Here is a 288,358-nt window from a genome sequence, read left to right as displayed (position 1 = left end):
TTACAAACCTTAAAAACTTCCTTGAAGTCGGGTGGATGGGGATATGAAAGTAAGCGTCCTGCAGGTCCAGGGATACCATCCAGTCCCCTGGGCGGACTGCTGCCAGCACAGACTGAGACGTCTCCATGGTAAACTTGGTCTTCTCCACAAATCCGTTCAATGTGCTGACATCCAGGACCGGTCTCCATCCACCCGAACTCTTGGGCACTAAAAACAGACGATTGTAGAATCCTGGGGATCCTAGTTCCAAAACTGTTTCTATCGCTCCTTTCTCCAACATCTGGTCTACTAGATTCAGGAGTGCCCCTTGTTTCAATGCGTTCGAGTACTGAGCCACTAGGGCTCGTGGCGTTGTTGAAAGCGGCGGTTTCCCCGTAAAGGGAATCTTGTACCCTTCCTTGATGACTGAGAGGGACCAGGTGTCCGCCCCTCTTGCTTCCCATGCCTGCCAAAAGTGAGACAGCCTTGCTCCTACTGCTGTCTGGAGGACTTGTTTCTCAATTCCTAGAGCGTGTTCTAAACGTCCTTCTGTTCGCTCTACCCCCTGTTTCTTGTCTTCTTCCTCTGAATTCAGTTCTAGAAGGAACTCTGCCCCGAAAGGGCTGCTGAACTCTCTTTTCCTCCTTTTTGGCAGCTGGAGGAATTGCCGGAGAAACCTCCTAGCCGAGCGAGTAAGTAGATCTTGCGTAGCTTTATGTGCCAGAGTCTGAGAAATATCCTGACCAAGGACTCCGAAACAAATGCTCCGAGAGGGGGTATAGGAGCTCTGCCTTCTGTGAGACTGTAGTAGATTTGGACGTGAAGGAGCATAACAAAGCCCTCTTCTTCAAAATCCCTGCAGTAAAAGAGAAGCCATCTCATTTGCTCCATCCCTCAGAGCCTTATCCATACAGGCCATAATACTGGAAAGGTCTTCAATTCCTGTTGCCTGAATGGTTTCCGTCCTCTTGATAGAATTCCAACAGACCAGTCTAAAAAACTAAACACTCAAAAAGACCTAAAAATTCCTTTAATGAGATGGTCTAGTTCCGTCATCGACCACATCACCTTAGCTGAGTTAAGGGCATGTCTTCTAGAAGAGTCTACTATACCAGAGAAGTCCCCTGGGAGAGGCAGGTACTCCCAGGCCAAGAGCTTCTCCAGTCTCATACCACATGCCCGCCTTGAAGCAAGCCTAGCTGGAGGAAACGAGAAGGAGGACTTCACTGCTTGCCTACGCTCCTTAAGCCAGTTATCAATCCTGGTCAGAGCCTTCTTCGCAGAAATGGAAAGTTTCATTTTAATAAAGGCTGACTGCTTCCTCGATTTCTTCCTGTTAAACTGGGACTGAGGAGAACGAGGAGCAGCAGGCTTAAACTCCTCCCCATACAGCTCCAAAAGAGAGCGAGAAAGAACCTTATAATCATCAGCCGCACTAGAAGGTTTATCTTCGTCCTCTGAAACGTCTTCCAAATCATGCATTCCTTCCAACTCCGTCTCTTTCTCTTTTTGCTGTATTGCGCCCGGGGAGGACGTACGATCACCGAAAGCGTCCTGGCGGCGAGAGCTGGTTGCGTCCTGGCGGCGAGAGCTGGTTGCGTCCTGACAAACCGCCCTAGAAGCATCCTGATGTCGAGAGCTGGATGCGTCCTGGTATCAAGAGCTGGAAGCGTCCTGGCGTCGAGCGTTGGATACGTCCTGGCGACGAGAATTGGATGCGTCCTGGCGTCGAGAGAATTCACTGCGTTCTTTCCTTCCTGGAGAACCGAAGTCGTAATCTTGCTGAACAAAGGAAGAATGTTCCCGGCAAGAGGAAGAAAATTCCTGTCGTTTATAGCGTGGAGAGGAGAAGAGTCGAGCCTCAGGAGAAGAACCCTGAGGTTTTTGCTTGGGAGAAAGAGAAGACTCTTATGTCCCAAGCTAGAACTGCGCCACTTGTTGACTCGAACGGGAGAGGATCCAGTTCTCTCTTATCTCTAGAAGAAACCTCAGCAGGAGACTCCCTTCTAGATCTCTTCACTGGTAACTTGGAGTCCTTACGTCTGACCGACTGGGGGGGGAGGACGACTAAAGGCCTGAACAAGAGAAGCCAATTGGCCTTGCATGACGGTCATAAAGGATTTGCCGCAGCAGCTGCATCTTGAGGTTCCGAGGGAGAAGGTGGTCGAGTCAAGCTGGGAGAAGGAGAAGGATTTCTCGAGAATTCTCCGGAAGCAGAAAGAAGAGATCTCTCTCTCCTCCATACAACAAGAGGAGAACACTCCGAAAAAGATCTTGACCTTTTTGCTGGAGAGACGTTCGGTCGTCGTCGGAAGCAAAAGATTCAGGGCTACTCCACGTGCCCGAAGGGGGGGAGAGCGAGTGCGAGGTTGATCCTCTTGCTGCAACCATCTTCTTTTGGTCGGTCTCGAATCCTCATACTGCCATCTACGTCTAGGAGAGGGGCTAGGAGAAGACGCAAGCCCTTCCGACACGCCTTTCCTGTGGCGGTCATAAGCAGCCTGGGAAAAAGCAACAGGACTGCTTGAGGCGACGGCTGACCGAGGATACGTCCCTCTCACCCCCTTACAATTGTCGACGTACCTTCTCCCTTGGTCCTGGGAGCTTGGTAGAGGTCTAGATCTAGGGGCATGACAGGGTCGATCAGTCGCCACCTCCACTGCACTAGCACAAACACTATCACAAACTTCACTTGTACTCTTACCTTTCTCCAAGGCTTCAAGTTGATCCTTTAATTCTTTCATCTCAGCCGCCATCCTGGCGAACTGAGGGTCCATAACAGCAGATACAGTTCCTGTAGAAGGAGCAGGGCTTACCACCCCGGGAGAAGGATCTACTTCTAAGGGTGATTTAGGAATAGAAGGGTTAAAAGAAATGTCTAGGCTAACATCACTCACAGACCTAGATTTAGATTTAGAAGCCCTCCTTAACTTATCCATCTCTAATTTACGCACATAGCGTTTCATTTCCATCCATTTCTTTTCATCCAAACCCTCGCATTCTTTACATCTTTTATCCAAGGCACACTCAAAACCCTGCACCCTAAACAAACAGTGTGAGGGTCCACGGCTTTCGGCAACCTAACCTTGCATTCCTCATTCACACACTCGAAAAAACTTAGGATCAGACATCTTATCCAAGAACAGTCAAAAGAATAAATCAAAACAAGCCACAAAAGCGATTGCCAATCAAAGGTCAATATCGTCACCAATAAAAGGCCAAACACAGCGACCTAGGGAAGCGAGCTAAAAACCCGACGGAGAACCAACAACGATGTTGTCAGTCCAACCGGCAGAGATGATCTGAGGAACTGAAAACGGGAATGATTCCAACTACCACCCTGTAAGGGTTGTTAACCACCTATCGGACACCTACCATTCGGCGGTTGCCGCGAGTTTTGAAAAATCTGCCGGTTCGACAGGGATTAAGCTATATATATATATATAACTGCCAGGTAAGTTCTATTCGTAAAATGGGAAGCTTTGGTTACCTTTAGTAGCCATGATGAGGCTCTAAAGGTTAGTAGTATGATAAGTGCCATACAAACAGGTCAAGCTACAGTAAGAAGAGCCTTAACAGACAAAGTCCCCAAAGACACGGATGTTTATGTGCCATCTAAATGGGCTCAGGATAAACCAGAGAGAAAGTAGAATGCAGAAGTAAGGACTCCTAAACCTATGTGGCCGGTAGCTTCAGCCAAGGAGGAAAATTATTACTATAAATTTTGCAGGTTTCTTCAGAAAAAGGTGGGAGGAATAAAGAGTGGTGATATTTCTCGTTTTGGGAAGACACTGTTCTTATTCATGTCATATCCACAACCCAAGCATATATGCTGACCTTGCTGGTCTTTAAAAATGATGAAATGATTACAAAGATCAAGCCCCACTTAGGCTTTAGCTATGGGAAAGGAGTACTGTTTAATAAAGACCTATATGACATGACAGAAGAAATTCTAGAAATGAGCCCCAGTTCAGTTTGGAGAGTGAAAAAGGCAGTTACTGCCAACATGATCATTTTAACCTTTGTAGACTCTGAAGTACCATCTCATGTCATATCTGAAAATGAAAGGGTAAGAGTATGTCCTTTCCAGCAAAGACCAATGCAGTGCTATCATTGTTTTAAGTTTGGTCACTCACCTAAAAACTGCGAAAATGCTAAAATTTGTATAAATTGCTCTGGTGTCCATCATGATGATGTATGTAACAGAAAAGTAAAATGTGTTAATCATCAACTGGAACATAAATCCAATAATAAAAATTGTGAAATTTACAAATTTGAACTGTCTGCACTAAATAAAGCCAATGTAGAGCATATATGTATTGGTTTTGCAAAAAGACAATTAGGACAACAACATAAGGCTACAGCACAAGCCTCCAAGGAGGATAAGATGGCACTTAACCCAACCACCTTGGAACTGTCTCAGGCAGAGTCTCTACCTGATTTAATGGAGTCTGAGGAGCAAAAGCACCAAAAGAGGAGACATTCCCCCCTCATCCTCTCCTCCCTCAAATCCAACTAAACATGCATCACTTAGTAATAGATACGAAGTACTAAGCTCGATGCAAGAACCCCAGCCTGAATTTAAACAAACTGACATGAAAGGGAAACAAAGTGACACCAGTAAATCAACAGATAATAAACCAAGCCTGTCAAGACCAGTCCTTTCCAAATCATCTCTTGACAATGCTCATAAACAAAAGAGAGTAAATGAGAAGGCTCCATCCAAAGGGTCTTCTATCAAGCCCAAAAAATAGTTTTCACATCAAGGTCTTAGGGCTCGAAGTGAAGAGCTGAAGGTATTGCTCCATGATCATAGCCCAGGTATTGTATGTCTCCAGAAAACTAAGCTTGGAAGCACACAATATAATCCTGGGTTAAATTACAGAATATAAGATTCTCCACCACCAATCGGAGATAGAACTAAGGGAGGTGCAGCAATTATTACGCATAAATTGTTGCAACACTCCTTGCTATCAATTAACACTCACCTACAAGCTATAGCAGTAACTTTCATTTTAGACAAGCAGATTACAGTCTGCTCCATCTATCTTCCTCCTGATTTGGATTTCACTCATAATGATATTCATTTACTGATCAATCAGCTTCCTACTCCTTTCCTCCTCCTTGGAGATTTTAAAGCTCACAACCCCATTTGGGGTGGGAACACAGCAGATGCATAGGGTAGGATGTTGGAGGGTATTATGGATGGTCATAATATCACTATACTTAATAATGGAGCCACGACTTACCATAATGTCTACTCCAATACCTACTCAGCTATCGATCTGAGCATTTGCTCATCTAATATTTACACTGATTATGAATGGTCAGTAAATGAATATCCAAATGGGAGTGACCACTTCCCAATTAATATAAAATCAGTTAAGAATCAGCCATCTGAGTCACCTCCCAAATGGAAGGTAGATGAAGCAGACTGGAAGAAATTTAGCAAGTCTGCTTTCATGGAGAAGAATGTAAAATCATTTCCGTTCATCTCAGAGGCATATAATTATTTTAGTGACACTACCATCAACAGTGCAATTGCCTCTATTCCAACAACAAAAGGAAAGCCCTCTAGACCAGCAGTTCCTTGGTGGAACAAAACCTGCAGTAGTATGAGAAAGATAACTAGAAAATGCTATAAAAAGTATAAGAGGAGTGGAACAGCACAAGCCAAAGTTATTTACCAACATGCTGTGACCAAACAAAATAAATATTATAAAAAAGCAAAAAGAGAGTCATGGGTGTTCTACATACACGGCATTAGCTCAAAAACGCCATCCAAAATGATTTGGAAGAAAATTAAAAAACTAAATGGCAAGTTTGTCTCTGAACCTCTGCCTACCCTCAAGATAAATGGTGACCTAATCACCCAATCAGAAAGGGTCGCAGAAAAATTAGAACATTTCTCGAGAATATCAAGTAATGAGAACTATTCTCGAGAATTCCAAGACATTAGAAATGCCCAGATTTCTCTTGATTTATGTGAAAATAATTTTGAACCATATAATGCAAAATTTACACTACAGGAACTCAAAGATGCCTTGCAGAATACCAATCCATCAGCACCTGGTGAAGATAGAATATGAAATGCTGAAACATCTAACAGAAAAGTCAAAGAAATTTCTTTTAGATATAAATAAAATCTGGGAAACTGGTATTACTCCTAAGAGCTGGAAATTATCATTAATCCTCCCTATGAAGAAACCAAATAAAGATACTTCTTTACATAGCAGCTACAGACCAATAACTCTCACCTGTTGTGTTTGTAAGCTGATGGAAAAGATGCTTAACACCAGACTTCTATGGCACTTAGAAACAAATAAATTGCTTTCTCCATTCCAGTTTGGCTTTAGGAAAACAAGATCTACTTTATATCCCTTGCTCAGGCTCTCAAACCAAATAGCCTACAAGGTTTTGCTAAACAGAGCCAAACAATAGGAGTTTTCTTTGATTTGGAAAAGACATGACACCACATGGTGTTCTGGTATTATAAAAAAGTTGTATGCATTAAAGGAAAAATTATCAGATTTATAAATTCGTTTTTATCAGAAAGATATATAAAGGTAAGAGTTGGGAATCATGTATCGCAACTTTTCTTACAAGAAGAGGGAGTTCCTCAGGGTAGTGTCCTTAGTGTCACCCTCTTTGCTGTTGCCATTAATGAAGTATTAGGAAAGATATCATCACCAGTAAAAGGCTCTTTATTTGTAGATGATTTGGCTCTGTACTGCACAGGATATGATACAGTATCTACTAGCAGTTTCATGCAAAGAGCCATCGATAAAGTAAGCAAGTGGGCTGATGAGCAAGGATTTTGATTCTCCGAACCAAAAACTGTTGCTCTTCGGTTCTCCAGGCACCGAACTAAGGAAACCATTCCAACTCTTACCTTAAATGGAATTCTTTTACCTTACTCTACTGAAGTAAAATTTTAAGGAATGGTCTTTGATGAAAAGCTCACTAGGAATACTCATACTGACCAGTTAAAAGTGAAAGTGAAGAGATCACTAAATATTTTAAAAGTAGTATCTAATTTTAATTGGGGTACTGATAAGAAATCGTTGTTAAGGCTTTATAATGCAGTATCTTTATCGAAGTTAGAATATGGCTGCCAAGTATACTCATCTGCTTCAAAGACTAAACTTAAGGAATTGGAAGTTGTGCATAATAAGGGGCTAAGGATCTGCACTGGCACTTTTAGAAGTTCACCCACTGAAAGTATTTATGTAGACTCCCATCCGCTGCCACTGGAATTAAGGAGGCATGAGCTAGGTCTGAGATAAACCATACGGCTGAAAAGCTCAAAGGAGAATCCTTCTTTTGAGATCTTAAAACATGTGACTCAAGGCTTTTTGGATCTAATCTTCAATACCATTTCAAATCAGACAGCTGGGTGAAATGGAGGATGAAAGTATAAAAATGCAGAAGATCCTACAAGTTAAACATCCTGCTATCCCTCCATGGTTTATTCCAGCAATAGATGTCTGCATTAAAGAGATAGAGAAGAAAGGTCGTCCGGAAGAAATCAGAAACAAGTTTTTGGAGCATGATGAGAGGCATATAAATGACAGGAAAATCTATACTGACGGATCAAAATCAGAAGATGGAGTGGGATGTGCAGTGGTGTGTGAGGGGGGAATCTTGTATAAAAAAAGTTACCAGACTCCTCATCCATATTCACTGCTGAAGCAACAGCCATAGTTGATGCTTTAAATCTTGCATCTGATAAGAAATTCAAATCCACAGTAATACATAGTGACTCAAGGAGTGTTTTAGAAGCCCTAAAGAAGTTTAATCCTACCCATCCCTTAATTCAAAAGGATCAGGAATGGCTTTTTTATCTTTCTGTTTGCCACAAATCAGAGAAGTTTTTGTTGGATTCCTGGGCACACTGGTCTAGAAGGGAACGAACTGGCTGATAGTAAAGCAAAGGATGCTGCAAGATGTGATTTCTTAACTAGTAAGGTGCCACATTTGGATATGTGTCCAGCTATTAGAGGATACATTTGTGAGAAATGGCAGCAGAGGTGGACTTCCTCCATTTTATCCACAAAGAGGAAGTACAGAAATATTAGAAAAAGTATTGATTTTTGGAGTTCGGGTTTTAATCATAACAGAAAATTCGAGATCATCCTAACACGGCTCAGGATTGGCCATACCAGCTTCACCCATAGTTAGGCCTATATTTTAGAGGGAGCCAGTGCCCCATTTTGTGCTCACTGTGGTGATCAGCTATCCGTTGAACACACGCTGGTGCACTGTCCTAGATTTAATCGCCTTAGGGCAAAGTACTTATTAGCGGGGAAGACTGTTTTAGAAATTTTAAATGATGATGTTGAGGTAGATAACCTTATTCATTAAAGAGTTGTCATATTTATTTTATATATTAAGTACATATTTCAAATATATAATTTTTATATATATAGTAAATCTCTTATTTGCAGGGGATGCATACCACCTTCCCCCCCCCTGCCGAATAGCTAAAATCCGCGAATACTTAGAACCCTTCTAAAAATACTTAGAACTGCCTATTTTGATAGTTCACCCTTCTAAAAATACTTAGAACTGCCTATTTTGATAGTTCAAACACACAAAAAAACTAAAAATACTTATACAGATATTATCCTACTTATGATGGGGTTAGGTTCCAAAAAACCCATCATATGTTGGAAAAAACATATCTCGAATATAGCTTAGCCTACACTAGGGTATTCAGTACCACGTATACATATATGGTAGCCTAGCCTACACTATAAAGTATAATCCATATATACACAGTATAGTAATTATTAATATCAGCTAATTCTGGAGGTTCATGCAGAGTGACTTATGATAATTCAACACAAAGAGAAATTGAATAACAAACAAGAATTAACTTAGCCTAGACTGTGGTATATCGTATACATATAGGCTACAGCAGCCTAGCCTACATTATACTGTACTCTATATTCACATATTAATATCATATTATACAAACACCATAATGAATATGCATCTTTTCCACGGCTCTTAAAATGTTATGCTTTACTTCACTGTATCCAATAATATTGTATATACTGTATTCTTATATTGCTTTTGTATTATGAACTGCGATCACAGCAATGTTTTGGTATGGAAAACGATTACGGTAAGTTTATTTCGCCGTATTTAACTCAGTTCAGAGCACTTTTCTTGCTTGTAGTTAGCGTAAATGAATCTCTAGATACTCTATTTATATGGGGCAAAGTTATTTTTCGTTATACGAAGTGTTTTTAAGTCGAAATATAACTTTATTACATCTCGTTGTGAAATTAATTTACCTATTTTTTTCATAAACAGATGACGGCTGTTTGAGGCTTGTTTTATGTAAAAAAATCAAGATTCTGTTTGCTATTTTCCATCGATTTCATCATAATAAGAGCTTTATGTACTTATCGTTTATTGGTGTAAAAATAGCAGTAATATGTGTTCTTTCATGCCCAGTAGTTTTGATTAAAATACTTTCTCTCCAATTTTAATTACGGTCGAGTTTCACCCATGTTGCCGATGCACGATAATTTATAGTCATTAGCAGCTTGAACATTGTTTTCTCAGCTTCAGCTACAACTTGCAGCTTAAATTTAGCAGTACAGTAAACGCCCCATATTTGCATTCTCACGATTCGCGGATTTCTCTGAGGAACGTATCTACTCATTATTTGCAGAAAATTCAGCCATTCACGGTATTTTTCACTGAGAAATATTCACTAATTACTGTATTTTCATATAATTTTCATGACTATAAGCACTTTTTGTGATAAAACTATTAAAACACTCAGGTATAAGCATTTTTAGAGGGTTTTTCTTGTGTTTAAACTATCAAAATAGGCAGTTCTAAGTGTTTTTCGAGGGGTTTTAAATATTTGCAGATTTTAGCTATTTTTGGGGTTGCAGTACACATCCCCGCAAATACGGGGGTTTACTGTATATTTCCTTGCTGATCTTTTACCATACCGATTATGGGTATAATGTAAAAATATATCAGTACTATTCTACTTAACATCATTTGTACTATAACTACGGTAATTGTTTACTACCGTACGACGGTTGAAATACAAGCAAAATGGCTGTTATTATCCAATTCGGTTATAAGCAAAACAACAGTTTCTCATTCAGTTGTTTATGGGTGTACGCATTTATGCAAGAGTATAATGTTACTAACAATACTTTTATCTTTCTCTTTTACTTTTTTAACTAGAAGGTGGGATAAAAAGATGGAGGAAAAGAAGTTGGTCTATTGCAATTTGGTCTCTCTCGCTGCCTGATTGTATGCTGCTGCCTGTGCCCGCACGAAATTTAAAAATTTTGCAAAATATTGTCGTATTGGTATTAACTGCTTACCCCATTGCAAAATCGGATTATCGTAACTCGAGAACTTCCTGGGTACCTGAGTATTTTGATAGTTTTATCACAAAAAGTGCATTTAGTCATGAAAATTATATGAAAATACAGTAATTAGTGAATATTTCTCAGTGAAAAATACTGTGAATGGGCGAATTTTCAGCAAATAATGTATATATATGTTCCGTAGAGAAATCCGCGATTAGTTGAGTCCGCTAATCGTGGGACCGCGAATATGGGTTTACTGTATTTATTTCTTTATGGTTTTTATCTAATATCATTCTTTATTTTTTTTTTAATATCATTCTTCATTTTTTATGTTCATATTTTAACACTGAAATTTACTTGGGCAAGAGCTCACGAAGCCAGGGGTATTGCCCCCTCCTAGGCATTCTGGAAAAACCAGTAAGTGGAGCAGATGTTATGTTGGGACAGGGTATGGTCTTGTCAGATTATGTTTAACTCCTTGTACTTGCATGACCTTGCCAACAAGTCCTTAGACACATTTTCCTTGGTTCCTGTGGTAGCTGTTAAACAAGTGGTGTAGCTAGCCCAGCTTCCGCAATGGGACAGGTAGCACCACATCTAAGGTATTCAGAGAGTGAAAGAGAGTATGCGAGTGACTGGTTCCCCCTCTTTCTCTTTCCTTTCTTGTAGGGTAGAGTCTCGTAGGCTTGGGTGAGTAAGAGCTGGACAGATGAGCTGTGCAAGTAAGCTACATGACTTGGCACCAGTCTTTCATTTTTTGTATTGTAGTACATAAGGATGCAACTCCCACCTTTTCTCATGACAAGGTTATTGTCTTTGACTTGATTACCCGAGTTATTCCAGCCTGGTTTAACTGGAGTGCCAAGGTTGGGGTGATGCCTCTGACCTTGTCAGCTCTCACCTGCACTCTTCATTTGCTCTCCTTGCTGCACGAGTCATATGCCAGCTTCAGTGTCACAGAGCCAGAAAGAGATCACGTTCTTGGATACCTCTTTCTTGGCCCTGCTGGTGCTAACAGAGTCTTTAACAATCAGGCCTGAGATGCTGAGTCGTCTTTAGGCAGTACCACAACATCCTAACAGGACACAATAGCCTCTTTTCTGGATCACACCTACAAAGTCTTCTAAGGAAGGAGGAGATAAAAAAGGACTCAAACCTGGCACCATGTACTGGAAAAAATTTGAGCAATACTGATCCCGATCCCCTGGAGTGCTTAGCATCAAAGATAGGCCATGAAGCTGAAGCTCGATTACTCTCTTCACCAGTGCAAGAACAAGCCGGAAAAGTAGTCTTTAAAGTCATATCCCTTTCTGTGGACCCTCTCTGAGGTTTGTAAGGGAGATGAGTGAGGCTCCTCAGAATGGAAATCTCACCCCACTGAGGGGCCTGAGTTCCACTTGAGAAAAAGACTACTCAAAGCTTCTCACAAGCATGGAGAATGACTCACATTGGTTATTCCAACTGTAATCCTTCCATAAGCATTACACTCATCTCTGATATAGAACCTATTATGGCAGCTCTTACCGATTCAACATTCAAAATGAAATAAAAGAGAATACAAAAACAAACCAGTTATGTCAACAGATAATCGAGGACAGTAACAGTCTGTCTACTTCCTATCAAGCAATGGAGGAGTAGGAGAAAGAACAACAGAAGAAGGAAGACTGAGCAAATTTATGGCCAGCCCTAACAAATTATCTACTTAGTCTATCGATCTCTTGCATCTTCCGATACTTCATAAAATTACTTATCCTCTTGACAGACCACTCCTTACTTTCTTCACAATGTGAAGAAAAAGCAAACTCGTGTTCCTAACGGTAGGCTAGCAAACACAGTGTGACCGTCAAGCACATCAAAAACATTTGGTTTACACAGAACTCCTTCCTATACAGACTAATGCTTCCATCTTTGCCTGCTGTAGATGAAATAATGCAAAAACAGAAAACAAGCACAATATCATGCATGAGAAAATCTGTCAGAAATAATCAAAATTATTACTGCCAATTCACACTGTATGCACAAGGACACAGCATGAAGAATTCTGACAAGAACATAGACATTTCAGTGCCACCTGGTGGGAAACAGGTGATTACAAAGGCAATCCTTGAGAGTCAGCCAAGTGTTATTTTGCTTATTTTGAACATCAACTGAACCTAATGGCACAAAGATAATCTTTAATATGAACTGAGATAAAATTAACAAAACCAAGTACACCTGAAATACAGTTTTCACACATGAAAAATTGTAAAATTACCTTTATCAAAAATGGCTATTTCTGTGAAAGTTAATATTCTGTACTTCCCCGTAGGAAGGGTAGCGCTGTCACTTCATCTCATGTGGTGCACTGTAGGCATTACTAAAGGGCATTCGCAGCATCCCTACACCCCTTAGCTGCATCTACTTCTAGCCTTTTCCTTTCACCCCATTCCTGCTTCCTTTCTTCAATCTTGCTTTCCAAAACCTCTATTACTTCTGAGTATAACTGTGGGGTTTTCTGCCCAGTTCCACCTGTAGACCCTTGTACTTCATTTGCTTTATTTTCTGGGTCTCTATCTTGCTGTTCAACCACCCAAATGCCCTCTTTAAACCATCTTAAGCAGTGAATGGCCAAAGTACCCCAGTGCTTGGATTGACAACTTAAATTTCATGAATGATACAATATCTACTGTAAAACCTAAGGCTTTCATCAGAAGTGCATCCTTCTTTTAGAATTAGAGCTACTTATTTCAAGGACAATTTAGTGATATATTTTGGAACTATCTACAAAAATGAATCCCATTTTAATTCTTTACAATACGCTTAAAAAAACTGACCAACTTTCCTCCTCTATCTGTTCTTATCAGGTCCAATTAAATTATTACAAAAAGGATAGTTCTGGCATTTTCTATAAAAAGATTATAGAATTTTAAAAAAGGACCATCACATTTCTTGTCAACTGAAATTCAAATCCACTACCTAAACCCCAAAGGTTAGCAATAATTTGGGCGAATCTCATAAAACTCGAGTAAGATTTTTATGAATTCTGAATCAAGGGAGCTGGTAAGTCTCCGCAGCCTATACCAGCACCTACAGACCATACTCTGTTGGAAGGTCCAGAGGTAACCATATCCTTGCAGTAATGTAAAAAGCTGGGGATAGGTTGGGTTTTGAAATCATCCATACATTCGCTTTGGGATAGGATGGGTTTTGAAATCCATACATTTGCCTTCCATAGATTTTAGGTAAGTACCCAATAGCCTGCTGCCCATGATTAATTCCAAAAGTGACCTTTCCTGTGTTTGCCCCCCTAATCATTTTGTTTACTGTTAGCTTTAGTTTTACTAACGGTACAAATCTGGTTACACTCAGTACCCTGAAAAATTATGTTTCTGGCTGATTCCTTTCAGTTAATAGCATAACAACTAGGCTAGGCCTTTACTACCTGTAAGCTATGAGAAAAGCCTAGCGCAACATTACCTAGCCTGTGAAACTATACACTATTTTTGAAAATGTAACAAGTACACAACAACAAATATTAATAGCCATTTTTTATAATAAACGTATATCATACAATACAGTAAAAAAATGACACTTGGCTAGGTGGCAAAACATGCCAGTAAAGAATTTCTGTAAGCTAGCCTACAAAAAATATGATTTCATGATCAGGAATCATCAAACGCAAGACATCCCAAGGCATTGTATTATATTTGGCAGTAAACTGAAGCTGTTTGTATGTGTGTAACAAGCAAAGGCTCTGCACAGACTATTACCTTGGAAATTGATTTTTCCTATACTTTTATTGTTGCTCATGAAGGAGGTGTTGTTGTTTACTGTTGGTCAATCCTCATATATATCCCACATGGTTGGGAACCCCTTGGTAACAGGGGGAAAACCAGAGAAAGACCGGACCGGTACGTTGTTATGGAATGGTTCCGCGCATGCACAAATCATTTGGGAGCCATAAGTTTAAGAAGGAATTAGGTACGGAAACGTATTATAAAAGAAACTATACTAACCTAACGTACCCTAACCTAACCTAACCTAGCAGGCTGTTACTTGGACGTGAAGGAAACTCCAATTTATACCAAAAGCTCCTCTGTAATGCGTGACAGGATGGCCAGCATACAACTTCTGCGGTTAATTACAGTTGACCAGATAATTCTTGATAAGCAACCAAAAAAATATATATAGGAAAAATCAATTTCCCAAGTAATACCCAACGCGGAGCTATTGCTTAGTTCTACCCGACATGTAACCAGTCAATGAAAATTACGTCAAAAAGAATGTTAATGACAGTACAAAGTTGTTACTAAATCTCATAATTACCTACTGGGAGTATTCACAGTCACACACAAAAGCCGATAGGCTGTGACGTTTCGAGTTGAACTGCCAAGCACTGTCGATGGGGTAAAGACAAAGTAACATAATCTACAATTGGTGTTATAGGATTTTTTTATTGTGAAATTATGATTAAAGGTATGCAAATAATTATTGAAAGTTCGGAAATTACATAAATTTGAGAAATTTTACACAGATTAGGAAAATCGTAAAAAATATAAAAATTTCTAAGTGGCTAGAAATACGAGCTGAGCAGAGTTGCCAGATCTACAAGTTAATCTGAAATGACAGAATTTAGCGAGTTTCGTATTTTTTCTTAAAAATCTACACTTTCTAGCAGTCTCATATCTAATTCCTAAAATTGACAGGAAAACTGTAAAATATTTTTGACAATAATTGAAAATTATGTTCGCTCAAAATAATTTCCTCTTATGTGTACACAGTTCCAGAACCAAACATAAATATTTCAGGATGGCTGGCATTTCAGGAGGCGTAGCAGGCAATTTGACTAAAAATAATCATGGCTACGTCACAAAGAAGCTTACAGATGAACGGCGTTAGTGGGAACTATGTCAGAATGGATGATGTGGTTGTCTCGCTCGGTGCAGGTGGCATTTGACCGTCATCAAGCTACTGCCCCAAAAAGAAAAGAAAGAAATGTAATAACAACCCAAAGACAACAGAAAATAAGGATAGCTACTTGGAATGTTAGAACATTATATCAGGATGGAAAGAAAATGAATGCTACAAGTATTAGGGCCTAGGTTAGATGGCCAGGAGTGGGATGTTCTCCAACTTCAACAGGAGGAACCTTCATATACTCGGGAGGCCAGAGTGCTGAGAGAGGTGTTGGTGTGATTCTAGACAAATCTTTGAAACCATGTTTGATAGGCTATTGGGCTGTATCTGACAGGATTTTGTTGGTGCGTATAAAAGCCACACCATTCAATATATGCATAATACAAGTAGCCTATATGCACCTACATCTGAACATGATGAAGAGGATGTTGATCAATTTTATCTAGAGTTAAATCAGGCAAGAGAGCAGTGCAAAGAGCATGAAGTAATTATGGTTATTGGTGACCTCAATGCGAAGGTGGGACAAGGAAGAACAGCGGATATTGTTGGGCCTTTTGGATTAGGTAGAAGAAATGAGAGAGGAAACAGATTTGTAGACTGGTGCTTAGAGAGAGAACAGATTATATCAAACACCTGGTTTAAGCACCACCCAAGACATCTCTGGACATGGAAAAGCCCTGGTGACAGAGTTAGAAACCAAATAGACTTTCTAACCATCAATAAAAGATTTAGGAACTCTGTCAAGCAAGTGAAAACATACCCAGGAGCCGATTGTAAAAGTGACCATGTACCAGTTGTAGCAACAGTGATGGTGAAGTTGAAAAATCAGAGGAAGAGTACACCTAAATCAAAGAGGCAACTGAAATTATTGAAAACAGAGGAAATGAAGAACCAATATAATATAATTGTAAGAAATAGATATGACCAGTTTAAGGAGGAAGGCCCAGTGCTCCAACATCCTCAGCAAAAGTGGCAAAATATGGAAAATGCAATAAGAGAAGGTAATGAAATAATACCATCAACAGAAAAGAGAGCTCGGAGAGAATGGATGACAGAAGATATCTTGATAATGATGGATGAAAGAAGGCTACAGAAGGGTAAAAATGAAGATAGATATAGAGCTCTGGATAGAACTATTAAAAGGGAATGCACAAGGGCAAAGGAGAAATGGATGGATGAGATTTGTGAGGAGGTAGAAGATTTGGATAAAAGGGATGAACGGAGAAAGTATGATAAGGTGAAAGAAATTACTTTTAAAAAGAAGAGAAGTATCAGCACTGGTATCAAAAAAGCGGATGGAACCATAGTAATGGAGTCAAAAGAAATATTGGAAAGATGGACGGAATATATTGGAGAATTGTTTGATGATGATAGAATAGAACATCTAGACTTCAATGACAACGGAGAAGGACCAAGTATAATCAGATCAGAGATAGAGGCATCTTTAAAACAAATGAAAAGCGATAAAGCAACAGGTGATGATGGAATAGCAGCAGAGATGTTGGTAGCTCTGGGAGAATACATCATTGATATATTAATGGAAATAGTGGAAGGAATATATGAAGATGGAGAGCCTGCAACACAGATGTACAAATCAACATTTATCACAATGCCAAAAATACCAGGAACACTTGAGTGCAATAAACACCGGACTATCAGTATCATGAGTCAGATCACAAAAATAATATTAAGGATTGTTTTGAATAGAATAAGAAATAAGATACTCCCAGAGATTGGCAATGAACAGTGTGGTTTTATGAGAGATAAAGGGACAAGAAATGCAATTTTTATTTTGAGAATGTTGATGGAGAGAGCAATAGAAGTGAAAAAGATCTATATATTTGTTTTGTTGACTATGAAAAGGCTTTTGATCGGGTTAGACATGTAGACCTTATAAGGATATTGGAACAGATAAATATCGATGGGAAAGATCTAAGATTGATAAAGAATTTATATTGGAATCAAGAGGCATCAGTGAAAGTAGAAAATGACGAATCAGAGACTCGGCACATCAAGAGAGGTGTAAGACAGGGTTGTGTGTTATCACCTGATCTCTTCAATTTATATAGTGAAATGATAATGAGAGATCTCAGAGATATGGAAGGAATTAAGGTTGGAGGAGTCAATATTAATAATATCAGATATGCTGATGATACAGCACTTGTTGCAGACTCTCATGATAAACTTCAAGCTTTAGTCAGTACTTTACACGAGTCAAGCAGAGAAAGAGGTCTGTCAATAAATATTAAGAAAACAGAAGTTATGGTTATCTCCAAAGATGAAATCCCCCCAAGAACAGATATAAGAATTAATGCTGAAACAGTTAAACAAACCGATAGTTTTAATTATTTAGGATGCACTGTCACAAGTGATGGAAAATGCGAAAAAGAGATCAGGAAGAGAATATCCATGGCAAAAGATGCATTTGGTAAGATAAAGAAATTAGTCACCAACTCAAAAATATCGATGAATCTTAGAAGATTTGTGAAATGTTTTGTTTGGTCTGTATTGTTGTATGGCTGTGAAACTTGGACCTTGAGGAAGGCAGATGAGGAGAGGTTACAGGCTGCAGAAATGTGGTTTTGGAGAAGGATGCTGAAAATATCATGGACAGAAAGGAAAACTAATGAGCAGGTATTAGAGAGAGTAGGCATTGAGAGAGAACTTTTGGCTTCAGTGAGAGGTAGACAAATGCGGTTTGTGGGTCACATAGTGAGAAGACAAGAACTAGAACATCTCTCTCTCACTGGTAAAATCAATGGAAGTCGGCCAAGAGGAAGACCTAGACAAAAATATATGGATGGATTGGTGAGAATGACTGGAGGAAGAATGTCTGCAGCTCAGTTGCTGCAGAGAGCCGGAAATAGAGAGGAGTGGCGAGCCATGATTGCCGACGTCCTTGGGGATATGGCACCTGGATGATGATGATGAGTCATGCTTCGGTGATGTCAGGAATAAGATAGAATATACAGGGCTGGTACAATTTTCACAATTTCTTAGCCGAAACAGATAACAAGTTCCTATTCCTATATTAATGTTTGATGTATCATGTAGTATGATGCAGAAATGAAAGTGCACGTCCATCCAGGAAGGGGAAAGTCAAGACCGGAGCCTACAAAATTTCTTGACGCGATTGACTTACAAGGAAAAAGAGGGTAACATTGAAAGGTAAGTGCAGTGTTATGGTGAACTGCACCATTATTTATCTATTTTTTTGGAATGATACTATATTTATGAAAATTACTAGGAGACGTATTGGTAAATGCAATTTCATGCTTTCTAGACCAAAGATCAGGGAGATATTTATTATTATTTTAGTTTTCTTTTTCCTGGTATACACAGAAATGAAAGTATTGCGACTATGTTAATGAGAAAGACCACCGATTACTCTTTTCACTAACCCTCCACTTATCTCTGCCGTAGTCTTCGCCTAACCGCAACATAAAATAATTTGGCAGAAATATTTGTACTATTGAATATTCTAAAATAGTTACGAATCAGGAGTTGTGCGGTGAGAATGTTAACTTGGGGTATAAGTAATTCTTTGCAAACTTACGGTAGACAGCCTATAATATCTCACAAAAATAATCATTTGAAATCTAATTCAAATGCTACATGTCGTGAAAAAATTGGATCCGTTTTTTCTCGACAGTCCTTCACAACGTTCAGGATAAGCGAGGGGGAGTGGTAAGCAGGCGACTGAGTTCGTGGTTCACTTTTTTCTGTAAATATTTTTATTGTGTCCGGCGAATTGCCTGTGTTGTCTGTGTCAGGAATGTCAGAGAGGCTCCTTTTTATATAATTCAAGTACGTTCTTTAGTAAAGTAACCTATGTAGAAAATTTGAGAGGGAACCAGGTGACGACGAGACGTGCAGAGGGGCAAAATGCGTCTTTCTCGAGGGTACAGTGTAAAGTCCCCCCTGAGCGGGTTTTCTGTGGTGATGACCCGTTTTCTTTGCTTTGCCTAGGACCGCCGCTCCTGGGTAACGGGTCACTCAGAATTCAGACATACCCAATCAAACAAATTGTTTTATGTAAATATTTACTTGCTACCAAATTGTATGTTATGTGTTCCTTCTTTCAGGTATCAGAATGTATTCAACTCTGCTATTGCTCATTTGTGTAACTCAAAGTGCTTTTGTTTGTTGTATTTATTGTCAGTTGTTATTGACCTCAGATCACCCTTGTTCCCATTGTATTCCTCGGCGTGACGTCAGTCCGCTGCTATATAAACCGCCTGTGTCCATAATAAAGTAGCAGTAACTTTATCCTGCTCGTTTCTTTGACACCTCTCAAAGTGGTGACCCCGAAGTGGTTCCCGGAGCCATTAGCGGACTCACATGGCGACTTAGTCATGGCTCCAGGAACTGCCCACGCCCCTAGCGGACTAATTATGGCGCTGTAACCAGCGTTCGGGCATGCTGACTCTCGTCGGCAAATCACCAGTGTCATTAACGGACTCACACGGCACGCTCCCAAGTGCGTATTGACGCGAGTATTCCACTCCGATTAAGAGGGCAAGAGCGAGCATGGACGCAGACATCCCCTCCATCGTTCAGTTAATCGCAAACCTCGTGGATTCAGATGTTTACCTCCCGCCCATATCACCCGCGCCCCTCCCCACGCCGAGGCTCTCGCGTTCCTCCACACCGCTGCCCATGCCCCACTTGCTGCCCTGCCCGGAGCCCTGTCCCGCAGGTCAAACAAAAGCTGCCCTCGCCATAAAGCTGCTGCCTTTCACTCAGGGGAACCCATCAGCGTGGCTGTTCAGGGTCGAGGGTCAGTTCAGGCTGGAGGAACTCACGGACGAAGGGCTACAAGCCGACGTAGTGATAAACGCCCTACCGGAGGAGGTCTACAGGAAACTTGTCCCGTGGGTGTCCGCCGCACACACCCTCACCTACTGCCACCTGAAAGCATCCCTACTCGAGACTTGCTCCCTGCCGGTCGCCGAGAGGGCCGCCTGCGCCCTGGACCTCATCATCAACCCGCGGCAGGAACAGAGCGTCATGGAGTCGTGGGGCATGATGCAGGATCTTCTCATCCTCCCCGCCACCGACAGCAGCAGTAATAAGCCTGTCACGGGAGATTCTCCTCCGCCAGCTCCTCCCAGAGGTCCGTACTCAGATCCTCAAGCCATACACCATGCCCCTCAAGGTCTTAATCCGCACAGCGCAGCAGCTGACCGACTCCGCAAAGGCAGCAAAGCGGGCATCAGCACCCGCACACCCCATCAGTTCCATTCAGCAGGAGGAGGGCGCAGAGGAGGAGATAGGCACCATCACCAGGAGGCAGCCACGGTACCATCACAGAGGGAACCCACCGGGCCCTTGCTACTACCACCAGCGATACGGCAAGGATGCCCGGAACTGCCAACCCCTGTGCTCATTCACCCGCCCAAAAAATGGGGGAGGCGGCAGCTAACAGAACAGGCCGCCATAGCAACAGAGGAACCCAGGAGCCCAGAGACATTAGGCTTCTACGTCCGCGACACCATCTCCAGCAGGATGATGTTGGTTGACACAGAAGCCGTCAGATCAATATTCCTGCTGTCCAAGGAGGACTGCAAGAGTTCACTGGACCCAGCTGTCTTCCTGATGGCCGCCAACAGGTCCCCCATCCTCTCCTATGGCATCAAGCTCCTGTCGATCTCCATCCTTGGCTGGAGGTATTCCTAGGACTTCGTCGTCGCAGACGTAAGGACCCCGCTCCTGGGCGCGGATTTCCTCGCCCACTTCGGGCTGGCAGTCGACGTCAGTCGCAAGCGTCTTCTCGACACGGACTCCTGCCAGTCCCTCCCGTTGGCAATGAGACCCAGCGCACCTGCCATCTGCTCCGTCGCCCACCACCAGTACACCCAGCCGCTGAAGGAGTTCCCCGATGTATTCAGGCCTGAGCTCCGTCAGGTCCGTGGGGCCCCAGCAAAACATGGCATCTATCACCACATCAAAATGAAGGGCCCCCCTACACACGCAAGGTTCCAGAGGCTTCCCCTGCGGCTTCTTCAGGAGGCCAAGAACACCTTTGCCGAAATGGAGTGAATGGGAATATGCAAAAAGGCCACCAGCCCGTGGGCCTCTCCTCTCCACATGGTGCAGAAACCGGACGGCTCCTGGAGACCCTGCAACGACTACAGGCGGCTCAATCTCGCAACTGAACCTGACGATTACCCTCTGCCGAACATGCAGGACTTCACGGCCTCCTACCATGGGGCCAAAATATTTTCTAAATTGGATCTTCTAAAATCTTACTTCCAGGTACCAGTTGCTCCAGAGGATATCCTGAAAACCGCTATCATCACACCTTTCAGGTCCTATGTCTTCGCCTTCTCCACCTTCGGCCTAAGGAACGTGGGGGCGACCTTCCAGGGGCTCATGGACAGCATCCTGGGGTCCTGAAGTTCTGCGTCTGCTACGTGGATGATGTCCTTATATTTTCCAGGTCCCATAAAGAGCACCAGAGGCACAACCGGGCGGTCCTGCAGCGCCTGCAGGAGAACAGCCTTGTCGTCAGGTTCGACAAGTGCACCTTCGCCGTCGAGAAAGCTGACTTCCTGGGCCACGAGATATCCCCAGATGGTGTAAAGTCCCCACTGAGCGGGTTTTCTGTGGTGACGACCCGTTTTCTTTGCTTTGCCTAGGATCACCGCTCCTGGGTAACGGGTCACGCAAAATTCAGACATACCCAATCAAACAAATTGTTTTATGTAAATATTTACTTGCTACCAAATTGTATGTTATGTGTTCCTTCTTTCAGGTATCAGAATGTATTCAACTCTGCACATTTTTTTAACTCAAAGTGCTTTTGTTTGTTGTGCTTATTGAATTGTTATTGACCTCAGGTCACTCTTGTTCCCACTGTATTCCTCAGTCCGCCGCTATATAAACTGCCTGTGTCCACAATAAAGTAAAAGTAACTTTATCCTGCTAGTTTCTTTGATACCTCTTAAAATAGCATTGAGGTAAGCTACGCACTCTCCATGTTGTCACCTCCCCAGCCAAATTGTTCATTTTAAAGTCAAGAGCTGGTTCCTTTAGTATGCTAAATTAATCCCTTCACATTTTTGCCATCCGGGGCTCGATATAGTTAATATTCATTTAAAGTGTAGCCTGATTGTTCGGAAATAAGTTTTATGCAAAATTGTAGCTTTTAGAGGCATGTTTTTTTCGAGTTCTATGGGTTTTTGTATAGCTTTCAGCATTGTGTCTTGTACCCGACCACGTGGTCCTTGTGTGTTAATGTATGTTAAATTTAATTTGTCTATTTCTTAAAATAAAATTGTAAAACCCTGCCTGATCTTGATGGACCTTCGCGTCGATGTTTGCTGGTAGTGTCCTTCAGGCCTGACCATCCCAGTCCCATACCATCTGAGACTTAGAACCTTCCCAGTCTTGGGGGAAAATTAGCGACACTACAGTTGAAAGGATTTTATCTACAATAAATGGGGTGAAAACTAATATAGACATAGAGCACCCAATGAAACATGAACAGGTTTGCTCCATACAAAACAAAATCATAAGAAATCAATCATGTTTTGACTTTACTATAACAACGCTTTACTATAAAGAACAAAGAAGTCAGTAAGTGGTAAACATGGCAGCCAAAAGATGTATAATTTATAATTTTGTTGCCTTGTTGGAAACATCTAAGATGGACATGTTTATGTGAGCAGGGTAACTTCTTTAGTTTTTCTAATTTGCAGGGTAATTGGGAACGCAGCACTTATAGGGCGTTGTCACACATGTTTGGAACCTGCAGTTAATACTCAAATTACTTGATTATTTACACAAAAAATGTAGATTATCAGCGTGACCTCATTTCACAAGTTCCTGGGAGAAACCGATTTGTTTTGCTTACAACTAGCGTTGCCGCCTTGACCACACTCGGCGTGGGTAAACGACTAAACATCAGTGTTGCCATTGCAACTGCATCCGCATAATTTGCCTCCGTGATTGTCAAAGTTGACTATCAGTAGGAGATCGATATTCAAATCGACTTGACAAATTTCGATACGATACATCTTTAAACTTTAATTATTCAAGGATTAAATAAAAAAAAATATAGGCTATATATTCTGAACATATTTTATTTAAGGAATTTTTTTTATTGTCAAAGCTTAATTACCAAAATTTAAAGCAATGTTAAAAAGTGTTTTTTTTCCACAAAGAAATGTTTAGTTGTAGTTAGTGGCCACAGAGAGATGCCAGATATCGCTATTTGACGACGTTATCTGACGAAAAACAGCAAATGGCAACGCTGCTTACAACCTTCTTAACCTTGGTGGCCACGATTGCACCACAGAGCATCAATCACTGGAGTGACTATCTCCCTGCTGAGCGTGTGACCTCGGGGGGCCATATTGAAAGGTCTCGGTCCAGCTCATAGTACTATACTTTATTACTATTATTATTTTTTTTCTTTTTACTATTATTATTATCTTATTATTATTATTACTTGACCCAATTTCACAGAGAAAAATTATCTTACAAAAACAGGTTGGCCTAAGCACTCCAACCATTGTGGTCAAGGCCTAAGCATCTGCTCTTGGATCTAAGGAGTGTTTAGCATAAATAGTTCCTGTAAATTAGAGGACTTTCTTTGCATACAGTCACTAAACACTAATTAAACAGTAATGTACAATCACTAAACACTAACATTCACAGTACACTTACACTTACTAAACACTCACACTTACTATAAACTCACATTCACTAAACACACACACTTACTATACACCACACTCACTAAACAATTACATTTACTATACACTCACACTCAATAACACTAAACACTTGTAAGGACGGGATTGAGTGACATACTGGCTGGGTGTTGATTGGTTTATTGGTGGTTCCTTACTGAATGAATGTACAGAATCTTCGAAGATGTTATTGGCCTGTGCGAGCCGCAAAGTAGCATCTACACACAGACAGGGCATAACAGAGGTAATGTTTCGGACATCTGTGTTTGTTGGCAGACAAACAGATGGCGATTGTGAGAGACATAATAAACGTACAGTGATAAACCATGTATCAATGGAAAGGCCAGGAAATTCCACTTATGGCCAATTGCATGAGATTCGAGACAGATTAATGAATACAATGCAGTAGCATAATATATGTGAAATGGCGAGATGTTTGGCGTCTTCACAAACAGAAACACATAGAGTTTGATACAGAAGATTCGTTGGAACATTATGAGTACATGATTAGAATGCTTGCATGGCAATGCAAGTAGTGGTGATTGTACATAAATCGAGACAACAATGGTTAGGGAGAAACAGACGGAAATATTGTATGGTAGAAGTTGCGTTCCTTGAGAGAGAGAAAACGGGATGCTCTTGTTTATGTCTTGTCCCCTCCGATGGATGACGAACACACACGTGCGCTTGAAAGAGACCGCGATCGTTGTGATGGGCCTCTTACACACTTACTGAATACTCAGCACTCACTATACAGTAAATGCTCACTGAACACTCATAAAACACTAAACTCTCAATAAATATTCACTGTACCTCAAACACTCAGTAAACATTCACTAAACACTCACTATACATTAAACATTCACTAAGTACTCACAATACACTAAACATTCACTAAGCACTCACTATACACTAAACACTCGCTGAACCCTAAGCACTCATTAAACACTAAATACTCACTAAACCTTAAATGCTCATTAAATCACTAAACACTTATTAAACATTAAACAGTCAACGAACGTTCACTAAATGCTCATGAGACACTCACTGAACACTTACACACTAAACATTAACTTTCACAAGACAGTCACTAAACACTCACTAACCATTCACTGAATATTTACTAGACATTTTCTAAACACTAAGATTCACTAAACCCTAAACATTCACTGAATACTTACGCACTAAACATTCACTAAACACTAACACATTCACTTCACTAAAGCCTAAGCACTCACTAAACACAAACTAAACATTGACTAAACTCTAAACACTCACTAAACTTTCACCGAATGCCTACACACTGAACATTCACTGAATACTTACACAGTAAACATTCACTGAATACTTACACACTAAACATTCACTAAACATTAACATGCACTAAACCTTCATTAAACCCTAAACACTTACACACTAAACATTCACTAAACCCTAAACACACACTAAACATTCACTGAATACTTACACACTAAACATTCACAAAACACTGACATTCACTAAACTCTCACTAAACATTCACTGAATACTTACACACTAAACATTCACTAAACCCTAAACACTCATTAAAGATTTACTGATTACTTACACAAACATTCACTAAACCCTAAACACTCACTAAGCATTCACTGAATACACAATAAATATTCACTAACAGTTACAAAACATTCACTAAACACTCACTGAATACTTACACATTAAACATTCACTAACTTTCACAAAACATTCAATAAACCCTAAACTAAACACCACTAAACACCCGTAAACATTCACTAAACACTTACTCACTAAACCCTAAACATTCGCTAAACACACTCATTAAACATTAACAATAAAAAAATTCACAATCGCACCTAGCCCCTGTTCAATTTGCTGGTCACCAAACCTTTAAAGATGGCCGCAAGACTTTGCAGCGCCACCCTGGTGGAAGACCACCGAACTACATAGTACTGGTATAGAGATTGCAGCTCAACCCTCTATGTTCCAAGTGGATCTTGTCCAGATCATTCTTGTTATCCCTGGGGTGACAGTAAGGAATCTGGGAATTCTGAAGGTTTCTGGGAATTCCAGAGGCTTCTAGTTCCTCGCTGGATGAGCAGGTTCCGTTCTCAGCTACCACTCGGTTGGTCGCGAGTTCGAATCTCTGACCAGCCAGCGAAGAACAAGAGGAATTTGTTTCTGGTGATAGAAATTCATTTCTTGCTATAATGTGGTTCGGATCCCACACTAAGCTGTAGGTCCCGTTGCTAGGTAACCAACTGGTTCTTAGCCACGTAAAAATAAATCTAATCCTTCGGGCCAGCCCTAGGAGAGCTGTTAATCAGCTCAGTGGTCTGGTTAAACTAAGATATATTTTTTTCCAGAGGCTTCTGGGGCTTCCGATGGCTTCAAGGCAATCTCCAGGCTCTGTAGCCTTAGGATTTCTTGCACAATACTAAAGAACAGAGTTTTATGGAGAAGAAATTGAAGATGAAAGGCTTCAAAGATTTCTTTGGGGGAAGCCCACGTTTTTGGAGATGAACAAGCCCACGTTCTTGGAGATGAATTCTGGAGGCTTCTGGGGCTTCTGAAGGCTTCAAAATTATCTCCAGGATCCTGGAGTCATGAAGACATCTTCAAGAGGACCCAGAAGTCTTCTCTCGTCGTTGGGAGACATCTATATATATATATATATATATATATATATATATATATATATATATATATATATATATATATATATATATATATATATATATATATATGTGTGTGTGTGTGTGTGTGTGTGTGTGTGTGTAAGAGGGAATCCCATAAGTTTACAGAAGACGGCTCGGTAAACTAAAGAAACTGCTTATGTGTCAGAAAAAGAACTCTAAGTAATGGTAATGCGGTGTTAAAATGATCTAAAACCTTTGGGATATTCCTTGAAGACATTTTAGAATCCTTCAGTCTCAAGCTCCTGGAAGAATGAGAGAGATGCTATTCGTCCTTGCACTGAACTCCAAAGTCTCCAGGAACAATCTCCAAGATGCTTCAAATCATCTGGAAGCCTTCAGAGAGAGCAAGTGTCATATTTGAAAAGTGGGTAAGAGAAAGCAAAGAGTATGGTGAAGGGAAGGGTCCGACCCAGAGGCTGCTTCCTTGGAGGAAGGCAGGTATCCTGCCAGGCTGAGGAAGCGGGCCTGGAGAGGGCCCAAGCCCCTCAAGGATGGGCTGCAAAAGCCCCCAAGGCTCAGCAGTCTTTTGAGGGCAGCCTTGAAGGGAAGGGTCCGACCCAGAGGCTGCTTTCTTAGAGGAAGGCTGGTATCCTGCCAGGCTGGGGAAGCGGGCCTGGAGAGGGCCCAAAAACTTCAAGGATGAGGCCCAAACACCACCAAGGCTCGCTAGTCTCTTGAGGGCAGCCTTGAAGGGAAGGGTCTGGCCCAGAGGCTGCTTCCTCAGAGGAAGGCAGGTATTCTGCTAGGCTGGGGGAAAGGGCCCAAAAACTTCAAGGATTAGGCCCAAAAGCCCTCAAGGCTCTCCAGTCTCTTGAGGGCAGCCTTGAAGGGAAGGGTCCGACCCAGAGGCTGCTTCCTTGGAGGAAGGCAGGTATCCTGCCAGGCCAGGGGAAGCAGGCCTGGAGAGGGCCCAAGAACCCCAAGGCTTGCCATTCTCTTAAAGGCAGACTTGAAGAGAAGGGTCTGACTAAGAGGCTGCTTCCTAGGAAGAATGCAGGTATCCTGCCAGGCTGGGGAAGTGGGCCTGGAGAGGACCCAAAAACTTCAAGGATGAGGTGCAAACACCCCAAGGCTTGCCATTCTCTTAAAGGCAGACTTGAAGAGAAAGGTCCGACTCAGAGGCTGCTTCCTCGAAGGAAGGCAGGTATCCTGCCAGGCTGGGTAAGAGGGCCTGGAGAGGACCCAGAAACTTCAAGGATGAGGCCCAAAAACCCCCAAGGCTTGCCATTCTCTTGAAGGCAACCTTGAAGGGAAGGGTCCGACACAGAGGCTGCTTCCTCAGAGGAAGGCAGGTATCCTGCCAGGCTGGGGAAGTGGGCCTGGAGAGGGCCCAAGCCCTGCAAGGATGGTCCCTAAAAGCCCCCAAGGCTTGCCAGTCTGTTGAGGGCAGCTTTGAAGGGAAGGGTCCGACACAGAGGCTGCTTCCTCAGAGGAAGGCAGATACCCTTCCAGGCTGGGGAAGTGGGCCTGGAGAGGGCCCAAGCCCCTCAAGGATGGTCCCTAAAAGCCCCCAAGGCTCGCCAGTCTGTTGAGGGCAGCTTTGAAGGGAAGGGTCCAACACAGAGGCTGCTTCCTCAGAGGAAGGCAGATACCCTTCCAGGCTGGGGAAGTGGGCCTGGAGAGGGTCCAAGAACTTCAAGGATGAGGCCTAAAAGCCCCCAAGGTTTGCCAGTTTCTTGAGGGCAGCCTTGAAGGGAAGGGTCCGACCCAGAGGCTGCTTCCTCGGAGGGAGGCAGGTATCCCGCCAGGCTGGGGAAGCAGGCCTGGAGAGGGCCCACGAACTTCAAGGATGAGGCCCAAAAGTCTCCAGGGATCACCAGTTTCTTGAGGGCAGCCTTCAAGGGAGGGGTCCGACCCAGAGGCTGCTGCCTCAGAGGAAGGAAGGTATCTTGCCAGGCTGGGGAAGTGGGCCTGGAGAGGGCCCAAAAACTTCAAGAATGAGGACCAAACACCCCCATGGCTCGCCAGTCTCTTGAGGGCAGCCTTGAAGGGAAGGGTCCGGCCCAGAGGCTGCTTCCTTGGAGGAAGACAGATATCCTGTCAAGCTGGGGAAGCGGGTCTGGAGAGGGCGCAAGAACTTCAATGATGGGCCCTAAAAGCCCCAAAGGCTTGCCATTCTCTTGAGGGCAGCCTTTCTTCGTTGAGTTTTTCCTTCGACGAGACAATTTGTGGTTCTTTCTCAGCCAAGCCCCGTTGGAGCAATTGAGTTCGATCGTCCAGCTTCTGAACCTTCGACTGGACACCTAAATTATTCCTCTTGACCTCTTTTCCAAGACTGGTGTCAAGAGCGCCATTTCTTGCTCGAGGAACGTGAACTTCCTGGTGAGATGGCTAGCGGGCGTCCTTCCAGGTCTTTCCTCATCTTCTTTTTCTCCTCTTCATGGGCCTTCTCCTTTGCCTCGAGATGGGCGATGTAGACCTCATTCACATTTTTTTCATCTTCCAGTTCGAGTATTTTTCCTTTGTTCTTTTCAAGTTCTGTTTCTTTGCGAGCGAGAAAGTCCTTCAGTTGTTAGATATCCTTTTCTTTCTTAATCATGGCATCCTCCCATTCTTCATTTTTCTTCTTGAGACATTCGTTATTCGAGGAAAGGTCCATATTTTTGCTTACAAATTTCCTAATCATTTCCTGAGCATCAACAAGAGCTTTTCGAAGCTCTTCAGTGCAGGGCCACTCTTTCCTTAACTCTTTCTCTAAATCCTCATTCTTCTGGATATGAAATTCTCAATTCCGAATGGTGCCATCAGTTTCAATCTGGTTGTCCCAGTTCCTGAGAGCAGACTTAACTGTATTGGCCTTTCCATGTAGATGTATAGTTAGTCCTCCAAAAACATTTTTAACAATATCCTGTCCAAAGTTTTGACCTCCCTTTATATAACAATAACGCTGATCCAAAAAGATTCATAACCAACAACTGCACACAAACGTTTTTCAATACTAGAAACGTGGTTACCTTTCCTTCTACTTCTTCAAAGCATATAATTTTATTTATGGATGATTCTAACGGAAACTGGAGTAAAAAAGGGAGAAAAAGACAAATTTCCAAAATATGTTTTGAGAAAAGTGTTGAAGTCTTCAGTTCAGGCAAAATAAGATTCCAGAGGAATAGAATTTGTCTCTTGGACATGCTTCTAGAAATGCATTCGAAATCTAGACTCTAAAAATACTGACCAGACCTAAAATTACTTAATTATTGGTGTCTCTGATTAAATCTGCATTATAAACCATTGAATACAATCGTTAAGAGCCTCATATCTATGCATACAAAATGGAATTAATAAAGCAATGGCATTTTACCTTATATAAACGCTCAAATTAATGCTCATTCATTCATACACACACACATATATATATGTGTATGTGTAAAACGATCATATAGCTGTAGGCTTCTTAGTTACAATCAAGGGGGCCACCTAGGAAAAGGCATATGTATATCATATCACAGTTTATTATTTTAGCAATGTCACATTACATCATCAAGGCTAAACTAAGCTAAAAAGACACTCTTCTTTTTAGCTCAGTTTAGCCTTGATGATGGAATGTGACATTGCTAAATGCCATTGGCAATAATGAAGTGTGATATGATATACGTATACCTTTGCCTGCATGCCCCTTTGATAGCAATATAAATATTATATATATATATATATATATATATATATATATATATATATATATATATATATATATATATATATATATATATATATATATATGTGTGTGTGTGTGTGTGTGTGTGTGTGTGTGTGTATGTATGTATGCATATTGCATGTGGGTGTGTGTGTATGTGTCTGTTCCACATACACTCTGAAATACATTGAGGAATTTCAACCAAACTTGGTATACATATGACTTACCAAAGGGGGCGCAGGTGTGGGAAGGTGTGAATTGAGAAAATTACAGAAAACAACAGGTATTAGTGTCTAACCCATAGTTTTCGAGGTCGCTGAGATGAATAGTGACACTCCCGATGCCCTTTAAATCCAAGTTCAGCCCCAATAGGGAGGGGATGGGAAGGGTGACACGTAACATAACCGAAACGACAGATATTAGTGTCTAATCCATAGTTTTGAGGTCTCTGAGAAGAATAGTGACCCTCCCGATGCCCTTTAAATCCAGGTTCAGCCCCAGTAGGGAGGGGGTGGGAAGGGGTGACATGTAACATAACCGAAACGACAGATATTAGTGTCTAATCCATAGTTTTTGAGGTCTCTGTGAAGAATAGTGACCCTCCCGATGCCCTTTAAGTCCAAGTTCAGTCCCAATAGGGAGGGAGGTGGGAAGGGGTGATGTAAAAATAATAGAAAATGGCAGATATCAGTGTCTAATCCATAGTTTTTGAGGTCGTTGAGATGAATAGTGACACTCCCGATGCCCTTTAAGTCCAAGTTCAACCTGATAGGAAGGTGGGGAGTGAGAAGGGCTTGACATATAAAAAAATAACCAAAAACAACAGATATTAGTGTCTAATCCATAGTTTTGGAGGTCACTGAAATGAATAGTGACACTCCCAATGCCCTTTAAGTCCAAGTTCAGCCCTGATAGAAAAAGAGGGGGGTGAAAAATAAAATGTAAAAAAAGACAGATATTATTGTCTACTCCATAGTTTCTGAGGCCGCTGAGATGAATAGTGACACTCCCGCTGCCTTTTAAGTCCAAGTTCAGTCCCAATAGGGAGGGGGTTGGGAAGGGGGTGACGTAAAAATAATTGAAAATGGCAGATATTAGTGTCTAATCCATAGTTTTTGAGGTCGCTGAGATGAATAGTGACACTCCCAATGCGCTTCAAGTCAAAGTTCAGCCCTGATAGGAAGGGGGGTGGGAAGGGGACAACATGTAAAAACAGCTGAAAATGACAGATATTGGTGTTTAATCCCCAGTTTTTGAGGACGCTGAGATGAATAGTGACACCTCTGATGCCCTTCAATTCCAAGTTCATCCCCGATAAGAAAGGGGGTGAGAAGGGGCAGGAAGGGGGTGACATGTAAAAATAACAAAAAAATACAGATGTTAGTGTCTAATCTATAGTTTTCGAGGTCACTGAGATGAATAGTGACACTCCCGATGCCCTTTAAGTCCAAGTTTAGCCCCAATAGGAAGGGGGTGGGGTGAGAAGGGGTGGGAAAGTGATGACATGTAAAAATAACTGAAAATGATAGATATTAGTGTCTAATCCATAGTTTTCAAGGTTGCTGAGATAAATAGTGACACTCCCAATGCCCTTTAAGTCCAAGTTCAACCCCAGTAGAAGGTAGGTGATGAGAAGGGGTGGGAAGGGGTTGACATATAAAAGTAACCAAAAACAACAGATATTAGTGTCTAATCCATACTTTTTGAGGTCACTGAGATGAATAATGACACTCCCAATGCCCTTTAAGTCCAAGTTCAGCCGATGATAGAAAAAGAGGGGGTGAAAAATAAAATGTCAAAAAAGACAGATATTATTGTCTAACCCATAGTTTTTGAGGTTGTTGAGATGAATAATGACACTCCCGGTGCCTTTTAAGTCCAAGTTCAGCCCCAATAGGAAGCAGGGGTGAAATATAAAATGTAAAAAATGCTGGTCACTGTAACTGAAGCAACTATCTTAACAGGAAAGGGAGAGAGAGAGAGAGAGTAGAGGGGGTGTTGGGAGGAGAAAGAGAGAGAGAGTTTATCAGTTGCCAGTCAGAGTTTTCCCAGGCAGCCCTGGGTTGGTCAGCTATATACAGTATATATATATATATATATATATATATATATATATATATATATATATATATATATATATATATATATATATATATATATATATATATATATATATATATATATATATATATATATATATATATATATATATATAGTATATACAGTATATATATACATTTTTACAAACACACACACACACATATATATATATATATATATATATATATATATATATATATATATATATATATATATATATATTGTGACGAAGTGTCCAGTGTATGTTCTTCAAATCAAACCTGATATCTAAGTGCTTGTCCCGAGTCTAAGGCACCATTTCTCTATATATGGGGAAATGCGTCCAAAAGTGTCTGTTCTTCAAATCAAACCTGTATCTAAGTGCTTGTCCTTGGAGTCTAGTGCACCATTTATATATGGTGACCCCGGAGTGTCCAGTGTCTGTTCTTAAATCAAACCTGGTATCTAAGTGTTGATATTTGATTACCAAACTTACCATTTATTCAACAATTATAGTTACCCTCTACAAAAGCCAGACACCTGAACCTCATCACACATACAAGGCGACTGATTTCTCTAAAGGCAACAGTGATCCCTTATAAAACTTATCAATCATGAAAGAAAGCAGTAGATCAAGTTCGTTAAAACAGGTGTGAGGTAAAAATCTAAGGGCGTCACCCATTAACATTATAAAGTTCAAGTATTTCTATTTATTTCATTTCCTGGTTCGAGCTCACTTCAATTACTTGAAGGAAAACATCCTACTTACCACCTATCTCTAATTCAAATCAAAATTACTGGTGGGTCAATGAATGAAACTTGATATAATATTTAAATACAAAAATTTATTTCTAAATTCAAAGATTATACATGACATTAATAGTTCTAGGAAATTTATTATTACTTGAAAATTGGATTAAATCTTGAATTAATTAATAAATAAAATTAAATCAGAAATTAATTTATCGATTAATCAAAAATTATTAAAGAAGAATTTAAAATTGTTAACAAGATTTCAATTCCCAAGTGTTAAACAAAATAAGCAAATTAAATCAATCATGTAAAATGTGGATACAAAGACACAGAACATACTCTGCAGAAGATTAAATATCAAAAATGTAAAGCAAAAATTAAGGCAATAGCAAACACATCAAAGGCTATATGTATAAAGAAAAATTCTTCAAAAGATAAAGTGATATAAATATATAACAATGGTGTATTAGTAAAGTGAAAAGGTATTTTACATATAACCACTTTAAATATTTTTCTTAGTGCACTAGAAACCCACAATTATGTTTACACACATTTGTACTAAATTGCTTCGTGTTTTTTAACCAGGCTACTGCCACACACACACTTACAAAATACACTGTTCAGATAACTCGTGACATTTACTAAGGAACTAAACAGTTAAAGGATATGAGTGACCATCGTCATCTAAATATCACTACAAGAAACAGTGACATCTGTAAAATCCTGAGAGAGAGAGAGAGAGAGAGAGAGAGAGAGAGAGAGAGAGAGAGAGAGAGAGAGAGAGAGAGAGAGAGAGAGAGAGGAGGAGCAGAAAAATGCAGCTCCTTTTCACAACGCTTTTTGGTCTCTGAGTCTCGACTCCTCTGTATGGGCGTCTATCTACGTGGTAGGTCTAACCACAGTGTTTTGATCGAGTCCCATAACGCCTTGTACGTTAATGGAGAAGGTGATAGTCTCAGCAAGTTTTGAATATTGACTAACAAAGTCCGCCCCTACACAGTGAACAAGGGCTCTCAGTCTCTCTCTGCCTAATGCGATAAGTCGGGTCCTTCAAACTACACAGCGCTTAATCACTGCAACCTCTTTACTGTATATCACAGATCTAAATACAAAATCATAGTTACACAACACCACACATACACACGTGAGCCACTGCATTGGCGAAAACAACAGCATAAGAATATATATATATATATATATATATATAGCATATATATATATATATATATATATACATATATAAGATATGAAAGTGTCTATATATACATACATATATATATAGTATATATATATATATATATATATATATATATATATATATATATATACATGAGTTAGACTATAGAGTGTTGTTTTGAGAAACACATGATTTAAATATTTTTCAAAGATAACCCTTCCTGTGCCTACATGATTTAGAAGAGACTCTTACCTGTTGGAAGTAACGCTTGGGGGATTACTCGGGAAATCATACCAGTGAGTGAAGGACTCACTGGTTTGATTTCGGAGTGTTCTTCTCCCAGGAGCGTTGCTTCCAAGGTTAAAGAGTCTCTTCTACCCTAAGTTATGTAGGCAGGGACATTGCACCCTGAAGAATGTTGCTATGGAAAAATCATATTAACCTCAAAACAACCTTGACTGTGCTCCTCAGCTGTTACCATGGCCTCCATGGTCTTGCCTGAGTTCCCTTTCTTGTTTGAGGGTACAACAGTAAGATTTTTCTTCACTTTTGTTCACTTTCCCGTTTTTCAAAAGTGTGTAGGACAGGTTGATATGAAAGCAAATGTTCCTTGGTGGATTAACAGTAAAGAGCCCATTTCTTTACCAAATTTTTCCTTCTGGGTATTTTATAATTTAATTTCCTAATCCTTCCTGACTTCTCCCCAAGTTATTGTGGCAACTTGGCTGCTTCAGATTTGTCTTCTCTTACAATGTATATCGGCTCCACTGCTGACCAATTTCTTCTAAGCCGCTTCAATTATATATGCTATATATATATATATATATATATATATAGTATAGCAGAAGATAGAGAGAGTATATATATATATATATATATATATATATACATATATATATATATATATATATATATATATATATATATATATATATATATATATATATATATATATATATATATATATTTATTGTCATGAAGTGATCAAGCACCTGGTTATTACACAAATAATAATACCAAAAAGTTACCTCACATTGACCAGATACTTGAAACCTCATAACAAAAAGTACGACTGAATCACTAAAGGTACAATGATCCCATGAAACTTACTTATCACTTGAGAAAATCAATGTAACTTCATCGAGTTATGGGTGAGGCAACAATTATTAAGTTATATCTAGACTAGTGGAAAATGGGTATCACTTCAATAAACACTATCTGTCTCTCTGTGGGTTCTATTTTTACCTGCTTAGATAAGTCTCAGGTGAACAAACAAATATGTCACTTACCTTGTACACATTCATTAATGTCTCTAATTACTGGTGGTCAAAATGAAATGCTGTGTTTTAAAAACTTTAAACAAACAGGTTTATTTCTGTTCAAAAAAGTTATATGCAAAAGTTTGCAATCTCAAAAGATTTACTATTAATTGACAACAGCAAGATTTAAGTATTTTTAATCAAGTTTAATTCACAAAACTCTAATTTATTAAGAAAGCAATTTGGTTAGTAAGAATCAAACTATTAACCATCACCAAGTGCCAAGTATATACCTGATGAACTAACACAAACAGTCACCAAAATATTACTGACTAGAGTCCTCTACATAAACATTCTCCAAAATCTTCAACAATAGGTAGGCACTAATAAAAAAAGTTAAGAAATCTCTCCAGCAAAACACAGTAATTATAAAATTATAGTAATATGATAGCTAGACATATATGACATGCAATATGCAAAAATGGAAATATACTAACCACCAAAATGTGCCTAAAGATTATATCAATTTTTCACAAAACCACTTCTTTAAAAAAGAAAAGTTAAACTCTCACGTCTTTCTAAGACTTTCTCATGGACAACATTGTCAAGTCACTAAGACTTATTCAAAATACCCCTTTACCTAGAATATCACTTTAACTCTTAACATTACAAACTCAGTAATCACCATTACTTCTCTCTCTCTCCTCTTCTTTTGTAAATTATTATGCCAGTATACACGTCCACAAACACTTGCACAACAAAACAATATGTTCTTGGATCACCTTCTACAAAATTAACACACTCCTGTGGGTGAGTTTTAACAGAGCTTTTACAAACAATAACCTTCAGTATCCCTATATATATAATGGATTATTGAGAGAGAGAGAGAGAGATGCTTATCTCAGGGACCCCTTTATGGCTGACTGACTGTCTTTGGAACAGCACGCACTTTTAACTCCAACAAGCCCTTCCAGACTACATGATACATAGAGTACGTGGGCTACATCATACATACATATTAAGTATACACGTGTATGAATACACACATGGCTGAGCTTCGAGCGCCTTACCTTATGGCTGACATTTCCTGGGACACTCAAACCACCTGAACAAGCAAAAGGAAATTATTTTAGACCCAAAATTGGTTGGCTGACAGCATGTCAACTTCAACTCTCTTACTGTTCCTCCTCTTTCTCTCTTCAGATTACAAAAGAATAAGCACAGACACAGCTAATAAATATAGGTTAAGCATACATGATGACTGTATGATAGGCAACTGGTCGATAACTGCTCAACCTCATCACAATAAGTTAAGAGGGGTCTTTTGCCTACTAATGAAAGCATTGGATGTGGTGACCTGATAAGAATCTTTCAAAAAACATCTCTCTCTGTTCACAAGCTGTAAGAATTCGGGTCGTTCATAATACAATTCCACATATTAAACAAAGGGAAACATACCAAAGCATTGTAAGATTACATGATATACAATTTATCTGCAAGAAAAAGACATTTTAAAATCACCAATAACCAATTCCCTAGGGAATTGGTTATTCTCCTCCTTCTTAGGAAACTTCTTTAGGGCTTCTAAAACACTCCTTGAGTCACTATATATTACTGTGGATTTAAATTTTTATCAGATGCAAAGATTTAAAGCATCAACCGTGGCTGCTGTGTTTCAGCAGTGAAATATGGATGAGAGTCTGATAAATATTTTATAAATGATTCCTCACACACCACTGCACATCATACTCCATCTTCCGATTTTGATCCGTCAGTATAGATTTTCCTGTCATTTGTGGATGCTCCTCTCCCTCATCATGCTCCAAAAACTTGTTTCTGGACTTTCTTCGGGATGATCTTTCTTCCTTGTCTTTTTACTGCAGACATCTATTGCTGGAATAAACCATGGAGGATAGCAGGATGTTTAAGTTGTAGGATCTTCTCCGTGTTTCTTTATGCTTTCATCCTCCAGTTCACCCACGCAGCTGTCTGATCTGAAATGGTGGGTATTTACTGGAAGATCTAGATCCAAAAAAGACTCTGAGTCAGACACTGTTTTAAGAGATCTCAAAAGAAGGATCTCCTTCGAGCCAGCCGCATGGTGTGTCTCAGACCTAGCCTATGCCTCCTCCTCAAGTCCAGGAAGTTGATGGGAGTCTGGAAAGCATAAATACTTTCAATGGTGAAGTTCTAAAAGCTCCAGTGCAGAACCTTAGCCCCATATTATGCACAGGGTCCAATTCCTTAAGTTTAGCCTTTGAAGCAGATGAATATATGTGGCAGCCATAGTCTAACTTAAATAAACATACTGCATTATAAAGTCTTAACAATGATTTCTTTAACAGTAACCCAATTAAAATTAGATACTACTTTTAAATATTTGCAGATCTTTTCACTTTCACTTTTAACTGGTCATCATGATTATTCCAAGTAAGCTTTTCATCAAAGACCATTCTGGCACTTTACTTTGGTGCAGAGTAAGTAGGCAGCAAATACCTATTTAAGGTAAGAGTTGGAATGCATTTCCTTAGTTCAAGGCCTGCAGAACCAAACAGCGACAGTTTTAGATTCGAGTACCGAACCTTGCTCATTAGGGCCCACCTGCCATTTTATCGATGGCTTTTTGCCAGTAGATGCTGCATCATATCCTGTGCAGTACAGAGCCAAATCATCTACAAATAAAGACCCTTTTACTGGTGATGATATCTTTTCTAATACTCCATTAATGGCAATAGCAAAGAGGGTGACACTAAGGACACTACCCTGAGGAACTCCCTCTTCTTGTAAGAAAGGTCGTGGCATATGATCCCCAAATTCTTTACCTTTATATATCATCATTCTGATAAAAACGAATTTATAACCTTGATCTTTTCCTTTAATGCTCCATCTTATACAACTTTTTTATAATACCATAACGCTAGTAATATGTGGTGTCATATATTTTTCCAAATCAAGAAAACTTATTGTTTGGTCTCCCTGTTTAGCAAAACCTTGTTGTATTTGGTTTGAGAGCCAGAGCAACGGATCTAAATTCAGATCTAGTTTTCCTAAAGCCGTAAACTGGAATGGAGAAAGTACCTATTTGTTTCTCTCTAAGTGCCATACAAGTCTGGTGTTAATCATCTTTCCATCAGCTTACAACACAACTGATGAGAGTTATTGGTCTGTGCTGCAAAGCAGGATCCTCGTTTGGTTTCTTCATAGAGGATTAATGATAATTTCCTAGCTCTTAGGAATAATACCAGCTTCCCAGATTTCATTTTCTGGGAGATGTTTCAGCATTTCATAGAGTATTTTATCTTCACCAGGGGCTGATGGTTTGGTATTTCTCCTGCATGGCATCTTTGGAGTTCCTGTAGAGTAAATTTTGCATTATATAGTCTGTAAAATTATTTTCACTTAAATCAAGAGAAATCTGGGCATTTCTAATGTCTTGGAATTCTACAGAATAGTTCTCACTGCTTGATATTCTCGAAAAATGTTCTAATTTTTCTTATGACCCTCTGGTTCTGGGTGATTAGGTCACTATTTATCTTAAGGGTAGGCAGAGGTTCAAGAACAAACTTGCATTTATAGTTTTAATTTTCTTTCCAAATCATTTTGATATGCTTTTTTGAGTTAATGCCATTAATTTAGTAACCATGAATCTCTTTTTGCTTTTAAAATATTTATTTTGCTTGCCACGCTGGTAAATAACTTGCCTTGGGCAATTCTCTCACCTCTCTACACATTTTGTAGCATTTTCTAGTGATCTTTCTTATACTACTGCAGGTTTTGTTCTACCAAGGAACTGCTGGTCTAGAGGGCTTCCTTTTGTTGTTGGAATTGAGGCATTTGAAATTGTTGATGGTGGTATTAAATGAAGTAATTATATACGCTCTCCGAGATGGATGGAAATGATTTTACAAATTGTCCATGAGAACAGACTTTGGCCAATTTTCTTCCTAGTTCCAGCCATCTACCTCCCATTTGGGAGGTGACTCAGAGGGCTGATTCTTAACTGTTTTTATATGAATTGGGAAGTGGTCACTCCCATTTGGATATTCATGTACTGACCATTGATAATCAATGTGAACACTCGATGAGCAAAAGCTCAGATCGACAGCCGAATAAGTATCGGAGTAGATGTTATGGTAAGTCATGGCTCCATTATTGAGTATAGTGATATTATGACCATCCATAATACTCTCCAACATCCTAACCTTGGCATCTGCCACGTTCCCACCCCATATGGGGTTGTGAGCATTAAAATCACCAAGGAGGAGGAACGAAGTAGGAAGCGATTGATCAGTAAATGAATATCATTATAAGTGAAATCCAGATCAGAGGTGAAGGTAGATGGATAAATTGTCATTCGCTTGTCTAAATGAGTTACTACAAGCAGCTTGAGATGAGTATTAATCGATACAGCAAGGGGTGTTGTAACGACTTATGTTACTTCAATTGCGCACTCTCCCTTAGCCTTCATCTCCGATTGAGGTGGCGAATTATATATGTTGCAATTTAGCTCCAGGATTTTATTGCGCGGCTTCCAAGCTTTACTTCTGAGACACAAAATACCTGGGCTATGTTCATGGAGCAGCACTCTGTAGCCTTCACTTAGAGGCCTCAAGACTTAAGAATCCCATTGTAGTATTGACGGAAATCTATTTTTTGGGACTCCTGTGGAAGACCCTTTGAATGGAGCCTTTCTCATTTACTCCCTTTTGTTTATGAGTATTATCAAGAGATGATTTGGAAAAGGACTGGTCTTCTCACAGGTTTGGTTTATTATCTGTTGATTTACTGGTGTCATTTTGTTTCTAATAATTTGTTTGGTAATTAGGCTGAGGGTTCTGCATCGAGCTTAGTATTTCGTATCTATTACTATGATGCATGTTTAATTGGAGGAGAGGATGGTGGGCGGAACGTTTCTCTTTTGATGCTTTTGCTCCTCAGTCTCCAGTAACCGTGGCAGAGACTCTGCTCAAGACACCCCAGCAAGGTGGTTGTAAGGTTATGCCATCTTATCCTCCTTGGAGGCTTGTGCTTTAGCCTCAACAGGCCGAGCACCTGACCCAGATAGCTGGGACATTACCACAGGGGTTGATGCACCTGCTACATTAGAGGGTGCTGCCACTGCACCCCTAGTGGTAGATAGGGGTTGTGGCTTAAGAACTTGAGCATAGCTCCTAGGTTGTTGTCCTAATTGTCTTATAAAACTGATACTTTATATGCTCTTGCATTGGCTTTATTCAGTGCTGACAGTTCAAATTTGTACTCTCTACAATTTTTCTTATTGATTTATGTTCCAGTTGACACCAATACATTTTACTTTTCTATTATATTCATCTTCATGATGGACACCAAAGCAGTTTATAATAAATTTAGCATTTTGTGTTTTTTGATGCAGACAAACTTAAACAATGATAGCATAGCACTGGTCTTTGCTGGAAAGGACGCATTTCATCTTCTTTTCATTTTCAAATGTGACATATGTACTTCCTTGAGCCTACAGATGTTAAATGACTGCTGTTGGCAATAGCTGCCTTTTTCACTCTCCAAAGTGAAGTGGGACTCATTTCTAGAATTGCTTTCCGTCATGTCATAAAGGTCTTCTTATCAAACAGTACTCCTCTCCCATAACTAAAGCTTAAACAGTAATTTCTCTCTCCCATAACTAAAGCTATAGAGCTTCTGATCTTCGTAATCATTTCATCCATATACAGTATGCCTGGTTGTGATTTGGCATGAATAAGAACGGTGTTCTTCCCAAAACAGGTGAAATACGCCACTGTATTTATTCCTCCCACCTTTTTCTGAAGAAACCTGCAAAATTTATAGTAGTTCTAATTTCCCTCCTTGGTTGAAGCTACCACCCACATAGGAGGTTTAGGAGTCCTTACTTCTGCATTCTGCTTTCTCTCTGGTTTATCCTGAGCCCATTTAGATGGCACATAAACGTCCATGTCTTTGGGAACTTTGTCTCTTAAGGCTCCTTAACAGACCTCCTTGTACTGTAGCTTGACCTATTTGTATGGCACTTATCATACTACTAGCCTTTACAGCCTCATCATGGCTAATAAAGGCATCAAAGCTTCCCATTTAGATTCAATATCAGTAATGTTCATCCTGATTTCTACAACAGTTCCAAATGATTTCAGAGCTGTCGAGATCATTTCATAATCACAACAGACTGGTAAGTCTTCGATATGGAGCATTCTCAAATTTTTCACACAACCTGGCTGTGTTGAGGATTTAATTTTGGATGAAGATTTCTCAGAGCAGTCCGTGTCCTTGCTTGAAGTTGTCATCAGTGAAGCATGGCTAGAGGGTCCAGGGAAGGGGAAGTCAGGAGAGGGATCAGGATAATGGTTACATTGCTTTTGTCAAATTTATTTTTGGAGAAGTCATCAACATTTGAGAAATTTCAATCTCCATGGTGGGGTGCAGAGGTCGTCATCTTCTGTGCCAGAACAGCACCATCAGAGGGTCCAGGGTACTGACCTATAAATGCTAGACATAAAGATTTGAGAGGGGTACAAAAAAATAACAATAAACCTGAAAACCTCAAAAAGATATCATCAGCCTTTCATGGGGATTATTCTTCTACTAATGGCACAATTGAGAACTGACTCCCAAAATGTCCGCCTTCACTCCTACCCCACAACAGGATGGTAATAACATGATTATAGTGGCACAAGTGTAAGCCAAAACCCCTTTGCTAGACCGAAGGTATTACAGAATACCATCATCCCCACTTTAATCGTGTTATGGGCAAAATCCTGGATGGAACAAGAGTCCTATCCCAGAACCAGGTCTCCCATGGAACTGTGGTCCAGCCTTAAAGAATAGTTCCGCCTGATATCTCTGAGTCCTAACATTATATATCGGGCAGGTGATGGTCCTACCATAGTTCCCACTATTTAGCTTCGGATATCAACCCAATCCCAGTTGTGATACCTTTTCCTGCTTATCAAGTCCAATAAATTTTAGCAAAAGCGGAAAATTCCACAAAAATTAATTCAAAGAAAGATATAATGGTATGTGGGACTCTTGGACTCAAACCCGGGAACAGATTCCTGGGGTCCAAGAGCCCCCTCACCAAGTCAAGGTGGTCCCAAATCGAGGGGGCAGTTTAATTTTGTTCTCATTTAAAACGGAATTGCATACATGATACATAATCACAAATAGAAGCAAATAGGCATATTCTTGTTTAACATAACTTCGCTAAACTTGTTTAAAAAACTGACTTGCATATATGGTTTATAGGCACGAATAAACATACATAGGCTTCATCTGTTATAATAGCCTTTAGGTTTACTTTCCTTAGACAAGGCACATTCTTATACATTTCAAAGAAATTTTCATGGCATTCAGGAATGATGCTGCCACTTTCAGCCTTTATTATATGTAATTAATTTTACAGTGGAAAAAATTGCAAATTTATAAATATATATAATTTTGACATCCGTATCAGTTATTAAAAATATTTGATACAGCATTAATTTGGGTATAAACACTTAAATTCAATAAAGCTCAGAATTTTTTTTCTAACTAAAACGCACTCACAACCCTAGGAAGGGAAGCGAACCGAGCCCAAAAACGTGGCTCCCCCACATTAACGTCGAAGTGCCATTGCTCAGGTCATTTTGACACAGTCATATCGATTGAGGTCAACTATATATGTTCAGGTATCACTACACAGGTTTGCCTGCACGGGCACACCTGCGCAGGTATACCTGAATGTTAGTGGCGACCTTAACGGCCTTAAGGTTCAAGTATGCCTGCGCAGGTATACCTGAACATTAGTGGCGGCCTTTACGTTCAAGTATGCCTGCGCAGGTATACCTGAACGTTAAGGCCGCCACTAACGTTCAGGAATACCAGCACGGGTGTGCCTGCACTGGCATACCTTCACTGATGTTAATTTTTTTTTTTTTTTACTCAGTTCTCTGTACCAGCCATGGCGTCAACAGACGATGCTCTGGCAATAATTGGCTTGCTGCAAGCAACTAAAAATGATAAACGCCTAAAGAACACGTCCTGTGAAGGAGTGACTGTTATTCGTTGTTAACAATGAGTAAACATATATAGTCTACTGTTTTATTTTGTTCTGTTACAATGTTCAATTTTAATTTGTTCTCACTTTAAAACCGAATTACATACATGATGCATAACCATGAAGAGATGCAAATAGGCCTATTCTTGTTTTAAGTTACTTCACTACACTGAATATTTTAAAAACTGGCTTGCATATAATGAATAAGCATACATAGGCTTAATCTGTTACGATAGCCTTTGGATTTTACTTGCCCAAGACAAGGCTTATTCATATAGATTTAAATGAGATCTTTAAGACATTCAGAAATGATGCTGCCTCTTTCAGCCTTCATTATACACAATTAGTTCTCCCGTGAAAAATTTGCAAAATTATAAATATATGTAATTCTGATATCCGTATCAATTATTAAAAAAACTAATAAATCCATTACATCATTAATTTAGGTATAAAGTTTTAAATTACTCACCACCTTAGGATGGGAAGCGAACTAAGCCATACAAGCAGCCTCCCCACATTAACGTTGAAGTGCGCATGGACAGGTCATTTCGACGAAGACATATAAATTCAGTTGAAGTATTTGCTCAGGTTGCCTGAGTAGGCAGGAAAAAACTATGCCAGTTGTCCACATTAACATTCAGGTGTGCCTGCATGGGTCAACTGTGCAAGAACATCTGACCATGTGTACCTGAACTTTAGTGATGGCCCTAAGTCTGCAGAGTAAAGGATGGATTTCTTCCCTGTGTCTTTTTCCAAAACTAAATCATATCAATTTGATTAAGAGAGGCTATCCTGCGGGGATTCCGGAGGGAATATTTAGTCCTTGGTTTCGCTGTGGACAGTGGTCTTTCCAGAGAAGCCCAAAGGCCCTGTTTTATAAAGTGGGCCTCTTTGCAGGCTTAATTAGGTAGCCCTAAGGACTGTAGTTATTCAAGGGGACATGCTCACATCCATCCTGTAGGAGTCTGGATGAAACGGGGTGCTCTTGTTTGGCCAACATGTCTTCCATCCAATGCAAATGGGGTATTTGAGGGGGCTTTCTTGACGTATGTGAATAACATTGTTGTAAAATTTGTTTATTACTGTTAATAGGCATTATGTTGGTGATGACGTAATTTTGATTCTAAGAATAAAACATAAATTCAGCAGGTACAGCAGAGCCAAAACTAACATCCAGACTTTGATTGCTGAGAGGTTTATTCACTGTCACCCTAGTTTTAGCTCAAAAGGAGAAGGCGTTATAAGAAAATTTTTTTTATATGGAAGAACAAAATAAGTAAATTGTTCTACTGGATTCTCACCTCTCAGGAGCCGTAGGCTTACAACTGCACAGTCAATTGATTTCATATCCTCTAATATACCTAATGGGAAAATTCCAGTCAAATCCCACAACCTTTCACTTCCCCCCCCTCCAAATCCTAGTTTCAACCAGACAGAGGCCAAAAGGAGGAAGATTCTATTCAAATCCTTTGCCCTAGCCCCGCCCCCTCCAAAAAAAAAAATTAAAAACTCATTGAAAGACACAATAACAACTTCCTGATTTAATAAGACACCACACAAAACTGGCAATATATATATATATATATATATATATATATATATATATATATATATATATATATATATATATATATATATATATATATATATATATATATATATATATTATATATAATTATGATTTTAACCTGGGGAATGCTTACCATGAGCCAGTTATAGATTCAGTGGGTGTTTATCTTACTTACCACACAAAATTCCTTAGTTCTGACTGAAGTTGAATCAGGTAATTGCAATATACAAAGAAAAAAGGGGTATTACTGAGCTGAGGGCTCTACTCACATAGCAATTTTGTAAGTAAACAAAGTTGGGTAAGTTTAAGATTACGTATATTTACATTAGCAAACAATCAGAAGATGAAATGAACTTAGGAAGGCATGTAAGGCCTGGGTATTAGCAAAATACAAGTATATGTACGCATGAACGCTTCGAAGACATGTCCATCTCTATAACAATGCTGATAAGGGCGTCGTGGGGTTCACGACTCGCAAGGCACGATCAAGGAAGGATTCCACTGCTAACATTTCCTCTTGTAGAAGAGGTGTTTTCAGCGTAGAAATGGCGTTGGAGGAGGACTTAATCACTTAAGGGGGGCTCACTGGTAATAAAAATGAGGCCCAGCAAGGTGGACCTCGTGGAGGGCACGCACTCTGAGGGAGGTGGGAAAGCAAGGGAGAGGTGTTGTGGCTCAACTGCGTCCCGGCCGTCCAGGTATGACTCTGACCTCCCATTCGTAGGGTCAGTTCTTTTAAAACCTCAGTTCCAGGATAAGGATGCTATAGTCTGTTCAACATTCTAAGATTGCTAAGGTGGGGCCAGGAAAAGAATACAGCGTTGCCAGATCTATTTATCCTTTTAAATCTCACCCTCGAGGTTAATCCCTTGTTTATGGCTCTACCTGAGATCTGTCATTTACTGTACTTCATTTTCTATAGAAACAGCGAGTAATTTTTTGGTTGTTCTTGATGATTTCCGTTCTTTGTGTGCTTTCTGGAAATAATAATCGTAGTTCTTATAATAATACCATAATGTGTTTAATGCATTAACACTCTTAAAATTTGTGTGGGTGGTTCGGCAGGAATGACTTTTCAAGCCATTTGATTATTGTCCATATTCCATTTAGGAGAGAACAATAAATAACCATTAATTACGGGGCACCATTGTTGTTTCTTTAATATGAAATATTTTAAAATGTTATAAACAGTTTATTTGACCTGGGGGTACACATGTTGGCTGTGGGGAGATTTGATCCTCTTTGGCTATCCCTTCAAGGGCTATCAATACTGTCCAGTGACTGGCTGCTTGAGGTGACCACCGTTGTTATTGTTTTAGATCGAGCTGGCCATAAATGCCCTCGCTGACCACGTGTCAGGGAAACTGAGGTTTGGCAGCGGCGGCCAAAAATTATGCCATGTCTCTGTTTTTATGAAGATAAATTAGGCTTTTACTGCAAATATGTTTCGATGTCATCTTTAAATAAATAACATTTCTTTTTTAAAATTTCACTTGAACAAGCTCTAACAAGGCAAAACTTGTAATCATAACGAGATGTTAACAAGCTCTAACAAGGCAAAACTTGTAATCATAACGAGATGTTTGACACCGCTGTATTCTTTTCCTGGCCCCACCCCAGCGATCTTAGAATGTTAAACAGACTATAGTGTCGTTCCTCTATGTGTGCACATCATTTTGATTCAAGGTCACCGTGTGATCAGTCAAGACCACATGTTTCTATGGGGCCTGCTCCTCTCGGTTAATCCGTACCACCGTTTCTATTCCGCCTCTGGCCAAGATTAATCTTCTCACAGCTCCATGACAAAGGAACTTCCAGCAGTCACGTTTACAAAGAGAAAGGGAGAGGTAAACCGAGTGCAAGTAAAGGATTTAGGGAGGAGCCAATATTTCTTGCCCTTCCTTGTCAGGCGGTGCTAAGCAAAGCACAGTATTTCTTATTAATGAATCTATATTAAAGCTTTGGAAGGTTTGATGCTTGGGAAGATGTAAAAAAATTATTTCCTGGGTTACAACGCATGTTCCTGGTTTACGACGCTGACACCGCCGGTCCAACGGAAGAAACATGGCTCCAGAATAGCACAATGGTCAATTTTGGAAGTTTTTCTGTTGAAAAGCTCAATGAAAATGCAGGATAAATTGTTTTAAAGGCACCCAAAGGATTGAAAGTAAGGTTTTCTTACGATTTTTGACGGTATTTCGGACGACGCCAGTCCGGCGACGATCGAAAGAAATATGCATCCAAAACGGCAAATGGTTAATATTTGGAGGGTTTTTTATTATGAAAAGCTCAATAATAAAAACACAGGATTCACTGTTTTCAAGACACCCAAAGGATTAAAAGTAAAGTTTTCTATGATTCTCGACGGTAATATTTGGGACGACTCGGTGCCCAACGCATACGACGGAAGAAAATTCACATTCGAGGATTTTTTCATAGAGCAATATTCACTAATTACTGATTTTTATTTTATTTTCATGACTAAATACATTTTTTATGATGAAAAAATTATTTACTAATTTTAAAATATTAATATTAAGGTAACCACAGCAAAGTATCGATACAAGTTAAATTAAAATCCTGTGAAATCATAAGGGGGACAAAGTCCTGTAGTATAGTAAGATTTACAAACAAATGGTTAATTCTCTGCAGAAACTCAACGGGGGCGCACTTCAAAGGGCACTGCAGGGTAGTGGTTACGCCACTACACACACACAAGATGACAACAGGTGCACAGCAGGCTAACTCCTATCTGCAATCGGGAGCACACGTGGTTACTTAGCTACAAGAAGGTGCTCTGGTCCAGGAATCAAGGAATTGCACAGAAGGTGCCTAGAAAAGGACTCGATTTCGATAACTGTAATTTTACACAATTACATTACACTTTCTTCACTGATTTGTAAATTAACATAGCACAAAATAAAAGCAATACAAGACTCACTGTAGGTATATCACACTATGAAAGGAAATGGAAAAATAGGAAAAGATTTACAGGGATGTGACTGACATAAGAACCTTGACTGGTACATTACCTTCATCGGAAGATGGATTCCTCATCTTCAGAGGGTACCAGCAATGGAGGGTAGTGTGAAAGGTGCCCACTAAAAATGTAACTTAGGCTCTGGACAGCCATGGGGAACAGCAAGGGGCAGCTCAGGGGAGCAAGAGGGAGGACGAAGTGTCCAAGTTAAGGTTCCAGTGTCTTCTACGCTCCAAGCTCTTGTTAGGTTTTCTAAGAACGATCTGCCCGTGTGATGCCCTTATATAGCATTGGGAGATTAGGATTCCGCTCCCAGTGGGTGGCGCTGTATGTCGGCGGAAGCACATGGGGCTTGGGGCATCTTGACCCAGGTGTTCAAGATGGCGCTGGTCACATGGAGTCGCTTTCTCTTTTTGGCTGAGGCGGGATTACCATCTCCGACAGAACAGGGCCTGAAATCATGGTCTGGGCAGCCACTTGGCCAAAGAAAAGGGATTAGGGGCTTATCCAGAAGGGTAGTGGCGAGCAGAGTCAGTAGGGGCAAATCTTGCCCACAGCTAACCTTTTACTGTTTGAATTAAAACAATAGACATTATTTAAACAGAACATGAAATGTTCTTCTATTGCATCTTACTGTATGTCTTGGAGGATGAGATGGCGTGTGCGAGGTTTACCTCATTACAATTATATATATATATATATATATATATATATATATATATATATATATATATATATATATATATATATATATATATATATATATATATATATATATATATATATATATATATATATATATATATATATATATATATATATATATATATATATATATATATAATATATATATTGTCATGATGCATATCAAGTACCTGGTTATTACACAACTAATCTCAAAATTCAAAATATACCTCACTTCAGCCAGATACCTGAACTCTCATAACATTAATTATTACGACTGAGTACTCTAAAGGTAACAGTGATCCCTTAAGAAAAAAACTTATTTATCAATCACTTGAAAAATCAAACTAAGTTTTTCAGAATATGTGTGAGATATCAAAAATTAAACTAGAAATATTCTAGAGTAGAAGGGAATCACTCCATCAAACAACTCTGTTTCCCTGGTCTTAATTCACTTTAGCAAAACTAAAAGAACAAAGCATGTTTATCACTTTGCCTTATGCACACACAATCAATCCTATTCACTGGTGATCAATAAATGAAACACTGTTTTTCTAAAAACATTAATTACAAAAATTTATTTTTAAATTCAAAGTTTATAATTAGAATTCACAATCTGAAAAATTTATTATTGCTTGAAAATAATGCAAAACTCAATTAATTCTCGAATTAAATTATGAAACAAAACTAATTCACAAAAACTTTATCAGGAATTTAAATTAATTAAGTAAAATTTAAACTATCAAAACTATCAAGAATTACTCAAGATTTGAAAAGAAAATCTTAATAAATGAAACATTAAATCAAATATACAAAATCTTAATAAATGAAATATTAAATCAAGTATACAATGTTAAATTACCAAGAAATATTTAAAGTGCTACGTAAATACATGTTACATCACAAACATAAAAAAATGTGAAAATATGAAGAGATTGTAAATAGAAAAACACACAAAAATACACAAAAGATTTATCAATAACAATTTCACTCGGTCAAAATTTCCTAACTTATCATACCATGGTATTAATAAGTAAAATTCACGTTACCATACACAAACTTGTGAAAACCTCTGTAAAATCTTTTGCTGCAGCTAGTAGATCACAAAACACTTTTTACCAGGCTACTGGAGTTACAAACTAAATAACTTTATTAAATTCAGATCTCAAAAGTTAATGTTAATACGTGACCACAAAACACTACGTTAAAAGTCATCTCTTTTTAAGAACGAGAGAGAGAGAGAGAGAGAGAGAGAGAGAGAGAGAGAGAGAACCAAACTATCTGGTCTCGGAAATCAGAATGAAACAGATTTTAGAATTCCAGTAACACGTGAAACAATTACATGATGTCATTAAAGCATTTTGGGTGCGAGAGACAAAAGAGATTCTAGAAGCAGGGAGGTGATGTCATTAAAGCATTTTGAGTGCGAGATACCACAGAGAAATTTCTAGAAGGAAAGTTACGTCATCCCAGCAAAACGTTTTGAAAAGTGGCATACGTGACTCGAACAATGCATGTAACAACATGAAATCACTCGTCTTGAGCTTGTATGGGACGAATCGGCATTTGTTTTTCCAACCTGTCATCACGACCCAAAACAAAGCATTCTCTCTTATCTCAACTGATGACAATTGAAATGAAACAATCCTTGCTAGACACACACACGTGTTCATATACTACGCTTTTATCAAGAAAGATATTCATTCTAAACTATGTTACTATTAAAATTGTATTATCAATTCTAAATCACACTATTAAGTTACTTAATCATTAGTTCTTTTGAGATCTGATGCCAAACTAAATATGACACTTCAACAATCATTATCATTACACATAACACATGATAAAAAAAGTAAATATGTGTCAAAATTATAGGAGGATATATGTATTACAAGGCAACATCATGAAAATATATATATATATATATATATATATATATATATATATATATATATATATATATATATATATATATATATATATATATATATATATATATATATATATATATATATATATATATATATATATATATATACATATACTGTATATATATATATATATATATATATATATATATATATATAATATATATATATATATATATATATATATACACATAAAATTTTACAGTAATCCCTCGATTGTCTGGATCTTCACTATGCAGAGCTTGACATTATCCAACAACCTGGGACCAGGGACCAAGGCCCAAAGATATATGATCTATATAATTTTTTAAATTGAGAAAATTGCTCTCCAATGGTTGGCAATGCTGTGTGGCCTCAAGAAAACATTGGTAACACTGCTAAACTCATAAACTGGCTGAAAGAGGGTTTTGGGGGTAGGGTAAGCCTGGAGAAGTTTCCAAGATGGGGTTGTTGGTCAGATGGCAGTGGGGTTGTTGGTCAGATGGCAAGGCACCAAGGGAGAGGATGGACAGGAAGTGTCTAGAGCAGTGGTTCTCAAGCAGATTATTCCAGGGGCTGCCACGAGATGTTGCTGGTGGCCGCACTAAGTTCAATCAATATAAAATGTGGCAATAAGGTTTCATCCTCCATAAATGGCTTAATTATAGGTACCTACAAGAAATGTCCAATTACAAGTAAAAAAATAAAAACTGAATGCAGACAAATTTTATATTCATCTTTTAGGTATGATTTAAAAAGAAATTATTGTGCAGGCATCAGCTTATTCAGATAACAGTTTTGAAAAAGGGAATTCTTGTACTGTTCTCTCTTCCAGAGTAAGCCTCAAACCTGCTTCAAGGTTCATATCAGTCAGCTTGTTGCGATATTTATTCTTAATGAAGTGCAGTAAGCTGAATGACCTCTCACAATAAACTGTTGTTGGAAATATTGACAACAAAAGAATGGTAATAATGGCAATCTCTTTAAATGGATCCAAATTATGTAACTTACACCAGAATTTCTTATTTGTTGTGGTCTTTCCATAAAAAATCTTTTAAGCTTTTCATCATTGCACAACTCTAACATTGAAAATTTTACAATAATAATAACAACAACAACAAAATTAGCTCTCTCTCTCTCTCTCTAATCTGAATTCTTTTTCCATTGGATGACTAAATTTCCCTTGGTGGTTGCATTAAATTTGCCCGGTGCGGCCACCATGGCCGCACTTGAGAACCACTGGTCTAAAGGAATTCACAAAGAGAAGGGTGAAGAGGGCTAGGTAGATGTCTGACTTGATAGAGCTCTTCTGTTTTGTGTTTTTAAGTTAATGATTTTTTCACATTGTGCAATACTGTACTCTGACAAAAAAAAAAAAGATGGAAGAAGAGATATCCTATAGAGATGGAGAGAGAACAACTAAGGTATCGTTTACATTTTAGCCTACAAAGTAACACACACACTCCTTCACTTGTTTTATTTGTATTTTACACTATTCTCATTTATATTTTTACTATATTCTCTCATTTTTTATCTTTACGACCCAAATGACAAACAAAATCATGTGCGTAGGATACATACTTACGCACACACTCATTCACTGGCGTTGGTGGCACAAGACTTTAGTTAATGGCACAAGGTTGTTGCCAACATCTACAAATTCACGTTTTAAATCTTTTTATGGTATTTAGATGTGAAATATCAACAGTGATAAAATATACCTTATGATATTTGTGCTGATCATAAAATCAACTAAAAAACTTTTAATGAAATCCTGTACAGTAAATCAAGCAAAACAAAAAGGAAAAATGGCATATGTGATACTGTGCTAAGAAACACACACAAAAACGCACACATTATCTAGAGTTGGTGACACCAACATCGATGAAATGCCAAAGTACACAAGTAAAGCTTCTGTGACATGAGGAAATGATCAACTAGTTTTCAAAATTGTTCTTAAAATGAATTTGCTTTGGAAAGTCATCGCTGAGAAATGCCCTATGTACTAAAGATGTAAACACTGGGTGTTTTACAGTTTCCATGAAAGGGCAGAATGAGTAAAATAACTGAAATAAGCCATAAATACTTGTGTATCATTCAATCTTAAGTGTCATGTGACCCTTAATATTCCATCCTCTAAACATGATTTCATCATATACCAATATCGTGTATCATACGAGTCACACTTTCGATAGCCCAAATAACATTAGACTAACCTCCCTCTCTTCCTCAGCAATTTCATCTTCTTGTTAAATAAGTGAAAAAAAAAAGTCTTTACTTACTGAATAAATTTCATTTTTGGTAGATCAACTTGAATTTAATTTTTGGTAGATCATACTGTAATAGGCTATGCTTATGAAGTGAATTTCTCTTCAGTAGATCAGACTGTACTAGGCTTTGCTTGTAGAGCAAATTTCATTTTTGGTAGATTGTACTAGCATGGGCTTTCAAACAAAATCACAAAACTTATGACTTCTGTAACAATTCATAACCATCTCTTATAACAAAAACCACTTACCAAAGAAAAGACATAAATAACATTGAGTATGACATAAACAAATGAACTGGGAAACAGCTGTTTTGTAATTTTGATGGATTTTAGTTTAACATAAAGTATGTTACTTTACCTTTGTATACCCATTTTACATTTATGTACAAAAATATAAAAACAATAATTGCAGTAATAATTCATTTTATCACCTGAGAAGTGATTCACCTAATTCTTTTGGCAGTAGGCTCAATCGGCTGATTCTGAGAGTGTAAACATCAGCCAAACCTGCATAAATGCATATGGCAGATGGTTGGTTGTTTATATATTTTATGATGATGATATACGTACCACCTATATAAACTTACAAGGTGTTAAAAAAATATCCGACCTTTATTCATAAAAATACTTGTATTCAGATACAACAATCTTACACTACTCTCCAAGGTACTGTAGTCCCCTTAGACTGCCACACACTTCTCCCAAGGGTTCTGCCACTGTTGGAAGCAGCACTGGAATGCCTCATTTGAGATGGTGCACAGCTGGTCCTTCGCATTCTGCATGATGTCTTCTCTGGACTGAAATCTGGGCCTTTTAAAAAAAATAAATAAAAAGGGATAAAAACTCTAAGGGGTTTTGCCTGCCATATTTAACTTGATAAATTACTTTAGAAAGTACGTACAGTAAATGTTTCGTTTCTCTCTCTCGAGTGGGTGCGTTATAATGATAGATTTGCCAATCGCCTGCTGCCCAGAGAGAGAGAGAGAGAGAGAGAGAGAGAGAGAGAGAGAGAGAGAGAGAGAGAGAGAGAGAGAGAGAGAGAGAGAGAGAGAGAGAGAGAGAGAGAGAGAGCATTTACACACTTTCCAAAGTAATTTATTGAGTCAAATATGAAGTGCCAACTCCTTAGAGTTTTATAATTTATTTATTTATTTTCTTTTTTACAAATGAGACCAGATTTCAGTCCAGAGAAGACATCATGCAGAATGCAACAGACCAACTGCGCGCCATCTCAAAAGAGGCATTCCAGCACTGCTTCTGACAGTGACAGAACCCTTGGAAGAAGTGTGTGGCAGCCCAAGGGGACTACTTTGAAAGTGATCAGTGTAAGATTATTGTCTGAATACGAGTATTTTTTATGAATAAAGGTTGGATATTTTTTTAACATACCTCATATATTGGGTGGCACAAGTTTTAAAATAATTACAAAAATTTTCTTTACAAGGGCATGTCCATGTTTGTAAATTCAATTTGAGTTTCAGAAGTATTTCTGCAATTTGTAGACATGAGTATTATTATGAATGCTAGCCTAACAAGACTAATTAAATTACCACAAATGCAAACTATATTGACTGGTGCTGTTTTAAGTTATTGTGGACTATTATTTAGTCAATATTAACCTAAAACACAATGAGATGTGCTTCAATGCAATTGAAACTTGCCAGTAAAACAACAATAAAGTACCACCCATATTATATTGGATGGTAGGTAATATTCAATGAGAGGTGCTTCTAAGCAACTGAAACTTGCCTAAAAAACCAGCGTTAATGTACCATCCAAATTATATTGGAGAGTACTATACCTCAACTTATTAACTATTGCATACTAGTATACTAGTTACCTCAGTAACTAGTATAAGTGCAATATCAGTACAGTATCCAGTGCTGGAAAGTACTTGCTACATCCCACTTAGGAGGAGCAGTGCTTCTTATTCAAAAGGAACTTGTGATGCCAGTATCCATCACAGTAATGTATATTAATTGTAGATCTCCCTAAACACATTTTCCATTCCCCTACTACACAAAAAACCCTGATAATAAAGATAACTGGGGAGATTTCTGTAGTACAAAACTCATTTTAAATGTTTCTAAATCATCAATAAAAGGAAACAAAGGACACTTAGTTTAAAACTAAGCCATAAGTTATACATAGAGGGAAACTGCATTTCATGGTTATCATTTTGTAACTGAAAAGTTAGGCTAAAAAAAAATTTTTCCTTTATACTCCACAAACAAAAATTATCTGAATATAATGAAAACGCATTGAATAACAATTTTCAGTTATAAAATTCCTAATTGATGAGATTTAAAAACTGTAAAAGTTGACAGCAAAAGCAGAGGACATGAAGCAGCCTAACCCTAAATCCCCATGTTGACAGATGCACTGGCTAGCAGAATGAAACAATTATACCTAATCAAAAAAAAATTAATGAACAAACTTTTTCAGGGGCTTTAAGCTATGCATTTAGCTTTCCTCAGCTGATATTGGTAGTTTTTCATTAACATGACATTACAAATTTGAAAACATAGAAAGCTCTTTGATATTGGTTGGTCTGTCTTATGGATCCCTGGGGAGACCGTAAGATTACCTCCTTTGGGGTCAAAAAGCATCTGCACTATAAAAAATAATGTACCCGTACAGTGATATAATATGTACACACTATAAAGCCATTTAAAAACTTAAAAATATAGAAAAAAACATTATCATAGTATATGACATTCAACTTGCAATGTTCTGCAATGAATTCAAATGTGCTTGAAAGTGTTCTGCAACGAGCCATAAAAAGAAAAATCAATAAACACGTGTCAAACCACATCAAACCAAATGATAAAATAATATAAAATGGGGTAATTTGCAGTACAAATACATCAAAACAATTTGAAAGCTTAAAAATGTTAAAAAATGTTTGCTTGCTGCTTATATGACATTCACTACACTTTGCAGTGTATATACTGCATGTATGTACAGGTTGACCGTCACTAATCCGGCAATCAGTAGTCCGGAACAGTCAGTAATCCGGCACAAATTTCGGCTAGAGTAATTTCTAATGTTTCCACACTAATTTTCAAACTTCCCTGGTAGCTGCGCTAACTTGCTCACCGGCCGCTTCGATTTGGTGGCGCTGTGTGGTGCATCGACAAACTGGAGGTGTTTGTAAACGCAGGCATGATTTTGCTGCTCCATTTTTTACAATTATTATTGTCTCTTGGCCTACGCTATGGTATATCGTATAGGCTACATATACGGTAGCCTAGCCTACATTATACTGAACTCTATTCACATATTAACAGTATTATACAAACATCAACATAACGAATGTGCATCTTTTTCATGGATCTTAAAAGTTATGCTTTACTACATTGTATCCAATTGCGTATATTCTCATATTGCTTTTGTCTTATAAATTGTGCTCAATGTTTTGTTTTGGGAATCGATAATGTGGTGTTTATTTCGCTGCATTTGACTCAGTTCAGAGCGCTTTTCTTGCTTCTAGTAAGCGTAAATAAATATAGATAGTTTATTTATTTGGGACAAGGATATTTTTTGTTATATGAAGTGTTTTTAAGTCGAAATATAACTTAAATACGTCTCGTTGTGAAATTAATTTAGGTATTTTTTCATTAATATATGACGTTCGCGGGAATCGCAGCTGGCCGTTTTAGGGGCATGATTGTTTTGTGTATAAAAATCAAGATTCAGTTCGCTATTTTCTCTTGATTTCATCATAATACGAGCTTTACGTATTTATCTCTTATCGGCGTGAAAACAGCAGTAATTTGTATTCTTTCATGCCCAGTAGTTTTGATTAAAATACATTCTCTCCAATTTTATTTACGGTCGAGTTTCATCCATGTTGCTGATGCACGATAATTTATAGTCATTAGCAGCTTGAACATTGTTTTCTCAGCTTCAGCTGCAACTTGCAGCTTAAAGTTACAGTAGCAGTATATTTCCTTGCCGATCTTTTCTCCAAAGCGAATAAGGGTATAGTGTAAAAAATATATCAGTCCTATTGTACAGTAATTAACGTCATTTGTAATTGTTTAACCGTATGATGGTTGAAATACAAGCAAAACAGTTGTTATCCGGTACGATTATTAGCAAAACAAGTTTCCCGTTCGGTTGTTTATGGCTGTACGCATTTACGCAAGAATATAATGTTTCTAACAATATTTTATCATTCTCTTTTACATGTTTAACTAGCAGATGGAATAAAGAGATGGAGGAAAAGAAGTTGGTCTCTCTCGCTGTCTGCACCTGCACGAAATCTAAAAATATTTCCTAAATATTTTCGCATCGGTAAATTATTAATTGCTAACCCCATCGTAAACTCGAAATATCGTAAGTCAAATTATCATAACTCGAGCGCTACCTGTATTTGATAATTGTCTTTTCTTTATTAACCAACTTGTACTGATTTGTGGGATATTTTAATTCTAGGATGAGGTGCTTAGCTACTGGGTTTCATGTATTCTAGCCTAATAAATGGCTAATCCGGCTAAATGGCTAATCCGGCACCCTCTAGGTCCCAATGATGCCGGAATAGTGATGGTCAACCTGTAGTTCCAGCATTCAGTCATCAGCCATAAAAATAAAAAAAATAAAAATGCCAAATCACATTAAATAAATGTTAAAAATACACAATGTACCTATGCAGTAATATAATATGTACAAACAATATAACCATTTAAAAGCTTAAAAAAAAAAAAAATTGTCATAGTACAAGGCAGCCAACTTTCGGCATTCTGTGCTTGTGTGCATGTTATAATGCTATGACAAGACATTCAACTTCCAGCATTCTGCGCTTGCATGCATATTATTTCCACAGAATGTAAGTCTTGAATACAGTAATTAGGATGGCCTTGGATGAAAAAAAAAAGGAGAAACAGACTTCAGGAAACTCTGAACAAGTTATTATTGTGTACTAATCCAAATTCAGCCTTCAGTAGTATTCTCCTCCTTTTCCTCCTCCACCCATAGAGCACACTGACATCACCCATCAGATAGGTGAACTTGCATATAACTTTTTCTTTAAAATCAACTTGTATAAATTTACTGTAATACGAGGAAAATAAAACGTTTTTTATCTAACAAATTACTGTACATCTATAGTACTGAACTGTAGTATTAGAAATATTAGCCTATGGGGTTGCTTGCTTATAGGGTATTGTATTCAGTGCTAAATACATACAATTTTTTTTTAACAATCTGTAAAACTAACATGTAAAAATTTACAATTTTAAAATAACAACAAAATGCTTAGCTATGCTATGGGGTTTGCTAATAACGTGTCTAAGTAGTTTTCTAAATGGTTTTTAAATAATTTTTAAAAGTGTATGTAACTGAAAATTTTGCTAAATCAAAACAATAAAATGACAATATTACAAATTAAAGAAAGGATATCAATGATAAAGAGCACTCTTGGCATTTTATTATATTGCTACAAATAACTTTTCTTAGATATGCATATAAATATAAAATATCATTCAAAACTTAACAATACAAGGCACCCCAACACCATTCATGCATTTACAAAAAAGCATTAAATGATAAACAATACACAAATCTCTTTAGGGCAACCCAAAGAGATCCAAGAGCAAATTAAGTTTGCTATTCAAGAGACTGACATTTTCTTGAGGAAGCTGTTTTAACCAGTCTTGTGGGAGGTTTGAGTAACCTAGCAAGGCACCTAAAATTCCACCTGTGACACTAGCATGAACACACACGCCTTCTCCACCTCTCATTACAATGTCTAGAATCTGAGATTTAAAGTCATAACCATTCTTTTTCCCTAGTGAGTTCATTAACAGTCCTATAGAAGTCAAAACATCACTGCTACAGCTTTCTTCACTGATTTTGATATCAAGAACATTTAAGAAAATTTGCTCATCTTTTTCACTTAAGTGTTTCTTGGCAACTGTCTTGATGAGATTTTCAATAATCTTCATAAATGCTGGAACATCATTCACTGTACTTCCCTGAAAACATATAAGTTGCCTGTAGTAATTTCAAACATTTTGTTTCCACTCAAATTTGATATTAAAATATAGTACAGTACATAAACATGAAAGCTATGTACACTTAATAATAAGAATTAAAATTTTACATAAATCTTGACTCTTCTTAACTATGCAATCCTGCATGTTTTGCATGTCCAAAATTGGAAGCACTTCTGTGAAATGGAGCAGAGCTTACTAAGTGCAGAGCTCTTTATGAGGGTCATTTCAAAAGTTTCCAGCTTTATCCAGAAAATGTCATGGGAGAAACACATTTGAAACAAATCTACCCAATTTAAAGTCAACTAACCTTCAACCATTGCTATCATGTTGCGGAAGAAGTTGCTTCACAGGCCTCCAAAAACTAGTCCACAGAATGAATAACAAATTTTTCTTTCATAGTGGTGATCATGCAGACAGAATTTTAGTCTAGTTAATGGGTAGACATCAGGTGGTGCTAGATTCTTTGAGCAACAATACAGCCACAGTTACCCATTGCCACTTGGGCTGTTTGGATAAGGGATTGTCATGAAGCAACAGCATGACCAATCACAGTTTTCCTCAGCATTTCATCATTGCTTCTTTTAACTAAAAATTCTAACAAGTAGCACTCTCCAATAATATCTTGCCCCTTTAAAAGTAGTCTACCATGATAACATCAGAATGCTAAGACAAAGCGGCATCAGTTGTTTGAATTTTTTAGAAGGTGAAGGACCATTACATGCTTTGAAAATTTGTTCCATGTTCAAAGTGGTGAATCAATATCTCATCTTGGGTTATTAATCTCCTGCAGAAATTGTCTGGATAAGACTAGATTTCACTGAGATCAGCATCAATTCTAGTAACAATATTTACAGAACAATACCCCTCTTGCAGATAGCCTGCACATTCCCATGATGGCAAGCAAAATGGTTTGCATTCAAGTTAGCACTAATGACAGTGCTGACAACTTTCTACTGAGTGGTCTACTATCTGTCATTCAAAATCATACAATGAAGAATGAATGGCATCCATTTGTTACCTCTGAAAGGAATTCTTTGATGCGTAAAATAGACTTTTTTTATATTAGTGGAGTTGAAAGATGTATAGCAACAAAAAACTCATATGAGCTACCTAGAGTACAATACTCTCATCCATTTTGGGAATTAGCTGTGTGCTCATTATTTTTTTAATTTTAAATTTTACTTATACAGTATTTTCATATCGATTTTTTTGCTTGTCTGTTTAATTTTGAAATAGAGTATTGAAATAAAATATGATAAAATAGAAATAAAGATTGTTTTCAAACTCCTTTTCATAGTAAATCAAGTAAATATGACGTGTATCACTGTTTTGTGACATTCCTATGAAAAGTATAGGTCTGATATTCTCAAATGGAAATTAAAAGAAAAATATGATAGAAAAGGTATTCTGCACTGTTTTCAGATTTATTCTAAAAATCAACTGCGAAAATTAAAATAGACAAGTTGCAAAATATGATGCAACAAAATATTTGAAGAATGGGATTATTGTATACACAAATTATTTTTAAAATTTCTTCTCTCACTTGAGGGGGCAAAAGAAGGCTCCACTAGCAAGCCTGTGGGCAGGTAAAAAGCCAAGGTTGCCTCCCAAAGACCATTATGCTCATGAATGAGTGCAGTAATCTCTTGGAATAGCTGCTCTAACTTGGCCTGCACAGGTTCTGGAGGAGAGGCTTGTTCTCAACCTTGCAATCAACTGAAACAACCACTTGTTGAAAAAGGCAGTGTCACCATCTACATGAAGTTCAGACCCCCTCCTTCTCCCTGTTCTTGGTCTCAAAAACCACCAGGGAGGAGGAAAAGCCCTGTTTAACACCTGTCTCACCTTTCCCAAGTACCTGTGGCAAACTGCAAACACAAAGTGGAAGTTGTTGGAGATCTCTTCCTTGAGTGAAATTGCTCAGATTGCACATGCACCTAAGAGCATGGATACCCCAAAAGAGAAGATGGTGTAGATTCCACAATACGGACTTCAAAAGAAGAATGACAGTGAGCACCACTGCTTGAGCACACATGGCCCAGAGACCTCGCATCCTCAGAGCAAACAAGTTGCACTAGCTCACCCCCACACAACTCCTTACAGATGTGGAGTGCAGAGCTACTGCAACCCATCACTCACACTTGACTTGCAGGATGAAGAGTCCAGGGACTAGGAGGAGGAGGAGGAGAAAGAAGACTATGAAAAAGACAACGATGCAATAGATGAATAGGAGGAATGACAACCATATTTCCTCCCACTCTTGTAGCTGTGCTCACCTTCCACACTGTGGCAAGATCAAGGCTAGAACCAAAGATGTTGAAGAATCTACTGAAGGCAAAGCTCCTGCAAGGCCTATTGCAATGGCAGAGTCCCCTTCCTTTGCAGCAGACACAAAAGATATAGTATCATCACCAGCTGTCATCTGAGATGCCAGCTTGGGAGATAAATATTTGTTCTCTTTTGCCATGTCATCAAGAAAAGTTAACAATGGACTATATGGAATATCCACTGTATGCCATCTTTCTCAAGTATTCAGTTATTAACATCTTCCTTGGTCCAAGATCATCAACATCATCAACACTGTAGAACATAAGAACTGCTTGAGTAACAATATACCGAGCAGTACCTTCATCTCCAGAAGAAAGGGCATGAACAAGTACCTCGAGCAGGAGAGCTATCCTTCTTAGGTGAGCAAACTCTCTGAGGTGGTGGTAAAGGAATAGAAGCTGGTGGAAGGAAAGATCTGGAAAAACCTTGTGGCGTCCCCAGTGGAATATACCCTCCTGACAACACCCACAAACATCTTTTGTCCTTCTTCCTACACTTTCCAAACTTTTTGCTCTGAGGAGAATGCCAATTAGCACATTCCTCACAAAGGGAAGAATGAGCACTTGTTTTCCCCCCAACAAAACACACTCATACATACCTACACATTGCTCTACAGTGCTACCCTGCCTTTTTACGCTTCATTTTGTCACAGATTTTTGTGGAACATATCTTTCACGTTCCACGGGAACTTTCACCAGTGCGCAAACTTTTTCTATAGACCATATCTCTACAATTATCACTAATTCGCTTTTTTCATAGAGCAACACTATTTATTCACTTGCAGCAACCATGCAGCAGACCTACGATCTTAATCTGCTTTCTCCCATGATGAGTAATGCAGGAGGAAGACCACGCAGTCAAAAGAAACACAAATTCTCTCACACGTCTTCTATGCAAATATCTCAATCATTGGATTGTCACCTTTCATGTATTTGTATCATTTTGTATGCTGTTATGCCAGCTTTCCAGTAATGTATGACTGTCAACCAGATGTCCTGTATCTTTCCATATGTAAATCTATGCCTGTGAAGAAACACAGATGCCTAAATTTAATCCCTTCCTCGATCTCTCAAGAGGTCAGGACTACTTTGCTGCTTGCACGAGCTATTGGCCTGCCTGTGTGAAAGTTTTGTAAATAAATCAGTAAGATGTAACCTCATTTCGTACCTCACTCACATTGGTGATCGCCGGAGAGATGCCTGACCAAGCCAAAAGCAGCGATGCCAATGCCATCAGCGAAAACCTCACAGCAGCCTACATACGCCTACCGCCCTTCACGCCCCACCACCCAGAGGCATGGTCCTTCAGGGCGGAAACAATTTTCTGCACAAAGAAAATCACCTAAGTGACAAGGAAAGCAGACACTGTCCTCGAGTTCCTGCCGGACAACGTCTTCAAGCAGATAGCAGGATGGCTCGAAGAACTAGAATCCCCTGTCACCTAATATATACTGAAGGACCAGCTGAAGTCATCCTTCAGCACACCGCCTGCCCAAAGAGCAAAGAAATTCCTCAACCATGTAGGGGCCCTGATAGGAGACGAGAGGCCGTTGCACGTATAATTAAATAACTTTTTTAGTAAGTTTTTTTCATCGTTTTTGTTCTCGCATCGGGAAGAAGATGAGAGAGAGATAGCTACGAGGCTCAAGGAAGCTTTTACAAGAAACTATGGCAGCTCGTCACAATGCTCGCCAAGGGCAACCAACCCGAGTCAACCTTGGACTTCATGGGAGAGGTACTCAAAAAACTACCCTGCCAGACAGTAGCAGCCATGCCATCAGAAGAGTTACTGGTAATGGTCGATGAGGTTCATATGGCCCACAAAGCAGCAGACCCCTCACAGCCAGCAACAGCAGTAGCAGCTCATTGGACCGAGGAGATTTCAGATAGAATCAAGCAGCGATCCAGACAAGCCAGCCGCCCCCATATACAAAAGATGCTTCCCCAGACACGACTACAAAGGGAAACCTAAACAGAAGAAACAAGAACCTCCAGAAGGCATATGCTTTTTCCACTGGAGGTTCGGAAATAAAGCTAGAAAGTGTGACAGGGGCTGCCTACTCTCAAAAAACACACAGTAGGGTCACAGAAGCTGCCCATTCATACTAATGTCAGCAGTGAGCAGACAGGTTGTATCATAAGAGAAATCGTGCTTGCTCACCGCTGTCTTTCTTCCATGTACAAAGGACAAATGTGCTTCTTCCTAAAAGATCAAAGATCCAACATGGAGTTCTTAGTGGACACCAGTGCATGCAGATCATTCATCCCAGCCAGTCCGAATAAAAGACTCAACCCTGCTCCACCCACCAACCTCCAAGTGTCAATGGCCAGCAGAGCACCGATGTCAATGTACGGAAGGCGGGAGATGAATATTGCTTTCAGTGGGAAAGAATACTAATGGTCATTCATCACAGCAGATGTCATGACGGTATTCTTAGGAGCGGACTTCCTAATAGCGCACAACCTACTAGTTGACATAGCAGCTTAACAGATGATCCCAAGAACAGCACAGAAATCATCTCCCCAAAAGCCAAGCAAATGTACAACAACAAAAGCATCGAGTTAGAGTGGGGAAAAAATTTTGCCCCACTGCCTCGGACATCCCACCAAAAGAAATGAGAGAATTAATACAAGAATACAAAGACGTATTCAAAGACGATCTAAATCACGACCTAACATAACCAGCAAAACACACTGTTCAGAACCACAAAGACCAAAGGACCCCCGATCCACTTGTGATTCAGACGGCTGGCCCCAGAGAAACTCACCAATGCAAAGAATGTATTCAAAGAGATGGAAGAAGTAGGAATAAAGCCACCAGCCCTTGGGCGTCACCACTACACATGGTACAGAAGTCAGATGGAACGTGGCGCCCCTGCGGAGATTACCGATGGCTAAATGTGAAAACAAAACCAGAGATACCCTCTACCAAGTATGGCAGACATAACAAATCAAATGAACAAAGCAAAGGTATTCACAAAAATAAATCTGCTGAAAGGGTATTTCCAAGTCCTGGTAGCAAAAGAAGATATTGAGAATGACCACAATCATCATCCCGTTCGGCACCTACACATTCAACTACAGCTGTTTCAGCCTCTTAACTCGGGACAATATTCCAAAAACTGATGGACAAATTGTTCAGGGACCTTCCATTCTGCGTAGTATATGTTGACGACATACTAATCTTCAGCCCAAATTTAAAATGACACCTCAAATATGTGAAAATAGTGCTCCAAAGACTGAATAAAAATGGACTAATAGTGCATGGAGACAAGTGGGAATAGGCAAAGAAAATGGTGGAGTTGCTGGGGCACCAAATGAGTCCAGAAGGCATCAAACCCCTGCTGGAGAAAGTGAAAGCAATAGCGGACTTCCCCACACCAACAACAGTAAAATCAGTGAAAGAATTTTCAGGTTTAATAAATTATTACCACCAGTTCATACCTAACACGGCGAGAATTATGAGCCCCATATATGAATGCCTGAAAGGAAATAAAAAAGAAATTAACTTTGGGAGAAAGTCATGACAAAGCATTTATTTTAGCAAAGAAGCAATAACCTCTGCAACAAGACTAATGTTCCCTTTACCCCATAGGTCCCTCACCCTGACAACTGATGCAAACAATATGGTGATGGGAGCCGTACTTGAGCAGGAGACTGATGATGGCCGTCGATTTACTGAACGTAAAATATGTGTTCATCCGGGTTGGTGCACACAGACCCCCCCTCTCCCCAGCCTACTCCAGACCGCACTGCATACTCCAGACAACCAAAGGCCTACCAGATGACAGTAGACGGGAGGACAACGTGGGTTTCAATCGACTGGTTGAAAACTGCATTTATACTGGACGATGGCCCACAGACGTTGGCCTTTCCTTGGGGGGAGTCCTGTAGTGCCCATACGGCAGACCTACAATCAAAATCTGCTTTCTCCTGTGATGAGTAATGCGGGAGGAAGACCACACAGTCAAAAGAAACACAAATTCTCTCGCTCGTCTTCTTTGCAAATATCTCAATCATTGGATTGTCACCTTTCATGTATTTGTATGCTGTTAAGCCAGCTTTCCAGTAATGTATGTATGACTATCAATCAGATGTCCTATATCTTTCCATATGTAAATATATGTCTATGAAGAAACACAGACACCTGAATTTAATCCATTCCTTGATCTGTCAAGAGGTTGGGACTACTTTGCGGCCTGCATGAGCTACTGACTTGTGTGAGAGTTTTGTAAACAAATCAGTAAGCTGTAAACCTCTGTACCTCATTCCGTACCTCACTCACACACTAATTACTGTATTTTTTCATATTGTGTTCATGACTAAATACAGATTTTATGATAAAAATGATTTACAGTGTACTTATACTGTACTACCATAGCTGTTAAGCTCATTCCAGGGTGGGTCCCAGAATGAGCATTCTCTCTCTCTCTCTCTCTCTCTCTCTCTCTCTCTCTCTCTCTCTCTCTCTCTCTCTCTCTCTCTCTCTCTCTCTCTCTCTTTTTAAGGGTAATGTAAGATGTATTTAAAATGACATTACTGTAAAGTGTCTTTGGATGATAGAGCATACTGTAAAATATCTCAAATATTCGCTAATTATTTTAATTTTATTTTCCAATCTGCTTTTATTGAAATGCAAAAATTGTAATTATAGCATGGAAAATATGGAAAAATGAATGACAAAGTAACATAACGTTTATTTATAAAACTATACTGTAAAAAGCAAATAAATTATTTATTTTGCACATTATAGTTTTATAGATGAACGTGATGTTACTTTATCATTCATTTTTTTATATTTTCCATGCTATAATTATCACCTTTTTTGCATTTTTAATGAAAGCAGACAGGAAAATAAAATGAAAATAATTAGCGAATATTTTAGATATACTGTACAGTGTGCTCTATCATCCAAAAACACTTTACAGTCATGTCATTTCAAATACATCTTAAATTACCCTGAGAGAGAGAGAGAGAGAGAGAGAGAGAGAGAGAGAGAGAGAGAGAGAGAGAGAGAGAGAGAGAGAGAGAGAGAGAGAGAGAGAGAGAGAGAGAGAGAGAGAGAGAGAGAGAGAGAGAGAGAGAGAGAGAGAGAGAGAGAGAGAGAGAGAGAGAGAGAGAGAGAGAGAGAGAGAGAGAGATTATTTAATAAATTTATTACGCCCAAAGACGTCAAACAAAGTTACATATTAGCAGTTACTTACAGTACATCAGAAATCAACAGAAAAAAATTACAGCACTGAATTATCAGTATATCAGTTACAAAAATAACATATATGAGATCGTATTGCATTATCACAACAACTGCAACAGACAGTTTAGCAGCCACCAAAGTGTGGATGACGAGTCAAAATAGTCTAGGTGGTCATCTCTGAGTAAATATTGGCAGGTTTGAAGTAAATTTTGTCCTTGAGGTAACAGATTCCTGACAGTGGGGCAATGAAGGCAGTAATGTTCAAGGTTATTGGCATTAGCAAGGTTACACAGTTTACATGAGGTGTAGTGTGTATATCTAGTGTCTGTCCAACCTGCCACACAGGACGATATCCCAACCTTATCCTGGCACTTACGACATTATGCCTACGCACCATGAGTACACACGCCCGGTACTTGTGACGGCTCTGCAAAAAGTTATCATGATGTTGTATGGAAACACTAGTGCCCCTCTCTGCATCCCCACGCTGTACTGTACAGCAAAAGCTGCTGATATATTCTATGTTTAAGGCAGCGAAGTGAGGGCTCAACATTTCTGTCATCAAGTTCAGCGTGCAGGCAGCTTTAGCAAGACTGTCCACCATGTCATTCCCAGCAAGCCCAATATGGGAAGGCATCCACATGAAGGACAAGACAAGCGAGGCATTGTAAGCAGCAGCGAGTTGACACAATATGTCTCGCACAACACAGCCACAGCTGGGCCTAGAAGATGTCAGTGCCTGGAGTGCAGATTTGGAGTGACAGATCACCAATCCATTCACATTTCTTCTAACAAGTAGGGTTACTGCATCCCATATACCTTGAAGTTCGCAATAAGTGGAACTGGATGAGTTTGGCAACCTGCAACCATGCCACCCACCCTCAGGAGATTCTAAAGTGGGGAGAACATAGCACATGCTGCACTTCCATCTGCCTGTACTGAGCCGTCCACGAGATGTGGTGTCCTGCAGGAACTGAAATTGACACTTTGGCTATTGTTTCCAAAACCAACTGCTTCTGTAGACCGGTATGGGCATCTTTAGAGGTTGGTGTGAAAGTCACAGCAGGAATAGGAACCCGCCGTGGTGGCAAATCTTGGATGACTGCTTGCTCAGGTACACCGATATCAAGGTGTCGAAGATTTTCACATACTGCCCTAACCAGGTTATGGCCCCTGGCCGGAGTTGAGGTCTTGGTGCATCTTTCAAGTGATGCTCTGAGTACAGCAGAGAAGTTTGGAGTAAATTGTGGAGAGTGTAGACATTTAACAGAAAAACAAAGTTACATAGGCATAAATTCTCTCTATTAATGGAGGTAACATGAGTTCGGTCTGCATGTTGACTATCCGAGTGGAAGGAGGGCATCCTAGGATAAACCTCATTACTCTAGAGGTTGTAACGCCTGTCTGGGTAATTGAATTAAAGCAGGAGATAAATAGTCAACAACTGACCTTAGGAAGAGGATATAGAGGGTTCTAGCCACGGGGATAGATATACCTGTGGCCCTGGTGGCAAGCCACTTGATGGGAGTGAAGCGAGGTTCCAGTCGATCAAGAAGGTTTTTCACCATGGGGTGGATTCGTTGGCGTGCAGGTATAGCAGGGGTGATCCTGACTGGTGCACCTAGATATGTATACTGTGTGCATGAGGTATAATATTCCCACCCACAATGAACACTGCAGGTCTCGAGATTCCGGGCAGAGAGAAGATTCTGCTTTTTCTGGGAGAGTATGAGGCCACAGGAGGTACAGGACCTGTAGAATTCTTGAAGGACACGCTGAAGGTCTTGAGAGAGAGAGAGAGAGAGAGAGAGAGAGAGAGAGAGAGAGAGAGAGGAGAGAGAGAGAGAGAGAGAGAGAGAGAGTGTGTGTGTGTGTGTGTGTGTGTGTGTCGTAAACCAGTTATGCTCATTCTGGGACCCCGGAATGAGCTTAACAGCTACAGTAGTACAGTATAAGTACACTGTAAATCATTTTTATCATAAAAATCTGTATTTAGTCACGAACATAATATGAAAAATACAGTAATTAGTGAATAAACAGTGTTGCTATACGAAAAAAAGCGAATTAGTGATAGTTTTATTGTTTTTACCAATGTCAAAGGAAAACGTAATGACTTCAATACTAGGAGAGAAAATGGCTATGCTTATGTATACATGGGTAACTTGACTAGTTGTCAAATGAACTTGATTAGTTGTCAAACGTTCTGTGAGACAGTTTAATTTAATTTTTATTAAATTTTTATTTAATTTGTATTAAACATTTTATAGATATTTTGCTGCTTACATTAATGTTAATATTTTAAAATTAGTAAATCACTGTAATAAGTGTTTTAGGGGGTGTGTACAGCATGCTTAAGAGTAACAGTTGTAAAAGGGTAATCTAAGTTGACTTAGGCTGTTTTGGGAGGATGGTTTGGGTGTGTTTTTGTCTGAAATGATATTAAATTGTTTGAGCATGGTAATTTAAGGTATATTTCTGTTTGAACTGTTATATAAGGCAGTGAAATTTTAAAATAGATAGTTATAAGCATTTTTAGAGGGGATTTTGCATTTCCGAGGTGGGCTCTGGAACTTATCCCTGCGAAAATATGGGGGAGCACTGTACCTTCATCTCTCCAGTTATTTTGTGGGAACTTTAAATAAGAAATATTTTCACAGGCACAATAAATAGTTACTGTACCAGGAAGGTATGCCTCCAATTACGATGGGGTTATATTACAATGACTCCACTGTTACTTGAAAAAAAAATGTAACTTGAACTTAGCCTAGCCTACACTAGGGTATATGGTATACAGTACAATCTACTATATATATATATATATATGGTAGCCTCGCCTACAATAGTTGGCCCCCGGATTCGCAGGCCAATGATTTGCGGACTCAGAGATTTGTAGGATTTTCTGTGGAACCCATCAATAAATTATTCGCAGAAAAACTCCCCCATTCGCGTATTTTTTCTTAGTGCAATTTTCTGTATTTTCATATTATTTTCGTGTCTAAATACTGTACTGTATCTACATATACATTTTATTATAAAATAATGATTTGCAGTACTAATTTTCACATGTTCATATTAAGTTTAATAAGATTAAATAACATTAAAAAATAAAAATAATAATTATCTCTCTCCCTCTGTCTCCCTTCCTTTCTCAATTTCTCTCTCTCTCTTCCTCTTTACTGAGATGAGATAGTATTTGTTTTGTATGATAAATAAATGGTTTACCAATTTTCAATCAATATTAATATTACTAATTTTCAAATACGTATTAATATTAATTACCATTAATTCTAAAATATTAATATTAATTTTCAAATATCAATATTAATATTAATGTAAGGGAAAGATTTTATTTCAATATAAATTCTTTCCCTGTCTGTAATTAAGGTTTAGAGCAAGGGGAGGGTGAACCTGTCAAATATGTTAAATTATTTGACATTTCTGACTACAAGGGTAAATCAGTTTCTCACTGCTTTTTCTTTCTCAGTTCTCTCTGTAAAAAGGGTAGAATGTGAGAAATGGCTAGATATATAGATAAACAGATACTTAGTCTAACTGTTCTCTCTCTCTCTCTCTTACGTATCTGTTTTGTATGATAAATACATGATTTACTAATTTTCAATATCAATATTAATGTAAATAGCAAAATATCAATTTATTAAAGAAAAGTTCAATACATATAAATTCTTTTAACTCATCTTTTTCCCAATCTTTTCCTGAAAGCTCTGGAGAGAGGGGAGAGGGTGCGCCTGTCAAATATGTCAAATAATTTGACAGCAAGGGTCTCTCTCTCTCTCTCTCTCTTGCCAAAGGGTAGAATGTGAGAAATGGATAGATAGATAAATAGATACTTAGTTCAGCCATTCTCTCTCTCTCTCTCCAAAGGGTAGAATGTGAGAAATGGATAGATAGATACTTAGTTCAGCCATTTCTCTCTCTCTCTCTCTCTCTCTCTCTCTCTCTCTCTCTCTCTCTCTCTCTCATTTAATTGTTTTGTATGATAAGTGATTTACTAATTTTCAAATATTAATATCAATGTAAACAGGAAAATATGAATTCATTAAAAAAAAAAAAAAGATACTGTACTGCTAATGGAAGGTAGAGGTTATTGCATGATGTCACCGTGTAACTGTGACAACATTTGGAGCTGTCTGCACGACACTTAAAGAGGCAATTGCCGAGAAGTGAGAGCTGTTCTATCATCAGGCTAACTCACTCCAGATAAGTAAGCAGCAGAAGAGGAAGAACTGCTATTACGAAAAGGAATAATTGTCACAAGGTGATGAATACGAGGCGATAGAGGGGAAAAACTGAGTAAGAGGGGGGAGGGATATCGTCCGCTTGGAAGATGACGCTGGGTAAGCAAATGATAACAGAAGAACTGATGCAGCACAGAACTATGGAGGTAAACGTAATATGTCTGTATCCCTATATAACTACCAGTTCACATACATCACTATCACTCTCCCCAAAACGGACATGAGTGGGCGAAGGCGAGCGCCAAACTATCAAACGTCTCATCCGGAGAATGTGCTGAACCCAAACTGGAGAGACGGCTGAGAGAGGTGGCGAAGGGCACAGACCTTGGTCCTGAGACATGCCATGGTTCCCTGTCCATGGAGAAAACCAATGGACTTAGGGCAGTCCATAAGGCAGGCTACGGACAGATGCCAAGGCTCCAACACATTCTCGCGGGGGAAACTGAAAAAGGTCGATTACTATGGGGATGTCTTCGCCTAATATATACAGTCAAATTTCTAACCATAATGAAAGAATATTTCTCAATTACCTATTATTTTTCTCCTGAACCACAATGGAAGCAAAAAGAAGGGAGCAGGGGCAAGAGGGGGAATTAACCTAGGCTACCAGGCAGACTAATGGAGAAAGGAGAAGCAACACTTAAAGACAAAAGGAAAAGACTGGGTAGGCTTATAGTGCCCTAATGAATTGTCTACGTAATCTATCGGCCTCTAGCATCTTCCAATACTTCAAAAATTTTCATCTTCTCACCAGATCACTCACTATCTTCACAACAAGAAAACCACACTCGTGCCTCAATGGCTAAGCTAACCATCATGCTCAACCGAAACATTTGGTTTCCACAAACTCTTTCCTATACTACAGCCTAATGGTTTCATCTCTGTTCATTGTAGATGACATAATGCAAAAACAGATAGCAAACACAATATTGTGCTTGAGAAAATTAGCCAGAAATCATCAAAATTATTACTAATGCTGATTCACACTGTCTGTACAAGGACATTGCATGAAGAATTCTCACAGGAACGACAACATTCCAGTGCCACCTGGTGGGAAACAGGTGCTTATGAGACAGTCTTAGCGGGTTAACCATGCGTTATTTATTAAATTTTTTTTAATGCTGATCGCAACTAATGACATGAAGATATAAGCTAACTTTAACAGTAGGTAAGATTCATTCCAAATAATGGGTTTTAGGCAGTAGAAAATATAGCCAACAGGAGTACGTATATTGGATCAGGTCTTCATAGTCATAGCTTCATTTTCCTTAATGCCAGTCTAAATAGGGACCTAACATACTATACCATTTACAGTGATTACACATAATTTATGGAATAAACAATTAATCAACTGGAAGAAGGATTTTAAAGGCTATAATTTTGCAGGGCTTATATAGCAATTCTAATCACTGAAACTCGTGAATTTCTTTGATGGTATGTTTACAGCAATCTTAAATGCTGACCATATTGAAAAAAGCTCTGCTGTGAAAAGAGGAATTACTCGGTGAAGAGAATTGGTTTGTCTCATTAGATGATATTACAGAAAATCCTGCATATAACAGAGATGTGGAACAATTACTAAAAATCTGTACAATTCTGGTGAGTACTGCTTGTGACATAAGTTGTGTTTCCCACCTTTTTGGTACATAATACAGGAGCATACATTTTCTTACTTGTGCAAACATCCAAGGAAGGAAGATTCTAGTACTGGAGGACTGTGGTTACATTTGGCTATTCAAAAACTTTTTTAATTCTACTTGGGAGTTATGGTAGTATTTCAAACCACATCCTAAAAGCTTAATAATAAACCATATCAAAGGTTTTTAACCCTTAAACGCCGAGCCTCTATTTACAAAAAACGTCTCCGATATGCCGGGCATTATTCGGTGAGTTAGCGCGAAGAAAGCGGAAAAAGTTTTTAAAAAAATCACAGCACACTTTAGTTTTCAAGATTAAGAGTTCATTTTGGGCTCCTTTTTTTGTCATTGCCTGAAGTTTAGTATGCAACCATCAGAAATAAAAAAATATTATCATATATAAATATTGGAATATATTGTAAAAAAACTCTTATATAATTGTATACAAATTGCGCTTTTGTAAGCTACACAACGGTTAAAGCTAATGAGTTAATTTTTTTAGCTGTACTGTACACTAAATTGCGATGATTTTAATTACATAACAAATTGTAAAACGATCAAAGCAACACAGAGAAAAATATTATCACAAAATGATGCATGAATTTGTAACAGCGGATTTAAAAAAATGTTTTTTCAAAAATTCACCATAAATCGAAATATTGTGCTAGAGACTTCCCGTTTGTTGAAAAATGAAGCTAATTGATTGAATATTACTAGACTGTAAGTGTTTTAGCTTAGAATTGCAATTTTCGACCATTTCCGTCGAGTTAAAGTTGACCGAAAGTCAAATTTTTTCTATTTATCGTGATTTATATGAAAATATTTCAAAACTGATAAAAGCTACAACCATGAGTTATTTTCTGTTGTATTATACATGAAATTGCGCACATTTTCATATATAAAACTTTATGTAACGACTAATATAAAACGGTGCAAATATTACGACAACAAGACAAAAGAATTTCGAGATGTTCGGCCGAGTTACAGCGCAGACGTAGAAAAAGTTTTTTCAAAATTCACCATAAATCGAAATATTGTGCTAGAGACTTCCAATTTGTTGCAAAATGAAGGTAAATGATTGAATATTACTAGAATGTAAGAGTTTAGCTTACAATTGCATTTTTTTACCATTTCGGTCGAGTTAAAGTTGACCGAACGTTGAAATTTTGGCAGTTATCGTGATTTATGTGAAAATATTTCAAAACTGATAAAAGCTACAACCATGAGCTATCTTCTGTTGTATTCTACATGAAATTGCGCACATTTTCATATATAAAAAGTTTATGTAACGACTAATGTAAAACGATGCAAATATTACGACAACATGACGAAAGAATTTCTGAGATGTTGGGCTGAGTTACCAGCGCGGACGTAAGGAAAAAGTTTTTTTTTTCAGAAATTCACCATAAATCGAAATATTGTGCTAGAGACTTCCAGTTTGTTGCAAAATGAAGGTACATGATTGAATATTACTAGAATGTAAGAGTTTTAGCTTATAATTGCGTTTTTTGACCATTTTGGTCAAGTTAAAGTTGACCGAAGCTTGAAATTTTGGCAGTTATCGTGATTTATATGAAAATATTTCAAAACTGATAAAAGCTACAACCATGAGTTATTTTCTGTTGTATTCTACATGAAATTGCGCACATTTCCATATATAAAACTTTATGTAACGACTAATATAAAACAGTGCAAACATTACGGCGTGACGAGAAAAGAATTTCTGGCGCTGATGTAAGGAAAAAGTTTTTTCAAAATTCACCATAAATCGAAATATTGTGCTAGAGACTTCCAATTGGTTGCAAAATGAAGGTAAATGATTGAATATTACTAGAATGTAAGAGTTTTAGCTTACAATTGCGTTTTTGACCATTTCGGTCGAGTCAAAGTTGACCGAAGGTTGAAATTTTTGGCAGTTATCGTGATTTATATGAAAATATTTCAAAACTGATAAAAGCTACAACCATGAGTTATTTTCTGTTGTATTGTACATGAAATTGCACACATTTTCATATATAAAACTTTATGCAACAGCTAATATAGAACAATGCAAAAAATTACGAAAAAATGACGAAAGAATTTCTGAAATTTTCGACCCGAGTTACTGGCGGGCGTAAGAAAAAAGTTTTTTCCAAATTCACCATAAATCGAAATATTGTGCTAGAGACTTCCAATTTGTTGCAAAATGAAGGTACATGATTGATTATTACTAGAATGTAAGGTTTTAGCTTACAATTTGCGTTTTCGACCATTTCGGTCGAGTCAAGTTGACCGAAGAGTTGAAATTTTGCCAGTCGGCGTCAGTGCGTCCACTTGGCACCCAACAGACAATTTCTGGAATTCGGGTCCGTGATAATGGTGAAAAGTCCATTCAGCACTTATTTCTGAGCAATTCGTTGCTAGATACTGGCTAATGAAATGCTGGAGTTACTACACAGAAGGCTCCATTGGTGGTGATGTATGGAAAAAGGGTGAACTATAAAAACACGAGGAACCTTATCCTATAGAGATCCCCAGGTCAAAGTCCACAGAGAGGTGCCGTTACAAGCCATGCACCACTACGCGGACAGTACACAAACCACCGCTAGCCTCATTCCATTTCCAGCAGCTTTTCTGATCTACGTATTTTCGTTGTGCTTTTTATCTTGTGCTTTTGCATCATTATGGCATCCTCACAAGGTCTTTCTTCATCTAAGTTGAGTACCAGTGCTATTTTTATTTGGGCGTTGAGGCTCCTTATTTCCCTTCGTTTAGTAGTGGGGATTTATAGCACCTGTCTCGATCTCCTCTCATGGCCTCACGTGACCTCAATAAGTGGTTAGAGTGAACTTGGAGTCACTTCCTGTTTTTCGATCTTCCTCTTCATGTTTAGGATATTTTCCTTTTCATGAGTCTAATTAGTGATTTTGATTGATTGACTTTGAATCCCTTTGGCAGTGAAGGCTGGTGTTTAGGCTTCAGGCTACCCCCTGGGGCCTATTCGCCTCTTATCATTTCCTTAACATGCCTTATTTTTGCCCTTCACTTCTCTTAGCTTCTGGGAATTTTATTTACGTTGGTACTGTTAAGATTTTTTGTTTAATCTTTACCCTTGTGTTCGGATGCATTTGATATTTGATGATTGTGGATATTTCTTTTTGTTAGAAACGTGTTTCCTTCACGTCCACATCGGGTTGGAGTATGGTCCTCTGCTATATTTGTTTGTTGATTATTTTATCCATTTATCATAGGTTGGTTGTTAGCTTTAGTATTACCTTTTTAGGGCATTAGGCTGTGCCCCCTTTTTCCATGAAAAAGGGGGGTGGTCGATCCTTCATTTCGTTCACATGCCCTTCATAAGGTTTTGTGTACGTTTTTTTTCCAATGCGGCGCTCTCCTTAAGTTTTGACTAGGTTCTTTTCATCTTATGTTTTCCCTCTCCCTGTTTCGGCTTTTCGCTTAGGCTAATAAGCCTCTTGGTTAAGCTGGGATAGCGAGGGACATCACGTAGCCTACCCTAGTTTGGTCATTTCTTAAGGTTAGTTTCCAGTTCTGGTTATGTCGACCCACCACTCCCCTTCCTCCCGGGAGTGCTCTCTCTCCCCTTGATTCGTTTTCAGTCTTGTTGCTTATCAAACGAACTATTCCTTTCCTTTTTAGCCTGTGTCCCCTTCCTCCGCATTGTTTGGCCTTTCCTTGGTACGGTCTCTGACTTTACCAGCATATACCCCCTCCTGGGACTACTGGTGGCCGGGAGAGCTTCCCCCTCTCCCGTCCACCATCTTTGGCCTTCTTTGCCTCCTTTCCCCCCGCCCCCTTATGACTATGGAGGTTGTTCCTCTCCCTCTCCTGCTTCTCTCACACTTGCTGGGTAGCGTCTCAGTCATGGTGGTGGCCAGAGATGGCGCCCGGATTGGCCAGCTCCCACTCCTCCGGTCGCTCCTTTACATTCTTCCTCCTGGTTTCATCCCTCCCCTCTGTGCGTCATCTCCGGCGTATCGTTTAATTTGGCGACCACTCCGGTTTAGTCCTATTCTTGTGGCCAGTTAGTGCTTTCCACCTGACTGTCTTCGTGTCCGGACCTTTGACGTTCCCTGCCTTTAGCTAACTGCTGTCTGCTATCGAGGCGCATTCCTTGCTTCCCGCTCCGGCGGTTCTAGCGTTTACCGGTCTTCCGTTATCGCTAGTTTCATTTCATTCTTAGTTGCCGGGAATGCGCTTACTCCGGACAGTTTTAACCTTCCCATTTTATTTTGTATCCGTCACTTACTTTTAAGGCATGTTACTCCGGTTAGTTCCGGTATATTTATTTTATTTATTATATTATGTTTATTTTGTATGAGATTTTATTTTAATCCGGTTACCTCCCGGATCCTTCCGGCTAGTTTCACGACTTTATATACTACTGTGCTGCTCGGCACACTACTCCGACTTTTACGGTGTACTCATAATCTCCGCCTTTTGGGTGGTACACTGCCAGAACGAAGTGCTCCGCAGCCCTCCATCGAAACCAGCGGCCCACGGTTATGATTCCCGCCAGATGTGGTCACGTGAGGATCTAATTGTTTATTGGATGTGATGTTGCTCTGTCTTTACAAGCAGGCTATCGATGATTGGTGGTTGTCATGCATCTTTCCTTTTTAGCCAACTGTATTTTTTTACGTATTGCCGATTTCCCCCTTGATGCGCTTAGCAATAATGTTTTTCTTCCGGCGAGGCTGGCCGCCAAGAATCTGCGTGCTTCTTCCAGGCCCTTAGTCTGAGTTACGGCTTTGGGCGCATTAAATTGGCAATCCATATACTCTCGAAGGACATTTGCAATGTCCTTTTCCCACCAACGGATCACAGCTTCCAGTCACCCGGCGATGTTGCTGCTCCGTTGATTGCGGAGATTCGGGAGTTGACCCAGCCCTCTGGGCGGTTGAGCCCTGAAGCGGTGGCATTTCGGAAAACGCGGCAGACCTTGACACCGACCCCTTGAATCTCGAGCGGTATCGAACATCAAGCAGGTAAGGGAGTAAGTGAGGCAGGTTCTTCACTGTTTGGCTCTCCTTCTTCCTCCATTTCTTCTTTTAAAGGTTTCTCTAAATCTTCATACCTTACGGGCATGTCTGGATCTTTTGTCCCGAAGGTGAAGTCCGTCAGGAAGAAAACCTTGCCTACTCTGGCTGAGTCGATCTGAGGTCCCTCGTGGCGGCACGAAGCGTGAGCCCGTTCCGTCAACAAGTACAACCTCCCCCTCGGTCCTGGCGGAGTCTGATGCGCGTCGGTGAACCCCCTCCTCCTTCTTTGGATACGATTGCTTTCTTTGAGCAATTCCTTGAGAGAATCGGCCGCGAGATTTGAGGAGGATCGAAGCGCGAGGGTGAACAGCAAGCTGTCTGGTCTTGCTAATTCTTTGATCTCTTTCCGGAGAAAGGTGGAATCACAACAGGAATTCATCCAGAATCTCGCTACAGAGTCTCATTCTGTTCGCAAAGCCCTTCCCTCCTCCCTTGATCTGGGGAATCACTTGGCGTCTGGCCTTTATGCTCCCAGTGCTGAGAAGGTACTCTTACCATAGAGGGTTTGGGCGCGAGGAGAAGTGGAAGAGTTGGGTTCTATCCTCCGGACCTGACATCCCCTACACAGGTTTTTTGCCAGATGAAGGGAGAGGGTTTGGAACAGGTCTGATATAAAGTCCCTAAGGAGACAGATTATCTCTATCCTGGGGACCAAGCCCAGTGGTCTTTGATGAGGACTCTTGCGTTGTGGCAAGCAGAGAACACTAAGCTTACACCAGCCAGGGTGTTCACTATGTTCACTCTCAGTGATGTTCTCCCTTCCTCCTTGCACTTCAGTGGCCTCTCTGACTAGTCAGGCTTGCTTTGAGAAGGTAAACCCCTCCTCATCTCCGGAGCGGACCCGACATCTCATTTTCCGGGGCACCGGGTCTGGAAAGGGGAGCCCTGTCGTTTACAGTGACCATTGGCCCAGACTGCGCTTCTGATCTGTTCGGTAGGCAGCTCCTAAGATCAGTCGCTCTGAATGCAGAGCTGATACTAAGAGATGAGCTCATGGTCTTTTGAACTCTTTGTCTTTAGCAGAAGCAACTTCTTTGGTCTATAGGGAAGATTCTTTGTTCCAGGTCTTGACAGAAATCTCTCTTGCAAGTTTCCAGCAAGACCTGTTTGACTTTATGACTGCCCGACTGGCCTGCGGAAGCATATCTTTTGGCAGCCACAGTTACAGCGCTGAATCATCTTCTGGGAGTTCGATCTGAGGAGCTAATCTTTTCCCACAAGAAGAAGTTGACGCAGTCTTATCTGAGGCAGCTAGGGTCAATCAGAGTCTCCGTTCTCGTTGGGGTCTGCCCTATAAACGGAAGCAGTCTGATCTTGCCGGGACTTCCCCAAAGTCCAGCAAGAAATTTAAACATTTCAAGCATGCCCAGCTCAGTCCTTGGTCAGGTTCCTTTACAGGTCAGCCTTCAACCTCCTCCCAACCTCCGCCTCAGTATGTCCTGGTAGACCCGGTAGCATCAGTCTTTGGCTGCCCCACTCCTATGTCTCCTCCCCAGCTTTTTCAATCCTGCATAGCAGAAAGTCGGAAATTTTGCTCAGGACAGTCAACCAGAGCAACAAGCCCTGTGGCTATGTTGGGGAAGAGGAGCCCCCGCTCCGCTTCCAGGAGCAGAAGGAGGTAGAGCTCCAGAGGGAAAATGACACAGGACCGATGACATACGTACTGTGGGCGGGAGGCTGTACCATTTTCGGGCTCGGTGGACCTTCTGTCCCTGGGCTCAGAGTATAGTTTCCAAGGGCCTAGGTTGGAGTTGGATCGACAATCCCCCTCCACCAGTCAAGTTTTATCAGGCTACGACCAAGGATCTCGAGGACTTTGTGGAAGATCTTCTACAGAAACAGCTATAAGGAAAGTGAGGACTCTCTGATTCCAAGGCAGGCTCTTCAGTGTTCCAGAAGGGTTTCATGGAGTAATTCTGGACTTGTCCCGTCTGAATTCCTATATTGAACTGCGACAAGTTTCGGGATGCTTACTGTCTCCCAAGTTGGGACCCTACTGCCCGTGGAGCGTAACCGCACCTCTCTAGATCTTTCCATGCCTATTATCACGTCCCGGTTGCGAGAAGGTTCTCCCCCTTTCTGGGTTCAGGTAGAAGGCGAGCATATTCCTTCAAAGGGCGTGCCTTTGGCCTCAGCAACCCAAGGATTTTTACCAAGTTGACGAACGATTAGGTACAGCAACTCGGTCTCAGGGATTACGCTAGCGGCGTATCTCTGAGCGACTGGATCATCTGGGCATCCAGCGTCGAGGAATGCTGGAGGGTTACATCCGTGGTGGTCGACTTTCTAGAATCGCCAGGCTTTCGTGTAACGAGGAGAAGTCCGCCTGGTTTCGAGCAGTTGTTTTCAATGGCTAGGGTCAGTGGGATCTGAATTCTCACAAGCTCTCTTCTCTCCCAGAGGAGAGATGGCCAAACAGACAGTTTCTCAAGTCAAACGAGCCTCTCGACAGGCCCAAGAAAGAGTCTTGGGCTCCACTTCAGTTCGCTTCAGTGACCCGAATCTGTTGCGGTAAAACTGAAAAGATATCAACAGAGTGTGGCGGAGTCGAGCAAATATCAGCCTCAGAGACAAGGTGTCTCCTGATTCCTCCCCATCTTGAAGAAGACTCGGCCTTGGTGGAGCTGTCAAGAGCCTGTCCAGAGTCAGTCCCCTGCAATTTCCTCCTCCGGTGTTGGTTGTATCACAGGCATGCTCCCCTAGCGGGTGGGGAGGATATTCTCAACACCAAGAAGTGCAGGACTTGGTCCCCCATGTTCCGCCAGTTCCATAAACGTTCTGGAGGCCATGGCAGATCTTTTCCTTAGCGAGGAAGCTTCTTCCCCCAAGAAAGATTCATATAAGGCTGGTTCTGGACAACACCACGGTTAGTCACTGCATAAACGGGGAGGTTCAAAATCAGCCGGATCAACCAGGTATGATTGCACTTTTTCTCCTTGGTGTGCAAGAACAAGTGGCACCTGTCTGCCCACTCCATCTTGCAGGAGTCCGGGCATTCGTAGCCAGTTCTCATTCGAGACAACTCCTCAAGTCGGAGTGGTCCTGAGCAGAGTTCTCGTTCAATTGGATCTGCAAACAAGTTCGGGCTGCAGGTAGATTTGTTCGCAACCAAGCTCAACAACAAGTTTCACTCATTCACGTAGCTCCCAACCTGGACCTCAAGCTCTTTTCCACGGGCCTTAATGTCATTAGTTGGAACAGGTGGAAGATTTATCTGTTCCCTCCAGTAAACTTGTTGTTAAGGTCCTTCACGGCTCAAGGACATTCCAGGGTCAAGTAGCTCTAGTGGCTCCCTACTGGCCAAAGAGCAGCTGGTTTCCACTTCTGCTGGAACTGAAACCGCGCGCTCCCAGTCAAAACTAACACAGAAGTAGTACAAACTCAGACTGTGTCAACTTCCTCAAAAATTCAAAATGCCCACGGCTTTGTGGTTTATGAAATTTGCAGCTCAAAGGGATGCTTCAACATTGATCCTGTCAATACCATGTTCTTGGAATCAGATAAGCGGGTCTCACTCTTAGCTGGTCTGACTCAGCAATTAAGAAGCTAGCACTCTTTTTGAAAGAATCTGAGGCTACAGTAATGACCATAAATTTGGCAATCTCCTTTTTTAGATCACTATTTGAGAAGGGTTTAGCCTCTAGTACTGTTACTACAGTCAAGTCGGCTTTACGAAAAGTATTTTTGTATGGTTTCAAAATTGACCTCACAGATCCTTACTTTTCTTCCATCCCTAAGGCCTGTGCACGACTGAGACCAGTAATCCGTCCACATACGGTTTCCTGGTTTTTGAATGACGTGTTGAGAGATTAGCCTCGAATATCGATAATCAATCTTTTCTGGTTCCTTATTGAAAAACGTTGATGTGGATTAGTACAACGCTTCCCGGGTGCTAGAATTTCAGAGCTATCTGCACTCTCTGAGAACAACCATGTCGACTTCCTTCCATCAGGGGAGGTTTTGCTGATTCCTCACCCTAAATTTTTGGCCAAAAATGAAGATCCGCAGAATAGGTGGTCGCCTTGGAAAATTCTCCCCCTTCCTCAAGACCTGTCCCTGTGTCCAGTTCATACTTTGAGGGCTTATTTAGACAGGTCCTCTCACATCTCATCTGGGCCTCTCTTTATCAGGGAAGGAGTAATATCTCTATCTGCTATTAGACAACAAATCCTTTACTTTATCAAGCAGGCTAATCCTAACTCAGTCCCAAGAGTTCATGATATTAGAGCTGTGGCCACCTCCATTAACTACTTCCATTACATGAATTTCACAGATCTTGCAAATACACTGGTTGGAAGTCACCCTTGGTTTTCAAGCTTGTCACTATTTGAAATCGCCCGGCTCTTAAATTCTCCTTGGTCGCGGCGGGAGCGTTGTCCCTCCTCTGGTTCCCTTTCGTTCTAGTCAATTCTTTCTCCACTGCCTCAGTTATCCCCTTACAGTCATTTCAGTCAGGCGTGCCTTGTCTTTCTAACCTGACCGTGTTATCTGTATTTTTGTCTAATTGACACATTTATGTTATAATGTTTTCAATTTTGTATAGTTATTTTGTTTAAGTATATTTTTTTATATTGTCATGTTAATTTTAAGCTCCCATCAGTTTCATTTGTACATTATTATTTATTCTGCTAGCAATTAAAAATTTTCTTTTGAAATTGGACCTTTGGTCTTCTGTTCCCCCATTTATCTCTTACTCTGTTCCCCTTACATTTTGTTGCTCTCTTACAGTTTAAGAATGATATTTATTTCTCTGTTAATTTTCACCGGCTGACACGGGACCCGATCCAGAAAAGTTTGGCTGCAAAAATCTCATTCTGGAAGAGAGATATCTGTGTTCCTCTGTGTGTGTTGTGTCCCCCCATAGTAAACATCGTGCTACAAGGTGGGATTGATGCTTCATGGAATCGACTAGCGGTGGTTTGTGTACTGTCCTTGGTGGTGCATGGAGTTGTAACAGCACCTCTCTGTGGGACTTTGACCTTGGGATCTCTATAGGATGAGTTCTGTGTTTTTGCAGTTCCACCCTTTCCACTTTACGACTCCATCTAATGGGCTAAGCTCTGGGAGTAATGCTCAGCATTTCATTTAGCTTTCTCTGGTATCTAGTAACGGAATTACCTGAGAAATAAGTGCTGAATGGACTTTTCACGGGTAAACCACGGCCCCCTCTCCAGAAATAGATTTTCCTTTGTTAAAATCCTTTTTAGTCGACGTATGATAAGTCCAGTAGGCGTTTAAGGGTAATATTCTTTCAGATGCTGAAACATATACAGTACTGTACTGTATTTGATTTTCATGATCTCAAACAGACAGTACAACTGCTTTCTACAATATCATCAGAGTTGATACCTTATCCCTTCCAAGCTGTATTTGGCAACGTATGATGTTTTAACACAAAATTACTTCTGGCTTCTATGCATACAATGTGTGCTTCCCAGTTCAAAGTGTGTACTGAAGATTAACCACGGGACCGGCTAATTATATATCATGCAACCCCCCCAAGACCGGGCAAGCTTTAAAGTTGGACTATTTAAGAAAAAACCACATCAATGGAAAGTGGAAGATATGCAAATGAACATGGTGTAAGAAAAAAATTCTTAAAAATTTTCCCTACCTTCCACAGGAAATTGAAAGTGACTATTTGCAACCCTGTGTGGGGCCTCTTTTGCAAAATACTTGTAAATTTTACCAAGTTATACATGTTTTTTCTAAAAATTTATTTCATTTTATTTTGTTAAATTATAATTACATCTCACACAATATCACAACAGATAAGAAATAAAATCAGTAACAAATTCTGGGTATATTTGCTGTAAAATATTTACGTAAATTTACTGAGATCAGGAGCTGCAGTAACTTTTTTGGAGGTATACATATTTTTTCTAATATTTCTTTGCACTTTTCTTTGTAAAATTACAATTATAACTGACATATATCATAAAAGATAAGAAATAAAACCAACAGCAATCCCAGGGTATATTTATGAGCAAATAAATAAGACGTCATGGGAGAGAGAGGGGCAAGACATCCCCCGCCATAAACTCAAAAACAATACTGATCTCCCTGAGACGGCCACTGACTGAGCTGAGCTGAATTATAAAGTTGCCACCATTCATTTATGGGCCATTGAAGTGATGGAAACTCTTTCCCGCTCGATACAGCCAAATCGTATGGCGTGTAATACTAATACTCCTCAGAGGGGATCCGTCCACCAGCCAAAACCTGTTTCAGATCCTCTCATGAGAGGATCGTCCACTAAAGGTTAAGTACGAGAATTTGATTTTATTTAAAAATTAAATTGTTTCTCATTTTTGTTGCTACTGTAATTCTTTTTCCTTCTAGTTTCTTTATAAAGCATGAAATCTTTTCTTTCAGTATACAACAATTAGGAGAGGTTAATGAAATCTAAAATAAAATCCACTACTCTACTAAGAATATGAAACTAGATTAAAATTCCTATATAGTATTACCTTCAGCAGAGAAGCAACTAGAAGGGCCAAAAACACACAGGATGCTCTTGCTATTGGGCTGGAATGAGATGCCTGACAAATTCTCTCTGCATTCATCTCAACTTCATGTTCTTTGTAGAAATTTGGTATACCTTCAAGTAAAAATGGGCACATTACTTTCAATACTGTATACTGTTTACATATTTAGCCATTAAATGCAACAAATTTTTACACATACAAAAAAATCAGATTAATTCATAGCCTTCTTTGGTTTGCTACTTGCTGAAAACCATCATAGAGTTAATTATACAGTACTCTGATTACAATCTCTCATTCTGTTTAAGAAAGAACACATTCCAAACATTCAGATATTGTTGGAATAAACCCTTACTACACTTAATTACGCATACCTTCATACTCTGTGGAAACATAGCTTCCAAGTCCTATAAGGATTCATAAATTCTCTTTTTCAAACCTTTTGAGGCAATTATGCTGCCTTCCTTGCTTCATCTGTTTAAGAAATACTTTGCTAGTTGTAAAACATTTAACAAATGCTTGATATATTTATAAGCAAATGTACGGCATAAGACCGAACAATGAATTTGCTAAAAGGCTGATATATTACTTTTACATTCTATTTCTATTTATGTAAAGACTTACTGACTATACAACTGGTGTATGCCCAACCCTACATCTTGCCATTTTTGTCATTTATCACCTCTATATCATGGAGTAGGAGGACCATGTCCATGATAAACTTTGTGATAAAATTTCAACAGGATATCCAGCAATTCCTGTTGGTTCCAAATGCATACAAACATGTTACCAAGTGCCAGACATAGATATGAGGGTTTAGTGTTCTTGAAATACTTCTTCACAGCTCTGGAGTATAGTGCATAAGCCAATACAATGTTAAAGCAAGACCTATTTTCCCCCATCTCCTTCAACATAGTCTCCCTGGATACATACATATAATGGCCCTACTGACAATTCCAAGAGTCCTTGCATATGATGAAGTAAAAGTCTGAGTGTACTGAGCATCTCCTGGGATTCATATCAAAACCACTCCTGCCCAACCTGAATTTCATCTGGAAACAAAAGGTTCCACGGTAAAGTTTTGACAACTTAACTATAAACATATTTATCACTGTTCAGTAGTGCCTCATTTTCTATACATACTAGTCATCTACACCTCTGTTTCCATAATCTGAAATCCCTATATTTTCCTACCCAACAACTCATTTTGGCTGAAAGGGTGTCCCCATACAAATTCTTTCTAACAGCTGTAATTCATCTCAGTAGTCTAAGTTCAATTCACATGTTAAAGACCTTAATCTATTAGCTGTACCTGAATCAGCAGTTTGCCATACATTTCTGGAAGGAGAAATCTGTCCTTTGTCTTTTTCCTCATCCTTATCAATGTGGATGGTCACATTATGCACTCAATTGGTATCCTATGAGGACATAATCTAATTAGGTTGTTCAATCATGAGAGTTCTTTATCTGAACTAGTCTCTCCTCACGATTATTCAAAACTAGCCATTACAAAGTTGTTTTGACTAATACTTCACAATGTAGCTGAGTTGACTGGGAAAACTCCTAAATCTGAAGAATCCTAATCCTTTTAAAGGCTGAAACTACTGAAGACCTCTTAATTCAGGTTCTGATGAACATGAGCTCACTGTATGTGGTCCCAAACAAATGTCAAAAAATGGAGTGGTACCAAAGATAATCACCCTAACTCTAGCCTGACTTGGCTCTTATTTTTGATCCCTGTGGTTCCACTCCATGAAGAGAATGGGAAAGCAGAGAGAATCATTCTTGATTTTTCTGAGCTGCAAGGTTTACAAAATTACATTTTTATGAGAAAATAAAGTTTTATATACTGTATATACTTACCCAGTAATTACTTAGCTAACAATTTCTTGCCTCAGCAGCTTGAAAATTAAAAAAATTCGCGGGTAACGCTTCACAGATATAGTGCAGGTGATTGGTCCTGCCCACTAACGGGAATACCAAGAACTACTAGCAGACAACCTCATTCTGTTTATGCTGTATGTCCATCAGCGGGGAGGAGGGAGGGCTCTGTCCGTAATTACTGGGTAAGATAAAACTTTATCATAAAAATGTCATTTTTATATAAGTAACCTACCCAGTAATTGCTTAGCTGATTCCACATTGACAGGAGGTGGATACATGGACATATTCTACTCAAAACATTAAGTCATGTAATGAATTCAAAATAGAAAGAGTCGCTAGCACTGAATACAATGCTTGTAGTTCTTTATCAGTTAAGAGAGCCTGCAGTAGAGAACTGCCTCTGGTTGTTGCTCAACTTAACCTGTAGCAGCATGGCAGTAAAGCTAGGAGCACCTCTACTAAAGTGGGAGCTTTGTAGCAAAGGAATATTCTGATTGCTAACAAAGCATCAGTGGAAGTTATGTAGCTCAAGGAGTTATCCGATGGGTAGCAAAACTTTAGAAGGTGACCTTGCCCTGGCCACAGTACCACACAGAAAACAACCAGATAACCTGTGCTGAAATAAAACCACAACCCATCCACTGTGAGTGGTGGGTGCTCTAGGTGCACTGTACCCCCTTGGCTGCCTAAAACTTGACACCTTATAACAAGATGAAGAGATAGTAGGAGAAAATCCTATGCTTCCTTCCACATTCTCATGCCAGTTACTGATAATCGCAAGACACTGCCAAAAATTGAACACTGTTTCCTGTAGGACGATTATAGAATGGACGTAAGGGACAAGTAGAGCCTGAAAGTTAAATTAGAAAAAACTTTTCTGACGTCTTTAGCTTTCAGTTAAAAAGAATGGAAATGCTCCCCTTAATCTGAGAGTATCTCATAAAATAAAGCCCATAGTATAAAGAACCAGACATTCTAAACGGAGGACAAGACGAGATCTAGCTATAACACTTTAGATTACGGATGGCCTTTGAACTACCAATTCTTTTCAGGTAATACCTGAACATCTCAGCTGGACAAACAGATCTCTATTCATCCTCAGATTGGTGAGCACTGTTGGGTGCTCAGAGAACGAGCTGGTGCCAGGCTGTGGTTGGAGCCATAAGTTTTAGTCAGAGGAAGACATGAGCTCTTGCCATCACACTATAGAAAAGGATGTCCTCGAACTTCCACTTCCTTTTAGGTAATACCTGAATGCTCCAACTATACAAGAAGCTCTCTGTTCTTCCTCAAAGTTTGTGAGAGCTTCTGGGCACTCAGAGAATGGGTGGCACCAGGCTGCAGGCAAGGTTAATGAGTAAACCTCGTCACTGAATCAGACTTAGATCGATCCCCTTTCCCATCTCTCAAATGTCTTTTGTAGCACCTCTGAAAAAAAAGCCCCTCCTTTTGTGATAAACACCCAGACTGCCCAAGCCTGTCCGCATAAGAGCGAACCACCCTTGATGGTTTCTCTTAGAGCGAGATTGTTCAAGAAAGACAAAAGGTGGAAGGATTCTGGGATAGTCCATCAACCCATCGCAGCAAATCGGGAACCATAATTGCAATTCAGAACGGGGCTATGAGGGATGTAGTAACGTTCAGATGAGGCTGACAAAAATCCAGCCCTTCCTTGACCATATCAAACGGTGGAAGAGCGTAGAAGTTGAAGTTGGAACAATCTCATAAAATGGTGTCCGTTGGCCATGTTAGAAGGTTTCCTTAAGGTGGCAGACAGTCAAGGTGGGCCTACCCTATAGATAGCACATAACTCAACAGATCAGGGGAATCGAGGCCCACTTCGGGAGTAAGAGTGGGTTTCTGATGGTTCAGTTTCTCCACGAGAAATTTAAGTTAGACTAGAGAAAACTCGATCAATCGTTCACAGTAAAAGATTGTCTTCGCTTGGGGGTGAGTGTTAAGAGTAAAAATGTAAGAACTGTGGTGATGTCTAAAGGAATACTAAAGTCTAGGCTCTTCTGGCATATGTGAGAAGGTTTCTTTCTCCCAGGAATGCATCCCGAAAAAACTCCCGGTTCCCCGAGCGGGCTCCCTCAACTAGAATGAGGAGTGAGTAGTAGTTTAAGACTAGACTCGTGATGAGGGACCTCTTACGAAAAACTAAAATTTGGACAACTACCACTGCAGGTCCGACTGAAAATTCAGGTCTTGGGGAAGAGACAGTGGAGCCAGGCTAAGATACCTTGTCCCTTCTGGTCTTGTGGGACAAGCTGAAGTTCATGGCCAGAAAAGAAAACAGAAGAAAGCGGAGTAGACTCGAGAGAAGGCTTGTGCCATAGCTGTCAAAGCCTAAACTCTCGAACTGGAAGACTCTGTCTTGTGGAACGAGTCTGAGATATCTTCCAGAGTCTTTAAGTGGACATGAAAACGAAGTATCCTATATAACTAAGACTCACAGATAAGTAAGTGGCCTAGTTGCCATCCCTGTTGATACTTGATAGCGACAGACACATAGCCATCAGGGTAGGATTGACTTCCTATGCGATAATGCCCAGCGTTGACTCTAAAACACCTCGTAACGACTGAAAATATATGCGGCACTGTACTTGGCTAAAACTAATATCTGGCATGCTTAAAGGAACTTGGAAAATCCATAAGACACACAAAAGCCTGGGCATAGGATAAAAAAGGGTCTTGAACCCAACCAGGAGTAACAACTTCTGCTGCAGTTAAACACAATACTCTAAAAAATCTTATGAAAAATAACTAGGCATTCAGGGGTGGTAGCCTAGTATAGCTAGAGAGAGCCAAGCACTCTGGAGCAGGAGTTGGCCGCTCAGGATTTGGTGCCAGGCACCCGAAAGCTGGTGCTAGGAGCTCTGAAGATGATCGGGCGCTGCTAGTGAAAGGGTTCATGGCACTCCTTTCAGCCTGGAGCCCAAGAAAGACTATCTCCAAAGGACAAAAGGACCAAGCATATATGCCTTCTTAAAGTAGTTGTGATTCTTTTTGTAGGCAGGTGAGGCTGGCAACACTTACGAGCCTCCTGTCTTCTTAGCCCCTGCTCCTGATGTTAAGGCAAAAGAGATAATTACTCTAAAATCTTGACCAGAACTTCAACCAGGAGGACTAATTCTGTCCAAGCATCAGAGGGAGTACCGGACAAAAAACACTTTTCTTGCTCTTTTGAAAAACCAGTCAGGCTCCCAACTACCAGTGGAGTGGCAGCTTTTCAACAAGCTCATAATTTCATCCACCAAAGGCCAGTGCTTTGAGACACTAACTGGTGTCATGAAAGGGAGCAATTTGGGTCACCTGGAACTCTAGGTGAAGGAGGAACATGCTAAAAAGGGACACAACCGAAAGTTTTGTATGGTACTCAAAGGAAGGAGTCTGATATTGAAGAGAGGACACCCGATGATCAGAGACTAGTGTTGGCCACTCGAAGACAGGAACTAGGCTTTCAATTGGAAATTGCACTCAAAAAAGAATAACAGTATGTTCTTAGAAGAGACAGGTGCCGAGCTAAAGAGAGACCGACATCAGACACTAGTAGGCTGGCGCCAGGCGCATGAGAGCTGGTGTTGGGAGCTCTATTTGAAGACGAGTTCTGGCACTATGCGGTGCTCAAGTGCTAAAGGGCGCTGTTAGACCTCAAGCACTACTGGAAGCTCGGGCGCTGTGGTATCGGACAAAAAGAACACTCGAACTGATGGTCCGCTTGGCGCCAATACCGGCATTCCACAACCAAGAGTTCATGAGACAAAAGTTCAAGACTGTCCCAGAAGATATAAAAAGGTGTGGACTACACTCTTGCTCCCTGAGATGTTTACAGGAGAGCAGAGAAGAGTGAATCTCGTCCGAAAAAAGCCTCCTTAACTGCTGAGATTCACTACAACAAATGCCATTGGTGCTTTGTCTACACTAGAGTATCACTAGAAAAAAAGCACATCTCTATGGATGCCTTTCCCATGGATGTTTGTCAAAACCAGCAGACAGCAGGCTCAACTAAGGGGGCAGCTATCCGGGGGCAAAACCCCTTCGGACTCCCATGGACCGACAGTATGCCTCCTCCCAGATTTTGGGGAGTCTGCCAGGGACTGGGTTTAGGAGAGCTGACAGGGCCGGATAACCACATCCTCCACTACACATCCAGTAAGACGCATTTCCAGTGGCTGTCTGCCGATACCTGGGACTGGCAACAGGCTCAAATGAGGGGGCAACTACCTGTGTGTAAACCCCCCCACCTCCTTTGGACTTCCAGTATGTCTCCTCCTAGGTTTAGGGGGGTATGACAGGGACCTTTATCTAGAAGAATCAAGGGACGAGTAGACACCATCTCCAATGAACAACACTTCAATATTATAAAGTTAACATCTACTAACCCAAATACAAGACTGGCAATGGCACAGGAAGGATGCAAGAAAGCCAGGTGCAGGAGCAAGTGGAGAAAATTCCCGAGGGCCAGTAGGATAGAAAATTGGTGTTGGGAGAGAGTTGGCGCCGGGAGAGCTAGTAGCTTGGGAACTACGAGCTCAGAGGTTGATGAACAGTTTGGGTGCTCATAGCATGGTTCCCGGGTGTCGAGAACAGCTACTCTCCTAAAAAAAAAAAAAAAAAAAGCAAGTAAAAATAAACACAATTCTCTCCCCACTATGTACTGCCCTTCCACTTCTGGTTCTCTGTAAGGGAAAGTGTAAGATGTCCAATTAATCATTTACCAACAATAGTTGAAATACACAGGGTACCATTATACAGACATCTCAAATCCTATCAAATGCTATTGAGAATTGCAGATATGCATATCATTACTGATAATATATGTCCAGTGGCAAACACAATATTAACGTTTAGTACGCTATTCAGAAAAGGCAATTAACTTTTACCAACCACAGGTGAAGTACAGTATTTAGTCTTTCTGCTAGACAAGAAATTTTGGTATTACCAAAGTAACAGGAAAGTTTTTGTATGAACACCATTTAGTTTTCACTTTTTTTCATGATAGTTACTTGTTAAATTTGGTTTACAGTTCATTATTATTCTATATGATTACTTATAAAAAGTTTAAACAAAGGGGACCTATAAACAAAGGACATCCAGATAAAACAAGCCAAGAAATATTTAAGACATACCCAAGACAAGTGCAGAAGGAAGACATGAATTATCACAAGGATTCAAGTTGAATATTCCTCTACTCATGTCATCTTTCACTTCCTTATATACACTATTAGCAGCAGTATGGGGATTTGCTGAATAGCCATCTTTGGATAGAACCTAGAAAAGGATTATCATGAGATTATTAATAGCTGATAAAAATATTCAAATGTTTAGTCATCACTTATACCTGAAACCATCTTGTGAAATCTGATATGATTCTGAATACTAGTTTAACCAAACACTGAATTAACTAAAAGTTTATATATATATATATATATATATATATATATATATATATATATATATATATATATATATATATATATATATATATATATATATAAATATATATATATATATATATATATATATATATATATATATATATATATATATATATATATATATATATATATATATATATATACAGTAGAACTTCAGTCCTCGACACTAATTCGTTCCAGAAGTAGTGTCGAGATTCGATTTTTTTTCGAATTCTGAGTTAATTTCTCCCATAAGAAATAACTGAAAATGGATTAATCCATTCCTGACCACCAGTCATTACCCCCAACCTTGCCTTTTTATACAAAACTTTACACAAATTACAATTACATAAGTTCAGAGTTGAATAACTTACCGTATCAGAAGCACTTTTTACAGTTTTAAATGCTTACTGTATCAAAAAACTGAGCACCATAGGCTAGGCTAGGTAGCCTATAGGCACTACCAGAATGTACTGCAATGGGTACACATGAAAACTGTTGTTAATAATGATAACATTGAAAAACAAGCCAGATTATCACATTAAATTAATAATACAGTATTTATAAGCCGAATTACTGTATGTCTGTTATCATTTCCTAAATTACGTCGGAACTCGGCAGCTTGTGGCAGATATAAACAAACCACAGCGCCGCCCTGGTGGTATATCGCGGTACTAATTACATAAACATTCAATACTTATAGTACATTTCATACAGAGTCTACTGGAATAGTGTACAAAATCACTATAAAACATCTTTCAGTAAATATTTACTGAAAGATGTTTTACAGTGATTACTGAAAGATGTTTTACAGTGATTTTGTACACTATTCCAGTAGACTCTGTATGAAATGTACCATAAGTATTGAATGTTTATGTAATTAGTACCTAATACACCACCAGGGCGGCGCTGTGGTTTGTTTATATCTGCCACAAGCTGCCGAAGTTCCACGTAATTTAGGAAATTTTTCTTAATTTTATGATAACAGACATACAGTAATTCGAAACTTATAAATACTGTATTATTAATTTAATGTGATAATCTGGCTTGTTTTTCAACAGCAGCAGCAGCATGTGGGCTTTAAATGCTTTTAAATAAGCATGGGAAGAACGCACCAACAACGCCAACTAGCGGCAGCCGCTGAAACTCTTTTTCTACAAACATCATATGATTCATCGGGTCGGATTCGGTTTGTTGTTTGAGTTCCAACGCAAAATTTACTCAACATTTCGTGTTGAAATCCGATTATGTAGAGTTCTAGTACAGTCGAGGACCGAGGTTCTACTATATATATATATATATATATATATATATATATATATATATATATATATATATATATATATATATATATATATATATATATATATATATATATATATATATATATATATATATATATATATACAGGTCCCGGTTTACGACGGGGTTCCGTTCTTAGCTTGTCGTAACCCAAAATTGTCGTAAACCGGAAAATCGTCGAAAATCGTCAAAAATCATAAGAAAACCTTACTTTTAATGCTCTGGGTGCATTGAAAACGACGTAAACTGCATTATTAATGAGTTTTACATCAAAAAACCTTCAAATTATGATTATTCTGCCGTTTTGGGGCCAAATTTCTTCCGTCGGATCGGCGACGACGCGTCGTAACCCCCCGAACATGCGTCGTAAGCCAGGAAATAATTTCTGATGAATATATTTGAAAAGCGCCGTAACCTCGAACGTCGTAAGCCGGAACCGTCGTAAACTGGGGACTGCCTGTATATGTTCATGCACTTCTCACAATGATGGATAACTCAAAATCATTCATTCATTCATACACTTTTATGTACTGTAGTCATATATATATATATATATATATATATATATATATATATATATATATATATATATATATATATATATATATATATATATATATATATATATATATATATATATATTATATATATATATATATATAAATCCATAAAAAGTAGTGACCTGATATTTATTTTATAAATTACTGTATTATACATTTATATTTTAAGGCTTTATTAACCATTGTTAAGTCCCCACTAAATGCGTTCTCTGTAATGAACATCCCGTTTTCTGCGGTGCCTTCACGTTCGAACTAGGGTCGTATGAACACAATATTATCATTATTATGAAATGTATATTTATCTGTTCATTTGACCATGCACTATGTATATGCAACAGAGTATTTTATGTCTAACCAGACATTGTTAATCATTATGTTTTCTGTATGTACCTGTCCCGTTTTTTGTAGAGAAATAGTTTGACCTCAGGTCACCTGTAAATCTTTGTACCCGTGGTCTCTGCGTTATATGCAGACGTGGATCGCTTCATCAATAAACTAGCAGTACTTGTCCTCCTGCTCATTACAGTACCTTGCACCTCTCTCACAGTGGTGACCCCGGAGTGGTTCACGGAGGCCATTAACGGACCCAAACGGGGACTTAGTCTTGGCCTGGTGAACCAACCCACGCCCCTAACGGACTAACTAAGGTGCTCTAACAAAGCTTTCGGGCGTTACCGACCCTCATCAGCAAGTCACCGGTGTCATTAGCGGACCCACACGGCACGCTCCCAAACGTGTACTGACGGGAGTGTTCCCTCACACTCCAAGTGAGAGCGCAGAATGAGCATGGACACAGACATCCCCAACCACATACAAATTACCGCGAACTTCTCGGAGGCAGACGTCTCCCTCGCACAACCACCTCCCGTGTGCTCCTCCATGCTGGTGCCTGCACCCTGAGTGATGATCCCCTTGACGGACCAACCAAGGGCGGCCCTCAGCATAAGGTTGCCACCATTCACCCATCAGAACGCAGCGTCCTGTCTCTACAGGGATGAAGGACAATTCAGGGTGGAAGGCCTAACTGATGAGGTGTTGAAGGCGGACATCGCCATCAACGCCCTCCCGGAGGAGATATACAAGAAGATCGCCCCATGTTTAATGACAATGTCGAGCCCCGCCACCCTCCAGGAGTTAAAAGCCACTCTCGTCGAGACCTACTCCCTGCCAGTCTCCGAGAGAGCCGCCTGCACCCTCGAACTCACCCTCAACCCCTGGAAGGACAGAAACCTCTTGGAAACGTGGCATGCCCTCCAGGACCTCCTCCTCCTCCCCAAGACTGACAGCAGTGGCAGGCGCAAAGAGATCAGCCTGTTGAGGGAGATCTTCCTGCGGCAGCTACTACCAGAGGTCCGTGGGCAGATCACAGATGCATACACCCTGCTGGTCGAGGACCTGATCAGGGTGGCACAGCAGCTGATGGACTCCATGAAGGTGGTGAAGCGGGCGTCCACGCCCGCACACCCCATCAACTGCCTCCAGCCAGAGGACCCCACCACGGAGGGCATCAACGTCGTCGCCCAGAGGAAGCCACCCCATCAGCAGAAGAGGGAGAGGCCGGGGCTTTGCTATTACCACCAGAGGTTTGGGAAAGCTGCCCGGAATTGCGAAGCCCCTTGCCTTTTCTTCCCTCCAAAAAACTGGGGAGGCGGCGGCCACACCCTCACAGGCCGCCATGGCAGCAGAATCTGAAACACCCAGGGGCCCCGCACCAGTAGGCTTCTATGTCCGCGACACCATCTCTGGCAGAATGATGTTGATTGACACCGGAGCCATGCAGTCAGTGTTCCCGCCTTCAAGAGAGGACCACAGACGTCGGCCGGACCCGGCTGCCTCTCTGATGGCTGCCAACAGGTCCCCATCCTCTCCTACGGCACCAAGCTCCTGTCGTTCTCCATCCTGGGCCGGAGGTACAGGAGGAATTTCATTGTTGCAGGCGTTAGGACCCCGCTCCTGGGTGCAGACTTCCTCGCCCACTTCGGACTGGCAGTCGACGTCGGCTGCAAGCGCCTGCTGGACACCGAGTCCTTGTCGCCGGGCCCCAGGGAGCCCGCAATCTGTTCCATCGCGCCCCACCAGTACGGCTCCCTCTTGAAGGAATTCCCGGAAATCTTCAAACCCGAGCTTCGTCAGGTGCCCGGGGCCCCCACCAAACACAGGATATATCATCACATCAAAACAAAGAGGGCCCCAACGCATGCGAAGTTCCGGAGGCTTCCCCCACAGCACCTTCAGGAGGCCAAGAAGGCCTTTGCCGAGATGGAACGGATGGGCACATGCAAGAAGGCTCCCAGCCCGTGGGCCTCCCCCCTTCACATGGTGCAGAAAGCGGACGGCACCTGGAGGCCCTGCGGCGAAGGTGAGTTTCCTATATACTGTAAATGCATACCTGTTCTGTTTTCTTATGATCAGTACATCTAGGAACGGCAGTTTTCCGTCCTTTTCCCATTCTGTTTTAAATTTTATGGTTAACCATAAAATTTAAAACAGAATGGGAAAAGGACGGAAAACTGCCGTTCCTATTTAAAACAGAATGGGAAAAGGACGGAAAACTGCCGTTCCTAGATGTACTGATCATAAGAATTATGATCAGTACATCTAGAACGGCATTCAGTTTTTTCCATTCTGTTTTAAATTTTATGGTCCACCATAAAATTTAAAACAGAATGGGAAAAGGACAGAAAACTGCCGTTCCTAGATGTACTGATCATAAGAAAACAGAACAGGTATGCATTTACAGTATATACAAAACCCACCTTCGCTGTCTCCTACATTCATTTCTTAAGCTACCACGACGTCTCCGTAAAAATCATGGTAGGGTGCAACTTATTCCTCAGAGGACTTAGGATATGTTCAAATGAGTACCTGGATAAAGAATTTAACACGATCCGCCAACACCTAACGAACTGCTATATCCACCACATATTATCGAGGGGCTATTAACAAAGCGAATAAAATATACTATAGGGTCCCACTCACAACAGACAAATAGATTTCAACAACAAAATAAAGCTTCCGTGCGATGAAACATCCAAAAGGCCTCCGAACAAGTCAGGCCTAACAATCCTTTCATTTTCCATTATCCTAAATCCATCGGGAGTTAAACAGTTAACGTATACTTAAATAACAAAAGGGAAGAAGCCGGAGTTTACAAGATACCGTGTAGTAATTGTCAGGACATCTACGTAGGTGAGACAGGTAGATCGCTCTCGCAAAGAATAACAGAGCACAAAAGATCAGTGCGTTACGCTTCGGAGAGTTCGGGAATTTTCCTACATATCAGAAATACAGGGCATGTCATTAACTGGAGTGGGCGGAGTTGGTTTTCAAAAGTAGCTGTCCGTACAAAAGAAGGATGCTGGAATCTGCTATCATCAATCAAACCAACAATATGAACCTGTCAGGAGGGCATTGAAATCGGATGACATCGACACCTTAATCCTCAAACCCCTCCTGAGGAAGATGACCCAAGAAACGCGACCGCCAGATCCATCGCCAAACGGGAGCTAATGAGGCCAAAAACCACTAGGGAATTTGGTCATTCTCCTCCTTCTTAAGAAACGCCACCTCCATAACATCGGAGGCCTAGGGCCACACCTTTATGTTTTTGTATATATACCATTGTAACTTTCCACCTGTCCATATTCTACCAGTGAACAGGGGCACAGAAGCTAGTGCCCAAAATATATGGTTTCAACGTTTAAATAGTGTTTTATGGGCCTTCTTATATTCATATATATATATGTATATATTGTGTACATATGAATATATATATATATATATATATATATATATATATATATATATATATATATATATATATATATATATATATATATATATATATATATATATATATATATATATATATATATATAATTTATATATATAGTGAACCCCTGTATTCGTGGGGGATGCGTACTGCACCTCCCCGCGAATAGCTAAAATCCGCATATACTTAAAACCCTTCTAAAAACACTTAGAACTGCCCAATTTGATAGTTTAAACACAAGAAAAACCCTGTAAAAATGCTTATACCTGAGTATTTTTGTAGTTTTATCACAAAAAGTGCATTTATTCATGAAAATTATATGAAAATACAGTAATTAGTGAATATTTCTCAGTGAAAAATACTGCGAATGGGCGAATTTTCTGCAAATAATGGGTAGATATGTTCCACAGAGAAACCATGAATGCGTGAGTCTGTGACTCATGAGAACGCTAATACTGGGTTTACTATATATATATATATATATATATATATATATATATATATATATATATATATATATATATATATATATATATATATATATATATATATATATATATATATAAAGTAAATAAACAGTAATCTTTCCTGTAACCACATTAATATAGCCAAGGCCCTTGCATATTATGGAAATTTCCAGATGGTAAAAAAACTATGGATGTAAAATGACAACCTTGTACCCTTATTTCTCCTACTTTATCAATACTGCATAATCATAAATACTAAATATGCTTATAAACAATAACCATCTCAATTTTAACTGAAAACTTGATTCCAAAGTCAATTTTCCATCTTATTTTCCCATATCTGTAATGAAACATACTGTATGAATACACTAAAGAATGCAAACCCCATTTTTTCTCTCTTGTATGCAATACACAAAACAGTAGGTGTACTGTACATACACTACACTACCGTAAAATGTGGGTATCACTTACCTTTTCCTATTCTGACTAAACACAAGACTGTAAACACTAATATTTAAATATATACATCGTACAAAGAGAAGCAAACTTATTTTTTCACTCGTACACAACACAATACAGTAGGTGTACTCTACGTACATTACACTACCTTATTAGGTAGTTACCACATTGATTTTCCTATTTTGCCTAAACACATAAATATAACTCTTAAAAACAAAAACACAATATTTTTTTTCACACTTACCTATGTGCACTGCTAAAACTGCTTAAGACAGCCAGATTTTTATAAACTTGCAAGGAAGTTTACAGAGCTGCCTCCTACTCCTCATCCCCCTCCTTCAGCTCGACTTGTTTGTCAAGACCAGCATCATATGCCTCCTATGACTCCAAGGAGACATTAAGCAATGAACTGGCCTGAAGAAGCATCAAGGTGCTTGGAGGGTCATGGTTATCGAAATATGGCAGGGACACATCAAATTCTTGGCTGAAAGAGCCTCACACATCAACAATGTGAGCCGATGTGCTAACCTGCATTTCTGTGCTGAACAGCTGAGTTATTGAAGAAGTGGATGGCAATGGGCTTGGGATCTGCAGAAGCTGTCGAGGGTACTCAGATGATATGAACGACATCATCTGAATATGCTTATATGAGGGCAGTGGTTATGAAACAGCCCTGTCATCAGCGCCTCCTTCAGGGTCTTCCTTCTCACAAGCAGCAACTGCAGCAGCTATCTCACTGTTGGATAACAACTGGAAGCCAGGGTTGCCACCATCGTCGTCCAGCCGCTCCCATACAACATCCTCAGGAACCTCTCAGCTTCCTTTCACATATGTGGCACAGAAGTGGTAGACTGCAAATCACTGGAAGTCATATCATGTCCTCTTCTCCCTTTAGGATATAGTTTCAAGCGTGCTTGAGAGTTTGTATGGTATCTGCCTTCCCAGCATCTGTGAAGTTGTAGATGGCAGATTTCATCAAGTACCTTTAAAGATTCTCCAGCCCATGGTTCCCATGTATCCAAGCCTTATTCCTCCTCCTTGTCCTCATCACCTTGTCCAGGAATTTCCTCTGATATAGCCATTTCTTTGCAACAATAATGCCTTGGTCCATTGGTTGAATAAGTGGTCAAAGATGAAGGCAAATGATATTAAATCTCTGGGAGCTTATCCATCAAACCACGTGGGAACATGGTTGCTTTGCATATCCAACTACCACTGGTTTCCAACAATGGTTATCAGAAGCATTTGCTCACAATAAAATAGACAAAGTGCCTGGAAGACTTCTGATGGGGTAAGTTCTTTTCCTTCTTGTCAGCCATAGTGTTAGTTGGTCAGGAGATATAGATCTGCCCAAAACGACTCCTTTTTTCATCAAGTCCTGTAACATCTGCTGAAATTCTTTAAATCCCTCTTTGGAAGCATCCAAAGCTTTGCCATGAGTTTTCTTAACCCTAAACAGCCAACCTTCAGATGCCCTAAAGTCTGCTGCCTTATGCAGGCCTGCACACTTTGTAGCTGCAGTCTTCAACTCAGCACCATGCACTACATGTCTGGTACCTTTACTGATGAAGCCAGATCAGGGTCGACTGTTCACTCTTCATGACGGGATTTTGCCCTCACCCTGAGGGCCTGGCTTCTTGACAACTTCTTCCCCTAGTCCGTCGAATACTTCTTCACACTGTTCTTGGCATTCTTGATATCCTACAAGGTTGACCAGGCAACACTATACTCCTCCATGTGTGTCCCATAGACCAGCCTGCCTCAATTCTTCCAATAATTTCAAACTTCTTCTGAAGGGTCAACACCTTCCTTGCCCTTTTAGAATAAGGTGGGGTCATACAAAAAATTCACAGCACCAAACACACACACAACAAAAAAGCACCTGCAATGTTGCAATGTTGAAGGCACTGCAAAAAAAATTAACATGATTAGGAGAAAGCATTTTGACACTATTACAGTGAACAGTAACCACCGATAGCATGAATACTGAAAAATGTAGCATGCTTTGTTACCAAGTGCATTAACACTCTTTGAATGTAGCCAATTAGAGAAGGAAATTTCTATGATGTTATCATGATGCATACTCAATCAGCCACTCAAGTGCAAAAAGCCACTATGATGTGTAATAATGTATCTGTTTTCTGCTAATAGTTGGAAAACTTACAAAAAACACGAGTGCTTGCCCACCCAGGCAAATCTACCATATTATGCTACTGAACTGATGACATGTGCTTATCAACTAATTTAAAGTGAAAGAAAATGACATACGATGAAGTGTCAAGTGACGTCATGCTTTAAGCCAGCAACAATCGTGAAAGCTCTCAAGAAGTCAAACACCTCCTTCTCCTCCCTGCCCATCCTGCACAGCCTTCCCCTATCCCAGAGACTCCCTGGTCTCCCATCCCCCTGAGTAACTCTTTTCCCCTGTGCTTATGCCTGTAAGCATCATTACAAATACTTCTTTCTGCCAGTGCAGGGTTGCCAACCCCTCCCAGCTCATCCCAACCACAGACAGTAAGATCGTATTTGTGGATAAAGAATTTTATGCTAATAAAATCAATCAACTCCTCAGTGATACAATCACTTAGGAAAAATATAAAGAAATAGCCACCAAAATGTTCCTGAGAAAAAATATAAAGAAATAGCCACCAAAATGTTCCTGTGATAGTTTTCAGAAAAGTACAATTATTCAGCAAACACAAAAAGAGCACTGAATTACTTGAGAAAGACAAAGTAATTAATCCAGAACTACCTTACTTTTATGACCCTCCTAAGGCTCACAAAGATAACCTACCATTCAGACCAATCATTCCATGTGCCACAGCTTTCAATTATAAAATTTCTAAGTGGTTAGCAAGTCTCCTCTCCTCATTTCTAGCACATTTCTCCTAGTCACATAAAACATTCTGAAGATTTCTGCCTCAAATTCAAAGCATCACATATATCCCTTCACTACATAAAACTTTTATGTGGACTCCCTATTCACAAACATACCCAAAAAGATGTCCTCAAGTTTTTGACAGAAAAATTATTGCCTATGCAGATTATTTACCATTAGCCCTGGATAAAATAAAATTCGAACGATGTCTTTTCATTTGGGGAGACCTACAAGCAAAAATTCTGGTGCAGAATGGGTAGCCCTACAAGTCGGGTAACTAACATCTGCAAACAGCTGCATCTTGATGCAGTTAAATGCCTTTATTTTTTAAATTATTTGCTGAGGTTTATGCAAGTGTTTTGCATGAAATAGGAAGTGGCTGTTAAATATAGAAAATTGTAATGAATTATTAGACAATCCATAAATCTGGCAGGCCTAGGTGGCTGTATGATAATTTACATTCAACCTACTGGTTTGCTTCTGGGCATAATATCATCTAAACACTAATTCCAATGTAATATTCATTAAACAGCCTAGTGTAATCTATGAAAATACAACTTGCTCTGTACATGGGGCATATATATGATGAAATTAAGATTTGGGGACAAAATCTTAGGGGTTACATGAGACACCAGATTACATATTACACAAATATATGTAGTAATTACAGTTCTTTTGATGTGCTAGTGTAATTATGGTGCAAGTTTCAGTTCTGAAATCCAAAAAAATATGAAAACTGAAACAGCTGGCCCCAAGGGATTGTGAACCTGTACTAGCAAAATAAAAATAAAAATACACAAAAAAGAAACGAATGCAAGATGAAATAAGGAATGAAAAGGAAGGAATTGTGGAAACTAAAAGAGGTACTCCAAGAATATCAATACTCCAGGAATATAAACAATGTTGATTTAACAACAAACAGACATTGCAACAGGAAGTGTAGTACTACATTGTAATATACTGGAAATGAATATGTGCAAGAGACTTCCCAATCTTGATTATTATGAAAATGTGACTGGGATTTCCATTTCAATGGAATGAGGCATTATATGACAATATTGTAATCATGTGATAAACATGGTGAAGGGAAAAGAAATAACCTCCCTCAGTTCCTCATGCATCTTTGGCTACTGTGGTGATACCAAGTAACTATGGGATCATATTTTTGAGGAAGACACACATATTTAAACTTTAACAGTTTTTTCCTCACTTTTAAAGAAGTCTGAATACTGTAATGTGAAATGCATATCAAGATGCATTTCATAACCCTGAGCCTAATCTGCATTTTTGCAATTAGGCTAGTTTGGAACTTACTTAGCAAGGCATGCCTTGCTTCATGCATGAGATGGACTGAATACCCATAAGTTTCCTTTGTTCAGTCTGTTAAGACGCTCACTGTTTAGTTTCTGCCCTAGTGGGAGTGGTTCCCTGACCTTGAGACTCTTGTGTATTTCCCAAGGTCTCTCCTTGCTTAGAGGTTTCTTCTGTAGCAACTTCATTTCCAAAGGTTTTGCCCTTGTCTTCAGTTGCTATATGTTAGCAACTGAGAAACTTTTCAGAGGATGCTGCTGCTGCTATCATCATTTCCCTGAAGATCTCCCTCCAAAACTCTGTCAAAGAAACTAGGCAAGACTCATCTGAGAAATAACAGAAAGGTTTTTCTTTCTCTCACTTCGAGTTCTAACCCTGCCTTGTTTCAGACCCTCAATGTGAGAAATAAAAGTATTTCCATCCTTTTCTGTCGTTTCAGTAATCTGTTCCTTGAGGATCATTGAAATCTCCCAGTTGCCTCTGTTTCTACTTCTGACAGTCTTACTAGATCACCTAACAAGCCTCTGTTAGAAGTCTCTCTTCTAGATTTGACACTTAACATTATGTTTTTGCCTGCCTTGGCTTCCTCTCAGCACATCAATGAGATCCAAGCTTCTTCAGAAGTTCCCACTCTAGTCATTGCTTCTCAATGGGAGTCTCATTTGCCCTAAAGTTTGAAGACAAGACTCATTCCTCTAGCAAATATAGTGTACTCTTTGGTCTCTCTGGTAATCCTACTCTGCCTTCCACAACTCATCAAGACAGTCTGCCAAGCTCTATAAGTGCTCTTCAATCCTATTTTCAATGTAGGAGTCTGTTCATCCTTTTCCAATGTAAGGAGTGTGTTCATCTTTCTCCTTCCTGTCTGTTTTTACATACACATTTTCAGGACAGACCTGTTTCCAAGAATTCTGTTTTATTGGCTATCATAAATGTTAACTGGGCTTGTTCAGTGGCATGACAAGAGGACTTTGCCTAACTTTTCAATACAATTTGAAGCTCTTACCTGGCATTCTTAAAGTCCCTTTGCCACTCATAAGGTACTTGATTTGTATTCAATGGGTCCCCTCATGATGGCAGGCCATGTACTTTCAAATGGAAAGGGGTTATATCCCTCATCTTCCTCATCCTCATAATCCATTTCTCAGCTGTCTGGTATTTAAGACAAGTGTTTTTCTCGGCATACCTACCTTTACACCTTGAGTTAGACGAGTGTTCACCTTTGGGTTCTTCCTCCACTACAAAACATTGTTTGAAGAGCCTATATTCAGGGACTTTCATTCCAAACTCATTACTCTTGGAAATGTTCCTTTTCATCATTTCCTGAGATTGCACTTGTGACACCTATGTCTTATATGTCTTCCTTCCTTGCTTCCATCAGCTTCATCCTTCCTTCTAAATGGTAATTGATGGGTTTGTATCACAAACCTATGTTATTATAAACCTACTTTTCATACAACTTCAATATAGTACTCATAAACTTGATTAATATTCTACCATTCCCTCTCTCTGAAGGTGGAGCTTGGAACAAAAGCAGGCATATTAGAAGTGTGTCTGTAAGGATCTGGGAGTTGGCTAAACCTGCATGCTGGAATATTTGTCTGAAAAGCTTTGCTTCATGCACAAGGATGCATTCTGCTCAGTTATAAGGCTATTTTGAAATTGATGACTTTGCATAAAAATTACTTTTGTTTAAAAAGCATAGTATATTGTATAAAAATATACTATAGGGGGAACCACTTGCAGTGTTTCCTGAGTGACACCCTGTTGATGGTACTCAAAGCTTGCAGTGGCCCTTTGACCAAAAGTTCATTGCTTTCTGCATCTCACCTTTCATCTATTCTCACTGGTCTCTTTTTAGCTGTAACTACTTTAATTGTAACTTGTTCCAACTTTCTGGACCCTACAAGTAACACACTGAGAACAGAAAATGAAAGAAAACATCACAGCTTAGCTGTGTATTTTTCTTTTATCTTTGTATATTATTGCATCTGTATTAATAATGAGTTAATACAATGAGGGGATACTGTTTCATTTGTTGTTAAAACTGCTTTCCCAGAAATGCACATAATCTATGAACAATGTAAAAATGTAACCCCCTAACTGGAAAATATATCCTTGAGCAAGTTATGCAAAAGTCAAGCAACACAACTAAAGTGTTCTCAAAATGATTTATGCCGAATATCAAAAACGAATATACTACTTACAAAACCTAATATTGATCATAATCTAGCTTACCTAAACACGTGCACAGCTAACATTAAAAATATTGAGTTGAGGATGGTTTTCTATGCAGATATTTATAACGATGAAAAAATGCACATTAATTTGTAAATCTATCCAAGTTTCTAATGCCTTGTTTGGAAAATAACACTCCAAGTAAAATAAAAGAAATACAAGTGCTGTACACAAATTTGAGTAACACCAACCACAGGCTCATTTTAAGTGCAAAACTATAATGTGAATTTCAAATACATTCCAAAATTGTTACAAAAGCAGTTACATACCAAAAATAAAAAATTACCTTTTTCATATAAGCTGACAGCATATGTCCTGGTACAGGGTCAAGTTCCACGTAACCATGCACCAACCACTGGTCTAACTGGGAAGCAAGTTCTAATTCGTCCACAACTCCTCCCCACCGCATCAGTGACTCCAATGTCAACATCTGTCAACAAGGATAGTACCAAGGTTAACGGCACAATGTATATAGCATTTTTATAATTACATCATAATTACAAACCTTTTATTTTACATGAGGACATCACTTGTGGGTCAGTTAGTTGATACAGTAATCCTTCAATTATCTGGATGAATAACAGTCAAGAGCCCGCCAAAACAATGGAGAAATCCAGATAAGGGCAAGTAAAAAAATCTAGGTGTGTTCAAATGCAACTCTGTACCCTTCCTCGCCTAACCTTATCAATATCACATAACTGTTAACTCTCAATATGCTTATAAACAACCATCACACTTTAAACTAAAACCTTTATGAAAATGGCAATTATCTACCTTTTTCTCCACATTTGTAATAAAATATACTGCATAAATACACTGAAAACAAATGCAACCCCCTTCTTTTTCACTCTCTCTCTTGTAAATGACACAACTCGGTAGATATGTAGCCAAACTATGTTTATCCGCAGCCTGCCAAGGTTTTATGACCGTTAATGTATTCTTAATAGGCAACTTTCTTGTCAGTTGTTACCGTACTGTATCACCATCATGAGATACAAAATGTGTGTGTGTGAACTATTGACCTAGATTAGATGTTACACTCACAGTATCTATTTGCACAAGTTAAATAAGCTATTAAAGCTGTATGTGAGATAAAGGTAATGGTAATGAAACTAATACTGTACTTACTGAATTCACTTATACTGTATTATTATCATGTTATAGCATTACAGTATTGTAATATGTATAAAAACTGATCTCCCACCATATGCATTTACGCAGTATAACATATTTATGATAAAATAAAGTTTAATATATACTTACCAAGTAATTACATAGCTATTGGTTCCCTAACCTACGGCAGCTTAGAAATTCAAAATTCGCGCGGTGGCACTATTATCGTTAGTGTGTAGGTGACAACGTCTCGCCATCATCCAGGACTCGAGGAAACAAACCAGCGACAACTCAATTTGTTTTATGCTCTTATGTTCATGCAACATGGTAAGGAGGTGGGAAAGAGCATGGACATTATTCTACTCCAAAACATTACGTAAGTAATGAGTTTGAACTAGAAAGGTTGCTAACATTGAATAAATGTTTATTGTTTCCTTACCTGTTGAGAGAGCTGCTGCAGGAAGGTACTGCCTCTGGTCAGCGCTTCTCTCAACTTGTAGTGGACGTGGCAGTATAGCCAAGGGTCGCTACTACATTAGTGGGAAACTTTGCAGCGGAGGAAGTACAACGTATGCTGACAAAGTTTTAAAAGATGCCCTTGTCCTGGGTGAAGACCAGAATACAAAATGAAAACAGTCACCTACACCACAGAATAAAACCAAAAAACCCAACCATTATCAAAGATAAAGTACGAACTGGTGGGTACTCCAGGTACAATGTACCCCCAGGCTTCCTAACGACTCAAAACCTCAAGTCAAGGCGAGTGGATAGCAAAGGAACAGACAGATTCCTTATGCTTCCTCTCCCAGCACCATGCCAGCCACGGATAAAGGTCCTAAAGTGCTACAATTTTCAAATACAGTTTCTAAGTCCTTGAGGTAGTGTGAGGCGAATATGGACTGGCATTTCCAGAACGTCGACTGAAGGATTGAAGAAAGAGACAAGTTGTGTTTTAAAAGCGAAGGAAGTTGCTACTGCCCTAAATTCGTGAGCCTTAACCTTAAGTAGAGGAAAAGCTTCTTCGTGGATCTGAGAGTGGGCTTCTAATATTAATTCTCTCAGAAAAAAGGATATGGCATTTTTGGAGAGCGGGTAAACTGGGTTTTTAACAGAGCACCTGAGGTTACTCAAAGACCCTCTAATCTTTTCCGTCCTCTGAAGATAGTACCTGAGGGACCTCACTGGGCAGAGGAGTCTTTCTTCTTCCTCAGGTCCTAAGATATCCATAAGGTTCTTGATGACGAAGGACCTAAGCCAGGGTTTAGAAGGGTCCTCGTTCTTTGCGAGGAAACCAAGAGAAAGAGAGCAGACTGTGTCCTCTTGTGCAAAACCTATACTCTTGTCTATTGCTTGTAACTCTCTAATACGTTTGGCAGTAGCGAGAGCTATTAACAAGAGAGTTTTTTCGTGAGATTCCTGAGGGAAACAGAATGAAGAGGTTCGAATTGAGGACCTGAGAGCCACTTCAGTACTACGTCTAAGTTCCAAGAGACGCTGGAAGAACTATCTTTCTTGGACGTATTGAAGGGTTTGATCAGGTAGGTGATATCTTGATTAGAAGACAGGTCCATTCCTCTGTGCTTAAAAACTGAACTGAGCATCGACCTATACCCTTTGATGGTAGAGGTCGATAGCTTCCTGATGGACTTCAGGAATATCAAAAAGTTGGCTATTTGGCTTATAGATGTCTCAGAAGAAGAGACGTTATGGAGGCTACACCACCTTCTGAAGACTGTCCATTTTGATTGGTAGAGTTTTGTAGAGGAAGCTTGACTGCATTTCGCAATTGCCTTCGCAGCTTGTCTCAAAAACCCTTTTGCTCTGTCAAGGCTGGAGTGGATAATCCTTGTTGGAATCTGAGAAAGTGGGTTGTCTGAGCAGAGACCGTTTTTGTGGAAGAAGTCTTGGGTAGTCTAACAGGAGTCAAATCAAGTCTGAAAACCATTCCTTGTTCAGCCAAAATGGGGCTACAAGGGTCATGGAGGTGTTCTGATGCATTGACAGCTTGTTGATTACTTCCCTGATCATTCCGAAAGGAGGGAAGGCGTACACATCTAAGTTTGTCCAATCCAAAAGCATGACATCCGTGCTCCATGCTTGAGGATCCGGGACCGGAGAGCAAAAGAGGGGCAGATGGTGGTTTTTCGACGTCGCAAAAAAATCCACTGTAGGTTTCCCCACAGTTTCCAAAGGTTGTCGCAGACTACTGGATTTAAGGTCCATTCGGTTGGAAGGACCTGTTTGAGGCAGCTTAATTCGTCCGCAATCATGTTCATCCTCCCTTAAATAAACCGGGTGACAATAGAGACTTGGTTCTCTCCCGCCCCAGAAGGAGATCCTTTGCTGTCTTGTACAGGGAGAAGGAATGAGTGCCCCTGTATGCGAATATATGCAAGAGCTGTGGTATTGTCCATGTGTACTACAATCTTCTTGCCGCGGACCAGATCCGAGAAGTATTGAAGGCCCAGGTGAATTGCTAAGTTCCTTTATGTTGATGGGAGCATTCTGTTGTTCTGTAGTCCATGTTCCAGAGACTTCCTGACCTTCCAGAAGCGCGCCCCAGCATCTGAATAAAATTGAAGGTCTGGGTGCACTGGGGAAGAGACTTCCCTTCCTGAAGTCTTTCTCCGCACAACCACCACTGGAGATCCTATTTGATTCCGAGGTAGTCGGGAAGATGAATGAGTCTGGTTGGGTTTTTCTGCACCAATTCGCTTTGATGAAAAACTGAAGGGGTCTCATGTGCAGTCTGCCTAGATTTACAAACTGCTATACTGAAGCAAGGGTCCCCAGAAGACTCATCCACTGCACTGCCGAGCAGGAAGGAAAAGCAAGGAACTGACTGACAGTCTGAAGGCAGTTCTTGACTCTTTTGGGCGACAGAAAAGCCCGCAAAGTCTGAGAGTTCAGTATCATCCCTAAATAGGGAATCTCCTGAGAGGAATCAGAAGGGATTTCTTTTTGTTTATGAGGATGCCTAACTCCTGTGTCTGGCGAAGAGTTCTTCTCAAGTTCTCCGCGTACTTTTCCTTTGACGACGCGCGGAGAAGCCAATCATCTAGATATAAGTTGATGTTGATTCCCAGAAGGTGAAGCCAATTCCCCAGAGGAGCAAGGATTCGAGTGAAAACTTGAGGAGCCGTCGATAAGCCGAAGCATAGGGCCCGAACTGTAGTATCCGGTCCTGAAAAAGGAAGCGTAGAAATTTCCATGAGTCTGGATGAACAGGGACGTGAAAATACGCATCCTGCCTATCCAGGGTGACCATCCAGTCTCCTTGTTGTACTGAGGACATGACAGAGCGAACGGTCTCTATGTGAAACTTCATCTTCAGTACAAACACATTCAAAGCGCTTACATCCAGAATGGGCTTCCAGCGCTCCCCGAGACCTTCGGAACCATGAAAAGGCAATTGTAGAAACCTTCTGAGTGGGGCTCTAGCACTTCTTCCACTACTCCTTTGGAAAGAAGGAGTTCGACTTTTGAAAGAGGCCAAAACTTCATGGAATCTTTTGAATATGCTGTCAAGGCGATTGGAGATGTAATTAAAGGAGGAGTCTTTACGAAAGGAATGGAGTAGCCCTCCTTGAGAACCTTGATCACCCAGGGGTCTGCTCCTCTGTTCTCCCATTCCTTCCAGAAAAGTAGAAATCTGGCTCCTAACTTCTCACTTCTTGGGGTTGGATTTGAAAAAGGTTGGATTTGAAAGAAGACCTCTTAATGGACTTTGTAGGACGTCGGAAGTTTGATCTGGGTCGAGGCTGGTTCGCAGCTCTCCCTCCACAAAAGGGTTGAGACTGAAGAGGGGAGAATGATCTAGATGAGGAAGGCACATGCTCCTTTGGACGTCTAGTGGACTGAGTCAACAAGTCAGAGGTGGACTTGCTCTGCAACTCTAAAAGAATATCCTCCACTATGTGTTGAGGAAAGAGGTGAGACTTGTCTAAGGCAGTGAAGAGTAGAGCTGACTTCTGAGTCGACGAGACTCCTTTTGAGGCGAACGAACACCATCCTCCTCTTTCTTAACCCTTAAACGCCGAGCCTCTATTTACAAAAGTGTCTGTCGTATGCCAGCGGCGTTCAGGAGTTAGCGCTGAAGCAGAAAAAAAGTTTTTTACAAAAAATCACAGCACGCTAGTTTTCAAGATTAAGAGTTCATTTTTGGCTCCTTTTTTTTGTCATTGCCTGAAGTTTAGTATGCAACCATCAGAAATGAAAAAAAATATCATTATCATATATAAATATTGAAATATATCACAGCACAAAAAAATTTCATATATAATTGTATACAATCGCGCTGTGAGCAAAACAGTTAAAGCTAACAAGTTATTTTTTCTTTGTATTGTACACTAAATTTGTGATGATTTTGGTATATAACAAATTGTAAAACGATCAAAGCAACACAGAGAAAATATTATCACAAAATGATGCATGAATTAAGTAATGCATGGACATAAAAAAAGTTTTTCAAAATTCACCATAAATAGAAATATTGTGCTAGAGACTTTCCGCTTGTTGCAAAATTAAGATAATTGATTGAATATTACTAGACTGTAAGTGTTTTAGCTTACAATTGCAGTTTTCGACCATTTCGGTCGAGTTAAAGTTGACCGAAGGTAGAATTTTTTCTATTTATCATGATTTATATGAAAATATTTCAAATCTGATAAAAGCTACAACCATGAGTTATTTTTTGTAGCATTCTACATGAAATTGCACACATTTTCATAAATAAAACTTTATGTAACGACTAATATAAAACGGTGTAAACATTACGACAAAGTGACGAAAGAATTTCTGAGATGTTTGACCAAGTTACCGCGCGGACGTAAGGAAAAAGTTTTTTTCAAAAATTCACCATAAATCGAAATATTGTGCTAGAGACTTCCCGCTTGTTGCAAAATTAAGGTAAATATTTGACTATTACTAGAATGTAAGAGTTTTAGCTTACAATTGCGTTTTTCGACCATTTCAGTTGAGTTAAAGTTGACCGAAGGTTGAAATTTTGGCACTTATCGTGATTTATATGAAAATATTTCAAAACTGATAAAAACTACAACCATGAGTTATTTTTTGTTATATTCTACATATGCGCACATTTTCATATATAAAACTTTATGTAACGACTAATATAAAACAGTGCAAACATTATGAAAAAGTGACGAAAGAATTTCTGAGATGTTCGGCCGAGTTTTTTTTTTTTTTTAAATTCACCATAAATCGAAATATTGTGCTAGAGACTTCCAATTTGTTGCAAAATGAAGGTACATGATTGAATATTACTAGAATGTAAGAGTTTTAGCTTACAATTGCGTTTTTCGACCATTTCGGTCGAGTCAAAGTTGACCGAAGGTTGAAATTTTTTGTAGTCGATGTATGGTACGTCCGCTCGTCACCCGACAGACAATTTTAGTCGACTTACGATACGTCCAGTCGGCGTTTAAGGGTTAATCAGCAATACACATAAATAAGATGAGTTTGTTCATGTATGGAGAAACATTTTTCAGTGACAAAACAACTACTATGCAATATCATGCATTCAATCTAGAATTCTAGAATAAAGCATGCTACATACAACTCACTATATTAAATTGCAAGTATTATACTGTATAAAGCATTCTTAATAATTGTATATCTTGTAACAATTAAAACAATAGCAAGTTAATGATAAAGAGCAAAGTGAATGAAGTTACTTCTGCCAGTAGTGAACAGAATCCACCATAAACTTGCCTCACTCACATTTCTGAGATCTGTACTCAATAGCTTTCCACAAATAATCCTCATACTAAAGGCAAAGTCCACAGAAGTATGTAGTTGTGTTCATGTATAATTAACTTCAAAAGTACATGCAAATTTATTCCTACAAAAGTTTGCAAAAACCTTTTAAATAAAATACCATCATCACAGTATAACAAAAGGCTCTAGACTGAATCCATTTTAGGTCCTAAACATTTTGGCTGATGGTTTCATCAACCAGAGAGAAATATAAAACAAGATGCCAATTGGAAAAATAAATAATCATTACAACGTATCATCATAAGATATTAATCTTTACTTGTGACAAGATCAAAAACAATATGGTGAAAGATAGTTCCAAAAATGTGAAATAATTCCTACCATGATATCTGTATTACAAGACCAATCACAAGGAGGGTAATGTGAACGAAGATGATCTCGTATTCGTGCGTCCACAGAAAAATTTGCCTTGTCATAAAAGAACATGCATTCTGACCTGGTTAACCCTTCTGTGCATAGACCAACAGCATCCCCTATAGCAGCTCCATACACTAGACCTAAAACAGAATAATGGTTATGGTATAAGAACTAACAAAAATTACTTGAGTATATACAATTGGATGTTCTACATATCCTTTCATTTTGTTCATTAAGCAAGATTTCAAGCCAACACTACAGAACAAAAAACTACACTAATACTGTATGCTAACTCGAAAAGATTACTAGTCAGTCACATGTATCAAAGGACTACACAAAAGACCTAGTTTAAGAAGATTACTAGTATAAACCTGCAACTTCCAAAAAGCATCCAATATTCTAAATTTTAAAAGCAAATGCACTACCCTATATGGAAATCTCTTTTTACAACACCACTTGTTTTTATACAAACCCTGTCATCATAAAATTCCCATACACCGAGTGGAACGCATCCAGGCACACAAAAGCAAAACATTCACAGAATTTAAAAAGTCTCAATACATATTTGGCCAATTCCCCCATCTTGACAGCAAGCTATGACATCTCATTTAGCTGTGCCAGATTTCAACTGAGAGAGACATGGGGAAGGAAGGAGGGAATTTATGATTCACGGGTTTATATAAAAATTGTTTATGTGTAAAAACATAACTTGTTAATATAACTAATTTATCACAAAAAAGGCCTGAATCACAACTTCGGAGAGATGATGCTCCAGACACCTCTCATGAAAAGGCGTCGTAATAGAGAAACCTCCTGCCAGTGTCTGCTTTCATGGATGTAATGTAATGGAACAAATACCCCAGTGATGGACAATCATCACACTCCAGAGGTAAAGGTATGATTACTGAAAGTAAAATATGCCTATATGTACCAGAGCATAAAATCAAGTGGATGATGATGAATGCTCCAACCCTTCAACTGAGAGAACATGGCCTGCCACAATGATGGGTAAAACTGAATAAATGCCCAATGCCTCCTGGGAGACTCACTGTGATAATACTGCAAAGGTGCTCTGACAGATGCCAACTGCCCGCTCTAGGTATAATTGGGAGCTTCAAGTTACACTTGAAAGCCAAAGGGGCTTTGAGTCTTATTTGAAGACAGGCAGAAAAGAATGACCCAGTGTGTTGCAAGTAGAAATAAAGACCCCTCACTGAACACACATGATTATCCTCCTTGGAAAATAACACAAGGACCGGTAAGCAATGGGACTGAAAAGGGAGCAATCCCTACTGGAAGACTAAGTCTTGGCTACAAAGTCAGGGGTGATGGAAAGACCAGCTGATGCATTCCTCCTAAACTCACTGCCATGATTATAGGGTGCTAAGGCTATAATAAATACCATTTTGAGCACCATTATGTAGAGACGCTTCTGATAAAGGCAAGATCAAGAGTAGATCCCAACTTAAGAGGCTTTACAGGGACTTGAGGAATAGAATTACTGAAATGGTGAAAGAGGTTGGAAAGACTCCTATTCCTGTATTTCCTAAATCCAAGCCATGCTGAATAGACTCACCATAAGTCAGCATAGTATCCCTCCACAGTTAAGAGAGAGCGTTCCTTATCAAGCTGTAAGCGAAGGAATAAGTCCACTGGAACTGGAACAGAGGCTTCAGAAAGATGTGATCCCAGCATGTTACACTAACCCTTGAACCTCACCTACTTGGCTTGATGAAGGGGCGTGGCGAAGGACTGACTGGGGTACAGTTTTGGAAGTAAGGGTGCTTCAAAAGCAACCTCTGAGTTACATGAGACCTTGGGAAGTCATCCAAATGGACTCAAACAGGGAGCTACTAAAGTCACCCAGTTCCTCTGAGGCTTGAAACTTCACTAGCAACACCAGAAAAATTTACACATCCAGGCCATCCCAGGTCTGCAGTATGCAACTGACTATCTAACCAGCCAAATCTGATTGAGGGGAAGCAAAACACAAAGAGTCTGGCATTCAGTAATGTGGCAAACAAATCCTACATAGGAGCCCCTCATCACCATTATAGACCTCTGCAAACATCAAGGTGAATGGATCACTCAAATGGAAGGGCCTGATGCACTATGCTGAGTGCATTTGCCACCACATTTTACACTTATGGAATGAAGAAAGGCACTTTGGTGACATCTTGCCATTCTACTCATATGAAGATCTCTATCACCAGCAGATGGTGGTGGTGATGTTTACCATGACTACTATGCAACAACTTGACAAGGCAGTCATGAACGCTTGGAGGCCTAAAAAGACAGACCAAAACTCAAGGATACTGACGTGTAGGCAACTTTCCTTCCTGGACCAGATCACTGAGATTGATACTCCTCAAAGAGAGCTCTCAGGCTGGATGTTAAGGCATCTAAGAACATGAGGAGCTCTGGACTATGAGGGACCACTGGCACTCGTTTGAGAAGGTTCTAGAGATCACTTGACCAAAGAATAGTCTCTATCTCAGAGGGCAGCATTCACCATTGAAAACTTGTCAGTTGACAACACTGATGCAGCTTTCCAATGGTAAACCAGCAGAAGCTGGGACAAGCAAAATCGAAGGCAGCTATGGGGCCACGGGTAGTCATGAATTGTTGAAGGAACTTTTCCGTGGCTCTGAGGTGATCCACTTCTGACTTGGTGTTATTACAATATTATGGAGTTTAGCTAAGTACAAGTACTTCTAGTGTCCAGTGTCTGGATAAACATTAGCATACCAGATACCTCAAATTTGCACAAAGGTGATACCTTTTTAGTCACTTTTTTGAAAAAAGGAAATCTTATATAACATCTAATAAGGTAAGTGGACATCATGACAGAACTGGATTGTCTCCTTGGACCATCACAGAGCTGGACTGTATCTTCAAAACCATGGACCAATATCATCACCACCATCATTATTCTTACTTTTATTATTTTTACATAAGTTATTATGGTACTTAAAAAAAATTACCCCAAAAATTACGGCTTGATGTTCTTTGTTTAGCACATAATGTACTCTAAAATATTAAACAGTAACCACTTCTTTACTTGTATGGGTGTTACTGTCTATATCTTCATATATCTCTTTATGGTATTACTGCATGTCTTTTAGTATTGGATATAAACTTGAACACAGTGTGATAATGTTGAATGATACATCTTTAGTTGCTCATTGAAAATTCCAAATCACCCTCACAATCCGTTGCAATTTTATATATTTGCTGGAGATGGCCTTTGATACGAGTTGGTGAGCTGCTCACCAGTTCATATACCTTAACCAACATCGAGGCAAATGTGAATCTAATCTTAGAGTTAGTGTGTGTTTGGATGGTTCTACCACTCTGCCAACTGAGCTAACGGACATATCTTAGAGTTAGCATGCCCACGTTCAATTTCAAATCCTTCTATGAATTTGCAGGTTGGCATACCTGTACTGCTGGGCATGAACAATTTAAGAGAAAAAACCTATTCATTAGAGAGATATTAGCAATTAATTCTAGAGACTTTATGTTATAGAACATATAATATATCAGAAAAGACATAAAGGGAAATGAAGTTGAATTAACCAAGTTGGGAACAACTCAAGAAGCATGTTCATATGTATGCTATGTATGCTATGAAAGCTGTCTTGAAATTCAAGTTTAGAACATAAGCCAGAAGAGCTCTAATCTCAATAAGCTATTAAAAATAACTAGGTTTGTAACAAAATAACATTCCTGAATTCTCGTTACTTGATACTTACTTGAACAAGCAAGTCTGAAAATAAATCCTAGTTCTGTAAGATTGATCCAAATTGTTCTGTAAGGATAAAGATAAGGACCTTCTATGTATTGGCATGGTACAAGAGTGACTAAGAGGTAATAGGTGTACGGGTTTGGTACCAGCTACCTGGAAAAAAAAACATGGACAAACCAATTGATCTCCAATCCTTGACATGCACTGAATTGCCAATGTGTCATTCACTGTCTACTTTCAGTTACAAAATTCAAGAAAACTTGGAAGCCTGAACTAAGAGTTCACATGAAAGTTTGATAAAACTTTTTATAACCAATAAAAGGTTCTACCTCAGGAGTTTATATCTCCTGAGGGATCTCCTTCACCAACTGACATACAGTAATTGATGAACTGAGCAAAGTCCATACAGTGCACAATCTGAGCAAGTACCTGAGAACAACACCTGATCTCATTCCTAAAAAAAATTTAACTAAATACATGAGAAACAGTAGAACTGATGAAATAAATTCTTCACTCCATCAATCACAGAAGTAATGTAGCCCCAATCTGTCATGTAGAGTTGAAGGCATATCTGCATGGCTTGGAGGTAGTTGTGGTTATCTCTGTTGAAGAGAACCAAATGAAAGCTACCTTCAAAAAAAAAACCAGGTAACCTATTGCTATCTATTACAGTGGAACCCCGGTCTTTGACCGTACCGAAACTCGACAAAATCGGATTCCGACACGAAATGCCGAGAAAAGTTTGCGCCGGTTCCCGAACAAAACCGAATCCAACCCGTCGCGATCCGACCCGACCACGATCCGTCGGCCGAAAACATGTGATGTTTGTAAACAAAAGTGTTTCGGTAACGCCGCCGCTAGTTGGCGTTGTTGGTGGCGTTCTTCCCACGCACATTTAAAAGCACTTAAAGCCCACTCACGCTGCCGCTGCTGTTTGAAAAAGAAGTGCACACTTGTACAGGTTAATTTTTTTGTCTCCTGCAAAACTACATTCTCTCGGAATCATGGGTCCCAAGCCAGCCACAGCTGATAAGCAGAAGAGGAAGATGGTGAGGACTACTATTGAACTCAAGAAGGAGGTAATTGAAAAGTATGAAAGGGGCATTCGTGTGACTGATTTAGCTTTGCAGTATAAGTTACCCAGGTCCACCATCGGCACATTTTTAAAGAGTTTGACGAAGCAGAGGCCCCCCGTAATAGAGGAAATTGAAAAACTATTATTAGTTTGGATTAATGAAAAACAGCTTGCGGGGGATAGCGTATCTAAGGCCATGATTTGCGCGAAGGCCAAAAGTTTGCATGTTGACTTGATGAAAAGTACAGCAGGTTCGACTACCCATCATGAGTTTATGGCCAGTCGTGGATGGTTTGATAGGTTTAAGAAAAGAAGTGGCATCCACAGTGTTGTTAGGCATGGGGAGGCAGCGAGTGCTGATAAGAAAGCTGCAGAAAAGTACGTGACTGAATTCCAGCAGTACGTGGATGAGAATGGTTACATGTCAAGCCAAGTGTTTAATTGTGACGAGACAGGCCTCTTTTGGAAGAAAATGCCAAAGAGGACCTACATAACAAAAGAGGAGAAGAAATTGCCTGGCCATAAACCCATGAAGGATAGGTTAACTTTACTATTGTGTGCGAACGCTAGTGGGGACCTTAAAATCAAGCCTCTGCTAGTATATCACTCAGAAACCCCCAGAGTTTTTAAGAAACATAAAGTTCTTAAAAATAAATTGAACGTAATGTGGAAGTCAAATGCTAAGGCCTGGGTAACAAGGCAAATCTTTCGTGAGTGGGTTTCTGAAGTGTGTGCCCCCACTATCAAGGAATACCTCGAAGAGAAAGGTTTGCCACTGAAAGCGCTCCTCGTCATGGACAATGCCCCTGCCCACCCACCTGACATGGAATATGAGCTGGCTGACGAGTTCAGCTGGCTTAAGGTCAAGTTTTGCCACCCAGAACTACCTCACTACTCCAGCCCATGAACCAGCAGATCATTGCGAACTTCAAAAGTTGTACACCAAGGCACTCTTCCAAAGGTGTTTTGAAGTGACCAATGAAACGAGCCTAACACTTACTGAATTTTGGAAGGAACATTTCCACATCCTTAGTTGTGTTAGGCTGATAAATAAAGCATGGGCCGATGTTTCTAAGAGGACCCTTACAGCAGGCTGGACAAACCTTTGGCCTGATGGGGCCTCTTCATCGAGGGAGATGCCCCTGTCAGCTTGAACCCCTTTGAACCCTTTCTGCCTGACGCTGATGTTGAGGAAATTGTTTCTGTGGCCAAGTCCATGGGCTTGGAGGTGAGTTCTGATGATGTAGAGGAGCTGGTGGCAGAACACAACACGGAGCTGACAACAGAGGAACTCCAAGAACTTCACAAGGAGCAGCAGAAGATTTTGGCTGAGGAGGTGTCTGGAGAGGAGAGCAAGGAGGTGCCTACTACAGGCACTAAAGAAATAAAGGAGATGCTGATGCACTGGGAGAAATTCCAGGAATTCTTCGAGAAGCATCACCATGACAAGGCTGTAGTGAACCGGGCTATTGACTATGTTGACGACAACTTAGTCAATGTGTACAGGAAACACCTGAAGAAACGTCAACAGCAGACGACCTTGTACAGGTTTTTTTCTAAAGAAGAAAGCCAGCCCGGTCCCAGTGCCAAAAAACAAAGGAAAGAAGTATCTCCTGAAGAGCAGCAACCAGACTGTATGGAAGGAGATTCCCCTTCCAACCAGTGATGCTCTCTCCATACCTCCTCTCCACATCCATCTCCACAGATCCAGATCCTCATCAATACCAAGGTATGGGCCCTACTGTCGTGGTTAAAAACTTTTTTTAGTGTTTATAAATGACCTAGAGATACAGTACAGTGAATAATATTTATTCATGCAAGTTAAAGCAATGAAAGGTGCCATAAATACAGTACACATTGAGTTACTAACAGTACATTTCATTTCGTGTTTAATCCACAGGTTACTGTACAGTACTGCACTCCATTGAATGAATCTCCCAGAGCCGTTGAGTCTGAGCTGTTCATGAGTGTCAAGGTATGGGCCATGCCATATTAGTTGTTAAAACCTTTTTAATGTTTATAAATGACCTAAAGATGCTTGTAAGTTTAAGGATTTTGTGTATTAGTACAGCTCATAACAGTAAATGATGTTTCTACATTTTATTTTGTGTTTAATCCACAGATTACTGTACAGTATACACCTCATTGAGTGAAGTTCCTGGAGGAGTTCAGTGCTTGTGTGGGGGCAACTGTTCATATTCATCAACGTCAAGGTATGGATAAAGCTGTATAATAGCCTACTGGTTGTGAAAAAGTTTTTAATGTGATTATAAGTGACCTGGAAATGCTTGTACAGTAAGATTAAGGATTCTTTTTTGTAGATTAGCCTACAGCTCAAACCATTTCTACATTTGATTTTGTGTTTATTCCACAGGTTTACACTTCATTGAATGAAAGTCCTGGAGGAGTTCAGTGCTTGTGTGAGGGGCACCTGTACATATTCATCAACGCCAAGGTATGGATAAAGCTGTACAATAGCCTACTGGTTGTGAAAAAGTTTTTAATGTGATTATAAGTGACCTGGAAATGCTTGTACAGTAAGATTAAGGATTTTTTTGGAGATTAGCCTACAGCTCAAACCATTTCTACATTTGATTTTGTGTTTATTCCACAGGTTTACACTTCTTGCATGCAAGTCCTGAGAGGAGCAGCTGTGTAACATAGAGTGTACAGTAAATTTAAGTGTAGCAGTAGAACGTGTACAGTACATAGTTTAATTTCAATTTAGGTGTAGCATTAGAACGTGTACATTTCAATTTAGGTGTAAGGTGTACAGTCCATAGTTATGTAGCAACGTACGTACAGTATTAAGTAGTGTTAAGTATACAGTAGTATTAAGTCTTCTATGTTTGTGCTAGTATTAAGGATTCCTTTTGTAGACTAGTTTTAGTAATCATTAAGTACATACAGTGCAATAATAAAATGAAAAATGAGTTAATTTCTGGTTTTCTTGTTTATTCCTTTAACATTGCATAGTAACGGGTAAACGACGGCGGTAGGCCTCTTAAGGTTTACTTCCTCTCTCCCTCAAAACTCCCGTTTAATATTGCATAGTAACGGGTACATGGAGGTGGTAGGCCTCTTAAGATTTTGTGTTGTCTATGTAGCGTTACTGTACAGTAACTTCCTCTCTCCTCAAAACTCCATTTTTACCCGCTTAATATTGCATAATACGTGTCGGGTACACGGAGGTGGTAGGCCTCTTTAAGATTTCAGTTTGAATGGTGTATGTAACATAGAGAAAAACAAAGCATCGGAGGTTGTCCACTGCTGCCAGGTGTATGATGAAGCAAAACATTGCTGGCTGTCTACTGTACGTACAGTACAATCAGACATTTGGATATTACAATACATACTGTACATATGTAACAATAATCGATGATGAAAATTTAGTACAGTTGTGTACAGTATTACGTACATACACTAATTTGGAAACAAGTGTAACTGCAGTACTGTACGTACATAGGCTACAGTCTCATGTACGGTTTTTTTTTAGACAGGCACACGCTTGCATTTCTATAGCGAATGCAATGTTCACGTGTGCTGTTCTGTTAGTGAATGCCTTGTAGTTCTCATAAAGAAGAGCTTAGCCTGAGGTTAACTTCTAGAGATTCTGCTTACAAGGAATAGTCTATTGCTCGATTTTTTTTTTTTTTTTTTTTTTTTTATGGCACTTGTGCATTTCTGTAGCTTAATGCAATGTTTACGTGTGCTGTTCTGTTAGTGAATGCCATAAGGTTCTCAAAAGAAGAGCTTAGCCTGAGGTTAACTCGAGATTCTGCTTACAAGGAATAGTCTATTGCTCGATTTTTTTTAGACAAAGGCGACTTGTGCATTTCCGTAGCGAATGCAATGTTTACGTGTGCTGTAGGTTAGTGAATGCCGTAAGGTTCTCAGTAAAGAAGAGCTTAGCCTAAGGTTAACTCGAGATTCTGCTTACAAGGATATTTTATTGAAAAATACTGTTAGGGTATCATAACATTTATTGAAAGATGTTTTACAGTGACTTTATACATTACAGTAGACTCTGAATGGAATTTACCATAAATTAATACAATGCTGAACGCAACAATGTTTATGTAATTAGTACCGTGATACGCCACCAGGACGGCGGTCTGAATCCGCGCTTGGCAAAGCTTCCGGATGCCGACGTAAAGAAGGGGTTTTTCTTAATTTTAAACAGACTCTACAGTACATTCGGTTTATTTTTAATATGGTATTATTAATTTAATGTAATGATCAAATTTATCATTAACAACAGTTTTTGTGGTATGTTACAGTAACATTCTGCAGTGCTTATAAAGCCTAGCCTGTGGCGCTTCTACCACTGGTACCAATTTTTTGATACAGTATGCATTTAAAACTGTAAGAAGACTTCTAATAAGGTAAGTTATTTAACTCTGAACTTATTTAATTGTAATGTGTGTAGTGTTTTGTAAAAAGACATGGTTGGAGTAGTGACTGGTGGTCACGTATTAATCCATTTTCAGTTATTTCTTATTAGTACTGAATTGACAAAAATCAATCTCTACACTCCTTCTAGAACGGATTAGCTGGTTCCACTGTTTATAAATTATAACTGCTGCGCTTACAAAAACATCATAAATGCAACAAAAGAAAACCTGACACTAGACATGAAGCAATAAAACAGCACTACCTTATTAAATTCTTGACAACCCCTATCAACCCTTCACTTCAAAATCCAAGGGAAACCTAATAATCACTTTATCTCATATGCAGAAAACTAAGGATTGGGAAAGAATGAAATAAATGACTACACACAGGGAATTCTTAAAACAAGAAAATTAGTAGTGCAGGGAATGACAATAATGAACTATACCTGCAATAGCTACTGATACCACCTGATCCACTTGGCCATGGACAATACTACAGGCAGATTGCCCTTTTCTTTTTAAGAAAGACTGCAGTGACTTGGATTATTTTGGATTCATGAAATGGACTACCTAAAAACAACTGGTTTGTGGTGATATAAATTACTTTTTCTTAACATTCACTTTAATTAAAAGAAAAAAATTACAATCTTTCACCAGTCTCCAAGTTCTCATCACTAACATACACTCCTCACTTAATGGCATACAGGTAGTCGCGACTTTGGTCCATACCACTTTACGACGGTAGGCAATATAATAATTGAATATTTAATTTTATATTTTTGCTAAAATACTGTAAGAATAATGACTTTTTTTCCGCTACCGCAGCGCAATTAATATCCGGAGATGCTCAGCTATTTGTGTGTTTGTGTCTGAAAATGATAAAAGATTAATTTTGTAATGTATTTTGTATTTCTATTTTTGCAAATAAATGTAATAACAAATTAACGTATTTGATGGCTTAAAATAGATGTCTGCATGGTTTCAGCAGGACATTGAGGGAAAAATAAGGTTTCCTAGCCTATGCTCATATGATTTTTGGTAAGTAAAAACTGTAGTATTAGGTTATCCATTATTGTTTCAGAATCAATAAAAACATTAATAAAGGTTATTTAAATTTTATATTTATCAAAATATGTATTATACAATCAGCCATTTAATACAAATGTTTCGTCTGCTGCTGAAACTTACCTTTTACAATAGAAACACATTCATTTGTAAACATTGTTTCTTACCGCCAGAATCAACAAAAACATTAATAAAGATGTTACCACAGTAATATATGTTATAAATTATAATTATAAAAATGTATGCAATCAAAAAATTCAATAAATAAAAATGTTTCCTATGTAACGGATCATAAATTGAACAAAGCCATGTTAAAAAAAAATGCTGACAAATCTAGACAACTCAACGAATTATGCCTAAAGAAATGGTAGCAGGAATTGTCAACCACCAATTGATTAAATGTTGTTATGACAATGTTAGCAGGAATCAACTACCAACTGAACACTTCAAAAAAGAAAAGGGAATAATCACTAATAATCACTTTATATCTATAAATGCAGAAAACTACCATTGGAAAAATGATATTAACATTTCAATGAAAATATCATAATAACCGCGGGAATTGATTAAATACTAGCAAGAAAATTAGTAGTGATGGTAGTGTGATAATGATAAATAATTATAATAAAATTTGTTTTTAATAGGTTACTGATAACACCTGAATTTTACACTTCTACAAATTCAAATTTTGAGCCTACATTATGTACATATAGGAAGATTGGCCATTTTTTTTTTTAAAAAGTGCATCATACTGCAAACTTGGTATGTATTTAATTCAAACCTATAAATAAACAAAAGTAAAAACAACTGGTTTGGCAATGCAAATGATAAGAAAATTAAACAGATGGTTTGAATGCTTAACATTCAAAATGTTAAATACAAAGAAAAAAAATTAATCAAGGAGTTCACCATGATAAGATTTCATATGCTAAATAACATACACTACATGCACTTTTGGATAATATAAAATGTTTAAGTCAACTTAGAGATATGATGGATTATACAGATCAAATACATGTACATATGTGGTTGGTCAACCTAAACGATCGATTCCAGCACTGTCAGAACCTAATGCCTAATTCCAAATTGCAGGTTTAACAGACTGCAATTGTCAACTAAACCAGTCTGCATATCGTGCACACAAACTGTAAATTTGTCTGTTGTATAAACGTCTGTTTGTCTGTTTACCCCCTCTTTATCTCTTGCATTATGTATGGTTATCTGACTTCAAGTTTTGATAAAGTTAATGTTCTTTAACAAAATGTGATTAATATAATTGTGTTTATCAATAAAGACTGCATTTCACATTTATGCAAGGTTTCAACATATGCTGTACATTGTCTAAGATCAAGTAGGTGGTGTGTTTGGACAGTGTAAGATTTCCTAAATATTCATATGCCATGGGTTCATGGAATCATGCTAACAATATTATCTCAGCCACTGAAATTTCAACCTTCCATCTCCTCTACTCAGAAGTTCCCCTCCTCCTCCAATTTTGCCTCCAATGGATAACTCTAAGTGATCATGAATTTATGAGGGTTTGAAAAATAAAAAAATTTTGGTTAAACATCAATTATATAAAACTTTGTATATTAGAATAAGATTTTCTACGTCATTAAATAAAGTTATGTAAACGATTTCCGCTTATTGGCGCCGATAATTTGGGTATTGGCACCGATACATACCTAACAGAGGTGCCGATAACTGAAAATTGGTGCTTTCAGCGCCGATAAACCTGAAAATGCCGGAAAAAGCTCCAGAAATCACCGATTTTCGGTTATCATCACATCCCCAGAACGGAACCTCCGCCGATAACTGAGGACTGCCTGTATTTTAAGGTTTGTGTATGTGCATGTGTGTATATGTACATGTATGTATTACAGAAACCCCACTCACACACATACACTCTCTCTCTCTCTCTCTCTCTCTCTTTTTAATTAAAAAATTTGGTTTCAGAGGTCTCTCTTGTTCTGTTAAAATTTTTTTCATACAGAATTTGGCACTGAGAGAGAGAGAGAGAGAGAGAGAGAGAGAGAGAGAGAGAGAGAGAGAGAGAGAGAGAGAGAGAGGGGGCAAGAGAGGGGGGGCAAACTCAGAGAAAGCATGTAGTTTCCATGTAACACTGCATCAAATACGTGTTTTCTGGTTTGACCTGTGTCACCCGGTGAAATATCCATTCAGCACATATTTCTAGGTATAAGTATTGTTAAAAATACCAGAGAAAAAGCTAAATAAAATGCCAGGGTTACGACCCCAGTTCGAGCGCCATTTATAATGGTGTCGGTATACACAAAGGGTGAGTGTTGCCACTGCCACAGGCCTCTGCCCTATAGAGATCTCCAATCTCAAAATCCCGAAAAGTGAGGGGCCATTACATACCACGCTCATCTCCCAGCCAACCAACACCTCAGCCGCCATCTTGGTATCATTCCAACTTAGCACGTTTTGTAAACATCTCTGTGTTTTTCTTGTGCTGCTTTTTTTGCGGATTTTTCATCTGTACCATGTCATCTGTTCAAGATTTTGCTTCACCTAAGTTGAGTACCATCTCCTTTTGGTTTTTTCTTATAGAGGCTTCTTATTTGACCTTTAATTTAGTAATTATTAGGTTAAATAACATGATGCAGCCGATCGCGATGATCGCCAACCGCCATACTGGACCCTCAGTCTTCGTATGGTTTTAGCAGGGAATTCTGCTTGTCTCTTACACAATTATATAATTAAAATATACTCCTTTCATGGAGTTTTATTAGTGAATTACCCTTTCGCTGGTAGGGGGTGAGGAGCCCGTATCATGACTGATCTAGGCTAGAGATGGAGGCCTTTTCCCCTCCCGCCTTTCTGATCATAAATTCTACTTTTCCCTGGTCCCCTTCCTCTGCTGGCGAGCGGGTACATTCTCCAAGATGGTACTGTTATGCTCATGATCTTTTCTGATATGTACGGTGATGGATGACATGTATATATTTGGATTAATTTTATTTATATTCAGCGTTAGGGTCGGCCATTTGGGTATCACCCGCGTTCCACATATTGCGGGTGGTTTGGCCTTCTCTACAACATTAGTCCTTTACGTATTATAAATATCTGTGCATATATGTTTTTATATTTCACACATCATTTGGTTAACTTTTTATCTTAGTACTTTAAGTCAGATAGTTTCTTGGTTTGGGTATTCTGGCCTAGCCTTCTCGACAGCTCTGTTATCGGTTTCGGAGAGCTAGGCTAGATAGGATAGGCTCTTTTCATGATTCTCGTGCTTCCTTGCTTCCCCGACCAGGTTGTTTTGAGGCTTGGAGGGAGGTGTTGGGTTGTTGTGGGAGTTCCTCGGTCTCTCTTGGCCCACCTGACCATGCCGTCATGTTTTCGGAAGGTGAAATTAGGCTTGTGAAACCCCCCCCTCCCCTGTTTTAGCCTACCTGACCAGACCGTTAGGTTTTCGGAAGGTGAGGTTAGAATAGTGAGGGTCTCCTCATTGCATAGCCTTCCACCTGTTCAGACTGTCGGCGTTGGAGGGTGTGGCCAGACCTTACATGGTTTCCCCCTCTCTCCCCCAACACCCCCTCCTGTCACACCTCTGCTAGCCTTCCTGTCCAAGTCAAAAAGTTTTGGCGTTGGAGGATGGTCTGGGATCGAAGGTTGCACAGACCTTTTCGTATTCTTAGCCTAGCCCTTCCTTACCTATTCTTTAGCATTTGGCGTGTGACCCAGACTTCTCCCTGTGGGAGGGACGTCGATCACTTATGACCGGCACCCCGTGGAGAGTTTCTATCGGCGTCCAGAGGGTGTTACCCACCCATCTGGCCACCGTTTTTCGGTGTCCGCCACTCTGCTATTCCTTACCTATTCTTTAGCATTTGGCATGTGACCTGAGACTTCTCCCTCTTGCGCGAGGGACGCCGATCACTTATGACCGGCACCCCGTGGGGAAGCCACATCGCCCAGAGAGTGCTACCCACCCATCTGGCCACCGCTGGTTTCCGCCACTCTGCTAGTGTTTCGCTTGTTCGCTTCTCAGTGTTAGTTGGAGCATCAACACAGGCCCAGGGTCGCTATCCTGACTTCCGCTAGGTTCATTCTCCGCCGGGTTTGTCAGGTCTCCCGTGGTTCTCGTACATGTTACCACCTGGTGGGTATGGTTTTTCGGTTGGTTGGCGCTTTCCACTGCCTGGTTCCGCCACAGGCGTTGAGAGTTGAACCAGATTTGAAGACTCCTCTCCGCCTCCTCTGCCGCTACCATAGGTATGAGATAAACAAGATTTCCGTGGCAATCAGGCGGAGTATCATACACCAGCGCAAAAAGTACTCCTGTTTCCATAATTAGTTGACCAATCCAGAGCATATTTTGTCTATACCGCTGCCGGATTCTTTCGGCGGTGTTTATTAACCCTTTAACGCCAAGCCCTATTTTCAAAAACGTCTCCGTTATGATCTACACTTTCATTAGGTAGCATCCGGACATTATAAAAAAAGAACTTTTTATAAAATCACAGCGCACTTAGTTTTCAAGATTAAGAGTTCATTTTGCCTTTTTTTCTCATTGCCTGAAGTTTAGTATGCAATCATCAGAAATGAAAAATATCATTATCATATAAATATTGGAATATATGACAGCGAAAGAAAAAAACTCACTGATATAATTGTATACAAATTGTGCTGTAAGGAAAACGGTTAAAGCTTAATGAGTTAATTTTTTTTGTTGTATTGTACACTAAATTGCGATGATTTTGGTATATAACAGATTGTAAAACGATTAAAGGACACAGAGAAAATACTATCACAAAATGATGCATGAATTCGTAACGCATGGATGTAAAAAAAGTTTTTTCAAAAATTCATCAAAAATCAAAATATTGTGCTAGAGACTTTCCAATTGTGCCAAAATGAAAGAAATTGATTGAATATTACTAGACTGTAAGTTTTTTTAGCTTACAATTGCATTTTTGAACCATTTCTTGATCGAGTTAAAGGATGACCGGTTGATTTTTTCTATTTATCGCGTTATTTACGATGTAAATATTTAAAAACTGTGAAGAGCTACAGGAATGATTTATTTTTTTGTTGTATTCTACATGAAATTGCACACATTTTGATGTATAAACACTTTATGTAACGAATAATATGAAACGGTTAAAATTACGGCAAACTGACGCAAGAAATTACATGATTTTCATCTGGAAAGGCAATTATGAGCGGAGGAAATTATTTTTTCAAAATTCACCAAAAATCTAAATATTGTGCTAGAGACTTTCCGCTTGTTGCAAAATGAAGGTAAGTGATTGATTGTTACCGAATGTAATAATTAGCGCTTACTTAAGCGTTTTTGATATCATTTCGTCTAGTAAAGGATTGACCAAACATTAAAATTTTGTCAGTTATCGTTATTTAAAAATATTAAAAACTGTGAAGAGCTAAAGGAATTATTTATTTTTAGTTGTATTCTACATGAAATTGCGCACATTTTGATGTATAACACTTTATGTAACAAATAATATGAACGTGAAAATTACGAAAAAGCTGACGCAAGAAATGCCAGGATTTTCAGCTGATTCTCGCCTGAAGTGGAGGAAATTATTTTTTCAAAAATTCACCAAAATTCTAAATATTGTGCTAGAGACTTTCCGTTTGTTGCAAAATGAAGGTAAATGATTGATTGTTACACGAATGTAATAATTATGGCTTAACGGATGTGTTTTTTCGATCATTTCCATTTAGTCAAAGTTGACCGAATGTTAAAATTTTTTCAGTTATCGTTCTTTTAACGAAAATATTAAAAACTGTGAAGAGCTAAAGGAATGATTTATTTTTGTTGTATTCTAAATGAAATTGCACACATTTTGATGTATAACACTTTATGTAACGAATAATATGAAAGGGCGAAAATTTTCTGTAAGCTGATTTAGAAATGACAGGATTTTCAGCTGAGTCCATGTCAGCAAGCAGAGGAAATTTTTTTTTTTAAAATTCACCAAAATTCTAAATATTGTGCTAGAGACTTTCCGTTTGTTGTTTGCAAAATGAAGGTAAAAGGATTGAATATCACCAGAATATAAGATTTTTGCTTACCAAAAGAGACCCAAGTAAAAAAATATATATATATATATATATTGGTATATATATATTCCCTATATATATATATATATATATATATATATATATATATATATATTTATATATATATATATATATATATATATAATATATATATATAAATATATACAGACATTCATACATAAACATATAAATTATATTGTTTTTTACTTTGTTACTAAAAACAACTAAAAGGAATGGTTGTGAAAACTTGTTTTTGCATAAAACCCGAATTATACTAAACAGCAATGAATACAGATATATAAAAACTTGTAATAAATATAAAACTAAAAATAAATTCAATGCAGAATACTCACATAAATCATCATCATCATCATCCAGGTGCCATATCCCCAAGGACGTCAGCAATCATGGCTCGCCACTCCTCTCTATTTCCGGCTCTCTGCAGCAACTGAGCTGCAGACATTCTTCCTCCAGTCATTCTCACCAATCCATCCATATATTTTGTCTAGGTCTTCCCTTGGCCGACTTCCATTGATTTTACCAGTGAGAGAGAGATGTTCTAGTTCTTGTCTTCTCACCATGTGACCCACAAACCGCATTTGTCTACCTCACACTGAAGCCAAAAGTTCTCTCTCAATGCCTACTACTTCTAATACCTGCTCATTAGTTTTCCTTTCTGTTCATGATATTTTCAGCATCCTTCTCCAAAACCACATTTCTGCAGCCTGTAACCTCTCCTCATCTGCCTTCCTCAAGGTCCAAGTTTCACAGCCATACAACAGTACAGACCAAACAAAACATTTCACAAATCTTCTCCTAAGATTCATCGATATTTTTGAGTTGGTGACTAATTTCTTTATCTTACCAAATGCATCTTTGCCATGGATATTCTCTTCCTGATCTCTTTTTTCGCATTTTCCATCACTTGTGATAGTGCATCCTAAATAATTAAAACTATCGGTTTGTTTAACTGTTTCAGCATTAATTTATATCTGTTCTTGGGGATTTCCGTTTGAGATAACCATAACTTCTGTTTTCTTAATATTTATTGACAGACCTCTTTTCTCTGCTTGACTCGTGTAAAGTACTGACTAAAGCTTGAAGTTTATCATGAGAGTCTGCAACAAGTGCTGTATCATCAGCATATCTGATATTATTAATACTGACTCCTCCAACCTTAATTCCTTCCATATCTCTGAGATCTCTCATTATCATTTCACTATATAAATTGAAGAGATCAGTGATAACACACACCCCTGTCTTACACCTCTTGATGTGCTGAGTCTCTGATTCATCATTTTCTACTTTCACTGATGCCTCTTGATTCCAATATAAAATTCTTTATCAATCTTAGATCTTTCCATTGATATTTAACTGTTCCAATATCCTTATAAGGTCTACATGTCTAACCCAATCAAAAGCCTTTTCAGTCAACAAACAAATATATAGATCTTTTTTTCACTTATTGCTCTCTCCATCAACATTCTCAAAATAAAAATTGCATTTTGTCTCTTTATCTCTCATAAAACCACCACACTGTTCACTGCCAATCTTGGGAGTATCTTATTTCTATTCTATTCAAAACAATCCTTAATATTATTTTTGTGATCTGACTCATGATACTGATAGTCCGTGTTTATTGCACTCAAGTGTTCCTGGTATTTTTGGCATTGTGATAAATGTTGATTTGTACATCTGTGTTGCAGGCTCTCCATCTTCATATATTCCTTCCACTATTTCCATTAATATATCAATGATATATTCTCCCAGAGCTACCAACATCTCTGCTGCTATTCTATCATCACCTGTTGCTTTATCGCTTTTCATTTGTTTTAAAGATGCTTCCATCTCTGATCTGATTATACTTGGTCCTTCCTCCGTTGTCATTGAAGTCTAGATGTTCTATTCTATCATCAAACAATTCTCCAATATATTCCGTCCATCTTTCCAATATTTCTTTTGACTCCATTACTATGGTTCCATCCGCTTTTTGATACCAGTGCTGATACTTCTCTTTTTTAAAAGTAATTTTTTCACCTTATCATACTTTCTCCAAAATCCCTTTTATCCAAATCTTCTACCTCCTCACAAATCTCATCCATCCATTTCTCCTTTGCCCTTGTGCATTCCTCTAATAGTTCTATCCAGGGCTCTATATCTATCTTCATTTTTACTCCTTCTGTAGCCTTCTTTCATCCATCATTATCAAGATATCTTCTGTCATCCATTCTCTCCCGAGCCTCCTTTCTGTTGATGGTATTATTTCATTACCTTCTCTTATTGCATTTTCCCATATTTTGCCACTTTTGCTGAGGATGTTGGAGCACTGGGCCTTCCTCCTTAAGCTGGTCATATCTATTTCTTGGCACATATTATATTGGTTCTTCATTTCTCTGTTTTCATAATTTCACAGTTGCCTCTTTGATTTAGGTGTACTTTCCTCTGATTTTTCAACTTCACCATCACTGTTGCTAAACTGGTACATGGTCACTATTACAATCGGCTCCTGGGTAGGTTTTCACTTGTTTGACAGAATTCCTAAATCTTTTATTGATGGTTAGAAAGTCTATTTGGTTTCTAACTCTGTCACCAGGGCTTTTCCATGTCCAGAGATGTCTTGGGTGGTGCTTAAACCAGGTGTTTGATATAATCTGTTCTCTCTAAGCACCAGTCTACAAATCTGTTTCTCTCTCATTTCTTCTACCTAATCCAAAAGGCCCAACAATATCCGCTGTTCTTCCTTGTCCCACCTTCGCATTGAGGTCACCAATAACTATAATTACTTCATGCCTTTTGCACTGCTCTCTTGCCTGATTTAAATATAATATAAAACTAAAAAAAAAAATAAATGCAGAATACTCACTCGTAATCCTGACTCTTCGTGCTGTTTCTTGTTTTCTCCCTCCTCCATTGAAGAGTCTTGCATTTTTTCCTCCCGACATGACAGGGCACAAGCGGAGGAGGGAGACGCGCCTTCACTGCTGGTGGGCCGCCCTCGGGCTCGCTGCGCCTCCGTGTCGCCGGCAGGCGCACTCCAATAAATAACTGCATTGTGGTACCTGTGGTTACACTCATCCAACCTGCAAAGTGCTACCTTTTGCAGGTGCGACACACGCATCCGCTGTCTCTCCTCTTGCCATTCATATGGCACACCCGTACTGTTTTCTGTCTGCCCCCTTCGATGAGCTCCAGTGTGCGATCTCCTGGCTGCAGCCGACACACAGGGTCGGCTACCCGACGGGACACTGGAATTCGAGGGCGGCATCTTCAGGGGCGGCGTCATTGATCAAGGTCGGCGGCAGCAAGGCGCCCGGCAGGATGAGGAATTATGATGTCGGGGTATCTCAATACCATCTGACCTTTCTCTCGAGGCAGAGCTGAGCTCGGGGCAGGGGGCGTTGAAGCGCCACTCCTCCGGATCGGGTTGATGAGGCATTCCCAGCCACCTCAAGAAACTGGACGGGTCAACCTCCGAGCGTCCGAATTATACCCAACAGTAAATGATGTAGGCATTCTGGAGGGCCAACTGAAGGAGGTATTTGAGGAGCTTCTGTGTCCACCTCCTGGTTCTCCTGGCGAAGGATATTACTGGATGAGTTGATCAAAGAGATCAACTCTCCCATGTGCCTGTTGTAGTGCCCGATGACAGTAGGGCGCTGGACATGAAACTCCTCATATGTAACTTCCGGCCCTGCCGGGTGTCTTCTTCCGCTGGGTGATCTCCACTTGATGGGCTCATGACTCGACTGTAATCATGGGCACGAGTCGGACCCCCTTCCAACAGATGACGAAGACATCTCCCCTTCCGCCGCCACTCTGTCTCTCCTCTGCAAGATGTTGCGGGGTGGCTAGCAAACCTCTTGAGGACATTGAGCCCCACGCACCAACGAAGGTACCACTGACGTGCACACTGTTTCATGCATTTCCTGGGCCAGGAATACTGAGTTATAATAATTATCCATAAACAGGTGGTATCCCTGGTTACGGAAACGATTCACAAGACCAAGACAGTGTCACGAGCGGAGAAGGCCCCAGAATACACCAAGAAGTCCATGACGTATCCAGTGTTGGGTTCCGTAATAAAAAATAACTTTACATCATACTTCTTTGGCTTCTTCGGGTTGTACACTTTGATACTTAGATGCCCTTTGTATGGCATCATACCCTCATCCAAAGAAAGGTTCTTGGCAAGGAACCACGAGAGTCTGGCACCGCTCACGAATGAACTCCAACACTGGGCGGACTAAGATGAGGCGGTCGGGGGTTATTCCGTATAGCCCTTCGGTTGAAGGGCGTTGAAATACCTGTCCAATGCCAGGAAACTATCACGGGACATAATGTCGCTACATTAGGGCGCATTTAAAAAATTCCGCCTCCAACATTGCCTGACGTCAGCAGCAGGCATCATCCCAAAGAATATGTGGAGCCCCAAAAAGTGCGCTATGTCCGTGAGGTTGACGCCCTGCCAGCGTGTGCGATAACGCCGTCCGCACTCCTCACGCAGTACCGAGCGAATCTACCAGCCTCCTTCCAACCAGGAATTCAAGCACCCCGCAGAAAAGCTGAATGAACCCCAGTACCGCGGAGAGGGCGGCAGGGACGGCCAGTCCAGGGTACTGCCGAATGGGTGCATGTTAGGTGGGGTGGGGTCCTCCGACCACCTCTCACTTTCGGATTTAACGTTTCACCCGAGCCGCTACCGCGACGCTATGCATCTTCTACGGTTTGCGCCGCAAGACGCACGGCACGCCTTCGACTTCTCACACTCCAGCTGGGCTGTTCCTTCACTTTCCCCATCACTTTCTGTTTCGTCCCCACCAGCCAAATCGAGTCATCCTCCTCCTCCTCCAACTCACTTTCTCCCTCGTGAGGCACTAAACCTACTAAACTCTAATTCACTTTCCTGCTGAGGATCCCGCACGGACATTGGTGGCAAATACATCATCGCTGATGTCAGGCGCATGTCGCCATCGCGAAATGACCAACTACCACTAAATCAGGATTTTCGACCTGCTCTCGATCGGAGGCCCAACAAGTACTGCCAATGTCCTTCTGTAGGAGGCCTCCCAAATGCTGGATGCCCTCAGACACCCACGATGCTTCCTAGGGGTCGAAAGGAACGGATGTGGTCCTTGGTCGCCATAGGTCACACATGGTCGAACAACACGCTTGCTGAGAAGGTCACTTGCTGCTGGGTCCTTCAGCATCCAAGTCCAAAACCTCACTCACATGCTCACTTCCGACAGGCAATGTGCGCCACGCACGCTTCTGACGCCTTGGGCGATCTCTGCAAACGGCCCGTTGCAGCACGTAATACGCTAACACTGCAAAAGTTCAACAAAACACGCCTGCGCTAAAATATCGCCCCGCAAGGTGCTGCTCTGATGCCTCTGATGCGAGATGGGGGAATTTATGCTGCCTGGGTGACGCCAGAAACAAAACAGCTGATCCTGCGAATTTCAGCATCCGCCGAGGCTCGGATTTGAAATCTTCCACAAACTAGGCCTAAAAATTGCCTTCCAAGCAAATATTTAAAAAAGTATTTTCAGTCGACGCTTGCAACGTCCACTCGGCATTCGACAGACAATTTTGGACGACGTTTAAAACGTCCAACAGGCGTTTACGGGTTAATTATATTATATTATATGATGCATGTTCCTAGTTAAGGTGTATTGCTATCACTGACTTACTCCGCGGCCCTTAATTTATGTACCACGTAAGGTATTGTATATAAATTTTATACTGCCGAATTTATCTCCGGCGGGATTTGGATTGACTGTAAGCATGCTCCATCACCCATTATTAGGTTAAGGTATCCTATCCCCGTCGGACCTACTCCGGCGAGCCTTAACTAGCGATACTCATGTATCATCTGTCCACTTACAGATGGTACGCTGTCAGGAGCCTGGGTGTACGGCGGTCCTCCAACAACCCTGTGGCCATGAGGTGTGCCACTCACACCCGGCCGTGGTTCAAGTGGGGACCTGACTGCCTGGGCACCCAGATGGTTGTGGAGGGTCTGCTACGCTCTGCACTGAATGGAAGATGGATGAGCCTGTAAGCCAAGTCCGCTTAACCTTTAGTCTCCTTGACTTTAATGCCTATATTGATAGATACGGCGATTAGAGAATATTTGTGTAAGTCTTTTCCTTTCTTTCAGTTCGACCAACAGAATAACCGCACTCTTCTCGCTGTCGACCCTCAAGATCTGGGCCAGCGGGTTTGGGAGGAATGTTGCGCTGGGAAGCTCTTACGTTTTGTCAGAGGAGATCTGCACCTCTCTACCCTCGGGCCCGGATCTCTGCTGAAAACACATGAAGTAGCCGCCCCTCGATCGAATCGGATCTCGGAGATGACGGAATCCTCCCAAGAAGACAACGGCGCGGAGAGATGGCTGGAAGAGGTGGCGGCCATCAACATCAAACTTGGAACCGATGAGCGCCAATCCGACCACCAGGTAGAAGTAGGGTGGTAAGTGGAGGCAGGGGAATGACTTTTACCTAGTTCCTTTTTTGATTCTCCTTCTTCCTTTTCAAGGTTTTCTAAAGACTGGCTTACCTTTGGAGGACAGGTCGAGGTCTACTGTCCCCAAGGTGAAAACTCCTTGAAAAAGAAGGACTTACTCTAAGTCCTCTAGGCCCGCCCAATCCATCGCCCTCGAGATCGCCACCGGCTCTTTAGCCCAGTGGCGCGCCCACACCAGCAAGCGCCACCCCCGCCAAGGGGTCGGCATCCAGGGCAGTTGGCGCGATCCCCTCAGCCCAACTTCGACCCGAGGCCTTCGTAGAACTTCTTATGCAGAAGTTGGACAGGAAGGTCAAGCCAGATTAATGACCTTCCTCTCAGCTGCTTCGAGCCGAAACACTCAGGACTCTGTGAAGTCTTTAGCGGAGAGGATGCAGACCCAGGAGAGCTTGCTCTCCGGGTTTATGCGCTCCGGAGTAGCAGCTCAGACCTACGCTGTTCCGGATGCCTCCAGTCTTCCTCCCTTCGATAAGGGGAATCCATGGCTTGCTCATGCCTTCGGCATGAAGATACTCTGACCATCGAGGGCTTGGGCACACGGTTGGAAGAACCTTTCGTGCCCTTTCCACCTGACCTGGTGCCTCCACCCAGGCTACGCCAGACTTACAGGAGGAAGCCTCTGATCAGATCAGACAAGGTCCCAAGAGAATAATCTTCCCTACGGACCAAGCCTCCTCCAATCCACCTTGATGCGCACTCTCACTGAGTGGGAGTCTGAAAATACTAAACTTACCCCCTTCAAGGGGACTTTCACTATGTTCTCGGTAGGTGAAGCCATCCCTACCCCCTGCACGATTAAGGTAGCACTGCTGAATAGTCAGGCGGGCATCGAGGGTAAGTCATCACCTCAACTCCATAGAGACAGATCCCACCTCTTGTCTTCCCGAGATTCAGAATTTTGGCTCGAGCTCCACACGCTCACGGTGGGCAACCCGACCGAAAGTGCGCCTCATCCCTCTTCAGTGAACAGCTTCCAAGATTCGAGGCCTCTTTTAAAGGCAGAATTTGAAGCTGGTGCAGGTTGAGTCTCTCCCGTATCTCTTGGCTCTACAGAGGCAACGCGTCACCTACTAAGAATCCTGTTCCAGGTCCTAACCAAATCCCTGTTAGCGGGATTCCAGGCGGACCTGTATGATTTCGTAGTGGCGAGAATGAATTGCCGGAAACACATCTTTGCGGACGCCACTATAAGACACGAACCCAATAGACTCATGAAGAGTTCTATTTGGGGCTTTAATATCTTCCTGGAGGTTGAGGTCACCAACATCCTGGCGGAGGCAACCAGGCAAATCAAGCCTGCTCCCGCTGGGGTCTCCCCTTCAAAAGGAAGGCCACCGAGTCCGCCGGACCTCAAGCCAGAACGGGAAAAGGTTCAGGAGGTACAAAAGCCCCATACTCAAACTATGCTCCAGGCTGTACCGGTCTCCCAGGTTTGCCAGCCTTCAACTCGAAAGCCCAGCTCAGCAACAGCTTTCCAGCTGGATGCAGCTGGCTTACATACCCTTGCTTCTCCAACCTGTGGCGTCCCCGGCGTCTAACGCCCGTTTGAAAGCCAGGCATTTCGGGTTTCAATAGGGAAAGGAGGAAGCAGAGCCAGAGCCTCCTTCAGGAGTGTAGGTTTGTGCCACGCCTCCTCACGAGGAAGAGGAGGCCGAAGTAGTAGAGGAGGAAAGCCCTCTCCCCCCCAATGAGTCTCCTCAGGTAGGCGGGAGGTTATATCTTTTTCGGGACCATTGGACCTTCAGTCCATGGGCCCACAGCATAGTTTCCAAAGGTCTGGGATGGAGCTGGAGCAGAGGTCCTCCTCCGCCAGTCAGATTCCATCAGTCCCCATCCAAAGCCCTTCTTCTGACTTCGTAGAAAAGACCTGCTTCAAAAGAGGGCAAGTACAAAGAAAGTGAGACACCTGAAATTTCAAGGCAGACTGTTCAGTTCCGAAGAAAGGCTCCAGTCAGCAAAGAGTAATCCCAGACTTGTCTCGCCTCAATTTATACATTCACGCATAAGTTTCGCATGCCACAATCCGCAGGTGCGGACCTCAATACACCCTGGGCCGCCACCACCTCTAGATCTTTCAGATGCCTATTATCATTCCGATTATGAAATTTCTCCTTCCCTAGGTTCAGACTAGGAAACAAGCTCACTCGTTCAGAGTTTCATGCCATTCGGGCTCAACAACATAGCGCCCAGAATTCACTCAAACTGGCAGAAACAGTAGGTCCAGCAACTACGGTTCCAGGGGATCATGTTAATGCATACCCAGACGATTGGATAATTTGACACCCAACGCCAAGGAATGTCGGAGAGCAACAACCAGTGCGATCACAGCTTCCTGAATCCCAGGCTTTCAACAAACAGGAGAAATCCTCCTAGTCTCGGAGGCTCGATTCAATGGCTAGGAATCCACTGGGATCTGACACACACAACCGTCACTTCCGCCAGCCAAAAGGAGGGAAATAGCCAAAGCTACCAGGCAGTTCCTCAAAAACAAAAAGCCTCTCAGTCAGACTCCAGGAAAGAGTCCTAGGTTCTCTTTCAGTTCAAGGCTAGTAATAGACCTGCTGCTGGAAAGCCAAACTGAGATATGAATTGTATGATGGACGAGCCAACAACAGATTCAGAGACAAGGTGTCCCTAATTCCGCTGGTGTTGAGGAAAAGGCTTGACCGTGGTCACTGGTCAAGATTTGTCATGTCAGTGCCTCTACAATTTCTCCATCATTGGTGATCCACACGATGCTTCCTGGAGCGGTGGGGAGGATATTCTAACACAAAGAAAGTTCAAGGAACGCGGGTCCACTATGTTCCGCCAGTTCCATATCAACATTCTCGAAGCAATGGCAGTATTTCTAACTCTGAAGAAACTACGTCCAGCCAGACAGATTCATATCAGGCTGGTACTGGACAGCGCAGTAGTTGTGCATTGCATAAACAGAGGGGGCTCCAAGTCGAGCCGGATCAATCAAGTGATGATAGCAATTTTCTCCCCCTGGCAAAAACACCACTGGCATTTGTCAGCTACCCATCTGGCAGGTGTCCGGAATGTCATTGGCGGATTTCTCTGTCCAGGACAACTCCGCGGAGTCGGAATGGTCACTGACAAACATCATTCAATGGATTTGTCGTCAGGTACCAGGTCTTCAGGTATGATCTGCTTGCTACAGAGAGCAACCACAAACTTCCATGTTATGTTGCTCCCACCTAGACCCTCTTGCCTACTCCACAGATGCGATGTCAATAGATTGGAACAGGTGGCAAAGAATCTATCTGTTTCACCAATAAACCTGTTGATGAAAGTTCACACAAGCCAGATCATTCAAAGGTCAAGTAGCCCTGGTGGCACCCAAGTAACTGGCCGAAGAGCAATTGGTTTCCCCTCTTCTTCTAGAGTTGAAACTCCGCATACATATCCCCAGGCCAAAGTTGACTCAAATAGTACAAACTCGACTGTGTCAGTGCTCTCAAGAATTCCTGAATGCCCCAGCTTTATGGATTTCATGAAATTTGCAGCTCAGAAAGATGCTAATATTGATCCTATTAATACACTGTTCATAGAATCAGACAAAAGGGAATCTACCTCAGACAATATGACTCACAGTTAAAAGTTAGCATTATTCCTGAGAGAATCTGAAGCGAAGAGATGACCACGAACCTGGGTAACTTCGTTCTTCAGGTCATTATTTGAGAAAGGACTGGCCTCTAGTACTATTACTACAGCAAAGTCGGCTTTAAAAAAGATATTTTTACATGGTTTCAATATTAACTTAACGGACTCATATTTTCTTATCAATTCCAGATATGTTTGTTTGAGAATGCGCAACCCGTCCCTCTACACGGTTTCCTGGTTCTTAAATGATGTACTTAAATTAGCATCGGACACTGATAATGATCGGTGTTCATATTCGAGTCTGTTAAGGAAAACGTTATTCTTAATTAGCCTAGCTTCAGGTGCCAGAATTTCTGAACTGTCCGCCTCTAGAGAACCGAATCCATGTTGGACTTCCTCCCATTGTAGAAGTCTTCTATTATCCCCGGATCTCAAGTTTTTAGCTTAAGAATGAAGATCCACAAGATAGATGGTCCCTGGAAGGTTATCCCCTTCCACAGGATCTGTCCTTATGTCCAGTTACCACTTTAAAGGCTTATTAAGATAGAACTTCTAATATAATGTCTGGGTCTTCTTTTTGTTAGGGGGAAAATGGAGGAACCATTTTAAAGGCCATTAGGCAACAAATACTATATTTTATAAAGCAAGCTAACCCGGATTCAGTACCTAAGGTACATGATATCCGAGCAGTGGCCACCTCCACTAATTATTTTCATAATATGAATTTTGAAGATCTTAAAAAATATACGGGTTGGAAATCACCATCAGTATTCAAACGCCACTACCTTAAATCTCTAGAGGCCCTAAAATTTTCCATAGTGGCTGCAGGAAGTATTGTTCCTTCCGCTCTAGATTAGGGCCTATAATCTTAGTTATCCTGTCCCCTTTTTCCTGCCCCTGTTTGCTCCACCTTGCCGTCTATCTTGAAGTCAGCATACCAGCAGCCTGACTCCTGGACCATGCTGGTATATTGTTTTGTTCCCCTTTGTTAGCATTTAGTGTCTAGTGTTAACTATATTTTGTGTCTGTGTATGCCCTATTTATTATTCATGTCCTATTTTTGCTACTTGGGTAATTAAACTCAGTACCTCTTTATAGTGTTATTTATCTCCATTAAATTTTTTTGTTAGAGGGTTCCACCAAGCTTTGTATGATCTGTTTCTCTGTGTTGAGGATTTCGCACCGGTGACACAGGCCTAACCCAGAAAGGATTTGACAAAGGAAAATCTATTTCTGGGAAGACCTCGGTAAGTCACCCGGGTGACCCATCCCCAGCTCCTTCCTTCCCTGAGTGGCATACCAAGCTTGGGGGATGCTAATCTTCTTGGAATGATACCAAGATGGCGAAGGAGGTGTTGTTGGCTGGGAGATGAGTGAGGTATGTGACGGTCCTCACTTTATGGATTTATATTGAGATCTCTAGGGCAGAGGCCTGTGGCAGTGGCAACACTCACCCTTGTGTATACTCCCACACCATTATAAATGGTACTGAACTGGGGGTCGTGAATCCTGGCATTGTACTTAGCTTTTTCTCTGAAGTATTTAGCAATACTTACACCTAGAAATATGTGCTGAATGGATATTTCACTGGTGACAGGTCTTCTCAGAAATAGATTTTTCCTTTGTCAAAATCCCCAATGAGAGAGAGAGAGAGAGAGAGAGAGAGAGAGAGAGAGAGGAGAGAGAGAGAGAGAGAGGGGAAAGCAAACTCAGAGAAAGTGTGTAGTTTCTATGTAACACCGCATTCATCATCATCCAGGTGCCATATCCCCAAGGACGTCGGCAATCATGGCTCACCACTCCTCTCTACTTCCGGCTCTCTGCAGCAACTGAGCTGCAGACATTCTTCCTCCAGCCATTCTCACTAATCCATCCATATATTTTTGTCTAGTCTTCCTCTCGGCCTCCTTCCATTGATTTTACCAGTGAGCGAGAGATGTTCTAGTTCTTGTCTTCTCACTATGTGACCCACAAACCGCATTTGTCTACCTCTCACTGAAGCCAAAAGTGCTCTCTCAATGCCTACTCTCTCTAATACCTGCTCATTAGTTTTCCTTTCTGTCCATGATATTTTCAGCATCCTTCTCCAAAACCACATTTCTGCAGCCTGCAACCTCTCCTTGTCTGCCTTCCTCAAGGTCCAAGTTTCACAGCCATACAACAATACAGACCAAACAAAACATTTCATAAATCTCCTCCTAGGATTCATCGATATTTTTGAGTTGGTGACTAATTTCTTTATTTTACCAAATGCATCTTTTGCCAAGGATATTCTCCTCCTGATCTCTTTTTCACATTTTCCATCACTTGTGACAGTGCATCCTAAATAATTAAAACTATCGGTTTGTTTAACTCTTTCAGCATTAATTCTTATATCTGTTCTTGGGGGGATTTCATCTTTGGAGATAACCATAACTTCTGTTTTCTTAATATTTATTGACAGACCTCCTCTCAATGCAGCATTCCAGGATTCTGAAGATGAAGCGGCTGACACTGACAACGAAAGGGATAATGATAATGAAGACTTTCTCACTTGAAATCATTTATAAATGTTCTGTGGCATCATTTTCTGATATCAGTTTCTGATAAAGTGACCAAACATTCAGCATGTGTTTGTGTTCTTTCTTTATCACAAATTTTTTTGCAACCAATGTAGCATTTGAGTTTTATACTGAATATGAACAACTCAATAAGTTTTGGGTTTACACTTTATTTTCCATTAAAACTGGCTTCCTTGACCTCGAACACCCTAGAATTGATGTATCATATTATAAAATAAGCCAAAAAATAACGAAGTGAGAGACGTTTATACCTTTTGGATCTACGCAGTAGCCATATTGGATGCCATGTTGAATTTCTCAAAATGCCCAAAGATGCCAGCTGGGCGTCATTCAGTTTCTGATTCTATGGAACTTTTTCTACCAAAATCAATCAAAGCTAGACTATTGCCCATTGTTCCATCCACAAGAATACTGATTGGCTAGGTCGTTCTTTTGCACCAAACCATTCTATTTAGGTAAGCTTCAACCATCCCAATAATAAGCTTCCAGTTCGTTTTAAAAACTACCATTTCCACCACACATAACTAACATTCTCCACATCCTTTCTATATCAATTCTGTTACATTCTCTTGAAATCACTTGGATAATTCAAATACACGATCGCTGTTACACATGAATTATTACTTGAAATAAACTTGTTCCATTAACTCTTTGCTTCCTGTCACTTGTCTACCTCTACCTCAATATTGTACAACACAACAGTTAATTCAATCTTCATCTCAAGATGATAAACACTAAAGACCTTTGTCCACCTAACTTTTTTCTACTGTGATCAGTAACAAAAACAATCATAATCTCAAACTTTAAATGTAGGATTATGATAGTAATTTACCTTGCAAGACTTAAGAATAACTGGCAAAATCAACTTACCTATTAACATATCCTTCAGCTGATCTGCATTAAGCATGGTTGCATCTGCAGGAGGCATCAATGGGCATTTACGTTTGTTGGCACGAGACGTACCTTGGGCCTGTCGGTATTCTACACTTGCAGATTCAGGATTATTGACACTTGCTAATACCTGCTGACCTCTAACTCGTTCAAACACACTAGACTTTACTTTTAACCTGTGTGAGATTACAAAATAGTTGTATAATATGATATTAAATGACTTACTATCACAATCATGAAAATGTTACCAGGAAATTGTAATTAAATATACAGTCAATTCTGTTACTTCATTTTCTGTTTACTCTAGATTTTAAGGAATACAGTTTTTTAATCTGTACAAAATTTAAACTTTTTATATAATAGTAATAGCATCTCCAATAATTCACAAACAAATTTGCTTTATAGTTATGTCATGAGAACTAAAATGAATTTAAGACCTTTCAACCAGTTCCAATATAAACAAACAGTAAAGGCAAAGAGGACTCCCCTGTGTCCCCCCTCCCCTCACATACACACACATAAAAAGAGCCAAAGCATCAACTAAAACTGGTGAGTTCAACAAATGAAATCGCACCCATGTCTCTTCCAGCCTTTAAACTGGCAAAAGATACAGAAGAAAGAATCGGTTGAAAAAATTAAATAACTGGCAGCCTTTAAACTAGCAAGGATACAATAACATGAATCTGGGAAAGAACAAAATAATGAAAACAGTGAAAATAATGAAAACAGTGAAAATTCAGTAATAGTAAGAACGGTGAATGGGGACTGTGGTGGGTGAAAGATGTTAATAGATGTAGATGCTTAAAATAAAAACTGTGGATATTGGCTGTGCACAAGATATACAAAGGTGCAAAATATATAGTTAATATAATACACACCATTAACAAGAAGAATTGAAGATCTGAGAGACAAGTCTTTCAGAGAGGGTTATCAGTGGCAGTGACAGAACCAAAAGGTAAACTACAGTGGTGAAAACCTAAGTGGAAGTGTTTGATAAGACTGAGTTGGTTTTGAAGATATACTGACAGGAAATATAATCTGAGAAACCTTGTGGGAAGAGTAGTATTGGAATTCTGCCAGACACAAAGTTCATGTAAGCTGAACAGTGTTTAAGCAGCCCAAAGAGAGGAGAAGCTGAAAGTACTCTAGAGTTTCTCCTTCCCTCTGGTAATGTTTGGAGTCCAGGCTGATGGGCACTCTGGTGTGTTGGCCTATCATGGCTCTGAACCTGATAACAGCAAGCTTGGGGCTCAGGTCCTCATTTACCTTTTCTGGATCATCCATGAATGCTCCTCTCCAGCTTTCCAAACTTCACTATTGTTGGAGTATGCTGGCAGAAAGTACCTTCTCAGGTCCTTGTTCCTTCAAATCCTTGGCCTTGGATTTGGTCTTCAATACATTTTTGCAGCTAAGTTAGCTCTCTGGGTCTGTCCTGTTGAGGTCCCAAGAAACTGCCTTTCATTTGTTACCTGGCTCCCCATCCACTGGGAATATGGATTGCCTACCTCTTCTGTTCACTCTCTAAACTGATGTTTTGATCTCTCATGGTGGATATGAATTTTATGGGTGTGGTGTTAGTTCTTTGACCTTCTTGTGCCCTCTCCAAGTAGCTATCCACTACTGCTGCCCGAGCTAAGTTGGGGCTCTTGGCCTCTAGTTTCCTTCACAGTACTTGACGTATTTTCATCAACTCTAATCTGGTTGGTGTCGTCAGTGCTAGTGCTGCTAAGAAAGCAGACCTTGGCTCCTCATAAGTCCAGCACTTTCTCCCTATGGCAGTGTCTTGTGTTTCTTACTTTCACTTTCACAGAGAACTGTGAGCTGTGTTCCCTTGGTTCTAAGAGCAGTTGTGGATGGGGTCCAACATCTTTGCATTCAAGGTTTATGAAGAATAGGGGTCCTTAGGCAGAAAGCCCTGGGTTCTAGAAATCTTCATTCTGCTTGCCGCTTTGTCTTTTCCTCCATAGTCTTGTCTGTTCCCTATTCAGTCATCCCCATCAGGAGATTGATCCTTGGCAGCAATGTGACCTCTCTAAAATAAGGAGTACTATCAAGGAGGTTTTGTTGGAATCATCTGCTGTTGGCTATCCTTGTTCTAAGGAAGTTGAGAGGATGGAACCTGAACTTCAACTTCTTCAACCCAAAGGTATTTCTGTTTGGGAACCATAGTGCCTGTGTGGTCTTCCATTTGCCAGGGATCCTTATTGTCTGTCAACCAAAAGGATGTGTTCCCCTGGGTCGTCCTACTAGTGTGTGTTCCAGGCGGTTTACTTTTTAACGACAGGTTGTTGATAATAGGGGTTTGTTAAAGGATATTGTGTGGAACTTCTGGGAAAAAATTTTGTTCAGTGACCTTAGGTTTTTGAACCATAGAGCATTTTTCGACCAAAAATGGCCATTTTGCCAGGGATGAGATTTCCGTATAAAACACATATGGACCTTCGATACAAAGCCGGGATTTTTGATTTTTCAATTATTTTTGATATGAATTTTTTTCCAAAATTTTCCCGGGAGAAAAAAAATTACAAAAATCAGAAACTCAAAATATTCCTTTGTTTTAATCCATTTGGGATGCATTTTAAGGTGAAAAACTTATGTTTTGAGAAACGGGCCTTCAAAGTTTTAGTTACATAAAAGTTGTTGTTTAATTTTTATTTTTGGGTATTAATTAATGCAAAATGATTATAAATAAGAATATTAATTGATTATTTATGTGCCTAAGACACATTCTTATAAATTTTAGGTTCCTGGTCCCCTGTCTGATCTTGTTGCAAGGTATTACTCTGGGTATCATAGTTTGCCTACACTTTTTATTAGTGTCTCAATCCATCCCTTGCCAAATGGAGTTTACATTCACAATTAGGGTTAATTCATCAAGTCTTGCTTCACTTATTATGATCCTCAGGATCGTCTATAATATGAGAGCTACTGCTTTCTTTTTCTAAAATATCTTTGCCCTTTGGTAGTGACGAACAATAAAAAAGGCGTTTAGGGGGTGGATTTGGTCTCTGGTCAGCAGGATCGCTGTCGCCGTTTGATGGGCGACAGCTCTTCTCAGGCTCCATTCCCCTATGGCACTAATTTCTTGAACTCTTTCTTCTACTTTGGGTTTCCTTGGCTTTTTGGCATGAAGTGCACTCTTGGACCTTTTAGGCACGGTGAAAAAACAAAAACACTGCAGAAAATACAGAGTTCAGTCAAGGCTAGCGAGTAAGTTTATAGGCAACTCGACACAGTCGGCGTCATGGTTCTGTGTCATGGCTAGGAATAACTAAAAGGCTGTAGGATATTATTGACATTATACATTTCATTTCAAAGGAAGTTTTGTAATATATATCGCAAAAAACTCAGACTAAATCATTTTGCGCTACTGGTGTTTTATGGGTATATAGTTATTAATTTTACATAACTAGAGAAATACGGCAAATTTTCATAATATTTTGTCGATGCCAATTTTTTTTCAGCAAATCATTTTTTCTCGATCCCTTAAACTACAGATCCCTCTGATGTTTCAGCTGGCTTCCAGTTGCTTTAGGTTTGGGTCTCTTGAGGCTTCCCTCGACTTTCAATGATTCATTCTTCAACTTCAGTCTCTACAGGTTCAGATGGCTTCCAGTTGCTAAGTTCCCTTGATTCCTCATACCAATGGGATTCTCGATGTAATAACCTTTTCCCAAACTTTCATGCTTTTCAACACATCAACTGTGAGAGAAAAGCCCACCTGGTGATTGCAAGGTTCAAGGGGTCAAGGCTGAAGGGAGTTCCCGGGTGCTTTGGCTTCCCAGAGCCATGGATGAACTTTTTGGCCTTATTTGAATTATGACTGTCATATCAGTAAGTTCTGGCCACCTGCGCTATCTCTATCTCCTTCTCATGAAATCCTGACAGGTCAGGGCCAGATTAGGTCTATGTGCTGGCAGTGTGAACTTTAGTTCCTAGGAAGAGGTACTTGGACGCTTTCTTGCCTTGGCTATTTTGAAGTCTTGCTCCTTAAGAATGACCTCTCTGCAGGTGCCACAAGTTCTAAAATCTGAATGTTTTTTTTCCTCAGGTGTCTGCAACCTAGTTACTTATTCGGAGAACTCCTTTGCTGGATCTGTTGCCAAGTTGCTGAACACAAGTCTTCTGCAACCAGTCTTGTAAGCTCAAGCCTAGTCTGGCCATAACACCTACAATGTTACTATTCTGTCTGTTGAGGTGGCTGCTGGCAAGTTTTTGATCCCTGTCAAATTTGATCCCTGTCAAATGTGACAACATCCATATAATTATTATTAAAATAGTTTAACCAGACCACTGAGCTGACTATCAGCTCATGTAGGGCTGGCGACACCATCCAAAATCCTATTTTGAATGTCACAGATTCCTTTAGGTCATGGGTTTCTTCAGTCCTGTTCCACAAGTTCATCCTCATCCTCAGTCACTGCTTTTTGGGAGTTTCCTGACTTATCTTCAGTGAGTAAGGTTTTGCAGTAATGGTTGCATTCACTGTATCACGTTCTGCAACTCTCATACTAAGACTGAGAAGTCTTGGCTTAAAACATCAACCTAACCAATCCCCAGAGGCATTCTTTTTCAAGCTATGATTGCCACTCTCTCTCAATTGTTAAGGTTCTCACAAAGTCTGCCTTTAGTCCATTTTATAGCACATAGTTTAATGGGAAGAATTTTTTGCTTCACTAATCTGTTGATACCTTGGTTCTGTGCTGCCTTACTGTTTGACCTTGAGATTCTCTACTGAAGTTACTTTTCACGGAGCATTTGGACTATGATTTGGATCAATTTGGACTGCTCTGTGTTGGTGACCTCCATGCTCTTCGTGAGGTTTCATACTCCAGTCATTGGCCTACAGTGCTCTCCCACTACCTCTAACTAGGTAGCCCAACTCACACTTTATGCTCTTCCTTCCTTACGTTAATAGATGCTTCATCTGTAATATACGAGAGGCATCCTTTCATCCTTCTACCCTCAACTGTTCCTGCTTATGAACTACTGACATCAGCTTTTGGTGGCGGTTTTACTTGGATATAGAGATTCTGACTTGGATTTGTGCTCTTGAGACATGTGATTTTAAGAAACATCTACAATATGCTGGGGAGACTGCAATGACTATTCTTTAAGTGGATCAGTTCTGAATAAGTGATCTTGATTAAAAACTCTTAATACACTCAAGAAATTGCAGCAGCTGTTTTGTCTCAAATAATTCAGTACCTGTACTAGAACAATTCCATATTTTTGCAAACAATCACAATTTTTCCAGGCCAACAATACGAAACTTCGATAACCCCCACACCTGTAACTTTCATCCAGCTCTGCCTTTGCTTTTCCTACCCCACAGGCTTGTATTAGTTCAAATCCTTCATTACCACTTACCATACCCTCTGAGCTACATGTCTTCAACTATAACCCAAAGAAATATTTAAAACATGCATCATAAAAGAGCTATATAAACAGTTACTTTTGTTCTCTTCAAATAAGAGAGAGAGAGAGAGAGAGAGAGAGAGAGAGAGAGAGAGAGAGAGAGAGAGAGAGAGAGAGAGAGAAGAGAGAGAGAGAGAGTATGCAGGAAAAATGTTTTTGTAACTTTAATCATAAACTTTGCCAATCCTAGGCTACCTATTTTTGAGACACACACTACACTAGATTCATTTATGTTGGTAAAACAAGGAAATTTCTAGTTATATTTTATTTCTAGAGTATTTCTACCATACATTTTAACCAGTCACTAAACTACTCTACATATGAAATTAACAACCTACATGAACATATTTGTGGCAAATTCACACAATGTCTTACCATAGTCAGTTTGGATAAGCTCTTTTACTGTATTCATAAAAGCAATGAAGCAGAGACTGGTATTGTTACCAGTCTTTCTGGAGTTGCTGTTATTTTCACAAACAATTCAGAAAACTGATTTTAGGCATACTGATTTGATTTCTTTATACTGTATCATACTGTATTAATAAAGTAAGTTTTTCAAGCTTTTTGTATGAAATCAAAGCCAACTGAAATATCTGATTTTCATATGATTACCGTTCATTCATGCAATTCTGAAGGGTACACCAAAAATGAAAACCACACTTCACATAATGAAGGGGTGTGGACTGCTTTATGCCAGTTATATTAGTGATTAAACCTTGATTTACTGGACTAAAATAAATACCTCTTGTGCAAAGCCTATTCTCTTGTCTATTGCCTGTAACTCGCTTATATGTTTGGCAGTAGCGAGAGCATAGATGTCTCAGAAGAAGAGATGTTATGGCGGCTGCACCACCTTCTGAAGCTGCCCATTTTGATTAGTAGAGCCAGAGAACTGCTTCTGAAGACTGCCCATTTTGATTAGTAGAGCTTTGTAGAAGAAGCTCGTCTGCATCTCGCAACTGCCTCTGCAGCCTGTCTCGAAAACCCTTTTGCTCTGACAAGGCGCTTGACAGTCTGAAGCCCGTCAGGGCCATTGACAGTCTGAAGCCCGTCAGGGCCAGAGTGGATAACCCTTGGTGAAATCTGAGAAAGTGGAGTTGTCTGAGCAGAGACCGTTTTTGTGGAAGGAGTCTTGGGTCATCTACCAGGAGTTGAATCAAGTCTGGAAGCCATTCTTTGTTCGGCCAAAATGGGGTTACTAGGGTCATGGAGGTGTTCTGATGTGTCGACAGCTTGTTGATTACTTCCCTGACCATACCGAAGGAAAGGAAGGCATACACATCTAAGTCTGTCCAGTCCAAAAGCATGGCATCCGTGCTCAATGCTTGAGGATCTGGGAACAGAGCAAAAGAGGGGAAGACGGTGGTTTCCCGATGTTGCAAAAAGATCCACTGTGGGTTTGCCCCACAGTTTCCACAGGTTGTCGCAGACTATTGGGTCTAAGGTTCATTTGGTTGGAAGGACCTGTTTGAGGCAGCTTAATTCGTCTGCAGTCACATTCATTCTCCCTTGAATGAACCGGGTGACAAGAGAGACTTGGTTCTCCTCTGCCCACAGAAGGAGATCCCTCGCTGTCTCGTACAGAGAGGAATGAGTGCCCCATTTGCGAATGTAAGCAAGAGCCGTGGTGTTGTCCGTGTGTACTACAATCTTCTTGCCACAGACCAGATCCGAGAAGGACTGAAGGCCCAGGTGAATTGCTCTCAGTTCCTTTACGTTGATGTGAGATTTCTGTTGTACCGTAGTCCATGTTCCAGAGACTTCCCGGCCATCCAGAAGGGTGCCCCAGCCTAGGATGGAGGCACCTGAATAAAATAGAAGGTCTGGGTGCACTGGGAGAAGAGGTTTTTCTGCACCAATTCAATCATGTGCAGCCTGCCTGGATTTACAAACAGCTCTACTGAAGCAGGGGTCCCCAGAAGACTCATCCATTGCACTGCCGAGCAGGAAGGAAGAGCAAGGAACTGACTGACAGTTTGAAGGCAGTTCTTGACTCTTTTGGGAGGCAGAAAAGCCCGAAAAGTCCGAGAGTTCAGTATTATCCCTAAATATGAAACCTCCTCAGTTGGTGTCAAAAGGGATTTCTTTTTGTTTATGAGAATGCCTAACTCCTGTGCCAGGAGTTGATGTGAAAACTTGAGGAGTCGTCGATAAGCCAAAGCATAGGGCCTGGAACTGTAGTATCCTGTCCTGAAAAACGAAGCGTAGAAATTTTCCTGAGTCTGGATGAACAGGGACATGAAAATGCGCATCCTGCACATCCAGGATGACCATCCAGTCCCCCTGCTGTACTGAGGACATGACTGAGCGAACAGTCTCCATATGAAACATCGTCTTCAGTACGAACACATTCAAGGCGCTGACATCCAGAACGGGCCCCCAGCCCGAGGCCTTCGGAACCACGAAAAGGCAATTGTAGGAATCCTCTGAGTGGGGATCTAGCACTTCTTCCACTGCTCCTTCGGAAAGAAGGGATTCGACTTCTTGAGAGAGAGCCAAAAACTTTGTGGAACCTTTTGAATATGCTGTCAAGGCGATTGGAGATGTAACTAAAGGAGGAGTCTTTACGAAAGGAATGGAGCAGCCCTGGGTCTGCTCCTCTCCTCTCCCAATCTTTCCAATAAAGTAGAAGTCTGGCTCCTACCTGGGCGCAGAGGACTAACTTCTCACTTCTTGGGGTTGGATTTGAAGGAAGGCCTCTTAATGGACTTCATAGGAGATCGCAAGTTAGGTTGAGGCTGGGTCTTAGCTATCCCTCCATGAAAGGGTTCAGACTGAAGAGGGGAGAATGATCTTGATGTGGAAGGCACAGGCTCCATCGGACGTCTAGTGGACTGTGCCAACAAGTCAGTGGTGGGCTTACTCTGCAAAAGTCTGAAAGAATCTCCTTCACTGTGTTTTGAGGAAAGAGGTGAGTCTTGTCTAATGGAGTGAAAAGTAGAGCTGACTTCTGAGTCAGTGAGACCCCTTTCGAAGTAAACGAACACCAGAGCTCCCTCTTCTTAAGGACACCCATAGAAAATAGGGAGGCAAGTTCTAAAGAGCCACTTCTAATTCCTCTGTCGGAGCATGAAAGGACTCCTAGCCAATTGGAGGCAAAAATCTTCAGCTAAATTAAGACAGTCTTCAATCTTCCTCACTAGCACCCCAAAGGCCCAATCAAGGAAACTAAATATCTCAAACACCTTAAATATATTCTTGATAAGGTGATTCAGTTCAGCTGAGGAAAACATTATCTTGGCGGACAAAAAGGCCGTTCTACAAGATCAATCCAACAGACCATAGAAGTCCTGTTGGGAGGAGGCAGGAACTCCAAAGGAAGGAGCTTCCCCAGTGGCATAGTAAGAGTACCTCATCTTCAACAATATGCTGGGCAGAAAAGCGAATGCTGCTTTGCCCTGTTCTCTATTAACGGCCAGCCAGACATGAGCTTCTTTGAGAGCCTTCTTCAAGGAGGAGAAAAGAACTAGCTTGGGTAACCTGGTACCTTCTGACAAATGCTTTTCATGAGGAAGGTAGAAGCTGGAGAAGTAGGCAAAGCAGGTACAAAGAAATCAGGGAAATTATCCAGGAGGAAACGCAGAAGAGACGAGTAAGCAGCAGAAGGAACCGTATCCTGAACAATCTCTTCTTGCTCCGAAGAGATAGGAGCCAATGATTTATCCATGGACCCTGGAGCAGAAGAGGATTTTTTTAAAAACCCATAAGCTTGGTCAATTGGCACTTGAGTGGGGCTAAAGAATCTTCCTGGACCGATGAGGAAGACGGAATAACAGAAGAAGGTGCATGGGCTCCAGAAGCAGAAGCTGGGAGTTCAGCTGTTGGCATCGGAAGTCTGGTGCGAGATGGCAGGTGCTGGCCGCTCAACAGCGGTATTCTGGTGTAAGACAGCAGGTGGCTGGCGCTCATCAGTGGTATTCTGGCGCGAAGCGGTGGGTAGCAGGCGCTCATCAGCGGAAGTCTGGTGTGAGTTGGTGGGTGCTTGGTGCTAGGAAGGAGTTGGGAGCTTAGAACACTTATAGCACTCAGGACTGTCTCTGAAGAAATGACAACGATGAGCAGGAGAAGCAGGGTGGACTTGAAAACTGCAGGAAGGTTGTGGGCTAGTGTCCCTGTACCTCTTGACAGCCAATATCTGCATGTCTCTTGAGCGGGCGGGAAGAAATAGAGTAGCGATATGGGAACTTATTGCACAAACTGAAGATTCCTAATCTGAAGAAAGTTAATGCACAGGAACGCCTTCCAATGGCATTTAGTTGAAGCCTGGGAGCTCAAGACAGGCTCAACAGAGGGGGCGACTGCCCGTGGGCAAACCCCGTCAGCCTCCCTTGGACTTCCAGTAGTCTTCTCCCTGGTGCAGGGGAGTGGGACAGTGACTTTTGTCTAGGAGCACTGGTGGGATGGACAGCCACCTCCTCAATATACACAGCACTCTCACTTCTCACTGCACTGTCAATACTTACATTTTTTGCCATTAGAGATTTAATAGCTGGTCCCATCTTCATAATAGTACTAGATAATACACTAAATTTCTGATTGAACCTAGATTTGAGGCTGGCAATGGCACTAAGAGCAGAATCATGGAAACCTGGAACAGGAGTAGATGGTAAAGTAGGAGGACTTAGGATAGGAGAAGAAGGAGGAATTGGAGGAGTGGTAGTTCTGTCATCCTCTACATTTTTCAAAGGAATGGAACCTACATTGGCCCTACTTTCAGCCCTCATGGCTGCTTTCCTCTTCCTCTCTCTTTCTAATTTCTCTAGATGAGATTTCAAGGTTTTCCATTTCTTACACTCCCAATCCTGACACTCTATGCAAGTATTATCCTTACTGCATTCTTGCCCTCTACATTTAGTGCATTTTGTATGAGAATCATAAGAAAGCTTAGTTAGCCTAGTTCTACAACCCTCGGAACAAAAGCGAATACTAGATGAACTGGAATCGGACATCGTTAACTAAACAATACCTACAGTTAACTTGGACAACAATTCGACAATGATAACAAGCTACAAAGCAACAAATTCTGAATACTTCACCAAATTCGTGCAAAGAAAAACCGAAAAGTGAAGAAGTAGCTGCGTGAAAACTTCCGATGTTAACCGGAAGCTGGCAGAAAACGAATTGAGCTCTCTGTTGGGTTGTTTCCTTGAGTCCCGGATGGTGGGTGGGACCTTGCCACCTACACACTAACGATAACAGCCCCACCGCGCGAATTTTGAATTTTTAAGCTGCCATAGGTTAGGGAACCAATAGCTATGTAAATACTTGGTAAGTTACTTATATAAAATTCCTGTTTTATAACCTAAAATATTAGTTTTGAAAGTTAGTTGTGGTGAATGTTCAAACAAGCACATCAAATCTCAGGCTCTACAAGATGTCTTTCATATTTGTCAATTTCTCTTATGACTGCATCTTCTTGCTGTTTGTCTCTTTCTGTAGGTTCCATTCTGGAAATGGAATGACAAAACATGAAACATTCCCAATTCACATTAACTGCCACTCTCATATTCTTTTTCTCTGGTCTTTAACGCAAAATATCTCTCACTTTATCTCCACTTCAGAGTGCTTTGCACGGCCTACTGCAGATGGCACAAAAGGTTCTTTGTAGTATCCATTTGACCCAGGCTGCATTGTTTTCTGCCTTTTACTTTCCTCTCTTGCCTTTGGTCTCTTCTTACTATGATATTTATCCTTTATATTATATTTACCATCCTTTATGTTAGCCTTGTTCTATGTTTATTCCTCACTGAATGACAAATCCTTCAAGCAAACCTATAACAGTTTAGCAAAATGACTCAGTGGTCCTGTTCAACTAATGAACTTTATAATAATAATAATACTCTACCTAACAATGTATAAGATTTAATATCTGACATAATAAAAACCATGTTGGGCATTAGTGCCAGTTTTGTAAGCACAAGCAATAACCTAGGTGGGGTTAATTCACAACATAAGCAGAAAAGGTCAATGGTGTGACAGATATAAAAAGCAAATTCAAGTAAAAAACTTTGATGAAAGGTGCATTAAAATTTCAAAGGTGCACTTGCCTTTATCATCCAACTCACATGCATAATACAAGATTAGGTTTACATAAATGGTTCCATTTACAATTATATATCTTGTTTCTTCAGGCTCCTTGCCATAACAGAAGTGTGCAAAATGTCTCGAAACATGTTCCATGGCCTTTATGAATGATATCTTCATGTCAGCTAATGTAGAAAAGCAAGAAATGGCTCACAGAATTGGTCCAGTACCGAGGACTGTGAAACAATAAGCATATAATTTTTACCACTGCCAAAATTGAAAAGAACCTCTTCTGATGCAGCTAACAGTGCTGCACTTTCCCACTAGCATAAAAAAATTTAAAAACTTATGTAAACCTATAATTGTACTTATAATTAGCCCATTTCATGCTTATTAAACCCTCCTCAATATTTCAGTCCCTCTTAAAAGGGAAACAGCAATCAGCCAATAGTATTGGACATATGTGGATGGAACCCTGGATGTAAGGAAAAAACAAGTCACTACTTGTGCCATCTCATACATGGATTGTGAAAAAGTGTAAGACTGGGTAAAAGGAACTTGAACTATAAGTACTGTAATGGGTTTATATGAATAACCCTTTTCTGAAAAAAATGCTCTTTATAATAAAATATTGCTTATAATTACCTCATATCACAATTTAGGTGGTAAGGATTGCTGCAAACCCCAAACTGGCAAACAGACCTTTAGAATCTTCCCACAAGCACCTTGGGATTAATTTTAAACATTATAAAATGTCTTTCATCCATAAAAGGAGACACACTGATATACTGGTAACCCTATGAGATGTATAAATGTGAACTTTGAGTTAGTATGTCTCATCAGAGAATAAGGAGGGCTGGAGACCTGTTCTGCCATAGGTCCTTCCAGGAGTAACTACAATAATGTAGCAGAGGGCAGATTAAATCTATTAAGACTGATTTAGATGCATTCTGGAGAATATATCGTAGAGAATGCCGCAATGAAAAAGAAGGGATAAGACAATGAAGATGAACATACTGAGCGCAGAACCTCTCCAAAAACAGGGACCATCTGTTTCACTGCTACCACAGAACCCAATTATATTGAGTTTTACATCTTGTGTCCCATCTCTGTAAAAATGCAGTTTACGGTGAAGGTTTTCTTATGAAGGCAAATTTTGCTAAACGGGGGAGATCTTGTGTCCCATCCTAAGGTGAACTAACAAAAATTATTTAAAATAACAAAATATTTAAAATAGAGTAGCTGGATATTCAGTGTATTTGGAAAAGAAGAAGAATGAATGAATGATTTTGAGTTGTCTGGCATTGTGACAACTGGGTCATTGATGCCAATATCAAATAAATGAACAATACAGATGCTATAAAAACAATAAAAAGATAACAGAAAACAAATGAAATATCATATTTTTGGTAGAAGACCAGCATCGATAACAAATCTAAAATTGCCACTGGCATCATACAACACATCCCTCCAAGGATCTTGGCAAGGATGAACCTGCCATCCCGACCAAGAGCCTCAGAGAGATAACAGCTTTTAATATCCCCAAGACTGAGGCACTCAACCAGCAAGTGCCTCACAGTCAAGGGGGTCAGACAATTCTCACAAAAAGGTTGATTTTCCCCGGCCATCAGAAAGCTGTGTTTAGGTGAGTATGCCCAATCCTTAAGCGGCAAAGAGCTGTCTCCCATCTTCTAGGAATATTGCCATACTTCCAAGGAAACATAACATCCGTAATTTTTTTCATTTTATTTTCTCCTATACTATTCCCATGCTCTTGACACAAATTAATTATAAATTTTCTAATGCTTGGAAAGAAATCATTATATAAAAGTGGACACCTCCTTGGAAGTAAATCTAGAGCTGCTGCTTTGGCCAATCTGTCAGCTTCTTCATTTCCATGCAGAACAGCATGTGCTGGAACCTGACAAAACCTAATGTGTGTTCCTTTGTATAATAATAGGTGCACCCATTGCTGAATTTTTAAAACCAAGGGGTTTGTCGAATTAAAAACATTAAGTGCCTGTAATGCGCACTTAGAATCGCTAAAATTGTAAAATCTGTATAACCCTTAAACGCCGACTGGACATACCATACGTCGACTAAAATTATCTGTCGGGTGCCGAGTGGATGTACCGTACGTCGACTACAAAAAATTTCAACCTTCGGTCAACTTTAACCTCGACCGAAATGGTCGAAAAACGCAATTATAAGCTAAAACTCTTACATTCTAGTAATATTCAATCATTTACTTTCATTTTGCAACAAATTGGAAGTCTCTAGCACAATATTTTGATTTATGGTGAATTTTTGAAAAAACTTTTTCCTTACGTCCGCGTGGTAACTCGGCCGAAAATTTCAGAAATTCTTTAGTCATTTTGTCGTAATTTTTGCACCGTTTTATATTAGCCGTTACATAAAGTTTTATATATGAAAATGTGTGCAATTTCATGTAAAATACAATAAAAACAACCCATGGTTGTAGCTTTTATCAGTTTGGAAATATTTTCATATAAATCATGATAAGTGCCAAAATTTCAACCTTCGGTCAACTTTGATTTCGACGAAATGTTCGAAAAAATGCAATTGTAAGCTAAAACTCTTACATTCTAGTAATATTCAATCATGTACCTTCATTTTGCAATAAATTGGAAGTCTCTAGCACAATATTTCGATTTATGGTGAATTTTTTAAAAACTTTTCCCTTACGTCCCCGCACGCTGTAACTCGCCGAACATCTCGGAAATTCTTTTCGTCACTTTGTCGTAATGTTTGCACCGTTTTATATTAATTACATAAAGTATTAAATATGAAAATGTGCACAATTTCATGTCGAATACAACAGAAAATAACTCATGGTTGTAGCTTTTATCAGTTTTGAAATATTTTCATATAAATCATGATAAGTACGAAAATTTCAACCTTTGGTCAACTTTAACTTGACCGAAATGGTAGAAAAATGCAATTGTAAGCTAAAACTCTTACATTCTAGTAAGATTCAATGATTTACCTTCATTTTGCAATAAATTGGAAGTCTCTAGCACAATATTTCAATTTATGGTGAATTTTTGTAAAAACTTTTTCCTTACGTCCGCGCGCAGTAACTCGGCCGAACATCTCAGAAATTCTTTCGTCACTTTGTCGTAATGTTTGCATCATTTTATATTAGTTGTTACATAAAGTTTAATATATGAAAATGTGCGCAATTTCATGTAGAATACAACAGAAAATAACTCATGGTTGTAGCTTTTATCAGTTTTGAAATATTTTCATATAAATCACGATAAGTGCCAAAATTTCAACCTTTGGTCAACTTTTTAACTCGACCGAAATGGTAGAAAAAACGCAATTGTAAGCTAAAACTCTTACATTCTAGTAATATTCAATCATTTACCTTCATTTTGCAACAAATTGGAAGTCTCTAGCACAATATTTCGATTTATGGTGAATTTTTTAAAAAAACCTTTTCCTTACATCCTCGCGGTAACTTGGCCGAACATCTCAGAAATTCTTTTGTCACTTTGTCATAATGTTTGCACCGTTTTATATTAGTCGTTACATAAAGTTTTATACAGTATATGAAAATGTGCACAATTTCATGTAGAATACAACAAAAAATAACTCATGGTTGTAGCTTTTATCAGTTTTGAAATATTTTCATATAAATCACGATAAATAGAAAACATTCTACCTTTGGTCGAAAACTGCAAGTGTAAGCTAAAACACTTACAGTCCAGTAATATTCAATCAATTACCTTCATTTTGCAACAAACGGGAAGTCTCTACCACAATATTTCGATTTATGGTGAATTTTTGAAAAAACTTTATTTTACGTCTGCGCATTACTAATTCACGCATCATTTTTTGATAATATTTTCTCTGTGTTGCTTAGATCGTTTTACAATTTGTTATATACCAAAATCATCACAATTTAGTGTACAATACAAATAAAAAAAATAACTTGTTAGCTTTAACTGTTTGCTCACAGCGCAATTTGTATACAATTATATATGAAATTTTTTTTTCGTGCTGTCATATATTTCAATATTTATATATGATAATGATTTTTTTTCATTTCTGATGGTTGCATACTAAACTTCAGGCAATGACAAAAAAAGGAGCCAAAAATGAACTCTTAATCTTCAAAACTAAGTGTGCTGTGATTTCAAAAAAAAAAAAAAATTTTCTGCTTCGGCGCTAACTCCCGAACGCCGCCGGCATACGACACACACTTTTGTAAATAGAGGCTCGGCGTTTAAGGGTTAATCAATAATTGCTATTTTTCCAATAGCATTTAAAATCCCAAGCAACTCTGCCATAAAAATAGATGTTAAAACAGGACGTGCACCTTTGGTGCAAAACTTATTACCAAAAACTCCAAATCCAACCCCAGTGCTGCATTTGGAGCCATCTGTGAATGCACAAGTTGAATCCTTATGAACCTTCACTGTGTTCCATAAATATGGAACGGATCTCTATAACTGTCATATTTTTCTTAAAACCATAAAAATATTTACAAAATGAAATTTCTGTTAATTTCCATGGCGGGGCTACTGACATTTTATAAGGAAGCACCTGATTTCTACTAATATCAGTAGTGCCAAGTACCTGTCTAAGTCTATACCCGTACGGTTGTGTCCATGTAGGATGCATCTTATAATGCCTAAAATGTCTTTTGCTCATTATAATTTGAAAGGTTAGAGAATTTATTCCAATCTGCTTTATCCAAGCACCAGCAAGATCTATGCTTTGGTGGACTCCTGTTGCTTTTCATGATTATTGGTGCATGGTCACTAGTATGCCAGTCATCCAGTGGTTTTCAGTGAAAGTCAATATGGTAATTAGAACTAGCTATGGATAGGTCAATACATGACAAAGAGTCTGTTTGTATATGAAAGTGAATAGGCTCACCTGTATTAAGAATCCCTATGTCTTCATTTTCAACAAGTGATACTATGAGATTTCCTTTTCTATTAGCTAAAAAACATCACCCCACAATGGATGTCTGTTCATGTCTCCTACAATAAGAAATGGTTGAGGAAGTTGATTAATCAACCCTACTACATCATTACAGCAGACATCATCATTGGGAGGGAAGTTAGAGAGAACAGACAGTATATTTTCTAGTTAATTCTACTTGCACTGCTACTGCTTGAAGGGAAGTTTGCAGATTTAAAGGTATCTGAGGAATGTCATGGCGAATATAAACCAAACTCTGTCCATGACTTCCTACTTGAGGATTATAAGCAGTTCAATATGCAGTGTATTCCCTTGGACAAGGAGTATTAATATCCAACATAGTTTTACTGTAAACAAATAAAAATTGGAGAGAATTCATGAATGAGCATCTTAAGCTCTTCATACTTAGCCCTCAGGCCTTGACAGTTCCAGTGCAAGATGGAGGAGAAAATGCTGGTTATTTTTAGGGGACTCTTTGAAAGTAGTCCTCAATTCTGAATTTTTCATTTTATTACTACTTCCTGATAATTTTTTAAAAGATGGTTGAGATATTTTTGGTTTTACACTATAACATTATGCAGCTTATCTGATTGGCGAGGATTGTGGTGTATATCAACTGTGATTTTTGAGTGAATTATCTCATTAGGCAATTTTGCTCCATCAACTAGAGACAATATTTCATACCTATTGCTAGGTATTTCAGCATGTCTTGTAACTGGAGGGGAAAAGGAAGGTGGTCTCCCTCTTTTCCTATTGGAGAGTGGGGAGGTGTGTTGGTATTTTCCCTCTGTTTTGTGAGCATTAACATGTTCTTGAGTACCGAGTTCCTCTCCTAAATTGGGCAGAGAGAACGCCCGAGATGACAGCCTAGGGCTACTCATCGTAGGAGAAGGTGGTGCTGAGGGACAGGGAGTAATATCCAAAATTGGAGGCACTGATATCTGAACTGGAGGCTTAGCACTTATATCTGAAATTATGTTTACATTCATAGGCTTACCAGGCATATTTTGTTTATCTTGCTCACTAATATTTGATTTCATGGCCTTAGCATAATTCTTTTCCTTCCTTAGAAGTCTTCTGGCATAACCCACACTTATCTGCTCTGCATCTGATTTTAGTAAAGCAGCTGTTTCCATCTGAAAACGTGGGCATTTTCTATCACTGGACTAATGACCCAGATTACAATTGATACGTTGAGTGCCTGTGTGCATTCACCATGTGCTGGTGAAGAACAGTTGTCACACAACTTGTCATTTCTACAGACTCGAGAAGGATGACCGTATCTAAAACAGTTGAAGCACTGTAACAGTTTTTGTTTGTATGGGCGTACCGACAACCTTTCATTTTCTTTATACAATTGAGAGGGAACAGCATGATCCTCAAAAATAATAATCATCACTGTAGTTTTTGGAATTTTACATACCTGCCAAACCTGTTTTGGACACATATCTAATATCTCCTCTTCTTTGAAGTAAAATTATAAACCCTACTAACATTTCACTGTCATCTACTTTTAAACTGCAAAGCATAAGCAATTGTGTCTTGGATTTTGCATGAATAAGAACAGATTTCTTACCAAATCTACAAATATCACCATTTCCTATAGTGCATACTTTCTTTTGCAAGTATTTACTGAATTTAAAATAATTATATTTCTCCTCTTTTGCAGTTGCTGTTAGCCATTGGGGGTGTTAAGGTATTCTCTGCAGATTATTTTCAAGAGTCAGAGATCATTTTCATTCCAGTCAGCGGGGCGATAAACATCTAAATTTCTAGGGAATCTGTCACAAAGTGCTCCCTTTATATTACAATTACGGAGAATACTTTCAATGTTACATGTGGCACTAAAGGCATCTTCGTGTTTCTCAACAGAGATCCAGGCTTCCCATTTCTCATAAGCTTCATTGTAATTCATACGTATCTCTAAAATTTTCCCATATTGTTTAAATGATACAAAAATATACTCATAATGGCATTCAAGGGGTATTTCATATGCATGCAGAAATGTCAATTTTCTGTGGTGATTTTCATCACTCTTAGAATCTTTTTGTGGGACTCCCTGTGGAGAGGCTGCATCAACCTTAGTCTCTTCTTTCTGAGGTGAAATCTGTAAGTCGACCCCAATATCCTTTTCCATGCCAGTTGTTGCCAGTGCCAGTGAGTCATCAGATCCAGGGGAGGGAAGACTATTTGCCAAATCTATAAATTTTAAGCAAGCCAGTCCACGAGAGAAATAAAAAAAGTGCACTCCCAACACCCAAGAGCCCCCACACAGACTCCAACATCACACCATAAATGGAAAACAAGGCAGCTTCTACAGGCAGTCCCTGGTTATCAGCGGGGGGTTCCGTTCTGATGGAGTGATGATAAGCGAAAATTGCTGATAACCAAAAATCAGTGATTTTTGGCACTTTTTCAGCGATTTCGGTTATTGGTGCCTCTGTTAAGTATGTATCGGCACCAATACGTGATTATCGGCACCAATACGCAGAAATCAGCACATACTGGCGCCAAAAATTGCCGATTTTCGTCGCTAGACAAGCCCCGAAAAACCGGATCACCTATAACAGAGCCCACCGATAACCAGGGACTGCCTGTACTGCCTAGCCTCCCCACCCCAACATATCGCCAAAGCCCGTGAAGAGACCCCATGATGCCAGGTATGCACACCAAACCACCAATAACATACCGGCTAACCAACCCACCCACCCAAACCTGCTTGGTTATATCAAAAAAGTATCGTGGATCAGCCAGGTATTTGCATTCTCCACCAATGGCACAAGTGAGGGCTGACTCCCAATAGTCCACCCCATACCCTACCCTTACGGGATAGCACCAATATGCTTGCAGTGGCCCAGGTATAAGCCAATCTGCCTGCTGGGAGTTCTGCCCCAACTAATGGGGACCAACTCCCCACTTCAAACATACTGTATTTGGGGCTTCCAGACAAAAGCCAGCCAAAATCCAGCTGCCACTGGATTTGGATGGGCTGATCTCTGGAGATGATTCCACCCTCAAGACAGCAATGGGAAAATCCCATCACTATCTCTTACATCCAAACCATATTGGGTGGCAACTCAACCACCACAACTTCCACAATTAGCTTCAAATGTGTACCCCTTCCGAAAAGCGATCCATTCTCACAATCACCTCTGCAGTAAAATTTTGCAGAAGTGGAAATGACCATGCCATTTACACTAAACACTACATAGGATGACTCGTCGGGACACGGGCCCAAAGGCCAGGGTCCCTTAGCCCCTAACCTCATCAATTCGTCCTACTTGAGGGGGGGGAAAGAAGTAGAAGAAAGAATCAAAGAAGTACAAAAGAAGTTCGATTTAAAGAGGTTAGCTCCTCTGGAGTCCTCCAACTTTCACTCCCCTCTATCTCTTCTGCCTCCAGTAGATAACTCTGACTGTAAGGATAAATTTATGTGTTTAAATCTACATACAAAATGAAAACAAAACAACAATACTGTATATCAAATATAAGATATTATCTAAAAGTTTGTGTATTGGAATAAGCTTTGAAGAAAGTTTAATTAAAAAAATGTTACGTAAATAACAGAGTTTTTGTTATGTAAAGTCAACATGTCAGTAGTCTTACACTATAGGGTAGCATGCCTTTGTATACATCACATCAAGATAATGTACGTGCCCACTGTGATCCCCTCCCCCTCCCTCAGTATCATTAAAAGAGAGAGAGAGAGAGAGAGTGAGTAAGTTTCAATGTGCTTGTGTCTGCTGTCTAAAACATCAATGTGTGTTTCCATTATCTGCTGTATGGCTGTACTATTATTTAAGATAATAATAATGTGAAAAATAGGTACTTTTTAATAGTAATGAATCACCGAACGACAGTTCAGATTATACATAAGACATTTCAGAAGATTTCTCTCATGCAACAACAAATGAGTATAACTGGCAACTCTTTGGTCTTATGAGTTCCAGTTATGAAGGATTCTGCTTAATGTATATTGGAGCTAATTTCATTAATAATGTTTTTTACAACATAGAGCAGCATTTAAAAATATACTCGAAATGTCATAGATGTAGCACAAGTGATGTTACAGCAAGATCTAAAGATGGTTTATAATAACTCAATATCAGTGCAGTGAAACTGAATTACCAACGAGGAGCAGCTCCTTGCTTACTGACCAATTCACTTAAAACCTAGTTTCAAGAATGGAACTTGGTCATTATATGAAAAGTGTCTGTATTTTACACCTACCATTACATTAAAAGTATAACAAGCAAATATGGCAACTGCCACATGTACCTTTGGACTGTCTTGTCAATTTTTCTTTTTATTGAATTCACTTACTTGTGTTCTTCCATATCTCGCGAAAATATAAAAAGAATTCACTTACTTGTGTTCTTCCGTATCTCGCGAAAATATGTCATTTTACATTTATAATAATGACAATACAAGTTTAATCAAATTACAGGAAGAATGGCTGATGGTTTAACTTGTCAATGTTGAGCAATGGCTCTAAAAATTCTGCTACACAATTATACACAGTACTCTAATAATCTGAAGAAGATAATGTAAAGTACAATATGTTACAGTCGACCCTCATTAACCCGGGTATCGGATAAGATGGACACCGAAGAGGGTCAGCCAATTTAAAATAGTAATGTTGGACCACAATTTTATGATAGTTACTGTTCCTCCGCTCGTCACGCACCGTTTTCCTTTTTATTTACCAATGGTAAATAAAAATCTTCAATTATATTTTTATTTTATATATATACTGTTCTGTATTTATACTGTACTGAACTGAAATGCTTTTAACTTGTAACCAATTTAACCTGCGCACAGTATGTACTGTCATTAAGAAACGATACTGTCTGGAACGGTAGGAAGTATCGTAGCCAATCACTCAGTATTAACAGTTTTACCTATCTGCTGCCCGACTGGTAGCTACAGTACGATGCTTTGTACATTTTTCAGGAAAGAAAAGACATGACAAAGGTAAACTTTGTCATGGCACTGACACATACTTAACAGAGGCACTGATAACTGAAACTCTGGGATTTTTGGCACTTAACAGCACAGATAAGTACCGAAAATCGCTGAAAAAGCACCGATTTTCGGTTATCGGAGATTTTCGCTTGTCATCACGCTGTTGGAAGGGAACCCCTGCTGACAACCTGGGGACTGCCTGTACTGAGAAAAGGTTCGGGGGGTGTGGGAGGCCAGGAAAAATTTCCTAGGTGTAGGGTGTGGTCGGATGGCTAGGAGCTGTGGGAGGGGAGCAGTAGTAAGGCTGTTTACAGGAAGACTTACCTGGACAAAGGGTTGTTATAGGAGATGAGTGGTCACGGAAAGATTTTCTCCCGCTGGGGAGGGAGGTGTGAACGTGTGGGATAGGTGTAGTGGGGTAGGCAGGCATTTGACTTTTTTTAGAGCTTTTTTGGTTTTGAATTTCTTTATGTTTATGGTTCTTCCAAATTTTATTACAGGACATTACAGTACTGTTCTGTAACTTGCAATGAAACACATCCAGCAAAATGCAAAAAAAGAAGAGTTACCAGAGAGAGAGAGAGAGAGAGAGAGAGAGAGAGGGGTGGGGGGAATCACAAACATTAAAGCCTATAACACACATTTCTTACTTTTTTCATTTTTATTTTATATGCTCATATTCATTTTGACTGTATGAGTAAAAGATGAAAATGCATAAAATTACAACCCAAAAGAGACAAATGCATTTGATATCCCTTAGAGTGTGCATGTATAACACACACAGAGACACACTCCTTCCCTTTGGTTGAGGGCAGAGGAGACAATTTGCTGCAGTGCCTGCAGCATTGCAGGTGCTGTTAGTTGTATGTTGCTTAAGAGGGTGAGGAAGGTGTTGAACTTTCAACATACACTAAAAATCGAGAATTGAGGCAAATTGGTCTACAGCATGTAACGAAATGAGTACACCATTGCACGGTCAACCTTGCATGATATCAAGGCTTCCCAGGAAAAGCTGAAGAAGTACGCGGTGGACTTTGGGAAGGCGACCTCCAGGAGTCAGACCCATAAGGTAATGGCAAAAGGCCGTCATGAGCACATTGAACAGTTGATCTTGATTTGGTTCCATTGGCAAATGGCAACCTGTCAAGCCTGTCAGCAGTGCTGAGTTGAAGGCTACAGCTATAAAGTTCAAAAGGCTGCATGGGGTTGTGGATGTTAAGGTGTTCGAAGGTTGGCTGTTTTGATTCAAGGTTCAAAATGGGTTTTCTGATGAGAAGACTCTTGGTAAAGCTTTGGGTACTGATGTGCCAGGTTCATCCAGTGAAGGATCTATGTCTATTTGCCACATCCTGATGACCAGGACCCTCTAGACATCAAGGAGGTACAAGAGGTACAGGACCTCAATGATAAATTGGTGTTGGGGGAGGGGTAGGGGGAGGAGGTCTTGTAAACCTCCTTGCAAGTTTTTAAAAGTCTGGCCAATGTGTGCAGTTTCAGGACTCCACATAGGTAAGTGAGAGAGAAAAAGATGTTTAATATTCCAGTCTAGTATTGTGGTATTCATGTTTAAGCAAAATAGGAAAAAGACAGTGATACTGCACTCATTAACCAGTAGCGTAACCTATCATACTGTGTATTGCGTATGCAAGAAAAATATGTAAAACGTGCACAGAAGTTTCTTTAGCCCAATCGAGTTTTCTATACAGCATATAATGCTGTATGAGCCGCAGTCCATGAAACTTTCAGCCATGGCCCGGTGGTGGCCTGTCCTATAGCGTTGTCAGACGCACAATCATGGCTAAGTTTAACCTTAAATAAAATAAGAACTACTGATGCTTGATGGCTGCAATTTGGTTTGTTTGATAATTGGAGGGTGGATGATAAACAAACCAATTTGCAGCCCTCTAATCTCAGTAGTTTTTAAGATCTGAGGACAGACAGACAAAGCCATCTCAATAGTTTTCTTTTACAGAAAACTAAAAGGGATCCACTTTTTTGTTTCAAAATGTATTTATACAGTATATTTTGTTACAAATAAGGAAGGAAACAAGCTGTCACGTCTGGTATAAACTCAGCCTGCGTCAGCCCCCTCAAGCTCTGATGCCCTGGCTTTGTGGTCTTTGTGAATCTTACAGTTTAGGAGGAAACTGATATTGGTCCTGTTATTACTGTTTTCCTAAAATCAGTTAAGGGATCCTACTCTACTGCAGTATGGTTCTGCAGTTAAGTAACTAGCACTCTTCACATAGTTTTCGAAGCTACAGTAATGATGCGCCGCATTGGCCTCAGAAAGTGTTTTGTTGGAACCAGACTCACAGGCTCTTAACTTTCATCCCTAAGGTCTGTGTTCGTCAAGACCAGTACTCCGTCCACATTCGGTTTCCTGGTCTTTGTAACCAACAATCATCTTGTTCTTACTTTCCTTGTTGGGGAAGACCCAAAATTTTTAATCAGCTTAGCTTCTAGAGTTAGTTTTCCTGTACTGTCTGCCCTGTCTAGCAGAACCAATCATTTTGGTTTCCCCTCATCAGGGGTAGTGTTATGAATTCCTCACCCTAACTTTCTATCTACAGTTGAAGGTCCTCATTTTCGGTGGTCACCTTGGAAAGTACTCCCTTTACAAGGTCTGTTTCTGTGCCCAGTTTTCTCCTTACAGGCTTTTTAGACAGGACCTCGTAATTTTGTCAGATCCTCTCTTTTAAAAAAGGGGGAGGTACTGTTGTCATCGTGTCTGCTATTAGGCAGAGAGTATTTTCTTAATACAAGCCTATTCAGGTTCATTCTAAGCTCATGATCTTAGACGGTGACCACTTACATTATTTTCATTACATGAATTTAGAGGACCTTACTAATGTTCAAGGTAGAATTCTCCTAGTTTTCAACATCTCTGTTTTAAGTCTTTATTAGCATAAGAATGATGTTTATTTCTCTGTTATTATTTCACCGGCTGACACGGGACCCCGATCCAGAAAAAGGATTTTGACAAAGGAAAAATCTATTTCTGGGGAGGGGCCCGTGTCACCCGGTGACCCACCTGTTTTTCATTCTCTCCCTCCCATGGTAAACATCTTTCTAGTGGGGTGGGTGCTAACATGGAATGCAACTAGTGTTGCCTTGTGTATAGTCCATGAGTAGTGCATGGGCTTGTATCGGCACCTCTCGTTGGGACTTTTGACATTGGGAATCTTTATAGGGCAGGGTCCCGTGATTGTGACAATCTCACCCTTTACCATATACGACTCCATTTCTTTGAGCTCGCTCTGGGGTAGTAACCCCAGCTTTACATTTAGCTTTTCTCTGGTATCTAGCAACGGAATTACCTAGAAATAAGTGCTGAATGGATTATTTCACCGGCTGACACCGGACCCTCCCCAGAAATAGATTTTTCCTTTGTCAAAATCCTTTTTTATAACAAATTTTCACATTTAAACAATAATGTTGTTTTCTGAGCATTTTATACTGCATGGTATTGACAAGGTGGGGGACTTATATGCCATCAAGTATAGTCATGTGTTTTACACCTGAAGATTTTCCCCCTCACTTGGGCAGATTTTGCTTAGTTCTAAATCCCATGAGGGCCTTGACTTATTAATCAGGATAATTAGTGACACAATAGGTTTGTTCATATTTAACTGGCAAAGTTCTTTACCTTGTTCCAATTTTTTGTTTCTTTAGTGTACAAACTCAGTAACAGGTTTACCATATTCAAGTCCAGAAAAATGGACTTGTGGGGTTGTTAAACTTGTTTATAATTATAACAATACTAAATCCAAAACTAAAACCATGTAAATTTCTTTGGTGAACCAAGACAGGATTCTGAAAATTACCTTACACTAAATAGTCTACTTCAAGAATATTGAAAAACTATCACTTGTAAGATTTCATAAATTCCTTCCTCAGCAAATTAAGTTGATCAAAGGGTGGTTGATGATTCAAATGCATCTTCTACTATGCTTCAAAGTCAAAAGCCAATTCAAGCTACCATTATCTACTCTCATCTAAATATTTAAATGTTCAATGAAGTGTAAATTTACCATAATACAAATCATGCAAAAAATAAAAATATTTTTTTTATTAATTTGTATTTTCCAAATCAACAAACCTGAGGTCTTAACATTTTAGGATAAATTTTTACCAGCTGAAAACCTGTTTAAAAACAATAAAAATCACATATGACAAGATGAATCTGATCATTGGCATTCTTACTTTAAAATGAAATACTAAAATTATGTCAACTATCCAGCTGTAACCAAAATCTATATTACTGTACTCTTCAAATACCTGATTTACCATATAATTAGTGTGGGTAAATAAGATAAGTCTATGTTAAGATCTTAAGAGTTTTTATCAATTAAAATACAAAGTAATTAAAAATTTGTCATTTGAAGAGCTTCTGCAGTTGGAGGGAGCCTGAGAATCATAAACTGACTGGAGGTTCAGCACACCTGATCACTATTCCTAGAAATCAGAGTTGAATAGTGATAATACCCAAAATAAGGGGGTATCTTTGCACATGATCCATGGTTAAAATACAATGCAGCATGTTCAGATTTCTAAAATGAAGTCAAATGAACTACTGTTCAGGCCTCTTAGTTTCCTATTAAAACACCATTAACCATACCAAGGAAAACTGACTACCAGCTTCAAAAAGCACTCAATTTATTTGGATGAAATGACATTTTATCTTAAAATGTCTCAATGGGACCAAAATTAAGGTCAGTTGCTATGATGATCCATCCTTCCACAAATGGGAGAACAAAAGCTGCAGAAACCTTCCATATTAACACACTAATATAACAAAACATACATTTAGCTCATCAGCAGTACTACTAAAAACCAAACACTTTGCCACTTTCTTAGTTCTCTTTTTAAAATCTCTTCTACATCATTGTTCCTCCTCAATAAAATAGTGTGAAAAACAGCCTTTCCACACAACTTTAAATTTTTGTTCCACCATTTGTAAAATAGTTTTTAGAAACGTGTCTCTTCCTTCTGATTTACAACTAAAAAACAATGTCTGCCTGAAATTATATTTTATTTAATTGAAGATAGCTCTCAAGCTAGTTTTGGGCATTTTGAAAGTAATTTTCAGGACTGCTAAATTGTGCAACTTTGTCAATGTTTCATTACCATTGCATAACTACTAAATTAATAAATTATGTCTTTATCAGATTACATCTGTAAGGTTACAAATCCTCTATAAAAGTTAAATCTTAGGATTACAGTGTGCACTCCATCTGCCATTTTAAACAGTCTTGACCTCAAAACTTCCATTCTTCACTTTCAGAAGGCAAAACTCTTCTCTTCTCATCTTTTCACAGACCCTGTCAAACCATTGGAGAACCAGTTAAATACTGACCTCACATATGATTCAAAAATTATTAATACTTGTGTTTATAAATATTCAAAAGAATATCAAAAGTCGGACAACCACTGAATAAAAAAATCAAGCATATGCATGCATGCAGATGTTAAAATGTTTTAACAAACATCACAAACTTTTCATCTAAGCTAACCTTTAAGCAAACCATACAAACTTTAAAGGTCCAGGATGGCCATATTAACTGTATTATGCCTCAACCTTTTTTCCTTTGCTTAAATTCCACATCACCTGATAATTTACAACCTTGGTTTCCATAAAATACCAAGTTTTCTAAAAAGATTTACACAAGATCCTGCTATATTCCTTAAAAAACATAATGTGGAAGACTTACATCTCTTCTCTTGTCATATAATCAGTCAAAAGTGGTATTTACTCTTAATATCTTTATGGTAATCAAAATTTTTAGAACAATCATTATCAACATTCACCTAAATATCTTCCTGACTGACATTTAAATTCATAACATTGACAAATTTTTAATTTTTTGTTTTCAAAGCTATTAAATGTGGTTTTAATGTTTTTATAAATTCTTCACAGCGCTCAGCTGAACATTAAAATTGTTTATTATCATTTGTTGAAGATTGCTGAGAGAGGAATTGATCTATTTCCCAAATTTGATATTCGCTGCAGGTTACAATTTACATTCAAACAGAATGACCACTCTTGACCTGTTATCTAACCAGTTCCAGCGTGTGATGGATCAATCTTCCTTCACTACCTGCTGGTAGTGAAGGGGAATTCAAAAAGGTCAAAAAGACCAGCCATCTTAATCATTTTACTTTCAACCATCACTTTATTATAATTTATTACTGTCAGGTTCTTCATTCACTTATATCTACACCATTTGAGCAGCCACCAAACGATTGTTTAAAAAGTATCAAGGACCATACTGTCATTAGATAGAAGGATCTTTACATTTACTCTTGTCATGTGGACTGCTTCTTTAGCTCCTTTGAACAGACAAGTTCATTTTTTAATCCCTAAATGGGGGGATCCAACACATTTCAATATTTTTCATTATCAGCAATTTAAGCTGATGAAAACTTAATTTTTGTCTAACCACTTTTTTTATTATAGGCTGAAAGGTATTCTTAACTTCTTTCTGTGTCGCCTATAAAACACAAAATTATTCAAAGAGGTTTCTTTTAATTATTTTTAGGCTGATGTTAGTGCCCTGACATAACAAAGCTGTAACAATACCAGGCATTATCTGGTCAACAGAAACTGATATGTTTTGTCTTGGGATACTGAATAAACCCAAATCCGTCATTGTGACTTAGATCTGTCAGTGTACATTGGACAAGTTTAGACTTTTACTGATTATATGTTCTCCTGTATGTTGTCATTAAACTGAGTGTTCCATGGGTTTGAATAACTTTTTATAAATATTTTCAGTAAGAAGACTGTCTTTTATTCATTTCTGTCTGAGGATTGACATAAAAAAAGGTGATTTTACTTTTAAAGGTTCATATTTAATTTACGACTCAAACAATCTTCTAGAGTCTAATTCCCAAAGGAGGTTGAGTTTATAAACAAGACTTACTCCAAATAATTTTTGGTTGAGAATCATTTGTCTGAATTCTCAGAGGAAGACATTGTCCACATCTTTCAAACATAGAAGACAGAAAGCAGCTCTGAGCCCTTGATGGCAGACACAGAAAGATGTTTTTCTGAGAGAGAAAAGCAAGAAATCAACTATCTGAAGATGAAGTTCTGATCTCAAAGCTCCTGGAACATATCACAGTAGATGGCCTTCATTATGAACTGGTCTAAGTTTTCAGCAAGATCTGATGAGAAGCCATACATTTTGCTTCTATAATCAATGATGGACAGCACTGTTGCTTTATACAGGACAGTACTGGATAGTCTCCAGCTGTGAAGTAGTGGGGGCCCTTTTTAATTATGATTTAATGTCTTTTACATTTTGATTTCAAGTATGTTATCTGGCTTCCCAGTTCAAGTATCATATACTAATCCCAAAAACCATTCTGTGAGGACACATTGGTATGGAATGATTTCTGATTTTAAAGATTTCTTTAGCTTTTTTCATTACTTCTTTTGGTCTTTTGTATAGAAAATTCAGGCACAGATGAGGCCCATTCATCTATTTTCCCATTATAATTTTATTTATGATTCCCTCTGCATGTTTTAAGGAATCTGGTGAACAAATATGTCAAAATCATCCATATACAATTTACTTTTAATCTTCCAACAGATTATTACTGATATCATTTATTGCTAAAGTAAACAGTCTGCCATCCTGATGATTTCCTGTGGAACACCGTTTCCCTAAGACCTGAAAATGTACTTGACAATACACCGTTTTCAAGTGGAAATGTCCTCTTGCCTGGAATACATCATCAATTGCTCAATGGAAAAGTGCGATTTGTCAGAAAGTTTTGATAAACCCCTAGGTAAATGTCCACGGATGCTGTTTTTATGTAACTGTTTTTAATATTGCATATCTCCAGCTCATATGCCTTTTCAATGTCAAAAAGTTGCTTGCCTGGTAATTTGTTTTCGTTCAAATCCTCTCGTCAGAAGGTCTTCCAAGTTGACAGAGAAGCTCCAGTGCAGATCTGACATTGTGACCCAAATTATGGGAGTCAAATTTTATTTTCTCAACCACCACAGTTAGGAGCATTTACCATTTCTCTAGTAATCTGGGTGACTTGTTAAAGAAACTGATGTAATCCTTTACAAACTGGGATTCTTTTTCCAGGTTTGGGGAGTGAAAGATGCTTTACACTAATCATGGGAAACAAGTTTCTCCAGGGTGGTTATAAAACCTAAGAACCATCATTGTCAAAACAAATACTGACAACTTGGCAGATTTATTCTGTTCAACAGGAAGCAAATTTCAACTGAACTTCCATATTAAATTTCCAATCAAAATTCTTGATCGATGACACGTCTATGATCCTACCCAGCTTTTTAAAAATGATTTGACTGGGATTTAAAGTTTGGACTTTGAAAACGTTTATCAAATGCCTAAACCAGTGACAAATTTGAGAAGACTATCCCATTTTCTTGGATTAGCTTTTCCTGAGAACTTGCTAAAATCTAGCCAGTATGTTTTGATATCTTTTTAAACCTGAGAATGAGCCCATGTCGATACCAAGGTGAACACTTGTGAACACCTGAGGGGCTGTTGTAAGGCTGAAGCATAGCATTTTGAACTGAAACACCAGCTCTGCAAGACTGAAGCGAAGAAACTTCCGGGAAGATGGATGGATTAGAATCTGGAAGTAAGCATCCTTCAAATATTGTGAGCATAAAATCGTTGCTTCTGACAGCTGCGAGGACTGTACAAGGCATTTCCATCTTGAATCAGGTCTTCCTGATGAAGAGACTCAGGGTCGATAGGTCTATTACTGGCCTCCAATTGCCCGTAGCCTTGGGAACTAGAAAGACCTGACTGTAAAATCCTGGAGAGCTAGATAAAAAAACCAGGCGCCCTGGGCGTATGTCAGATGAAGGTGAGGTGGCTCAGAGAGAGGGGGATGAAAATTTATAGTAGATATGCCACCCATAGCACATCTAAAAGGGAATGCTCATCTAAATTTTTGCCACATAGCTTAGTTTTGCTAAGCATCACCTCACTGGTTAATGAGTGGGAACATTAGCTTATTTCTTTAGGATGCCTCTAGCTCTCTTTCCAATTTTATTAGATGTCTAGGGCTGAAAGGGTCACCATTTAGGAGCTTTCTTAATTTTTTGAAGGGAGCACAATCACTGGGCCTGTTGGAAGATGTCTCCACAAAATGATTCTTCCTTGAATTAAGATTCTTTAAATTTTGCATTATTTTGTTATAAAGAGGTTTTAATGTATTTTTCTAATAATAATGATATAGTCATTTTTTAACTGTCTGCCTTCTAATATTGGTAATGTTTTGTTTATTTTACTGAACTTTCTATTCAAAAATTATCTAAAGAATCAGCCTTCCAATTTGTTTTTTTTTTTATTAATTCTGTTAGTCTTTTTAAACAACAGAGTTTGGTTTGTTGTTGGCATTTGATTTTGTTATTGTTAGGTAAGAAATTTTTACTGAAATCAACAAGAAGTCTGAGTTAAGGGGCATTTGGTCTTTAAATATTCAAATGCAGAGGGGATATTTTGCTAGTGTGGAATTAAATTGCTCCCAAGAGACTTTATAAATGTTATATTGAGGGGACATACTTGGTGGATTATTTTGTAGGGGTGAAATTAATATTGGGAAATGATCACTTGAAGCAAAGACAACCCTGTATTCCAATCCAATCTGTTCAACTATGCTTTGTTGTACATTAGAGTTTAAGTCCATTTATGTTGAGGAAAATGTTCCATGTGTTTTAGAAAAATCTGTGCTGATTATCATTATCATTTATGAATCTCTGCATTCTTCTGTTTTACTTCCTGCTCTATTTGAGTCTGTACAATTACAGTCCCACATTGGGTTGTGAGCATTAAAATCAGGCTATTAATGTAGGTTCCTTGGACATTATTAAGCAATTCTTTTAAGTTTGTCAGTCGTAGACTTTTTATTAGGTTAGTTCAATAAATTATAAATTAGTGGTGATAAATTTTTATTTGAATTTTAATATCTGATATTTGCAAGTCTTCTGATGTTTACTGGAGGTATATTGTTTGAACTACTTTGTTATGTGGGGCATGTATGCCCTATCTGTACCTAAATTTCCTGAGGGCTAAAATGCCTCCTGATGATGGTGATGCTAAGGTATATTTTCCTATTGTTGATATGTTGTAAACATAAGATCACTAGTTCATATTCTTTTTAATAACAGTTGTACTTCTAGGTTAATCTGATCTGTAGACCATTTACGTTCCATTGTATAATATAGCTAATGAAAATATTTTATCATAGCGGTCGAGTTTTACTCTCTTTTTTTGTAATAACTTGGATTTTTTCTGATAATTTACTCACGACATTCATTTGTTTATCTTTATAATATATTAAGTGCTCAATTCACATGCAACCTTTTTCATGGGTTTATAAATCAGTGGTTTGTTTTTTCTATATTTCATAAAATTTCACTAATAATGTTTGTTAAACTATCTTTTGTTATGTTTTTGTTCTTTGTAAATGCAATGTCAAACAATCATTACATCCACATGTGTTATCATATATATTTTTTCTTTCTTTATTTGTTCATGTTGTACCTATTATTGGTGATGGACAATCTTTGACCCAGCCTCCTGTAGCAGCTACACAGAGCGGTTCTTGAGGCAGTGCATCCTGTGTGTTCAGGACTGGGAGACCTTCCAGCTTTCCTACAACACTGTCGAGTTCAGATCAGTCTTCGCTGTGTTCGTTTTAACTCCTCCTGGGTTAGTGCTCTTCAAGTCTGGACTTCTCGTCTTCTCCACCGGTTGCTCCTCTCCCTTTCATTTATGGGAAGCGTGTAAGTATGCATTTGTCTGGATATTTATCTGAGTAACCTTCATATCCTCAGTCGAGAGTTAGCCATGGGCCGAGAAAGATTCTTTGGTAAAATTGCTGTCCCAGGAACTGTTCCCTGGGTATGTGACTCTTGTTTAGGGTTCCTGTCGTGCTCTGCCACGCCTTACGAGTCATCGGATAGAAGATGTGCCTCTTGGACCTGTCTCATCTTACTCAGCAGCGTGGGGCAGAACAGGGGATGAGATCGCCTCTACTCCTTCTTGGATGTCGCCGTCCGAATCCATTGGCATCTACTGCCGAGGTTCGAGCCCTTGTATTTCCCCCTCCTCCTTGGACTTTGTCGATAGTCCAGATCATTCGTTACTTTGTCCTATTAGGGAGCTATTGGTACTTTCGAAGGCTCGACATTCCTCAGCTGGATGTCGTCCAGTTTTGCTGTGCTCTCTCCCAAGGAAGAAGTGTTTAAGGACACATCTTCCTCTTGGCTCCATGAAGCGATCAAAGGAGGTACTCAGCAGCTGACGACGACAATACTGGTACCTTCCACCCGAGAGCTCACGAAGTCGATGGCTTGATCCATCCCTCGCATTCCGGAAGTTTCTGTCAGTCTGGAAGCAAGACGTGGCCTCATAGACCACACTCTTGTCTTCCTATGGTCTTGCACACAGGCCCTTGGAATCTTTTTTCCTTGGCCCTGTGGTGGCTGCACAACAAGTTGTGTTGTCTTGCAGCTCCTTCAAGAGGATAGGTAGCATCTGCGCCAGTGTATTGCAATATCATTTTTTTGTAAGACAGCTGATGTAAGAGTATGACTTCTGAAAGATAAAGTCAAAACCTTTGTACAATATTAAACACTCCCAGTTTATCATTACATTGTTACCTTTCAAACTTTATTAATTTGGAGGACCTACTAAAACCTAATTTGGAAGACCTATCAAAACTGTACAAGTATATCAAGTGTCACATAAAATATGAAGGCTTGCACATGTGTATGTGGGGTAATTAATGATTATATACTGGCTAACGCACTGAAAGTACTGTATGCCAATACAATAGTGTACATATATCTAAAAATCAGAAACGCCAGTAGTATCCAGTAAATTATTTCTGTAATTTTGTTCTTGGTTCAGTACTTTTGAAAGCCTTACCTTCCTTCACTAGATGCTTTATGCCTTTCTTTCAAAAATACAAAAGCACTTTCTGTACTAGCATCACAAATTGCTTGGGGAGGGTGAATGAGATCATTTCCATGAGCCACTAACACTTGTAACTTGGGGCATTCGATCAAAGCTCCAGGTAACGCCCGAATATTGTTATAGCTAATATTCAATTTCCGCAACTGAAAAGCAAAATGGTGTGCAATTTATAAATTTTCTCTAGTAAAATATTTCTGATGCTTGATGACAATGATATGTGATGTACACTCACTCTTAAATCATACAGCAGTGTACAGTATTTGTAAACAATTTATTGTCCAAATGCTCAAGGTGCAGAAAAGGAATACTGTAGGTTCTAGACAATTTCTGCTGCTATATGATACTGTATCTAGCAGACTTATAGAGGAATAAAGAATCATAATAAGTTGCAGGGCACATTGCAAAATTTAAACACTAAAAACATGTAATAGTTTGATTTTACCTCATAGATTTGATTTAGTACCTGAGACCTCACTGTAAATATAACCAATTTTTCAGATAATTCTAAATTTTCACAGATACATTAACCTTAAGTTTTTTATATAGTATTCACAGCAAATGCTGGAAACATTCATTGCAGGTTGCTAACAAGCTGGTAAATTAGCAGTAGGTAGGTGAGTGATTGGTTACCACTACCACCCACTCACCTGTCAACATTCCTCTGCTGTTCATTATGCTCAGTTGGTTGAGGTGCGATTATATCGAAAGATATGACATTTTTATGATAAAATAAAGTTTTATATATACTTACCAAGTAATTATTTAGCTAAGAGTTTCAACACTAACAGCAGTTAGAATTTGAATTACGTAAGCGTTCATTCTTTTTTTCAGTAGGTAACTATGCCCACTTTTGGGGAAGGACAGAGGAAACAACATCGAAGAACGCAACACGTTTGAAAAAAAAAGTCCATGTGGGGGAGATGGAGAGCTCTGATCTGTAGAAATTACTTCCAGTAAGTATATACAAAACTTAATTTTATCATAAAAATGTAATTTTATATATGTAACTTTACCAGTAATTACTTAGCTGAATCCCACATTGACAGGAGGTGGGATACATGGACATTATACTACAGTACTCAAAAACACTCAGCAATGGAGATGAATTTGAAATAGAGAATGTAGCTAGCATTGGTAAAATGCTTGTTGTAACCTTACCTGGTAAGAGAGCTAAAACAGGAAGATACTGCCTCTGGCCGGTGCTCATCTCGACCCATAGTGGCGTGGCAGTAAAGCCAAGGGGAGCCCTTACTTCAGTGGAAGCTTTGCAGCCGAGGAATACTCCGGTGGCTGCCAAAGCATTACAATATAAAACAAGAGCCCTTGCCCTGGGTGCAGTACCATAAAAACAACAAGATAACTCTGTTACCCACACAACACAAAATCAGATAAACACTACCCATCCATTAAAAGACACAATGACTGGTGGGTACTCCAGGTACACAGTACCCCAAGCTTCCCAAAACTCAACAACCTATAACAAGGCGAGGAGATAGCAAAATAGAAGGAAAACCTCCTATCCTTCTTCCCCCAATACCATGCCAGCCACGGATAACAGACCTAAAGTACTGCAGTTATCATACAGTATACTGTTTCTATATCACATAAAAAAAATTGGTGAACACTGACTTACACCTCCAAAAGGTGGATTACACAATTGTGGAAAGAGATAAGTTGCGCTTGAAGGCCAGCGAAGTAGCTACTGCCCTAATCTCGTGGGCTTTGACTTTACAAATAGGAAAGTTATCTTCTCAAGTTTCTGAGTGGGACTCAGAGATTACATCCTTCAAGAAAAATGCCAAAGCGTTCTTGGATAGCGGCCGGGATGAGTTCTTGACAGAGCACCAGCGGTTAGGAGATCTACCTCTGATCCTCTTAGTTCTTTCAGGGTAATGCCTTAACACTCTTACGTGACAAAGAGCTCTCGCTTGGTCTGCTGGTCTGAGGATGTCTGTCAAGCTCTTGATAGTGAATGAACGAGGCCAGGGATTGGATGGAGTTTCATTCTTTGCTAAAAACCCCATAGTGAACGAGCAGACCGCATCTCCTTGCACAAAACCAACTTTCTTGTTTAAGGCCTGCAGTTCACTAATCCCCTTAGCTGTAGCCAAAGCTACTAGAAAGAGTTTTTTCTTAGTTAGATCCCTAAGGAATGAGGATTGAAGGGGCTCAAATGGAGGGCCCGAAAGCCATTTCAACATAATATCTAAATTCCAAGACACAAAATCTGTCTTTTATAGTTTTGAAGTGTCTAAAGACTTAATCAAATCACTGATGTCTTTATCTGCAGAATCTAAACCTCTATGCCTAAACAGTGAGTTTGGCATAGCTCTGGAGCCTCTGATCGCGGCTGCAGCAGCTAACCCTCAAGACAACCTTAGGAAGATCAGAAAGTCTGCAATCTGTACTATAGAGGCATTAGTAGAAGAGATGTCATGTCTTCTATGCCAGCTGTGGAAGACCGGCCCCGTGGCCTAGGAGACCTTAGATGAAGACTGGTGTCTACATTTTGCAATCGCCTCCTCAGCTGGTCTTGAAAAACTCTTCACGGATAGGCTTTGGTGGAACTGATGAAAATGAGGTTGCTTGAGTAGACTTTGTCTATGTGGCAGAAGTCTTGGAGAATCCACCAGTAGCTTGAGGTGGACTGAAAACCACTCCTTCTGTGGCCAAAATGGAGCAACAAGGGTCATCGACGTGTTGTTGTGTGAGAGAAACTTGTTGAAGACATCTCTCACCATACTGAAAGGTGGGAAAGCATACACATCCAAGTTCAAACAGTCCTGGAGCATTGCATCTGTTCCCCATGTGAGAGGATCCGGGGCTGGAGAACAATACACGGGAAGGCAATGATTCCTCAACGTTGCAAACAAGTCCATTCCATATGTAAGACCTGTCTGCAATGACTTAACTCGTCCACTAGGACATTTAATTTGCCCCGTACAAATCGTGTGACAATCTTGGTGTGATTGTCCTGTGCCCAGAGGAAGAGATCCTTGGCAGCTTCATAAAGAGAGGAGTGGATCCGGTGAAACAAAACCCAAACAAAAGCTGCTCAAACAACTGATGATCAGTCATTGACCGGCAGAAACGAACCGAGTTCTTCAGCTGTGTTGTACCTATCCTTCCCCGAAAATGGGTGGGGCGAGTTACCTGCAACAAAACAATAGAACGGTACCACAATTTAAAATTTAAGCTGCGGTGATAGTTGGAAACTAATAGCTATGTAGTTACTTGGTAAGTTACTTACATAAAATTATGGTTTATATATCAAGAACAAATAAATACCTTAAAATTTTCTCTCTGCTCCCAAAAGAGTACAAATTTTAATCTTATACAGAAGACTTACTCCTTAGGTGGGAAGATTGTCTCACAGAAGTCAAGTGGTGATGCTCAGACTGCCAGAAAAAAATGCCATTTTTTCTGTCATTTACAAAAGCAGGGGAAAAAAAAGTACTCATGTAACCTATACTTTCAGGCTGATATGGACACAGCAAAGAATTGATCTTATGAGACCCTACTCTAAAAATCTTTAAGGGGAACCCTGACCTTCTCATGTCTGTCCAGGATATACAGATTGGTGGGCAATTAGATCCAAGATAAATACTGCTCAGTGGATTCAGCTTTGGGCAAAGGACTCTGAAAACATCTTTTAGTAATGCCTATACAGTAGTGCGTAATGTGAGGTGCACTAATGTCACTACTCCCGAGAGAGAGAGAGAGAGAGAGAGAGAGAGAGAGAGAGAGAGAGAGAGAGAGAGAGAGAGTGTGTGTGTGTGTGTGTGTGTGTGTGTGTGTGTGTGTGTGTGTGTGTGTTTGGTCAGCACACGCCAGTCACTCATGTTTTCATTCCCAGCCTGACATTAACCCCTGTAGCTGGGATGGGATGCATTTTTCTGTCCAATGGAACTTTGTAGCTACACAATATGCTGAACTGACATCACAAATCCTAAGGGGAAATTCTGTAAGAATATATGGATGATGCCTCAAAGACACAGCAACGTGGTGGTTTGCCTACTGCATAAACCACCTCAGTACATGAGGAACCAAGATATTTTTCCTCAATGCATGAAATGGGACAATGCCCTTGATTTTATGAGCTCTTAAAGGTTAAAAGGTTACCCATGAGCATCATAGTCAATAGACAGGCCACTGCATTGTTGCACAGCGTTTTAGGGGCAGAACACGTGTGTGCAGCCATGTCAAATTCTGAATAAGGGCTTGTAAACCAATAACAATAATAATACAAAAAATATAACAATAATAATGATATTTCACTTATTTCATTTTTGTTTTCCTTCCTGGAAGATTTTATAATGAAAAATTTCGACAGAGATGGAAGAGAAGGTTTAAGATGGAGTAATGAAAACATAGAATATGCAGATGATGCTATTTTAATCAGCAAAACATCACAAGATACGCAAAGCTTGCTTAGACTAATACCTCTATGCAGATGAGAATAAAAAAAATCTAAGAAAAAACAGTAATGAAGAAGGGATATGCACAAAGGGATGAAATAATATTTAATAAAGAAAGAATTGTTGAACTTTAATCTTTCAAATATTCAAAAACAATGATATCCAGCATAGGTTCTTATGAGCCAGAATTTAGAGAAAGTTTAAAAAGGGCAAATCAAACAACAGGGAGACTAAATACAATTATGAAGTGAAAAATTTTGAAACCGCATATGAAATTAACATTACACATTAGTCTCGAACAATCTGTATTGCTATACCAACATGAGTCATGGTATCACAATAACACTTTTTACACATTTTGTTTAACTGAAAATAAAGCTTTAAGAAGACTATTTTGAGTCAGAAGGCAAGAGATATAAAAATGATACCATCATGGAAATTATGGAAGTTCCATATGCAGATGACATAATCATGAAAAGATGGAGATTGCTTGGACATCCTTTGCACAACTCTAGACAGCATATAACAGTGTCGGTTGGGTTCCTACAGGCACCAGAAGAGTTGGAAGACCCAGATGTACTTGAAATAGAATCACGAGAAAAAAGGCCGAAGATGAACGGGGATTTTTTAAAAGATAGAGCACAGGAAAGACATGAACAGTGGAATATCAAGAGGCTCTTTGTTGTTGGAGGCAAGGAAGATAACGATGAATAATTAACTGCTATATTCTCCCTTAGTCAGTAGGATAAACAACCAGTCCTTAACTGGCTACTCTACTAGTTTCTACAATGTATCTAATATACTAAAGGTGCTTAATATAAGAAATGGCTGATTCATATACTACAGCAAATTTTTAAACCTCCTCCCAACCAGAGAATTGTCCTCTACTTCAATCATATCCTTAGTAAATATTCATCAAAGTAAGGCTATGGTCTGCCTATTGTAAAGGAAAATGTCATGATTTATAAATATGAACCACTGTCTTATGGCAAATTTTACCTTCCAGTTAGGTGGAGAGGCATTAGTTCAAGAGCAAAACTTTATGATGAGTAACGAGTCTAACAGATGCATAATGCTTGCTCCACTTGGGAGGGATCTCTATTTTTTAAATACATACCCAAGTAAACATAGATGCAGTCAATTTCAAAACAAAACATTAAGCTTAGTAAAGAAGTGGTTTGTATCTGTGACACTATTTTAAAAAGACATTGAATTACTTATACCATTTTTATAAAAATGCAGTCAAATATAAGAAAAATATCACAGGCCTACACAATCCACTATTCAACCGGTAATAAAATTACAGCATATGCGCACATCGCATTTAAAACCTAAGTCATACCATTTACCTATATGAAAAATTCATGCTACTCTCTCTCTCTCTCTCTCTCTCTCTCTCTCTTTCTCTCTAGAAAATTCATGCTACTCTCTCTCTCTCTCTCTCTCTCTCTCTCTGAAACATCTCACTCTCTCACATCAATGTTAACACTTATTCCTATCCTGAATTTTCTATTAAATGCTAAGCTTCCTTCAAAATGCTGAGCAACATTCAATAACATGACTCATTACTACAAAATTCAAGAGACAATTTTGCAACAATGCAGACTGTTAAACAAAAAAAAACAAAAAACGTCACTCATTATGTATTCAAGGTTTACATCCTAGTGCAGTATACTGTACAGTGAAACAAAGAAATATGCATGAGCTCATAACTGCACAAGGAAAATGGATTTGAGTATATAACATTTTCTTGATATTTTTCTCATACTATACATAGTAACCCTACTTAATTTAAGATTATTACCATATACTGTTACACATTACACTAGCTGGACCTTGGTATCAGAATCAGGACTGGTGCTTCAATGCAGTATGAGTCCTGTTTTGATTACTGGGACTGTCAGTATTTCCAAAGGTTCAAATCACATTATATTACTTTAATGTATCATACACTCATATCATAAAATACACTTTTTCATATAGCATGGTGACATTCTGATAAAGTATATAGAAATGATCTATTACAGCCAACTAAATTTTTACAACAGCTCTGTTGGGGCCACAATAATAAAAAGGAATTAATGTAAAACAGGTAAACAGTAAAAATTTCGTTCACAGTACAGTATGAGTTCTTACTTACTTGCTTTAGCCTTGATATAGAAGCTGGCAGCTCTGTGATGCTGTTATAAGCAAGGTTGAGTGTGTGAAGTTGAGGCAGTCTAATGACAGTCTCTGGTAATGCTTTTAGTCTGTTATAAGAAACATCTAGTTCTCTCAGATGGAGGAGGAGATTAAAACTATGTGGAAAACTGGTGATTTGGTTGTGACTAATGTTCAATACACGGAGGTGGGGGACATGAAGACTAAGTTCTTCTGGAATCTGAAAAGATGAAAAAACAACTGAAAACTGACACACAACACTGATATATTAAGACCCTTAAGCCTTGGCCATGTTACAATTGAAATTATAACTATGGCACTATAATAACTAAGGGGGGGCATCAAGTATGTTTTAAAAATGAAAGGATTCATACAGTTTTGATATACAAATTTATTATATATGCATGTTCTATAACCAGCATACTACAATTTGAAGTCCATAACTTGTAACATTTGGAAAAAAACTTTTGTCAACTTCAAAATCTTGGAAGAAATTCCATTTTTTTCTATTGATTCCTAATGACATAAAATAACTTCCAACAGGCACATTCTGATTTTTTAAAGAATCTAAAAAATAAATTGAATTGAACTTGAATGCAGTCTCAAATCTCAAAATTTTAGATTTTACTTAATGATATTTGAGGCCATACAGTACCATGTCACAAAAATCTTAACATGAAAGAATATTTATAAATTTTATTGAAAAGTAAAGAACACTGAGCACTGACTGAAAAATATTTAAATATTCAGCACTTGACTTAGCTACAAACATTATTCACCTCAACTACACATCAGTACAGCATACAACTTCACTACTGCTAACAAACCTCATGAAGTATATGTACAGTTGATTATCCTTACCTCACTTATAAAATTGAAGCTTGCATTAACATATTCGTACATGGAAACAGTATTGTAATACATCTCCCATGGAAAGGCAAGTACACAGCCTTCGATGAATTCTCCGGATACATGCTAGAAATATAGAGAAATGAAGTTTTCATAAAACTAATATTGTAATACTTACCTGAACACCTGAATTAGCCCTGGTCACTGACCAGTCCGAACTGTATCCCCATAATTTTACCCACAAAGTGGGCAATTAACTGTCAGCGTTACCAACGCTACCATAAAAATCTTGTCAAATGAGTTACCTGAGGTACCACTGACAACGCTGCTGCAAATACCGGCCGGCAGAGGCCAATATCCCCAACTGAGTCACTCACTATCAAAAACTGAAGTGGGGAAGAGGGTGGGAATCACTCAGATGTTCAGGTAAGTATTACAATATTAGTTTCATTATGAAAACTTCATATTGCAATACACTCCCTGAACACCTGAATTAGCCTGATTAACAAAATTTTAATGGAGGTGGGATCAATCTAATTCAGCCCAACCTGTCAATGGAGAATAAGCAAGTAACTCATTATCAACCTACTATATGTGAATGTATGTGTAAATGTATGTCACCATATCAATCAATGCTTTCGGTGAAGAGATATGCTGGAGGGAGACCCATCTAGGTTGCGGCACGCCCCCCTTTTACAACCTCAGAGATGGTGGCTCACTGATCTGTTTATTCATACATTGATATCTGTTTAGTTATACACTCACCATATCAATCAATGCTCTCGGTGAAGAGACATGTTGGAGAGTACTTTGATAGTCAGTCAGGTCAGTACTGTCTCGCTTCATTAACTTCCCATGTGGCTCTTCAGAAACTCTCATGTATGGAGGAGTACGATGAACTCCCATGTGGCTATTCAGAGCCTATCATGTATGGAGGAGTACGGCGAACCTCCCATGTGGCTATTCAGAACCTCTCATGTATGGAGGGGAATGAAGCAGTGTGCCAAGCCGCTGATCCTCTGGATAAGGCCTGACGATCGACAAGCGAAGAAGTATCTCTGCACCGACGAAAAGAGCCTGGCCTACCAGAGAATCTCCTTGGACTCTCGTAGGGAAATTATCAAAGACTAAGATACTTAAAAACGCACTAACCTAAGTTCATGTGATTATACTATTACTTGCTGCCTAAGATTCTAAAGACTAAAAGGAATTCCTCTATCTGGTTGACCTAAGAACCTCAGCACTAAGAGAATACCACCCCAGCTAAATGAACGCACCCTAGATAATAGAGTTAGCCGCTACGCACAGACTAAGAGAATAACCCTCCAACGAGGCGAACTGAACATCTCTCAAGTAAAAGGAAGTAAACATTGAGACGGACTTCCAAGTAGCTGCCTCCAGAATGGAAGACACTGAACAATTCCTTAGAAAGGAAGATGGAGCGGCCATACTCCGAATACTGTGCGCTCAGGGTAATACAGAGCTTGAAGACGATGAAGAAGAACCCTGAGAAGTCTGGGAAATCATCTCCCTCAGAAAGTAACTAATCGCATTCTCTGACAGCGGACGGGAAGGATTCCGTGGAGAGACAAGAAGTGTATGCGGACGCGGATGGAGTTTCTCAACCTTTGATAAATAGACTTTTAATGCTCGCACCTGACATACGGACATCTCCGCTTGATTACTGGTAATGAACTCTTGCCGATAAAGAACCCTAAACAAACAAGGCAGAGGGTTAACCTCTGACTCCGACTTCATCACGAATTCTGGAAGAGACCGATACATAATCATTTCCCATCTAGGAAACCAGCCTAGAAACTGCCTGAAGCTCGCCCACCTTTCTAGCTGTAGTTAAAGCCATAAGAAAAAACATCTTCTTAATCAGTTGTCTTAATGTCAGAACTTCCAACAAATCCCACGGAGGAGCCCGAGTCGGCAAGACATGATGTTTAATCTTAAAGGAATGTAATAAATCATGGATGATCTTACTACTAGGAATTTTCGGGAAGATGAAAACTACATGTACTGCTAAGTGTTGAGCAGTAGCTGGCTACTAGGAATTTTCGGGAAGATGAAAACTACATGTACAGTACTGCTATGTGTTGAGCGGTAGCCAGCAATCGCCAAATACGAAAGAACCTTGACTTTCCAAAGGAGTAAAAGAAAATCAGCTATTTTGGCTATGGAAGGTCTAGAGATGGAATGACCTTCCTTACAACACCAACTTCTATACATTGTCCAGCTGACCTGGTAAAGCTTACGGGTTGACTTTCTCCAGCTGAAAGAAAGCTGTCACGACAAGGCTTTAGAGAGTCCGGTCTGTCTAGCTGCTCGAACGGCAGTTGCCTTGCAACTAGGTTCAGCACGTGAGGGTTTGGATGATAATGGTGAAAAAGCGGTTGTCTGAGATGATCTTCTGCATGGGAAGGAACATCGGAACTTCCACAAGGAGCTTAGGGACTCTGGAAACCAAGGGCATAGGGCCAACAAGGAGCTATTAGAGTCATAGACGTCTTGACACTCTCCCGCAATTTCGTGATTACCTGATGAATGAGACCGAATGGCGGAAAGCATACACCTGCATGTGATTCCAATTTTGTAACGTTGCAGCGGTGCCTATCGACATGGGGTCCATCACTGGTGAGAAATAAACCTGGAAGCCGATGGTTTAATCTTGTCACAAAAAAGTCCACAGGTGCTGGCCACTTCTATAACCTGACACACTGCTTCCTGAGCCAAAGTCCACGCTCCCCCAAAATACCTGACAAGAGCGACTTAACAAGTCGGCTAGTATGTTCAGATTCCTCGATACAAGTTGGGGAGGAAGAGACACCTTCCATTCTTTGCACCTTCTCAGGACTCTGTGTGTTATAGTATTGAGTTCTGTTGATCTTGATCCCACCCGAGTTTTTCAGATACGACATGGAGTTACTTGTCACAATACAGAGCCACTACTCTCTTGCGCACTAGGACTGAAAAACACCTGAGGGCTTCCTTTACAGCCCTGAGTTCCCAAAGGTTATTGACTCCACTTGTTCCCGATCACTCCAGAGGCCCGAAGCCTGGGTTTCTTCCAAGGTTGCTCCCCAACCTTGATCTGAGGCATCTGAGTACAAATGAATGTCGGGAAGAGGGGAGTCGATAAACCTTCCGGGTGTCAGAAGCACTTCTTCTGAACACCACAAAAGATCTGACAGGCAAGAATCGCTCCAGACTATAACTGCGTTCTCATTGTGGAAGTCCCAGCGATTCCTGAAGAAAAACGCATTCGGAGAGGAGAGCCTGGAATTAAAAGAGAGAGAGAAGACATTCTCCCTAAGAGGCTTCTCCAAACTGGTACTGGCTGTTCCCTGTTGGACAGGAACACCTCTACTTCCTGAAAGACCGACTGGATCCTCTCCAGGGTTGGGAAAAAACCTCAGAGGAAGAGAGAGAATCCTCATCCCTGAAAGGTTATAGATTGTGTTGGGACCAGGCAACTCTTGGCAAAGATTAGACAAATTCCTAGTATCTTGCATAGATTCAATAAGAAGTCCCTCGCCCTTACTAGCTCCTCTAAAAAGGAGGCAAGGATCAGTCAAGGGCTAGATACTTCAACATTCTGTACCCTCGATGATGCATAATTGCTGACACCAGAGACATGAGTTAGAAGCAACAAAGTTCATCATACTGGCCACATAACCTGAACCCTGAACAGCCACACGAATCATAGCCTCCTGCTGATGACGATGACACGAAATTGACCATGGAAGAGATATCCTCCTCTCGAAAAAGACTGTTGCAGAGCTCAAAAAGGCGCCCTCAACAGAACCCTCTTATGTATGTCCGGCTAGTGAGGCAGAAGAAGATTTAAAAAGAAGTCTCTCCTCTTCTTGCTGAAGAATATTGTACAGCCAGCTGAAATGTTAGTCTGGTATGCCAACCCCATTGAAACCGAAGTGAAGAGGATGTCAAACAGTACAGGATCGGAGGGAGTATATCCAACTTGTTTGAGAAACCCCCATCAACCCAGACAACATCTACAAAGAGTGGGACAAGGCCTCAGACTGGCTGCGAAGTGTCCTCCAAAATACAAGCCTCACAAGATGTAACCGCTACCAAACAATTCGACGAAGGAACCCGAGAGAGAAGAGCCTCAACAGATTCGTTGAGAGGAAGTCTGACATCGGCAGAAGGGTTATCCACTACCCTATAGAATCCCTTCCGATTAGGAAGCAAGGTTGAATCCTGTCTACCAGACCTGACAAGAGAAGATAACATAGAGTCCGCCTCCCTCAAGAACCGCCCGACTCAGCCAAACCAGACTGGTTTACTTGATGTTTGGGAGACTACTGGTTTAGTTCCATACATCGATTCAAACATTGCTTGGTTTGGTTTTGTAGGTTCTTCAGGAGCCTGGACTGCAAATAGAGAGAATGGATAAAGTCCACCATCTGCTTATACTTGCTTTCATTTGCTGGAGAAAAAAAACCTATATCTGGTACCAGCTCCTCTTCTTCAAAAGAGCATTCTCTGTCAGACTGGTCCGACCGAACTGGGACAGGAAAAGAGACAGACTGACCACCCACAAGAGCCGCACCCGATAACCCGGAACTCACTACACCAGGATGTGCGAGACCAACACTTGACATACCTGACCCCATCATACCTGAGCCAACCATAACCTGGCTGCACAAACCCTGTACCAACTAAAGCCAATGACAAAACTCTTGAGTCAGGTGCATTCGACTGCTCAAACCCTGCACCACCCAGTGACAATGATGTAACACCTGGGCCAACCACACCTGGGCGACAAATGCCCAGCCCTGCGAGCAGAGAGGCCGCAACACCCAATCCACCCAACGCCAGATGAACCAACACTGCACCAGGATGGGTATCCAGAGCTGAAGTCACACTAATTAAGGGAGAGGGAGGAAGAACTCCCTGATGACCCGGAACTAAAGCCAAACCCACATTGAACACCTTAGAAGGAGGAACAGAAATAGCCGCAGGAAAAGTTGAGAAAGAAGTAGACGAAGGAGAGAAAAGAAAGCATCCACACTTGGAATAACCACCAGAGCACCTACCGCGGAAGTTGGACAGGTGGAGAACATACCAACTGGTCCAGTACTCAAAGGCATTTCTCAAGACAAGCTACAAGCTGCAGAACCAATGGGGACCGAAGAAGGAAAATTACCAGCTACTATAGTGAAAAGGAGAGGCTGAGGACACCATCAGTACTGATACACTCAACGATGATGCAGACGAAACGCCAAATGCTGTAGCATCCGAAAGAACCGCGGTGGACACATTACGTTATAAACCCAGTAAAGGAAGAAAATACGGAGTTGCGGAAGACTCCGCAACCGCCTGTGAAGCATCTAGACCAGAAGCCTGAGAAAAGTACAGGATCCGAGTAAGGTGCTAAAGAAGGAGAGAGCGCAAAAAAAGTTCTTAATTTTGCAACGCAGAATAACTGCCCGCAAAATTTCGCATCGTGAGAAGAATAGAAGCTGTGTTGCGATGCCAGAAGACTGATATTTAGGAATTGGGAAGTGCTTTGCCAGGGATTTATTGCATGTGTTAGACGTGAACAGTTAGCTAAATGTGTTGTTCGAAAACAGTTACGGCAGAGGAAGTGTACAATTCCTGTGTTAGTGAAGTGTAGTTCAAAAATTCGTGTTTGTTAAAATATGTGTGACAACATCTAGCAGCTTGGCACATGTGCCTGCCATCGTCTCACTCCCACATTTCAAAGACAGTAATATCCAGTTCAGATTTACATTTAATGTAAATCTGCTGGCTGTACACCTTACCTCAACCTCGAAGAGAGAGAGGAAGCCACTGAAAACTCCAACATTACAGGATTGCACCAATGAAAATTCTTTGCTCTGCTGACTTAATGGCAAAGAAAACAGGATGAGCGAGAGAAGACTCCGAAGAGAGACCCAATAAAGAAGATTGTGTAAAGACATTGGAAGAAGGCTTAGAAGAAATTGGAAAAAAAGGAAAACTCAGAAGCAGCAGAAGAGGCCAGTTTTTTTTTTTTTTTAAGAGAGAAAACTAGACTGACTCTGTTCCCCATTGATAATCTTGACAGACATCACTAGCAAACTCAGGAAAATTCTTCAAGTCATGATTGTGAATACTGGAAAACCCAAAATTGAAAACACTAACTAGTAATCTATAACCCTGTGACAAACCCAACAATTCTGCATTATATTGAGCCAAATTGAAAACCCTATCACCAGAATTACCACCACTGCAAGAAGAACCAAACTCATCCATCGAAGGAAAAGGAACCTTCGAGGACAAAGGAGCATCCTCCAACACTACAAAACCTGACAAACCCGAAACCACATCTTTAACGATGAACCACAGACTTAGAAAGTTTCTGTTGTAAAGAAACAGGTGCAGGAAATAAAACTGAAGATGGATCCAAGATTTTTGAAGTCATCACATTAGAAACCCCAACCGTAACTCGAACCCAAAGAAGACTTTGCCTTCCACTTCTCTTCCTGAACACTTCCTAACCTACTTTTGTAAAACTGTCTGTGTCTTACCTAACTAACATCAACCTCAGAACTTACACCTTGAATGGGAAGGGAGAATCTAGCCAACACTGCCAGAACGGCCAGCAGAACCTACCTTCAAGGCTTGCGGTTCTCCATGACCCTGCCACCCATTAGGGCTGGTTCTGGAACAGGCAGGGGGGGAGGGGGCTGAAAAAGAACATTAGAATCTACTAAGCTTTTACTATCACTATCTCTATTCTCTGTTAACTTACTCATCAGGCTAGAAATAGGCTAGACATACTGGATGATAAACTGTCCTCTAACTTCTTGAATAACTCTTAATCTAATGCTTCCTTATCTACTGATTCTAAGCCTGCAGCTGATCCTGACCTACGCCTACTCTTCGAGGCAAAGGATTTTCTGTGTTTCAAATAATCCCCCAATTGATCTACTGACCAAGACCTATACTCATCACATCTCTGACTGATACTACACTGAACCTTCCTACATAAAATAAAACAGAATGTCAATCGTGTCCGAGGGTGATCATCCTACGCTTGCAGGATATGCAGGACCGATGAGCGGCAGCATCTTCAGCAGTAGAAGCCTCGGTCATCGAAGATATAGACGAAGTGGAAGCAGCGGTGCTAGCAGGTGGCGACGTCTTCTTGTCTGACTTGTCCAACTGAGTCCAAAGTAACGATCCAAAGTTAAAACCGGGAGAGAAGTTCCACATCCAGTCAATAAAGTATAAACCCAGGAGAAACGGCATTGAAAACAGTCCAAAATTGTAATCTGATGTCCAAATTCTTTAAATGGGGGTCAGGCTAAATGACCAAAAGTTCGCCTGATGTGGGACACACCCACACAGCACGGCGAACAAATAACAACTGGGGATGTCGGCCTCTGTTGGCCGGTATTTGCAGCAGCATTCTCAATGGTACCTCAGGTAACTCATTTGATAAAATCTTTCTGGTAGTGTTGGTAACGCTGACAGTTAATTACCCACTTTGTGGGTAAAATTATTGGGATATAGTTTGCGCTGGTCAGTGACCAGGGCTAATTCAGGTGTTCCGGGAGTAAATTGCAATAAGGAAATTTTTCAGAACAAATTCCTTTATTTTCTCAAGTATTACATTCAATAAAATACAAAACAGAAGGTTAGATGTACAGTAAGACTATTAATGTATTTTGTTAAGCTAATCAGGAAAGGATATTTCTTTGCTATCAACCATTAGCAGACAAAGTGAGCAACTGTTGCAATCACACTTTGGACTCATAAAGAATTAAAAAAAAAAACACCGTAGTTAGACAGATCAAGAAAAACTACTACAGTATAGTCTATTTTTTTAACCCTGGCAAACTTGCATCTAGCTGCTTGCCACTGATTGGATGGATGTCCTGTTGTCCGAATCTCACAGTTTTGCTTTCACACTGTTTCAGAAGTGTGATTACACGGTCATAGAGCGAGTTAAGAGCTAAGATATGTAATGTTATGTAAATACCAGTTATAATACCGTAAAAAAGAAATTAAATACTGAGATTATTCATATATATTTAACAGTTATGAAACTGACACTTCATAGAGCGAAGTTAGAGCTAAGATATGTGAAGCCATAGACTAGAAATGTGTTTCAAACGCATGAACTTTCATGTTCAATTTCTAGCTAGATTTTTAGCGCAATCATACCATTAGTGGTTTGGAAATAACCAAAATGTATTTAATGTACATTGCTGAAGGTTCTCTAATGCCTAATTTCAAAAAACTATCGTAGAAATTTAAGCTTGGCAGAGAAGTTGAGGAGGTGGAGTTGTGGGGGAGGGACAGTCACAGGGTTGACACAAGGTTGAAGACCCTCAGCGGGAGATTCAAATTTGGGTTGTGGTGCTCTTGAGTTCCGAAAATAATCATTAAGATGTTTATATATCATAATGCTAATTTTTTTTTATTTCAAAAATACTGCAGATGGAATGTCATTAACCCTTAAACGCCTACTGGACGTACCATAAGTCGACTAAAATTGTCTGTTGGGTGCCAAGTGGACGTATGGTACGTTGACTAAAAATGGTTTTTTTAAATATTCGCGGAAAAATAATTATAGGCCTAGCTTGCGAAAGGTTTTAAATCACGCGCCTTGAGGGATGCTGGGAGTTCACGGATCACGCTGTTGTTTTGTTTATAAGCGTCATCCAGACGCCGCATCGCAGAATTTCTTCCTTCTCGCACCAGAAAGCATCAGCGCGCATCGCCGGAGAGCGATATCTTGATGCATCCGTGTTTTGCAGAACTTTGGCGAGTGTTTGCGTATTTGTGAGGCAACAGGACGGGGAATACAACAAAAATAAATCATACTTTTAGCTTTTACCATTTTGAAATATTTTCATATAAATACCGATAAATAGAAAAAATCAACCTAAAGGGGTCAACTTTAACTCGATTGAAATGGTAAAAATGCAATTGTAGAGCTAAAAAACTTACAGTCTAGTAATATTCAATCAATTTCCTTCATTTTGAAACAATTGGAAAGTCTCTAGCACAATATTTCGATTTATGGTGAATTTTTGAAAAAAATTTTTTTACGTCCCTTGAATGAATTCATGCATCATTTTGTGATAATATTTTTCTCTGTGTTGCTTTAATCGTTTTACAATCTGTTATATACCAAAATCATCGCAATTTAGTGTACAATACAACCAAAAAAAAAAAGTAACTCATTACCTTTAACCATTTTGCTTACAGTTCCGATTTGTATACAATTATATATGTTTTTTTAGCTGTCATATATTCCAATATTTATATATGATAATGATATTTATTTTCATTTCTGATGGTTGCATACTAAACTTCAGGCAATGAGAAAAAGAGCCAAAAATGAACTCTTAATCTTAAAACTAAGAGTGCTGTGATTTTTGAAAAAACTTTTTCTGCTCTGGCGCTAGCTCCCAAACGCAACGGAGGCATACGGGAGATGTTTTTGTAAATAGAGGCTCGGCGTTTAAGGGTTAATATTTAAGATATGTATAAAGGCAAATTGAACATGCATTGAATTTTGAATACTTTTTTTTCTAGCTAGTGTGCTGCTCTCTGCTGTATAAAATTTCAGTAAATTGACTGTTCTTCAACTACTGAAGAGATGTTCAGGAATGTCTGTGCCTGATGTCTGAAGTTCCTTCATGTGTGCTTTGATCTGTATCGTCTCTTGTGGCCATGGCTGAAATAGGTGAAATAGGTAGTGAGGCACCAGCTCAATAACCGATTCTAAGCTGAACTATTCTGGCTGTAAGTGGTGTGTGCAGACGACAACTCACCGGCTGTTCCTCCCACAACTCCACCTCTTCAACTTTCCCAACAAGCTTAAATTTCTGCGATAGTTTTTTGAACTTAGGCATTATAGAACCTTCAGCAATGTAAAATAAATATGTTTTGGTTATTTCCAAACCACTAATGGCATGATTGCGCTAAAAATGTAGCTAAAATTAAACAAAGTTTCATGCATTTGAAACATATTTCTAGTCTATGGCTTCATTAAGTGTTGTTTCATAACTGTTAAATATATATAATAATTTGGTATGTAAGTTCTCAATACTTACGTTTATTACAAATGGTATTTACTTAGCTCTTAACTCGCTCTAAGACTGTATAATCACAATTCTGAAACAGTGAAAACAAAACTGTGAGATTCGAACAACAGGACATCCATCCAATCAGCAGCAAGCAGCTGAGTGCAAGTTTGCCAGGTTTAAAACAATAGACTATAGGATACCATACAAAAAGGGGAATAGCCCTAGCTACCAATTCCTCTGATGGATGAACTTGCATGGCTACCATACCCCTGGGAGAGTATACTTATTTTACTTAGTACAGCAGTCTGGTTAAACTAATTAACCCTTAAACGCCGACTGGACGTATCATACGTCAACTAAAGTTGTCTGTCGGGTGCCGAGTGGACGTACGGTATGTCGACTACAAAAAGTCTTTTTAAATATTCGCGGAAAAATAGTTATAGGCCTAGTTTGTGGAAGATTTTAAATCACGCGCCTTGAGGGATGCTGGGAGTTCACGGATCATGCTGTTGTTTTGTTTACAAGCGTTACCCAGCCGCGCATGCATGAAGGGCACTACAGAGCATCAGCAACGATCTCAGAAAATCTTTCGTCACTTTGTCGTAATTTTTGCACCATTTTATATTAGCCGTTACATAAAGTTTTATATATGAAAATGTGTGCAATTTCATGTAAATACAACAAAAACAACCCATGGTTGTAGCTTCTATCAGTTTTGAAATATTTCCATATAAATCACGATAAGTGACAAAATTTCAACCTTCGGTCAACTTTGACTCGAACAAAATGGTCGAAAAATGCAGTTGTAAGCTAAAACACTTACATTCTAGTAATATTCTATCATTTACCTTAATTTTGCAACAAACGAGAAGTCTCTAGCACAATATTTCGGTTTATGGTGGATTTTTTAAAAAACTTTTTCCTTACGTCCACGCAGTAACTTGGCTGAACATCTCAGAAATTCTTTTGTCACTTTGTCATAATGTTTGCACCGTTTTATATTAGTCGTTACATAAAGTTTTATATATGAAAATGTGTGCAATTTCATGTAGAATACAACAAAAAATAACTCATGGTTGTAGCTTTTATCAGTTTTGAAATATTTTCATATAAATCACGATAAGTGACAAAATTTCAACCTTCGGTCAACTTTGACTCATCCGAAATGGTCGAAAAACGCAATTGTGAGCTAAAACTCTTACATTCTAGTAACATTCAATTATTTACCTTTATTTTGCAACAAACAGGACGTCTCTAGCACAATATTTCGATTTACGGTGAATTTTTGAAAAACTTTTTCCTTCCCTCCACACGTGGGAACCCCGCTGAAAATCCTAGCATTTCTTGAGTCACCTTGTCGTAATTTTTGCGCCGTTTTATATTAGGCGTTACATAAAGTGTTATACATCAAAATGTGCGCAATTTCATTTAAAATACAACAAAAAATGAATCATGGTTGTAACTTTTATCAGTTTTGAAATATTTTCATATAAATCACGATAAACAGAAAAAATTCAAACTTTGGTCAACTTTAACTCGACCAAAATGGTAAAAAAATGCAATTGTAAGCTAAAACACTTACAGTCTAGTAATATTCAATCAATTACCTTCATTTTGTAACAAACGGGAAGTCTCTAGCACAATATTTCGATTTATTGTGAATTTTTAAAAAACTTTTTTTATGAAACCGTTACAAATTCATGCATCATTTGTGATAATATTTTCTGTGTTGTTTTTTGATCGTTTTACAATCTGTTATATACTCAAAATCTACGCAATTTAGTGTATAATACAACGAAAAAAATAACTCATTAGCTTTAACTGTTTTGCTTTTGAAAGATTTGTATACAATTATATATGAAATTTTTTTTTAACTGTCATATATTCCAATACTTATATATAATACTGATATTTTTTCATTTCTGATGGTTGCATACTAAACTTCAGCCAATGACAAAAAAGGAGCCAAAATGAACTCTTAATGTTAAAAACTAAGATTTGCTGTGATTTTTTTTAAAACTTTTTTCCACTTCCGCTCACTCCCGAACGCCGCGAAAATCTGACAGACACTTTTGTAAATTGAGGCTCGGCGTTTAAGGGTTAACAGGAGGGGCAAAGTATTTAAGCCCAAATCCAGTCAAAAAATATACCCATCTTTCAAAAAATGCCTTGAGGTAACTCTCAGTAAAATGTAATTAGTTAACTGTACGTTTGTATTATGTCATTTTACTTTAAAGGAATTACCATGTAAGTACCATTTAATGTATCATAGCATTTTCTGACCTTTCTTTTTAACCTCTATACATTCCTTAGAAGGTTAAGTCACTGGTGATAATGACTTGATGACTCCTACATCATTCTCTTTATGATTACTCTATCATCTTGCCAAGTATTTGGAATTCTTGTTTTTAGAGCCAAATTGCATGATTCTGCATGACATCTAAGTTGAAAGGTATCTGCTAATTTACTGCTTACAAACTGTACTGTATTGAAATTATCAGTGCTTTTGAGGGGGAACAATCATGTTATAAGTTAAGGTCATCTATATAAATAATTAAGTGCAAAGAACCAAGCACTGAACCTTCGCAACACATACTTTACTGATTAGAGATCTCACACAGATGCTAACTCTTTCTCTCTTGCTTAACCAGTCTTCTATCTAACCTCCTACTTCATCTATAATATCCATAATTTTGTCATTAATCTTTCATGTGAAACACTGTCAAATGTCTCCTGGAACACCACATAAAATATATATATTTATTGTACTACTTTTACATATTTATTGTACTACTTTTACAATGATAATGTTATAAGTCTAAAATGTTGGTTACGCAAGGTGTTCCATTACAAAATTCAAGGTGGCTAACTAGCATTAGACAGCTTGAATAAAAATATCTCATTTTTATTAAGGCAAAATAAGTGTCTCCATCATTACCAGGAGCTGATGTAAGACTGATAGGCCTGTTGTTCCTTGGTACTACCTTAGACTCATTCTTTAATACTAGTGCAATATTTTGTTGTTTCCAACCTTTTGCTTCTTTTCTTGGCCCAAGAATGCTGTATAAATCATAAATCTGATCATCCTTGGGTGGAACGCCCACTGAATCCATCTGGACCTAGGGACTTATTTTCATTCAACTTTCTTATTTTCAGTCTTAATATTTCTAAAACATACCAGTCAGACAAATTAGAGAGAGAATACAGAGAGAGAGAGAGTCAGAGAGAGAGAGAGAGAAACAGGAAAACAAATTTGAAGGTAAAACTTTTTGGTTCTGTGGATCAAGCTTGCATGATAAATCCAAGCACCTATCTCCTTCTGCTTCTTCTACAGCCTCTTTTACACTTGAGTTCCCCATTCTTTTCTTCTTCAGGGGCTACTGGAATGCATTACAGTATAGCACTGAAAAAGGACATGAAAAAAGCTTGAAAATGTATAAGATCAGGAATATTTTAACATCCACAATATAAAACTGAAATCTTCAAACCTTTGCATCTTAAATACACATATACAAACCTGAAGTCTTTTATATGGATATACCTTTGGCAACCTCTGGTACAGTTGTTGAAGCCTGGTAAAAATGGTCATTTTTATAATAAAATAAGATTTTATATCATACTTACCTGTTGTTTACATATAGCTGTATTCTCGATCTCGACAGAAAATTCAAAACTGGCGGTCCCACTAATATATGGTCATGGGATGATAGACTACCCCGCCTCACAGGGTACCTGGATCCATTTCCATCAACAACTAATCATATTTTCTATGTCCCCTTGTCCCCTGAAGAGGCGGGTGGAATGTTTAATGTGTCTCACAAACAACAGGTAAGTATGATATAAAATCTTATTTTATTATAAAAATGTCATTTTTATACATGGGTCCCTGTTGTTTACATTCTGATTGCAAAACATTAATTTAATGGACAGCTGAAGTGTTAAAAAAATTTGAGATCATTCAGGCTAACGTCTTAACTTTGGATCCTTACCTGCTGAAGCTGTTTTGCGGTTACTGCCTCTGATTGGTGCTCATTATCCTTAGTGCAGTGAGGAAGGCCTAGTAGCTGAATCGCAGGTTGCTATATGGAGAAAGGTCTGTTGGCCCAGCCGTCTAGGACACAATCTGGCAAAGCATATAATGCCTTTGCTCAGGGCACAGTACTCAAAGCATCCACCATCATATCACCCAACCATAAAAACTCACACCAACCTATTAAAATTAGACCTACAGGCCATCTAACCTCTTAGGCTCTAAAACTCGACCAAAAGAAAACTTCTGCAAAGAAATAAGGGAGGATCTAGAGCCTCTGGTTTCTTGCCCATCACCATGTCAGCCACAATAAATGGGCCCAACGTACTGCAGTCTTCAAACACTGTTTGGATCTGTCTTTCAGATAATGCGAGGCAAAACAGACGAACATCTCCAATAAGTTGACTTAGAATGTCCTTTAAAGCCATGTTCTTCTTGAAGGCTAAAGAAGTTCAGACTAGCCCTAATTTCATGAGGCCTCACTTTAACTAAGTGGGGAAAATCCACATCCCTTAATTCTTGTGTGCCTCCTGAATCAGTTCTTTCAAAAGAAAGCAATCCCATTTTTAGATCAGAGGGTTCTTGGGGTTCTTAGTTGAGCACCATAAAAATCACTGGATGGTTCCTCTTACACTTCTGGTCCTGAACCAGATAGAATTTCAAAGCTCTGACCAGAACAGAGAAGTCTCTCTTTCTCTTCCACTCCAAGGAGGATAGGGGGAAGGAAAATTCCCAGGCCATGGATTACTAGGGGTTTTGTTCTTAGCTTAAAAACCCAAGGTGAAGGGAAACTACAGCCTTATCCGCACAAAACCAACTCTTTTGTCCAGAGCATGAATCTCACTACTCTCTTTGCTTGTGAGGCCAAGTGCCAAGAGAAAGAGCCCTTGGAGAAGGTTTCTCCTAAAGGAACAGGAACTCAAAGGCTCAAAAGATTTGGAGGTAAGCCACTTTAGCACCACATCCAAATTCCAGGTTGAACAGGAGAAGAGATCTTTTGCCTTTAGTTGACAAAGCAAAGGATTTAAGGAGTTCTGCAATATCTTTGTCTGAGGAAAGGTCTATCCCTCTATTCCTGAAAATTGAGCCAGCATACTCCTATACCTCTTAATGATGCTGACAGCCAATTTCTTCTCTTGTGCAGAAACAGGAAAATCCTTTTGCCAACCTGGCTTAGGTCGCCAGAAGTGGAAGACACATGACTGGAAGGAGCACCACTCCCTGAAAATCTTCCACTTCGCCTGGTAGACCTTTGCAGCTAGAAGATTGGCCTGGTTGATCCTGCCATTGCCTGCGCCACTCTTCCTAGAGAAACCTCTTCTCCTCCTGTAGAAGCTCCCCAGCAGTCTGAACCCTGTCAGGCAGATCTGACAAGGTTCCTGTGGAACTTTCTGCTGACATTGCAACTGGCACAGAAGGTCTGGTCTGAATGGCAACCTCCTTGAAAATCCACTACTTTCTCCAGTAGCTCTGGAAACCATGGTCTTCCTGGCCACCATGGAGCTATAATGATCATTGACACACCTTTGTGTGCCAGAAACTTTTTCAGGACTTCTGACCAGCATCCTGAAGGGAGGGAATGCATAAAGGAAGAGTTGGACCAGTCCAGGAGAATGGCATCCACCGCTAATGCTTCTGGGTCTGGAACAGGAGAGCAAGAGAGAGGTAGGTGATGGTTTTGAGGTGGCAAACAGGTCTAACATGGAGTGCCCCAAACCTTCCACAGGCCTTGGAAGACTTTCTGGATCCAGGGTCCATTCCGTGGGAATGACCTGGAGTGACCTGCTGAGGATATCGCTCAGAACGTTGAACTTGCTCCCGGGATGAAATTAGTGACTAGCTCTATGTTCTTGGTTCCGCCCACAAAAGCAGGTCTTTGGGATCTAGAAACAGTCTGTTGTAAAAGGAGTGAGTGCCTCCTTGTTTCTTCACTGTACGCCAGAGCTGTGGAGTTGTCCGAATGCACTACTATCAGTTTTGTTTTCCACCAGAAGCACGAAATGTTCCAAGGCTAGATGAATTGCCTTCAACTCTTTGACATTTATGTGCCAGTCCTGTTGGGAAGAAGACCAATGCCTGACACTTCTCCAGCTTCCCCCAATGTTGCTCCCCAAACCTCGTCTGGCGTGGAGAACAACATCAGGTCTGGGTTCCTCTGTCTCAGTGACAAACTCTCGATCTAGTTTGCTCCTGTCAGTTCCACCATGACAGGTCTTGCTTTTACTTGAAAAGTGGATATGATGGGAAAAACAAAGACCTGAATCAGTGTCTTTCTTCCTGTTCCAGATCTGCTGCAGGAAGAATTGAAGAGGTCTCATTTGACAGAGATGGCCCAGAAAAATGAACATCTCTAGCGATGAGAGGGTGCCTAAAAGGCTCATCCATTCCGAGACAAGGCAGAACAAGTCTTGGCTGCCATCAGGTATCTCACTTTCAGCAGGCATTTCTCGATCCTTTGCAGACGTACACGGAAAAACCTGAAAAAGAACTGAGTTCATCGAACTCCCAAATAAGTCAAGTCTAGAGATGGAGAGAGTTGTGACTTTGGAAGATTTACTATGAGTCCCAAGAAACCGGTAAGAAAAGGGTCCTTTGAGGTCCTTCATGCATTGGCCTTTTGACGGAGACCGGATCAGCAAGTCGTCGAGGTAAAGGGAAATTGAATGCCCCTCTAACATGAAGCCATTTCGCTAATTGGAGCCATCGTCCTTGTGAACTTTCTTTGGGGGCTGTTGATCCAGGCCTGAAGCAAAGAGCCCTGAATTGAAAAGCCCTGCCTCTGAACACAAACATTAGGAATTTCCTTGATCTCGGATGGATGGGTACATGAAAGTATGCATCCTGGAGATCGTCAGGACACCATCCAGTCTCCTTCCTTCAGGGAATTGATAACCGACTGTGTGGTTTCCATCTTGAATGGTGTTTGAAGCACAAATTTGTTCAGGGCGCTTAGAGTCGAGGACTGGTCTCCATCCTCCTGACGATTTTGGAACCAGAAACAGACGGTTGTAGAACCCCGGAGATGAAGGTTCGAGGACTGCTTCTATGGCTCCCTTTTGAAGGAGGAGGAAGTAACCTCCTCCAACACCACAAGTTTCTCTGAGTCCCTGGATGATACGCGTTGAAGTCACTGGGAGAAGACTTTAAAGGAGGACTCTCTGAGAAGGGAATGGTGTAGCCTTCTCTCAGAACGTTGATCACCCAGGGTTCTGCTCCTTGGCCTCCCAAACTTGCCAGAACGACTTTAGTCTGGCTCCGACCGTTGCATGAAGGACCTTGAACTCATCGGTTGGTACCCCTAGCTTTCTGGGGATGAGAAGAGAATTTTCCTCTTCCCCTTTAGGGAAAAGGGCCGAGAAGGAGTACCCGAGAAGGCCTAGAGGATACAGGGAAAGAAGGCTTGGGTACTACTGGAGTAGTGAAAACCTGGGTCAGGAAGAATGAGCCAGTAGGTCTTGAGTAGACTTCCGTGAGAGAGCCTCCGAAATTTCCCTAACTAACGTGGGGGAAAAGGGATTCCTTAAGCAAAGGAGCAAAAAGAAGAGCAGATTTCTGGTTCCTGGAGACTCCTCTCGCGACAAACGAAATCCAATGAGCTCTCTTCTTCAAAATGCCGGTAGCAGTCACTGAGGCAATTTCTGACGTTCCCTGATGGCCTTGTCCAGGCAGGCCAAAATAGCATCAAGATCTGTAGCAGTCTTGGGGGAAGATCACAGACTTTCACTATCCTGCTCAAGGCTCCTATAGACCAGTCAATAAAAGAAAAGATCTCCAAGATCCTATAGGAACTCTTCACCAGATGGTCAATTTCCAAGAAAAAGCCGACTTTGGACCGAAGAAAAAGCTGAGCTTCAGCGGGCAGAATCCACAAGGCTGGAGAAATCCCCTGAGAGGAGGCAGAGTCTCCCAAGGAAAAGACTTCCCAGTCTCATACCAGGAACGAGACTTAAAAGACAGTTGAGAGGGGGAAAGGTGAAGAAAGATGTTTTACCCTGAGATCTTTTCTTGCTCAACCATCCTTCTTGCCTCGGAGAACTCTCTTTCAGCGAAGAACAGACAGGACCAGCTTCAGAAATCTAGAGGAAGGAGGTTTAAAATCCTTGGCAAACTGCGTGAGTCGGAGACGAAGGGGAAGCTGAGCAAAGTCTTCTTGAAAAAGTTCTTCAAAAAGTTGTAAGAGATGCTTAAAGTTGGACGTAGGAGCAGACGGAACATCATCTACTTCGAAACATCGGAAACTGGGAAGAATCTCTGAAGCAGTTGGATCGTTGATAGAAACGTCTCCGGGAGCCAAACTTGCGTTATCCTCTTGAGATATCCTCAGAACATTCACCGAGGCGCCAAGAGCCCGATCGTCAAGCGTATCCCATAAACATGAGCTTGAGAGGAGTCAGGAGCCTTAGAAGATCTAGAGCCAAGAGGCGCCAAAAACCCAATAGCGCTAGAAGCGCAAAACATTGTGCGCCTAGAAACGTGTTTTGAGAAGAAAAGCGCCAAAATAAAAACGGTCCAGCGTCGTGAGTGCGGCCGGTGCGGGCGATAAGAACATGGACGCCAGGAGCGCTGATCGAAGCGGAGCCAGGCGAGAAAATCTGAAAGCAAAAGCCAGGCGTGGTTTGCGGCGCCAGGTGCGTGGCGGGAGCAGAGACCGGGCCTCAGTTGCAGAAGGAACCTGAAGTGCTGGAGCTTTAAAACCTTCGAAAAGTCTCAAAATCTTGTCCAATTTGTCCTCTGAAAGGGGCCAGGAACGGAGGCATAAAAGCCGACTTGGGATCCAACTTTAAAGGAAGCCGCTACTTGCATGCTAACAGGAGGATCCATAGCACACGATCCGTTGCGTAACATCCGGACTGCCTGAAGAAGAAGAGATCTCTGGGCTATAAAAAGCTACAAGACGGAAGAGGAGAACGTGCCGAAAGTTTCTTGATAGGAACTTGACTTGGAGAGGAAGCTCTGACGTCTCTTCAAAGGCCTACTAGACTCTGACTGCTTCCAACTCCTCCTGTATTGAAACAGAAGCACAAGAAGACACTTCCGCATCGCTTTTACTATAGCGAGCTGCAACAGCCTGGGACGCAACAGGACTGTTAGAGGAGCAACTGCTCGTGAGCAGACCCCACAGATCGCCTCCCTTCGGCTTTCGGCATGTCTTCTCCCTGAGCCCTGGGAGCATTGTAGAGGCCTCGACCTAGGAGAACTTTCAGAGGGGACGAACAGTCACCTCCTCCACAACACTATCACTGCAACACTACGATGTCTAGACATCGCACTCACATCCTGGCCAATCTTCTGTTCGCAGAGAAAAGAGCCGCAAATCTTACCATCAAATTCTGCCCGAAGGTCTGAACTAGCATTAGTGGGTTGGAAACAACAGGTTCCGGGGCAGGAATAGGAACAGGAGGGGTAACAGGAACAGAACAAGAGGCAATACTACTCCTACTCTGGGAGGAACTTCTGGCCAAGCCTTACGTGCCCTATCTTTACTTAATTTTGCCTGATATTTAGCCAACTTTTGCCAATCAAGCACAGACAAAGAGAACATTCATCACATCTATCCAGATTCAAGAATGCTGTATACAATTTAAATCTACAGTTAGAGCAAGAAGAGTGAGGGGTCTATGTTAGACCGAGACATTTCTTATTTTCAGTCTTTTACAACCCCCGCAATATCTAATTTGAGATCCTGAATCAGACATAACTAGAAAAAATCTCAAGCAAAGCCAAAAAACAAGCCAGAACCGTCAACAAAAGTGGGTACTTCACCAAAGAAGAAACGAAAAAGCACCCGATGAATTTCCTGAAAAGGAGTCTTTTAGACGACTTGAGTCGCCGGCCCCGACAGAGAAAAAATATGATTAGTTGTTGATGAAATGGATCCAGGTACCCCTTGTAAAGTATAAGATCAGTATTCGTATCATCTGACCATATAAAGCATTGGACCAATGAAAGTTTTGAATTTTCTGTCGAGATCGAGAATACAGCTATATGTAAACAACAGGTAAGTTCATGTATAAAAAAAGTAGTTAAAGATGGCAGCCAGGTGAGTGGCAGGGTACAATCCACTCATCTGTTGGTAACCCAATTTTCTACAAGGACAAGAGCTGGATGGTTATGAGGTGGGATTTATAAAGGACTTCAAGTTTGTACATCTAGGAAAAATGCAATACTGTAATCTTAAATTAGTGCTCTGTTCCTACACAAATACTGTACAAACCTTTCACATGGAATCTTATTGAATGAACTATGAAAGTGCAAAGATGGAGTTAGACAGCAAGATAATGAGGTCAAGAAACTGAGATGAAAATCTAAAGATAAAACATGGAGAAAACCACACAGCTGCACTAACAAGTAATAGAGAGGTTAAACACCAAGAAAGAAGAAAGGAAATGGAAACGGACTGAATGTAAAAGGCTAAAGAATGGGTGTAGCTAGGAGCCAGCTATGGCTGGCAATGATGCTCAGTCCTTAAGGTTCCTCAAGAGAATGGAAACTTCTACTAAAGCAGAGGGGCCCATGCCTTAAGCTGGAAAACCTGGAAAAGTAATTAGCTGTAGCCCTTAAGTGAAGAAACTGGAAGGACCTAATCTAATCAGAGACAGACTATAAACTTTGTCATCTGATGAATAGCGGCTCTGACCACAGAAACCTCTTTGATGACACCATCCACAGATGATGCCCTCCTTTGCTTGGTAAACACCTGCTGTAGATCTGATGGTACCAGACATCTCCAATGCTGTCCTGTGGGAAATGCCCCTCTCTCACAAGATGTGCTACTGCCTTAGGACATAAAACACGTGGGACTGTATAAACTGGTGATAACCCAACAGCTATGGTTGCTAAAGCAGTGTGGGCCAAAGGGGTAGTTCTCTCAGTGTTGTGACATGATAGCTCAGCAGACTGGGGGAATAGGCCACTCTGAGGCCAGTTGTGACTGGTATTTAATCACTCCACAGATCACTAAAAACTGGGGAAAAGCAAAAACTTTGTGGGTGTCCCAAGGATGATGGAAGGAGGATTCAAATGCAGCTAAAGGCTATGGCACTGGTGAACAGAACATCGGGGTTTCCTGTTTAACCATGTGGTGAACAGATCAATTACCGGTGTTCCCCAAACCTTATACAGCTCCGCTTTGCGTGAGCATAAGAACCACTCCACCCCATGACCTGCCTGTGGTAACTGAGCTAATCAATCAACAGATTCTAGAATGCATCAATGCAGCACTCATCTCAAGAACGTTGATGTGGAGGTGACAATCCTTTAAACTCCATACACCAGAGACAAAAGACCTACTCAAAGGCATTTTCCTCTAACCACCAAGCAAGATCATTCCTCACTTCTTTGTTCATCAAAACAACGTGTGCTGGAGGAACAGTGTGGATATACCCATGGGATTAAGTCCACTGTTCAGGTAGGATATCAGAATTCTCCCAGTTTAGGACAATCCTAAGATTATAACAAAAAAGGGGAACTGATCCTGATCCTACAGCAACTGTCTTTGAGGATGCCAGGATTGACTAAATGACAAGACATAGTTACAGGATTCCAAACAAAAATGACATTTTTATAATAAAATAAAGTTTTATATATACTTACCCAGTAATCACATAGCTATTAGTTTCTTTTAACCGGCAGCTCAAAATTTTGAAATTGCAGGTCCACTAGTTTGTTATGGTTATGGCGACATGCCCTGCCCACTTTCGGGTGTAAGAGAAGGTACAACATAGCAAAGAACTTCAATTTGTTTATGCCCTTATGTCCAAGTGAGGGGTGGACTCCAATTATGTAATTACTAGGTAAGTATATATAAAACTTTATTTTATTATAAAAATGTCATTTTCATATAAGTAACTTAGCCAGTAATTGCATAGCTGATTCCCACATTGAATGGAGGTGGGAATGTTGGACATATCTACTCCAAAACATTATCAATAGTAATGAGTTTGAGAATAGAAATTTGCTAACATTGAATCAATGTTGTTGAACCTTTCCTGATAAGACAGCTGCTACAGTAAGATACTGCCTCTGGTTGCCGCTAATCTTATCCAGTAGCAGCGAGGTGGTAAAGCCTTGAGGGCCTACTACTACAGTGGGTGTTTTGTAGCAATAGACTAAATTCCGATAGCTGGCAAAGTACAAGATGCCCCTGCCCAGGGCGCAGTACCACATGAAATAACCAGTGTAAATAGTCACCATAACCACCAAAATCCAAATTAAAAATACCAATACCCAACCATAAAACCAAAATAAACCAAAATAATGGTACTCCCAGGCTCCCCAAAACTCAACACCTAAATTAAAAATACCCAAGGCCCAACCATAAAACCAAAATAACACATAGTACCCCAGGCTCCCCAAAACTCAACAAGAGATTGAAGAAAGGACATCGCTTTCTACGTTTCCTTTCCCAACACCACTCCAGCTGCGTAAAACGGACCCAAGGTACTGCATTAATCGTAAGCCGTCTTGATATTCCTTAAATAATGCGATGCAAACACCCACTTGCACTTCCAAAACGTCGCTTGAGCAATTGATGCAAGGGATAGATTGCGCTTAACCGCCAAAGACTTAGCGACTGCTCTTATCGCGTGGGTTTCGTCTTTAAAGATGAGAGTGAGTGTTCGTTCACCATGGAATGTGCTTCGGAAATCAGATTCCTCAGAAAAATGCCAGGGCATTCTTAGACAGGGGTCTAGAGGGATATTTCACAGAACACCAAAGGTTTCTTGAAGTACCACAAATGTCCTTCATTCTGTGAAGATAAAACTTAAGGGCCCTTGCTGGACAGAGAGTTCTTTCTTCTTCAGATGGACCCACTATCTCGGACAAGTTCTTGATCATAAAAGAACGAGGCCATGGATTCGATGGCGATTCGTTCTTAGCCAGAAAGGCTAGGGAAAAGGAGCAAGCTGCCCTCCCCTGAGAAAATTCTATGTTTCTGTCTAAAGCATGGATTTCACTGGACCTCTTAGGGGTGGCCAAGGCGACCAGAAAGAGTCTTCTTAGTTAGATCCCTTAAGAGATAGATTGCATGAGCTCAAAACGTGACTGGAAAGCCACTTAAGGACCACATCTAAGTTCCAGGACAGCAAAGGTTTTTTTTAGGCTTTGCCGTGTCAACGGACTTAATCAGGTCGGACAAATCCTGGTTCAACGTTAAGTCCATTCCTTTATGGTGGAAAACTGAGCTAAGCATAGCTCTGTATCCTTTAATGGTAGAGGTAGAGAGTCCTTTAGCGGAGCGTAGGAACAGGAGAAAGTCCGCTATTTCTGCTACAGAGGTCTTAGAAGAGGACACGTTATTTTGTCTGCACCAGGACCTGAAGATGGACCATTTTGCCTGGTAGACATTATCTGAAGACTGCCTTCTACACTACTCAATTGTGTCTGCAGCAGCCACTCTTGAAAAGTCCTTCTTTCGGAGCAGTCGCCTAACAGTTTGAACCCTGCTAAGGCCAGAGAAGACAGGTTTATGGTGGAACCGACGGAAGTGAGGTTGCCTGAGAAGTTGTTGCTTCTGTGGCAGCATTCTTGGGAAGTCCGCAAGTTCTAGTGGGTCTGGGAACCACTCTCTTGTTGGCTAGAAGTGAGCTATCAAGATCATGGATAGGCTTTGATGAGACCGGAATTTGTTGATGACTTGCCTCACTAAACCAAATGGGGGAAAGGCATACAGGTCTTTGTTGGACCAATCCTGCAACATTGCATCGGTCACCCATGCCAAGGGATCTGGAACTGGTGAGCAGAAGAGAGGAAGTTGGTGATTTCTGGAGGACACAAACAAATCTATCATTGGTTTCCCCTAGAGCTTCCACAGATCCAAACAAACCAACGGGTCTAATGTCCATTCTGTGGAAAGGATCTGTCTTTGATGACTCAATTTGTCCGCAAGAACGTTGAGTCTTCCCAGAATAAAATGCGTTGTCACTTGAGTTTCATTCTGGTGCAACTGAAGAAAAATGTCCCTTGCTGCTTCATGCAGGGAGAAAGATTGGGTTCCTCCTTGTTTCTTGATGCGCGCCAATGCCGTCAAGTTGTCTGAATGCACTGCTACTGTCCTCCCTCGTATTTCTGAAGCGAAGCACTGTAGGCCCAGAAATATCGCCTGTAATTCCTTTACTCTGATGTGCCAGTTTTGCTGTTCCTGGGACCAGGTTCCTAACACTTCTTTTAATCCCAAAAGAGCTCCCAAACCTAGGTTTGCCGCATCTGAAAAGAACTCTAGGCTGGGGATCAGGTGATAAAGAGACTTCCTTTCTGATAGTCTCTTCCTGGAATTCCACCAATGAAGATCCTCCTTGATTTCTGTTGTTATCGGGAACATGAACGACTCCGGAGACTTTTTCCCTGTTCCAGCTGGCCCTGAGGAAGAACTGGAGAGGTCTCAGGTGAAGTCTTTCCAGAGTAACAGACTGTTCCATGGATGAGAGGGTACCTAGAAGACTCACCCACTGATTGGCCGAGCAACAGTTTAGATTTGGAAATTCTTCCACTGTCTGGAGACACCTTCCTATTCTCTTTGGGACTGGAAAAACCTTAAAAACCTGACAATTGATCGTCATCCCTAAATAAGGAATCTCGTGAAAAGGCGTCAGGAAGGACTTGTTTCCACTGATGAGAAGGCCTAATTCTTGAGCCAAGAGAAGAGTTGTGCAAACGTCCTCGTACATTGCGCTTTCGAGTGGGAATGCAATAGCCGGTCGTCTAGATATATAGAGATCTTTATCCCCATCAAATGAAGTCATTTTGCTAGTGGAGCCAATACCCTGATGAACACTTGCAGAGCTGTTGTGAGGCCTGGTTGCAGAATCCTGGAGAATGAATGTCCTCTACTAGCTCTATAGCCTCTTTCTGAACAAGGGACTTCACCTCTAGCAAGAGAGCAGCAAATCTCTCTGAGCCTGGAGAGTAACCTGTCAATTTAACAGGCTTGCAGATTACAGGAGAAATGTTCAAAGAGGAGATAGTGTAGCCCTCCTTCAGGACAGACACTATCCAAGATTCCACTCCCTTTTGTTCCCACTGTTCCCAAAAGTGAAGGAGCTGTGCTCCTATCTGGATATGGAGGACTGTGTTTTCATTTTTTGGAGTAAGACTTTGAAGAGGACTTCTTGATGGATTGCCATGGGAAATGGATAAAATTTCTTGTCCTAATCTAAGATCTAGAACGGGAGCTCCAAAAGGGAGCAGGTTGCAGCGGAGACGAAGATCTGGGAGGAAGAGCTGAAGAATCCTTTAGGCTTCTCGTAGATTGAGTGAGCAGGTCCTGAGTGTTCTTTTTCTGCAGGTCAGAGGCGATGTTCAGTACTGTAGCCTGTGGAAAAAAGTGTGTCTTGTACAAGGGGAGAATAGGAGGGCCGATCTCTGAGACAGAGTGACGCCTTTTGAAGTAAAAGAGCACCAAAGCTCCCTCTTCTTAAGAATACCTATGGCATACAGACCAGCTAACTTCTGCGTACTATCGCAAACGCCACTGTCAAAACAGGAAAGTACTCCCAAGAGATTCGACGAGATCTCTTGAGGTAACAAAAAGCACTTTCTAAGTTTGCACGCCAGAGCATCCACCGCCCAGTCAAGGAAGCTCATCACTTCGAACACCTTAAAAATATGTTTAAGAAGGTGTGCAAGTTCCGAGGCCAAAAACATAATTTTTTACTTCCTCCAGTGCCCTCATAGTTGAAGAGGAAATAGCTGGCGAGAAGCAGCTTGGATAAGTTGCTAGCAGGAACCTCAACAGTGCCAAGTATGCCGATGAAGGCGCATCTTGATCAGGGACAACCTCTTCCTCAGAAGAGACAGGAGAAAGTGATAAGTCCACTGTCATCTGAGCTGTAGGAGGAGCCTTCTGAAGCAAACTGAGAATATTATCCAGTTTGCTCTGAATCAGGTCAACTGGAGGAGGAACAATGTCCAAAATGGCACTACTAAGAAGTGGTGGAGGAGCGGGCGCCAACGGGTGCTCGGGGGGCGCTGTGGAGACGGGAGCCAGTAGCAAAACTTGTTGAGAAACGGGCGCCAATGGGAGCTCGGGGGCCGCTGTGGAGTCGGGAGCCCATAGCGAAACTTGTCGGAGAACAGGCGCCAATGGGCGCTCGAGGGGTGCTGTGGAGACGGGAGCCAGTGGCGAAACTTGTTGATGAATGGGCGCCAGTGGGCGCTCAATCACAAATGGGAGTTTGGACGCTTAGACCTTATTTGCTGGTGTAGCTGACTGTAGAGATGGAGGTGCTGGGTGCGCAGCTCCTGATGCAGTAGCTCCTTTTATTCAACGACGAACGTCTCTGTGCCACAAGGTGGTTAGGCGCCAACTCACGACCATCGTCAGAAGAAGCAGAAGAGAATTGTTCCGGGGTATCCCAGTGACTACACGATGGGCGCGCTGAATCCTTGCCCTTCTTACAAGGAACAGGGGAAGAAATCTCAAACTCCACTGCATGCCGCTTTAGCAGGCGTGACTTGTCTGCATAGCTCTGTGCACGCCTGGGACTAAAATCTTTGGAGCTGGGGGACATACAGTGAGCACTCACTTGAAAGGCCTTTCCAACGGCCTTTGGTTGCAGTCTGGGATTCATCAACAGACTGAACCGAGGGGGCGACTGCTTGGGGGCAGAACCCACCGACCTCCCAGGTGCTGGGGAGTATGTCAGGGACCTTGGCCTGGGAGAATTGGCAGGCCGAACAGCCATCTCCTCCACTACCACTGCACTTGCACTGGGCACCACGAGGCGCTCTGACTCACTTTTATCCATAAGCACTTTCACCAATGACGCTAATTTAGCGATCAATCAATTCAAAGCAAGTGTTGATTTTCGACTCCAGACTGGCAATGGTGTTGGGGGTCGGAAACGTGAGTGCCAGGTAAAGGAGAGGGTTGCACAGGTGGAGGAGATGGAAAGGGGTTGGAAGAAATTACAGGTGCAATTGCATCCGACTTAGTGGATGAATCCTGACTAGCTAAAGCTTAACTAGATTTCCTAGCAATAGCTTTCCTCTTCCTACCTCTAGCTAGTTTCTTGAGATGTGCATCTAACGTCTTCCACTCCTTAATATCCCAGTAATTACACTCCTCACAACGTAAATCTACTGAACATGTTTGTCCCCTACATAGAATACAAACCTTTAGTTAGTCTAATATTGCAGCCTTTGCCGCAATACCTAATACTAGAACTACTAGTGTCAGACATCCTAGAAAAGTCTAATACAAGTCCAAGAAACGGGCAAAGAGTTGTCAACCAATGATCAAAACTTGCCTAACACTATCTTAATTATGTTGAAAGGCTACAAAAATAAATACTTCACCAATTGAAGATAAGGCAAACAACCAGCAAAGTGTAAATTCCAAAATTCAAGCTGCTGTCAACCACAGTCCTTCAACCACAGCCGGCAGAAACAAATTGAAGCTCTTTTTTATGTTGTACCTTCTCTTACACCCGAAAGTGGGTGGGGCAGGTTGCCATAACAAAACAAACTAGCGTGACCCATAATATGATATTTTAATAATAAAATAAAGTTTGTTCATACTTACCTGGCAGATATATATATAGCTGTATTTCTCCGAAATCCGACAGAATTTCAAAACTCGCGGCACACGCAGTGTGGCCAGGTGGTTAGTACTCATTCCGCCCGCTGGGAGGCGGAATCGAGAACCATTCCCATTTTCTATTCAGATTTTCTAGTGCCACTGTCTCAAGAGGGGAGCGGGTGGGCACTAAAAGTATATATCTGCCAGGTAGTATGAACAAACTTTATTTTATTATTAAAATATCATTTTGTTCATGACACTTACCTGCCAGATATATATATAGCTGAATCCCACCGTTGGAGGTGGGAAGAGACAGAATAGGATTTAGGAAACAAATAAATGTAGGCGATTGGCCTTGGTTCCTTACCTGTTAGCATAGCTGACTTCGAGGTTATCTGTCACCCAAGCCTGCTTCTGCTTTTCTAGAGTCTCCAGCAAGGTAGGGACCTATAAAGCTGGAGAGATCTAGATGACCTGTCCACGGGGCGTGACCACAATAGGACTAGATCATATGACCATACAGAGAGGGAAAAGGAGCAACGACCAACCACCTGACCGGCCTATCTAAGGCAATGAACCTAACATAGGCTAAAAATTGGGACGTCCATCTCAATGGCCACCCAACAACCAAAAACACAACAACAAGATTAAAAAAAATACTACCTAACCCCTAAAGGATAGGATGAGTATTGCCTCTTCTCCCAACATCGTGTCTGCGGAAACGTATGGTCCCAGCGAAGAGCAGTCTTCAAATGTCGTCTTCACATCCCGCAAGTAATGCGGCTTAACACTGAATTACTTCGCCAGAAGGTGGCACCAAGAATATCATTAAGGGACATATTCTTTTTGAAAGCCACCGAAGTCGCGATAAGCTCTTACTTCATGAGCCTTTACTTTCAGAAGTCTCATGTCACCTTCTAGGCAGGAGGAATGAGCCTCTCTAATAGTACTTCTTAAAAAGAATGCTAAGGCATTCTTAGACATGGGAAGATCAGGTCTCTTCACCGAACACCACAGACTGTCCGATGAGCCTCTAGTCTCCTTGGTCTTGGCTAAGTAGAACTTGAGAGCCCTGACAGGACACAGGACTCTTTCTGACTCTTGCCCAAGCATCTCCGTCAAACCTTTGATCTCAAAAGACTTGGGCCAAGGGTTTGAAGGATTTTCGTTCTTAGCTAAGAACAAAGGATTTAGGGAGCATACAGCATTAGGACCCCTAAAGCCAATATGTTTGCTAATGGCTTGCACTTCACTAATCCTCTTAGCTGTCGCCAGAGCCGTTAGGAAGAGAGCTTTCCTAGTCACGTTCTTGAGGGAAGCTGAAGACAGAGGTTCGAAAGCACTTGACATAAGGAACTTCAGGACAACATCCAGATTCCAAGAAGGCATCCTGAGTTGAGGAATTTTGACAGTCTCGAAGGATCTCAGTAGATCGTGAAGATCCTTGTTGTCGCACAAGTTCAGGCCTCTGTGCCTAAAGACTGCCGATAACATACTCCTATAGCCCTTAATAATCGAGACTGCCAGTTTATTCTTATGCCTGAGATAAAAAAGGAAGTCAGCTATTTGTGGTACAGAGGTCGTGGTCGAGGAAACTCCTTTACTCCTGCACCATTTCTAAAAACAGCCCACTTGTACTGGTAGACCACATTGAAGAAGGTCTCCTGGCACTGGCGATAGCCTTTGCTACTGCTCTCGAAAAACCTCTTGCTCTTGCCAGCTTTGTGATAGTCTGAACGCAGTCAGACTCAGAGCGGGAGGTTTTGTGGAACCTTAGAAATGCGGCTGCCTGAGAAGGTCCACCCTCAGTGGAAGCGTCCTTGGAAAGTCCACTAGGAAGGCCAAGGTCTCTGGGAACCAATCCGCTGCTGGCCAGAAGGGGCTATTAAAGTCATCCTTGCTCCTTCGGCGTTGCAAATTTCCTTATCACTTCTCCCAGGATCTTGAAGGGAGGGAAAGCGTAAAGGTCGAGGCCTTTCCAGTCCCAGAGGAGGGCGTCTATGGCTATCGCTCCTGGGTCTAGGACAGGAGAGCAATAAAGAGGGAGTCTTGTCGTCCTGGACGTAGCAAAGAGGTCCACTAGAGGACGTCCCCATATCCTCCACAACTCTAAACATACCTCCTTGTGAAGGGTCCACTCGGTCGGTAGAAGCTGATGTTGCCGACTGAGAAGGTCCGCTTCGGATATTCTCCACGCCCGCAATGAACCTCGTGAGAATTGTGACCCCCGAGCATGAGTCCAAAGCAGGATCTCCCTTGCTAGGAAGAACAGGAACGGGATCGAGTACCCCTGTTTTTTTGAGGTACGCTAGAGCTGTGGTATTGTCCGAATTTACTTGGACAATTCAGCCTGAAACTCGGTCTTCAAGAATTGAAGGGCCAGAAAGATAGCACCCAATTCCTTGAGATTTATGTGCCAGGACACCTGTTCCCCTCTCCAGGTGCCTGACACTTCCTCCTCCTCCTAGTGTTGCTCCCCATCCTTCCCTGGACGCGCCGGAAAACAACACTAGGTCGGGGCTCTGAAGATTTAAGAGAAACCCCTTCCAGTAAGCTTTAAGGGGTCGAACCACCATCTCAGATGATCCTTGATTAAAGGAGATATCATCAATGTCTCTTCCAGATCCTCCTTGTCCATCCAGTTCTCCGCATAGAAAAACTGGAGCGGTCTGAGATGAAGCCTCCCAGGGAAACAAACTTCTCCAGCGAGGAAATGGTCCCCAGCAAACTCATCCATTCCCTCACGAGCATGTTTCCTTCCCTAGGAAGGACGAAACTTTTTCTAAGCAAAGCAGTTGCCGTTCTCGGGATGGAAAAGCTCGAAAAGCCACTGAATCCATCTGAATCCCCAGATAGACGATGGACTGCGTCGGGATCAGATGGGACTTTTCTTAGTTCACAAGAAGTCCCAGGGACTTCGTCAAATTCAGCGTCAAAGTCAAGAGAATACTTAGTGGAAATATGCAAGTTAACTGAAACCAGAGGCGGAGGTACTGTAAACAGATGTTAACAGTACCGGCGACAGAGAAAATCTGAATAGAAAATGGGAATGGTTCCCGATTCCCGCCTCCCAGCGCGGGAATGAGTACTAACCACCTGGCCAGCACTGCGTGACCATGAGTTTTGAAATTCTGAATTGGAGAAATACAGCTATATATATATCTGGCAGGTAAGTGTCATGAACAAATTCAAAATTTTGAGCTGCCAGTTAAAAGAAACTAATACTGTAGCTATGTAATTACTGGGTAAGTTACTTATATAAAAACTAATTTTAAAATTGAGAATTCAATTGTTTCATACTAACCTGCAGAACTAATGTAGTATTTGCATGATTCCCAACAATGAAAATTGGATAGCGGGATGCAATTAATGGCACACTCAAACAGGCTTTGTTGTGTAATTATAACTGTAAGATTCAGATGTATCTTAAAAGTGACTATCAAAACTGACAACGCAGGCTTGCGATGTCAGAAAAAAGAAAATGTGGCCAATTGTCAATTAGTTATTATGTCAGTCCATCTGCCTAAGATGGCCTATTAAGCTCCACACCCGGTCACACAACCATTCTCTCAGGCCCCCTCCTCACAGACTCTGAAAGCTCAATTCCCTAGTCTTTGAGTTAAGGCAAGTGACAATGACTGATATGTCATGTGAACTGGCAAGTATCAGACTTCCAAACACAGACATACAACCTTTTTCTCTCTCTATCAGGTATAGCGAGTATCAGACCTCCATTCACTGACACCCCATTCATGCAGCTTCTTATGCATTATACATCAGCATACCAGTGAGATGATGAGAGTGGCTCATTCACACAGCTTTCATGTCTCTTATCCTACATTTGAGCCAAACTCACCTGACCATACATACCTCTATCATTCTAGGTACAAGGAACAGGGAGAGAGTGAATGGTTAGGTTAAGATATCACACTGCCAGCAGCAACAATGTGACCAAGCAATCTTACAGAATCATATACATATTGTACATCCCTTAACTAATGACTAGCATAAACACTATTCTATCTCCATGTAGCAGCATTTAAAACTGACAGTATTGATACACTAGACCAAAATAACATGGAAGTAGAATAGCCCCTAGTACTATGTGGAGGGCTTATTCTGCCTATTTGACTGAGCCCCTGATACTACCTCCCTAAGCAAAAAGGATAGCCCATTCTTGGAAAGTGGTCATGAATTGTGTCTTAATGATACAAATAGAGATCTAGGTCTCTGTTCTGCTGATTTAACCCTGTCCAAGCAGTACCTCAACGCCCTGACTGGACATAAAAACCTGTCTGGCTCTTAACTGCCGACAAATGCAGCTAATGAATGGATAACATATTTCCTTGGAAGAGGCCTGGATTCAGTCTCAGGTTTTGCTCTAAATTTTGTCAAATATGAAACTACCAAACCTTCTCCCTTCACTGCCACAATCGATGAAAGAGCATGAAGCTCACCAAGTCTTTTTGCTGTAGATGGTGCCAAAAGGAAAAGGGCCTTCTTCGTCAAAGACCTTAGATCAGCCGATCCAGAAGGTTCGTAAGGTGGTGCCAGTAAAGCTGCAAAAACCTCATCTAAGTCCACATTCGAGACTTTTGTATGACTGGCTGAAACCAAGCTAGTAAACGCTACAGATGAATGCTCATACATGCTACAATAAACTCAAACAATGGGAGTCTTGGAGAAACCAGGAAGACCTGACGTGGCTTGCCAAGATACCCAGCGATATCAAAATAAGGTGACTTGTTGCATTCGCACATCAGGTGCTCTGAACAAACCAGAACTGCCCAAGGGTTTGCACAATCACATGCAAACACATGGTCAAGAGATCAAAAAGTACTGTACAGTAATGACCTGTTCCACATGAACATTTTGTCTGCATGAACGGTGTGTGAAGGTAGTGGTGACTCTCCTCTGTGTGCTTCAGCAAAAGTACAAGCAGGTAAAAAATCCGTGTAGCAGTCCACCCACCAGCATATGAGCAAACACTGCTGCGAACCCTTGAAAAAGAGAGGTGCTCTCTCAAAGCACGGAGGGACTTCTTGTGAATGCCTTCCAAGACCTCCTTCTTCTCCCTAAGAAGGAGCAAAAGAAGATGAGCAGGATATGAGGAAGAGCTTGACAAGGAGGAGGAGGATACGCAAGAAAAAAGGTACGTGCTTGCATTTCTTTACTGCACTTTGTCTGAGAGTCTACTATCCAGAACTAGTTATAAGATGTGGTCGAGGCACGTAGCAAGGCAATACTGTACAGCCTATTCTTAATACTGCTGGGGCATCACCAAAGGCATGACAACTGTTACTGGAGGCTTAACAGTGCTGATTTCCTTAGCAGAACAGCAGCAAAAGACGGGTGATGGGTTGCAAGGGTACCAAGGAGCCCTAACATCTGCAAGTACAGTACTCCACAGCTGTCAGCAAAACAGCGGCAGGCAGTGGCAAACTGGAGCAAGCACTGCTGTCTCATTTGGGTCAACATTATCAGAGAGTACATGCTGGTCACCTATCCTCTTGTGTATACCCCTTCAGAAGTAGCCATAAAATGAGCAGATGGTAGAGAAAGAGAATGATTAAAGTCTGGGAGTAAAAAACATTCTGTGGTATTCAAGGCAACGTAATCTTTCCCCACGGAAGACACCAGTGAACATAGTTGACCTTTTCTGCTGCTTGCTGCCCCCTCTTCACTGTGATGGAAATCAACCAGCACACTCCTTGTAGGGCACCAGGGATACTGGACCTAACCAAGCATGACAAAAAATTAGTTTCACTATCACAGGCTAAAGTGGCCACATGCTTGCTCCTGTCCTTCACACAAACATTGTTCCCAATTTTTTTCCTCCAATGCAAAAACAAACTAAACACAATACATACAAATAGAAATTTTATTCTACTCCAAATCAGGTAGAACGCATACACACATCCACACTTGACTACTCTGTATCTCAAATTAACCACCTTGTCACTAAGCTTCAGGACCTTTTCCAAGTCCCACTGGGGAATATTCATACAAATAAGGTATTTTTTGTATTTCCTGAGGAACAAATGCTAATGCTAAACTACTCACTCCTTCCCACAGTTAAAATGAAGCCAGTGAATCGCTGAGGTGACGGAGAATACTTAGACAAATATTAGTAAACATTTGTCTGAGGCAACACTTTTAACCAATTCTTGGATTAACATCCTAGGCTATAACATAAATGTTTCCATTACCCAGACCAATCTAGCACAGTTAGGCCATTCAAGTTTTACATCCATCTCATGTGATGGGAGTGGGTGCAGGTATCATAAGGGAATATTTAGCACTTCCTAGATAATGGGAATCACTGTGTTCAGGTGCTGGCAGGGGAACAGCCTAGGCTATAATTCTTTGAACCATTTTTGTATTCTGAACTTCTAACTATCCTCTCATTATGTTTTAATGTGTACTGAACATTTCTGGCATTCTTTTTTTTAGCAATTGTGCAAGTGTGGCAATAGAGGATCCTACTCTTATATCCTACAATATAGGCTAAGGGATTATAGTGAGAAAGTGGGGCTTTTGGGTGAAGGAAAACACAATATGAGTGAAATACAAGAACCTTAATCCCAAGGACAATTCTCTTTCACACCAAGGTAATATCATTCAATGTGTTCATGCTAACACCATATGTTGGGGTAACCCTAGGTTAGGCTAAGGTAGGTGTGGCTGGTTAGGTCATTTGCTAAAGGAAGAACATCAGAAACAGTCAGAGGACACACTATAACACGGGAAAATTATAATTTCAAGTCAAGATGCGATAATAATTTAAGGTAAAATTTTACTGCTTTGGCTACTATTAGTCAAAAAAAAAAAAAAAAAAGTAAAACTAAAGACTACAACTGTAACCCCCTGGTTCAGTAACTATCAGTTTATGTGCAAAATGGGTGCCATGTTTATTACCAGCCCCTTGGGGAGGAATGTAAAAACATGGCCAAAAGCAGTGAATATCATAAACCTAAAAGAGACATAGGCTAATCATAAAGAAAAACATAAAGGAAAGGCAGCAAATATCTCTGTTGACGATTGGTGGGAACGAGGCCATGGCAGTATTCTTCAATATTATGTAAATGAGTACTTTGGCAATAGTGAAACCCACCCTTAGCTTATATCCTTCAATTTGGGGGGACTACAGATTAGGATAGGGTAAGTGTGGTGGGTTAGGTCATTTGCTAATGGGAGGATGTCAGAAACAGAACACACAAAATGACATAAAATTATATTTTCAGAAACAGAGCACACATTTAGACATATGAAAATTATATTTTCATAAACAGAACACACATTTAAACATGAAAATTATCAAATCCAAGATGCAATAATGGTTAGTAAAATTTTACCACCTTGGCTATTCTTGGTAAAAAAGAACAGTAATTTGTTGAGTTGGACGACTAGGCTATGTACATACAAGTCATGGCAGAACTAAGCAAGAGCTCTGAATCGGGTATTACTTTGGAAATTGATTTTTCCTATTGTATGTTGGTTGCTTAGCCTATTAAGAATTTATCATTATGTTTTGTTGGTTGATTGTAATTAACCTGTAATTAACCTCAGAAGTTGTAGGCTGGCCATCCTGGAATGCTATCATGAATGTGCAATGTTATAGGGGAGCCTTTGGTAAAAAGTGGAGTTTCCTTCAAGGGGGGGGGACCCTCCCGACTAAGTAACATGGCCTGCTAGGTTAGGTTAGATTATACATTAGTATAGTTCCTTTTGTAATAGGTTTCCCTATCCAATCCCTTCTTAAACATATGGATAGATCTAAGCCGGCTGTCCGCGGTGAGCTAGGCTATGGCAGTTCACGTTTTCCTATACTGTAGAACTTTACCTGCTGACCAAGGATGTAAAGTAAGATTTTGTTGCTCAGCTGTAATTAAGCTGTAAATTATCTTAGAACTGGTGTGGCAAAACCCTTTCGAGAATAGCTAACAGTAAGGGGGACCCATTGGGAATTCAAGGTTTTTGGTGGGGTAAATAACTTGGGAAAAGGTTTGGGTACCTTATTGTTGTATTTCCTGTTATATATGTCACTTGGAACACGAAAAACAAGTGTAAAAAGAAGGGTGAATAAATGGATAGTGGGAGCCGTTCCAAAGGCACTTTTCATTCATTACTAGTATTGTACTACTTATTCCAAGTCTTAACACGCATGCGCTAGCTTTCGGTTCACCAATCAACAGCTGCTGGTTTTCTGCGGTTAGCAAGAGACTGGCAATTGACGTTTTCCCGAGTTATTTTACTTGCTGAACAAGAATTTAAAGTAATTACCTCTTGCCAGAACATACAAGCTTGCCAGGAATCTTTAAAAATGCAGATAAGGCGCACAGTGCTGTTCTGCCACGGTGACCTATAGAGGCCACCCAATTTGAAAGCGGAAATGATAATGTTTTGTTTCCCGTTTACGAAAGCTTCGAATAGTGTGCAATGGAGCTAGACTATGGCAATTGACTTTTTCTATGTTATTTTACTTGCTTTATAAGAACTTAAGGTAATATTTTGCCAGTCGGCCGCTGCTAAACTGTAATTTACCCTTGAGCTGTGTGCGGGCCACTGGTACAGCCGTGCAGTTTTCAAGGGTCAATTACATTTTAGTTACAGCCGACCGACAAAATATTATTTAAAATTATTGTTCAGCATGTAAAATAACACAGGAAAACGTCAATTGCCACAGGCTAGCTCACCACGGACAGCCGGCTTAGAATTACCAACATATGTCCCCAAAATGACTTGCGCATGGGCAAAGCCATTCCATACAACAGCATGGCAGTCCAGTCTTTCGCCCAACGTTTCCAAAACCCCGTGTTCCCAAGGAGTCCCCAACCATGTTGGGTTGATATGAGGTTAATAATAAGGACCGACAATAACACCACAGCCTTCACCAGCAACTCTAAAAGTATAGGAAAAATGCATTTCCTAGGTAACAGGCCTAGTCCATGCGAAGCTCTTGTTTTGAAATACCCAAGTCATAGCCAGTGGGCGCATGCCAAGCCTAAGTAGGCCTAGGCTTAATGAGAAATTAAATGCAACCGAGTTACGTTGGGCGGGACTGTACGTCCGAAGGCTGGTTAGTTGGATTACGCTATGTATTAACCTAAACATATTTTCCCATTAAAAGACTATTTGGAACTAAGGTCGCCCATCCAAATTTTACCCGAGTAACAGCTAGTCTAGTATGGCTTTGCCACGTAACAGATAGCCTAGCATGGCTTTGCCACGTAGGCCTAGGCGATGCTAAAGCTGGCCTAGTCTAACATAGTGTAACTTGTTGCTTTAGCAAATTCACCAATTAAGCCATGACAGACTATCTACCGGTACCGTTAGCATGCAACACTGAAGCTAATGTGTAATGTCAGACGTATCTTACCCAAAGAATCTGAGTTTCATTGTTATATTAACCATCTACAAGCACCATCTCACTGCATATTGCATCTGGACCGAGAGCGAGCAATGTAAATAAGCTATAGGGTGACTCAGTGAGTGTTTACTTGACGCAGCTAACGTCATGCGGAACTGTCATTCTGTCACTGAGATTATATACACAGATAGATAGATAGGTAGATAGATAGATAGATAGATAGATAGATAGACAGATAGATAGAAGTTTATTGACGTCAACATTACATAGTTATTATTAAAATTACGTACAAGTTCTTGAGTATGGTTCAACAAAAGGACATAAAAAATGCATATAAAAATCTTACGATTAACAAAGAACATCTAAACTAGAACACTTGAACCATATATTATAAATATTTACAGTATTTTATTTTTTAAAAATAAAACTTTAAATGCAGCTAAATTAAAAAAACTTATAACCATTTAAGCAGAATCTTAATAACTACTTTCTCCTGCAAAATATAGAACTGAATTATATTCTAGAAAAAAATTATAACATCTAAAATGCCGAACAACACCTTTAACGATTCTTAGTACTTTTCTCATCTATATGAAGACAGAATTAAATGTATAATTTTACACTGTTCTAACTTTTCACGCTGATCCGAAAATATGTCCCCAATATTTGTAAAATCATAATTATTTCGTATGCATATGTGACTAGCATCTAAAACAGTGGGGCTGGTGTTATCCATATTGGAAGGAGATTATAGTGTCTAGGATAATAATCACTCACGGGAAAAATAAATGCGAGTGCTCAGCGAGGTCCTTTTGGCTGAGTGTTGCTAGATAAATAAACAACTGCAATGGCTACTGACTAGACCAACTCCAAATGGGACATTCATTCCTGTCGAAAGCACTTAAGACAACACAGCTTCTTCTCTACGTCTAATCATGGGAAAATGCTTCCAAGATTCTGTACATTTATCTCAGTAGAGGAACAACCAATAAACCAGTTAACACCCAGCCAGTATGTCACTCAGAACAGAAAGTCCTTAGCACTGGTGACCCCGGGTGACTCGCAAGGACCCAGCCAACCCAAGATGACGACCCACGCGCTGATAGACCCTTCGCCGCCTCGCTGTTTCCCGCCGTTCCTGAGTTCTCAGTATTAGTCCGACCCTCCGAGATGACCCACTCCACCACCGGAGCCCTGGATACCTCCTCCAGGAAACCTGAAGCCGCCCCGCACTCGTACTGGACGAGCTGACCAACGAAGGACCAGCCACGTCATCCTTCAGCCTGATGCCGCCCCTCTCGAGCTGGCTGAGGAAGGATCAGCCGCCGTCATCCTTCAGCCCTCGAGCCGGCCACCGAAGGATCATCCGACGTCACCCTTCAACCAGCTCCCGTCCTCCTCGAGCTCCTGCTGGTCGGTGCCGCCCTTCAACCTCCTACCCGCCCCTGAGCCCAAAAAAGTGCCCTTCGAGCCAACTACAATTGTCGCCAAGACAATTTCCGAAATAAAAATAATCGATGCCTCGCTTGTGGGGAACATTGTGGAAAGCCGGCAAACACATCAGGACCCGAAAGGGCGTGATGATGGCTGTCTTTGGTATGTCCTCTGGCGCAACAGGTACCTGAAAATAAGATTTAAGAAGGTCTCCAATTTAGTGAATATTTTGGCCCGTGAAAGGAGGCGTGAGGTTTTGCATATTGGGCAGATGGGTAGTGGTCGGGCTCCGTTGCAATGTTGAGCCGTCTGTAGTCGCCGAATGCAGGGTCTCCAGGAGCCGTCCGGTTTCTGCACCATGTGGTGGGGAGGCCCATGGACTGGAGGCTTTCCTGCAGATGCCCATCCGTTCCATCTAAATAAATATATGCTTTCTTCGCCTCCTGAAGGCGCTGAGGGGAAGCCTGCGGAACCGCATGTGTCGGGGCCCTTTAGTCACTATATGGTGGTATATGCCGTGCTTGGCTGGGGCTTGGGGACTTGACAGAGGTCATCGGGCTTAAACACCAGGGGGGAACTCCGACAGAAGGTGTGCAAGATACTGGTGGGGCTTACGGCGCTGATGGTGGGTCTGGGTCCCGCCGTTAACGGGAGAGACCGGCAGGAGTCATCGAGGAGGCGCTTGCCGCCCCACGCCGACTAGCAGGCCGGTGCGCCAGAAAATCGGCCCCCAGGAGTGGGGTTCATATGTAAATGGCATTGAACTTGACGATGAAGTCCCAGGAGTAACTCTGGCCAAGGATGGAGATCGACAGGAGCCTGGTGCCGTATAGAGAGGATGGGGTTCCGTTTGGCGGCCGTCAGGAAGGCGGCCGGGTCTGGTGTCTGGTTGCGGTCCTCTCTGGATGCTGGGAAGACATGAAACTTGAAGGCTCCTGTGTCGACCAGCATCATCCTGCCGGACGCGGTGTCCGGACGTTGAAACCTACTGTTTTGAGGCCCTGGGTTCTTCCAGGCTGCCATGGCGGCCTGTCCTGCTGGTCGCCGCCACCCCGTTTTTGAACGGTTGAACCATAGCAGGATTGCGGCAAGGCAGTTTCAGCGTCCTTTCCGAACCACTTGTGATAGCGACAGAAGCCGGGGACCACCGTCTAGCTGTGGTTTGGTGGGCGTCTGTTGGCGATGGCGTTGACGGGCTGCTCACGTCCTCTTCAGGCTGGGCGGAGCTGACCGGCTCAGTGGCCGGTTTTAGCCGCTGTTTGAAGCCTTGACGGAGTCTGTGAGGTGTTGTGCCGCCTCAGTTGAGGTCCTCGACAGGCATGGTGTGGCGAAGTCTTCGATCTGGTTGTCCACTTCCGGGAGCTTTGAGTTGGATGGAAAATTTCCCGTCATGAAGTTTTATCTCCTGCCGCTTGTTTTGTGCCACCCGAGACTGGTGTTGACAGGAGATTACGACCATACCTGCCGCGTCTCTTGGTTTAGGTCGTGGCGTGGATTATTGGCAAGGTCGATCGCACGAGGCGGCCCCATTTCGGCGATGGGCAGGAGCAAGCTTCGAGGAGGAACTTTTTTGTGGTGCTGTATGTGAGGGTGAGTGTTTCTTTGGTACTGTTTTCTTCAAGATGAGTTTGTTGTACACGTCCTCCGGAAGGGCATTTGAGCACTGTGTCGGCCTGTAGGATTTCGTCCGTGAGGTCGCGATTCTGAAGTGGCTCTCCATTGCGCAGCCACCTCGATGGGTTGCCCTGCGAACGGCGGCAGCTTTAGGGTGAGGGCGGCCGCGATTGTGTTGCCCGGCCATCGTGTGTTTATTGCTGCTGCGATGGGAGGTCAGGTGGCCTCGAGGGGGCGTCGTCGGGTCCGCGTTTAACTGCATGAAGGAGGGGATATCTGCGTCCATGCTTACAGTGGTGACCCCCTTGCCTGGGGTAGGACTCAGTCTTGGCGTCCAGGATTTCTCCAAAACGCGCTCTTAGTCGTGCGCTGTGTGGTTTCGCTAGTGACGCTGGTGGTACCAGCGCACGCGCGAGTCAGCATCGCTCAAACGCTGGTTACAGCGCGCGTGTTTAGTAAGGGGCAAAGAGCGTTTTTGGAGAAATCCTGGAGCCAAGACTGAACGCGCCGTGTGAGTCCGCTAATGGCTCGGGATACTCCGGGGTCACCACTGTAAGGTGTCAAAGAACCGAGCAGGTAAAGGTTACTGCTGATTTATTACAGATCCAGGCGGCTTATATTGCGGCCGACTGACGCGCTGCCGTGAGAGACAATGGAATTGACTGTGACCTGAAGGTCGAAACAATAAACAATAATATGCAGTGAACGCCCTTCCGAGTACGAATTACAATACGAAACATACAGAGACACAATATAGATACAGTCTTGATGCCTGTGAATGAAGAAACATGTGATACACAATATCGACATTCGTATAAATACCATAAAGTAAAAATGATTAAAATGCGTGACCTGGCACGTTTTAGGCGTGACTAATTTAGCTTGAAGAAAGCGGAAGTCACCAAAGAAAACAAGCTCCCGGAGACTTAATTAATGGCTACACCGCCTGTCGAAACACTATCCTGGCGCCGGGTGGTGACTTTACAGGCCTTCTGCCAACAAGACTCTTTCCCTTATGGGGCAGCAATTATGGTAATGTGAGAACAGAAAAACGAAAGCACCAGAAATTCGACCTGGCATTTAGTGGCATTACCGGCCAACTTAACAATATTGTGACAATTCTTATATGATCAACACTTCGCTCTGTCTAGTTCAATCTAATTATGTAGCTTCAATATAAAAGCAAATAGACAATTAAGGACAGATGCTTGATTATTCAGATCCCTGACTATACCATCTACTCTAGATATAGAGCAATGCTAAATGTTTTACCTTTTCCATATGTAAAGTTCGGTACCATATAGGTTTCTAGTTTTATTACAGATGTAACCAAAATTATGGAATGGCTTTTCCACTGGCACTAGATTTCGTGAAACCAGGTTTTCCCACAATGAAACCATCAATGTTGAAGTTGCATGAGGAAGATTCTTTGTTTCTTGAGTGTGACATATTAATCTTATTTACCATCTTTTACATCTTAATACTGCATTCTGTCTCCAGAATAAACCTTATTAAACAAAGTATAATACAGTTTTGTTTTTGAGAGATCTGCTATTAGTATTAATTGCCGAAAGTGGACGCGTAGAAAACCGTCTCCAGGAATCGATGAAACAAAAAAAGTGACCTTGTAATAGCTATTTGAAATTAGTAAATAAAAGCTGGTGAAATTTAGAGGGGGAAATAAAAAAAATAAACAAAGGGAAGTTACACGGAAAAACAGCAATAGTGGCAAGCTGACCCGGTGAAGGTAATAATCAATCCATCATTGACGAAATACAGATGAGAAGCAGAGACCTTTGTTGTTTGTAGTGCATCTGAAGCAGAAATTGGATTAAATGTGAAGTTTGTAGCCAGCAGTATCACAGGCAGTGTACTGAAACGACTGAAATAACACTGGGTCAAAATAATATATAGACACGCAATGGATGCCATCTTTAGACGCAGCGTGTAGGACTGCATGCCAATGCCTGAAGAGAAATCTGACGTAAATACAAAGTTCACTTACGAGAGTTTATGACTCAGATCAACACGATGGAGATGTTCAATTACTAACACACTATGATGAATAAAAAAAAAAAAAAGTTGAATCCACGAGTAAGCAAGATGGACCGAATGAGCGCCTGCAGGAGGGCCTTCAAAATAAACTAGCATGATGTTGTACGTACTTGAAGGTGTGCGTGCGTTTTGAATTCTGATTGCAGAATTTGTATAGCCTAGGCTTTTCCCCCATTTATTTCATTATGGTAAATAAATATATCTCCCATTCTTTTCCTCTTTCCTTCTCATTCGGCACTTCAAGATTCCTCCTCGAATACAAACATGCATATATATATATGGTATATATATATATATATATATATATATATATATATACTCTCATATATATATATATATATATATATATATATATATATATATCCCGGCAATATAAATATATATATATATATATATTATATATATATATAGATTACCAGGACCTTGCCAGAGAACAGGCCTTTGACGACCTCAAGTGATCTCACTTGCAATCACATCAATGCTGACAGAGCGTCATCGAATGGGGGTTTATTTTACCAGGGGTGGACCCTTCCCCATTCTCAGATCCATCAGCTAGCCAAGATAGATGAAATCCTCAGTCTTATGACCCTACATCTTGTAACGCCTCCAGATCATTCTGCTCACTGTTGGGAACGTCTGATTCCTTGATGAAATCCGCAATCCAATCATTCCTTCGCTATGGACCAGAAGCTTCCAATCTCCAAATTGCACGACTTCTAAGTACAGCGACTTCTGACGATGCCCTCCACTCGAAGATCTTAGTGCCCTTCCCCACTGGGATCAAACGCTTTGCATATGTAAATGGCATTGAACTTACGGGTTATTACGCCGCGCCAGAGGTTGCCACCGCAGTATATGCAAGAATTTGACCCGGTATGCATTGCATAAAACCCATATTTTGCATATATAAAAGGCATGAAACTTACGGGTTTTTACGCCGCGCCAGAGGTTGCCTCTGCAGTATATGCAAGAATGGGATCCAATATGCAATGCATGACCCAGTTCACATATGAAGTAGGCATGAAACTTACGGGTTCTTACGCCGCTCCAGTGGTTGCCTTCCACGCATATATGATTGGGCATTGATACCCCATTCCCGAGGGTATCGCATGGCAGGGGAGTGGGTACACAACAATCCAGTCTCAGGGCACTTGCCGCTAGTCCCACCAGCCGCTGTAGTGTCTCCATCGCGCAGAGGTGCTTCCACAACCATATCCAGGATTGATTTCCAACACAAAACTCAGCTCATTCCTGTTCCCAACATCGTAGATATCGTAGCTTCTTTCTTCTGCAAGCAAACCACCAGTTTTCATCTAAAAGCAGAATCATCTTTACGCGCCATTCAAGTGACGGCGTTTATCTTGTGCAGCCTCCGAACCATTTCAGATTCACGCTCCAGTGTTCGTAGTTTGGCTGCAGATTCCAGCCTCATTTTCTGATGTGCTTCCTTTCTGTTTAGGGGCTTCGTATTTAATGCAGTTTTGGTTGGGTCTTTTGAGTGCCTCTTGGTGCCAGTTGAAGGTCGTTGCAATGCCATTATTTGGCGAAGTTTTTCCTCGATGTTGTCCATTTGTCGGTAGAGGGCTTTGCAATTGATGTGGGGTTTCCTTAGACATCGAGTTTTATCCAAAGCCTTTTTCTCCTCAGCTTTCCTCTCTGATGTAGGTTAACCTACTTGAGGCACCATTTTAATCTTATTCTTCTCTTTTCTGCACGCTTCCTTTTCCTTGCGTATGAGATTGTTGCCCTTCATTTCTTCACTTGTGTTTTCTCCTTTAAGAATGTTGACTTTCGTCTCCAAGGATCAGATCTTCCTATCCTTGGCCAAGGTCTCTTCTTGAGTCGTTCGAGTTCCAAGGTCGTTCCATCTTTTCGAACTCCATCATCTCTGGTTCTTCCTTCGCCTCAGCCAGTTCGAATTCTATTAGAGCTGAACTCTCCTCCTCGTCATTTCGTTCAGCTTTCCATTGGCCTTCGGTTTCTCTGCTACAACAGTCTTAGATTCTTTTAACAAACATATGACTTCCTTTTGTTTCTGGGTGCACTCATTTTGCAGTCGGAGGATCTCTCTATCCTTCTGCAAGTTCTGTTCTTTAAGCTTTTCCAGTTCTTCCTTTTTCTCGGCGATTTCTAATTTACATCGGTCGAGCTGTTCCGAATTTTCATGGGCCATCTGTTTCTGAGTGGTAAGGACTTGTAACTCGTCTTCCAAATCGTTGATCTTCAAGGTCTTGTTCTCGTTTTGCCGGTTAAGACTTTCAATGTGATTCTGCTTCCTACCTTTTTCTTGTCGAAGTTTCTCCAAGTCCTCGTTTAGCTTGTTTATTGTTACTTGCATTTCTCTTCTGCTATTTTCCGTTTGCTGTAGATCTCGATGCAAAGTCTCCTTCTCCATCTGGGGAACTACAACCGTGTTTTCCAAAATAATTAGCCTTTGGTCTTTCTCCTCCTTCTCCTTTATTTGCACTTCTGTTTCCTTCGCCTTTTCCGTCATTTCGTTTCTCAGTTTTTGCATTTCTGCGGACACTGAATATATTTGTCTTTCCTTTTCTTGATTGAGGCGTTCCAGGTCATTTATGTTTTGTTCCATCTTCATTCCTCCTTCTGTCAGCCCCTCTACCTTCTTTTTTAATTCAGTTATCAGCTGATCCTTCTGTAACCTCTCTTTCTCAAGCCTTAAAACGTTTTCATTTTCCTTAGTTGCTTTTTCAACCTTTCGACTGATATCTAGATGCGTTATTTCTTCTTCTTCACTATCTGAACTATCTTCTTCTTCATTGTCTGAACTGTCTTCTTCTTCACTGTCTGAACCATTGTAGCCTTCACTATCTGAACTATTTTAAGAGGTGCGAAAGAAACGAGCAGGAAAAATTTACTGCTGATTTATTGGTGACCCAGACGGTTTTTATAGCGGCAGACTGACGTCACGCCGCGGAATACAATGAGAACAAGGGTGACTTTGTAAGAGTCCGACGCTGCCTCTTCCAAACACATGTGTGTTCGTGTGTTCGTCAATCGTCATCATCGAAGTGGACAGGACAAAGCAAGCGTCTCGTTTTCTTCCTCTACAGGAACGCGATTTCAACCATACAATATTTCCGTCTGTTTCTCCCTAACCATTGTTGTCTCGATTTGTGTACAATCACCATTACTTGCATTGCCATGCAAGCATTCTAATCAAGTACTCATAATGTTCCACCGAATCTTCTGTATCAAACTGTATGTGTGTTTCTGTTTGTGAAGACGCCAAACGTCTCTCCATTTTACATATATTATACTACTGCATTGTATTCATTAATCTGTCTTGAATCTCATGCAATTGGCCATATGTAGAATTTCCTGGCCTTTCCATTGATATATGTTTCATCACTGTATGTTAATTATGTCTACCAAAATCGCCATCTGTTTGTCTGCCGACAAACACAGACGTCTGAGTCTTTTATCTCTGTTTTACCTGTCTGTGTGTAGACGCTACTTTACCGCTCGCACGCGTCAATAACATCTTCGAAGATTCTGTACATTTAAACCCCACCAAAATCACTTTCATGTATCATAATAAAGTTTTCATTAACCTACCCATCTCACAGACTCATCATCAACATAGAGTTATGGGCTGCTCTAGGAGCAAGAGCCCATGCTGGCACAAGGCCAGCTAAATCTAAAACAACAACAACATGTACATTTATCTCAGTAAGGAACTACCAATAAACCAGCAAACACCCAGCCAGTATGTCACTCATACCCCAGTCCTTACACTGGTGACCCCAGAGTGACCCGAAGGACCCGGCCGACCCAAGATGACGACCCACGCGCCGACAGACCATTCACCGCCTCGCTGCTTCCCGCCGTTCCTGAGTTCTCAGTAGAAGTCCGACCCTCCGAGATGATCCACCCCACCACCGGAGCCCTGGATGCCTCCTCCAGGAAACCCGAGGCCGCCCCGCTTTTCGTACTGGATGAGCTGACCAACGAAGGACCAGCCACGTCATCCTTCAGCCTGCTGCCGCCCCTCTCGAGCTGGCTACCAAGGATCAGCTGCCATCATCCTTCAGCCCTCGAGCCGGCCACCGAAGGATCATCTGGCGTCACCCTTCAACCCGCTCCCGTCCTCCTCGAGCTCCTAGCCCTTTGTTGGCCGAGTTGGTTGAGCTTCAGACCGTCATTCGATGGGCCGGAGTTCGATTCCACCGCCCGGCTGATGAAAGTTAGAGGAATTTATTTCTGGTGATAGAAATTCATTTAACTGGATTCCACAATAAGCTGTAGGTCCCGTTGCTGGTAACCAAGACTTAGCCACGTAAAATAAGTGTAATCCTTCGGGCCAGCCCTAGGAGGGGCTCAGTGGTTGTAAACTGGTAGCAAAGCAGACTTACTTTTTACCTCGAGCTCCTGCTGGTCAGGCGCTGCCCTTCAGCCTCCTACCCGCGCCCTGAGCCCAAGCCCTTCGAGCTAACTCATTGTTGGCAAGACAATTTCCACAACGATGCATTACGCTTTACCGTCAAAGCCTGTTGGGCCAGTCTCTTCCAAGCAATCAGGCGTTACACATGTCTTGGGGAGGTACTTAGAGAGCCCGACGCTGCCTCTTCCAAACACGTGTGTGTTCGTGTGTTCGTCAATCGTCATCGTCGAAGTGGACAGGACAAAGCAAGCGTCTCGTTTTCTTTCTCTACAGGAACGCGATTTCAACCATACAATATTTCCATCTGTTTCTCCCTAACCATTGTTGTCTCGATTTGTGTACAATCACCATTACTTGCATTGCCATGCAAGCATTCTAATCATGTACTCATAATGTTCCACCGAATCTTCTGTATCAAACTGTATGTGTGTTTCTGTTTGTGAAGATGCCAAATGTCTCTCCATTTTACATATATTATGCTACTGCATTGCATTCATTAATCTGTCTTGAATCTCATGCAACTGGCCATATGTAGAATTTCCTGGCCTTTCCATTGATATATGTTTCATCACTGTATGTTAATTATGTCTACCAAAACTTGAGGTCGATAATAATTAACAATAAATACAGTGAACGAATACACTTTGAATTATACAAATAGACAAAAATGGAGTTGAATACAATCTGATGCCTGCGAAAGAAGAATACATGATATACAAAATTGGAGACAGGTAAATAATTATATACACAGTTTAAATGATTGGATCTGCGTGACCCGACACGCCAGGTGTGACAAATTGTAGAGGCAAAGAAAATGGGACGTCACCATAGAAAACCCGTTCAGGAGAGACTTTACAAATACTCCCCTCCCAAGACATGGATAACGTCTGATTAGTCGGCGTATCTGCTGGGGCGCTGAAGGGTGCCGCGGCTACATGAGGACATCGGGGCAACACCCTGTGTGTGGGGGCGGCTGGCTGCGGGTGTGGGTGGGTGCTTCCAGGGGCGGCCATGTGCCCGCTTCTTACGGGGGGCCGGCTGTGGCGACGACTGACCAGGTGGAGGGTGCGGTGTGGTGACGTCTGTATCCTCCTCCAGGAGGGCGGGTTTGGTGCGGTCCACCGACACCCAGTTGTTCTTCCCGTGAAGGGCGAGCAGGAACGCCTTGTTGTTCCTCTCCAGCGCGCAAAAGGGCCCCCTGTAGGGCCTGGTCAGTGGCGGGCGGATGGCGTCATCCCTGACGAAGACATGGGTGGTGGAGGAGAGGCCGGGCGGCGTGAAGGTGACTGACCTGTCGGTGTATGTCCGCTTGCAGGGGGCGAACTTGCCGACAATGTCGCGGAGCCTCTGGACAGATGGGTTGTGGCGGTCCTCTGTAACTAGCTCACCCGGGACCACAAGGGGCTTGCCGTAGGTTTTCTCAGCTGCGGATGGGGCACCGTTGGCCCTGGGCGCGGTTCTCAGCCCGAGGAGGACCCACAGCAGCTGGTACTTCCAATCCTCAGCGGTGCAGCGGGCCATGAGGGACACCTTCCGGGACCTGTGAAACCGCTCGACCAAGCCGTTGGCTGCGGGGTTGTAAGCCGTGGTGGTGTGATGAGCTGTCCCCAGCAGCCGTGCCAGGGCGGACCACAGTTCGGACAGGAAGGCAGGGCCCCTGTCAGTTGTAATGTGGTCAGGGATGCCGAAGCGGCTGATCCAACTGGAGAGTAGGGCCTCGGCGCACGCGCTGGAGGTGGCTTCTCGGCATTGGGGAGGGTGAGGAGGTCCTGCATCATGCCCCATGACTCCATGATGCTCTGATCCTGATGCGAGTTGACAGCGAGGTCGAGGGCGCGGGTGGCCCGCTCGGCGACCGGCAGGGCAGGGAGCATGTCTTGAGGAGGGACTTCTTCAGGAGGTGGTAGGTGAGGGGGTGTGCGGCGGACACCCACGGGACGAGTTTCCTGTAGATCTCCTCCGGCAGGCATTGAGTACTGTGTCTGCTTGTAGCACCTCGTCATTGAGTTCTGCAAGCCTGAATTGACTCTTGACCCTGTACAGCCACACCGACGGGTTCCCCTGCGTGAAAGGCAGCAGCTTTATGGTCAGGGTGGCCTTTGCTTGTCCTGTGTGGCGGGGCTCTGGGCAGGGGAGGGTGCGGGCAGGGGTGTGGAGCAGCGCAAGAGCCTCGGGCGTGGGGCGGGCGCGGGTGATATGGGCGGGAGGTAGACATTCGAATCTGCGAGGTTAGCAGTTAATTGGACAGGGGAGGGGTTGTTCGCGTCAATGCTCGCTCTTGCCCTCTTAATTGGAGTGGGATACTCGCGTCAAAACGCACTTGGAAGCGTGCCGTGCGTGCCGTGTGAGTCCGTTAATGACGCTGGTGATTGCTGACGAGAGTCATCACGCCTGAATGCTGGTTACAGCACCGTTGTGAGGCCATTAGGGGTGTGGGTAGTCCCTGGAGCCAAGATTGAGTCACCGTGTGAGTCACCTAATGGCTCCAGGAACCACTCCGGGGTCACCACTTTAAGAGGTGCGAAAGAAACGAGCAGGAAATATTTACTCTGATTTATTGGTGACCCAGGCAGTTTATATAGCGGCAGACTGATGTCACGCTGTGGAATACAATGAGAACAAGGGTGACCTGAGGTCGATAATAATTAACAATAAATACAGTGAACGAATACATTTTGAATTATACAAATGTACAAAAATGGAGTTGAATACAATTTGATGCCTGCGAAAGAAGAATACATGACATACAAAATTGGAGACAGGTAAATAATTATATACACAGTTTAAATGATTGGATCTGCGTGACCCGACACGCCAGGTGTGACGAATTGTAGAGGCAAAGAAAATGGGACGTCACCATAGAAAACCCGCTCAGGAGAGACTTTACACTATCATCGTCTTCACAATCGGAATTATCGTCGTCTTGAGCTCGAGACTCCTCCGGACAGTCAGAGTTGTCCAAAGCCATGAAATCAATAAAGAACTGAACCAAATCCATGCAAATTCCACGAAGTATAAATACTTCAGTGAATAGCACAACAAGATTGATGTAAAAAATATTCTCGTGGGGAAATTTAGCCCCGGAGCCAAAGCACTTTCAAGCACAAATGAAAGCAAATTTAGAAACATCTTCGTTTGGTAGAGATCATCTCTCTCTGCCTGATCATTAGTTTTGAAAACTTACACACGTGCCGTGTCTGGATTCTGCTGGGACTCTGGAGTCATTCCTGGCTCCGCCGGAGCCGATCCTGTCTTCGGGAATTCTTGCTCATCCCCGGACACAGTAATTGATGTATCTGGATTCTGCTGGGATTTTGGAGCCGTTCCTGGCTTCGCCAGAGCCGATCCTGTCTTCGGAAATTCTTGCTCATCCCCGGACACAATAATTGATGTAACTGATGTGTCTGGATTCCGGAGCCATTTTGGGCTCCACGGGAGCTGCTTCAGTCTTCGGGAATTATTGCTGATTCCCTGGAAAGTTGGCCATGTCTAGTGTTTGGTAATAATTGCAATAATTCTTCACCCCTCTTTTTAATCATAATATATACTGTATATATATATATATATATATTATTATGATTAGCAAGAATTCGCTAGCAAATTGCCTCCCCCCCCTCCTTTGTTGTTGTTGGTTGTTCTGTTGTGTTTCATTTACTGCCAGCTGGCCGATCGATAGACCATCTGTCTATCGACTTAAAAACAAGGGTTTAAAAGATTAAAGCCGCTCCCATTTTTTATAAAGATCTTTCCTTCGAGGCAAAAGTAATCTGGCTTGGGTGTTTCTCCTACAGGCCAAAACCTCCCCTGCGGGCAGCAGGTGCAATGAGTCAAAACATCTGTGTTGGACGCACCCCTGCCCCATAGGAGGATAAAGCAGAAACCCACGAGGTGACACACACACGCGGGCTGGAGGATATGGAGTGAAGACGTCCCCAACACCTGGCCCCATCGATGCCCTTGCATCCTAACCACGTGGCCCTTTCCAAAGTATACTTCTCCTCGTGCCCCCTTCGACCGTATTCCTCGAGCCCACACGCCATTGCTTGGAGTTTTGAGGAGACCCCATCGCCTTGCCCCTTTACAGAAGCCCTTGCATCTCACCACGTGGAAGAAACTCGCCCTCGGAAATCGCAAGTCATCCACGGACTGCCTTCTACGCGCCCTCGGAAAATCTGCTAAGGTAAAGTGCCCTGGAAGAGCCCCATTTCAGTCACGCTTTTGTCTCGTAATATTTTCTTAAAGAGAAAGCCAGAAATCTCCCTTGCCTAATGTCCGTGCGCCTCTTGCATCGGCAGTATTAATTCTTTATTACTCCTTTGGCACCCTCAGTGCAGCTTCGAATTCATTATTCTTTTGTCTATTTTCATTACTGGCGTATAATGTGCATATCTCTCATTTCAGAGGGATCCTATTTCGTGGAAGCTTCTCGGACTGTGGCTGGAATTCCCAGTTTCATTCAATCTACTTGAGTTCCTCTTTCCCATACTAATGTCATTTATGTAAATACACTACTTTAAATGTGCCCACGTGTTTTACGTAATATTTCCCTCAGTAACCAGAGCCCTATGCTCATATGAAATTCTCCTTTGTTTTCCTCTTTTTTTACGTTTTCCATACCCACGAAGTCAGAATCACAAGGCTAAATTACCTTAAATTGTTGCTACCTGTCTCACAGAGCATATTTCAAACTAAAACCACGGAAAAACGTAAAAATGGCGACCTGGCCATAGATCTCGTTTTGCAGTTGCAGTTCCCTAGTGTTGCTTTATTGCATTTGCAACGTGCCAGATCAGCTATTAGCAAAGCTAAGCTGGGTACGAGACAATTACGAACCTTATGTGTAAAACCAGCACACAGATCCAGAAAATTCCACGTAAGTAATGTGTTTATCTTAGCAAAACCTTTTACAATCGTGACTGTTCCTAGGAATTAGAAATAGGGACGCATGTATTCACTGAGAGAAAAGAACCGCCGTATTAGATTCGTTAATGCATGCCTTTCAGGATAGGTAGTTAGGAAATAACCAGTGCTAACCATCCTTTGCTTCGAGGAATAGTGCGAAATTCCTCTGTGTTAAAATCCTTGCCATATTCTTGCTTCGAGGAATAGTGCGAAAGAAATTCCTCTGTGATAACTTTTACTTCGCATTTCGAATTAGCGAACTGTTATTTAGGCGCGAATAAATTCCCACTTGGGACACGACGAAGTCAGCTTGCATTGCTGACAATTCTCTCAGTGTAGTTAGAATTCGAGTTAGGTGTTAGGAAAGCGAAATTTAAACTCCGCTTATAGGGAAATTACTAGGGCGTTGTACTGTTATCCTCTCAGACGACTGGGAAATTCCCCGGAATCCCAGACGGTGTATAAATATATGGGTTTACCTCTGGTGTTGGCCAGACGACCTGCACCACACCCCCCCGCCCAGGCCCGCGTGTGTAGCCTTTTTTTTTTTTTTTTTCCCATTCATTTCCCAGCATACATTTTTCTTTGGGTTTCCCGTTAGTAATTTCTAAGTCCTAAGGGACGAATCGTATTTCCAAGTCCTAAGTGACTCCTAACAAATTCCAGTCCTCAGAGACTCCTAAAATTCTATGTCGTACATGGCGAGAATTCCTCCAAATTCCAGTCCTCAGAGACTCCTAAAATTCTACGTTGTACGTGGCGAGAATTCCTCCAAATTCCAGTCCTCAGAGACTCCTAAAATTCTACGTCGCACGTGGCGAGAATTTCTCCAAATTCCAGTCCTCAGAGACTCCTAAAATTCTCTCACGTGGTGAGAATTTCTCCAAATTCCAGTCCTCAGAGACTCCTAAAATTCTACGTCGCACGTGGCGAGAATTTCTCCAAATTCCAGTCCTCAGAGACTCCTAAAAATTCTACATGCACGTGGCGAGAATTTCTCATTCCTGCGGAACCCAAAATTAAGTCCTTTTGAGACATTATATAGTGTAGTTCACACACATCTAAGCCCTTACGGGACTGATCATTCTAGTTCGTTAGAACAACTCCTTAACTTCACGCTACAGCCGGCCAAGTCCGAGCGTGACAAAATCAACTACGTCTTCCGAGACACATATTAAAATTCGTTCGCCAAGAACAACCACGTCTTTCCAAGACATATCAAATTTTAACAAAAAAGTCTCCTCAGACTTACTAATCACCTGTCTTATTCAGACAGATCCATTCTCCTGCAGTCTGAACCATTGAGTGTTTCAGATTCCTGCAATTGAGTCTTTTCAGACAACCTGAGTCTTTTCAGACATATCATATAACCATTATTTCAAAATGGCTAATACCAGAGCCCAACAAAACGAGGATTTCAAATTCTACATGTCCGCTGGGAAGGACATGGGACTATCGGGGCAAGATCTGAGAGCATGGGTTCAAGAGCGAGTGGACAATGCCAAGGCTGAGAGAGCAAGAGAACGTGAAGAGAGAGAGAGAGAACGTGAGGAGAGAGAGAGGGCAAGAATTGCCCAAGAGCAGGAGAAGGAAAGAGAACGTGAGGAGAGAGAGAGGGCAAGAATTGCCCAAGAGCAGGAGAAGGAAAGAGAACGTGAGGAGAGAGAGAGAGAACGAATTGCCCAAGAACAACGAGAGGAGAGGGAACGAATTGCCCAAGAACAACGGGAGGATAAAGAACGTGCAGAGAGAGAGAGGGAACGAATTGCCCAAGAACAACGAGAGGAGAGAGACAGAATCGCCCAAGAGAAAAGGGAGGAACGAGAATGGGAAGATCGAGAGCGACAGCGCGCCCACGAGCTCCAGATGCTAGAACGACAGCCCGCCACCCCCCCGCCCCCTGCCGCGGGGATGAGTGCCCTCAGCCAAGCTCACTCGTTCATGCCAAAATGGACCGAGTCCGAACCAGTATGGCTTGAAAGGGCGAACGAGTCCTGGAGTGCTGCGATCTCTCCCCGCGGAACTCTCCCTTGTTCTCACTAAATTCCTGGGCGGAAAGGCCCTCGTTGCCTACCACGCCCTTCCCGCAGACGATCGGGGAAACTGGGAAGCCGTCGCCAAGCAGTTCGAAGGCGCACGAGATTACCCCTGAGCGCAGTGGAGGAGACGTTGGAGAGCAGCCCAGAGAAGCAGGCCAGACTTGGTCCGATTGGGCGTACCATTCGAGCGGGCATTAACAAAATGGCTCGATTCGAAGGAGCCACTAACACCGCCGAGGTACTCGAGCGGTTTAAATTCGAGCATTTCCTGCGCCACGCCCCTCCTGCCCTCGCCACTCATATAGTGGAAAAAGCCCCAGCAACACTCACCGAGTGTTGCGAATAGCAGACATGTGGAAACTCACCACCCTCAAGAAGGATCCATGGGGTGGAAGATAAATCCCCGTCCCTCCTCGGAGGTTCAAATTCCCACAAAAATGGGAACTTGGGCAAGCCCCTAACTTGCCATTATTGCAAGAAAACGGGGCATTCCTCTGAACAGTGCCGGAACAAGAAACCGGCTCCTCTCTCTCCCGGAAAACCGACAAATAACTCGCCTCGCCCTCCACATGGGCAGCGGAAAGACTTTAGCCAGACCTTTTGCACGGCGTGCAAGGTTTATGGCCATTCTCCCGCATGGGCGAAATGCCCACGCAATAATAAATCAACTACTCCCACCGTCGCCTTGGCCGTCACAGATCCCAAGTCATTAGGCCCTCCCGCCGAAGGGCCTGTATACGTGGCCCCTCCACGAGGTAGTGAGCCAGCGCGCCGAGTCACTGCTTTCGAGGACTCGGGCGCACAAATCTCCCTCATCTGAAGGGACAGAGTTCCCCACGGAGCTATCGTCAATAGACGAAAACTCGTCACGATCGAGGGGAATAAATCAATTTAAAATGATACTCCCTACGGTCCAATTGAGAGTCACAAGACCTCACCAATCCAAAATTTGCAATCTTGCAGTAGCAAGCCATCTCCCCGGAGGCTATGACGTCATCCTGGGACAGGACTTCCAGTCCCCGCCGAAATCACGACAATCTAGGGGTCCACGTTCCCCGAATCATTCCGCGGGCGCGAGTAATCCTCCCCCGCTTCTCCCTCAGTCAAGACTGGCGCCCCCTGGGTACCAGGAGGACGTGCAGTCCCCACCAGTGCCACCTGAGTACAATGTACAGTGGCCCCCTCGATCGGTTCCCGATCCAATTCCAGTGCCCGGCCCTGCCTCAGTGCCAGTGCCAGGGCCCCAATCAGATCTCCCTTCAGGAGATGCCAAATTCCTGCCGGTGCCACTTGCATGCCCCGAGCAGGGCCAAGCTTCGTCCGTCCTGACCGACGAGCCCAAGAAACCTCTGATAGCGCCTGACGCTGCCCTAGTGCCAGCGCCAGAGCGCTACGCTGATCTCCATTCACGGGATCCAACTCCGGACCCCCTCTCTTCCCCTGGCCTGGCACCGCTACCAGCATCGGTCAGAGAGACGGTTCCTCCCGACCACCGCGGAAGCTCACCTGCAGGTGCGGCCTCGCAACCCGTGCCTGAGCTGGTCAACGTTACCTGCGAGCCGCTCACGCCACCCCCGACCGCCTCCTCTCTGCCTCAGCCCGTCGCCGACACAATTGCAAGTCAGGATTCTGCCATATCTCACTTGGCGATGAACTACAAGAGCCGCGACGGATCATGGTAGAACCCGCACGGAACACTCCTTTGTCAGCTGTCGCATCAGCAGGCCCAGGTGGTACTCCGTGCCGCCCTCCGGTCGCGGGCCCTCCGCTTCCCGGCCGAGGACGACTGTCCCATTAAGAAAGACTCGAGGCGAAATTACCACGGGCGTGGAGATTTCCAGGTAATTTACAAAGAGCTCTAGAGCTCCCATGGCACCTGTGCCACCATTTCATCTTTCGAAGGTCTTGGCACCCCTAATCCAGAAGGGGATGTCAGGCCCTCCTCTATCTTCCTCCGTTCCTCAGGAACTTCTATCTCTTATCACCTTCTATTAATCTTCCCTTAAATTATCACCACAAGAGGCAATTAAATACGGGATACCATTCCCCACACAATGTATAAATCATTAAGAATAACAGAGTGAGAAGTGGCACGCCCTTGCGCCCATACCTTGGCACCGGGCGTGCGTGTCAGCCCCTCCTGAAGGAGTCGCGCCCTTCGGGTGCACATTCCTCGCCCTGGGACTGAAGTGATAGTCCGGGCCGTAATTTATAGGCGAAGGACGATAAATTCCCGCCTAACACAATAAAACCCTCACTCTTTTTCCCTTAGCTCTTCTGCCAATATCATTTACTTTCTTTTAGTCATTTAGTTATCTTTATTTTAATGAATCGCGAGTCATAAACTCTTGCCCTTGTGATTTAAATGCCCCTTTCAGTAAGCTCTGAGGACGTGTCCCGCCTTTCATATGCGGTCAAGTCTCATTCGTAACGTCTTGGTAATTTTCCTTTTGTTATTATTATCCCTTTTCCCCTTCCATTCCTTCCAAGATCTCTGTTTGTCCTAAGACCCCACATCTTTTGTCTGCTCACCCCGTCATAACATGGAGTACTCGAGTGGGCAGTGGACGATAAAATTAGCGTAGTTTAAGGTTAGCGAATTAAAACCTCGCATGAATACTCTCGCCCGCACACGACTGTCAAATTCCCGGTGTGTGGGTCGTCCCTCAGCTCGCGTTGAACGATAGCTGAGCAAAGCACGTTAAAACGAAGATAAATTATCAATGAGAATTTGTATAGTCATTACAATATGGTGTAAAGGGGATGTCATTTACAAAAATAAACGCTGTTTTTCATTTACACAGCCTCTTCAAGGCAGATTGTACTAACCGCATGCATTTTATCTAAAATTAAGTAACCGTGTATTTTAATTCTTGAACAATAACCTTTCTTTTCATTTGTTGGCCATAGCCTCATATACGTGGTCCTATAATCTTAATTAATTCACAATTGTTCGAGTCACATTATAAAGTTACCAGTGGGTAACCAAATCTAAAGTAATTATTCTTTTGCAAGTGTTTAAATCACTTTGCGTTCTGTTAACGAAAATTGTCCCAATGTGTTATTAAAAGTAATGTCACAGCTTCATAAAACCCTTAGTAGTAAAGTTCATTGCAAGGCAGAATGTAGAGTAACGTAAAGCATTTGCCGCTCATTCTTGAGTATCGATGTACACACCCAAAGGAGGTATGTACATCATCTTGTATGGGGAGGTATTATGATTAGCAAGAATTCGCTAGCAAATTGCCTCCCCCTCCTTTGTTGTTGTTGGTTGTTCTGTTGTGTTTCATTTACTGCCAGCTGGCCGATCGATAGACCATCTGTCTATCGACTTAAAAACAAGGGTTTAAAAGATTAAAGCCGCTCCCATTTTTGATAAAGATCTTTCCTTCGAGGCAAAAGTAATCTGGCTTGGGTGTTTCTCCTACAGGCCAAAACCTCCCCTGCGGGCAGCAGGTGCAATGAGTCAAAACATCTGTGTTGGACGCACCCCCTGCCCCATAGGAGGGGATAAAAAGCAGAAACCCACGAGGTCTACACACACACGCGGGCTGGAGGATATGGAGTGAAGACGTCCCCAACACCTGGCCCCATCGATGCCCTTGCATCCTAACCACGTGGCCCTTTCCAAAGTATACTTCTCCTCGTGCCCTTCGACCGTATTCCTCGAGCCCACACGCCATTGCTTGGAGTTTCGAGGAGACCCCATCGCCTTGCACCTTTACGGAAGCCCTTGCATCTCACCACGTGGAAGAAACTCGCCCTCGGAAATCGCAAGTCATCCATGGACTGCCTTCTACGCGCCCTCGGAAAATCTGCTAAGGTAAAGTGCCCTGGAAGAGCCCCATTTCAGTCACGCTTTTGTCTCGTAATATTTTCTTAAAGAGAAAGCCAGAAATCTCCCTTGTCTAATGTCCGTGCGCCTCTTGCATCGGCAGCATTAATTCTTTATTACTCCTTTGGCACCCTCAGTGCAGCTTCGAATTCATTATTCTTTTGTCTATTTTCATTACTGGCGTATAATGTGCATATCTCTCATTTCAGAGGATCCTATTTCGTGGAACTTCTCGGACTGTGGCTGGAATTCCCCAGTTTCATTCAATCTACTTGAGTTCCTCTTTCCCATACTAATGTCATTTATGTAAATACACTACTTTAAATGTGCCCACGTGTTTTACGTAATATTTCCCTCAGCAACCAGAGCCCTATGCTCATATGAAATTCTCCTTTGTTTTCCTCTTTTTACGTTTTCCCATACCCACGAAGTCAGAATCACAAGGCTAAATTACCTTAAATTGTTGCTACCTGTCTCACAGAGCATATTTCAAACTAAAACCACGGGTAAAAAAAAAATATATATATATATATATATATATATATATATATATATATATATATATATATATATATATATATATATATATATATATATATAATCTCAGAAGAAGGGAATTCTTATGGAGTCCCCATGGAATATCTGAAGACCCTGAAGCCAATCTCCACACACACACACACACATATGTATACACTGGCGGATCGGGGAGGGGGGCCACCTGGGCACGTGCCCGCCCGCCACGAAAAATAATGATGAAAAATAATGATAAAATAATAATACTGAAGATTTAGATAATAATAACATAAATAAATCTAAAAATGGGGAAATGATAAAAAAATTGACTAGAGTTTGTCTAAACTTGATGCCTTCTTAATTAAAAAAGTTGTTGATGAACATAAGCAAAATTAGTATTCAGTTTTAAACATGTTTCTGCAATTTGAATGGGTAAGATTCCGTATCTCTTATGGTTAAGTATTTGGTTCTAGTTTGTGACAGCGTGATCCCGGATTTTCCTGCATTACCATTTTGTTTATATTGCCCCTTGGCAATTAACCATCTGGATTTTGTATGGTTGAACTTTCTTATCTCTTGTTGCTCTCGGGTTATCCAGGATTATCTTTCTGTTTATTACCCTTTGACAACTGATCAACTGGTATTCTTGTTCTTTTTGTTTACTTTGTAACCTTCCTTTCATCTGTGTCTCATTTGTGCCCAGACGATGTGTGAATAAATGTGAAAGCACTTGGTACTGAACTTCTGCCTGTCATTTTCCTGTGGGATTCGCTTATACACTGAAGTCACGTGCATCTACTGTGATTTTCTAAGCACACACACACACACACACACACACACACATATATATATATATATATATATATATATATATATATATATATATATATATATATATACTGTATACACACAGACATATATATATATATATATATATATATATATATATATATATATATATATATATATATATATATATATATATATACTGTATACACACAGACATATATATATATATATATATATATATATATATATATATATATATATATATATATATATGCACACACACAAGCGTTGAGCTACAAATGTCTTTTAATATCCAATTCGCTCTACCTCAGGAAATAATAGATTTTCATATACTTTATGTTACCCGAAGAGGAATTTTTTTGTTGATGATAACTTCTTGTCTCGTGGGCGCGAACCACGGAAGACAAGAACTCAGGACTACAGTGACGCCTTAAACCCCAAGGCTATGTGGTTGAAGCGTTATTGTAATCCTGAGTTCTTGTCTTCCGTGGTTCGATCCCACGAGGCAACGAACTTATTATCAACTAAGAAATTCCCCTTCCGGTTAACATATATTATATGAAAATGTATTATTTCGAGGTAGAGCGAAATGGATATTAAAGGACATTTGCAGCTTAATGCTTGTATATGAATCACAGTGATGTAATAAAACACTTTCATATATATATATATATATATATATATATATATATATATATATATATATATATATATATATATATATATACTGTATACATATACATACATATATATATATACATACACATACATACATACATATATATATATATATATATATATATATATATATATATATATATATATATATATATATATAAACATATATAATACAATATCATTCACAGTCTTCATACAAAACTAAATCTTACATGCTAAATCCAGATAATAACAGAATTAGGGGAGGCAACGGTTCGAGTTCTCACTCCTCGCAACCCCCTCCGCCAAAGCCCATGCCTGATCTCGGTTTTAATCTCTGGCATTGGGCGTGCTTTATGAAAAAGAAATTCCCTAATTCTGGTCATCCATTGCACTCATGAATACCTAGAAGGAAGGAGATTAACCCCATAAAACAACTGAAGTCTTTTAGTATGAAAACAAAACTCGCAGTGAAACAACTCCGACAGCACAGAAGTGACACCCCCTTCTCTCTCTCTCCAAAGGTAGAATTTGTGGTAACTGACTTGTTCCTCTCTCTCAAATATATTGCCTTTGCAGCTTCTTATATTCAGTAATTATTACTTCAAGGGTCGTGTGTGTTGAGATGACAAAGTGAGCAGCGGTAGTTCTGTATTCAATATATCACGTGAGGATATTTTGTAAAGATACTCGTATTAAAGTGAAATAAGAGGTAATAAAAAGGAAGAGTTTATCTATAGTTGATTTAACCTTGATTATACACAAGCATTTTAATTTTGACTCCTGTCCGCAGTCCGCATTGCATTGTGAATAAAAGCTATTTTTTAATTTCTGGAAACAAATAGGGATCAGGCAACGTAGTTAAACTCTTTGCCTCCCAGATACAGTACTACCTACCGGCTTCTCAGTCCCCTCTCCCACACAGTTCTTCGATTACTTCTGGATGAAAATTGAAATGTTTCTTCAAACATATATATATATATATATATATATATATATATATATATATATATATATATATATATATATATATATATATATATATATATATATATATATATATATGTATATATATATACAGTATATATATATATATATATATATATATGTCTATATATATATATATATATATATATATATATATATATATATATATATATATATATATATATATATATATATACGTATGTGTTGCACATACTGTTTTTATTGCTCATCTTCAGAGACAAAAGGGAGAAAACCCGAGAGGACACCTTTTGATACCAGTAATTGTTCAGCAGGACAGTTCCGTGACTTCTTTTCCTTCTACTGTCAAGCTTTAAAATATCCTCCCTGCTTCTTCTTTTGCTGTGTATGATGCCTAGCGTTTGTTATCATTCGGTTTGTGTCTTCCTTGGGAAAAGGAGCGTTCACTATGCTACAGGGATCTGTTCATTGAGAAGGTGCGTTCAGTCTGTGGCATTGATTGGCATACGGGCTCAGCTGTGGGATCTACGTGGGAAGAATAGCATCTTCACCCGGCGGAAAGAATCCTTTGTGTTGCTGGAAGGCTCCTCCGTAGTAATGTCCACAGCTTACCTGCAAAAGCAGTTTTTCCAGGTTTTGCTTCGCCTCAACTTCTTCCGTCATTGGACACCATCAGGAAGCAAGATCAGGGAGATGAAGTTTCGAAGATCAATATATATATACATATATATATATATATATATATATATATATATATATATATATATATATATATATATATATATATATATATAATATATATATATATATATATATATATATATATATATATATATATATATATGTATATATATATATATATATATATATATATATATATATATATATATATATATATATGTGTGTGTGTGTGTGTGTGTGTGTGTGTTTGTGTGTGTATCCCACAACAAAGGAGCATTTCTCAGTCTTAGAGCCAGCAACCATGTTCTATCGAAGAACACTTAACATCGTGTTGCAGAGACTTCTCTTCAGACTCAACACAACAATTTAGTATATGAAGACTCGTTAGGTCCTTGTGGAGTGAGTTTTGGTATATCCTTATCAGATTTGTTCGAAACTGATCCAGCTGATTCGAGTGCAAGTCCCATATGAAATATAGGTAAGTGAAGGGAATACCCGCTTAGCAGTGATTATACTTTTTTATATATTTCCCAAGAGCATATAGTTGGAGTTCGAGTCAGGAAGAGCATTCGTCCGTAAAACACCTGCCAAAAGAAATTATGCAAAGAGCCGTTCAGTGAGTGTTAAAAATGCTAGGACGCCAAAAAGAGCCCACGAGTCAAGACAGATGGTGTGGACATCTGCTGAGGAGAGATGATGAGCGACGTGTTGTAGGAGAGATCTTGGAAATGGAAGTGCAATGGACGCGAAGGAGAGGAGGGTCAAAGAGAAGGCGGAGAGACTACATTCGAGAAGACATGAAGAACAAAAGAGCAGACGAAAGTGCACAAAACAGGCACACCTAGAAAAGGCTTATTAAAAACACAAACCCCAACTACTGATTAAGCTAAGAAGAAGAAGAATGGGAAACCCTGCTCCTTATTATCACAAGCAGGCAGACGCTTTTCAGTTTCTAGTTCAGATTATACATATTATAGAGAGCTCATTGATTAGCAGAGAACTTTTCAAAGAAATGTGCTTCAAAACCTATATTAAGAACACTTCTCTCTCTCTCTCTCTCTCTGACAGTAAGAAACTTACAGAACTCATTGACTGAACGCAACAAAGTCAATTTTCTTCATATTTATGTGAGATGTACATTTGAGGAATAATTTCCATCTGGAGCTGAGCCTAGGCCCTCAGACCACTAACATCAGACCACTAACACATGCAAGCTTCCAAAATTCTGGAGTTCTTTCGAAGGCTGGAGTCTTCCAAACGGCTGCACATTCCTTTCAATTGCATCTTCACGGACTTTGATCTAGAAGTATGAATCCAAGGTCCTTTCGTAGCACGTTATGAAAATAAGTTAGATACACCTTCTAACGCAACACAGGCCTGTCGGGAAACCCTCCACCTGGAATACCTTCTCACCGGGAGCCAGGGAATTCCCAGCAAGGTGGCCCCTCCTTAGAGATGAATTCCCTGGAGAGAGGCAGGGCTTCACCGGAGGAGAACCTCATCTGTGGCGTGGGGGCCAAGTCTTCCTGGGAGAAGCATCTTTCAAGGAGGGTCTCCAGTCCCTCCCCCAAGAGATGCCTTCCCAGGGGAAGCCAGGTCGTCCCTAAAAGGGACGCTGCCTTGCCAGGAAGGAGGCAGGGTTCCTGCCAGGCTAGCTTACATCCCTGGAGGGAGGTCTCACTTCATAGGCTAAGTCTTCCTAGAGGAGGCATCCCTCAAGGAGAGTCTCCAGTTCCTCTCCAGGGGATGTCTTCCCAGAGGAACCTAGGTTAACCCTCTCGGGAGGTCCTTCTCTGGGTTGGCCTTCCTAGAAGAGATGCAGGGATCCTGCCAGGCCAGGATACATCTTTGGAGGAAGCCTCATAATGGAGATGTGGGCCAAGTCTTCTCAGGGAAGCCATCCCTTGAAGAGGTTTCCCTGGCCCGCCCCTGAGATGCTTCCCAGGGGGGAGTCAGGGTATCACTATTAAGAAGGTCCTCCTGCGCTTGCAGGCGAAGGCTGCCTAATAAGAGGGGTTTTTATTTCTAGGATGAAGCCCCTTATAGAGGTTACGTGATGTTATGTTAGTGTTGGCCAATCTGCTTTTTAACAGACATTTTGATCAGAATACATTATTGATATTACCATTATGAAACGTTACTTGCAGGACTGATCAAAGAATGTTCACTGACTTTCCTTTGCTTTCAAGTGTCTTCCAAGGACAGTCTTATAACTGACAGAAGACATAATAGACACTAGATATGCATTTGCTCGTTTGGTGAGACATTTCTGCTTTTTAATCAAATGTTTATATTTCCGTATCTGCTTACATGTCAACCTATATAGTGAGGCAGCTTAGCACCTGAATTTCAAAGGGATTGGGACATGCCGGATAAAAGCACCAAATTTATATCATGCAACCTTTAGGTTCCCTGCTCATATTCTAGAACAGGCGCCAAGAGATTTGACCCTTCTTAACCTTATATGAATCACTTTTGTAAAGTGGTGTCATTCAAGACATATGAAGATCAAATCAAAAGTGTATGTTCTTTCAGACCATGTGATGTTTAAATAAAATGGTGAAAATTTATCATGTTTCCTCTTCTGAGGTCTTTCTTAGTTTAGTTTCATGTTGTATGCCACTCTTTGGCACAACTGACACCCCACTTTTTTTCCCTGCCTCTTATCTATCCTTTTCTTCTTCCCTGGGAAGATACGCTTTGCTCGTATTCCCTTCTTGTTCTGCTATCAATCAATCATTAGTTTCTCATTATCTTGCAAATTATGGATATCTGTCATAAAATTTATCGAAATACTCTTATTGCGTACACAATTAAGGAGCAGAGTAAAGCACGAAGGTCAGGTTAATGGGTTATAATTGATGAATCTGCAAAAAAACTGAGCTTGAAACATTGAAAAATAAACAATAGAATCTATAGAAAAATAATCTATTCGCCTTCCTCTGCAACAACAACAACAACAACAAAAAGAAAAACAATATTTATATGTCAAACTAATTAAAGCTTTTAAGTTACTTTTCATTTCGGCAGCTACATAGTTCGATGCATTTCCCATGTGCCTTCTTGCATGAGCATCGTCCTACACACGTAGCAGTTTTGCAGGCACACTTGACCAGTTCACTGCAGGACTGGGATGCAACAGGAAGGTTGGACCACACAGGATGCCATGTGCATGTTGCACTCTCAAAAAGCCACCCAAACCCCTCCAGAGTTGGAGGCTTCTGTTTATGTTCACACTGATCACTGGTTGCCCAAATTCCAGCTTGTTAGACTGCATGCAGTGTATGCTGTACAAGCGCTTCTTGTGTCGGGGGATGTTCTCCATTATCCTATTCTTCTGAGAAAAGAGCTCCCTACGTGCCTCATTCACAGACTTCAAGTTGCTTGTTTTACTGTAGATGATTACAGTGAAGCACTCATGCAACTGCAATTCCTTGCAGTTCACTGTCATGGTCATGTTGGGTTGATTCACAATGATCTTGAAAGCCTCTGTCACCTCCATGTAGGCATTCCAAGTCTCCCATACTGATTTTTTCCCTTTGCCAAAGAAAGCAGAAGTTGTATCGCAACCTGTGAAACTGAAACATAGGCAGTGCTGATGACCTATCTTTCCCCAGAGTTTAGTAAATAGCATGGACATCCCAGTACATGAAGTTCTTTCCAGTTCCAAAGGCTACCAAGATTGCTGCCATCTGATGTTGACTGGTCAGGGAATGGTGCTTTCCTATCAATATGACAAGGATGTCTGTGTCCACGGTGCGTCCTAAACAAGGCGAGTGACAATCTTGGTATTGGCCTCTTCTTGTCACTTCGCGGCATGGAGTGGGCTGAACCTCTGCTGATCACATCTGTGCCTGACGTTATAAAGGCCTCCTTTCCATTTGGCCAGTCATTAGAGTGAACTTTGTCTGAAAGAAACTGGAAAAACTCCTCCTTGTTTGTGGGGTCCCAGAGGAAGTCAGATCAGTTGCCAGGTACCTTTGTTGGACCACTAACCTTTCTGCGTACACCTATTCCCCTTTTCTCTCTTGTTGACTCCTTGATATTTCTGGCAGTGTAGCTGTCCCATACCACATCAACTCTTCAGCTTCAGGATGTGGGGGATGAAAACACCATTAGCACAGTCACTGAATGTGGTGACGTTAGTAGGGGAAAGCATGTGCACCACAGCGGCACCATCCAGAATCCTTACATCCAGAAATGACAGAGGTTCATTCTGGGCATTTTGTGTTTCTTGCACAAATGAGGCCGAACTTCTTTCCTCGGTGCAGCTTTCCTCTTTCAGATAGAGAAAGGGGATATGGATGATTTTCGTACTTAAAGAAAATTTCCATATTGTATCCTTGCTCTGAGCAACTATGTACCGACGAGAGAAAAGAGGCACACCATCTTTTAGCAGGGAAACGTTCTCTGATTACTTGCTCTTCCCCTTGGATGGTGACCTTAACAGAAGCAAAGAGTTCCTTTTGACAGGCTCATGGATGGAATTCCTACATTCATTCTCTACTTGCAGAACTCTGTCATAACTGACACTGATGCCAAGTTCATACATCTTTTTCACCAGTTGTTTTGACCTTGAGTGTGTGTGTGTATATTGAGGCCGATGTACAAAGGAAGGGGTGGTTCATACTCTAATGAATGACGTGATCTTGTTACCTGAGAGACTTGTGAGTCACTTAGGACACTCTGCTCGAGATTGTTGGTCTTCTACCTGTGAGACTGTGAGACAGACCTGTGAATCTATGGTCTCCTGGTCCTTTAGATCAGTTCCTTGCATCAGCATGGTTATCAGAGATTTGAGTTGGGTTGGGACAACCTTCTGACAATCACTGGGGAGGGCACCATTAAAATTTACCCCACTTGAGCTGAAGATTTCATTTTGCACAATCCTCGCAGCCTTTGCCAAAATCAAAGCATCTCTCTCATACTCTGGTGTGAATTCCTGCCTCAGCATTTGCTGCATTCTTTGTTCAAACACAAGTATCACTTGCTTCCCACCACTCTGCTCTTGGGCATAGTGGAAATGATTCAAAACTTGTTCCTTGAAACGTTCTTTGTTGATCTCACCCATAATACTAAAGTATGCAAGTCGTTTCTCGTAAGGTGCCTTAATGAAGCAACCTTAAAGCAGAATTTACCCTCTTCTACCTGATTTCAGCATGCGTGAGGAGTTCTAGTAGGAAAGCTCTTGCCTTGAGCGTCTTCACATTTGCACTTTCATCCTTGGAAGCTTCTCTTTGTCTCACCAGAAAGCGATGGCGATTCCGAAAACCAATGAGGCAAGCCAGATGATATTTTGCTTCTAGGGCAATAAGGTCAGTCAGAGGTTCCTTCAGTCCTGTTTCTTGTAGATCCCTGGCAATAAACTTGACATTATCACCTGTGTCTAGAGTTGTACATTCACGCAGAAGTCCATCTTGCTTAATGCAAAATATGCAGCTGGTGTTATCAAACGGTTGTCGTGACCGTCGCTGCCTGCCTTCGTGGCTATCGTCTCTCTTCCTCTTTCTTACTCTTTCCACTCTGTTTCTATCGAACTATGAATGACAGGATTTGCAACACTGTGCTTGATTCCTAAGGAGGTCATCCACTGTGATATCACTGCTGAAATTCAGTGGCACTGGCAACGAGTTCAGTTCTCTGAAGTGAGTCACATTCTCTAGGAATAATGCTAGGCCACTGGTGCTGACTTGTATATTCTATGTGCGTTCAATGGGCAGCGCCTGGATTCAGTTGTAGTTTGTTGACAAATAATGCACTGTGTCCATTTCATCTTCATAAAATTCAGTCCTCAAAATTTGAAACAATAGAAAAATTGCAACATATAGCAGATATAATGTAATAAGCATGTATCTGAATAATCAAGTATAAAGTTGCATTGTGTAGGCATCCTGCTGCTCTGATCACTTGGCGCCGGTTCTAGAACTGAAGCCTGGCTACTGAGGTATGCCTGGAAAAAATTTAGTGCTTTTATCCAGTATGTCCCCTTCAACCACCTAAGCTGCCTCACTAATATGGAATGTCCGTAAAGTGCACAGATTTTCCCTCATTTTCTGTTGTGCGCATTAAAACCATACAGATTACTGATATCTTGGATAAAATTTTATTGCTTATTTACACTCTTCGAAAATTATAAATTAATGCATGGGAAATTCACGATACGAGCAAACGTTATGGTAAAAAAGAAACAAATCCATCGTGTGCATGACATTTTAAAATCACATTCACATGTGTGCATGAAGGATGAACACAGTATTTAAAACACTTGACGAAATTTATTATCCAATTCGATTTGTTACCTTTTATAAGGATTTCTTTTGAGTTTCCAAAGAGTGATGTACATGTGGGCATCCGATTGAGTTGAATTGTATGTCAATTAATTTTAAAGTGACACAGAATGATAAGGGAAAATTCTTTGATGTAACGTTATCGTTATTCGAACAATTTTTATCTTCTCCCGATCGATAAAGTAGTGGCAAGACTAAGGAATTGTGGGTGGGGGGGGGGGGGCGTGGCGGTTAGTCCGCCCGGGCATCAGTGTCCGGAGGCCCGGTGCTCTGGCATCTTTTGAGCGATTCATCGACTGACTGCCATAGTTGGCTTTGATGTTGTTAGTAGCGAATTCGCTTCTAACAAAACTCGTAGAATTCCGTTGTAAATCTGCTATGCTGTTTTTGTTTTAGCTTTATGAGATAAAATAAATGATTGGGATGTTTAGGCTTAAAATGTGCGTTTAATTGTCACCACTTTAGTACCTTTTAGCACGGGAATGGAGCGGCACTTTCCGAGTCCTTCAAGGGCGGCAAATTCCTGAGATGTATGCTAGTATTGCACCTGCCCCCGGTTTTTTTGCCATGCCCCTATAGTTCGTTTACTTTTCTAAGATCGCTAGGGTGGGGACAGGAAAAGAATACAGCGGTGCCATATTTATTTATCCCTTTTAATCTCACCCTCGGGGTTAATCCATTGTTTATATGGCTTTACCCGAGATCTGCCATTTACTGTACTTCGTTTTCTCAAGAAACAGCGTTGAGTAAATTTTGGTTGCTCCTAATGAATTTTCTTTCTTTGTATGCTTAATTGAAATAATAATCATGGTTCTTATAATAATATAATAATGTGTTTAATACATTAACACAAATTTGTGAGGGTGGTTCGGCAGGAATAGCTTTTTAAGCCATTTTGATTATTATCCGTATTCTATTTTAGCAGTTATTTATTGGTTACGTGATTAGATTTCTTCAGTGCCTCTGCAGGTTAAATAAACTATTCATCATTTAGGAGAGAAAAATAATTTATCATTCATTACACAGCCCCCTTGTTGTTCCTGAGAGTGAAGACGCTCCAAGGGCGGTGGAGAGATCTGATCCGGTTTGGCTATCCTCGGGCCAGGTAAAAGTTCCACTGACACTTGGCTGCTACAGGAGGTGACCAGTTCTGTTCTTGATCGAGCTGGCCTTTTTAAATGCCCTCCTGACCACGTGTCAGCACAATGGAATTGACTGTGACCTGAGGTCAAACAATTAAACATATAATTTGTCTTTATGAAAATAGATGAGGTTTGTAAGGAAAATATGTGAAGTCAGCTATGTTTTTGTTGTTACCTTGAAATGAACACCATTTTTTTCTTTATTTTGTTTGAGGAGGCTCTAACAGGGCAAAATTTTTAATCAAAACAATGAGACGTTCGACACCGCAGGATTTCCCTACTCGTCCCACCCTAGCGATCTTAGTAAAGGTAAACGGACTATAGGTTAGGTTAAGAGGATAGAATACTTTCAACATACATAATGTAATTTGAGTGTGGGAAACATAACGAGACTATTTTAAAGAAAATTCTATGGTTAGTTTTCAAGATACCGTGTCCCGCTTTTTTCAGGGAAAGGTTCCCGTACTCGCTTGCATCTCGGGGAAAATGGCGCCGGGCACCACTAACGGTAGTTACGCCACTGCGATAAAGGATGCGCATCCGTGTGCTATATTAGTCATAAACCCTCAGAAGCTATTTTAGGACCCAGTGTACTTCCAAAAGGATACAGATAATCATTGCATCGCCATGTTAGTGAGAAAATTCTTTAGAGGATCTTTATAAACAATTTTTCGTCTTTAAGTTTTTGGACGAGTGAAGAGCAGGTTGAGAGTTTCAAGGTCATCTGCTTTCATGTGCATTTCTCTGTATGCAAATACACAGGTGCGTTTGTGTGCGCCTGAAGATGAAGGTTTAGAGTTGAATTGAATTGAATATAGAATTTAGGTCAAAGGCCAAGCACTAGGACCTATGCGGTCATTCAGAGCTGAAACAGAAATTGACAGTAAAAGTTTGAAAGGTGTAACAGGAGAGGGTGGAAAGTAAGATGGAAGAAAGAGAATATGAAAGGAGGTACAGTAAAAGGAACGAAAGGGTTGCAGCTAGGGACCGAAGTCACGCTGCAAAGAATATTAAGTAATGCCTACAGTACACCGCATGAAGTGCACTGACGGCACTAACCCCCTACTGGGATGAAGATTGAGAGGGAACCAGACTTTGTCCACATAGACTGATATTATGGAAATAACAGTAATAGACAATTTCGAGCAAAACAAATTAGTATCTCCTGTTGAGTAAAACCATTAATGAATCACTCTAAATTTCGAAAATTGCTCATACGAGTAATTCCTAATGAAGTAATCATCAGAGGAGCGATAACTTATTCAATAGTCCTACAATTTCTCTCAAAGCTTTAATTAATAGAAATTTACAAGAACGTATATGACTATGTGTACATTCAAACGTATATTGTCATTTGCATCCTTCGTCCAAAACCAACTAATCTATGATCATTTCACGATAAAATAATCATTTCTGAGGGGACGGGGCGGGGAAGCTTGTAGGGCAGAGCTCTCTCTCTCTCTCTCTCTGGGAGTCTTTTTATAACCAGATGTGTTTCTGAGTTGTTTTGTCTCTGCACTCATTTAGCATTTACATGTACATCTTGTTAAAGAATTAACAAATAGTTGACTTTTAAGAATTGCATATTAATTTAGTTCGCAATTCGACTCCCCTTCCTCGCTTTGAATGCTCGCTCTTCATGGCGAACAGTCATTTGCGTGTGTTATCATTCTTGAGGAATATACCTTTGTTTATTGCAAGTAGTTAAGGGAAGTGTCTTGACAGCTGAAGTAATTCTCTCCTCCCAACAGCCACAGAAATGAATATATGTCCTCTTTAATTTTTTTTTTTTTGGGGGGGAAATACATTCATGTACGGTAAATTGTTTGTATAAGAATCTGAACTGATTAATTAAATATAATTTAGCATTCTTATGAATCATGTTGTTTGGTAACTAGAATTGAAGGCAGATCAAGGTCACTCAACCACCTCCTATAACCTTGAACTAAAACGGTCACAAATATCCAACTTTCCCGACCAATGTTAGTTTTTCAAAGCCTTTAGGTAAAAAGTTGTTTAACAGTCTCTGAATCTTTTGCACCAATTTAGCATTCACTTCAGTATGTCTTATGTGACCTTACAAACCCTAAGGAAAATCCATCTCCGATAGTTCTACAACTCTTGGTCTGTCTACGTATAGCAATGATGATTTCATTCAAACAAGCAACCTTAAGTCCTCACGGCGCTTGCGTGTAGCCTATTTGTGGGTGTGTAGATACAAACAAAAGGATTCCTCTTGAAACGGAGTTAGAACAGGATTTCCTACGAGTATTTCTATTTTCTAAAAGCTTTAAAAGTCAAATGTCTCATCCGCAGAACGTAAAAGGAAAGGCTAAACGTAACGAATAGCCAAAATAAAGCAGGCTGAAGATGCTTGAAATGAAACGTATAGAAGTTACTGGTGCAGTTTTATTTCGTGGTGTTAACGGGAACTCAGAATAAATGTGCAAACTAAGAACTCAAACGTACCCATAACGTGTGAAACGTGAGAAACCAGGATCCACTTGCGTGTGTACAACACGTTTCGTCGTGAAACCTTGATTCTTGTTTGGTTTCTTTCGGAAACGTCACCGAGGTTTCTTTTTATGATGACATTGCACTGGACTGATATTGAGATGATTAATCACAACAAATTAGGACATTAGGTTTGGATTTTTCTTTATTTAACCCTCCTTGTTCATAAGCGTGGGGGTGGCGAACGAAGCAAGCCCTATCAGTTGGGAGTAGGGCGGCGCTGTAAGGAACCCCCCCCTTCCCCCCGAGAAATTTTTGCAAATTTGTGCGAATTTTGGAGCATTTTAAGCCATATACGGGCTGTATTGAGTTAATAACCAGCAAACAGGTGTGCCACACCAACCCACACACACACACACACACACACACACACACACACACACACACACACACACACACACACACACACACATATATATATATATATATATATATATATATATATATATATATATAGTCACATAAAACTGGAAATAGGAATGACAAAAACTCATGTAAAATAGCGAGATCTAGCCAAAATTAGGCAACACTGCTTCTAACTCAACCTGTCTCATGCACTTCTGACAAGCTAGGTCGCGATCAAATCTTGGTCGTTCCAATTAGAGGCCCCTCTCCAGTCTCCATCCCCAAACACACACACACACACACACACACACACACCTTGGAGTGCATATTATTATTATTATTATTTCAAAGGTTAGAGGGCAAACCAAGTCTTGGGGGACAAGTGCAACCCCAGCTCCCCCAAAAATTTCTGTATGTATGTATCTACAAACACATAATATATATATATATATATATATATATATATATATATATATATATATATATATATATATATAGCAATATTCTTGACTATTTTATATCCAACAAGGTCCTTTTCTTTGGGCCTTGATATCTACCACACGTTTCAGTTAGAAGCGAGAACAATCACCAGTAGATAAGGCTATCACAAATACTTCGCAGCTTGTCGCTGAATGGCTTTTTTTAAAACAATTTATTTTCTTCATATAAAAAAAAACATGTATTACGTTTCTCGAACTGCTAAGAAAAATCATCTCTCTCTCTCTCTCTCTTTCTATATATATATATATATATATATATATATATATATATATATATATATATATATATATATATAAAATATTATATATATATGTAATTTTCTGACTCACATCAGGATCGAACCCAGGTCTTTCATCTGAAAGGCAAGGGCGCTGCCCACTAGGCCATGCAAGTCGCAAAAGAAGTTGGAACTTGAGGGCAACTGCACCTAAGGAATTACCAGGGCAAGCTAACTGCTTGCATACCAGCGTGTTTTCCCCAACTTCCCGACTCAGCAATGACCCAATTGACAGCATTTCATTCGAATTATCCCTTCTGAGCAAATAAGATAGGAACAATCGACACACAATCACGTGTGGGACAGAAATAAATTTCTGACTCACATCAGGATCGAACCTAGGTCTTTCAATTGAAAGGTGTGCAAGCAGTTAGCTTGCCCAGGTAATTCCTTGGGCGCAGTTGCCCTCAGGTTCCAACTTCTTTTATGACTTGTATGGCCTAGTGGGAGTACCCTTGCCTTTCAATTGCAAGACCTGGGTCCGATCATGATGTGAGTCAGAAATTTATTTCTGTTCCACACGTGATTGTGTGTTGATTATTTCCATCTTATTCACTCAGAAGGGATAATTCGAAGGAAAAGGTCTTCAACAATTTGTCTTCCACTACAAAAGAAGACAATTTGTCTTCCACAGAAAGTAGGAGAATCTCTCTTCCATAGAAAGTGGGAGAATTTCTCTTCCACAGAAAGAATGAAAATCTGTCTTCCACAGCAAGTGGGAGAATTTGTCTTCCACAGAAAGTGGGAGAATTTGTCTTCCACAGAAAAAAAGAAAATTTGCCTTCCACAGAAAGTGGGAGAATTTCTCTTCCACAAAAAGAAGGAAAATTTGTCTTCCATAGAAAGTAGGAGAATTTGTCTTCCACAGAAAGTGGAGAATTTCTCTTCCACAAAAAGAAGGAAAATTTGTCTTCCATAGAAAGTAGGAGAATTTGTCTTCCACAGAAAGTGGAGAATTTTTCTTCCACAAAAAGAAGGAAAATTTGTCTTCCATAGAAAGTAGGAGAATTTGTCTTCCACAGAAAGTGGGAGAATTTCTCTTCCACAAAAAGAAGGAAAATTTGTCTTCCATAGAAAGTAGGAGAATTTGTCTTCCACAGAAAGTGGAGAATTTCTCTTCCACAAAAAGAAGGAAAATTTGTCTTCCATAGAAAGTAGGAGAATTTGTCTTCCATAGAAAAAAGGAAAATTTGGCTTCCACAGAAACTGGGAGACTTTGTCTTCCACAGAAAGTATGAGAATTTGTCTTCCACAGAAGAAAGGAAAATTTGTCTTCCACAGAGAGTAGGAAAATTTCTCCTTCACAGAAAGTAAGTGGAAAATTAAACATAGCCAACTGCCAGGCAAGGAGACCAAAGATGTTTGAAATAAAACATATAGTTTAAAGTCTTTCAAACTGATTTCATTTCTTGGTGTATATGATGGATAGCGAATGGGAACTTTACATTAGGATGGCCGGGACCTTTGATATATACAGAATGGCCCAGGTGTCGCTTTCGACACCTTATAATTTCACTCTATATTCTGAATTGTTGACAACAGATTTGGTTAATACAATGGTCAGTGTGTTAGCATTATGACCTTTAATGAAGGAAATTATTGATACATTCATTTGAACATCCTGAAAGATCAGTATACTCCTATCTACAATCCTGTACTAGTTAGCAACAATATTACTTCCAATTTCACAATCTTTACAAGTTACAAACAACATTCTTGTTTCATCCTTTCCACATTTACTACACGTAGGTTTTTTACTTGCTTGGCAAACTGTGAATGTAGCATTTGAACATTTTTTCCCCATGGAACTGGCGACGTTTTTTAAGTGCTGAAAAGCTAGTGGATGGCACCTTAGCAGGAGCTGGCAAACTACTCTTATGAATATAAGCTTCCCTAAGACTCTCAATGAGCTGTAAAATAATCCATGCGTTTGTGACTGCCATATCAAGAATATTACAAAAAACTCCAAAAGGCCAACGCCTTGTATCACACTGTGTACTGTACTTCCTAAGCATTTGGTCGACGACATCTGCTCCAATTTTATTTGCATTATAGAAATATATGATTGCTGGTGTTTTCTTTCCAACTTCAGAAACAGTTGGAGAACTGTGCATGGTTGACAAGGGGCATACATTCTTATTATCCTTGCATTGGTAATTCACAAACGTGCATCCACTTTCATCTTGGAAATAAAATTTGGATTCATATTTTCTACCCTTTTCTTGTAAAGTCATTTCTTCTGACAGATGCTTGCTGTTTGCTTGCACAGTACCAACAATTGAAGTTGCTCTTTCCAGCAATTTTCTTGCAACTTGACATGATGTAAAAAAGTTTTCTGCTGACACATTGTAGCCTTTATTCTTCACTACTTCAGTAAGGCTGAGCACATGTTCTGCTAAGGGAACTCTTAACCTTGAATCTTTCTCTATAGCCCCTAGGTAGGGAATCACATTTACAATATATTTGTGTTCTACTTCTCAAGGTTCCAAAATTTCATTCCAAACTTATCAGGTTTATTTGGCATAACAGCTGTTCGTCAATTGTCAAACTATATGTTGGTGTATAGGTAACTTTGCAGTTTTCGACAAAGAGGTTTAAAATTTTCATAATGTGAATAAATTAATGTCACATTTGGTTCTCTCTGACCTCGTGCTTTTATTATCAAACCAATATATCTTCGTATTTTCTTGAAGTCATTTCTAGACATGGTTTCTTCAAGTATTTGTGGTCCATTTTTTTTTTTCTCTCTCGTAAAAAGGATAGGATATATATATATATATATATATATATATATATATATATATATATATATATATATATATATATATATATATATGTATATTTATTTATATTTATATCAATGAGCAAGGGACGGGAATGCCCGAATGCAGACATCAAACGGGAAGGCGGACAGGAATACTCTTGAACAGTCGTTTGACTACATGTTTATTCCCAACGTTTCATAATCCATGATTACATCATCTCCAATATCTCTATGTGCTCCCTGGAGGAGCGCATGCTGGACGAATGCCCTCTCAGTTACCATCCTCTCTTTTATGTACGGTGTGTTGAAGGCACCTTTGTCCCTCTTCAGAAGAGAGTATGACTCTGAGGCCTTTTTGGAATTTGCTGACTCCTGCCACCCCAATCTCAAGTTTACTCTTGAAAAGGAAGAGGACAATCGACTGCCGTTTCTTGACGTTCTGGTCACCAGACATAACAATAATTTTACTTCCACGATTTTTAGAAAAAAAGAGTTACAGGATTAGGTGCCAATTTTTACAGTTATTGCATTTATAATTTTAAGATTAATTCCGTTGTAACTCTTTCACGGAGCCATTTCCCTCACCTCTAGTTGGAAAGCTTTTCATGATGAAGTAACCTTTCTTTTAGAATATTTTAAACACAATTGTTTTCCTTCTGAGATAGTTTTTAATGGCCTCAATAAAATACTCAACAAGAAGTTTTTCACTGAGCGTTATACTCTTACAGTACCCAAACTACACTTTTATGTAAAGTTTCCATACTGTCATGATGCCCATTTTAGAGCAAAATTTACGAGCATAATTCAAAAACATTTTGGTGCTCTGCATGTTAAACTTGTTCCTATCAATCCCCTAACGACTGGCTCTATTTTTAAATTTAAGTATCAGCTTTGTGCTACCATGTCCTCCGGAATGGTGTATAGGTATTCTTGTCCCAAGTGTAACTCGGGGATTTATGTGGGATCCACTCAGAGACTTCTAAAAGTACGCGTAGATTCACGTAGGGGGTAAGTTTTAGTACGGGGGTAAAACTCCCATTGAAAACAAAGATTTTTGCATAATTGGACGAACTTCTAGCCAACTGGAACTACCAATACTCGAGCCTCTGATGATAAAACAGCTTGTTCCGAAATTGAACACTCAGACTTCGGCTGTTCCTTTATACCTGTCGTAATAATAATGTTTTTGTTGTTTTGTTTCTCTTTCGAAGACCTCATTTTCTGTATTTGTGTCGTACTGACAGGTTGGCTCCATACCTTTAGTCACTTTTAGTTGTTTTCTTAATGTGATTTTAAATTTTAGTGTTTTAAAACATAAATATTTCAAATATAATTTTTTTCACTTGTCTTTTATATGTTCTATTTGTTTTAATTAATTTCTCAGTGTTTCGCCTGTTCCTCGGTGTTCTTTGTGAAAAATTTCCCTTGTGAGTCGATTGTCGTTTTTTATGTTCTGATTTCGCCTTTGTATATTTTTTCTGTAATTTTTATTGTCATTGCTTTTTGTTTTTTTTTAATTCTAGAATCCCTGATGATGTAATCATGGATTATGAAACGTTGGGAATAAACATGTGATCAAATGACTATTCAAGTTTTATAGTATTCCTATATATATATATATATTAATATATATATATATATATATATATATATATATATATATATATATATATATATATATATATATATATATATACATGTATATATATATATATATGTATATATATATATATATATATATATATATATATATATATATATATATATATATATATATATATATATATATATTATTATATAGTGATTCATTTATCACACATTACCACAGGTGAAAAATAAGAAAAGGGGTGTAGGTCCTGACCGGTTTCGATATTTCAAGCCATTGACGAAGGACTGAACAGAGTGTGAGAAGTCACAAATATATATACTACAAGAACAGTACTGACGAACATACACAATTGAGGCTCCATAGGCCTCAGGCCGGTGTAGACCATACCCCACCTCAGTAGGCCTTTAAAACTCATTTGGCTAAAAATCACAATAGACTCTCAGGGGACAATGACTGTGTTTACAAATATGATAATCCTATTTTCATATATCTCACTGCCTACCTTAAAACAATTTACAAATTTCTTTTGATATTAAAGGATCAAGTTTATACATCCCTTGACTGATATTCATATTATGGTTTGTAACTTTCTTTTATGAAGCTAGATTCAATGCCCTTTCAGTGCATTATTAGAATATACAATCCTTTTGCCCCTTCCCAGTTGATAGCATGGTTCTCACTAAATGTACAAATATTCTTGCATATCTCACACATTTCTTATGTTGTTCAATTCTTTTTCCAGTGCTTTCCCGGTTTTTTATACCATAACACCAAAATTCTTAAGAAGATGAGGATTAACCAAATTTTTGTGTTGGGTGTCACTATCAGGATATTTCAAATTCCTAAAATTTCATCATCAATATATTCAGGGCTACATACACCGTAATCGGCCACTGACTTTTTTCTAGGGAAAAAAGTGGGTCAAATATCAGTAAGCACCCATCATTTTCCATTTCCATCGTGAATTTAATTGATTAATTGATTTAACTTAGCAAAAAAGTTTTTTTACATCTTGGTTCCTGGCCATACACAAATTATGTCGTCAACATACCTAACCATGTTACATTACATTGGGATTATGTTGTTTAATATCTTCTTTTCAAAAATTCCATATATAAGTTACTTAACACTGGGGATGAGGGTTTCCCATTGCCATACCAAAATTTTGTGAGTAAAATTTACCATTAAATTCAAATTTACAATCAGTTCAATCTTTGTTCTCTAACAATTCAGATAAAAACGCCATCAGATCATTAATTGTGAATAGTGATACAACATCAACTTCAAGTCTACACTATTTAGTTTATTTATCAGTCATTATTCTTGATATTTGCATTTAACACTGAGAATATTTGAAATGATCTCAATTGGTGTTTCGTTTTAAAACAACGATGGAGAGGTCACACAACTCGGTTACCCAGGTTTTTCACTTTCATTTTTATTGTCTATCAGGTTCTTATTTAATTCTTTATATGTGTTATCATCACCTAAAAGATTTGCATTTTTTTCTATATATTTTTCACCTGTGGTAATGTGTGATATATATATATATATATATATATATATATATATATATATATATATATATATATAGGCTTCAAACATTGAATATAAGTGAAATGAACGAAAATAACGATGCCTTTTAAGGAATTTTCTTGCATTTTATACCATAGATAACCTGGGTGTCAAAAAAGACACCTCGGCCATTCTAGGTAAAAAAGTCAAATATCAGCTTTTGTATGATAGATTACATAACCTACATGACCAATTAAATATCTTTAAAATTTGAAACCTCAAACGTCAAGTCTGCATAACACTGATTTATTCTCGGCCATCCATTTTTTTGTTGAGTGCAAACTAAAATAAGACAGTCATCGCTGGTTATTCATCTTCGGTTAACCTGCAATTATTGACTGAAGTTTTAAAGAGAGAGAGAGAGAGAGAGAGAGAGAGAGAGAGAGAGAGAGAGAGAGAGGGGGGGAATGACCTTCCTCATTTCTTCGAAAGTCGTTATCTATGTCTTTTTCCTATGAAGGAAGTAAATCATTTACAAATGAAAATGATAGGAAAAGCAAGGGTACGCCAAACATGAAATTAACAATGGATTTTTTTGTGACAGCTTTAATATATATATATATATATATATATATATATATTATATATATATATATATATATATATATATATATATATATATATATATATATATATATATATAATTTATATATATATAAAATTTGGTTAAGTATATCCAGCAAATAAAGGAACCACGATAACAAGTTCAAAAGAAAACAAACAAAAAGCTTACAAAATTCAAGGCAAAACGTTTTGCACATGATCGTATGTTATGGGCGCAACCGGATCACGGCCTCTTCGCGTTTACGTGAACGTTCCTGACCAGAATTATCTCCAAAGGAAATGACACTCATGGCGTGGCCAGCGGTGAGAATTTATTTATTTATTTCTATTAAGTTTTTAAAGTCTTTTGCGTTAGGCGTTAAGCTTATGATAACCTGTAACCGCAGGCTTGAATAGCCGGGTTTTTCAAGAACCCGATATTTGCAGCTCTTCATCAGCTTGGGCTCTTTGACACAAGCATAATAAAAATATAAGCTATAATTTTTCTCTTGATTTCTTAATGAGCCAATTAACATTCACCTTTAAGCCATAGAAGCTAACTTCATTTTTGTAGATCCGGCAAGCATACGTGATAAAGCTTTTCCTGATGTGTTGCGTCACGTTGTGTCATTCAGGGTTTGTTCAATCTTTATCATTGTTGTTCGACTGTCATTGTAAACAATCAGATAAGTTTTATTCCTGAACTTATCAGCATTTCAGTTTAGATGACAATGTCTCCCTTCTGTTTTTTGAGTTCTGTGCTATAGATAAGATAAACGCTAACACGATTCGCGAAAAACGTTCCTAGTCGAAACGTCGACCTCTCTGCGTCGACTAATAAGCGTTTGTAACCAACCCTTTTTACGTCGACCGTTCGTGTCTGGGCCACAAAACGTCTGTGTACCAGACGGTATCGTACGTACACATACAGTAACGGTATAAAAGCGACCGGACTTAATTCCTCAACATCAGACCAGCGGCATCTAAGGATACAGAAGTTCCTCGCATCTCTAGTCAACGTAACAGGATTCAAGCTGAATATAGAGTTTAAGTACGTGGCTTTACCTCTTAAGAGCGTAGTTACCAGAAGTGCTTAGTTTTTGTTAATGAAATTATCAAGTGTTCTTTGTGCCATACATCGCTTCCAGTTCCTATGGATTTGAGCTCATCCTTTCTGAAGATGAGATTTTTTTGTTCAATTTTTGTGATACAAGAATTTTCTAACTAAAAGCATTCAAGCTTGGCATGATATGAAAAAGTGTTCACATTCAAGATTGTCAGCTTCAATAACTGCGTGTATCTCAGAAAAACATTTTATTATCCTGAAAATGAAGTGACTTATATCTATTTATTTCATAATATACCTGGCAAACCGAAGAAGTTTGACATTAGCAATTATTTCATGTTGATGACACGTAATTAAATTTCAAGAGCGAGTTGTAAGGTGATCGAAACTATGGTTAAAACTGATGCGTTTAAGTGGTATTTTCCTCTCTCTCTGATGAATGAACTGTATTAAGTATGGATTCTGTAACACAATTTGCCAGTTGAAGACAAACTCTCTATTATTTACACACACGTTTATATACAGTGTATATATACACACACACACACACACACACACACACACACACATATATATACATATATATATATATATATATATATATATTATATAATATACAGTTTGAGAGTACTTAATAAACCATATTCGTACAGTAATACAGTACTTGTGGGTCTTATATTTATTTTGCACGATAAGAACGAACATTTTTCATCTTGGAAACTACTATAATGTTCTCCAATTTCCATTATTGCAGGTTTGCTGACTTCATGAAAACGGTGTCTTCCTGCCCACGAGATCTGATGAAAACGACTTCCTGAGGGATAAAAGGCGGCAAAACCGATTCAACTGTCACCCTATATAGGAATTCCCAATCATACACTTCTAAAGCTCGTGCCAGTTGAGGAGAGTTGTTGAAAATATTAAGGGAACTACAAGTGATTTGTTTCGAAGTGAGGCTCGCTTTAGTTATTCAGCAGCTGGAGAAACCTGTGCTAATTCCACTATGTTCATTTAAGCGTGTTGAGTGTTCTTGACTGGCTGGTATTGCTTCCAGGTTTTGTAACTTTCTTTTGCAATACTGACTGCTTTTATTCGGTCTAAATTGTTTTGTTGCCACGGGGGTGCGTTAAAATTTTTTTTCGATAGCCCCAGCTTCAAGATAATAACAAGTTATTTCCATTCAAAGAAAGTTTCTTGGTGCACGGGTAGCAGAAGCTACTAGAAATCAGGTCGGATCTTAATATCCCATTTTCATTTCCATTCATGTAACTTTATGGTTGTAGGGCATTCCAGCTTCATAAGTTACTAGATATCATCTCAATTCTTCATATACCATTTTCATTTCCACTGAAGTAACTTTATTGTTGTGGGGTATTCCCACTTCATAAAAGTTACTAGACATCAGCAAAGTGCCCGATATCCCATCTTTATTTCTATTTATGTAACTTCATTGTTGTGGTGTTTCCCACTTCATAAAAGTTGCAAACATCACTCACATTCATAATACCCCATTTTTCAATTCCATTCAAGTAACTCTATTGTTGTGGGGTATTCCCACTTCATAAAAGTTACAAACATCAACCACATTCATAATACCCCATTTTTCAATTCCATTCAAGTAACTCTATTGTTGTGGGATATTCCCACTTCATAAAAGTTACAAGCATCACCCACATTCATAGTACCCCATTTTTCAATTCCATTCAAGTAACTCTATTGTTGTGGGATATTCCCACTTCATAAAAGTCACAAGCATCACCCACATTCATAATACCCCATTTTTCAATTCCATTCAAGTAACTCTATTGTTGTGGGGTATTCCCACTTCATAAAAGTTACCAGACATCACCAGGCTCTTAATATCCCATTTTCATCCACATTCAGGTAACTTTCCACATTCAGGTAACTTTATAGTTGTGGGATATTCCCACTTTGTAAAAGTTACTATTCATCAGCTTAGCTCTGCGAACATTTTTGGATTTCCTTCCTGAGTAACTTTATTGTTGAGGTGTATTTCCACCTTAAGAAATTTACAGGTTTTCAAGTAAGCGCTTGATTTTTCATTTTCTTTCCACACTTCATAAGAGTTACTGGGTGTCTACTGGTTTTTTGATATCACATTTTTCATTTGAAGTGATTTTGCTGTTGGAGGGTATTTCTTCGTCATAAAATCTGGTTCTTAATCAGTTAAGTCCTTGATATCCCAATCTTATTTTAAAGTATCTTTATTATAGGTGGGTATCACCATCTCTTAAAAATTACTAGACATCCACAAAGTTCACGATACTGATTTAGAGCTTGCACATTTTTGTCACTATCGGTAACTTTATACCTTCAACCTAATAATTTAATCATCTGCATGAACTTTTAGTTATTCCTGCTAAAGGTTTTTCTAAGGGTTTTTCCTTATAGGCACTTTGTAGGTCTCATTTTCTCTGAAAGTTCGTTATTGTTAAATTGCTTTTAGTAAAGGGTTTTCATCTTTAAACGCCCCGTCTTCAGTTTATGTAAAGTGCTGTCACTTCAAAAATATACATATCTAAGTCTAACCATTATACTCACAAGTATCATCCTTTACCTCCCTTCTTTCAGTCGCCCACTTCAAAACCATTGTTCTATAAGGTGTGACAATGGTGGCCCCCTACATCATTGGTCATGCAGTTAGGTCAAGTGTTCGTATACCTGGCAGTGGCTGCAATAGGCAAGCAAATCCTGTTTTGCTTGACCTCTCAAATGTAAGTCCACTTGTTGCACCAGTTCCAATTCCTCAGCGTGGAACACCTTTTAGACCATACCTGGCTCAGCCAATACCAAAGGCAAATCAACCTTACAAAGAGAAGAAAGCTGGTGCTCCCTGTGCCCAGAAATTTTCTGGAACACCAACGAACGGTGCGTCAAAAGAAGTTTCAGCTAATGCAAAGGCTGAGTCTAATGGAAAATGCAAGAGGCAACGTTCTGAGAAGGGCGACAAAGATTTTGACGGGTCATCAGCCCCTCTTGCACCGAAACGTTTTCGGCAAGATGACAGCGGGACTGTTCAAACCCATGTACAAGTATAGTCTGCAATGAAACCTGATTCATGTCTTACCAAACAAATATATTTAGTGCAGTCTGCACAAGTACAACAAGAACTTGATTTACCGCAAGCACAGGCAGCAACGGTTGTTGTGTCCTTAATTTTTCCACAAATTAATCAGGTGGTTGTGAATGGTGGTTCAACTAAACTTGGGCCGATCCCTTCCAGGGTGGCATGGCACAGACTGGGAGTAGGCCGAAGTTCGAACGCCAGTGCTGGAAATCTACAGAGTAATAGTAATGAAATGCCACCAGATCAACGTCCATCCTCTCAGTGCAGCATGACTCAGAAAATAAATCAGTTGAAGAAGGAAAATGAACTTCTAAACCAGCGTCTAGATAAATTTATAAATATTTTCAAGAGCAAGGAGAAGCTTCAGTATATTGCAAACTTTTTGTCCCAAACTTTGTGATCTGTGACGCCCTTTTCAATTTTCTCCAAGTTCTTGCTAAGGTTATTCCATACCAAGAAGCCTTCTTCTAAAGTTTTATGTTAATAAACTAACGATTCTCTAATTTTCGGGTAAGAATCTTCCGTTACTAATAAGCAGCTTGAATCATTTTTCTCTAAAGATTTATTTTAATTACTGACTATATCATATAGAGATCCATAGAGTCTATTATCATTGTCAGCGGGTGTCACTAATACCCGATACTCACTTGTCTGAGAACAATCACCGCAAGTGTAATAAAGAATGAGATTATAATTAAGTCTATGATTTTCCTTTACATGATGAATATAGATCGACGTATGAATGATTTATTGAAAACAGAATAACAAATTGATAATGTACGGGTATTTCCCGTAGGAAGTGTTCCCGGAGTCGTCATAATTTACTTTTATTTCCCTAAACACACTCGTCAGAATGTCACCATTATGAAATATTTGTCTTCAACTAAGCATTTCACGCTACATTTTGCACATGGCGATGGTTCCATACAATGGAAATCCTCACATGTATCTGACTTCAGTTAAAGTTCCACGTAGTAAACGATGTAAATGATGAACTGCTGCATATCCTCAAAAATCGGTAAATGAACTGCTGCATATCTTCAAAAACGATAAATTCACCCAAAAAAGGTAAGAAAATGTTGATGCTAAATGAGCGCAAGTAGAAAGTTGTCAACTTTGATAATGCCGTAACGTCGATTTCCTAAAGGCATCCAGCAATTTTATCAAAGGTGAGAAGGATAACAGTTTTTTTTTTTTTTACATTTAAATGATATTTCATAGTGGAATACGCTCCTAATAAAAGTGTCCCAACTGAATTCATCTTAAATGTCGTGGAGCAGTTACAGAAAAAGTTAGACCTAAACCAGAATGCATGCCACACACCAAGATATCTATGTGATGAGAAGAAAAATAAGTGAGCTAGCCACATTGCTTCGCTTCATTTGCAGGAATGATGGTATGTACAGATATCTTTCATATTTTGTGCTATCAGGTGCTACTGAAAACAATGAGACCCACTCCGGAAATCTGCGCAACATGTTAAAAAGACTGATTAGGAACAGTGTATGGAATAATCCTGGCTTACCCAATAATGTGTTGAACCTCTCTGACCATCCCTTCACCGCAGAAGAACAAACGGTTTTAAATCTTGGGGTTTCATTCGCTCTAAAACCAAGTCCCGAGAGTAATCTTAATTTCTTGTTGCATTTGATAAACATTTTGCCAAAAACAATTGACAAAAAAAGATGCATGTCTCAAAGGCATTTTGCTAAATGTCTTGGAGCAAAATATCAACAAAAATTCGCTCCCGAAAAGATTCCAAAATGCGTTAGTTAGGTTAAGGAAAAGGAGGGATATCATAATCACAAAATCTGACAAAGACGGAAGAATAGTTCTCTTAGATAAGAAGACATACATCAACAAAGTTCAAGAACTTCTAAACGATGCGGAGACATATGATAAATTAACGAAAGATCCCACAACCAATATTGCTGCCCAATTTAACAAATCAGTCAGAACCATAGGGGCAATAAGAAGAACATAGAATTACTAGAGACATTCAAGGTAATCAATCCCTATCTCCCCTATTTTGACGGCCTCCCGAAAACACATAAAGGTGGGATTCCTTTACACCCCATAATGTCTAGCAGGGGCTCTTTCATGTACAAATTATCAAAATGGCTTGCAGACCTGTTATCACCCTTTCTAGGAACATCCTCCCGTCAAACATGCAGAGGGTTTTATACAAAAACTTAAGTTTAAACATCCCCTCAAATAACATCAAATTGCTCAGCCTAAACGTCCAGTCATTATTCATGAAAGTCCCGATCGCCGACGTGTTGTCTTTTTTAAAGAGGAAGTTACAACCATATGAAGACCATTTTCCTCTTGGCATAGATAAAACTCTAAAACTTAACAACCTCTGTGTAACTAACAACGTGTTTCCTTTCAATGGTAATTTTACAAACAAAAATTTGGCTGTAGCATGGGCAGTCCCTATCACCCCTTCTAGCAAACTTGTGCATGGAATATTTCGAAACAAAAATTCTGTCATCTATCAAACCCCGTAATATGATCTGGCTTAGATACGTAGATGATATTTTTACTTTCTGGAACAATAGCTGGGGAGACTTTAATGAATTTTTTAATAGACTAAATTCGCTAGTTGCGACCATAAAATTCAAAACAGAATGGGAAAAGGACGGAAAGTTTCCGTTCCTAGATGTACTGATCATAAGAGTACAGAACAGATATGCTTTCACAGTTTATTGGAAACCCACTTTCGCTGTTTCCTACATTCATTTCTTAAGCTACCATGATGTCTCCGTAAAGATCATGGTAGGGTGCAACTTATTCCTCAGGGGGCTTAGAATATGTTCAAATGGGTACCTAGATAAAGAATTCAACATGATCCGGCAACACCTAATGCAACTGCTCTATCTACCACACATTATCGAGAGGGCTATTAACAAAGCGAATAAAATATACTACAGAGGTCCCACCCACAAGGGACAAACAGATTTTAAAACAAAATAAAGCTTCTGTATGACGAAAACATCCAAAAAGCCACCGAACAACTTGGGTCTAACAATCCTTTTATTTTTCATTATCCCAAATCCATCGGAAGCTCGCTACTTAAATAAAAAAAAGGGGAAGAAGCCGGAGTTTAAAAGATTCCGTGCAGCAATTGTAATGAGATTTACGTCGGGGAGACGGGTAGATCCCTCTTGCAAAGATTAATAGAGAGTAAAAGATCAATACGGTATGCTTCGGAGAGTTGGGGATTCTCCTACATATCAGGGATAAGGCCATTCCATAAGTTGGAGCGGGATGGAGCTGGTTTTCAAAAGTAGCTGTCCATACAAAAGAAAGATGCTGGAATCTGCTATCATCAATCAAACCAACAATATGAACTTGTCAAGAAGACATTGGAAATCAGATGAAATCGACGGGTTAATCCTCAGACCTCTTCTGAAGCAGGTATTCCAGGAAACACGACCACCATACGCGTCGCCAAACAGGAGTTAATGAGCCAAAAACCACTAGGGAATTGTTTATTCTCACTCCTGCTTGGGAAACGGTCACCTGCATACCATCGGAGACTTAATGCCACACCTACATATGCTTGGTATATATACCCTTGTACCATTTCATCTGTCCATATTTTACCAGTGAACAGGGGCACAGAAGGAAGTGCTCGAAATATATGGTTGCAACGTTCAAATAGTGTTTTATGGGCTTTTTTTTATCTTCATATATATATATATAATATATATAGATATATATATATATATATATATATATATATATATATATATATATATATATATATATATATGTATAACTGAATCGAAAATATGGAACATGATGAATATAAATTATATAAAAGACAAAATCCACGGAGGAAAGAGAAACACTGGAGTGCTAAGAAATTAAGTATACCTTAGTTTAACCAGACTACTGAGCTGATTAACCCTTTTGAGAAGCCCTATTTACAAAAACGTCTCCCGTATCGGCGTTGGTGTGAGTTAAGCTTTATCCAGAAGCGGAAAAAAGGTTTTTAAAAAAATCACAGCACGCTTAGTTTTTAAGATTAAGAGTTCATTTTTGGCTCATTTTTTTGTCATTGCCTGAAATTTAGTATGCAACCATCAGAAATGAAAAAAAATATCATTATCATATATAAATATTGGAATATATGACAGCGAAAAAAAAACTCGTATATAATTGTATACAAATCGCGCTGTAAGCACAACAGTTAAAGCTAATGACTTAATTTTTTTTAGTTGTATTGTACACTAAATTGCGATGATTTTGGTATATAACAAATTTTAAAACGATCAAAGCAACACAGAGAAAATATTATCACAAAATGATGCATGAATTCGTAACGAGCGGACGTAAAAAAATTTTTTTCCAAAAATTCACCATAAATCGAAATATTGTGCTATAGACTTCCCGTTTGTTGAAAAATGAAGCTAATTGATTGAATATTACTAGACTGTAAGTGTTTTAGCTTACAATTGCAGTTTTCGACCATTTCGGTCGAGTTAAAGTTGACCGAAAGTCGAATTTTTTCTATTTATCGTGATTTATATGAAAATATTTCAAAACTGATAAAAGCTACAACCATGAGTTATTTTTTGTTGTATTGTAAATGTAATTGCGCACATTTTCATATATAAAACTTTATGTATCGACTAATATAAAACGGTGCAAATATTACGACAACGAGACGAAAAGAATTTCTGAGATGTTCGGCCGAGTTACCAGCATGAGACGTAAGGAAAATGTTTTTTAAAAATTCACCATAAATCGAAATATTGTGCTAGAGACTTCCAATTTATTGCAAAATGAAGGTAAACGATTGAATATTACTAGAATGTAAGAGTTTTAGCTTACAATTGCGTTTTTTTTACCATTTCGGTCGAGGTTGAAATTTTGGCAGTTATCGTGATTTATGTGAAAATATTTCAAAACTGATAAAAGCTACAACCATGAGCTAATTTCTGTTGTATTCTACATGAAATTGCACACATTTTCATATATAAAAGTTTATGTAACGACTAATGTAAAACGATGCAAACATTACGACAACATGACGAAAGAATTTCTGAGATGTTCGGCAGAGTTACCGCGCGCAGATTTAAGGAAAAAATTTTTTTTTTCAGAAATTCACCATAAATCGAAATATTGTGCTAGAGACTTCCAGTTTGTTGAAAAATGAAGGTACATGATTGAATATTACTAGAATGTAAGAGGTTTAGCTTATAATTGCGTTTTTTACCATTTCGGTCGAGTTAAAGTTGAGTGAAGCTTGAAATTTTGGCAGTTATCGTGATTTATATGAAAATATTACAAAACTGATAAAGCTACAACCATGAGTTATTTTCAGTTGTATTCTACATGAAACTGCGCACATTTCCATATATAAAACTTTATGTAACGACTAATATAAAACAGTGCAAACATTACGACAACGTGACGAAAGAATTTCTGGTGCGGACGTAAGGAAAAAGTTTTTTTCAAAAATTCACCATAAATCGAAATATTGTGCTAGAGACTTCCAATTTGTTGCAAAATGAAGGTAAATGATTGAAATTGCGTTTTTTGACCATTTCGGTCGAGTCAAAGTTGACCGAAGGTTGAAATTTTGGCAGTTATCGTGATTTATATGAAAATATTTCAAAACTGATAAGCTACAACCATGAGTTATTTTCTGTTGTATTGTACATGAAATTGCGCACATTTTCATATATAAAACTTTATGTAACGGCTAATATAGAACAGTGCAAAAATTACGACAAAATGACGAAAGAATTTCTGAAATTTTAAAAAGCCGAGTTACGCGCGGGCGTAAAAGTTTTTTTCAAAAAATTCACCATAAATTGAAATATTGTGCTAGAGACTTCCAATTTGTTGCAAAATGAAGGTACATGATTGAATATTACTAGAATGTAAGAGTTTTAGCTTACAATTGCGTTTTTCGACCATTTCGGTCGAGTCAAAGTTGACCGAAGGTTGAAATTTTTTGTAGTCGACGTTTGCTACGTCCACTCGGCATTCAACAGACAATTTTAGTCGACGTTTGCTACGTCCAACAGGCATTTAAGGGTTAACAGCTCTCCTGGGGCTGGCCCAGAAGATTAGACTTATTTTATGTGGCTAAGAACCAATTGGTTAACTAGCAACAGGACCTACATAAATTCCTTATTTTTATTTATACTCATATGTTCCAAATGAAAAGAAAGTTAGTTTATTTTCATATTGTTTGTATTGATTATTAATTTTCCAAATTATTGTCCTTTTGTTTAGTTTCTGTGTTGTTTTGCGTTGACTGTTAATTTTCCAAATGATTTTCCTTTCGATTTCTTTATACCCCATTAAAATTCCTACTTTATGTTTTTCACTTATGCGATAATTGTCTCTATGTTTCTATAATATACTGGCCTTTGTGTGTATATAGGTATAAATTTATATATATGGTGAGAAATTTTAAGTGTCCCGGAGTTGTAATCTGGCAATCCAAATATGTGTTATATATGCCAACAAATCAGTAGCGACGGGGATGGGATTCCACCTCAAATACTAAATACCATCATATTTACCTTGCAGCACGTGTTATATACATGCCAACACATCGGCCTCGGTTACGAACACAGCAGACAAATGGAGCCTAACCTACGCATACAACGCTACACCTAGCCTTCAAGCCTACAAGATGACGCCTACCTTAATCGGACAAAGTCTACCCGAAGTCGAAGACAATCTCAATTGAATGCCTTCAACACACTCAAACCAGCAATCCGTTTAAGCGCTGCGCCACGTCCGGAGCGCTAAATGGGCAAATACGTTGGTTTATGCAAATATACCCTACATCAGGGCACAAGGTAGTTGTAAGAGTACACAACAAAAGGTTTAGCCTAGGTCGAATTTTAGTAGGAATTCATAAACTAGGTTTAACAGAATCTAAGATAGCCTAGTCTAGGTTCAAAACTCCAGTTGGTAGCTAAAGTTCAAATGCTCCCAAGTTCCTTGCCTAACCCAAACTTCTAAGTACATAACAGCAAACATGCCGATAGACATCAAAAGTCTAGGCTGTTTTAGTATCAAAAGGATCCTAAATCAGTGGGTACAAGATGGAAACCGTGGGTAAGCAGCTTCGAGGTTTATATTGAAGCACTTCGGAAAATTGATGAAAAGCAGCAGAGAGCTTTTATTGCTTCATACTGCAGGTCTGGAAGTTCAGGAAGTATGCAGAACTTTGAATCTAACAAATGGTGCGCTGGGGGACACAATTGAAGGGCTTACAAAATATTTTGCTCCTCAAGTCAATATATACTTTGAATGCCATCAGTTCGCACAAACATCACAAGTATCAGGTGAGAAAACGGACTCTTTCGTGACTAGCTTTAAAAAAATTACCTACTACTTGTGAATTTGCTTATATAGAAGTGGGGTTAATAGAGTTACAGAAGGGCGTAACTCACAAGAACTACAAAAGAAATTTCTACAAGAAAAACTAACCTTGCAAAGAGTTCTGGAAATAGCAAGAGCATTAGAAACACCCAATTATCAGTCAAATGGCATTGTAGGTAAGACTTACATTGACAGAAGTAGCCAGGTGAGTCAAGTAGCCTATAAAAAAAGTTGTCAACATGCAAAGAAAGGCAAACATATCAAATAGTTAAGCCTACCCCTGGTAAATCCCGGTATAACAAGAATAAACCAACTGCATACTCACAGGAACATCAGAGTCACATAGGTGCACAAAACCTCAAAAGAAGTCATGCTATAGATGTGGTAGATAAGGTCATTATAGTGTGAGGTTCAACAAAAATGTCAAAAGAGAGACTTATTTTTCTCGACAGGTGTTTGTAAAACAAAAAGCGGACGGAAAGGTAGCGGGCGACCCGAGGTCTCACCGTTGCGTCCATACAGAATTTGTGGTTACTGACAAGCATAAAAATACGTACAATATTCGTTACGTGGCATATAAAAGGCGGAAAGGCCGTACAATGATGCACAGGATGAGGTACATAAAGAATCTGAAATAAAGACAGGTAATATACATGACGTGATTAATGTACATCTGAAGGGAGCAACACAAGAAAGGAGAGGCGCGATTTGTCGTCCTTACAATAGCATTGATTCGGAAAAGTGCTCAGCGTCAGGTCAGACGCGCAATAACTGCAAAATTCGTGGTCATTCAACAAGTCAATGTAAATTTGCCAAGCAAATGACCGCTAAACAGAAAAACAGAACCGTGAATTCAAATGACGGCTCTAGCACAAATGAAGAAAGTGTACATAAAGACAACAGAAGTAGAAGATTTTGCATTTCACATTACTTCTGTGAACAAGATGCACAAGATCGTCTTGTGGCTCAAACAGAAATAAATGGGAAACTCACACCCATGCAGACAGATACATCTGCAGATGTGACAATTTCTGAAAAAGAGTTGCACAAACAATACCTAACCTAGTGATAAGACCTTCAGACGAGGTGCTCAAAAGTTACAATGGTACAAACATAAGTAGTAGGCTCATCGCAAGTGGAAATATGCGTATAATGATCAAGAGGCAGGCAACTTACCATTGACAGTAGTCAACGGTAAAGGACAAACCTTATTGGGTCTAGATTGGCCAAGATGTAGCAAATTAGACTGGCCTAGTATTCTAAGGGTTACAGGCGCAAAACATGAATGAACAGAAGAAATTTCGATAACTAATCTTCCATCAGGTTACAAATAAATCTTTGAAGACTGAGTAGGTACAGTACAGAATGCACAAGCAGTCTTAGTTTTAAAGGAGAAGGCCACTCCTAGATTTTTTGCTACAGTAAAGAATGCACAAGCAGTCTTAGTTTTAAAGGAGAATGCCATTCCTAGATTTTTTGCTCCAAGACCAGTTCCACACGCATTGAAAACAGCTGTGGAAACTGAATTAGAAGATTAGAAAACGAAGGTTCGTTGGAAAAAGTAGATTATTCAGACTGGGCTACACCATTTGGCTAGTTCCGATTGTCAAGGACAAGGGTCAAGTTAGGTTATGTGGAGATTACAAGTCCACAACTGCAAGTAGCTCAACATCCATTGCCAAATCCCAAAGATATGTTTGCAACTTTGTCAGGATGCTCTATATTTTCTAAGGTAGATGTAAGAAAGGCATTTCAACAGCTTTTCATGGATAAAAATTCCCAATAGCTATGTACTATAAACACATTCAGGGCTGTATCGTCCAAAACGACTTCCACATGGAGTTGCTAGCAGTCCAGCTACTGTATATGGCAACAAACAATGGACAAAACATTTGCAGGTTGTCAGGAGTATTCATTTTTATTGATGAATACATATTAGTAGCTGGTAAAAACAAGAAAGAGCATAGAGAAAGGTTACGTGCATTTCTAAAGAAACCGAAGGAACATATCAAAGTCAACAAGAGTAAATGTATTTTAAAAGTTGACTCAGCAGAGTATCTGGGCTTCATCGTAAATAGTAAAGATATTCACACGACAAAAGATAAGGTAAATGCAATACAGTCAGCAAAGGTACCAGAAAATGTAAAGGCATTGGTAATCATTTTTAGGTTTAGTAACATTTTATGGAAATTTCATTCAGAACTTAGCAACAACTGTTCACCCATTATATAATTTGCTGAACAAAGATGTTGAATGGAATTGTACAAAGGAATGACAAAAATCCTTTGAAAGAATCAAAGCAGAAGTGGCTTCACCCACGTTCCTAGTACATTATCAAATGGATTTGCCAGTAAAGTTGGTTTGTGACGCCTCAAACATGGGTTTAGGTGCAGTACTAGCACATGTAATGCCAGATGGTACAGAAAAACCTATTGCTTTTGCCTCTTAAGGTATTAAACAAAGCAGAAAGAAACTACTCGCAAATTGAAAAGGAATCATCAGCACTAGTGTAGGCTATGGCGTAAAAAAAGTTCCAGATGTATCTCAATGGTAGGAAAAAGTTCACGCTAGTTAGAGACCACAAACCATTGTTGATGATTTTAGGTCCAAAAGCAAGCTTACCTACGTTACTAGCTTATAGACTACAACGTTGGGCAATAGTATTAGCTGCGTGTGACTATAACATAGAGTATTGACCAACATCAAAGATGGGTGATGCAGATGCTTTGTCGAGATTGCCTGTAGACAAAGCACCAGAAGAACATAATGAAAGTGTAAGGATGGTATTAAGTGACATACTGGCAGGGTGCTGCCTAGTTTATTGGTGGTTCCTTACTGAATAAATGTACAAAGTCTTCGGAGTTGTTACTGGTTGGTGCGAGCCGCAAAGTAGTTTCTACACACAGACAGGGCAAAACAAAGGTTATGTTACGGACATCTGTGCTTGTGGACAAACAGATGGCGATTGTGAGAGACATAATAAACGTACAATGATAAAACATATATCAATGGAAAGGCCAGGAAATTCCACATATGGACATTTGCATGAAATTCGAGACAGATTAATGAATACAATGCAGTAGCATAATATATGTGAAATGGCGAGACGTTTTGCGTCTTCACAAACAGAAACATACATAATGTTTGACACAGAAGGTTTGGTGGGACATTTTGAGTACATGATCGAAATGCTTGCATGGCAATGCAAGTAGTGGCGATTGTACATGAATCGAGACAACAATGGTTAGAGAGAAATAGACAGGAATATTGTTTGGTAGATGCATGGAAGGGAGAGAGAGAAAGCGGGATGCTTTGTCTTCTTGTTTTGTCCAATGGATGACACACGTACGTGCGCCCATAAGACCGCGTTGTATGCGGTCCCTCACAAAAGTATTCTGTTAATTTCTGCATATAACTGGTGCTAAGGTACAAAGAAAGAACCAGTACAGTTCTCACAAAAGTAGTACAGAGTCTAATAAATGGCAGAGATATTTGTGCAGATGGTGTCCATTGTAAACCATACAAAGAGATTTGGAATGAACTGAGTGTCATACAAGATTGTATTCTGTGAGGATCAAGAGTCGTGATTCCAAATGCACTAAGAAGTAGAGTTTTATCAGAAATATTGCAGACCACCAATATAGTGTGACTCAAGTCAATTGTTAGAACTTATGTTTGGTGACCAGGTGTTAATAGGAACTTTGAAAATATGATTAAGAAGTGTATGAATTGTGCTTTGTGACAGAATAATCCAAAACAAACAAGAATGCACCCATGGGAATTACCCCGATACCCGTGGCAACGTGTGCATATAGATTTTGCAGGTCCATGTTTAGGATACTTGTAAGTGACCGCATTGCGATCCTACGGGCATGTGAATCATCCAACGGACGCAAACAAAACAAAGCATCCCGCTTTCTCTCTCTCCCTACCGTGCGTCAGCTGGAGGGGACTGCTCGAAGGAATACAACTTCTACCATAAATATTTCGGTCTGTTTCTCCCTAACCATTGTTGTCTCGATTCATGTACAATCACCACTACTTGCATTGCCATGCAAGCATTCCAATCATGTACTCATAATGTTCCACCGAATCTTCTGTGTCAAACTGTATGTATGTTTCTGTTTGTGAAGACGCCAAACGTCTCGCCATTTCACATATATTATACTACTGCATTGTATTCATTAATCTGTCTCGAATCTCGTGCAAATGTCCATAAGTGGAATTTTCTGGCCTTTCCATTGATATATGTTTTATCATTGTACGTTCATTATGTCTCTCACAATCGCCATCTGCTTGTCTGTCCACAAGCACAGATGTCCGAAACATAACCTTTGTTTTGCCCTGTCTGTGTGTAGAAACTACTTTTGCATGCTCGCACTCAGCCACAATAAATGAAGAATCTGTACATTCAAATTTCAGGCTTCTATGCTCCTACCACCAAGGTAACTCTAAAGAATCCATACCTTAAAACCACCCACTTTCCTTCCCTATTCTTAATCAGACTCCAGACAACATCATCTCTAAATGCTGACTTTAGAAATCACCCTCCCTATCATTCCATCCATCACAATCAACACCCAACAAATACACAAACACATACAGACACAAGAATTAGGACCGGACAAGGAATATGGCTTTGGATCACCAGAACTAACATACAGCTACCTGTGCCTACTACTCAATTCTTCCTTTTTTCCATCTGTTGGCCTCTCCCACTAGCCAACACTTTGCTATACTTTTATCCTCATCTGATGGGTACCTTAGGGTTCAAAGAGGTTGCAACCTTGCCTGTTAAACCTTTCATTTCAAAATTTCACCCCCACCAAAATCACTTTCATGTATCATAATAAAGTTTTCATTAACCTACCCATCTCACAGACTCATCATCAACATATAGTTACGGGCTGCTCTAGAAGCAAGAGCCCGTGCTGGCACAAGGCCAGCTAAATCTAAAACAACAACAACATGTACATTCATTCAGTAAGGAACCACCAATAAACTAGACAACACCCAGCCAGTTTGTCACTCAATACCTTCCTTACATACTCATATTTGATATTGGTAGATGCATATACTGTAGTAAGTGGACAGAAGTTATACCAATGCAAACATCATCGGTAGTAACTATAAAATCATTCATTTAAATCTTTGCAGCGCATGGTTTGCCAGAAAGAATAGTGACGGACATTGGTCCACAGTTTACTTCACAGGAGTTTAAAGAATTTCTGAATGTGAATGGTAGCCTATACAACATACATTATCAGCAACTTACCATCCATCAACGAATGGTGAGGCAGAAAGATTTGTTCAAACTTTCAAACACAATATAAAGTGTAGACAAGCAAAGTGGTAATGTAGCATCTCATATTACAAAGTTCCTATTATCCTACAGAACAACCATACATAGTACTACGGGTGTAACACAGTCATATTTGTTGATGGGGAGGAGGATCAAGAATAAGTTAAATCTTATGTATCCTAGCTTGCAGAGTCAGTTGATTAGAACAGAAAGGTTATGATCAAGTAAAAAAAATTCCTGAGGTAAGACATTTCACTCCTTCAAGTTATGTCAAGGTAAGATCATACAATACACAAGAAAAATGGGTACAAGGAGAAATTGTCAGGAAGATAGGAAATTTACATTGTGATGTTAATGTTGGTGGAAAGATTGTAAAGCGTCGTGTTGATCAGTTGCAGTCATTCAGTACAAATAATACAGAAGTACAAGTTTCAAATACCTCAAACTTAATTAATTCAGATGAGCAAACTGCTCGCCAAGATGAACCACCAACTGTAAATATAGAGGGCAATCTTACAACAGCTCAGAACACACCTCCAGTACTCCCTAACAGAATGAGTAGGGGAAAACCTCCTGAAAGATTAGATTTGTAAGTGTTGAGAAACAGTTGTGTTTCTTAGTCACATGTAAAGGGGAAGGAGACTGTCATGTATGCCTTAACATAAGTGCAAGACATATTATATAACACCTTCTGTAGACATGTTCAGTTCAAAGCTATGGCTAGATGTTGTGTCATGCTTTAGAGTATAAGTTAAAAGTTAAAGTCCTCCTGGGCCTCTGTAGGCTCGTAGGGCAGGTGCTGATCTCCTGTTTCTTAGGCAGACAGCCAGTGTGGGACAGGTCCCAATGCCTATGACATGTGGCCAGTGTGCCGCTAGGCCCACTGTTTAACTTCCCAGCTGGAGGGCTGGTGCCGATTCTCCTACTGAACCTCTAGGGTTTTTTCAGGCCATTGGGTTGATGGGCTACGGGATTTATGCAGTGGCGCAATCCGAGCCATCAGTGAGTGAAAGTATAATAAATTATTATTGTGTTAGTATCAAATCCAACATACAGGCTTTGATCCTGTAAATTCTACCTCATGTTTGTAGAATATAATTCCTTACTATGTATCGAGCTCCGATGCTCATGTGTTTGTTATGATTCCATTATATATGCTTTTTGTATTTTGTATACACTCTTACTGCCTTCTTAAATGTAGTACAGCAAATAAACACTAGCTGGAAGATATCACTTTATTATCGCCCTTCATCCTCGGAGATCTGTAATGAGTATGGCAATTTCCACCTCAAATACTAAATACCATCATATTTACCTTGCAGGTAAGAATGGAGAATTGTAGTATGTTTTATATATGGCAACACATCATACCCCAGGTGTGGAGGCACAGCCACTGACTCATACCAGGAGTGTTCATCTGCCTGCCATATTGAAGGACAGCCATTGGCTCCCACCAGTGGCTGCACTGGTGATGAAAGGCAGCCATTGGCTCCCATGGGCAAGTCAATCTGCCTGGCTATGAGGGCAAGGGCAGTTGTTGGTTCCCACTGTAATGATGGAAATCCTTCATTTAAATTAATGACAATACCCTTGATAATTGGACTGGAAAAACGAATTGGTTTTCATCTTTTCAAGACGTTAAGTGAACCACTCGAAGTTGTGGTTGTCTATGATCGAGTGTGCATAGCTAAGTGCATAAATGTGACTAAGTGCATAGTTGAGTAAGCTCCAATCACACTGTTCAAGACGTGTACGATGACCTGTGATGGAAAAGGACTTTAGCTCCCCTTGTTTTCCTTTTGAAACGCCATATTTCTCCCTTGTGAAAGGTATGCACTTGTCTTAGTTTATAATGTACATGTTGCCATAGCACTTACTATGTAAGAGCCCATCACCCCAACGCTGTCTCTTCCAAATGCACATGTGTGTTCGTGTGTTTGTCATCCATCAGAGGGGACAAGACAGAAAAAGAGCATCTCGTTTTCTTTCTCTGACGGAACGCGACTTCAACCATACAATGTTTCTGTCTGTTTCTCCCTAACCATTGTCGTCTTGATTTATGTACAATCACCACTACTCATAATGTTCATGCAAGCATCTTCATGTACTCATAATGTTCCATGTATGTTTCTGTTTGTAAACGCCAAACGTATGTTTCATGTATTATGCTACTGCATTGTATTCATTAATCTGTCTCGAATCTGTAAAGGTGTCTGAAGGTAAAAGTTACTGCTACTTTATTCAGATTGAATGTTGGCATCACCCGCGAAAAGACAATGGAATTGACTGTGACCTAGGTCAAAACAATAAACAATAATATGCAGTGAACAGTTTACAATCAAAACATACAGAACTTCAGTATGGAGTCTTCACTGTGAATGAAGAAACATATGATACACAATCAAGACATTTGTATAAATACGTATAAAGTAAAAATGGTTAAAAATGCGTGACCTGGCACGTTTTGGGTGACTAATTGAGTTTGAAGAAATGGGAAGTCACCAAAGAAAACATGCTCAGCGGAGACTTAGTTAATGGCAGAAAACATACCCTGGCCAAATGTGGTGACTTTACAAATCTCATGCAATTATATATAGAATTTCCTGGCCTTTCCATTGATGTGTTTTAACATTGTACGTTTATTATGTTATCGGTCGCCACCTGCTTGTCTGCCGACAAACACAGATGTCTGAATCTTTCCTCTATTTTGTTTTGTCAGATAGATGCTACTTTTCCATTCCATGGGCCAATCAACATCGAAGATTCTGTACATTTATTAACTACTAATAAACCAGTCAACACCTAGCCAGTATGAAATTAATCTCCTGTCTTTACACTGGTGATCCCGGGTTAGGTAGGATGGGACCCAAGATTAGACTAACAGACCCTTTGCCACCTCGCTGCTTCCCGCCGTTCCCGAGTTCTCAGTAGATGTCCGACCCTCCGAGCTGAAAACCACCGAGCCCTGGACGCCTCCTCCAGGAAACCCTAACCGGATGAGCTGACCAACGAAGGACCAGCCAATGTCATCCTTCAACCTGCTGCCAACCCTCGAGCTGGCTACCAAGGATCAGCCGTCATCCTTTTTCCGGCTACCTTAAGGATCAACCTTTCAGCAGTCCCCCTCTCCAGCTGGCTACCAAAGGATCATCCGACGTCACCCTTCAACCCACTACTGTCCTCCTCGAGTTCCTGCCGGCCAGCGCTGGCCTTCTGAAAAGCCCAAGCCCTTCAAGCCAATACAATTGTCAGCAAACGATTTCTGCATCAGTGCCTTGCTTGTGGGGGTAGTGTTGTAAGAGCCGTTACCCCAACAGTTCTTCTAAACACACGTGTGTTCGTGTGTTTGTCATCCATCGGAGGGGACAAGACAGAACAAGAGCAAGTTTTCTTTTCTGATGGAACGTGAAAACCATACAATATTTCCGTCTGTTTCTTAACCATTATTGTCTTGATTTATGGACAATCACCATTACTTGCATTGTCATGCAAGCATTCTAATCATGTACTCATAATGTTCCACCGAATCTTCTGTATCAAACTGTATGTATGTTTCTGTTTTGAAGACACCAAACGTCTTGCCATTTCACATATATTATGCTACTGCATTGTATTCATTAATCTGTCTGAATGATTTTGGCCTTTCCATTGATGTATGTTTTAACATTGTACGTTTATTATGTCTATCAATATCGCCACCTGCTTGTCTGCCGACAAACACAGATGTCTGAATCTTTACCTGTATTTTGTTTTGTCTGTGTGTAGACGCTACTTTTCCACTCGCATGGGCCAATAACAACATCGAAGATTCTGTACATTTATTCAGTAAGGAACTACTAATAAACCAGTCAACACCTAGGCAGTAAAATCAATCTCCCGTCTTTACAACTAGTGTTCCTTTGTATTTTTACCGTGATGTAACATCAAATTACCAAGAATTGTTCTGGTACTGTTATGTAAGTTGCACCATGTTGAGCTTGCATGTGATTGCAATTGTACCTCTGTACGTATGCCAAGATGTGTGATATTCTTTGTTTTATAAAATGTCAATTTAAATCTTGAGTGAAAATTCTACTTACATTATGCATCATTGGCTAATTTTGCTGGGTAACAGTTAAGTTAGGCATTACAGTATATCAGGCTAAAGGCTGCATGCTGTTCAAATGAAGATTTTCCTAAATGAAAGTTTGTATTACAGGGCACCAGCATAAGAACCAGTTTAGGAACCAGTTCTAGAAGGAGCAATTATAGAAGGAATACTAGGAGTAAGTTCCTTTCACAATGTATCCACCTACTGTTAAAAACCAAGGAGCATTAAAGAAACCGCAGGAGTCAGACTTTCCATTCCTCAGCCTTAACCTCAAGATGAAGATTCGTCCATCTTCGACCTCAAGTACCAGTTCCAGCTAAGAATAGGCCTAAGATTATTATGTGGTACACTTTTATTTAGCTTAGACCAAGTCTTGAATTGTTATACATAGTGTAAAGGCATCAAACACCTCTTCATTTCTACATTAATCACGTCATGTATCCGTTGTTAAATATTTTTATATCTTTCCATACGATTATTGTACATTTTTCTGCCAATGTATGTAACTACTTTGTACGTTTATTGCAAATTATTCTCATTTATATGTCTTCTAATGCGCAAATTCTCGTCCAAATTGTGACATGGGAATCCAAGGTCAACTTCCTTTCTGTACATTCTTCAATTATACCTGGTGAGAAATAACTCAAAACCCGTTTTCTTGAACCTCACAACTGGTGACCCGAGGATTGACATGTAACCATGCGGTTTTGGCCCGCCATTAACGGACTAAATATGGCAACAGGAACAGTTTAATGGACTCAAAACAGAAAGTCTAGGCCTCTTCTTCCTCAGAGGAACCCCATGTTTCCTAATAAGTCATCCCGCAAGTTCAGCATTCTGGCATTTCAAATGGTTTGGCCCTCGCCATTCACGACTCACGTCGATCACTCGAATTCTAATACCATTAGTGGACTAAACAGAGTGTAATCGTGTTTTGGTGTGTGAAAATAAAGATGGCAGAGTCTGAATTACAATCGCAATCTGAAAGCATGGAAATCGTCTGGGTGCCCCTTTAGCCTGCAAAGCCAGATGCGGTAAAGCTCCCCCCGTTTTCGCGCCAGAACACAGCATCTTGGTTTCTGTGTGCAGATGCTCACTTCCACGTGGCACGCATCACAGACGAGAACACCAAGGCAGACGTTACCATGATGATCCTACCTGAAGAGGCCTTTAACAAGATCACCCCATGGCTTGACTCACAGCCAGACAAGGTCACATACAAGCCTTGCAAGACAAGCTGATACAATGCCTGTCCTTGAGAGAGTGCAGAGATCCCTAAACCTATTGACCCAGCCCCTGGGAAACATGAACTGCGGGAGTAACACTTCAGGCATTGACGCAAATGGGCACAGAAAGCGAAATCAGCCTGACAAGAGCAATATTCTTGGCGCCTTTTGTGATCTGCAGACGCCCTTCCCATGGCGTCACCTAGGTTCAGAAGCCACTAAGGCCTCCAAGCATGTCGCCGCCCTCACAGCCTGTAGCCTGACGTCAGAGGACACTGACCCCAGAGAAACAAACGCAATCTACAGGAGGAGAGCACTGCCAAGGGAGCAGAGGGCGTGGATGAACCCACAACAGAGGGCGTGGAAGAACCAGGAGCAGAGGACATGGATGAACCTGGCATGGTGCTATTTCCACTGAAGATTTGGCCCCAGCACCAGGAACTGCAGAACCCCTGTTCCTTCACAAAAAACGAGGCACAAGTAACAGCAGTGGAAAAGTAAAGCAGGTTTTCTCATCAGAGACGAATATCAAGCGGCGCCTGCTGGCAACGGGTAGTTGATGTTTCCACCATCAGAGGAGGACTATGCCCGGACAGCTGACTTCCTGGTAGCCGCAAACGGAACCCCCATCCGCTGCTTGGAACAATTCCTGCACCTACGTCTTCATCAGGATAGACACCGTAATCGCCCTTGACCAGGCCCTAGGGAGTTTCAGTCATCGACATGACCCCAAGGTGTATCTCATCGATGTCCGTGGCCTGGGTTGGGTTTCCATTGACAGGCTGAAACCAGCATTCCTTTTGGACAGTGAAATCTGGGAGGAGGCAGGCAGATGTCCCAGGGTCCCCCCTCAAAACACGCCCACAGACATACCTGTGGCCCAGAGGCAGCGCTGCGGCAGATCCAGCAGTTGACGTTGCCCCCGCCCACAGTTCTCAAAGAGAAGGGGTCGCCTCCTGCTCCCCCAGCACCTCCGTGATTAATGTTCATATCATCCAATAATTATCTCTGTAATCATTGTCTTAGTGGGGGAGTACTTGTAAAGGCTCAAAAGACTCTTCATTTCTGCATTAATCATGCCATGTATATTACCTGTTATTATTTCATATTTTTTATGTATTTCTCCATACGCATTATTGTCCGGCCTTTCTGCCGATGTATGTAACTACTTTGTATGTTTATTGTAACATAAGTTATTCTCATTTATATGTCATCTAGTAAACACAAATTCTGTCCAAACGCGTGACATGGGAATCCGCAGGTCAGTCACTTCCTTTCCGTCCGCATTCCTCAATGTATACCTGGTTTCCGAGAAATAAATCACTCATACCCAGACCTGTCTTCTTGAACTTCACAATAGTCTTAATTAATTGTTCTAAAATGAATGGTAGCCTCTGAACCTAAATCAGAGCAATTGAAGACCAATACAATAATACCCCGATTTTGAGCAATTCGAGTTGTGCAAATTCACAGACACCTAAACTTTTCATTGGAACCTAACTAATTATCATACATGAGTTTTTCACAGACAGAAGAACGTTTGCGAATACTGAGAAACCCTGCAAAAGTGTTTATGTTTAATTTTTTATGTAATTTATAAGTTTTCAAGCTTTTATGTGTAAAGTAAATAACATTAAATAATAAAAGTAATAATCTCTCTCTCTCTCTCTCTCTCTCTCTCTCTCTCTCTCTCTCTCTCTCTCTCTCTCTCTCTCTTTTCTCTCATTCACTGAGATGAGAGAATTTTTATGGCACATGTATATGTTTATTTGTTTTGTATGATAAATAAATTTTTACCTAATAATAAGTACTAATTTTCAAATATTAATAAGATTTAATAATAATAATAATAATAAAAACTGTAATTAATAATAATTTAATAATAATAATATGTAATTACAAATTTGTAAATAAAAACAAACATATCTTTCCCTCATCTTTTGAGAAGAAGCTCGAAAGCAAAGCTGTCAGACATGTCACTTTAACATGACAAGGAGGTGGAGTGTTGCTGATTAGCAGGTCAAAGGTTTCTTATGTAATTCTCTCTCTCTCTCTATTGTTGCAGTAATTCACAGAAAATTTTACTCTCCTAAGTAAGGACAACTGTTATCTCTCTCTCTCTCATTCATAATTAGCACAACCTACATATTACTGTTTCTCTGTATGTCTTTACCTGTACAGTAGATAATTTTAAATTGGTCTAATTTTACCTGTACCTTCTACAAATTGTAAATGTGCCATTCTAAAACATAGAGACATAGAGCATTTCAGAACAATGAGAAAGAGACAGAATAAAAAAGTTTTTAAAAATGAGGTTTAGAAGACTTCTAAAAATAGATCAGTGGAATGGGGGAGAGACAAATTATATATTAATCTTCACTCTCCTATATTCTTACATCAGCCATTTATTTCTTTTTTTAAGGGTAATGTATTAAGCTAGCTTTTAAATAAAATTACAGTAACTTTAATTTCCTTTAAAAGTTAGTTTAATACTGAATTTCCATCTTTTGATATCTAACGTAAAAATAACTCTCTCTCTCTCTCTCTCTCTCATGTTATTCTCTCTGTCTCCGTAACAATTCATAAATAATTTAACTTGATATCTCAAGTAAGGACAATCTCTCTCTCTCTCTCTCATGTGTTATTCTCTGTCTCCGTGATAACTGATAAATAATTTCACTCTCCTAAGTAAGGACAACCCATACCTCTCTCTCTCTCTCTAGTTCATAGTTAGTGCTCACACATTTTTACAACTTATTTCTCTGTACATCTTTATCTGTACAGTAGATAGTTTAAATTGATCCAATTTTACCTAGCCTACCGTCTACTAAGTGTAAATATGTTAGTGTGGCAAGTCATGTCAAGTATACCTTAGTTTAACCAGACCACTGAGCTGCTGATTAACAGCTCTCCTAGGGCTGGCCTGAAGGATTAGATTTATTTTATATGGCTAAGAACCAATTGGTTACCTAGCAATGGGACCTACAGCTTATTGTGGAACCCGAACCACATTATAGCAAGAAATGAATTTCTATCACTAGAAATAAATTCCTCTTATTCTTTATTGGCTGGTCGGAGATTCGAACTCGCGGCCAGCAGAGTGCTAGAACGGAACCCACTCGTCCAATGATGCTAGTGTGGCAAATACATTTTAAAACATAGGGACATAATAACTAAGGGTTGTATTAGTCTAAATTAAAAACACTGTTTATTCATGAAAAAGCATTTCAGAACAAAGAGAAAGAGATGTAGAATAAAGAAGTTATTAAACAGAGGTTGAGAAGACTTCTAAAAATAGATCGGTCGGAAGGGGAGAGAGCCAGAAATTCTCTTCCAACTCTATTTTTATGTCAACCATTTATTTATATTTTTAAGGATAATGTATTAAGCTAACTTTTAAATGAAATTACAGGAACTTTAATTTCATTTAAAAGTTAGCTTAATAATTTGGGAGCATGATTAGGGTCGTATTTAACGTTTAAACCTTAGAAATAAGCATCTATTAGCATTTCCTTTACAATTTTCGGGTCGTCATTTTCAGAAATGAGGCTACCTGTCCAAGGATTTTTCTTTACAATGTTATCGACAATGTCATCTTCATCCTTTGGGACATAGACGACTTTTATTTTTGGTTTAAGTTTACCCTTCTCATTTACTGTTTTGATTTAAGTTTACCATTCTCATTTACTGATATATTACTGATTTCCTGAATCTCCATATTTGCCTTTTCTAAGTTTTTCCTGTCTGGAAATCTTACAAATAAGTGTCCATCTCTTGTTGTTTTAACCTGTTCAACTGGGGTCGTTATTTTACTCATAACTTGTCTATTTTCATTTGCTGTTGTGCTCTCTTCGTTTGTAGATTTGATCAGAAGCACTTTTTTTTTTGTCTTTAGTGATTCACCATAAGTTTTGTCCATGTTTGCCATGGTCTTTACATTACATCTTTATCAACATTGTCAATTTTGTTTTGGATTTCATCTATGTTGATCATTACGTCTGTTTTCTTTCATTTCTTCAAGTTCATCTTCAATGAGTTTTTTGTGAGTTCTTTGTTCAGGCCTCTTGTATTTATTATGTATGTACAATATGTTGTCACTCCGATGTATGGGTGTGTATCTGACCTCGATACTTGAACATTCATAGAGGAACCATGCATCACACATTTCACAGCAAGTTTCTTCATCATCAACTTCCCCAGAGCAATGAGATAATGTTTGTATGATAGTTTGATCTTTCCTATACTTGATTTAATTTCTGCAGTATTTATTTTCTCTTTTTCCTTCCTCTTCCTCGTATTCACTTTGAACATCGCGCAAGTCGGGCACTTTTATACAGAGCTACTAACAACCCATTGTTTCAAGCAAGATCTAGCCAGTGTCCGGCATTCCAATTAAGAAAACACCTGCTACGCATCTGAAGGTCGCCGTCGTTAGAGGGAGAGTGAACATGGAGTGTTCTGCAGCGTTGCTGCACGCGTTCTTTCCAGAAATTTCCAAATTCCCAAATTTACAGTCACGTTCACTACAAGCATGTTTCTCAGATCCAAAATTTTAGTTAACTAAAAGAGCAACTTACATAGCCTACACTTTCCAAGAATAACAGACATATAACAAACGAAATGATAAAAGCACTTTTCAATTAAAAATCATCACGCTCGCTAATTCTAGTGATATTTTAAACCAACTAGATAGGAGCTTTATTTTGGCAAAACCCCTGCTGAAGATTTTGTCGAGACACCCTCCAGTCATCCAGCATACCAAATTGCAGCCCTCTAGCCTCAGGCCAAACAACACAGGCCACCAACGGTCCGTGGCTGAGAGTTTCATACAGCATTATACTCTGTCCAGAACACTCGGTCGCGACGAAGAAACTTTTGCGCATTTTTTTTTACATTTTTTACTCGTTATTTTTACTGTCACTTGGTTCTGATAGTCGAGGGTTCTTATGTTAGAGCTTTTCCACAAAATTTTAAAATTATTTATGTTAGTTGGTTCCAGATTTTCACGCATTATTATATATTTTATTGGGATAATCTGCACGTTCCTCTTAGTGAATGATTTTAGTATACAGTATAGGCTATATTGCTTTGAAACTTGCAAGACATAGTTGTTTCATCTTACATCTGTCTGCTGGCCGAATTTCCGATTTCTAATTGACAAGGGATGGTGAAATAAATTTCATGTAATCATCATTCGACATATATCAATCAAATGAAATCGCATTAGAAGTTGTATAACTTACTTTAAATTTTTATTCATAAAATGCCTTATGTACAAAGACGATCAGCATCTTTGGTGACTCAATAATTCTGATGGGACTGTAAGCGTCAGGCTATGCGTCATTTATTACTAACTTAAGAGAACGAAAATATTAGTCTAATTAGACTGAAATGCGATAACAGTGAGTATGATGTTAGTCATATTTACGTACTTTGACATATGCAACTACCATAAATGATACCACGGCATGTAAAATCTACGTATGCTAAAGGTATTATGTTGTGTCGCAAGTCCACATGACGTCATATGTTTGGCTTGTTTAAGAAGACAATATTCTACGGCGCAAAACAAATAAATCTTCAAATGTAAAGTATTGTTTCCAACATTAATCATTGGTCAGTCTCTGTT

General features: G+C 40.2%; 2 protein-coding genes and 2 long non-coding RNA genes across 7 annotated transcripts in view; 1 reads left to right on the top strand and 3 right to left on the bottom strand.

Annotated features, from left to right (window-relative positions):
* Positions 1-14,894, bottom strand: part of LOC136837206 (uncharacterized) — a 34,236-nt gene extending 19,342 nt beyond the window's left edge. The window contains exon 1 of one of the 4 annotated variants that reach the window (XR_010852623.1): positions 14,638-14,894. This is a non-coding gene — a long non-coding RNA (uncharacterized lncRNA). Of the gene's footprint in view, positions 1-14,633 lie in introns of all 4 variants that reach the window. The other 3 variants (XR_010852625.1, XR_010852622.1, XR_010852624.1) reach the window with 3 other exon arrangements.
* Positions 14,895-58,385: 43,491 nt separating this feature from the next.
* Positions 58,386-219,328, bottom strand: LOC136837203 (uncharacterized). Its single transcript, XM_067101872.1, has 11 exons — positions 219,143-219,328; positions 195,481-195,617; positions 182,169-182,282; positions 181,288-181,527; positions 174,682-174,872; positions 141,365-141,561; positions 111,431-111,606; positions 104,487-104,630; positions 90,926-91,067; positions 83,895-84,025; positions 58,386-58,947 (listed from the first exon to the last, which is right to left on the bottom strand). The coding sequence occupies exons 2-11, from the start codon at positions 195,571-195,573 to the stop codon at positions 58,540-58,542; spliced, it is 1,836 nt and encodes a 611-aa protein (XP_066957973.1). The 5' UTR covers positions 195,574-195,617; positions 219,143-219,328; the 3' UTR covers positions 58,386-58,539.
* Positions 219,329-226,160: 6,832 nt separating this feature from the next.
* Positions 226,161-248,112, bottom strand: LOC136837187 (putative leucine-rich repeat-containing protein DDB_G0290503). The gene is made up of 2 exons (XM_067101851.1): positions 247,718-248,112; positions 226,161-227,070 (listed from the first exon to the last, which is right to left on the bottom strand). The coding sequence occupies exons 1-2, from the start codon at positions 248,110-248,112 to the stop codon at positions 226,161-226,163; spliced, it is 1,305 nt and encodes a 434-aa protein (XP_066957952.1).
* Positions 248,113-261,485: 13,373 nt separating this feature from the next.
* LOC136837220 (uncharacterized) lies at positions 261,486-265,446 on the top strand. The gene is made up of 2 exons (XR_010852635.1): positions 261,486-261,649; positions 262,419-265,446. It is a non-coding gene; the product is annotated as an uncharacterized lncRNA (long non-coding RNA).
* Positions 265,447-288,358: the final 22,912 nt, after the last annotated feature.

The sequence above is a fragment of the Macrobrachium rosenbergii genome, chromosome 58, assembly GCF_040412425.1.
Source record: "Macrobrachium rosenbergii isolate ZJJX-2024 chromosome 58, ASM4041242v1, whole genome shotgun sequence".
In the NCBI taxonomy this organism is placed as follows: domain Eukaryota; kingdom Metazoa; phylum Arthropoda; class Malacostraca; order Decapoda; family Palaemonidae; genus Macrobrachium; species Macrobrachium rosenbergii.
Note: the sequence above shows the minus strand (reverse complement) of the source record. Positions and strands in the feature narration are given on the sequence as shown.

Coding starts and splice junctions, on each gene's coding strand:
- LOC136837187 (XM_067101851.1), bottom strand. CDS start 248,112: ATGGGTGAGATCAACAAAGAACGTTTCAAGGAACAAGTTTTGAATCAT. Junction 227,071..247,717: donor TCTCGAGCAGAGTGTCCTAA/GTGACTCACAAG, acceptor CTCTTAAAATAG/TTCAGATAGTGAAGGCTACA.
- LOC136837203 (XM_067101872.1), bottom strand. CDS start 195,573: ATGGGGAACTCAAGTGTAAAAGAGGCTGTAGAAGAAGCAGAAGGAGAT. Junction 141,562..174,681: donor AAAGCATCTAGTGAAGGAAG/GTAAGGCTTTCA, acceptor AATCTCACACAG/GTTAAAAGTAAAGTCTAGTG. Junction 91,068..104,486: donor TGTCAGCTTATATGAAAAAG/GTAATTTTTTAT, acceptor ATCCTTTTCTAG/GTTCTATCCAAAGATGGCTA.